The sequence below is a fragment of the Panthera pardus genome, unplaced genomic scaffold, assembly GCF_024362965.1.
Source record: "Panthera pardus isolate Hobbes unplaced genomic scaffold, ASM2436296v1 HiC_scaffold_20, whole genome shotgun sequence".
Classification (NCBI taxonomy): domain Eukaryota; kingdom Metazoa; phylum Chordata; class Mammalia; order Carnivora; family Felidae; genus Panthera; species Panthera pardus.
In genome coordinates, this window is record NW_026526766.1 from 31,512,498 (window position 1) to 31,800,855 (window position 288,358).

General features: G+C 36.9%; 4 protein-coding genes and 1 non-coding gene across 16 annotated transcripts in view; 3 read left to right on the top strand and 2 right to left on the bottom strand.

Annotated features, from left to right (window-relative positions):
- The window catches only part of MLANA (melan-A), a 12,733-nt gene extending 6,775 nt beyond the window's left edge, over window positions 1-5,958 (top strand). For both annotated transcript variants that reach the window (XM_019439652.2, XM_019439655.2), the window contains exons 4-5: window positions 4,304-4,417; window positions 5,674-5,958. In XM_019439652.2, coding sequence (XP_019295197.2) covers window positions 4,304-4,417; window positions 5,674-5,742 — 183 coding nt within the window. In that variant the 3' untranslated portion in view covers window positions 5,743-5,958. The remainder of the gene's footprint in view (window positions 1-4,303; window positions 4,418-5,673) is intronic.
- A 16,439-nt stretch (window positions 5,959-22,397) lies between these two features.
- On the bottom strand, window positions 22,398-148,708 carry KIAA2026 (KIAA2026 ortholog). 2 transcript variants are annotated; one of them, XM_019439649.2, is made up of 8 exons: window positions 147,923-148,708; window positions 128,156-128,356; window positions 84,806-86,220; window positions 74,906-74,985; window positions 62,595-62,684; window positions 47,368-47,483; window positions 27,808-27,995; window positions 22,398-26,702 (listed from the first exon to the last, which is right to left on the bottom strand). In XM_019439649.2, the coding sequence occupies exons 1-8, from the start codon at window positions 148,513-148,515 to the stop codon at window positions 23,071-23,073; spliced, it is 6,315 nt and encodes a 2,104-aa protein (XP_019295194.2). In that variant the 5' UTR covers window positions 148,516-148,708; the 3' UTR covers window positions 22,398-23,070. The 2 variants fall into 2 exon arrangements, with proteins under 2 accessions (XP_019295194.2, XP_053763858.1); XM_053907883.1 differs by lacking the exon at window positions 62,595-62,684.
- Window positions 30,170-30,307, top strand: LOC128778758 (U4 spliceosomal RNA). The gene has a single exon (XR_008424473.1). It is a non-coding gene; the product is annotated as a U4 spliceosomal RNA (small nuclear RNA).
- Window positions 148,709-151,915: 3,207 nt separating the features above from the next.
- On the bottom strand, window positions 151,916-156,470 carry RANBP6 (RAN binding protein 6). Of its 2 annotated transcripts, XM_019439651.2 has the most exons (2): window positions 156,316-156,470; window positions 155,013-155,200 (listed from the first exon to the last, which is right to left on the bottom strand). In XM_019439651.2, exons 1-2 carry the CDS (start codon window positions 156,449-156,451, stop codon window positions 155,130-155,132), a joined length of 207 nt encoding a protein of 68 aa, XP_019295196.1. In that variant the 5' UTR covers window positions 156,452-156,470; the 3' UTR covers window positions 155,013-155,129. The 2 variants fall into 2 exon arrangements, with proteins under 2 accessions (XP_019295195.1, XP_019295196.1); XM_019439650.2 differs by having other exon boundaries at window positions 151,916-156,470.
- Window positions 156,471-207,177: 50,707 nt separating this feature from the next.
- On the top strand, window positions 207,178-245,553 carry IL33 (interleukin 33). Of its 9 annotated transcripts, none has more exons than XM_053907884.1 (9): window positions 207,178-207,243; window positions 230,378-230,434; window positions 230,640-230,747; window positions 237,660-237,782; window positions 238,332-238,463; window positions 240,061-240,168; window positions 240,950-241,000; window positions 241,947-242,044; window positions 243,402-245,553. In XM_053907884.1, the coding sequence occupies exons 3-9, from the start codon at window positions 230,651-230,653 to the stop codon at window positions 243,597-243,599; spliced, it is 807 nt and encodes a 268-aa protein (XP_053763859.1). In that variant the 5' UTR covers window positions 207,178-207,243; window positions 230,378-230,434; window positions 230,640-230,650; the 3' UTR covers window positions 243,600-245,553. The 9 variants fall into 9 exon arrangements, with proteins under 9 accessions (XP_053763859.1, XP_053763860.1, XP_053763861.1 ...); XM_019438127.2 differs by lacking the exon at window positions 207,178-207,243 and adding an exon at window positions 218,217-218,396; XM_019438131.2 differs by lacking the exon at window positions 207,178-207,243 and adding an exon at window positions 227,656-228,120 and having other exon boundaries at window positions 230,640-230,714.
- Window positions 245,554-288,358: the final 42,805 nt, after the last annotated feature.

Genomic DNA, 288,358 nt, shown 5'->3' on the forward strand with positions numbered 1-288,358 from the left:
CTTTACAAAAGATGTTGGAATGTCCCGTTCCTCATTCAGCAAACACTTCATTTAGAAGAAAAGGTTCTAGGACAGAGAGGACGGTTGTGAGGGTGGGGTTTGGAGCTTGGCAGTCTGAAGAAGGGAAGGGGAAGATAACAGGTATAGCTTTGAATTCTCCTTGCCAGGAAGCTTGGGCAGTCCCATGTGCCCCTTGCCCTAATGCCCATCTTGCCAGAGTGTCCAAATACAAATCATGACATACAGTGCAAGTTTGGGGGCCAACACGGCCACTGAGCAGTAGTAGCCCTCCCGTGTGTTGACATTTAGTGGAAAGAAGGAAGTTTATGAGTCTGAATAAGATCCCAAACCAAGTACCATAGGAAAGCCTTGGCTTAGGGGATTAGGGATGGACCTTGTGTTCATATGACACTTCTCTGTGGCTGTTCACAACAGATTAGGAAGGGACTTTGCTCTCTGCCACAGAATTCCATTTGTGCCTCTAGTACAGAGTTAATATTGCTTTGCAATTGGTTATTTATTTATTTTTGCCTCCTCCACCCCTTATCCTTCCTCCATTTATGTCTTGGGACAGAGAATATTTCTTACTCATCTTGGTACCTCCAGTGCCTGGCCCATAGCAGTCACCCAATTGTATGGCATCAGGATTTGGTCTCATTGTCTGTCATTGACTCGCTTGATGACCTTAGATTTTAACTTCTCTGAGCCTCATTTACTGTATTCTACACCTAGGCACATGTGATATAATGTGATATATATCAGTTTTTATTTAATATATATTTTCTTCCATATGTTTATTTAATTCTATATTTGTATATAAAAACACACAATGATTTAAGTCTTTCAAGGAGTAAAAGCTCTACAAATTCAATATGTTGACAACCATTTCCTAACTGGCTTGATGCCACTGGACAAAAATACAATGATTTTTTTCCTTCCTGATTCAACACTCCCATCTTAAACTCAATTAAACCAAAACAGAGAGTCTTTAATGTCATAAGCTCAGACACTGTGAACATTTTGCTTAGTAAGGTTTAAGTTCAACCTTACTAGATCAGTGATTTGTAGAGTTTCTGGAATTTTTGTGAGATGGAGCTGTGTTTAAGTTTTCTGGTTCCTGTGGCACCTAAAAAATGCTGTCATTTATTTTTTTTAATGTTTATTTTTATTTTTGAGAGAGAAAGAGAGACAGAGCATGAGTAGGAGAGGGTCAGAGAGAGAGGAAGACACAATCCAAAGCAGACTCCAGGCTCTGAGCTGTCAGCACAGACCCTGATGTGGGGCTCAAACCCATGAGTCATGAGATCATGACCTGAGGTGAAGTCAGACACTTAACCGACTAAGCCACCCAGGTGCCCCCTACTTTTTAAATTAATATTAAAATCTTGTTTTGAGACTTTCATATTTCCTGAAAAGCTGGATTGGGGATCAGTAGTCTAAGAAATTTAGGCAAAATTATGTAAAATAGTGCACTAAATAAATCCTCCCTGCCTCTCTTCAGTGATTCTTCTTTTTTTTTTTTTTTCATTTTGAAACCAAAGGACATAAATGACAATAAATGCAAGCTTCAGGTAGCTAAGTTACTCCACCTTTACCAACCTGCTTTAAGCTTTGAAATGTTTACTTTCCCACTTCCATTGACCATAGAATGGTAGCATGGTTGGTTGGAATTAAGATCTCCTAAAGTGTCTCCATTGACTCACAACTCCCTTTAGCCCTGAAAAACATCTTTTGAAAGAATAGAGTGCTTTTTGCAGCTTGTTTCTGCAGGAAAATGATTTATAAAGGGATGGAAGTTGTTTTTGTATTTACCAACTTTACCTTTCACTTGAAAGTTTAGGACAAAATGCTTTTTGATTCTTGGATAATTTCTTGGAGAATTTCAAGGCCCCTGCTACAGCTCAGTTGACACTCATGTTTCACTTGTGTTTCTCAATGCTTGATCAGGGGCCCCTGCACTGGGGCTCTTGCTAAAATGCAGATTCTGGGACCCTCTCTGGTGGTGGGACCCAGGAAGCTGCCTTTTAAAAAGATTTATTTTTGAGAGACAGGGAGAGAGGCGGTGGGGGGGGGGGGTGGGGTGGGGTTGGAGAATCCCAAGCAGGTCCCACACTGTCAGTGCAGAGCCCAATGCGGGGCTCGATCCCACGAACCGTGAAATCATGACCTGAGCTGCAATCAAGAGTCTGACACTTAATGGACTGAGCCACCCAGGCATCCCCAGGAAGATGCCTTTTAAATCGAATGCTGAAGTTTCAGTACAAATGCATAGAATTGGCAGTGAACTAGGGGAGTGGATCATGCCCCTATCCTATAGCAGGTGAGAGATTTACAAAGAAGAAAAAGAATAAAAGTGATAATTGAGGTAAAGGGAGAAAAGGCATTAAATACCTTATCTGTGGGCTGCGAGTTGGGGAGGGGAGCAGAAACTTCCTGCATCCTCACATCAAGATTAGGGCCTTTGCGCATATATCCTTCCAGGGGGTAACATCAATAATAATTTCAGACTAGAGTCTAGGAAAACTACTTCTTTACAGTCTGAAGACTGTGTAGTTATCAGCCCAATCCATGTCTGGCCTGATCTCACTGATATTTCAAACACTTCTCCACTTCTCCCTGAGAAACCTGCCTTAATGCCCTCTTCCAACCTAGTAGACCCCAATGATTAGCCACAGTCTGCAGAAAAGGCTGAAGAACTGCTAACATCCTCACAGCCTCCTTGTTCCAGTCCCTCTCAGCCAGTACCACAGAATGCATACTGCTAATGCCCTACTGGCTAGATTTGGCTCACTGGTGTTTGGGACTGTATTAAAAAAAAAATTTAATTAGGTACTAAAATTTAAAAGTAGCATGTTACATAAAAATCTCAATTTCCAGTTTCTTTTAAAAATCAAGAGATCTAGCAAAAACTGGCAGCTATATAGTGGTTGTCCCTTTAGATGAGATACTCTCCCTCCTTTTCTATTGCCCCCACCTGGCCCCTTTCCTCCCCCTTAGCATTACCTGCCTGCTTCCTCTAAGGATCTGAATATAGCTGGGTTGCCTGGGGGCAGGCAATAAAGAGGCGCATTGTCTGCATAGCACTGGTTCTCCATGTGACCCTGGATCATCAGTTTTGACAGTGTCACCTGGGAACTTGTTGGAAATGCGCATTATGGGCCTCACCCTAGTGTCAGAAAGTCTGGATGTGGGTCTGCCAATCTGGGTTTCACAAGCCCTCAGGTAATACTGATGCATGCTAAAATTTGAGAACTGCCACTATGGAGAATTTAACAAAAATAAAAGCAACTAAAACTATGCTTTTTATTATCATAATGTGCCAGTAATTTTAAACTATGTCAGTGATGAAATATTCCACCTCACTATGGTGGACCACTCCTGAAGTCCCCACTTGGGTATGTTTCTCTGTCCTGCACAATTTGTTGTTATTTTATTGTAGGGATGGAGAATATCACCCTGTAAACCTATGCAAAGCACCAAACTAAGCTTTCACCCACCCCTCCCCATGATAACTCAGGGTGCATAATTTATTCCTTGACTAGTCATCATGTTGCAGTTTAATTTGGAAGCTCAGACTACAACCACAGTATTTCTACCACAACATATGTGTTTGTAGCATTTTAAAGATATTTTGCTGTCATTATGGGGAAGGCAGAAATAGTCAGTGTGTCCCTGCTGCCAAGTTTCTCAAAAGTTTTTTTCTCACTGAGATACCTCACTAGCTTTGACCACCTCCACTCAAAATCATTCTCTGAGGTTCATTTTTTAGATTGATTCTTTTTCTCTTTCCCTTCAAGAATATTCATTGACGAACTAATGGGTATCAGGCACTGTACTAAGTGCTTTACCTTTAGTTTTAATTTCTACAACTCTGAGAGGTAGGTGGTATTATCGTCATACTACAGATGCACAAATACTAGAATTCAGACAGGCAAAATGACTACTAGCCTGAAACACACTGCACATAAGTGGCAGAACCAAGATTAAAACCCATTCTCCTTTTTTTTTTATAAGTTTATTTATTTATTTTGAGAGGCAGGGTGAGGGGAGAAGTAGAGGAAGAAGGAGAGAAAGAATCCCAAGCAGGCTCAGTGCTGTCAGCACAGAGCCTGACATGGGGCTTCATCTCACAAACTGAGAGATTATGACCTGAGCCCAGATCAAGAATTGGGTGCTCAACCAACTGAGCCACCCAGGCATCCTGATTAAAACCCATTCTTAAAATTTCAACTTCCTTCTCTTTTATTTATTGAACTCAATTATTTTTTTCTCAACCACTGACCTTCATGCATGCACATTTCAGGACAAAAGCATTCACGCTGGCACTCGAAGTACCTTAACAAGGAGATGTCCACGTGAGGGGTTTGGTCACCAGGATAGCAAGCTGCCTTTTCAAGAGAATAATTGTGAACCTGTGGTAGGTTGAGATCCTATATCTTGGTGTTTCTGTATGGCTGTTTTTAACTCAAATGAATAAAATTATTCCAATTTAAAAAGCAAGGACAATATGAATATACATAATGCTCCTGAACTGTACACTTAAAAATGGTTAATTACAATGGTAAAATTTATGTTATATATATATATATATACATATATATATAAACATAAGTAATAACATAATAAACATAACAAAAACATAAACAAAATACATAACAAATAAACAAAAAACACAATAACCAAGATAAAAATGGGGAAGCCCAGAGATTGTCTTAAATCATGTCCTCTTTTACTCAGATTTTTTAGGGTCAGTGATCTTATGTGTATAAGATCCAAAGGAAGAAGTTTGTTCTGTATACAATATCTTTTTTGTTTTATGTTTTTAGTATATTTGCCTTTTTCTGAATATAGATACATCTAGGGGAGAAAAAAAATCATCTGTTATTAATTGTATAGAGCTGTGCAGTCCAAAAGGGTAGCCACTAGCCACATGTGGCTATGGAGCATTTGTAACAAAGTAGTTTAAATTACAATGTGCTGTAACACATACCAGATTTCAAAGATTTAGTATGAAGAAAAAAATATAAATAATTCATTAATGATTTTTATATCAATTACATGTTGAAATGATATTTTGATATGTGGGATTAAATAATTAAGATTAATTTTACCTGTTCATTCTTATTTTGTAATGTGGATACTAGAAATGTTTAAATCTCATATATGGTATACTCTATTTCTATTGTGTGCACTGGTATAGGTGCAGTATATCATAATGGTGGAGAGAATGGACTCTGGAGCCAAATTGCTGTGAAATTGTGTGACCTTGAACAAGTGACTTAACCTCAGTTTTCCAACCTGTAACATGAAAACACTCTAGAATTCTAAATTTTGAGCATTAAATAAAGGCCTGGCACATTTTTGCTATACTGATGATAGCACTGGCCTTTAGATACACAAGATACACAAGGATGTATCTATGTGGTATAAATGTAATGTATATTAGTGGCTTTAAAAACAGTGTTCAAGAACTCACTAGCTAGGGCTTGGGACTTAAACTGACAAAGGTAATGCAGGTATAAATAAGTTTTTGATATTTTGGGAAGCCTGTGGACACTTACAAGTTTCTGTCCAGAGAAGTAGTATAGTTATGATGCTAACCATTAACTCTACCCTCTCCCAGAACATACGCACTGTTGCCAAGCCTATACTCTCCCTTTCTCATTCTCACAGGTTCCCAATGCTCCACCTGCCTATGAGAAACTCTCTGCAGAACAGTCACCACCACCTTATTCCCCGTGAGAATGCTGAGAGGTGCTGAAATGATTTCCCTTACAATTTTGCTGGAATTTAATATGGACATCTAATATTCTGCTTTGGAATGCTGTAGAAACAGTGTAAATCATCCCTAATAATAAGCTTAGTATTAAATTGTTAGTAGAGCAACTAGTAATACTAATTGGAGAAATTATGAGAAATATTAAAATGGAAAAAACTTTCTTAATAAACACTATAATGCCTGATACTATTTGTATAATTTTCTGAGACAGAATTCAAGTGTGTATTCTGGCACCATTAAATTTCTTCTTTGTTGAAATTTGGCTAACAACTAAGAAACTACTATTCTGATTTTTGAAGAAGCAGCCTCTTGGCCAATAAGAACTCTAACAAAATTGCTGCACATGAGTCTGTGGCATGGAGTACTTGCAGAGGATATCTTTATAGGTTTAAGACAAATTTGACCTACCAAATTATAGTCACATTCAGAAAAGTATCAGTAATGTCTCTTTGTGGTCTACAATTCCATGATACTACAATAACATACTGCAGAGATCCTGTATCTTCATACATAGAATCCAGTTCTAATTACATTTCACTTCAAGACTTAATGCTATCATAATTAATGATAAAAAGTTTCTGTTAAACCAGAAGGTGGTGTAAGGATTTAAATAAGATACTGTAGGATTCTGGGAAGATGGCAGCATAGGAGGATGCTGAGCTCACCACGTCCTGCGGGTCACTTAGATTACATCCACACCTGCCTAAATAACCCAGAAAATTTTCTATCAGAACCCAGAAGACTAGCAGAACGGATTCTCTGGAGCCAAGCATAGATGAGAGGTCCACGGAAGAGGGTAGGAAGGATGGAGAGGCGGTGCACGCTACAGGGACTGGCAGGATGCAGCCGGGGCAGAGGGGTGGCCCGCCGGCAAGGCAGAGCCCCCAAGTCTGGCTTGCAAAAACAGAGGGGCCTGACGGAGTGTGTTCTGACAGCAAGCAGGACTTAACATCTGGAAGGTTATAAGTTAACAGCTCTGCTCGGAGAGCAAGAGAGCTGGAGGACAAAGGGAGGGAGAGTTGTTGAGCCCCTGACGACAGAGGGCAGCTTGGTGGGGAACAAAGGCGCTCACCAGCGCCATCTCCCTTGCCCATCCCCCAGCCAAAATCCCAAAGGGAACCGGTTCCTGCCAGGGAACTGGCTTGCACTGCGCAAACACCAAATGCTGTGATTCTGTGGTTCCATCCCTCCAGCGGGTCTGACTCCCTCCCGGTGCCGCAGGGCCCCTCCTGAAGGGGATCTCCGAAGGATAAGCTAGCTGAGCCTGCCCGTCCCACCCCCGTGCACCTTGCCGATCCACCCCAGCTAATACGCCAGATCCCCAGCACCACAAGCCTGGCAATGTGCAAGTAGCCAAGATGGCCACGCCACCCCACAGTGAATCCCACCCCTAGGAGAGGGGAAGAGAAAGTACACACCAGTCTGACTGTGGCCCCAGCGGTGGGCTGGGGGCAGACATCAGGTCGGACTGCAGCCCTCGCCCACCAACCCAAGTTATTCAAGACAGCACAGGGGAAGTGCCCCGCAGTCCCCCACCACTCCAGGGACTATCCAAAATGACGAAACAGAAGAATTCCCCTCAAAAAAACCTCCAGGAAATAACCACAGCTAATGAACTGATCAAAAACGATTTAAAAAATATAACAGAAAGTGAATTTAGAATAATAGTCATAAAATTAATCGGTGGGCTTGAAAACAGTATAGAGGACAGCAGAGAATCTATTGCTACAGATCAAGGGACTAAGGAACAGTCAGGAGGAGCTAAAAAATGCTATTAACGAGCTGCAAAATAAAATGGAGATGACCACAGCCCAGATTAAAGAGGCAGAGGAGAGAATAGGTGAACTAGAAGATAAAGTTATGGAAAAAGAAGAAGCTGAGAAGAAGAGAGATAAAAAAATCCAGGAGTATGAGGGGAAAATTAGAGAACTGAGTGATGCACTAAAGAGAAATAATCTACGCATAATTGGTATTCCAGAGGAGGAAGAGAGATGGAAAGGTGCTGAAGGTGTACTTGAAGAAATCATAGCTGAGAACGTACCTGATCTGGGGAAGGAAAAAGGCATTGAAATCCAAGAGGCACAGAGAACTCCCTTCAGACGTAACTTGAATCGATCATCTGCACGACATATCATAATGAAACTGGCAAAGTATAAGGATAAAGAGAAAATTCTGAAAGCAGCTAGGGATAAACGTGCTCTAACACATAAAGGGAGACCTATAAGACTCGTGATCGATCTCTCTACTGAAACTTGGCAGGCCAGAAAGGAATGGCAGGAAATCTTCCATGTGATGAAAAGAAAAAATATGAAGCCAAAAATCCTTTATCCAGCAAGTCTGTCATTTAGAATAGAAGGAGAGATAAAGGTCTTCCCAAACAAACAAAAACTGAAGGAATTCGTCACCACTAAACCAGCCCTACAAGACATCCTAAGGGGGATCCTGTGAGACAAAGTACCAGAGACATGGCTACAAGCATGAAACCTACAGACATCATAATGACTCTAAACACATACCTTTCTATAATAACACTGAACGTAAATGGACTAAATGCGCCAACCAAAAGACATAGGGTATCAGAATGGATAAAAAAACAAGACCCATCTATTTCCTGTCTACAAGAGACTTATTTTTGACCTAAGGACACCTTCAGATTGAGAGTGAGGGGATGCAGAACTATTTATCATGCTACTGGAAGTCAAAACAAAGCTGGAGTAGCCATACTTATATCAGACAAACTAGACATTAAATTAAAGGCCGTAACAAGAGATGAAGAAGGGCATTATATAATAATTATAGGGTCTATCCATCAAGAAGAACTAACAATTATAAATGTCTATGCACCGAATACAGAAGCCCCCAAATATAGAAAACAATTACTCACTAACATAAGCAACCTTATTGATAAGAATGTGGTAATTGCAGGGGACTTTAACACCCCACTCACAGCAATGGATATCATCTAGACACACGGTCAATAAAGAAACAAGGACCCTGAATGATACACTGGATCAGATGGACTTGACAGATATATTTAGAACTCTGCATCCCAAAGCAACAGAATATACTTTCTTCTCGAGTGCACATGGAATATTCTCCAAGATAGATCACATACTGGGTCACAAAACAGCCCTTCATAACTATACAAGAATGGAGATCATACCATGCATACTTTCATACCACAATGCGATGAAGCTTGAAATCAACCACAGGAAAAAGTCTGGAAAACCTCCAAAAGCGTGGAGGTTAAAGAACACCCTACTAAACAATGAATGGGTCAACCAGGCAATTAGAGAAGAAATTAAAAAATATATGGAAACAAACGAAAATGAAAATACAACAATCCAAACGCTTTGGGATGCAGCGAAGGCAGTCCTGAGAGGAAAATATATTGCAATCCAGGCCTATCTCAAGAAACAAGAAAAATCCCAAATACAGAATCTAACACCACACCTAAAGGAAATAGAAGCAGAGCAGCAAACACACCCCAAACCCAGCAGAAGAAGAGAAATAATAAAGATCAGAGCAGAAATAAACAATATAGAATCTAAAAAAACTGTAGAGCAGATCAACGAAACCAAGAGTTGGGTTTTTTTGAAAAAATAAACAAAATGATAAACCTCTAGCCAGGCTTCTCAAAAAGAAAAGGGAGATGACCCAAACAGATAAAATCATGAATGAAAATGGAATTATTACAACCAATCCCTCAGAAATACAAACAATTATCAGGGAATACTATGAAAAATTATATGCCAACAAACTGGACGACGTGGAAGAAATGGACACATTCCTAAACACCCACACACTTCCAAAACTCAATCAGGAGGAAATAGAAAGCTTGAACAGACCCATAACCAGCGAAGAAATTCAATCAGTTATCAAAAATCTCCCAACAAATATGAGTCCAGGACCAGATGGCTTCCCAGGGGAATTCTACCAGACATTTAAAGCAGAGATAATACCTATCTTTCTCAAGCTATTCCAAAAAATAGAAAGGGAAGGAAAACTTCCAGACTCATTCTATGAAGCCAGTATTACTTTGATTCCTAAACCAGACAGAGACCCAGTAAAAAAAGAGAACTACAGGCCAACATCCCTGATGAATATGGATGCAAAAATTCTCAGTAAGATACTAGCAAATTGAATTCAACAGCATATAAAAAGAATTATTCACCATGATCAAGTAGGATTCATTTCTGGGCTGCAGGGCTGGTTCAACATTCACAAATCAATCAATGTGACACATCACATTAATAAAAGAAAAGATAAGAACCATATGATCCTGTCAATCGATGCAGAAAAGGCATTTGAAAAATTCAGCATCCTTTCTTAATAAAAACCCTTGAGAAAGTCGGGGTAGAAGGAACATACTTAAACATCATAAAAGCCATTTATGAAAAGCCCACAGCTAACATCATCCTCAATGGGGAAAAACTGAGAGCTTTCCCCCTGAGATCAAGAACACGACCTAGATGTCCATTCTCACCGTTGTTGTTTAACACAGTGTTGGAAGTGCTAGCATCAGCAATCAGACAACAAAAGGAAATCAAAGGTATCAAAATTGGCAAAGATGAAGTTAAGCTTTCACTTTTTGCAGTTGACATGATATTATACATGGAAAATCCGATAGACTCCACCAAAAGTCTGCTAGAACTGATACATGAATTCAGCAGTGTTGCAGGATACAAAATCAATGTACAGAAATCAGTTGCATTCTTATACACTAATAATGAAGCAACAGAAAGACAAATAAACTGATCCCATTCACAATTGCACCAAGAAGCATAAAATACCTAGGAATAAATCTAACCAAAGATGTAAAAGATCTGTATGCTGAAAACTATAGAATGGTTATGAAGGAAATTAAAGAAGATATAAAGAAATGGAAATACATTCCGTACTCATGGACTGGAAGAATAAATATTGTTAAAATGTCAATACTACCCAAAGCTATCTATACATGCAATGCAATCCCAATCAAAATTGCACCAGCATTCTTCTCGAAGCTAGAACAAGAAATCCTAAAATTCATATGGAACCGCAAAAGGCCCCGAATAGCCAAAGAAATTTTGAAGAAGAAGACCAAAGCAGGAGGCATCACAATCCCTGACTTCAGCCCCTACTACAAAGCTGTAATCATCAAGACAGCATGGTTTTGGCACAAAAACAGACACATAGACCAATAGAATAGAATAGAAACCCCAGAACTAGACCCACAAAAGTATGGCCAACTCATCTTTGACAAAGCAGGAAAGAACATCCAATGGAAAAAAGACAGTCTCTTTAACAAATGGTGCTGGGAGAACTGGACAGCAACATGCAGAAGAATGAAACTAGACCACTTTCTTACACCATTCACAAAAATAAACTCAAAATGGATAAAGGACCTGAATGTGAGACAGGAAACCATCAAAACCCTAGAGGAGAAAGCAGGAAAAAACCTCTCTGACCTCAGCCGCAGCAATTTCTTACTTGACACATCCGCAAAGGCAAGGAAATTAAAAGCAAAAGTGAACTATTGGCACCTCATGAAGATAAAAAGCTTCTGCACTGCAAAGGACACGATCAACAAAACTAAAAGGCAACCAAAGGAATGGGAAAAGATATTTGCAAATGACATATCGGACAAAGGGCTAGTATCCAAAATCTATAAAGAGCTCACCAAACTCCACACCCGAAAAACAAATAACCCAGTGAAGAAATGGGCAGAAAACATGAATAGACACATGTCTAAAGAAGACATCCAGATGGCCAAGAGGCACATAAAAAGATGCTCAACATCGCTCCCCATCAGGGAAATACAAATCAAAACCACACTCAGATATCACCTCACACCAGTCAGAGTGGCCAAAATGAACAAAACAGGAGACTATAGATGCTGGAGAGGGTGTGGAGAAACGGGAACCCTCTTGCACTGTTGGTGGGAATGCAAACTGGTGCAGCCACTCTGGAAAACAGTATGGAGGTTCCTCAAAAAATTAAAAATAGACCTACCCTACAACCCAGCAGTAGCACTGCTAGGAATTTACCCAAGGGATACAGGAGTACGGATGCATAGGGGCACTTGTACCCCAATGTTTAAACAGCACTCTCAATAATAGCTAAATTATGGAAAGAGCCTAAATGTCCATCAACTGATGAATGGATAAAGAAATTGTGGTTTATATACACAATGGAGTACTATGTGGCAATGAGAAGGAATGAAATATGGCCCTTTGTAGCAACGTGGATGGAACTGGAGAGTGTGAGGCTAAGTGAAATAAGCCATACAGAGAAGGACAGATTCCATATGTTTCCACTGCTATATGGATCCTGAGAAACTTAACAGAAGACCATGGGGGAGAGGAAGGGGGAAAAAAAGTTAGAGAGGGAGGGAGCCAAACCATAAGAGACTCTTAAAAACTGAGAACAAACTGAGGGTTGATGGGGGGTGGGAGGGAGGGGAAGGTAGGTGATGGGCATTGAAGAGGGCATCTTTTGGGATGAGCACTGGGTGTTGTATGGAAACTAATTTGACAATAAATTTCATATAATATAAAAAAAATTTTTTTAAAAAGATACTGTAGTTTGGCTGATGTCTTGCTTTAAATGTTCCAATGGCAGTTTAGCTACTTTGGGCTCCAAAGCCCTCTCAAAAAAAAAAAAAAAAAAAAAAAAAAAAAAAAAAAAATATATATATATATATATATATATATATATATATATATATATATGTAATCAAAAAGGATCAGAGATTTTGGAATGGTATGGAATGGTGCATAACAACATTAATTTTTTTTTGTTGACCTCTACATGTCATCTTTACTATTGTTTATCTAATATTTATTCTTTCAGTCAACTCATTAAAAATTTTTTTTTGTCTTGAATTTACTTCACGACCCTAAATGGAAAATCAGTATCATTTTCCATAAGTAGAAGATAATGCTAAAAATGAAGATAATGAAAGTATTTTTATGCACACCTAGAAGGTTACTGATGATCACAGAAGGCTGTCAACCTGAGACCTGCTCTTTTTATTCAAGAGGGAGATTAGCAAGAATCAAAGAGCTTTCAACATAATTAAAAGACTTGCAAGAGAAAGTTATGACTGCCTCACTGTATGATTCAGCGTTTTTTAATGCTGAATCAGTAAACCACCTAAAGTCATCTTGTATCATCGGAAATACTAGGGTAGCAGAATTGTTTCATTTTCTACAAAAGACACGATTGCACTGAAAAGAAAAAACACTGAATAAACAGACTTTTACACATTGAAAAAATCATTAAACAAAATGCTGAAATACTTACATACTGTTCCTGATTCTGTTCTCTTACCACTTAAAATAAGCCTTCTCCCTCCCCTTTTCAAACAAATGAGCTCTAAATGAAGTAAACATCAACAGGCATTTGGTCAGCTCCTTGAAATCCCTAGTCTAAGCCTCAATCCTCCACCTCTATAGAAGTATGTGTGGCTTGAGCCCCGGACCTCTCTAGCATCTCCAGACCATCATTGCTGAGAGTGCTCTCCTTTACCCATGGAAAAAGGTTCTCTTCACAAAGTCCTTCAAACTAGCATCCTAGGTGATGAACAAGGAGGACTGAGAGATTCCCTGAGGGAGTCTGATTGTTTTTACAGTTAAAAGCAGACACACTTTCAGGAGAAAAAAAGTCATCTCAAGTGACTGATGCCAAAACATCTTAGGAGCAATTCAGAAGAACATTCTTCATGGCATGTTTGGATAAAAACATTCATTTTTAAGAAAGCTTAAAACTGCTATTCTAAGAAGCTGTGCAATGTAAGAAAAAGTGTAGGAAATGAACAGAAGACAATGCTTGACAACTTGAAAACACAAATGAAAGAGGCTTTAAATTATAAAGAGAGCCTATTAAAATCTCTAAAACAGCACTGAAGACAAGTTTGCCTGCTCTCTTTAGAGAAGGTTACATAGATGATGGCAACTTGAAATCAGACAAAGAGAAAGAAAACTGAGACTCCCTAAACTGCCAATCAGAAGTTAACTTGGAGAAATACATTGATGCTATTCATTTTTAAATAAGGCTTGAAGGAGAATGACCAAGACAATCTAAAAAGTGAAGAAAATTAATCAATTGCTTATAATTCAAATAAAAGGTCTCCAAACTGAACAAACACCTTTGCAGTCTAAAAATACTGCTTGAAATTGAGATTCAAAAACTTCAGCTAAAACTTCAAATACTACCTGAACTACACCAAGAACATGCAATGCATATCTGTAGAAAATCCATCAAGGAAAGACTTTACAGTTTAGAAATAAAGAAGAAACTTCCCAAAGTATATGAAGCCACATACATCAGAAGTATGACTCCTATAGGTAGATGGTCTTGAGAAATAGTTGGAAAGAAGTACTTCCTTTTACCAAAGCTGGATTGTCTCCAATGAGAAAAGAGCACCTTGGCTGAGTCAAATCTCACTGAGCTAAGAAAAAAATCACAACAAGCAAAAATTAGCTGAAGAAGTGTAAATTCCGGCTTTTCCCAAGTGGCCTCCACTGCTCCACAGGTAGTCCTGGGCAGAGGCTAGAGAGTATCAGGGGACTCCCTGAATCATCAGGTCCCCAAGGAAAGAGGAAGATTGAACTGTAAGGGCTCAGGTATCTGAGTCACCTGTAAGTTTGATTCATGTTTACAGTAGCCAAGTCCTAAACATCCACAGCAGGACATCTGTCTTTTCTCTTTAAAAATAATTTAGAGCAGGGGCACCTGGGTGGCTCAGTTGGTTGAGTGTCCGACTTCAGCTCAGGTCATGATCTCACAGTTTGTGGGTTTGAGCCCTGTGTTGTGCTCTGTTCTGACAGCTCAGAGCCTGGAGCCTGCTTCGGATTCTGTGTCTCCCTCTCTCTCTGACCCTCCCCTGCTCACACTCTGTCTGTCTGTCTCTCTCTCAAAAATAAACATTTAAAAAAAATAATTTAGAGCAATCTCTTTTTAGTTTAAGTATTGTTACTTAATTGATGCTATATTTGCCCAAATTCAAGTTTGACAGAATTATAATTCCTAAGATAGCGTTTTACCAATCTAGATGGTTTTAATAAAATTCTTATGGACATTAGACCATTTCATTAGATATTACAGAATTAGATCCAAATATAAGTATTGTATTTAGATTGAACTAAATGGTCTACTATTACTTAAGCCACAACTTAAGTTAACTTTTACATAATCAGGGAAAAACATTTAATCAATAAATTCCATTTATATATGTTATGAGCTGTTTGAAGAAATCTGTAAAAATATTTATCTAATAAATTTTGGTTTAAAAAAAAACAATATAAAACAAGAAACCCACCAAAAACAAAACCCTAAACCAAATACCACCCCCCCCCCAACTAAACCTATTAGTCTTTTAACTTTTTTTTAGCACTAGATTCAGATAATTTAGGGCAGATAAAATTATGTTCATGATATTCTTTGCTGTTACAATGTTTCTAAGTTTTATGCAATCAAAATAAATTCTTTCCCTTAAAAAACATTTTTCTATCCTTCTCAATCCAAATACAGGTTTCCCCAATTATCTGAAAGTAGACAGTTCTTATGAAAACTTTGAAGCCAACATGGGGTAAAATGAAGAGATGATTACCATTAACTACATGGAAAAGTTTTTAGCCATCCCAGATCCCCAAAATAACCTCTTAGGCTACTTTGATACCTTAGGACACATCTTGGTAACAGATACAAAGCAAATTGACATAAAGCACAGATACTCACAGGTCAAAGCATGGCGACTTGAAGCTGAGAAGTTCCCAGGGAAGGAGCTTGGTGGTGCCTCTCACTGCTTGGGGTGCCTGCTGTTTCTATAAAGGCTCAATGCAAAACAAACCATGAGTGCTGTTTTTGCTTTTCTCCGTTTTTTGTTTTTTTTTTTTTTTGTAAAAGTGAAAATCCTCTTTGGACTTCTTTTGGTTAGCGAAAACAGGTACTAATGCAGGTCTTTTGTAAAAGTAAAGTAGCATGATGTGAACTTTTGCAAATGGTCAGAAACCTGTAGTTTCTCTTTTTCTCACTTCTCTGTTGCAAGCTACCATCACTGCCAGATAAAAGGTCTTCATACTACTTTCTTGACTTACCTAGTAACTTCCTAATTGGCATGTCTCTAGTCAGGTAAATGATAGCAGCTACTATTTATTAAACGTTTATTTTGTGGCAGACTTTGGGCCAAGTGTGTTACATAAATTATTACATGTAATCTTCACAGCAACGCTGCAAGGTAAATTAACTGATCTTCATCTTACATGTGAATGTTAATACCTTTGCCTCAAAAGCTTCAGTACCATCCCAATGACTTTCAGAATATTTTTCAGTCCTTTGTCACCCCTACCTATTTTTTAGTCATTCCTCATCAGCCCCCCCCAACCCATAATATTCTATTCAAACTCAACTGCTATTCCCTAAATGCTCCTTGTGCTTTTTTTTAAAGAAAACTGAGATATAATTGACATATAATATTGTATTCATTTTGGTGTACATGATTTATGTATATATTGTAGAACTATCACATTAAATCTAGTTAACATCTATCACCAGTGATAATTTTTCTTGTGATGAGAACTTTTGATCTACTCTTAGCAACTTTCAAATGTGCAATATAGTACTGTTAATTTACCTGTGCTTTTTAAAGACTCTTTCCAAGTCCAGTTCTAAATATACTTTCAGTCCCAGGACAAATTCCACCTCTTATATGAAACCTCTGGCACCTTACCACTAAATTCCTAAGAGTTCTTTATTCCTCTGATATTTACTTTTAACTTATTGTTACATTCTGTTGTTGTTGTTGTTGTGTGTGTGTGTGTGTGTGTGTGTGTGTGTTGAGGACAGGGATGTGATCTTATTCATCTATGTTGATCCTACATCTTCTGTATTATACAGTTCTCAAAAAATGTGTAGAATTAATTTACACCTCTTTGAATTTAAAGCTTGTTGACAATCATGCTTTCCATTTACATTGATAATTACTTTAAGAATGATATTGAGGATTACACACATAAAAGCATGCATTTCTTTAATACTTCTTTATATATTACTTAACCATAGAATTTTCTCACACTCAGATTTTGTCCCCATGTTAAACTATAAGAACCTGAACTGTGCCATGCCCTTCAACTTTCTTGGTAATGGCATGCATAATAAATACTTATTCAATAAATGAGTAAAAATACCTGGGACAGTGGACAACATTATAGCAACAATCAGGCTTCAGGCTCAGATAATAGCAAAACAACTTTTGGAGTGACTTAAGGTAATTTGTTATCATCTCTATGTTATAATACACTGTAACTTGGATAGTTCATCAAATTTCTTAGATCAATTTCAGAATTTGCTACATTCTCAAGCTTTTAATATCAAAGATTTCTAAATTCACTGTCAATGATATACTGGGGGAAGCAAAAATTTTCACTTATCTAAGTGTACATATTACTATCACTGCTTTAATTATAAAACTATTGAAGTCAATTAATTATTAAATGCACCAATAAAATTGTAGGCTTGAAAGGAAAACTTCTAAACTCTAGGAAGCCAGCATTACCTTGATTCCAAAACCAGAAAAAGACTCCACTAAAAAAGGAGAACTATAGACCAATTTCCCTGATGAACGTGGATGCAAAAATCCTCAACAAGATATTAGCCAACCGGATCCAACAATACATTAAAAAAACTGTTCACCACAACCAAGTGGGATTTAAACCTGGAATGCAGGGCTGGTTCAATATCCACAAAACAATCAATGTGATTCATCACATCAATAAAAGAAAGGATAAGAACCACATGATCCTCTCAATAGATGCAGAGAAAGCAGAAAGCATTTGACAAAATACAGCATCCTTTCTTCATAAAAACCCTCAAGAAAATGGGGATAGAAGGATCATACCTTGAGATCATAAAAGCCATATATGAAAGACCCTACGCTAATACCATCCTCAACGGGGAAAAACTGAGAGCTTTCCCTGTAAGGTTAGGAACAAGATAGGGATGTCTACTCTTGCCACTGTTATTCAACATAGTATTGGAAGTCTTAGCCTCAGCAATCAGACAACACAAAGAAATAAAAGGCATCCAAATTGGCCAGTAGGAGGTCAAACCTTCACGCTTCGCAGATGACGTGATACTTTATATGGAAAACCCAAAAGATTCCACCAAAAAAACTGCTAGAACTGATCCATGAATTCAGTAAAGTTGCAGGATATAAAATCAATGCACAGAAATCGGTTGCATTCCTATACACCAACAATGAAGCAACAGAGAAATCAAGAAATTGATCCCATTTACAATTGCACCAAAAATCATAAAATACCTAGGAATAAATCTAACCAAAGAGGTGAAAAATCTATATATTGAAAACTATAGAAAGCTTATGAAAAAAATTGAAGAAGACACACAAAAAAAAAAAAATGGAAAAAGATTCCATGTTCCTGGTTAGGAAGAACAAATATTGTTAAGATGTCAATACTACCCAAAGCAATCTACATATTCAATACAATCCCTACCAAAATAACACCAGCATTCTTCACAGAGCTAGAACAAATAATCTTAAAATTTGTATGGAACCAGAAAAGACCCTGAATAGCCAAAGCAATCTTGAAAAAGAAAACCAAAGCAGGAGGCAACACAAGCCTGGACTTCAAGCTGTATTACAAAGCTGTAATCATCAAGACAGTAGGATACTGGAACAGAAACACTCAGATCAATGGAACAGAATAGAGAACACAGAAATGTACCCACAAACGTATGGCCAACTAATCTTTGACAAAGTAGGAAAGAATATCCAGTGGAATAAAGATGGTCTCTTCAGCAAGTGGTGCTGGGAAAACTGGACAGCGACATGCAGAAGAATGAACCTGGACCACTTTCTTACACCATACACAAAAATAAACTCAAAATGGATGAAAGACCAAATGTAAGACAGGAAGCCATCAAAATCCTCAAGGAGAAAGCAGGCAAAAACCTCTTTGACCTTGGCCACAGCAACTTCTTACTCAACAACTTACTCTCTGGAGGCAAGGGAAACAAGTGCAAAAATGAATTACTGGGACCTCATCAAAATAAAAAGTTTCTGCACAGCGATCGAAACAATCAGCAAAACTAAAAGGCAACCGACAGAATGGGAGAAGACATTTGCAAATGACATATCAGATAAAGGGTTAGTACCCAAAATCTATAAAGAACTTATCAAACTCAACACCCAAAAAACAAACAATCCAGTGAAGACATGGGCAAAAGACATGAATAGACACTTCTCCAAAGAAGACATCCAGATGGCCAACTGACACATGAAAAAATGCTCCACATCACTCATCATCAGGGAAATACAAATCAAAACCACAGTGAGATACCATCTCACACCTGTCGGAATGGCTAACATTAACAACTCAGGCAACAACAGATGTTGGTGAGGATGTGGAGAAAGAGGATCTCTTTTGCATTGTTGGTGGGAATGCAAGCTGGTACAGCCACTCTGGAAAACAGTATGGAGTTTCCTTAAAAAATTAAAAATAGAACCACCTTAGACCCAGCAATTGCACTACTAGGCATTTACCAATGGGATACAGGTATGTTTCGAAGGGGCACTTGCACCCCAATGTTTATAGCAGGGCTATCAACAATAGCCAAAGTTTGAAAAGAGCCCAAATGTCCATCAACAGATGGAGGGATAAAGAAGATGTGGTATATATATACAATGGAGTATTACTCAGCAATGAAAAAGAATGAAATCTTGCCATTTGCAATTACGTGAATGGAACTAAAGGGTTACTATGCTAAGTGAAATTAGAGACAGACAAAAATCATGACTTTACTCATATGAGGACTTTAAGAGACAAAACAGATGAACATAAGGGAAGGGAAGCAAAAATAATATAAAAACAGGGAGGGGGACAAAACACGAGACTCTTAAATATGGAGAACAAACAGAGGGTTACTGGAGGAGTATGGGAGGGGGGATGGGTAAATGGGTAAGGGGCATTAAGGAATTTACTCCTGAAATCATTGTTGTACTATATGTTAACTTGGATGTAAATTAAAAAAATAAACTAAATTAAATTGGAGGCTTGAAATGGAAGCAGGAATCTAAAGAGTCCCTTAGTATTTTATATATAATTTTGTTTTTACTATTCACAAAGGAGAATTGATTTTTTTTTTTTTTTTGAGGAAAAACCATATAGGAAATGAGAGGAAAGAGCTAACATATCAGAAAGACATGTTATTTCCCCATGTTTTAGCTTAGCATTGAAAATGATGCTGAATATATTCAAATGTCCTATTTCTATACTATGTGTGGAAACATACTGTTTTAGTACCATGAAGTTTTCAGGTAGCATTGTAGTGACTTTTCTTCCTTTACATGAATGCCTTTATAAACAGTGTTGAAGAATACTTAACGATAACACTGATTACAAAGAACTGAGGAATTTGACTTTGTACTCTTTGGTTGGCCAAGATCCCAGAAATCCACATGATCTACCAAGCTGGAAACAAAAGAAAAAGAATTTGGCTTTTGGTTATATTAAGAAGCTACCTACATTTCTCACTGATTTATTCAACAAACATATTGAATGTCTACTGGGTGCGAGTTACTGAGGTGACAATGATGACTGACAAGGTCTCTCTTTATGAAGGTCTCTCTTTAAAAAGGAAGACAGACTTTCAATAATTGCATACAAATCTCATTATAGTAGTGTAGTACTATGCCCTTCTCAATCTATGAATGACTACAATATCATGATGCTTGCTAGGATGAAGTAAGGAGAGGGAGTTATGTAATATGTAATGGGAATATGTAATGAAACATTAAGTCAAAGAGAACTTCTAGGAATGCCTTGAACTTTCTAGAAACTAAAAGAAAACTAGAGTGCAATAAGCAAGGGAATAGGTTGAAAAGAAGCTGGTGAGGTAAGCAGCAATAGATTGAGGCCCCTTTTAATCCCCAAGGGGACGGCAGGGTCGGGGGCTGGGGCTTCACTCTAAAAGGTTCACCAGATCACACAGAGTTTCAAAGGTCATATTAGGATTTTGGATTTAGGAGTTAGAAAAGAATTGTGGTTAATAATTAGTTTAGGTCCTTCACTGGGATTAAAGTTGGGCCATAGGTAATTCAGTAAATTAGTTTCTAGAAATGGCTTGGAGAATTCTTTAAAGGGAAAAGATGAATAATTTCTGGTTGTTTTGCTTTAAAAGTTGAGTATGTAAGTACATTTATTTATTGAGCACACCTATGCACAATGCAATTGCATTCCCAAATATCACCCACATTCCCTTGAAATCCAAGGTCTTTCTAAACTGAAAGGGAAAGAGGGGCAGTGACTACAGAGGAGAACATAGACATGACTGGCAAAGGCACTGTTTTAGAACATAAGTATAGATTTTTGAGAGCCTTTAGCAACTTTCCAGGAACATCCTCACACCCCTTCCACTTTGATAACTAATACATTTCAGTGTAGTTTCAAAGGAAGTCTTCAGGCCTACTCTTCCCCATCATTTTTAACCCTAGACTACAACTCCATGTGATGTTTAACGTCATTATAAACATAATCTGGATGAATATACAATCACTATCTTAGATAATGGATAAAGATCCAATAAATATAAAATCTTTTTTTGACTTTTCATGCTTTGCCTTCTTAAAAAGATATTTATTTATTTATGACTAAGCAATTATACATTTTTTTTGTGTATTCCTTATGCTGTGTCTTTTTTCCCAGACTTTAAAAAATTTTAATTCCAGTAAATATACAGTGTTATATTAGTTTTGAGTGCACAGTATAGTGATTTAACAATTCTATACACTACTCAGTGTTCATTGTGATAATAAAATCTATCTTTTATTTAAAATGAGGCATATTCTGAAATACCACAAAGTCAAACCCTGAGAAGAAGCTGCCCCATAAAAATCACTTGTTTTACAACAGAATATAAGTGACTGCTCTGTGATTGAAAAAACAGCAAACAAAAGCAAAGAATGCTTATAAATAATTGGAAGTGTTCAAATTCATTTGTTATTCTAAATTAAAAAAAGGAAAATTCTTATGTTTTAGCATTTTGGAAAATCAGTCAACTATGAAATAATACCTCAATATAAAAACAGACATATCAGGAGGGAAGCTATATATAGGGTACATAAGACCTCTCCATACTACCATCACAACTTCTTGTGAATCTAAATTTGAAAATAAAAAATTAACAAAGCATATCTGAGGTGCATAAACACAGACCAAACACACTGGCCTGAAAGATTACTTAATCAATGGGGAATTTGGTGGTGAAATAAGACAAAAAACTTAAAACAATGAAATCCAAAGTGAAATTTTATAATAGAAGTAATGTACAATCATGGAAATTTAAAGCATCAGGTTCAACTAATGGCTCAGGTCTACCACCCACTTGCTGGATGACCTCGGACAACATCACTTAATCTTTCAAGACTACTGTGAAAAGTAAGTAAGATATATGAAGTAAAATTTGTAAACTGTAAAACCTTGTACAAATGCTAGCCATTAATTCAAATTTCCCACCCTTAATTCCTTTCAGTGGAACAAGAACGCAGTTCTTTCAATGGAACAATTCTTTCAATGGAACAAGAACGCAGTTTAAAAATGGTATTCAAACAAAGAAATACAGCAACTCAGTTTATTACATGCAGATTCTTCTGCATTGTTGCTAACAGTTCACTGGTCCAAAATTACTAAAATATTTAAAAAACTATACATTATGTAAACAAAACATAAATAAGACAGCATAGTTCTTTGTACATATAGTTTAGTACAGGTTGTTAGGGATTTAGGAATATGTACAATTTTACAACATGGACTGCATTTTCACAATGCATAAATATGTGTGTGTGTGTGTATACACACACACACACATACATACATTTATTTATATTTTTACAGAAAACAAAAACAAGATTTCACTAATGACACAGAATACAATATTGTTGATACACACTGCCATAGTCCAAGTTCAAGAAGAAACATGTCAATTCAAGTGTGCAAAGAGCTAGCCTACTACGAACTAGTGAAACTTGACTTTGTCCAATCTATGCAATACAGACAGGTAGATTCTGTCTATTTTAAACAACTTTGGAAAACATACTCATACCAATGAGTTAAATGGAACAGATCTTTTTCTCCCAAAGGAAACAAAGCCTTGTTGCAAGCTAATGAAAAGATACATTAAAACACACAGAACTATGTATAGTATGTTTTCAACAGTATAATAAAGTTAAAATTTTTATGGGAGTCAAAACAATGCCCCATTATTTAAAAACTGGCTCATTTAGTCTAAATTCAGGATGCAGCTGTGTTGGGCTTCTCTAAGTCAGATGAGTGAAAAGCGGGGAAGACAGAGGCAGGATTTCGACTAGCAGATACAACAATTTGAGAGAGAGAGGAGGAGAGAGAAGAAACCTTAGATGCTGGAGGATTTATGGTATTCAAAATGGCTCCTTCTGGGCTAACCAACAATTTTTTGACTGATGTGTCCAGATGAAATACTGATGTGCTACTTGGCAGTGGAGGATTAGTAGAACAAATGGCAGAAACCAAAGATGTCTTAGCCAAAAGAGTAGCTGGAGGAGACTTAATTACTGAAGCCAATGACACTGTTGGTGCGGAAAGTGGAACAGACACTTTAGCAGTTGTGTTTATGATCTGTGATGTTGTATGTACTGTGGGTAGAGGACTGACATTCCCAAGAGAGTTTATAATTTTTGTAGAACTTCTTAGAGAATGCTTCACAGGTTGCCCACTTAAAGAATTATTTGATGCTAGTGTGATCTGGGCAGGGTTATCTACTGATAAAGCCGGAAGGCCTTGGCCACTGTTAAGAACTAAGGGAGGTCCATATTTTGGATTAGTAGATATAAGAAGAACATGGCTACCAGCTCCAAGACCTTGTGGTGGGACAATAAACCGGGTTCCATTAATCATGATCTGAGTACCAGGTGCCAAAGGTGTACTGGTGTTGATGACTATTTTTTGCTGAATATAAGGGTCACTGAACTGACCCCCTATCACACTATTCACATTTGATGGTGCTGTAGCAGTGTGAATGGCAGAGCCACCAGGAGCAGAACTGTAACTTGAGGTTGATTTTACTAAAGCAGAGGACATTTGCTGGTTTGGCAGAGAAGCAAAATTGGAAATATTAATTACTTTACCTAGACTTTGTGAAAGGGATGGCAATTCAGTTTGAGGTTTATTTGTGTTTATATTTGTTGGCACTGTAGTTAAAATCCCTGGTGACTGAATCTGGACAGAAGTCCGAGATTGTCTTTTAGAAAGAGATATAGAACATGTGGCTCCTGGTACAGTTGCCACTTGTGGAACTGTGTTGATTATTTTAGGGGATACAGTCACAGGTGTAGGTAAGGCAACAGTAACAGGGATCTGCAAAGCTGATGTTAAACATTTAGGAGACACTGTTGGTTGTGTAGTTGAAATCAGAACAGATGATGCAAGATGTCCTGTTTTCACAGTTGATATAGCCACAGTGTTTCCGAGATTTGACGTGCAAAGTCTATTTGACAAAATAGGCATAATTCTTGAAGAGGTATCATTTCCACTGACTAAAACAGGAGGTCGTGTCCCAACGGAAGCAGAGGCTGAGGTCACTGAAAGAGAACCCAAAGACACGTTTGCTCCTGTTACTGAAAACATGTTTACTGCTCTTGTTGCAGAAACCATTGATTCATTAAGAGGAGTAATATTTTGACTCACAAAACTTGAGCTTACTGGAATTGAATTACTACTTGTTGACAATGGCAAAACATAGCCCTTGGTACTTTTTTCTTCTCCTTTTGGGGTTACATTTTGCAATATGTTAATTGATGGTATAGGTGGCACACTGCCTGAAGTGTTTACAATTGCTTGACCTATGTTTAGTCCAATTTTCACATCTTTTATCTGAGATACAGTTGGTGATGAATTTATTTTTATTGGTGCTCCCACTGTTGATGGAATTAGTACTATCTGGGGTTGTTCTGGAGTCTTAACATATGTTTTACTCAAGGGGGGAGAAAGAGTTTGTTTTAATGGTTCTGCCACAATAGTTGGAGTTGAAGTGCCACTGGGAATTGGAGCATTAATAAAAACTAATTTCTGGGCAGAAACACCCGTAGATGTTGGTGCAGGTGTCACATTAATTGCAGTTCCACTGCTAGAAGAAAGAACAGATGGAGCTGACACCAGCATAAGTTTGTGAACTGCAGTTGCACTGATCACATCGCCATTTGTTGCTGCTGTTGCTTCTGATCTTGTAACAGGGAAACTTTTTGTGAAATAATCTCCCTGTTGTTTATTTGGAGTATGAATAACATTCGTACTGGTTTGTCCAAAATTTCCTGTTGATATACTAATTACATTTACTGAATTATTTGCTGTTGATGATAGTAGAGTGCCAGAAGAAAGAGAGGACTTTAAGGGAGAAGGCGGCATATGTGAAGCTTTATCTATCATGTGGCCCAAATTACCACCGCAGGAAGACTGGCCTAATGTAAGCTTGAGATTCTTTCCCACTGATGGATTAAAGCCAGATGGAATGGAATCAGAAGTTGATGTCTGGCTAAAAGATGGGAGACTAGATGTAGTAGTCACTCCAACTGAGGGTGAAAAAACAGAGGATGATGAAGTTGTTGATTTGGGTACCAGAAATGCCTGAAGCTGAGGAGCAAAAGTGAAAACTGAACTTGAAGATAAGCTATTGGGTGAATTTTGATCTGGACTGGTCTGTACTTTTACAACTCCAGTGTTCCCACCTCGTGTCCTAACAAGAATTGACTGTGAATCTCTTATACACACAGTTTTCAGTTCTTGCTTTACTTCAGAAGAATCAGGAGTTTGTTGTGCAAAAGAGTTGAGGGAACTACCAGGATTTGTAGATCCACTTAGTGTTGTTGCTGATAACAGAGGCTGAACTGTTGAGGAAATGGTGGATGAAACAATGGGCTGGGAAAATGTGGCTGCTGAAACTGCATTCTTGACTTTTCCTGACTCACTCTGGCTAGTCTTAACTGGTGGTGTCAATAAATTACTTATGGAGGTTACAGGTGACAAAGGTTGTGGCCTATCACTATTTGACAAAGGTGTAATTGTCCTATTGAAAAGTATATTAGGTAGCTGGGTAGAAACAGTTCCTGCTGAGCTGACAAGAACTGATGCTAAAGAAGAGTTTACATTTGTTGTCTGTAGGAAAGATGAACAATGTTGTTCTGTACTTTTCTGTTGAAGTGGCGGTACTTCTTTTGCAACTGCTTTCCCTTCCTTGTGCTGAATCACAAAATTCTTAGGCAGAATGAGAACCTGTTGCATGATTTTTTCTCCTGTTTTAGAATCTAGCACAGGTTGCATCTGAATCTTTACAGAGCTGTTATGGAGATCTATGGGCAACCACTGGCCACAGGGCACTTTGTATACCATTTGTAAAGGACCTTTTGTACTGGTGTGGCAGGTCAATGCTGGCTTTATAGGACTTGCTTCTGGAGGAGATATAACTGGTTTTTCCAAAGCAGGAGCAGTTCTACCTGTGGAAGGGGGCAGTTGATTTGTTAAGGTCACTTTGTTCCCAATATTCTTTGCAAGCAAGGCCTGAATAGGTTTGGTCCCTTTCTGGAGAATAGATACTGGTGTTGAATCCACTGAGGCAAACGACTCTGGAAACAGTGGCTCTGTATGCTTGAATTCATTCAAATAGTCAATCTGCACCTCACCTTCTGCATTCTCAACTGTTGTCTCATTTGTGCTTAACTTTGCTTTCTTCCTTGGGGAAAGATCTTTTGTGCTATCATCCACATAATTAGTTTGTTTTGACTGTCGTTTAAGTGTTTTAGGCAGTATCTTTGCAATATCTTTAGAAGGCAATTCCTTTTTCAACAACTTGCTTCTGGCCATAGGAAAATCTATTTCAGACAGTTTCATGTCATCTGAAAATTATAAAAGCAAACACTGTGTTTAAATAAAACAGCAACTGAATAGCAATAATAAGACCAATTATAAAAAAGCAAGTCAATCTTTGAACTGGAACTTTATTAAGAAATCTACTACAGGGTGATTTCAAAGTCTCAGCACCCTGATTGGAAAATTAAGGTAAGGTGATCTTTGACATGGCAATCTTGATAGCACAACCCATTCCCAACTATGTATTAATGACAGAATTTTTTTTTGTTCAAACTCTGCTAAGTCTGCTGCAATACAAACACAAAGGAAAATTTACATCTCTTAAAGAGATACTCAGGCCAGCAATTAGAGCTCAGAATTTAGATCTGAAAAGGAATACAGTCTAGTTCTTTTCTTCTAGATAAGGAAATCATGAAATCAAAGAGAGATAGTTCTCCATTCTAATTTTCAGAGACTCTAAAGGAGTTTCTGGGGTTAATTATTCCTACAGTAAAAAAATTATGTTCATATCAGTCAAACTGGGTTGATGAGAAGCTACTCTTTTTCAAGTCACCAAGGACATGAAAAACAACAGGTTAAAAAATTACTAACCACAAATTTTCACACTAACCTGTTATATAACTAAAGAAAGTTATTTAACTAGATTTAAAGAATAATATAATCTGATAAACTGAAATGAATTATAGATAATCTAATTTAGCCCCCTTATGATGATATGTCCACTCTGGGGTCTCATTAGGCCATCAACCTTGGTCATTCCTCATAAAAAATCTTCCCAGATTAGGGACTTGTCAAATTCCATTTAAATCAAACATCAAAAACAGTGCTTCAAAAATAGTAACAATAAAAAGAAGATGATGAACTTATTTTAGAGGCATTGTATATTAAAGATGTGTGGTCTATAATGAGCAAAGACATGCCTACAGTTTGGAGGCAGGCACTGGCTCCAGAAACTCCTAGAAATGTAATGATTCCAAGGAACCTTTACAAGGACACAGGACACCTTCAAAACATGGCAGATTTTCCTAATTAATACACATCATTAACCAGATTAACCTTTATCTACACAAAAGATAGTAAAACTTCTCTTTGTGGTTTTAGTGTTGATTTAAAGAAAGTTTTAATACTTACCTGAATCAAAGTTATCTTTCTCCAGGATATCCAAAGGTTCTGTCACCTCTACAGACTTACTAATTTCTACTTTAGGAGATTCTTTTCCAGGATCTCCCTCACCTTCTTCAGTAGTCCACAGTTCTCTAGTAAATTTATCATGATCAGGCTGTCTTCTGAAATCATCGTAGTCTTTCTTTAGGCGGCTCCTGAAATAAAATGCCCAACAAACAACACATACATCTTAAACTCTTGGAAGCTAAACTAACTGTTAATAATTTAAACTTTATTTTGAAATATTTTCAATTAAGTCGCTAAAAGCTATGTTTTAATCTCAAGTGTGTCTAAGATGCTTGGTTCAGTCTTACCAACAAGTATCATTAAAGAAGAGAAAACCCAGGGGGTAGGCATAAGAAACCAGAAAGGATTATATTTATAACTTCAGAATACAGTGTTTGAATATACCACCAATTTGTCTTTTTAAATGCTATTAGACCTATTAAATGAGAGAAAGGTAAATTTTTTTTTTCTAGCTGCATGGACAAAAATAGATTTGAAATATTTTCATAATTACTGATTATAATATAGTAAAAAATGCCATTTAAAAAAGTTAATCAAATCCTAAACACTTTACCAGCAAATGAATGAAGTAAAGTTGTAGGATACAAAATGAATACCCAGAAATTGATAGTATTTCTATATATTAATAACAAAATAGCATAAGGAGAAATTAAGAAAACAATTCCTTTTACAATTGCATCAAAAAGAATGAAATATCTAGGAATAGGCTTAACCAAAGAGGTGAAAGACATGTACTCTAAAAACTTTAAAACACTGATGAAAGAAATTGAAGATGACACAACTAGAAAAATATTCCATGCTCATGGATTGGGAGAATATTATTAAATGTTCATACAGCCCAAAGCAATCTACAGATTCCAAGACAATCACTATCAAAATACCAACAGCATTTTTCACAAAGCTAGGGGAAACAGTACTAAAATATGTACAGAACTACAAAGACCCCGAATTGCCAAAACAATCTTGAGAAACAAAAACAAAGCTATAGGAATCACAATTCCAGATTTCAAGATATACTACAAAGCTGAAGTAATCAAAACAGTAGGGTAATGGGGCACAGGGGTGGCTCGGTGGGTTAAGCGTCAAACTTTGGCTCAGGTCATGATCTCATAGATCGTGGGTTTGAGCCCCATGTCGGGCTCTGTGCTGACAGCTCAGAGCCTGGAGACTGCTTCGGATTCTTTATCTCCCTCTCTCTCTGCCCCTCCCTTGCTCGCACTCTGTCTTTCTCTCACAAATAAATAAACATTAAAAAAAATAGTACGGTACTGACACAAAAACAGATACACACATCAAGGGAACAGAATAAAAACCCCAGATACAAACCTATACTTATATGGTCAACTAATTTATGACAAAAAAGGCAAGATATACAATGGGGAAAAGTCTCTTCAATAAATGGTGCTTGGAAAACTGAACAGCCACATGTAAAAGAATTAAACTGGGGGCGCCTGGGTGGATCAGTGGGTTAAGTATCCGACTTCAGCCTAGGTCATGATCTCGTGATTCGTGAGTTCGAGCCCCGTGTTGGGCTCTGTGCTGACAGCTTGGAGCCTGGAGCCTGCTTCAGATTCTGTGTCTTCCTCTCTCTCTGCCCCTCCCCTGCTCATGCTCTCTCAAAAATAAATAAATGTTAAAAAAAAAAATTTAAAGAATGAAGCTGAACCACTTTCTAATACCACACATAAAAATAAACCCAAAATAGATCAAGACCTAAATGTGAGATCTGAAACTATAAAAATCTTAGAAGAGGACACAGGCAGTAATTTCTCTAACATCAGCATGGCAACATTTTTCTAGATTTGTCTCCTAAAACAAGGGAAACAAAAGCAAAAATTAACTACTGGGACTAAACAAAAATAAAAAGCTTCTTCACAGTGAAGGAAACAATCAATAAAACAAAAAGGCAACCTAATAAAAGGAAAAAGATACTTGCAAATGATGTATCCAATAAAGGGTTACTAACCAAAACATAAAAAAAAAAAAACTTCTACAACTCAATACCAAAAAGCAAACAATCTGATTAAAAAATGGGCAGAGGACCTTAACTGACATTTCTCTAAAGAAGACCATATAGATGGCCAAGAGACATATGAAAAGATGCTCAACATCATCAGAGAAACACAAATCAAAACTACAATGAGATATCACCTTACACCTGTAAGAATGGCTAAAATCAAAAAGTTAAGAAGTAACAAGAGTTGGTGAGAAAAAGGAACCCTTGTACACTGTTGGTGGGAATGTAAATTGGGGCAGATACTGTGGAAAACAGTATGAAGGTTTATCAAAATTTAAAGATAGAAGCTTTGCACAGTGGCAGTATCATAGCCAATGAGGTTTATCTGAGGCATGATTATTGCTAATTGAAAACTTTTCCCAATATCTTGCCAGGATGATTTAAAATATAGTCAGCACTGGCAATTTTTGAAAAAAAGAAATTAAAAATAGAAATAACATATGATCCAATAATTCCATTAGTGGGTGTTTGCCCAAAGAAAACAAAAACACTATAAAGGAAATAAGCACCCCTGTGTTCACTGCAGCATTATTTACAATAGCCAAGCTTTGGAAGCAACCTAAATGTCCATCGATAGACAAACAGATAAGGAAGACATGGTATATATTATGTGTACACATGCACACACATACACACATACACACACACACACTGGAACATTATGCAGCCATGAGAAAGGATGAGATCTTGCCATTTGCGATAACATGGATGAACCCAGAGGATATTCTGCCCAGTGAAATAAGTCAGAGAAAGAAAAATACCGTAAGATTACACTCACATGTGAAATCTAAAAAACAAATGAAGGGACTTTTCAGAAGATGGCGGTGCAGGAGGACACTGGGCACACTGTGTCCTGATGATCACCTAGATTCCACCCATATCTGCTTAATTTACCCAGAAAACCACCAGAAGACTAGCAGAACAGACTCTCCGGAGCCAAGCGTAGACAAGAGGCCCACGGAAGAGGGTAGGAAGGGCAGAGAGGCAGTGCGAGCTACACAGACTGGCGGGAGGGAGCCAGGGCGGTGGAGGGGCAGCCAGCACACCCGGCAAGGCAGAGCCCCAGAGTCTGGCTTGCAAAAGCGGAGGCGCGGGTGGAGTGTGTTCTGACAGCCAGTGGGACTTAACATCTGGAATTTTATAAGTCAACAGCTCTGCTTGGAGACGGGAGGGCTAAAGGACAACAGGAGGAAGAGTTGTTGAACCCCGGAGGACAGAGCTCATCTTGGCGGGAAACAAAGGCGCTGGGAAGCGCCATCTCCCTCGCCCATCCCCCAGCCAAAATCCCAAAGGGAACCAGTGCCCGTCACAAACTTGCTTGCACTGGGCAAACACCCAACGCTGTGCTTCTGCGGATCCATCCCTCCAAAGAGTCTGCCTTGCTCCCGGTGCCACAGGACCCCTCCCAAAGCGGACCACTGAAGGCAAAGCGAGCTATGCCCGCCCCTCCCGCCCCTGTGCACCTTGCGGATCCACCCCGGCTAATAGGTCAGATCCCATAGAAGCAGCACCACAAGCCTGGCAGTGTGCAAGTAGCCCAGACAGGGGCCACACCACTCCAAGTGAGTCCTGCCCTTGGGAGAGAAGATAAGGTACACACCAGTCTGACTGTGGCCCCATCGGTGGGCTGGGGGCAGACATCAGGTCTGACTGCGCCCGCCCACCAACACAAGTTACTCCAGACAACACAGTGGAAGAGCCCTGCGGTTCCCCACCACTGCAGGGACTATCCAAAATGACAAAACAGAAGAATTCCCCTCAAAAGAAACTCCAGGAAGTAGCGACAGTTAACGAACTGATCAAAAATGATTTAAGCAATATAGCAGAAAATGAATTTAAAATAACAGTCATAAAATTAATTGCTGGGCTTGAAAAAAGTATAGAGGACAGCAGAGAATCTATTACTACGGAGATTAAGGGACTAAGAAACAGGAGGAGCTAAAAAATGCTCTAAATGAGCTGCAAAATAAAATGGGAGGCGACCACAGCTCGGATTGAAGAGGCAGAAGAGAGAAATAGGTGACTTAGAAGATAAAATTATGGAAAAAGAAGAAGCTGAGAAAAAGAGAGATAAAAAATTCCAGGAGTATGAGGGGAGACTTAGAGAACTAAGTGACATAATTAAACGAAATAATATATGCATAATTGGGATTCCAGAGGAGGAAGAGAGAGGGAAATGTGCTGAAGGTGTACTTGAAGAAATCATAGCTGAGAACTTCCCTGAACTGGGGAAGGAAAAAGGCATTGAAATCCAAGAGGCACAGAGAACTCCCTTCATACGTAACTTGAATCGATCTTCTGCACGACATATCATAGTGAAACTGGCAAAATACAAGGATAAAGAGAAAATTCTGAAAGCAGTTAGGGATAAACGTGCTCTAACATATAAAAGGAGACCAATAAGACTCGTGACAGATCTGTCTACTGAAACTTGGCAGGCCAGAAAGGAATGGCAGGAAATCTTCAATGTGCTGAACAGAAAAAAAAAATGCAGCTGAGAATCCTTTATTCAGTAAGTCTGTCATTTAGAATAGAAGGAGAGATAAAGGTCTTCCCAAAACAAACAAAAACTGAAGGAATTCGTCACCACTAAACCAGCCCTACAAGAGATCCTAAGGGGGATCCTGTGAGACAAAATACCAGAGATATCGCTACAAGCACAAAACCTACAGACATCACAATGACTCCAAACCCATATCTTTCTATAACACTGAAAGTAAATGGACTAAATGCACCAACCAAAAGAAATAGATTATCAGAATGGATACAAAAAAAACAAGGCCCATCTATTTGCTGTCTACAAGAGACTCATTTTTGACCTAAGGACACCTTCAGATTGAAAATGAGGGGATGGAGGACTATCTATCATGCTACTGGAAGTCAAAAGAAAGCTGGAGTGGCCATACTTCTATTGGACAAACTAGACTTTAAATTAAAGGCTGTAACAAGAGATGAAGAACGTTATATAATAATTACAGGGTCTATCCATCAGGAAGAGCTAATAATTATAAATGTCTATGTGCTGAATATGGGAGCTCCCAAATATATAAAACAATTAATCACAAATATAAGCAACCTTATTGATAAGAATGTGGTAATTGCAGGGGACTTTAATACTCCAGTTACAACATTGGAAAGATCATCTAGACACAGGATCAATAAAGAAACAAGGGCTCTGAATGATACATTGGATCAGATGGACTTGACAGATATATTTAGAACTCTGCATCCCAAAGCAACAGAATATACTTTCTTCTCGAGTGCACATGGAACATTCTCCAAGATAGATCACATACTGGGTCACAAAACAGCCCTTCATAAGTATACAAGAATGGAGATCATACCATGCATACTTTCAGACCACAATGCGATGAAGCTTGAAATCAACCACAGGAAAAAGTCTGGAAAACCTCCAAAAGCATGCAGGTTAAAGAACACCCTACTAAAGAATGAACGGGTCAACCAGGCAATTAGAGAAGAAATTAAAAAATATATGGAAACAAACAAAAATGAAAATACAACAATCCAAATGCTTTGGGATGCAGCAAAGGCAGTCCTGAGAGGAAAATACATTGCAATCCAGGCCCATCTAAAGAAACAAGAAAAATCCCAAATACAAAATCTAACAGCACACCTAAAGGAAATAGAAGCAGAACAGCAAAGATACCCCAAACCCAGCAGAAGAAGAGAAATAATAAAGATCAGAGCAGAAATGAACAACATAGAATGTAAAAAAACTGTAGAGCAGATCAATGAAACCAAGAGTTGGTTTTTTGAAAAAATAAACAAAACTGATAAACCTCTAGCCACGCTTCTCAAAAAGAAAAGGGAGATGACCCAAATAGATAAAATCATGAATGAAAATGGAATTATTACAACCAATCCCTCAGAAATACAAGCAATTATCAGGAAATACTATGAAAACTTATATGCCAACAAACTGGACAACCTGGAAGAAATGGACACATTCCTAAACACCCACACCTTTCCAAAACTCAAACAGGAAGAAACAGAAAGCTTGAAAAGACCCATAACCAGTGAAGAAATTCAATCAGTTATAAAAAATCTCCCAACAAATAAGAGTCCAGGACCAGATGGCTTCCCTGGGGAATTCTACCAGACATTTAAAGCAGAGATAATACCTATCTTTCTCAAGCTGTTCCAAAAATAGAAAGGGAAGGAAAACTTCCAGACTCATTCTATGAAGCCAGCATTACTTTGATTCCTAAACCAGACAGAGACCCAGTAAAAAAAGAGAACTACAGGCCAACATCCCTGATGAATATGGATGCAAAAAATTCTCAATAAGATACTAGCAAAATGAATTCAACAGCTTATAAAAAGAATTATTCACCATGATCAAGTGGGATTCATTCCTGGGCTGCAGGGCTGTTTCAACATTTGCAAATCAATCAACGTGATACATCACATTAATAAAAGAAAAGAAAAGAAAAGAAAAGAAAAGAAAAGAAAAGAAAAGAAAAAGAAAAGAACCATATGATCCTGTCAATCGATGCAGAAAAAGCATCTGACAAAATTCAGCATCCTTTGTTAATAAAAACCCTCGAGAAAATCGGGGTAAAAGGAATATACTTAAACATCATAAAAGCCATTTATGAAAAGCCCACAGCGAACATCATCCTCAATGGGGAAAAACTGAGAGCTTTTTCCCTCAGATCAGGAACACGACAGGGATGTCCACTCACCGCTGTTGTTTAACATAGTGTTGGAAGTGCTAGCATCAGCAATCAGACAACAAGAGGAAATCAAAGGCATCAAAATTGGCAAAGATGAAGTCAAGCTTTCACTTTTTGCAGATGACATGATATTATACATGGAAAATCCGACAGACTCCACCAAAAGTCTGCTAGAACTGATACATGAATTCAGCAAAGTTGCAGGATACAAAATCAATGTACAGAAATCAGTTGCATTCTTATACACTAATAATGAAGCAACAGAAAGACAAATAAAGAAACTGATCCCATTCACAATTGCACCAAGAAGCATAAAATACTTGGGAATAAACCTAACCAAAGATATAAAAGATCTGTATGCTGTAAACTATAGAAAGGTTATGAAGGAAATTGAAGAAGATATAAAGAAATGGAAAAACATTCTGTGCTCATGGATTGGAAGAATAAATATTATTAAAATGTCAATACTACCCAAAGCTATCTATACATGAATGCAATCCCAATAAAATTGCACCAGTATTTTTCTTCAAGCTAGAACAAGCAATCCTAAAATTTGTATGGAACCACAAAAGTCCCCGAATAGCCAAAATAATTTTGAAGAAGACCAAAGCAGGAGGCATCACAATCCCAGACTTTAGCCTCTACTACAAAGCTGTCATCATCAAGACAGCATGGTATTGGCACAAAAACAGACACATAGACCAATGGAATAGAATAGAAACCCCAGAACTAGACCCACAAACGTATGGCCAACTCATCTTTGACAAAGCAGGAAAGTACATCCAATGGAAAAAAGACAGTCTCTTTAACAAATGGTGCTGGGAGAACTGGACAGCAACATGCAGAAGGTTGAAACTAGACCACTTTCTCACACCATTCACAAAAATAAACTCAAAATGGATAAAGGACCTGAATGTGAGACAGGAAACCATCAAAACCCTAGAGGAGAAAGCAGGAAAAGACCTCTCTGACCTCAGCCGTAGCAATCTCTTACTCGATACATCCCCAAAGGCAAGGGAATTAAAAGCAAAAATGAACTACTGGGACCTCTTTTATATATATATATATAATATAACATATATACAACATATATATAATATATATATATGTATATATATATATTATATTATATATATATATATATAACAGAGAAAGCTGAAAAGTGATCTCTCAGAGATCCTTTTCACATAAAAATATAATAGCTATGTTTCCATAAAACAATGGAGAGATGAAAACATTTCCAAAGACACATAATTTAGAGATCCTCTATTATTCCTCTTGCTTTCAACTGAATTTCTCTATTCTACCACTAACCTTTACCTTATTTCATTTTGTTTAAAAAAGAAATGGGGGTGCCTGGGTGGCTCAGTCCATTAAGCATCGAGTCTCGATTTTGGCTCAGGTCATGATCTCAAGGTTTGTGGGATTTGAGACCTGCATCGAGCTCTGTGCTGACAGCAGAGCCTGCTTGGGATTCTCTCTCTCTCTCTCTGTTCTCTCTGCTCTCTCTCTCTCTCTCACTCTCAAAATAAATAAATAAATAAACATTGAAAAAGATCTGAACATATATTCTCCAATTTATTTTTACTACAAATTCTTATTTAAGTATACTGAAGCTTAAGTCTCACCTCTGTCACTTAATAGCTGTGAGACTTTGGGCAAGCTCCTTAAACTTTCTTTTTATTTTAAGCTTATTTATTTATTTTGAGAGAGAGAAAGAGAAAGAAAGAAAGAGAGCAAATGAGTGCGTGCAAGTGGGGGAGGGGCAGAGAGAGTGGGAGAGAGAGAGAATCCTAAACAGGCTCCTCGCTCAGACACAACCTGATGCAGGGCTCAATCTCATGACTGTGAGATCATGCTCTGAGCCAAAATTAAGAGTCAGATGCTTAACCAACTGAGCCACCCAGGCACCTAGCACCTTAAACTTTCTAGCATCAGTTTACTTTTTTGTATAATGGGGATAATAATAGTACTTACCTCACAGTATGTGTGGCACATAGAATAATTGTAAAATTAATCTCCTTTTAGAAATATCTTCATGGGGGTTGTATGAAATTCCTCCCTTCTCAGCCCTCTTCTTTGTCTCAGCTGTTTTGTTTTATTTTATTTACAGGGAAAATAGAAGCTGGGGCACCTGAGTGGCTCAGTCCATTAAGCATCTGACTTCGTGAGTTCAAGCCTTGTGTCGGGCTCTGTACTGACAGCTCAGACCCTGGAGCCTGCTTCGGATTCTGTTTCCTTCTCTCTCTGCCCCTCCCCTGCTTACGGTCTGTCTGTCTCTCTCTCTGTCTCTCAAAAATAAACAAACATTAAAAAAAGAAGAAGAAAATAGAAGCAGACAAGAACTTTCATATGCTCTTATCTCATCTGCCACTTATGACCTTCATTTGTACTCATATTCTGTCTTCCTATTTAAGCTAATGCCTCCATTTATGCATCCTCTCTCATCTATCCAATAATATCATTCTACCAAATGTCTCTTCCTTTCCCTGAGTCCATTTTTGCCTATTAGATCATTTTCACCAGTATACAGAAAGTTATTTCCCCATTAATTAAAACAAACAACAACAAAAAACCAAAGCACCTTCTCTTGACTGCAACTTGTCCTTCCAGCTACTGCCCTATTTATCTGCTCCACTTTATGATAAAACTTCCTCTCCCCTAATTCTCTTGAACAGACTTCTATGACTTTTACCCACTACTCTACCAACACAGCTCATCAAGGTCATCAATGATTTCCATGTTGCCAAATTCAAAATTAATTCTCAGGCCTCATCTTTTTCAATCTATCACAAGCAGCCCTCCTTTTTGAAATTATTTTCTTTACCTGGCTTCCAAGACGCCCCGCTTTCTCTTGGTTATCCTACCTTACTGAACATTCCTTCTCAGTCTCTTCTGCTGAGTCCTATTCCTCTCCACTATCTCTAAATGTTGGAATGCCCCAGGGCCCGGTCTCTCTTTTTCTCTATCTATGCTCACATTCTAGGTGATTTCTACCAGTCTCATAGCTTAAATATAATCTATATCCTGACAACCCTAAATTTATGCCTCCAGTCTGGTTTATTCCCTTGAACAGGGACTCATACACTAAACTGTCTACTCAATTAAGCCCAATTAGATGTCTAAAAATCATATCAAACTTCACATGTTGAAATCCAAACTCCTGAATCCCTGCCCTGCAAACCTGCTACTCCTTTAGTTTCCCTTATCTAAATTAATGGCAATTCCATTATTCCAGTTGTTTAGACCAAAAATAGAACATCATCTTTTTACTCTTCCTCTTCTTCTTCTTCTTTTTTTTTTTTTTGACACTTTATATCCAATGTTTAAGAAAATTCTACCTATCCTACTTTCAAGATACATCCAGAATCCAACCACCCCTTGCCATCTGAATAGCTGTTAAGGAGAATCATGAAAAACAGGTGACCACCAACTGACCCATGAGTTGGACCCAGGCACTCAAAGGCTTCTCATTCCTTCCCCCACCCTTGGAATGCAGGTTCTACTTGCCTTTCCTGCCCCCCCAGAGACTGCTCCAAGAACACAGCCTTGAGATAGTGATGTGATGTTGAAAATACCTACACGATATATATGTGATTGCATCTAAGTAAGGCCTCCTTATATGAACTTTTAAGATCTGGTGGGCAGGTGCAGAGATCCATTTGTCTTGCTGCTGCTCAAGACAAGCCTTATCAAATGTAATTTCCTTTTACTTACTCAACCTGCCACCTACGCACCTGGAGTGGCCTGTTTCTTCTTTTGGTCTCTCCCTGCCCTCTGAATACAGACGCCAGTTTCAGATTACACCAGGGAAACTCCTTAAGAGGGTTACAGACCAGTAACCACTATCCTGTTCCAAGCCATCATCGTTTTTGTTTTTGCCTGGATTATTGCTTTTTGTAATTGAATTCCCTGTCATCCCACTACACTAATCTCAGCATGACAGGTAGTGTGAGTGCTTTAAAACATAAGTCAGATCAGGTCCTTCCTCTGCTTAAAACCATTCAATGGTGTCTTATTTCAGAGTAAAAACAAAAGTCCATTAAGACTTACATGATCTGGATACTGTTCCCTATACTTCTCTGATATCTTGACTCTTAGCCTTTTAATCCTCACTCACTCAGCTCTGGATACACCTGTGAACCTTTGCATTTCTTCTACATGCCAAATATGAGGCCAACCTTAGGGCTTCTGCATCTTCTTTTCCTTCAGATATCCATGTGGCTCTCTTCCTCATTTATTTCAGGTCTCTGAATATCAACTCATCAGGGAAGCTTTCCCTGACACCCTACAAAAGAGCAATCATCATCTCATCCAAACCAGGCATTTCCTATTCTCCTTACCGTAATTTAATTTTCTTCATAGTACATATCACTAACTGACATTTTGAGCTTGTCTGTTTCTTTCGAGAATGTACACCACAGATGAAGTCAGAAATCAATAATAGAAGGAAAACTGGAAAATCCACAAATTTGTGGAAATTTAATAACACACTATTAAACAACTAATGGATTAAGGAAGAAATTATTTTAAAAAACCTGGAAAATACTTATACATAATGGAAATGAAAACACAACATAGTAAAACGATGGGACACAGTGGGGGGAAAAACAGTGCTAAGGGGGAAATTTAGAGCTATAAAGAAATGTTTACACTAAAAAACAAGAAACATTTCAAATCAACGACCTAACTTTATAACTTTAGAAATTCAAAAAAGAAAAACAAACTAAACCTAAAGCTAATGGAAGGAAGGAACTAAGATATCAGAGGTAAACAATATAGAGAATAGAACAACAATAGAGAAAAATCAATGAAACCAAAATTTCCTTCTTTTAAAAGATCAATAAAATTAACAAATCTTTATCTAGATCAACTTAGAAAAAAAAAAAGAGAGAAGACTCAAATTAGGAAAATCAGAGATAAAAGTGGGGCCATTACAACCAATCCCATAAAAATAATAATTAGAATGTTATGAAAAATTGTATGCCACCAAATTGGATAATTTAGATGAAATAGACAAATTTCTAAAATCAAAAACCTACCAGGATTAAGTTACAAGGAAACAGAAAATCTGAATATGCCTGTAACTATTAAAGGAGAATGAATCATTAATTCAAAAGTCTCTCAACACAGAAAAGTTTGGATCTAATGCACTCACTGGTGAAATCTACCAAACATTTAAGAACTAATACCTTTCTTTTGCAAACTTTTCCCCCAAAAAACTGAAAAGTAAGAAAAACTTCCTAATTCATTCTTTGAGGCCAGCATGACGCTAATGCCAAAGCCTGACAAGGACACTACAAAAAAAACTAGACAAGTATCTCTTTTTTTTTCTTTTTTGTCCCATTTTAATTCCAGTTAGTTAACAATTAGTGTTATATTAGTTAAGATGTACAATATAGTGCTTCAACAATTCAATACATCATCCTGGTGCCCATCACTACAAGTGCACTCCATAATCGCCATCACATTTTTAACCCATCCTCTACCCTCCTCCCATGTAGTAACCATCAATTTTTCTCTATAGTTGAGTCTGTTTCCTGGTCCGTCTCTCTCTATATATAGATGTAGATATATAGATATAGATAGATTTCTCCTTTGCTTATTTTGTTTCTTAAATTCCACATGAGTGAAATCATATGGTATTTGTCTTTTTCTGACAGTTTGATTAGCATTATACTCTCTAGCTCCATCCATGTTACTGCAAATGACAAGATTTCCTTCTTCTTTATGGCTGAATAATATTCCATTGTGTGTGTGTGTGTGTGTGTGTGTGTGTGTGTGTGTGTGTGTGTATGCCACTTCTTCTTTATCCATTCATCAATTAGTGAACACCTGGGATGCTTCTGTATCTTTGCTACTGTAAATAATGTTGCTATAACATAGGGATGCCTGTATCACTTTGAATTAGTGTTCTTGTATCCTTTGGGTAAATACCCAGTAGTGCCATTGCTGGATCATCATTTTTAACTTTCTGAGGAGCTTCCATACTGTTTTCAACAGTACCTGCTCCCACTGACACTGTAAGAGGATTTCCCTTTCTCTGCAACCTCGTCAACACCTGTTGTATCTTATGCTGTTGATTTTAGCCATTGTGACAGGTGTGGGGCAATATCTCATTGTAGTTTTGATTTGCATTTCCCTGAAGGTAAGGGATGATGAACATCTTTTCATATGTCTCTTTGCTATCTGGATGTCTTCTTTGGAGTAATGTCTGTTGATGTCTTCTGCCTACTGTTAACTGGGTTATTTGTTTTTTGGGTGTTGAGTTGTATAAGTTCTTGAGTTGTATAAGTTCTTTATATATTTTGGATACTACCCCTTTATCAGATGTGTCATTTGCAAATATCTTCTCTTATTTAGTAGGTTGCCTTTTAGTTTTGTTGACTGTTTCCTTCCTTGTGCAGAAGCTTTTTATTTTGATGTTGTCCCAATAATTTATTTTTTCTTTTTAGGTTTTTTAATGTCCCAAACATTTATTTTTTCTTTTTGGGTCTTTGATGTTGTTCCAATAATTTATTTTTTCTCTTTAGGTCCTTAATCCACTTTGAATTTAGTTTTGTGTATGGTGTAAGAAAGGAATACAGTTTCCTTCTTTTGCATGTTGCTGCCCAGTTTTCCCAATACCATTTGTTGAAGAGACTATCCTTTTCCCATTGGATATTCTTTCTTGCTTTATCAAAGATTACTTGACCAAAAAACTGTGGGTTCATTTCCATTTCAATACCATTCCCTTGATCTATGTGTCTATTTTTGTGTCAGTACAATAAATACTGTTTTGATTACTACAGCTTTGTTAATATAACTTGAAGTCCAGAATTGTGATGCCTCCAGTTTTGTTTTCCTTTTTCAAGACTGTTTTGGCTATTCAGAATATTTTGTGATTCCATGCGATTTTAGGGTTGCCTGTTCTAGGTCTGTAAAACATGTTATTGGTATTTTGATTGGGATTGCATTAAAGGTGTAAATTGCTTTTTGAAGTACAGACATTTTAACAGTACTTGTTCTTCCAATCCTTGGGCATGGAATGTCTTTCCATTTCTTGGTGTCTTCAATTTCTTTCATCACTGTTTTATAGATTTCAGAGTACAGGTCTTTTACCTCTTTGGTTAGGTTTATTCCTGGGTATCTTATCATTTTTGGTGCAATTGTAAATGGGATTGATTCCTTAATTTCTCTTTCTGCTGCTTCATTATTGGTGTATAGAAATGCAACAGATTTCTGTATATTGATTTTGTATCCTGTGGCTTTACTAAATTTGTTTAGCAGTTCTAGTCATTTTTTTAGTGGAGTTTTTGGGCTTTCTATATATAGTATCATGTCATCTGCAAATAATGAATGTTTTACTTCTTCCTTGCCAGTTTAGATGCCTTTTATTTATTTTTGTTGTCTGAGACCGCTGTGGCTAGGACTTTCAGTACTATGTTGAATAAGTGGTGAGAATGGACATCCTTGTCTTGTTTCTGACCTTAGGGAGAAAAATTTGTTGGAGGTTTTTTACCATGAATGATGTTGTATTTTGTCAAATGCTTTTTCTGAATCTACTGAAATGATCCTATGGTTCTTATCTTTTATTGATGTGGTGTATTACGTTGACTGGTTTGCAACTATTAAACTACCACTACAACCTAGGAATAAATCACATTTGTTTCTGGTGAATGATCTTCTTAATATATTGTTGAATTTGGTTTGTCAGTATCTGTTGAGGATTTTTACATATATGTCAATCAGGGATATTGGCCTGTAGTTATCTTTTTTAGTGGTGTGTCTACCTGGTTTTGTTATCAGGGTAATCCTGGCCTCATAGAATGAATTTGGAAGTTTTCCTTCCTTTTCTATGCCCTGGAATAGTTTGAGTAAAACAGGTATTAATTCTTCTTTAAATATTTGGTAGAATTCACCTATGAAGTCATCTAGTCCTGGAGTTTTTTTGTTGGAAATTTTTTGATTATTCATTCAATTTCTTTCCTGGTTATCAGCCTGTTCAAATCTTCTATATCCTCCTGTTTCAGTTTTGGTAGTTTATAGGTTTCTAGGAATTTATCCATTTCTTCTTGGTTGTCCAATTTGTTGGCATGCAGTTTTTCCATAATATTTTCTTATAATTATTTGTACTTCTGTGGTGTTGGCTGTTATTTCTCCTCTCTCATTTGTGATTTTATTTGAGTTCTTTCTGTTTTTTCCCTGATAAGCCTGACTAGATTTTTATCAATTTTAATTGTTTGTTTGTTGTTCTTTTTCTCACTCCCTTAGATGTAAGGTTAGGTTGAGATTTTTCTTGCTTCTAATTGAGCCCTTTATTTCTGCTTTATTATTCCTTATCTCTGTATTAAGGGTCTCACTCATGTCTTCCACTCTCTTCTCAGGTCCACTGAGTATCCTTATGATCACTGCTTTAAATTCTCTATCAGGCATATTACTTATATCTGTTTGGCTTAGATCTCTGGCTGTGGCCTTGTCCTGTTCTTTCATCTGGGATAAGTATCTCTGTCTCCTCATTTTGTCTGCCTCTCTGGGTCTGTTTCTCTGTGTTAAGAAAAGCAGCTATGTCTTCTGCTCTTGAAAGAAGTGACTTTATGAAGAGGAGGTTCTGGAGTGTCCTGCAGTGCAGTGTCCCCTATTCACCAGAACCTGGCACTTCAGGAGAATGTCCTATGTGTATTGCTTACTGTAATGTCCAAATCACTTTTCCTTTCAGAGCAGTCGTCTGCGCTGACCCTCTGCCTGTTGTGGGCTATGCTTACTCTGTGGTATTAGTGGGACTCAGGCCGACCAGCTCTAAGAGGGGAGAGCTCACCAGGGAACCTGCAAGTGGGCAATCGGTGTTAGCGAAATTATATTGGGCCACTAGTCCTCTGCAGGATCTCTCAAAGCGCTATGGCTGTGGGGGATGTGAAGCTGGTCTGGGCGCAAGATGATGGCTGGGCATGGCCTGCAGCAGCAGATATGCACCTGGAGTCTGGGCAGGGTACCTATGCAACTTTAACAAAACTTGCCCTGAGTGCTGGGTCGAGGCTACAGGTATCTGTGCAGCTTTGTCTCCTATGGCTGGTTCTATGTTTATCCTGAGGGTCAGGGAGGAAAATGGTGCCTGCCAGCTTCCTCATTTTGAAAAAAGTTCACCAAGTCTAAAATCAGTATGAACAGATCTGTTTCCTGTTTGCCCCTGGCGTTGTGTAAACTGCTGTTTTTATGTTGCCTCTCTGCACAGGCTGTTATCTCTTTAAAGGCAGGAACCCAGCAGCTATCACTTACCCTCCTGGCTCACCCAGTGCTTAGTCAGCAGACTTTTAAAGCTCCAGGCTCCAATTCCCACTGGTTTTACAAACTCATGGAATTCAGCCCCTCTGGTTTTTAAAGCCAAACATTATGGGAATTAGTCTTCCCCATTGTGAGCTCCCTGGCAGAAGTACCTGTTTCTTTACCCTCTCTGTGTACACAGTCCTTTCCCTCCTGCAGGCAGCCTCCCTCCACATTTTGGCAGCCTCCCTCTACATTTTGGACTTCCCTAAACTTTCAGATGCAGCTTCTTCTCTATATTTAGTTGTGGAGTTTGGTCTGCCAGTCTTCAGATTGCTCTCTGATTTATTGACTTGGGTGGATGATATCTAGCTGTAAACATGGGATGGTGTGAGCTCAGGATCCTTCTACTCTGCCATTGTTCCCATGCTCCCCCAGACCAGTATCTCTTATAAACACTGATGCAGAAATCCTCAACAAAATATAAGCAAATGGAATTCTGCAATATACTGAAAGGACCTGAACAAATGGGATTTACTGCTAGAATGCAAGGATAGTTCAACATATGAAAACTGATTAATGTAACATACCACATTGACACAAGAAAGCAAAGAAACCACATGATCATCTCAATCATTGCAGAAAAAGCATTTGACAAAATTCATCATTCTTTCATGATAGAAACACTCAACAAATAGAAGGAAGCTATCTCAATATAAGAAAAGCCATAAGGAAAACCCATAGTGAACATCACACTCAATGATGAAAGACTGAAATCTTTTCCTTCTAAGTTTGGGTAGAAGGCAAAGATACTCACTTTTGCTACTTCTATTCAACACAGGACTAGAAGTTCTAGACCAAGGGGTGCCTGGGTGGCTCAGTTGGTTGAGTGTCCGACTTCAGCGCAGGTCATGATCTCATGGCTTGTGAGTTTGAGCCCTGCATCGGGCTCTGTGCTGACAGCCCAGAGCCTGGAGCCTGCTTCCGATTCTGTGTCTCCCTCTCTCTCTGCCCTTAACCCACTCGCATTCTGTCTCTGTCTCTCTCAAAAATAATAAACAAACATTAAAAAAAAAAAAAAAAAAAAAAAAAAAAAAAAAAGAAGTTCTAGACCAAGCATTACGCAGGAAAAAGAAAAGGCATCCAAATTGAAAAGAATAATCTTTTCACAAACAACATGATCTTACATGTAGAAAACCCTACAGAGCCACAAAAAAAATTGATAGAACTAACTAAATGAGTTTAGCAAAGTAGCAGGATACAAAGTCAACACACAAGAATCAGTTGCATTTCTATACAGTAACAATGATCAATCTGAAAAGCATCTTAAAACAATTCCATTTTTAATAGCATAAAAAAGAATAAAACATTTAGGAATTAATCAAGGATGTGAGAGACCTGTACAATGAAAAGTACAAAACACTGGAGAGAGAGATTAAAGATGACATAAATAAATGGAAACACATCCATGTTTATGGATTAGAAGACTTAATATTTTTAAGATGTCAATACTACCCAATGGGCTCTACAGATTCAAGGCAATCCCTATCAAAATCCCAATTGTATTTGTTACAGAAATAGAAAAACCTATTCTAAAACTCATATGGCATCTCAAGGGACTTGAGCCAAAACAATCTTGAAAAATAAAAACAAAGTTGGAGTGCTCACACTTCCTGGTTTCAAAACTTACTACTAAACTTACTAATAATTTCTTGGGAATTACACCAAAGGCAGAGGCAACAACAAAAAAAGACAAACTGGACCTTATGAAAAATTTCAAAAATTGCTCATCAAAGGCACTATCAACAAAACAGAAAGATAACACACAGAATGGAGGGAAACATTTGTAAGTCATATACCCAATAAGGGATTAATAGCCAGAATATACAAGGAATTCCTAAAAATCAACATAAATCAACAAGCAGATTCAAAAATGGGCAAAAAACTTAAATAGCCATTTCTCCAAAGATATGTAAGTAACCAATAAGCACATGAAAAGATACCCATTTTATTTCAATATTATTAATCATTAGGTAAATACAAATCAAAAGTACAAAAATATACCACCTAGTGCTCATTAGAATGGTTACTAGTAAAAAACAAAAACAAAAACAAACAAACAAACAAACAAAAAAAACCCAGAAAATAACAAATGTTGGTGAGGATGTGGAGAAATTGGGATCCTTGTGCATTGTTGGTGGGAATGGAAAACTGTACAGTCACTTGGAAAAGAGTATGGTGGTTCCTTAAGAAATTAAAAATAAAACTACCCTACAACCCAGCATTGCACTACTAGGTATTTATCCAAAGGGTATGAAAATGTTGATTCAAAGGGGCACACGCACCCCAACGTTTATAGCAGTGCTATCAATGACAGCCAAATTATGGACAGAGCCCAAATACAAATGTCCATCAACTAATAAATGGATAAAGAAGATGTGTGTGTGTGTGTCTGTGTGTATGTGTGTGTGTGTGTGTGTGTGTGTGGTGGAATATTACTCAGTGATCAAAAAGAATGAAATCTTGCCATTTGCAACAACATGGATGGAACTAGAGTGTATTATGCTAAATACACTGAATATGCTGAAATAAGTCAGTCGGAGAAAGATAAATATATGATTTCATTCTTATGTGGAATTTAAGAAACAAACAAGATCAACATAGGGGAAGGGAAGGAAAAATGAAATAAAGTAAAAACAGAGAGGGAGGCAGACCATAAGAGACTCTTAAATACAAAGAACAAACTGAGGGTTCATGGAGGAGCCATGGGTGGGGGATGGGCATTAAGGAGGGCACTTGTTGGGATGAGCACTGGGTGTTATGTATGTAATTGATGAATCACTGGGTTGTACTCCTGAAACCAATACTACACTTCACGTTAACTACTTGAATTTAAATAAACAAATAAATAAAACAAATAAAATAAAATAAAAATAGAATTACCACATGATCCAGCAATTCCACTTCTAAGTATATACCCAAAAGAAGTGAAAGCAGTATCTTGAAGAGATATTTGTACACCCATGTTCTTGGCAACATTATTCATAATAGCTAAAACATGAAAACCACCCAAGCATCCACTGACAGATAAATAAGCAAAATGGTATACACACACAATGAAATACTGAGCCTTAAAAAGGAAGGAAATTCTGACATATGCTACAACATGAATGAACCTCGACAATATTATGCTAAGTGAAAGAAGATAGTCACAAAAACACAAAAATATAAATGCTGTGTATTACATGAGGTACTTAAGAGCAGTCAAATAATATAGACAAAGTAGAATGGCGGTTGTGAGGGGTGGGTGGGAAGGAAAATGGGGACTTATTTAATAGGTACAGTTTCATTTTTACAAGATAGTAGGGTTCTGTTTAAACAGCACTACTTTTTCAGGGCTTAGAAGTGCCTTGCACACAGCAGGCACTCAAAAATAACTGTTGAATTATAAATCAATGGAAAAATACCAAATGATTCCAGAACATCTTCCCATAATCACAAGTTAAGAGCCCTAAAATAAGTAAAACGTTATAAAGCTCAAAGTACCTGTTTCTTTGAAAAGCTTTCATCAACTTTGGTTCCCATGGCAGCAACTCATTTAAAAGACGTATCAATGTACCATGCAATTCTTTTACAGCTTGCCTCCGATGATACCATTTGCCCTAAAAACACAATATTAAAGTAAATCCTTTAGATTTAATCTAAAAGTGAATGTCAAGCCTTATTTTCTGAGTAAAACACAAAATAAAACACCAATACTTATCAAATGAGTATATCTTTTTTAGAAGGTTGCAGAAAGAGGAAAAATATTCTGTAATAAATTTATAATATTTTAAAGATTCTCAATTCTACTAGAGAAATCTAAAACCTATTTAATCAAACAAGGAGACAAAATTTTTTTTTACGTTTTTAATTGGGTCAACTGTAAATATTTTAATAAGTCATTTCTAAATACATGTAGAAATACAAACAAAATTCACTAAATATGTAAATGATATGGTTCACTTCTGTAAAGTTTTTGTAATTATCCCAAAGAGTGGGAAAAAAGAGAAAAAAGTCAGGATTGTTATATTCAAGCACAGTCTTAACAAACTTCCTTAGGAAGTTTTACAATTATTTTTACTTAAAAATATTTCCACCACAGACAAACAGATAAGTGGTCATAATTTTCAACACTATAATGCTACAGCTACACTGAGTTAATAATTACTGACGCCCCCTCTCCATTTGTTAAGTATTATCCAAAGTATTTAACTCATATATCTATCTCTACTTCTATCTATCTGTATCTCTATCTAGAAGGGGAAAAGGAGGGAGGGAAAAGGAGGAGGAAAGTGAGGAAGAGAAGGAGGGGAAAGAATGGAGGGGTTGAATGAGCATGAGAGTACACATGTACTTTAGTGTTATGAAAACCTTTCTAATGTATGTGCCTTTTTAGTCTCACTTAACAAATGAAACTAAGGCTGAGAGATTAAATGACTTGTTTAAGGTCCTATGACTTGAATCCAGATCTACCTTATGTTGAAGTACAAGTTCTTAGAACTACATCACTCTACTCTACTACATCACTCTACTCTACATGTCTACTCTTAAGAGCTGTATTGCATAAATTCAATGACATAGGTTATAAAAACCATTAGTAAAGATACACTTCACCAGTACCCATAAAATTATTCAAATACCATAGGAACAATAAGGTTACAGAAGTTATATCGTTAGGTAGCCAACTCCCCCCTTTTCCACAATGTTAGTGTATACCTATCACCATCACCATCTTCATCATCATCATCATCACTACCATCTTCATCATTTGCTGCTCTATAACCATGTGGTATTTCTTTTTTTTTGTTGAGATATAATTCATATACCATATAGACCACTCATTTTTTTCTTTTGTAACAAAAAATACACAACTATATATACTGTGGATCACAATTAACATGCAAAAATTAGACTTCATCTCATAGCAACTATTGAGTTAATTTACCACATATGTAGAACACTACGGCAGAAAAATAACCACTTCCTAAAGCAAAATGTATTCTGAATCTGTGCATAAATTTCCCAATTTTATATATATATATATATATATATATATATAACCGTCAACATTTCAGCCACTTACTGAAATGTGAAATTTATCTATGTATGTGAAATTTTAGTCACAAACATAAATGATGAATAGTGTAGTTCCTACTCCAACAGAATATTTATTCATGTAGAAATAAACAAGTACATTTTTGCTTCTGAGGTTTTTATATCTTGGAAGGGAATTGTTTATTAGAAGAGTAGGAAGATTTGGGATTACATGTGTGCACATAATGAGTATGGAACCTAGGCTCAATGATTAACCCTTATCTTTTTAATGGCATGACAAATCAGAGTATTGTGAAAAAATTTCAAGGAAAGTAATTATTTCATATATTGTTTATATATTATATCAATCATTATATCAATTGTATCAATCATTTATATGATATATTATATCAATTATATTTCATATAATAAACTAGACAGACTTTTCTTCTTGTCAAATGCTTTCTCAAAGGACTCAACAGTAAGTTATATCTCAAAAGTTTATTTTCTCAAAAAAAAAAAAAAGGGGTTAGAAAATAGTATAAAGTGCTTATTCTAACCCATGAAAACTATTAAACAATAAACAATACTTTTATCTAGGGAGAGGTAAATGAGGAAGATGAAAAGGCAGATGACAGACAGTCACCCTAAATCCTTTGTGGAATGAGGTAGTACTCTCAGTTAAAAAAAAAAAAAAAAAAGGTAGAGATTCTTTTTTTTTTTTTTTTCTTTAACAGGGCATACAACAGCATTATTTCTCAACTTTTTAACTACTACTTGGCTCAAAAATGAAATGGTAAGAATAGAGGCAGAAAGACGAAAGGCATGAGTAATGAAGGTTCAGGGAGACTATCATCTTTGTGGTATATTTAATTGGAGAAGTGTTAAAAGACTAGAGAGCACCAGGCATTCTCTTTTTTTCTTTCAATTTTTCTTTATAATTTTTATTTAGTTTTGAGAGACAGAGAGAGAGAGAGAGAGAGGCAGAGAGGGAGACAAAGAATCCGAAGCAGGCTCCAGGCTCTGAGCTGTCAGCACAGAGCCTGGCGTGGGGCTCAAACTTAGGAATCACGAGATCATTACCTGAGCTAAAATCAGACATTTAACTGACTGAGCCACCCAAGCACCCCGAGAGCACCAGGCATTCTGAAGTTTTTGTAACTGAGGGTTATATGGGGAAAGAATGGCAGATGCAGAATGAACCTGGGTAGTATGGCTTCTATCTGGATTAGTGTAGTGGTGATGGTGTGGGGAATGTAGAAGGACGAGCAGTATTGTGGGACCTTGAGACTAGGTAGATGAGGCAAAGGAATAGGAATCTGTGTAGCTGAATGTCATTATTTTAAGACATTTGTCAGCTGTGTTTGTGTCTCTATTAAATTATAGCATTAATTTTTGTAGAAAAGACATTAAAAAAGATCAGGAGAATTTTATCTTTTGATTTTGATTACTAAATTTTAATTAATCTAATGTCCAGAAAATATATTACTGAACTATCCAACTATATATACAGAGAAGGGATCATAAATATTAATCAGAGAATAGAATTCTAACTTTCATATAATTCTGTCTTATCTGCTGACCTGTTTGAAAATGCCTATAGCTTTCTAACTTTATATATGTTTTTTGGCCTTCTTCCCCTTTTTTAATATTGTATATTCTCAACTTGGGGTAGTGATGGTATGGTATTTCATTATTTAAAAATGCATATTTAATTATTATATATTTGGAAAACAAAAAGTCTATTATTCTCATAAAAGAAATTATAGAAAGAGTGATAAAAACTAGAAGATACATGTAAAGAATACAATGACCTCAATAAAGGATATCACTATATCCTGCCATGGGGTATGTGTGTCCACAGTTTTTATGTTTACCAAAAGGGGATACACATTTAAAAAAGTTCAGAATCACTGCACTGGGACTGGTATTTTAGGTAAGGTGATTTAACAACTTGACAGTAAAAAAGAAACTCACACTGCCTGTTTCATTTACCATCTTCTTTGGTCAATAAAAACCAAATGGAATTAATATAACGTGTCCCCTCCTACCTAGTGGTGGTCTTGGAGTGTCACAGTATACAATGAAACTAATATAAAGAGAAAAAAGTTACGAATTTTTAAAAGAAGTTAGAGATGGCAACCATCTGCCTTAACTTGGGTCTAATGTAAAAATTTATATAAAATCAAATATTTCCCGAATTTAAATCAGGTCGTTAACTAAAAGCTAGCAATAGCTTTTCTGACTGATCAGCTTTATTTACATATACAAAAAGGCAAAACTGAGAATAACTACTGCGTTTCTTCTAGGATGAAATTATTAAAGCTAAAGGGAAGGACGAGAACATAGACTCAGTGAAACACAGGGAAGTGCCTGTAGACAGAGGCAGACTTTCAGCTAGAATTCTAGCTCTTCTGAATGTTAAAATCCCTTCTTCCACACAATGCTGTCCCACTTGGCCTACAGACAATTCCTAAAGAATACGAGACTGTATTACCTAAGTACCTATCTTTACACGTAGGTGTCTCTGTAATGCAAAAATTAAAATCTATAAAATTTAGTTTATTTACAATATTACTTAAAATTATACTGTTCTAAAGTTTAAAACTGGACTAAAAAACACAGAAAACAGCAAATTCCTCATCTTCAAACACTTAAGAGAGAACATGGATGTAATAAAAATCAGAAAGGTTCTTACAATCTTTATCTGTAGATATCAACACAGAATTGAAAATAAAGACAGTAGGTATAGAAGGACTAGTAAGAGGTCATTTGTGAAACAGTGTTATAACTATTTCTCTAATAAAAAAATATTTTATAAGCTTTATGTACATAAATGTAGTCCTAACACTTTTTATAAACAGGTATGTGAAAAGGGGGAAGAATAAACTGTTTTTCATTTAATATTATTTTCATTTAATATTTCATTCAATATTAGAATTCTATTTTCAGGGATAAAAACTATCTTGTAAGATAATCCCAATGTATTATGTGAACTTAATAATGCAAACATTTACTGAAGGTCACGTTAAAAGAGGAGAGTAATATTTTTCTTTTATGAATCTAATATAAAGTTTAACATAAAGTATGAATTTCAAGCATACACCATAGAGCCAAAGGCATTTAATATGGTCTAAATCTGAAGCTTACCTTTCAATACTTCTCATCCAATGTCCACAGCAGCTGCAGATTGCCAGCTCCCTTTCCATGAGATGCCCCAAATGTCAAACAATGGAGGTATTATAACCTCATAGGGATTACTACAAAAAGAACCTGGTCTATGGTTACAAGATAAAACTTTTATTATATTATGCAGTTTTATAAGTTTCTGAATAAGATACATTAATAACCTAAGGAACCATACAGGAAAAGAAACTTGAAAAAAAACTTACAAAACTACACAATATCATAAAATGAAAAGCTGAGTCTATGTGTGTGAAATGAGTGGGGAGGGAAACTTACCTTACAACTAAAGAACGATTCCATTCTGCTGCAGTAATCAGGGATGGGTATGACAGAACCAGCATAATGCTGGCTGGGGTGTTGCAAGGACAGGGAGTTGGCAATCTACTGATGCTGGAGACATTGGACACCTAAAAGAAGAACAAAAGGAAAACAAGTAAATTCTAGGTTCCTTACATGTCTCATCATCATGGATGTATTTTACACATTTTAATAATTGTAGATGCTTTGAATGTTAAACTTAGGTGAAAGTAACTTGTTTACACAAATCATCCTATTACTTATATAGATTTTCTTATAACATTATATGTAAACAAAATAGCTGTTGACAGCTATATGAAGAAAAAAATAAAATCATATATAAATATACAAAGAATGCTTTTATAAATTGAGAAGGTACTAATGTGTTAAGAACAGTAAAAAAAAAAAGATGTATATAACAAAAACATCAATACTATTTTTCTATTTTTCTATACTCCTTTATTTATAAATGTTAGATCACAGAAACTGGACCATATGACAAAATATTTTTTTGTTACAGGCTTGGCTCTTGTCACATAAATTGTGACAAAGGATTGGAAAAGGGATTAAATAATATATCGAGCTTTTCAAATAAAATGCAAATAACTTTGAGAAAAGCTAACTGTACACAAAGGTGTCTCATTTAAAATCACTAGCAGTATCTGAAGGTAACTTGTAAATAATTTCAACTCCTATGTATAAAAACACAGCACAAATCAAATTAACTATAATTAAGTATATTAATAAACCAATTATTTGGCATTCTCCTTAGTCTAAATAATATTAAATGAAAAGGTAGTATTTACTTTTTCTTATTGCTTACCTAAATAAACTATCATCATACTCATGTATTCCTGCATACTCACAGTTTTAGGGGTAAAGTATTACATTCACCTTTTTGGTATACAGTCCCTTGGAAAAGTGCTAGTTTGACAGTATAGTGAAATATATGCATATTAACATCAGAAAAGTTAAAAGGTATTAACACTGCCAGAGGTTCTAATATGAACTATCTAATGCTAGTATTTTCTCTCATCCATTTTCACCTAAGACTAATTTAACAGAAAAAGGGGCACCTGGGTGGCTCAGTCGGGTAAGTGTCCGACTTTGTCTCAGGGCATGATCTCACAGTTCGTGGGTTTGAGCACCGCATCGGGCTCTGTACTGACAGCTCAGAGCCTGCAGCCTGCTTCAGATTCTGTGTCTCCCTCTCTCTCTGCCCCTTCCCCACTCTGTCTCTGTCTCTCAAAATAAATAAACATTAAAAAAATTTTTTTTACAGACTAATTTAACAGAAAAGCATTTGTACTTTATTTTAAAGGCATTTCACACTGAACAACATATACAACATGCCCATTATATATCCATAATAGCATTTAACTAGAAAGCATGAAAACAAACAACTGCATCAATGCTGAAAATTTACTGCAAATTTCAATGGCATTTAGTTTTGTAGAGAGGAAAACTGGGTAACAGATCATATTCCTAGTCAGGTAATTACTACTACTGGGGAAGAAAATCTAACAATATATATGTACAGATGGTATATAACCACTTTCATTTACAAAGAAGAACGAATTCTGGATTGGAAATTAACCACAGGTTGAGTATCTGAATTTGACCTTTTTCAAAAGTAAATTGGTGGTAGCAAATAAATTGATAAAATTTGATCAATCTATACCTGATATATCAGAAAGGTGGGATCTCAAGCAATTCACTGCACAGTCTGAATCACTAAGCAATGCTACATTTGGTATCATCAGAGCATAAAAAAATTCCACATAAGTGACATGAAGATTGGGACTATCTGAAGAGCAAGGACAGTAACCTACTTATTTTTACTTTCTCAGGTTCTATCACAATGCCTAGCACAGAGTGGGCCTACAAAAAGTATTCAAACTACATAAGTAAATTTCTTATTTAACTGAGGTTTTCTGCTCAGATGTAAAAGATTTTTTAATTGAGGGAAATATGTCTTCTAGATTTTCTGAACACACAATGAATATAATTTAACTCTTGATGACTTGAATCATCATAAACAAATTATTGTGTTACATTTTAATACAATTACTCTCAGGGACTGTTCACATTTCTCTATGATCTGTATTTCTACATCAAATGATTATTGACTATATTTTTGGACTACCAAGACATACTCTTACAGGTTTTTCTAATTGCCTGTCAGTGTTTCATGCTACTGTCAATAAACCTGCCTTAAATTGCTCTTGTCCTAATTAAAAGCACCTACTACTACTTGTTAGCATCACATATCGTTTAAAAAGTATTTACAGGTAAGCCTTTTTCTATATTAAAAATAATTTAAAAAAAAAAATTTAAAAAAAAAACAACATACTTTAACATTAAAAAAAAAATAATTTTAATTCCAGTGTAATTAACATACTTTATATTAGTTTCAGGTGTACAAAATAGTGGTTCAACAGTCCCACATATTACTCACATGCTCATCAAGTGTACTTTTTAAAAAATGTTTATTTATTTTTGAAGAACAGGTAGAGAGAGAGGGAGACACAGAATCTGAGCAGTCTCGAGGGTCCAAGCTGTCAGCACAGAGCCCGATGCAGGGCTCAAACCCACGAGCCGTGAGATCATGACCTGAGCCGAAGTCGGATGCTCAACCACCTGAGCCACCCAGGTGCCCCAAAAGAAGTGTACTCTTAATCCCCTTCACCTCTTTCACCCATCCCCTCTACCTACCTCTCTCTCTGGTAACCATCTGTTTAGTCTCCTATAGTTAAGAGTCTGTTTTTTGGTTTGTTTCTTTTGTGCACTCTACACCCTCTATGCAGGCTCCTTTCTACTCTCTGCAGATTCTGAGTTGATCTTTCTTTAATATGTAATGTATCATTTTTTTCTTTTCCTAAAGTCTGGTAAAATGGTAGGGAAGTTCTATTACTGTTCAATTCTCTCAGTTTTTTTTTTTGTTTTTTTTGTTTTTTTATATTTTTTACCAATTCACAAAATGCATTCAACTATTCTATCTTTAAATTTTGGGGTCTTTCCAAAGAGTTCAATATCTTCTGTAATATAAAAAGTTGGAATGATGTGAAGCTTATGGAGGGGTGCCTTAATCGCCCCAAAGATTTCAATTCAATTTTCCACAACTTTTGTCAGTGGAACGTAGTAACTATTAAATAGCTAATACAAATTTAGTTGGTGCTTTGAAACTTATTTGACATATAAACGTTAGTTATATCTGTGTGTGATATGTTAATTGAGAAGGGTTTAAGCCACACTATGAAGCTCTAGCTATAGAAGAATCTGTAACTTAGTTCAACTCTTCCTTTGAAGCTCACTTCAATTATCTGCCTGATATAAAAATACAAAATAACCCTTTTCCCTTTTAATTGCAACTTTCTTTTGAAGAAAAGGGGTTTTCAAGTAATTGTTTTTATGAAAGTTTCCCTAATGGGATTAAAACTATGCCAAACTGTAATTAAGTAGAAACAGTGAGCTCTATTAACAGGGGTTAAAATCCAGTTCTAGGTTGAGTAGTTATTAAAGGTCAAAAAAAAAAAAATACCCAAAGAACAAGATTTACGATAGATATAAATATGGATAATGCATTCTTAGATAATTCAGTAATTAGTTGATTAAAGCTTTGTCTTACCAAATATTGCTCTGGTTCATATTTCCTGTCATCTAACTTTCTTTTCTATTATTTTGAGCATGTCAATTACCATCTGATTGTTCATAAAACACATATGTTTTCTATCTCGCCACTATACTCTCAAACAAGGGAAGTAAGCAGGTGTCTGGAGTGTTTGGTGACTTCTGAATTAACACTGCTTGAAAAGAAAAGATTAAGTCTTTCATAAAAGGACAGAAGCTAGCTCAACTAACCCTGTTTAAAATTAAAAATTTATCTTCAGGGTTGGGAATAAAATCTTAAACTCTGTAAGTGGATTCTTTAAGGATAAGGACTATGTTTTAATCTCTGGACCCCTACCCAAGTTCCTGGTAGTATGCATAGCACACAGATGACAGTAAGGAAATACAAGCCTTATGAATAAGACTTGAACCTATAACTAAGATACATACAGAAACTTATTTTATCTGTTGCACAGGCCTTCCAGAAGGTTGTTTTATTTTTTTCAAAAATGTTTATTTATTTTGAGAGAGAGCACACACACATGTGGGTGAGGCGGAGAGGGAGAGAGAAAATCCCAAGCAGGCTCCACACTGTCAGTGCAGAGCCTGAGAGGAGGCTTGATCTCAAGAATTGTGAGATCATGACCTGAGCCAAAATCAAGAGTTGGATGCTTAACCACCTGAGCCATCTAAGCGCCCCCAAAAGGTCGTTTTAATTTTTTAAAAGCTTTACATATGACTAAAGACGTGATTCCCCCACCACAGCTGAGATAGTTTTCAGTTTTGTTAACCAATAGTTTACCAGAAAATCTAGAATAAGAAAATGATATATATAATGATGTAATTGTAAAAATTTAAGTATAATTAATTTTAAGGACAATTTAGAGATTATTGCAACCATATCTACAGGAAAAGCCATTAAATAAAGTTAATTAGGGCATATTCAGGACTCTGAAGGTATCTAATATTCTTTACACTCTAGTAAAATAGATTATGCACTCTCAACAGCTGGTTATAAAATAATTATGATTTGATGCTTCACTGTGAGCACATGGATATAGAATACAGAGAGGAGGGAAAAATCCCATAATCTTCCATTATAATAGAATTTCTGTTACAGGTGTTAGAAAGTGAGATTAAAATATAATAACCCTTGGCTGCATATTAAGGCTATACTGAATGCAATTATGTTTTGGGGGTCCCGTATAAAGTCACATAACTTTTAAACATAATTTGACTATATTTTTCTATTTATCTGTTTCTACTCCTTACTGTATCTTCACTTTTTAAGAATATATTACAGCATCTTTCTAAAAATGAATAAAGAAAATACATATACAATCATGTTATTTGTAATTTCTTCATTTCCTATATAAAGGAAGGTAAAGGTAAATGGTGAATATACTTGAAACAGGTCATAAATCATAATAAATTGAAAACATCTGGATATGAAGCTAAGGTCAAGAATCTTTTTTAACTATCTGATGAACTATAAAGGGTAAATGTTAATACTAACATTCACAAGTTTCACCAAATGTGAGTCTGAATTAGAAGTATATGGTCTACTAAAAGTACTCTCAATTATGGGAGCGAGTATATGATTCCATTGATTTCTACCTAACTTTCAAAACATCAACTTATTTTCTCTCCATAATAAGTTGGCAGCAGCAGACAAAGCAAGGGAATAGGGCCCTTAGCAAATACAGGCTTATGCTGGGGTTTTGCAATTTCCACACAAATGACAGTTGAGGCCAGATAATTTTTTATTGTGGGAGATTATCACGCGCATTATAGGATCATTATAATGTAGGATATTTTTAGCAGCATCACAGGCCTCTATCCATTAAGTGCCAGTACCACCTCTTCAACAACCAAAAATGTCTTTAGACATTGCCAAAAGTCTCCCAGGTGGGGAGAGGAATCATCTCTGATTGATAACCAGTGGCTTATACAGAACTCTGTGATCAAAAAAGGGGTGTCACCATCTCTGATCAAAGCTTCTAATTTCTCTAACGTTTGGTCTTGTTAATGTACACCCTTTGGTCAGGCAAGAGAAATATTATTATTGTATGATGAATTTAAATTATCTTAACATAATAAAGATTAATTTTATTCACTACTTGAATTCCTTTCCAATTCTTAACATGTCTTTTTATATATTATAATCATTAGTCACATATCATTTTATATATTTAAAAAACTTAACATTTCACAAATTATTTCCATGTAGTAACAATGACCTACAAATATTTTATTTTACTAGCTTTATGATACACTACTGTGTTAATACTGTTTGGTTAGACATCTTCCTACTGTTGGACATATAGGCTTTTTCCAAATTTCCACTATTAGAGGTAGTCTGCTCAACACACTATTGTGTAAATTGCTTTTGGAGATAGGGCATGAAATGGGGAAAGTAAAAGTTAAATTCCAAACAGGATTACAGGCTCAAATAGCAAGGCAGTTTTATAGCTTTTCTTATATATTGATCATGATATTTATCCTAAGTGTTGAGTTACTTAACTACTAAAAGATATATTAGAAAAGAAAAAAAAAAAAAGTCTTGTATTTTAAATTTTAGTTTCTCTATATTGATAAGGCTATCATTCATCACTATATAATCCAGACAAGGTTTCTTTTCTTATAAAAAAAACTTTTTTTTTTTTTTTTTGCCAAATTGTTCACACTTTTCCTTACACCCAGTTTCTATAGGGATCTTTCCTTATTGAAGAAAACTAGGTTGAAACCTCTTTGAAAATCTAAATTATGATCTAAAACATAAGGAAATTAGGGAGATATGAAAAAGAGAAAAAGGTCAGATGAAAACGCAAAATATAACCACTTCTGATATCAGCCTGGCAAAATTTTCCAATTTTGACTGTTTAAAATTTTGACTGAAAGCAATACTAATATATTTCAAATACAACAGGATCAGGCAAATTTATCAATATCTGAGCTCTATCTTTCTGGAAAACTAATACATTTCCTCAATCTAAAAAGATATTTTCTGGGGCACCTGGGTGGCTCAGTTGGTTGAGCATCCAACTCTTGATTTTGGTTCAGGTCATGATCTCAGGGTTTGTGGGTTTGAGCCTTGTGTGTGTCAGGCTCTGCACTGACAGCATGGAGCCTGTTTGGAATTCTCTCTCTCCCTTGCTCTCTCTGCCCCTCCCCTTCTTCCTCTCTCTCTCTAAATAAATAAATATTTAAAAATTAAATAAGATAAAAATATAATTTCCAAATAGACAATGTGAATTTTATCTCTTGACTAAAAACACAAAATAAAAATAAAATGTTATGATTTTCTCCTTTAGCTCACTGAAGAATCCTATGATCTAAACAATAATGAGGAAAACAAAATTTAAAAACTGTCAAACTATATACTTCTATTTATCTCAACCAGATGTCTCACTTTAAACAAATCTCAGGTAAATAATTAGGTATAACACTGCAGGATCTAAAGGATGTTGCAAGTTGCTTCCAAAATTGAAGTAATGGTATCAAGTGTGCTCAGACAAACTCAAGAAAATGAAAGCATTTTTTCTCCTTACGTTATTAACTATAAATAGAATTAGCTGTCTTACAAGAATGAGTAAACGATCCAGATTTTTAAAAGATTATAAACTATCTGAAGAGGCTCTGCAGAGAAGAAATCCTCTAAAGAAGTGAGGTGTTTGTATGAATCCATATTAAATCCTCTATCACATATTTCTGTTTTTAAAAATGGCTTATGACAAATAAATGTCTATAAGGAATAAATCCTCTTTGTTACTGGAGCATTATAGATATAAAAGCTGATGAGTAACAGAATTGTTTTGACTCTAAATACTATTTTAGTTTTGACAGTGATATCTTATGAAGATCAAAATTAATACTCTATTTGTCTGGCAATAGTGAAGGAAGTCCACAGGCAAGGAATCAGTGAAAATGGCTACCACCATCACCAAGTTCATGCATTTCTCATTATTAAGAAAGTCTCTCAGGTCCTTACTACAAGTCCAATTCTTATAAATATTGTTACTTCCTTTGTAATTCACAGTATATTAGCTAAGGCAAGTACATGGACAAACACAAGAAACAACAGGTTGACCAAGAAAAGATAACAAAAGCAAAAATACAAACACACACCTTCAAAATATATAACATAAAGGTCTTTTGGTAAATGTTTAGAGTTATTGATATCAATACACTTTTAGGGTATCAGTATAATTATGGATATTCATTATGATCCTTGAATCATCAAAAAGTGTTAAAATTTTGTTGAATATAGTACAAGGAGGCAGGGAAGTTTCTCATTAAATGATTAAAATAAGAAATTAAAAAGAAAGGAAGGAAGGAATTTAGTCCTAAAGTTCAGGTTTCAGTTACCTAGAAAATTCAGTTCAGTGAAACATCTTATTCCAAAATGATGCCAAATAAATTGATATTTAATATTAACATAAACATTCAATAAGGTTAGTTCCTATAACTAACATCTACCATACTCAATAATAGCTTGTATAGAAAAATAAGGAATGACAGATAATAATATGTAAACTTTTATGGTCTATTGTTACCTTTATGCTGTGTGGCCATTTCACATGAAAACAACCTTTTAGGCAGTTTAAAGGGAAATAGCTCTTATGTTAGTAATCTCAGTAAGATTATCCCTACTAAGTACAGTCCCAAGAATTTCTATTTCTTGAAGAGCAGAAAACATATTTTAAAACTAATATGCAAATATTATGAGTCATAAACAAGTTAAAAATTTAGAGTCACAAAATTTAAAAATTAAACCCTGTATGTAACCTAAAACTATCTGATAAACCTGCCTCCACAGACTACAATGTCAAATATTTGTAATCTATACTTTCTTTTACCCTTCTACTTGTTCCTGTAAAGGAAGGCAATATGCATATACCTCCTACCACTAATGGAAGTGAGGTGGATGGCTTTACAGAAAACTCTAGGATACTTGCAGAAGTCTTTTTCTCTTACAATGCATACTGTAAGTAAGTACATAAATCAGTTATGCATAAAACTATTTATTGAAAACAACACCCTAATTTATAATATGGGAACAAATTAAGAGGCATACATTATGTTTAACCATAGCATAAAAAACAATTAGCAAATTTACTTAACAGAATTCTATTTAGACTCATGAAGAACAGACAACTCACTAAAAATTAACAGCTTCTACAAAAACTATAGATAACACCCTGATTAAAAGACTATTCCTCCTATTAAAGAACAGAATTAGTCCTTTATGATCATACAACATCAGATATATTAAAAATAACTTTGCTGAGAAAATATTTTAATACAAATGTTTGAAAAAACACCTGGTGTTTCACATCAACTACCCATATACCAAAGTGTGTATGTGTAAACACACAAACACACACACACACACACACACACACACACACACACACACACACACACGAACACATAAGAATCTAATAAGGGTCTAAACCATTTTTAATAGAAATATTTCTAAAAATAACAGTTTTCCACATTCTCAGATTGTATACTGAACATAATGTTTTTTTGTTAATTAATAGCTATCACTATGAACATTATCCTATCTCTTAGATTATATTGATATTCTCAGAGGTATCACTTGAAACTTCTGAATGCTTATGGCTGTTTTATGCCTCTGTTAAATAACCTCAGAAGGTTGTCCTTTAATGGCATTTAAGTCTCCTCCCTTCAGAGTGCTACCAATATGTTTCTCCTAAACAGCATATAAAATGACTACTACAAATCTGCTGATATGAAGCTTTGCTGTATGTATCACTATCCTTATTTTATACATAATTCTAGATTAACAGGTTCTGAGCAAACACCTAAAAGTGGCTTCATGGCATTCCTAAGCCATAAAAAAAAGGTATTTTTAAAATAATGATTGATTTTCTCCAATGCTTAAAGCCTTCACATTTACTGGTGTATAACTGTGTTTCAAATATGTAATATCACTGAACTATTAATGCCAGTTAAGCAAGTATCACTGATTTAATAAATAACATAAATGAGTATTTTACCAAGTGTTGAGTGAATATTCTTTTCTTTATATTCTCTCAAGAATTATAAAAAATGAAGGTAAAACTGTGAATTTAGAATATATAAAGTTTAAAAAAGACTTTAACTGATAAAGGTGTTTTAAAAGACATACTGGTAAGTATGCTTCAAAAACATCTGGGGCAGGATTAAACAATTTATATATTATTTATGTCACAGTTAATTAAAATTTTTATGTTAATAAGCAATAAACTTCCATTAAAAGCATATAATTATTAATTAAGAATATCTGCAAGGCAAGCGTTACCCTAAAAACTACCAGTCAGCAAACAACCAACCAGTATATTTGGGAAATATTCTAAAACTATACCTGATATAAACCAGGCAAACAAAATTTAATTTACTTGCCCTGGTACCATTTTTCTCTATGAAAAATGAAAACTAGACCACACAGAAGAAATAAAAGGAACAATGTTTCTATTTTTCATTGCAAATTTTTATGTAACCCAGAAAAACAAGATTAAAAAAGAAAGCTTTAGAAAAAAGCAGGAATAAATTTTAATGCTAAAAATAATAGATAGAACTTTTGGATCAACACCTACCGATTTTTTTCTACTGTTTTCCAGATCTTTGAGTTCATTCTCGATTTTTGTGATTAATTCCCTGAGTTCATCAAGATTAGTGCAAATAAGCTAAAATAAAACACAAAAACACAGCTTGATAACACATAATATAAAACACCCAAAATGTGGTAACAGAAGTTGATTTAACATACACTAAATTCACAATTATTTGTATTTGTAATAGTAAAAAGCAAAAAAAATCCCACAGTTTATATTTTAAAATATATCACTTGTTATAATGTATGAACTTCAGGCATAGCATAAAAATAACTGAAATTTCAACCCTGGTGGTTTCATACCACACCCCTCTGTTCTCAGCTTGCTTTATAATCCAGGTACTTTCTTAACGTTATCAACTTTCAGCCCAGAATGACAAAGATCTGGAAACTCACCCTATAATTCACAAATTACTGAATCACCTTTAAGAAATGCTTTATCAGGCAGTATCCTAGTTGATGAATAAATGCATCCCTGGAGAAATGTCATTATACCTTTGCTTTAGTTTGCTAACTATATGATCAAACTAATTGTATTATGGTTGGGACTGCCAAGAAAGAAGGATTTCCACTATATGTAATACATATATTCAAAGAAGTAAATGACATTAAGTACACATTCTTAATATGATCTTGTAGTCTTTAATAAAATCATCTCTATAGACAGCATCTATTTCTTTTCATAATTATATGGAAATATAATTTTACTTCACCTTGGTAATGTTGACAAATGGCCAAAATAATTGGTTTTTAGTTATGAATAATCAAACTAGTTTGGCTTAACTACTAAAAGCTTTAAACAGTGAAGTGTCTGGGACACCTGGGCGGCTCAGTAGGTTAAGTGTCCGACTTCAGCTTAGGTCATGAATTCAAGCCCCGCATTAGGCTCTGTTCTGACAGCTCAGAGCCTGGAGCCTGCTTGGATTCTGTGTCTCCCTCTCTCTGCTCCTCCCCCGCCTGCATTTTGCGCCTCTCTCTCTCAAAAATAAATAAACATTAAAAAATAAGTAAAAAACAGTGAAGTGTCAGCAAAAATATTAGTAACTACATTTTAGTTCTTGTAAAATTATACTGAGTTTTTCCCAATATATTTAACTTTTCCCTAAAATAATTTAAGCCCATATTTAAAAAAATCTATTATAAAAAAGAAATGTTTCTAAAACAACTGCAACTACATAAAGAGGAAAAGTTTTAGGTTAATGAAAGTCTTGTAATGTTTATACTGCATGATAATTTTTTAAAAAATACTACACTTATAAAGCTATTAATTCACCATAAGTTTTTATCAGCCCAAATTTGCTACATTCATTAGTTTCTGTGTAAGGATACTGTTTTCCTAAAAGGCATATTTTTTGTAAAAAAAAAAAAAAAACCCAAAAAACAACAACAACAAAAGAAAAGTGGGTTACAACAAGATTATTCCTAGTGATAACTGTGTGACAAAAATGGGAAAGTAGGACCCCTTTAAACTTCATTATTAGGTTAAGCCATATGAAATCACTGATATGCCCTTGATCTACCTAAATGGCAATATAGTTAAATCTAACAGACTAAGAAAAAAATCACACATATTATAAATTATAATTAGTATTAACAATTATTATTAGAAATGCCTACATACTTTCAAACACAGAACTGACGATGAAGAGAAAATATGCATTTAAATAACTCAAATAATTTCAAGGGTATAAAACACAATGATGTAGTAGGACAGTGCTAATATTTTATTATAAACTACACATTCCCATTTGCCAAATCTAGAGTCCTGGAAGAAATGCTAATAGGCAGTGGACTGGACAACTATGTGAGTGCCTCTAAAATTTGATAATGTCTTCAACTTCTATTCCATTTATAAAGCTTCATTGTTGGTCCTACACCAGGTTTTTAGTAACTACTCACTCAGTGGTAACTAAACTTCCCATTGTAAAATATGCTATTCTGACTAACATGTCAAATTTGCCCCAGAGCTTACAGATGGGTTACATGCCTTTTCACTGAACTTTGTGCAGTGGTTAATATCACAGCACAGATTTCTCATTTGCACACATGGCAAAGCACAGAGGAATTTTCACCTGCATCTTAGGTGTCTCATTATACAAGGAATAAGGGTACATTTTGCATGTATAGTTTGTAGAAACTTACAGTAACAATGAAAACATGCACCCCGACAACCAGACACACTCTAAGAAACTTAAAATCTTTCAGTTCATAGGAATCAACAAATACTTAATATTCCATTTAAAGGAACACAGTTTTGAAGTCAAACTATGAATATTATGAATATATTAAAATAGTACTTCGAAGTGGCTTACCAGCTTAGTAAGTTGTATACAAAAATCAATGCTTCTCAGACTTTAATGTGCATAAGAATCACCTGGGAATCTTGTTAAAATGAAGTTTTTGATTTAATGGGTCTGAGGTGGGACCTGAGATTCTGCATTTCTAACAAGTTTCCAGGTATGGGCTACATACAGATCATACTTTTGAGCAGTAAGGTTCTAAATGATTAAGAATTCCAAATCTTCATGGCTTCTGAAACATTCTGGTACTACAGAGTTCATAATGAACAACTAGCTTAACCAAACTCCCCTTACCCCCAAGTCCCCTGTAACCCTCTAATAGATAAACGTATTTATTATCTTCTTGCCAAACCCCCCAAACAAGACTAAATGCACATCCAAATATAAGGCTCAAACATCAAATTCCCATATAATACACTAGGATACATAGTCCTGAGCTCTCTTTCTTCTTGAACAGTTAATTTTCACTAAACAAGTACCATAAAAATCAACTGATAAACTCAAATCCAAATCAACATAAACCTGTTAGTATAGCTTATTGAGTAAAGCAAGACACTGAAAATGCCTAGATGAGTCGTCAGACTCCATAAACACAAAGGTTTGGTCCTAGCCTTTCCACTAGTTGTTAAAAAGATTACACATGCAGGTCTTAGCACCCCGGTGAAAATGCCCTCTAAATCACCAGTGATCAAAAGGAGCAGGTATCAAACACACTAAAATGTGGCTCATAATACCTTCTTTAACCACAACCCCACAGGATACAGCAGTGATAAAAATTAAGTCATGAACGAAAGTTAGACTAAGCTATATTAAACAGGGTTGGTAAATTTTGTGCCAGCCATGGTGGTCATATGATTAACCCAAATTAATAGACTTAGGGTGTAAAGTGTGTTAAAGAGAACCCTGCACTAAAGTTAAATCTTAACTAGGCTGTAAAAAGCTACAATTAATATAAAAATAAGTCACAAAAATGACTTTAATTCCTCCTGTTACACTATAGGTAAGGCCCAAACTGGGATTAGATACCCCACTATGGGTGCTTTATATCCCTCTAGAGGAGCCTGTTCTGTAATCAATAAACCCCAATATACCTCAGTACCCCTTGCCAATTCAGTCTATATACTGCCATCTTCAGCAAACCCTACAAAGAAAGAAAAGTAATAACAACTATCATATATCAAAAAGTTAGGTCAAGGTGTAACTCATGAGGTAGGAAGAAATGGGCTACATTTTCTACGTAAAAACACAATTCCCTATGAAAATTCTTATGAAACTGAGAACTAAAGGAGGATTTAGTAGTAAATTAAGAATAGAGAGCTTAATTGAATTGGGCCATGAAGAAAGCACACACTACCCGTCACTCTCAAGTGACATAAACCTAAAGACAACTTATTCAAATAACAAAAACACAAGAGGAGATAAGTCATACCAAGGTAAGCATACTGGAAAGTATGCACGGATAAACCAAGATGTAGCTTAAAGCATCTGGCTTACACCCAGAAGATTTTACATCAAATGATCATCTTGAACCAAAGCTAGCCAAAACAACCAAAAACTCAACTAACATGAAACAACCAAAACATTTAATAAATTCTTACAAGTATAGGATAGAGAAATTTAAATTGGTGCTATAAAGAAAGTACTGTAAGGGAACAATGAAAGAAAAATTAAAAATACTAAACAGCAAACATTACCCCTTTGTACATTTTGCTTAATTAACTAGAATAACCTAACAAAGTGAAGTTAAGCTAGTCCTCCCCAAACCAGACAAGCTACCTATAAACAACCTGTGTAGAATAAACTCATCTATGTTGCAAAATAAATGAGAAGATTTGTAGGTAGAGGTGAAAAGTCTAAGGAGCCTGGTGATAGCTGGTACCCAGAAGAGAATCTTAGTTCAACTTTAAACTTCCCTAAAAACCTAGATTCTAATATAAATTTAAAATGTATCTAAAAAGTTACAGCTTTTTAGAAAAAAATACAACCTTGTTTAGAGAATAAGTATAAACACAACCATAATTGGCCTAAAGGCAGCCATCAATTAAGAAAGCGTTAAAATCATCTTAATACCAAAATATGCAACCAACTCCTAATTTAACACTGGGTTAATCTATTTAACAATAGAAGCAACAATGCTAATACGTGTCCTTGCATAAACTTATATCAGAGCAGATAACACAGTTAACAATAAGATAAAATAATCCAGCTATAAACTAATTATCAAACTAATTGTTGACCCAACACAGGCACACAACTAAGGAAACATTAAAAGAAGTAAAAGGAACTCAAACACAAACCCCGCCTGTATACCAAAAACATCACCTCTAGCATTTCTAGTATTAGAGGTACAGCCTGCCCAGTGAAGTTTGTTAAACGGCCGCAGTATCCTGATATAAATGGCTGTGGTATCCTGATCTTGCAAAAGTAGCATAATCATTTGTTCTCTAAATAGGGACTTGTATGAATGGTCACATGAGGGTTTTGCTGTCTCTTACTTCCAATCCATGAAACTGACCTTCCTGTGAAGAGGCGCTAGAATGTATCTTACATTAATTGACTGCAAATCAAACACTTAATTAGCTAAGCCCTTGACAGACTGGTGGGCTTCCATCCCATGAAATTTTAGTCAACAGCTAACTAATCAACTGGCTTCAATCTTCTCCTGCTATCTAGGGAAAAAAAGGCAGGAGAAGCTCTGGTAGATTTGAAACTGCTTCTTTTTTTTTTTGAATAATAATAGTGAGCATTTATTGAGCATTTAGTATATGTCAGGCAATATCCTGAGTGGTTTTTTTGTTTGTATTTATTTATTTATTTATTTATTTATTTATTTATTTATTTAATATATGAAATTTATTGTCAGATTGGTTTCCATACAACACCCAGTGCTCATCCCAAAAGATGCCGTCTTCAATACCCATCACCCACCCTCCCCTCCCTCCCACCCCCCATCAGCCCTCAGTTTGTTCTCAGTTTTTAAGAGTCTCTTATGCTTTGGCTTTCTCCCACTCTAACCTCTCTCTCTTTTTTTTTTGAAACTGCTTCTTTGAATTTGCAATTCAACGTGCTATTTCACCACAGAGCCTGGCAAAAAGAGGACTTAAACCTCTGTTCTTAGATTTAAAGTCTAATGCTTTCCTCAGGCATTTTACCTATGTTCATAAACCCCTGATTGTTTTCCACTAATCACAAAGATACTGGCACTCTTTACCTTTTATTCGGTGCTTAAGCACTCTTTACCTTTTATTCAGCATAGTAGGGACTGCCCTTAGCCTTCTAATTAGAGCCGAACTTGGACAACCTGGCACCTTACTAGGAGATGATCAAATTTATAATGTAATCGTCACAGCCCATGTAAATGTAATAATCTTTTTTATGGTCATGCCTATTATAATTGGGGGTTTGGGGAACTGATTAATACCTCTGGTAATCGGAGCACCAGAAACAGCATTCCCTCAAATAAATAATATGAGCTGTTGACTACTTCCCCCATCCTTCCTACTACTACTTGCATCCTCAACAGAAGCTGGTGCAAGGAATGGTTTATCCCCCTCTGGCCAGTAAGCCCACATAGGAGTTTCCTTGAATATGAAGATCAGAAAGACTAATTTCCAAATAGCGGATGAAATACTGAATTAAATGCAGAATGGTAAGATAAATGTTCCTTAAATGACAGGACTCTTCAACATAAATTTGTTGAATTTGAGCGTGAAAATAATTTTAGCAATATTTACTTTGAAGTTATCTTAAAATGAATTAATAGCTACATAACAATTTACAGTCTCTTTCTATACTAACTCTCTACAAATAGATATATACCTAATGCAGATACTCAAAATATATAGTCAAGTTAAGCGCTGAGAAAATTCATATATAGGAACATACATAATTTTGTTACTAATACTGAAAGAAAAAATACTCTGATTAATGCCAACTCTGCCTTATATACCCTCTATTCCTTCTCTTTTTATATAATATGGCATATGTGTGGCCTTTAAACTCAACTTCAAATGGTGTTTTTAAAACAGAATCAATCCAATAAATAAAGTTCACCTATTAAGGAGAACAGATGCATTTTTTGAACAAAGCAAAACATCTTATCAAAGCCTCCATTACCTTGAATTAGAAAATGTTATTTGAGGCTCAGGGCTTCCAGGGATGAAAAACAAAAGCTCCATAGCAGCTCAGATTACAGTTGGGTCACACTGCCAATACTCATGAGACAAAATTTTCAGTCATACTGCAGAAGTTACAAAAAAGTTTGATACCCCAAGGAAAACCTCTTGAAAGCTGTCACACTCTCCCTCAAGATAACTTTTCACTTAAGGCCAATCCATGAGAGCCACAAAATCATAAATCTTAGAACAGAAAGGACTAAAAACATGTAATTTTTAGACTAAAAAGGTGTATCTCCAGTTCACATACAAACTAATTAAAACTAACAGAGGTAACCTAAGATGACACACTGGTAGAAGAGACCATAGAACGTAGGACTCATCCACTTCCTACTATATTATATTATATTCTTTAAGGGATCTTTCCAAACAAAACAAAATAAAAAATCTAATAACAATTGAATATGTATTATAGTTTTAGGTTTAATTTATCCCTAAGCTTTGATTTCTATTAAATGTTAAATATTAAAAGGTCTCCTCTTCAACTCAGAAAGTAGGAATGTGTATATACAGCGGGGGAGGGGAGGTCCAGTAGAGATCAAAAGAATTCTGATATGATCATATATCAGAAAAACTTAACATAATAAATCATTCCTTACTTTATCATTACTTCAAGCTAGAAATTATGCCTTTGGGCATAAACTCAATAGGTATGAGAGGTATTTTCTTTATTTGTTCCAAAAAGAGCATAAGGCAGCATACAAAACTAAAGCAATATAATAAGTCACATTAAACAGCAAAGGGAAAACAATGAAGGAATCAAAATGAGTAGGCCCAAACTGGATCTCTCATTCACTACCATTCTAATAAAACAAACCTACACTTCATTCTAAAAATTGTAAGCAAAACACTAAATTCATGGTATAAATTCAAATTTCACATTGTATTTAAACTAAAATTATAATGTGGTGACTGGGTGGCTTAGTTGGTTAAGCATCAGCACAGAGCCTGCTTCGGATCCTCTGTCCCCCCTTCTTTGCCTCTCTCTCTCTCTCTAAAATAAATAAACTTTTAAAAATAAATAAGCTAAAATTATGTTAACATCTTAAAATATGAGGACAGAAAATTTCTTCTCATTTCTTATGATCACCATACTATCAAGAATGATTGCTTCAAAACCTGCAAATAGGATATCATATGTGATGTGAAAAATAAGTCTGATTAACAAAGTATTTGTATTAATGAGATATGTTTCTCTCAATGCACAATATTTAAAAGTTGAAAGAATTTTAAGAGGAAAGTAAAACCCATACTTTTAAAAGTCAAAAAGCTGAAGTTAAAAATATTTAAGAGGTAGCAATTTAAAATAATATAATCAAAATAAAATAATATAATCAAAATAATCCTTAACACAGTGAAGCAGGTGAACTCTAATTTTGGTCTCAATTTGTTATACTGAGGGTCTCAATTTGTTACTTTATTTCATATCCTTTAGTTTCTCCATTGGTTAAATATAGTATGGTTAACATACCTGTGAAAATTATAGTTTTTTATATTTTAAAAAGTTTTAAACTTTTTCACAGGTATGTTAAGGATCTGAGTTTATGCTTATGTTTAAAAATACTACCACTATGTAAGTCCTAGTCAGCAGCTGGATTCTGGATTTCCTCTATAAACCAGCCTTTAGAATAAACCACACATATATAAACAGGATCAAGTATAAGTTACATGAAAGATTTTGGTTACCAATGAAAAGCAAAGACATGGCAACTAAAGCTCTTACATTATTTTAAAATTTTACTGAGACTTGACACACTGTTTTAAAAATACTTCCTATGACTCTGTTATAACTGTGTTCAAAAAGAGAATTCACATACTAGATTTCTCTCTCAAATAAACAAATTAAAAGGCTTTGGCAAATATTAATTTTATTAAGAAAATTGATATTTACTTTTCAGTCTAACAGTCTTATATTACAAAACTGACAAAATAAAATTTTAGTCAATTTAATAAAGTCATAAGCAATTGTTCAATATGATTTAAAAGTTTAAATCACCAACATGCTAAATACTAAAAATAAAAATATTTCCTAATTTTTTTGCACCTATTGCTAAATTAAAAAACCCCAAAATTTCCCAATAAGCCAACTATATAATCACCATAACCCTATAGTGGGTAAGCATAAATTTTTCCCCTGATTAAATCTAATGATGCAAATATTACTTGGTTTTTCACTTTTCAAATTCTTGTAGGCTTAATCATAACATTTCATGATTTATAAAATATGACCAAATCTGAGATTTACTGCAAAGTCTTTATGTGGTAAAAGTCAGTAATAGATGCTTTTAAGCCAATTCTTAATTGATTTTCCTACTCATAACATTGTACTTATGTCTAAAGAATCTGGCATGCTTATTTGAAAAAATAAATAAGAAAGAATACATAAAACAGTTAACTCTCTCATTTAATTGTCACAAGAACCCTATAAGTAGGTACTATTGTTACCCCATTATACAGATGAGGAATTGAAAGCACAAAGAGGTTAAGGTTACAGAGTTAGTGGTAAAGCTGGCATTAGAACCTATATAGCCTGGTTCCAGAATCCATGCTTAACCACTATGCACATTACTGGTACCCATCTAGATCCACTGAAACAAGGATGAAATCTTGGTGCATAAAACCCAGGAATTTTCATTTTTAATAAAGGTATCACATTATTTTTATACTATCTAAAGTATGAGAACCACTGACATAACCCTTAGGAACAAGTGGCACAGATGTGGTTAGTCTCTTTATAATACACACACAAAAATAAACCCAATCCACTATTTGAATATCTATAGTGTATACCTTAAATAAAGGTAGGATAATTCTTTTCTTAAACTGAGATATAGATACTAGGTGTAAATATAAGTAAACATGAAGCAAACAGGCAATGTTAATTTCCAGATTTAAAAAAGTCAACAAAAACACCGTCGAATTAAAAAGTAGTTGAGGTCGGGGTGCCTGGGTGGCTCCAGTCGGTTAAGCATCTGACTCTTGGTTTCAGCTCAGGTCACGATCTCACTGTCTCGTAAGTTCAAGCCCCACAGCCACCTCTGCGCTAATGATGCAGACCCTACTTGGGATTCTCTGTCTCCCTCTCTCTCTGCCCTTCCCCCACTCATGCTGTCTCTGTCTCTCGAAATAAATAAATAAACTTAAAAAAAAAAAAGTAGCTGAGGTCAAAACAGGATTTACTTTTTTAATTCATTAGGACTTATCAAGAAATAAACTTTACAATTTAATCCCTGGACACATTTTTCTCTTAGCATGTTTTATTGTCTATTTAAAGATGGACTAATCCTTATACAAATTAAGTCAGGTTTTGCAAAAGGGATCCAATCTCTATCTACTAACAGCTTCATTACTTTCAGTAATATTTTAGAATAAATGTGGTGAAGAAAATCTCCCAGCAAAACCATTTTAGAAAGTATTTTTATGTTTAATACTAGTAATGGGATATTTAAAGAACTTGGATAAAATGAATAATTTGCAGAATCTGAGGTGCTAAATGACATATTGCTAGAACTTCTGGGAAAGAAATAAATTCACTTCTTTATTATATAATAATCAGTTTCTTACATGTGGGGAACTTCAAAGAAAAAAAATTCTACATAAAGTTATTTTGAAAGGCAAAACTATAGGTTTTATCTGTAACAACAAAGTTTACTAGTGACTAATACTGTCTTATCTCCTCTTCTTTGCTTATTTGAAGCAAATGACCTTTTTCCTGGGAGACAGCTATCAATTTCATGGGATAATACCATGGTATTCATATTATAAACTAGGCATAAGAACCACTGCTTTCATAAGCCTATTGCCCATCCTAGCGCACCCTCCCCCCGCCCCGCCCTCCCCCCCCCCCCCCCCCCCCCCCCCCGCCCCACACACACACTAGGACACCTTAAGAACCAGGAAGGGGGTTTATATATAACATAATAAAACATAACATAATTAATATAATATTTATTTTAAACAGCTCAATTTGGCAAAACATGTACTCTGACCTTAAGTTTCTGAGAGTGGTAAGCAAATGGTCAGTAACTGACAAAGCATCACTTAGTATTGTGCTTTTCAAGATTTTTTGCTCTACCCATGGTCAAAAATATATTTTACAGTGCAAGCAAGTACAATAAACACAAGACCAAAACCAAAGTTTCATGAAATGATATTACCCTTACTGTATTTGACACATTCATAATTTCTTTTCTATTTTAACTGTTAGTTTATAAAAGGAATGGTGGTCATATAATCTGCTAGATTAATTTCATGCCTCACTAATGAATACCATTTGCAATTTTAAAAATACTATGCTATCTATTGTCACTTATTACATATAAAAGTCCATCCACTAAGATAGGAATGGAAACAAACATCAACAGCAGGTCAGATCTGTTCTGAGACTTATATTCCTAGGATGAATATTTTAAGGGATTGAGGGGAAAAAAAATCAGTGGGAAAAATAGCAAAGGCTGGTATGATATCAGTGGAAGAATGACAATATTATAGTACTGAATACCAGGTATAAGCAATGGTTAGACAAGCCTCCAAGTAAAACAGTAAATATATGTTTTTCACTTAATATTCTGTAACCAAGGTTACTTTATACAAAAAGATTATGTAGAAATGTTTGAAATTCATTCTAAGAAAGTCATTAAAAATATCTATCCTAGGGGTGCCTAGGTGGTTCAGTTAGTTAAAATGTCCAACTCTTGATTTCTGCTCAGGTCATGATCTCACAGTTTCATGGGTTCAAGCCCTGCATCGGGCTGTGCTCTAATTGTGTGAAGACTGCTTGGAATTCTCTCTCCATCTCTGTCTCAAAAGAACTAAATAAACATTTAAAAAAATATATTCTATCCTAAAATACTAAAAGAAAATGCCTATTTTCTTTCACTGTTCATTTAAAATTGTATTTTTACCAATTAGTAACTTCCATAAAAACACTTCTAAAAATAAGATTTTTACTGAAAAATAAATGTGTTTACATTTTTGGATATATGTAACTATTAAACTCACATTACATATTACCAATATTTTCATAGTTATTGTTCTTTGTTTTCTTCTTGACTTGAGACTGACAGAAATTTATTTTAACACCATTTTTATTTTTTGGGAATTAAGTATTGTTAGAACTGGACTGGACATGGTAATACAAAGATATTTTAAAAGAAGAGTCATTTGAATGAAAAAACATCTTTTATTAGATTGAAAATAAAAGTATTATTTAGGGTGAAATTCTCTGCTGATTCTAGTACCAGCTACAAATGAAAAACTCTTCACGTAATAATCTGGCAGTAAATATAGTTATTTCTTTTTGCAGAAATGTGTAAAGACCATTCAATTAAATGTTACTTAATATTCTCTCTGAAGTTCATATATAGTTAAGAGTTAAAAGATTTGTTTTTAAGTTAATAAGTCTACTATTTCCACAGTGCCCAAATAAGTGAAAATAAATTACCTATTTACAAATTGTTTACAAATTATGATTTGTTCTTGGAAGACTCTCATGTACACATTTGCTATCATATATTAAACATTTATATTTATAATATATAGTATATATTCTATTAAACTACTTCTACAAAGTAGAATAACATAAGAAAAACCAGAGATTTTTGACTATCAAAGAGACAAAAATAGAGGTAAAAAATTTTCAAATACTAGATTGAATCTTAGCCATCCGTGCCTTGCACTTAAAGGGAAAAAAGTCATAGTTGGAAACACTTCATTTAAAGTATGGGTGTTACAGTGGAATTCAGCCAATCTCTTGAGGAACAATATAAACACTAAAAAAGTTAAACTAAAAAATGTTGAGACAAAATTGAAACATTTACCTGAAATTCTGGTACAGTGGGTGACTTTGTAACAGTTTTCCTCTTCTTTGTGATTGCTTTTTTAGATATGGATTTTTTTCCTTTCAAGATTAAAAGAGAAAAGCTTCATAATACTGTTTATAGCACTTCATTAACAAGAACCAAATTACATAGAACCTTGAAAGTTAAAATATAACTAACAGATGGCTTCTAGTGAGTCAAAATAAAGTGATGAATCAAAACAAGCCGTAGTAAAAGCAAACATTAAACTATAACTACCTGTAACAAGTATATTAACAAATGCTGTTTTCTTTACACATGAACTAAACTATCAAAATCTCTGATGAATTTCACAGTATCAGAACTTACTGTAATAAGATTTGGCAAAAAAAAAAAAAAAAAAAAAGGCACATTACTACTGCTCAGTTAAAAATCTAATTCACAACTTAAAATGAAATTTTATAAGACAAAAAAATCTTACCTTTTAACAATGACTTCCATAGTCAGGAACTTGCATAAAACTATACTCTGAAGACTATGGTCTTAAACCAATCTAATGTGAAAATCCTCTCAGCAGCTTAGGAAACAAGGTCTTTCTATCTCTTTATCTCTTTATCACCTAAGAGGCTGCCTTTGGCAGATTCAATAATCACTTTAAAAACAAGGTAAAAATCTCCCTTTAAAAAGTGCATCTAGTCATTTATGCAATCAGAAATCACTACGAAAAATAAATCCACATTCTTAAAGAAATCCAACTCATTAGCACAGATTGAAATGTATCTACTCTGTATTTAACATAACAGAGATATATACATGCATATAACCTCTGTTTTTAGAAAGGAACATGTTAAAGTGTTTTGTCTACATTTGCATTTAGCAAAATCAGTTAATAAACTGGTTGTTAATTATTCAACAAACATGAGATACAGGGCACTTTACAATTTATGGGAATAACAAAGAATTATAAAATGGAAATCCTGTCCTCCAGGAGCTGATAATCTATATAAGGGAATGAAAATTAATCAGAAACACTTAGAAGTTAATTTTAGTTCACAATCATTTGTACGTTAAAATCAGCTTAAAAGTTACTATTTTTTTACATAATCCCTTTCTGAACATTTTCCTATATAGATATGATCTGCTTCCATGCAAACAGTTCATTTGATTGCAACATTTTATTCAACTTGTAGGCACAATTCTAATTTAAATATAATTGTATTTTCTTCTGTATTCCTTTACAACCATATCACAGAACTGTCATTTGATCATTTCTAACTTTTGACTCAGTAAAATGCACGTATACTATGTTTGAACTACTACAAATTTTGAGTTGCTGAAGTTCACATGGATTTCACTGTCCTGTTCTATTAAGTATCAACCTGCTGTCACTTGACATTTGTTTTTAATTAAAATAACCTAACATTTATTTCTTATCACTGTTACTTGTTTCCGTGCTTACACAGAATCTATACGGGAACTAAACTTCCACAAAAATAGGCAAGTGCGTGGTCTGCTTAACCAGTATTCAGGAAGAAGTGATTCAACTCTTGGTATCTCTATAACACAGCTAGAATAACTGATTTCTAATTGGATGCAATAGGTACCTCTCAAAGGGACTCATGAGTCTGGACACAAGAATGCCTTTCTTCTATAAACTACATTTTTTAAAGTTCATAGGAAAAGATTTAATAGCCTCATGAATTTTGGGAAAGCTATAAAAACAATTTGAAGGAAATGAAATCCTTCCTTATCCCCCCACCCCCACCCCAGCCCCAGCACTGTTGTAATTAGCTTTTTAAAAACCATGTGAAAATAAATGAGTAAATATCGTTTGATTTTGCATTCATTTGTAAGCACAACAGAGGTCACCCTTGATACTTCCAATAAAGTTTATATTGTTGCCACATAAGCACTAAATTTGGGTACTAAAGCTCAAGTTCACTCTAGCAGCCATGCTTATTTTAATGGATTAAGCAGCTGAAGTGGTTACTGGGTATTTCCTTTCACAATATGATTAGGATACCTAAATGTAGATTAAATAAATGGAAGTAGTATTCTGTTGTGGTTTTAAGCTTGAGTTTTAGAACTAAACTACCTGGGTTTGAATACCAGTTCTAACCACCTACTAGCTACAAATTGCTTTATTTCCTTGTGCAGTTTATCTATAAAACAGAGATAATGATATTACCTACTTTCTTATTGAGAATTAAAACGTAAAAAAAACTCAGACTACTGTTAGGCACGTGGTTAAGTGGTCAATGTTAGTTGTTATTATCTCCCTTAGCTAAGCCATTATGTTAAGTGTCTAAACAAATATTATCATTTAACCTTCTTCAAATTATTTTATTAACTTATTCTTTCATCTTAGTTCTTGCTTATATATCCTCTGTGCTACCACTCTACTTCCTACAATATTTATGTAACACATTATACAGTATTGTAATGATCCATTTATAGGTTTCTCATCCTTACTAGACTGAATTATTGATGACAGAAATCACATTATTCGTTTTTTATTTACAGCATTTTTCATACAAGAAGTTATGAGAAATGATCCTTAAACAGAAAAATCCTAATTTTAATCAGAAATTTCACCGGTCTGGAGATAGGAAAAGGGAGGCAGGTAACTGTTTATAATTCTTAAGGTCTCTCTGAGTCCATTTTTAAATAAAGAAAGCACTGGCAATAACTAGATAATTTACGCAATTTACCAAAGAGTTTCACAACATGACCTAGGAGTGGTAGTAAGAACACTAATTTTTATTGAGAACCTATTATGTCAGACACTTAGCAAGATAATTTATATAAATTATCTCAATTAATACTCAAAACAACCCCTCAAGGTAGGCAACACCTCATTTTAATGTAGGATAACTGAAAACCAAAGGTTACTTAACTTATTCAAGTGTTACACTGTAAGCAAGCACCACAGCCAGGGATTCTAACTCCAAAGTCCAAGTTCTTTCCATTATATAATTCTACCTCTTGAAAATCAGTTACCATTTACTGATTCCTACCACATGCCAGGCACCATGTTAAGTACTATGCATTCACTATTCCAATTAATCTTTGTAATGATTACATCAAGGTATGTCTTACCTCATTTTTCACAGATAAAAAAACTGGCTATCAACAGGCAAATAAACTGATAGAGGACTTATAGCTAATGTGCACTGGACATATATTTGCACTACATCTGCCTCACTTCAAAGTTGTGTGCTTTTTATGATAAAATACTGCATTCTTTCAAATTTTCTGCAGGAATGTAATTTGCTTCTGACTGATTTCACAGCATTCCTTTTTTGATTAGGATTATAAGATTCACATATTCACTATTAGTATCTTCAGACTATATCCTCATAAAAATTTGAATACAAATTTTCCTTCATTCTTCAGTAAAAACTGGCTCTTCCTTTTTATTATACCACTTTTAAAATGTAGCATGGATACTACAAAACCACCAGGCTTTATTTGGTAATCTGCTTTTGTTCCAGGGCAAGATATATATAGGGCAAGCTACATACTGCCCCCTAGTGGGCTTCCATTCTTCCACCACTCACTTGATGATACACCAGGTCTTTACCCCACCCCCCCCAGCCCTAAATCATCTCGTCCCATAAAACAGAATACAATTTTCAGATCTGGGACTGTGCTAAAGTCAGAAAGCATATACAGAATTTTGACACAATTATTGGGCCTAAAATACACACATGAGCAAAAAATGAGTGTCAACTTGTACCTGGAAAATAGAGAAGGAAAACTTAACATGGCCTAGTAATTAGTATTCAAGTGTGGCCTAAGGAAGCTTTTTAAAACTATGCTGAGGACAGCTGTAGTAAAGGAAGCCCAACTTGAGAGAAAGACAATGTAACTAAAAATATATTTTATAACTTAGGCACAAAACTCTAGTCTTCCAGAACATGGAGATATACCTCTTAACTAGCAAAATGCAGGTGATTATTATCCCCAATCCAACTCCTCTTTCCTGTCTCTTATTCTCCATCTTTCCCTTCTCCTTTATCTGCCTTACCTGACTGTCATCATTCTTTGGCCCCTTGAACTATTCAGAGACTTCTATTTCAAAGCCCTCCTAGATTTGGCCTTCTTATGTTAAAAATTATCCTGGAGCACCTGGGTGGCTCAGTTGGTTGGGTGTTTGATTTCGGTTCAGGTCATGATCTCACAGTTCCTGGGTTTGAGCCCGCATCAGGCTCTGTGCTGACAGCTCAGAACCTGGAGCCTGCTTTGGATTCTGTGTCTCCCTCTCTCTCTGCCCCTCCCTAGCTCGTGTTTGCCCACCTGCACTCTTTCTCTCAAAAATAAACGTTAAAAAAAAAAAAACTATCCTAACACATTCGCTAGTTTCTCAGTGCTTACATATTAGGAATCGTAACAAATGAATGGATACTAAGACATTAGTCACTGTTAAAAAAAAAAAAAAAGGCCAAGGGCATTTATATTATTAAATAGAAATCTGGGAAGTGGCTGGAATGTGAAGTCACAGAACCAGAGTCTAAATTTGACTTTTTATGTACTAAATGTTCATGTCGTAAGCAAATATTTAGTCTATACAAGTTTCTGGAGTGTTGTATCTCTTAAGTAAGCAATTTAACCTTAACAAAACAGCTGATTTTCTTTCCATTCTTCTTGCCTATTAGCAAATTTCTCATCATACTGGTAACTTTTTGCCACTATCATATAATTCAATAACTGCTAAACAATGATTTTTTTCTCCTTTAGCTTAAAATACTGAATCAGCTGTCAAATTCTGCTTATTGTAACATCTCTCTCAAAACATTATTTTCTTCTGTCAATGTGAAAGAAAAGTCATATAGTCAGTCATTCTCTATCTGGATTTAGAAATTTCCTCTTCTTAAACTTACCTTCAACCCCTTCATGAAAACCCTGCCAGTTTCTTTTATAACTCTTTAATGGTCCTAACTATTCTGCAAGATCCTTTCTCCTAATCCTGCCACTTATTAGCTATGTAACCTTGGACAAGTTAATAAACATCTCTGTGCCTCAGTTTTTTAAATCTATAAAATCTATATAATGAGGAATAATAATACCATTTAATGGAGTTTTTATGAAAATCAAATGAGAAAATATATATAAAGGCTTAGAACAGTGCCTGGCATACAGTTAGCACTTATGAGTATAGTATATAGCATTAAAATAAAAGGACAAAATACTCTATCGATCCTTCACTCTCTTATATCTTGGCATCTTGAGTTGGTCCTCTAAAATTTTCCCCATACAGACACACATAGTTAGGATCTTTGGGTTTTCAACAACAACAACAACAAAAAACTGTAAAACTTTTTCACAATAACGGGTCTGGATGTAACCAAATATTGTAGATTACACTGCTTTTTTAGTTATTCCCTATAAAGGAGCTTATTGCTTTTTACACATTATCTCTTATTGTAAGGTCATTTCCTTGCACTAGGCACCTGATGCAATTATTTAAAACAGCACCACCTGTCCAGAAAGAGATCACCCATAACTGGCACAGTCTCATCATTCAAATAGCTTCTAAAACCTCAACTTTTCACCTTTTTCCTTATGTTTTTCTCTGTGTTTTCAGTGACACCAGCTTAATTATACCCTCATGCTTTTATTCACATTATTAACCACTGTTCATCTATCCAATCCCCACTATTCTTCAAAGTCTTTTATCCTCTGCAAAACCTTCCAAGACAACTATAGCAAACACTGACTGATTTACTCTCCACTTGACCTTTTACTCTATTATATACTTAACAATTATTAAAATGAATTGTTTACCACTTTGAGCCTTAGTTTATTCACTTATAAAAGAATAACACCACCACTTGTCTTATTTATTTTAATCAGTTCAGAGGAGCTAACACAAAATGATTTCGTTGAAAATAATGAACATGTGAGAAGAGGGAAAAACCCTCCAAACCAAATTGGCTAAAATGAGTAACTTAAAACACCATAAGCTTTTTGTAACAATTAATGTATCTTTAATAATTTTTGCCCATCTTTTTCAGGTTTTATAAAAAGTCCTCTAGTTTTTAAAACCTATTTTATTTCAGCCAACTCTACTCCACAAAAATCTATAACAGAATACTATTGAAAACAACCAAAATGTCTAATAAGGAGGTTGGAAAAATAACTACAAAATACACATAACAAAATGATGGTGCAAAGATCTACTGATCACACAGAAGTTCACGGTGCACTGTTACGCAAGGAAAAAACAGATTGTAAAATGGTATGGATAGTACAATGCTAATTCAAAAATATATAGGCCTGAAAAGGATATAAAAGATACATTTTAAGGAGCTAATCTTATAGCTGAGTAAACTATATTATGTGTGTTCATTTATTTATTCGACAGATTCCTACACAATGTGTTGGTCACTGTGCTAACCTTCTGTCCCCAAGAATGTTATAAAATACAGGGAAGACAATCATCAAAATAATTTACAAAGAAATAAACGCAACCATTATAAGTAAAAGTTATAAGTATTATAAAGGAGAGGTATCTGATGCTATAAGCATGCACAATTGGGGATATTCCAACGTTTTTCTATTCTATAATGTTTCTAAGAGTAAGGAAAGGCTTAAATAACTAAAAATGAATTCAATTAAAAAGCAGAAAGCAAACTCCAATTCTAAAAAAATAGATAAAAATGCTTAAAAGTTGCAAAACTGCCCCAGAGTTCCCTAAAATTATCTAATCATTCTCAACCAATTTGTCTTTGCACCTTCTACTAAAAATTATCTCCCACCTGCTAAATTTAGAGAGTCCACCAAAAATTAAAGCCTGTATAATCAACATAAAATGGACATTAACCGCATGTAGAATTTACTCTATCCTAAGTGAATGCTCATGGATGACACACTTTATCCCAAAGCATATTCTACAGAATGCTATTACTTGAAAAAAAAATCTCTGTGTTCAAGTAAACTTAAAAGTACTAGGTTAAACAAAACTAAACAGTTTTTTTTCTTCAAGGCTTCCCAGAGTCCTTAAAATAAAGGCCCCAAATCACTTTTCCACAATTCTGAAGTTCAAAAAGTTCTCAAAACTAACCTTTTAAAAATAATTTATATGGTAGCAAAACTTGACATGAACTGTTCTAAGGTTCTTTATAGTTTTCATCTCATTTAACCCATTCACATATCTTTCTGTAAAAACTATGTGTGTAATTACAGGGGCTACACCAAACTCAACTGGGGATGTTATTTAATAAACATATATATCATACTATCCTTCTATAATCTGATGATTTCTGAATTCCAAAACATATCTGATACAAGAGTTTTGTAAAATGCATTGTGGACCTGTACTAATGCACAATGTGAATCTAGAAGAGGAGCATTTCCACATTTTCCAAACATGTCACCATGGAGCTCCCTTTTAAAAATAGTGAAAGAGAAAACACTGGATTAGAGTATGCCCAAAACTGACTATAAAAGGCTACAATGCCTCATAACTAATAAAGGAGCCCAGGGCAAAGCCTCAGGAAGACAAGTGTACTGAAAATGATGTAAAACAAATGTTCTGTTGTTGTTGTTGTTGTTGTTGTTGTTGTTGTTGTTGTTGTTATGCACCTAGGTGGCTCCATCAGTTAAGCCTCCGACTCTTGGTTTCAGCTCAAGTCATGATCTCACGGTTTGTGAGTTTGAGCCCTATAGGGCTCCACAATGACAGCAGGGAGCCTGTTTGGGATTCCCTCTCTCACTCTCTCTGCCCCTCCCCAACTCCCTCTCTAAATAAATAAATAAATAAATAAATAAATAAATAAATAAATAAATTTAATTTAAAAAATTTTTTAAAAGGCATGGCTCAGTCGGTTTTGGCTCAGGTCATGATCTCATGGTTCATGAGTTTGAGCCCCACATCGGGCTCTGTGCTGACAGCACAGAGCTTGCTTGGGATTCTCTCTTTCTCCCTCTCTCTGCCCCAGGCTTGCTCACTCTCTCTGTCCCTCTCTCTCAAAATAAATAAATAAATAAAAATTTTAATATCATTTTATGTACTGCTGTTATAACAGAAAGGAGTTTAGTATCTTATAAAGAAAGAGTGGGCATATGCTTACCCAGAATTATCAAGGGAGAGAGAAACTGTATTTGCCAAATACAAGTATTTTTGTTACTGAAGACTAACCTCCTAAATTTGCTCTGAAGATAAAATTAGTATATAGGCTAGTGCATTATTTTCTTCTATTTCATCCCTGTAAGCTGTCTATACCCACCTAAAGATGCTCAGAGAGGGTACATAAGTACTTGCTGAATTTACTTCTATCTTTTTTTTTTTTATTCACTTGGACAACTGGACATGACACTCCCACAAATATTCTCTCTGATCTACAAATATTCTGCACTACCATTTAAAAAATGTGGCAACACTTTAATTGCTTACCATAAAAATACATTTAAAAGTAATCCTTACAGTTAATATTTTTACTCTCCTATTGGTAAAGCCTGTATAGGAGCTACATCAGTATCTACCCCCATAAGTCACAATTACCTTTGAACACATGAATAGTAGGTCATAAATAAATAAAAGGTTTCAGGTGACAATGGTACTAATAAAACAGTATTACATACTTTAGCACTGGAAAAAATATTTCCAACTTAAACTACTAATTAATATTTTTGAGAGGAAAACGTGACAAATCAAACTAAATTTATATAGCCTAAATATGTGGATTATTACAAAATTTGAAAGGCTTATTTCTGAAAGTTACTTTTAAAAATTGTAGTTTTTCATCATCTGGCCAGTGTAGTGGTTCAACTTTGCAATTATCAGTTCATCAAATTAAGCCTGTTCTTAATAGTAAATTTTATGCTTCCTTATCAATGATATATTACATACACGTTTTAAAATATACTTAACTGTATTCATTTAAATAACAGCAAGTATATCAACTAAACAAACTTCACTCTCTCATTTGCCAACTCATTATCAAATTATTGTCAAATCCTAATTATCTTTGTTACTGAGGGAAGACATAAAAAATGGAAATCCACAAATAATGACAATAAACCACAACTCATTTTAGTAAACAATTCAAGTTTTTCCCAACCAGGCAAATTTTATAATAAGTGGAGTTCAACATCTGCTTTTATCTCACCTATCTTCTTGACAAACAAGACACAGAAACTGATTAAGAGGCAAACAATAGAAAAAGCAAAAACACCTGAGTAATGAAAAGATAGTGCAACCAACCACCGAAGACTTTATTTACAGAATTTTTTGTTATTCTTTAAATAGACTTGCAACAAATACATGGGGTATTCAAATTTGATGTAAGACAAATGTGCAAATCTTCTTACAAAATATGCTTCATGTCCTATTAGTTGATGCAATGTTTTTCCTTGTATTTCACATTTTTCCTGGGTATGAAAATATATACTGAAAATAGAGTGCTAAAAAATATATGATGTGGGAAAAAACCAACACCCAAAAAGATAATCTGACTTGCCTTGGTTTAAGTTGCTATGTACTCTATATAGTATTGGGAATGGTATCTCCTGATATCAGTGCTTTTTCCATTTGCTGTACTGGTCTTAGCCTGGGGGGAAAAACACTTCTCAAAAATGATAGGAAGCATTATTTATCAAGAATCTGGTCCAGAGAAATGTAAAAACATGTCCAAAGATCTTCAACTGAAAATTAAATTAAAATGTACTGTGACGGTATTTTTTTCTGATGAGTATACAAAACCTCTTCTGCTCTGAGTTTTAATCAGTGGAAGAATATAAAACTTGATCTCTTAAACACACACACACACACACACACACACACACACACACACACACACACATATACACACACGCACACACACTTTTCATTCTGTTAATCAGTGCCTCTCATGCCTAATTGCAAGAACAACATGAAGTATGCTTAAATGTAATTCTCATCCATTTGTGTTAGCTTACCAGATTTGTGCTTCTTGTGTTTTGCTTTCTTTTTGATGATCAATAACTTATTCTGGATCTCAGGTTTGTAAGATTTGAATGCAAGAGAATGAAGACTTTCACGCTTTCTCTGTAAGTTTTCATTTAAAACATCTTTCAATTTCTTTTTTTTCTTTTTCTTCTTTTTTGCCCTCATTTTAGTTAGTTTGATTTTCTTGTGACTCTGCAGTGACTGCTCTAATAGAATGTCTCTTACAACTTTGTGGCAGTTAAATTCTGGATGATCACTGTGACTTCCATTTACATGTATTTGGCAAGATTTTAGAGCATTTTCTTTTAATGGACTGGGTTCAGGCTTTACTCTGGAAGCTTCACCATATTTTTCTTGATTTTCTATAAACCTTATTTCACCTGGACTAAGAGGCTCTCCAAAGCCAGTAACTTCCCCTGGACTCCCTGGTTCCCCTAAATTTTCTTTATAACAATCAGTTTTTTTAATTTCACAGGGCCTGCAAATTCTAATTTCACAGCTGGATTTCACTTCCATTTCAACAGGGATGTCATGATTATCCAAGTTCATTTTAGCAGAGCCCCAAGTTGTATCAAAATTAGTTTCCTGCTCTTTCTTGAAGGCAGAGGAGAGGCCTATACTACACCTATGTTCTCCATTACTCGTACTAACATAGTCACATTTCAATTTCTCCAGTTTAATCCGAGGTACTCTTTGTATTTTAATGGGTGGAACTGGAAATTCTGGGGCTTGAAAAGGTCTCTGTTTATAAATCCGTACATCTGCACCACAGAACTGTGGAAAATGCACATAAGCATTCTCCAAATAATCGTAACCCAAGATAACTTCCCTGCATTCATGAATAGGCTGTCCAAGTACAGCATCTTGAACTTCTTTTTGTGTTTCATACACAAAGTCACAAAGACCCTTAAGTAACCATACTTTTTGGTAAAAAGGTAGTTCATGAAAAGGTTTTTCTTCCAATGGATTAACTTCTCCAAGAACTTTAAAAAACTGAGGACATAACCCAAGCTTTTCAGCACAGTTGTCAGGATTTTCAGTCTGTCCTACAGCAGTATACCACTGCTGTACTTTCTGTCTCAGTGCTGCTTCCCAGGTCCTATAAGGCAAAGTAGGTCTTCGATGTAAGGTAGGTCTGCGATGAGGTGGACTTAACAGAGAAGTCATTATTTTAGAAAGAAAAGCATTACACTGAGGCATTAGAAGACAACGTTCCAATTCGTAAAAGACTATTTCTGGCAAATTTAGAATTTGTTGGGCTAAACAAAGAAAATGACCAATAGCTGGAATTTCCCACATAGTCTCCATACAAGTTGGAGCTGCTTGAGCTAGGAGTTTTCTTTCCCATTCTTCCATTTCCTTTTGACTAGCTTCTTCTGCTTCTTTTCTTTCCTGCTCCCGAAGCCTAAAGAAAGTTTAACAAATTATACTATTGTTAAAGTAGAAAGTACCATTAAATACTAAATATTTGGTGTCGTATTAATCTTTAATCAACAAGGCAAATGGCTACAAAGTATCTCATTAGATGTACCATTATTTTCTTCAGATGATGAAATAAATATATAACTTGACACTGAGTCTTCTGACATTTCTTCATCCAAAGTAAAATTCTTCAACTTAGGATGTGTATCAATTTCAAAGTAAATGAAAAAAAATTTAAACATGTGTACTAAACAAAAGCACAGGGTAGTGCTTTCTAAAAGTAGTATGATGTCATATAAGAACTATAAAGATATTTAAATCCTTTGACATGGTCATTCCGTTCCTAGAAAGTTTTTGTTTGTATTAACTTGACAGAGTTAACTTTTAACCATATAAAAAAAGTTATAAAGAAGTTTTTATAAACTTTTGTTAAGTTATAAAAAAGTTACACAATTGGGAAATAAGCTGGCTATTATTAGCTAGCCTTAAAAACTAAAATTATGGGAGGAGGATGGCACAGGAGTAGGGGGGCCCTAAGCTTACCTCATCCCTTGAACATAGCTAGAGAAATATCAAATCATTCTGAACACCTAAGAAATTGATTTGAGGACTGAGAGAATAAAACTTCACATCTACAAGAAGAAAAATGACCACCTCGTGGAAGGTAGGAGCTACAGACAATTGTTGTGGAGGAGAAAAGAACTGTGAGTGCTGTGGAGAGGAGGGAGCCCTGATCATGGAGGTGTGCCTGAATGAGAGAGAAAGAGTAAAGCAACAGGCAGGGGACTGCATAAGAAAAACTCTTCCCCAACACCAGTGACTGGGAAAAAGAGAGGGGCTGACTGTTAGTTTTTATGAGCAGTGGAGCTCAAAGTCTGAAGTTTTAGAAGACCCTACCATCGCTGGGTTGTATCTGGCAGGCTTAGCAGTGCCCCAGTGGGGAAGGAAGGAGGAAGGAGATACAGGAGTAGGAAGCATGATCTGAATATCCCCTGGGTCCAACTGGGAGAAACAGTTCCCCTTCTTGGGAGTTCATTTGGGAGTGGTGGCATGGACTCTCCCAGGACAAAAGAACTGATGGTGCCAATGTGTTGCCCTATTCCCTAGAATAGGAACAAAGACACAGGCTGAAGGTATCAAGTCTTGGTGCCAGCTTTTTGCTGCACTTCACCATAAACTCTGAACCACTGTGTGGTCATGCAACTGCTTTCCTGGGACAAACTGGTAAATGGCAAAAGCATAGCAAGACCCTCTCCCAAAGCATCAGCACTGGTGCAGGCTACACGGTTCCCTAAAATTTGGAGTTCTGAAACCCAGCCACATGGCAGAGATAAAGCATAAGAGTACTGTGCTGCCTGGCAGGCAGACAGTTGGGACTCAGACAAGGTGAAGGCAGGGATCTGACAGAAGCTGGGAACAGTAGAGAGGGATTCTTTGCTCTTCTACAATGACTTCTTGAGGAGTGGCGGGGCGAACTCCTTGCTCCCAGGAGAAGAGAGCTGGCAACATCACTTTCTTGCTCTCCCCCATCAGTACTGACCAAATTCAATGAGCTAAACAGCCTCCTCAGTGGAGACCAGAGCTGCTTACAACAAGCTCCACCCCACTGTGCCCTGCAGGTGCATCTCCACTAGGGCAAGACCACCTGAAAATCAGCGCAGCAGGCTTCTCCCCCAAACCCAGTGCATCCTGTCATGCACAGAGTTTACTGACAGAGTGCTTCAAAGCTTCAATTTAGGAGAAATAAGGTCTAGCTTCATTTTTTTTTGGATTCCACATCTTTTAAAAAGCAGATCAAAACACACCTACAGACCTAGACAAAAACTACCACACAGTGGACAATGTCCAAACACCCCCTACTGCAAGCAAGGAGACACTCTGCAGAGGACCGGCCTGAGGGTAGGAAAAGCCAAAATACAACAACAAACTGCATATAGGATACCCCTTTTGTTGGTCTCTTCTTAATATAGCCATTACTCTCAGGAGCAGGAATAGAACAGGCTTTCCTAATAATCACACACACAAAAAAACAGTGACCTAAAGAAAATGACAAAACAGAGGAATCCATCCAAAAGAAAGAAAAGGAAAAAGTCACGGTTGGGGATTCAATCATTACAGACATAAGATATCTGAACCATAATTTAAAACAACGATTATAAGGATACTAACTAGCTGGGCTTGAAAAAAGCATAGAAGATACTAGAGAATCCTTTACTGAAGAGATAAAAAAAACTAAAATCTCAGGCTAAAATTAAAAATACTATAACTAAGTTGCAAACCCAACTGGATGACATGACAATAAGGATGTATGAAGTAGAGGAATGAATCAGTGATATAGAAGACAGAATTATAGAGAGCAATGAAGCAAAAAATAAGAGGGAAACAAAGGTATTGGATCACGATGGTAGACTTAGGGAACTCAGCAACTCCTTAAAGCATTTGTATCACATTTGTATCACAGGAGTCCTAGAAGAAGAGAGGAAAAAAGAGGAAGATTTATTTCAGCAAATTAGAGCTGCAAACTTCCCTAATATGGGGAAGGACAATACACATCAAAAGTCAAGAAGTGCAAGAACTCCCATTAAATTCAATAAAAAACGACCATCACAAAATACAAGACCAAATACACAAAGAAAGAATCCTGAAAGCAGCAAGGGAAAAAAAGTTCTTAACCTACAAGGGAAGACAGACCAGATTCACAGAAGATCTATCCACAGAAACTTAGTAGCCTAAAGAGACTTGCAGGATATATTCAATGAGCTGAATGTGAAAAATATGCAGCCAAGAATACTTTATCCAGCAAGGGTATCATTCAGAACAGGACAGATAAAGAGTATCCCAGACAAACAAAAATATAAAGGAGTTCGTGACCACTAAACCAGACCTCAAGAAAAATTAAAGGGTACTCTTTGGGGATAAAAATACCAAAAGCAACAAAGATTGAAAAGACCAGAGATCATCATCAGAAACACCAACTTTAGGGGCGCTGGGTGGCTCAGTCGGTTAAGTGTCCGACTTCGGCTCAGGTCATGATCTCATGGTTCGTGAGTTCAAGCCCCGCGTCAGGCTCTGTGCTGACCGCTCAGAGCCTGGAGCCTGTTTCAGATTCTGTGTCTCCCTCTCTCTCTGACCCTCCCTCGTTCATGCTCAGTCTCTCTGTGTCACAAAAATAAATAAACGTTAAAAAAAAAAAAAAGAAACACCAACTTTATAGGTAACAAATGGCATTACATTCATATCGTTCAATAACCACTCTGCATGTAAATAAACTAAATGCTCCAATCAAAAGACATAGGATATTAGAAAAGATAAAAAGAACAAGACCTATCACACACAATGCTGCCTACAAGAGACTCATTTTAGACCTAAAGACACAAGCAGATTGAAAGTGAGGGGATGGAGAACCATCTAATGGACATCAAAAGAAAGCTGGACTAGCCATACTTACTTATATCAACAAACTAGATTTTAAACCAAAGACTGTAACATGAAAAAGGGCACTATATCATAATTACGAGGTCTATCCATCAAGATCTAACAATTGTAAAATTTATGCCCTCAATTTAGAAGAACCCAAATATATAAATCAATTAATTACAAACATAAAGAAACTCAGTGACAATAACACAGTACAGTAGGGGACTTTAACACTCTACTTATATCAACAGACAGACCATCTAAGTAAAAAAATCAACAATACACAGTGGCTTTTCAATGACGCACTGGCCCAAAAGGACTTAACAGATATATGCAAAGCATTTCATCCTAAAACAGCAGAATATACATTCTTTTCAATGTCACATGAACATCCTTCAGAACAGACCAAATACTGGGTCACAAATGAGCCCTCAACAGGTACAAAAAGATTGAGATCATACCATGCATATTTTCAGATCACAAAACTATGAAATTTGAAGTCAACCACAAGAAAAAATTTAGAAAGTCCTCAAATACATGGAGGTCAAAGAATACTTAAACACTTAAATACTTAAATAGCTTACTAAAGAATAAATCGTAAACCAGAAAATTAGAGAAGAAATTTAAAAAGTACATGGAAGCATGGAGCGCCTGGGTGGCTCAGTCAGTTGAGCATCCAACTTCAGCTCAGGTCATGATCTCACAGTTCGTGGGTTTGAGCCCTGTGTTGGGCTCTGTGCCCACAGTTCAGAGCCTGAAGCCTGCTTCAGATTCTGTCTCCCTTGCTCTCTGCCCCTCCCCTCTCACACTCTCTCTCAAAAATGAATAAATGTTTAAAAATACATATTAAAAAAAAAAAGTACATGGAAGCAAATGAAAACATGGTGGTCCAAAACGTTTGGGATGCAGCAAAGGCAGCCATAAGAGGGCAGTATATGGCAATACAGGCCTACTTCAAGAACCAAGAAAAGTCTCAAATACACAACCACACCTGATACCTAAAGGAGTTAGAAAAGGAACAGCAAATAAAGCCTAAAACCAGCAGAAGAAGGGAAATAATAAATATCAGAAAAGAAATAAATATAGAAACAAAAATAAAAAGCCCCAGTAGAACACATCAACAAAGTAAGAACTGGCTCTTTGAAAGAATTAATAAAATTGATAAATCCTTAGCCAGACTTATCAAAAAGAAAAGAGGGCCAACATAAATAAAATCAAGACTAAAAGAGAAGAGATCACAACCAACACTATAGATATACAAACAATTACAAGAGAAAATTATGAAAAATTATATGCCAACAAACTGGGTATTCTGTAAGAAATGAACAAAATCCTAGAAACATACAAAGTACCAAAACTGAAACAGGAAGAAAAAAAATTTGAAGAGACCTATAATCAGCAAAGAATTTGAATTAGTAATCAAAAATCTCCCAAGGACATAAGAGTCTTGGGCTGGATGGATTCCCAGGGAATTCTACTAGACAATTAAAGAGTTAATACCTATTCTTCTCAAACTGTTCCAAAAAAAAAAAAAAAAACAACAAAAAAACAAAACAACCAGAAATGGAAGGAAAACTTCCAGACTCATTCTACAAGGCCAGCATTACCTTGATTCCAAAACCAGCCAAACACCCCATAAAAAGGAGAATTACAGACCAATGTCCCTGATGAATATGAAAATTCTCAACAAGATACTAGCAAATCAAATTCAACAGTATATCAAAAGAATTGCTGACCATGATCAAGTGGGATTTATACCTGGGCTGCAGGGCTGGTTCATAGTTGTAAATCAATCACGTGATACACCACTTTAATAAAAGAAAGAATAGGAACCACACGATCCTCTCAATAGATGCAAAAAAAGCATTTGACAAAACACAGTGTGCATTCTTGATAAAAACCATAAACAAAGTAAGGATGGAAGGAATATACCTCAACATCATAAAGGCCATACACGAAAGACCCACAGCTAAACTCATCCTCAATGGGGAAAAACTGAGAGCCTTTCCCTTACATCAGGTATAAGACAAAGATGTCCATTCTCACCATTGTTATTGAACATAGTAATGGAAGTCCTAACCTAAGCATTCAGACAACAAAAAGACATAAAAGGCATTCAAATCAGCACGGAAGATGTCAAACTGTCACTATTTGTAGACAAAATGATACTGTATGTATAAAACCCGATAGACTCCACCAGAAAATTGCTAGAACTAATACATGAATTCAGCAAAGCTGCAGGATATAAAATCAACATAAAAAACTCAGTTGCATTTCTATACACCAATAACAAAGTGGCGGAAAGAGAAATCAAGGAATCGATCCCATTTACAACAGTACCAAAAACCTTAAGATACCTAGGAATTAACCTAACCAAAGAGGTAAAAGATCTGTACTCTGAAAACTATAGAACACTTATCAAAGAAATTAAAGAGGACATAAAGAAATGGAAAAACATTCCATGCTCATGGAAGAACAAATATTGTTAAAACATAAAAGAAAATATATAATATTTTATAATAAAAATATTATAATAAAATATTGTTAAAATATAAAAGTCTATACTACCAAAACCAATCTACACATTTAATGCAACCCCTATCAAAATACAACAGCATTTAGCAGAGCTAGAACAAACAATACTAAAGTTTGTATGGAACCACAAACGACCCACAATAGGCAAAGCAATCCTGAAAAAGAAAAGCAAAGCTGGAGGCATCACGATCTGGAATTCAAGCTGTATTACAAAGCTGTGGTCATCAAACAGTGCGGTACTGGTGCAAAAAGAGACACAGTGATCAATGGAACAGAATGACAACCAAGAAATGGACCCAGAACTATGTGGTCAATTAATCTTCAACAAAGCAGGAAAGACGATCCAATGGAAAAAAAAAAAAACAGTTTCTTCAACAAATGGTGCTGGGAAAACTCTATAGACAGTGACATGCAGAAGAATGAAACTGGACCACTTTCTTACAAAAATAAATTCAAAATGGATGAAAGACCTAAATGTGAGATAGGAAACTATCAAAATCCTAGAGACCACAGGCAGAAACGTCTTTGACTTTGGCTGCCGCAACTTCTTACCGGACAAATCACCAGAGGCAAAGGAAACAAAAGCAAACATGAACTGTTGGGACTTCATCAAGATAAAAAGCTTCTACACAGCAATGGAAACAATCAACAAAACTAAAAGGCAGCCTACGGAATGGGAGAGGACACTTTGAAATGGCATATTGGATAAAGGGATAGTATCCAAAACCTATGAAGAAGTTATCAAATTCAACGCCCAAAACCAAATAATCCAGTGAAGAAATGGGCAGAAAACACAGACTAGACACTTTACCAAAGAAGACATCCAGATGACCAACAGACACATGAAAAGATGTTCAACATGACTCATAACCAGGGAAATACAAATCAAAACCACAATGAGATACTACTTCACATCTGTTAGAATGGCTAAAATTAACAACTCAGGCAACAACAGATGTTGGCCCTGCCTTGGGGGAACACTACTTCCCATCTAGCCTTGGCTGGCACAGAGCAAGAGATTATGGACACTTCCAGTATCTTCGTTTGACTCGGTTACCCATGCCTTCAGATTGTTTTCTCCTGTAATCGTAGGCATTGTTTTTAAGAATAAAACAAGGTTTAGTCTACACATTTAAAAACATTATCCTCGACTAGGAGGAACATGGCGGAGTAGAAGGACACTGGGCTCACTGCGTCCTGCTGATCACTTAGATTCCACCTACACCTGCCTAAATAACCCAGAAAAACGCCAGAAGACTACTAGAACGGATTCTCTGGAGCCAAGCGCAGAGGAGAGGCCCACGGAAGAGGGTAGGAAGGGAGGAGAGGCAGTGCGCGCTACATGGACTGGCGGGAGGGAGCCGGGGCGGAGGGGCAGCCTGCTGGCCAGAGACCCCGAGTCTGGCTGGCAAAAGCAGAGGAGCCGGACAAAGTGTGTTCTGAAAGCAAGCGGGACTTAATATCTGGAAGGTTATAAGTTAACAGCTCTGCTCAGAGAATGGGAAGGCTGGAGAACAACGGGAGGGAGAGTTGTTGAGCCCCGGACGACAGACCTCAGTTTCGTGGGGAACAAAGGAGGTCGCCAGCGCCATCTCCCTCGCCCATCCCCAAGCCAAAATCCCAAAGGGAACCAGTTCCTGCCAGGAAACTTGCTGGCACCGTGCAAACACCCAGCGCTGTGGTTCTGCAGATCCAACCCTCTGGCGGGTCTGACTCCCTCCCGCTGCCGCAGGGCCCCCCCCAAGTGGATCACGGAAGGAGAAGCGAGCTGAGCCTGCCCTTCCCGCCCCCGTGCACCTTGCCCATCCACCCCAGCTAATACACCAGATCCCCAGCACCACAAGGCTGGCAATGTGCAAGTAGCCCAGACAGGCCACACCACCCCAGAGTGAATACCGCCCCTAGGGAGGGGAAGAGAAAGTACACACTAGTCTGAATGTGGCCCCAGCAGTGGGCTGGGGGCAGACATCAGGTCTGACTGCGGCCCCGCCCACCAACGCAAGATATTCAAGACAGCACAGGGGAAGTGCCCTGCAGTTCCGCACCTCTCCAGGGACTATTCAAAATGACAAAATGGAAGAATTCTCCTCAAAAAAATCTCCAGGAAATAACAACAGCTAACAAACTGATCAAAAAGGATTTAAACAATATAACAGAAAGTGAATTTAGAATAATAGTCATAAAATTATTCGCTGGGCTTAAAACTGTATAGAGGACAGGAGAGAATCTATTGCTACAGAGATCAAGGGACTAAGGAACAGTCAGGAGGAGCTAAAAAATGCTATTAATGAGCTGCAAAATAAAATGGAAATGACCATGGCTTGGATTGAAGAGGCAGAGGAGAGAATAGGTGAACTAGAAGATAAAATTATGGAAAAAGAGGAAGCTCAGAAAAAGATAAAAAAATCCAGGAGTATGAGGGGAAAATTAGAGAACTAAGTGATGCACTAAAGAGAAATAATCTATGCATAATTGGTATTCCAGAGGAGGAAGAGAGACGGAAAGGTGCTGAAGGTGTACTTGAAGAAATCATAGCTGAGAAGGTACCTGATCTGGGGAAGGAAAAAGGCACTGAAATCCAAGAGGCACAGAGAACTCCCTTCAGACGTAACTTGAATCGATCTTCTGCACGACATATCATAGTGAAATTGGCAAAATACAAGGATAAAGAGAAAATTCTGAAAGCAGTTAGGGATAAACGTGCTCTAACACATAAAGGGAGACCTATAAGACTCGTGATCGATCTCTCTACTGAAACCTGGCAGGCCAGAAAGGAATGGCAGGAAATCTTCCATGTGATGAACAGAAAAAATATGCAGCCGAGAATCCTTTATCCAGCAAGTCTGTCATTTAGAATAGAAGGAGAGATAAAGGTCTTCCCAAACAAACAAAAACTGAAGGAATTCGTCACCACTAAACCAGCCCTACAAGACATCCTAAGGGGGATCCTGTGAGACAAAGTACCAGAGACATGGCTACAAGCATGAAACCTACAGACATCACAATGACGCTAAACCCGTATCTTTCTATAATAACACTGAACGTAAATGGACTAAATGTGCCAACCAAAAGACATAGGGTATCAGAATGGATAAAAAACCAAGACTCATCTATTTGCTGTCTACAAGAGACTCATTTTAGACCTGAGGACACCTTCAGATTGAAAGTGAGGGGATGGAGAACTATTTATCATGCTACTGGAAGTCAAAAGAAAGCTGGAGTGGCCATACCTATATCAGACAAGCTAGACTTTAAATTAAAGGCTATAACAAGAGATGAAGAATAGCATTATATAATACTTACAGGGTCTATCCATCAGGAAGAGCTAACAATTATAAATGTCTATGTGCCAAATATGGGAGCCCCCAAATATATAAAACAATTACTCACAAACATAAGCAACCTTATTGATAAGAATGTGGTAATTGCAGGGGACTTTAACACTCCACTTACAGAAATGGATAGATCATCTAGACACACGGTCAATAAAGAAACAAGGGCCCCAAATGATACATTGGATCAGATGGACTTGACAGATATATTTAGAACTCTGCATCCCAAAGCAACAGAATATACTTTCTTCTTGAGTGCACATGGAACATTCTCCAAGATAGATCACATACTGGGTCACAAAACAGCCCTTCATAACTATACAAGAATGGAGATCATACCATGCATACTTTCAGACCACAATGCGATGAAGCTTGAAATCAACCACAGGAAAAAGTCTGGAAAACCTCCAAGAGTGTGAAGGTTAAAGAACACCCTACTAAAGAATGAATGGGTCAACCAGGCAATTAGGGAAGAAATTAAAAAATATATGGAAACAAACAAAAATGAAAAGACAACAATCCAAACGCTTTGGGATGCAGCGAAGGCAGTCCTGAGGAAAGGAAAGAGAAGCAGAACAGCAAAGACAGCCTAAACTCAACAGAAGAAGAGAAATAATAAAGATCAGAGCAGAAATAAACAATATAGAATCTAAAAAAACTGTAGAGCAGATCAACGAAATGAAGAGTTGGTATTTTGAAAAAATAAACAAAATTGATAAACCTCTAGCCAGGCTTCTCAAAAAGAAAAGGGAGATGACCCAAATAGATAAAATCATGAATGAAAATGGAATTATTACAACCAATCCCTCAGAGATACAAGCAATTATCAGGGAATACTATGAAAAATTATATGCCAACAAACTGGACAACCTGGAAGAAACGGACAAATTCCTAAACACCCACACACTTCCAAAACTCAATCAGGAAGAAATAGAAAGCTTGAACAGACCCATAACCAGCGAAGAAATTCAATCAGTCATCTAAAATTTCCCAACAAATAAGAGTCCAGGACCAGATGGCTTCCCAGGGGAGTTCTACCAGACATTTAAAGCAGAGATAATACCTATCCTTCTCAAGCTATTCCAAAAAATAAAAAGGGAAGGAAAACTTCCAGACTCATTCTATGAAGCCAGTATTACTTTGATTCCTAAACCAGACAGAGACCCAGTAAAAAAGTGAACTACAGGCCAATATCCCTGATGAATATGGATGCAAAAATTCTCAATAAGATACTAGCAAATCGAATTCAACAGCATATAAGAAGAATTATTCACCATGATCAAGTGGGATTCATTCCTGGGATGCAGGGCTGGTTCAACATTCGCAAATCAATCAACGTGATACATCACATTAATAAAAGAAAAGAGAAGAACCATATGATCCTGTCAATCGATGCAGAAAAGGCATTTGACAAAATTCAGCAACCTTCTTAATAAAAATCCTGGAGAAAGTCTGGATAGAAGGAACATACTTAAAGATCATAAAAGCCATTTATGAAAAGCCCACAGCTAACATCATCCTCAATGGGGAAAAACTGAGAGCTTTTTCCCTCAGATCAGGAACACGACAGGGATGTCCACTCTCACTGCTGTTGTTTAACACAGTGTTGGAAGTTCTAGCATCAGCAATCAGACAACAAAAGGAAATCAAAGGCATCAAAATTGGCAAAGATGAAGTCAAGCTTTCACTTTTTGCAGATGACATGATATTATACGTGGAAAATCCGATAGACTCCAGAAAAAGTCTGCTAGAACTGATACATGAATTTAGCAAAGTTGCAGGATACAAAATCAATGTACAGAAATCAGTTGCATTCTTATACACTAATAATGAGGCAACAGAAAGACAAATAGAGAAACTGATCCCATTCACAATTGCACCAAGAAGCATAAAATACCTAGGGATAAATCTAACCAAAGATGTAAAAGATCTGTATGCTGAAAACTATAGAAAGCTTATGAAGGAAATTGAAGAAGATATAAAGAAATGGAAAAACATTCTGTGCTCATGGGTTGGAAGAATAAATACTGTCAAAATGTCAACACTACCCAAAGCTATCTACACATTCAATGCAATCCCAATCAAAATTGCACCAGCACTCTTCTTGAAGCTAGAACAAGCAATCCTAAAATTTGTATGAAACCACAAAAGGTCCCAAATAGCCAAAGTAATTTTGAAGAAGAAGACCAAAGCAGGGGGCATCACAATCCCAGACTTTAGCCTCTACTACAAAGCTGTAATCATCAAGACAGCGTGGTATTGGCACAAAAACAGACACATAGACCAATGGAATAGAATAGAAACCCCAGAACTAGACCCACAAACGTATGGCCAACTAATCTTTGACAAAGCAGGAAAGAACATCTAGTGGAAAAAAGACAGTCTCTTTAACAAATGGTGCTGGGAGAAATGGACAGCAACATGCAGAAGAATGAAACTAGAGCACTTTCTCACACCATTCACAAAAATAAACTCAAAATGGATAAAGGACCTGAATGTGAGACAGGAAACCATCAAAACCCTAGAGGAGAAAGCAGGAAAAGACCTCTCTGACCTCAGTTGTAACAATTTCTTACTTGACACATCCCCAAAGGCAAGGGAATTAAAAGCAAAACTGAACTACTGGGACCTTATGAAGATAAAAAGCTTCTGCACAGCAAAGGAAACAACCAACAAAACTAAAAGGCAACCAACGGAATGGGAAAAGATATTTGCAAATGACATATCGGACAAAGGGCTAGTATCCAAAATCTATAAAGAGCTCACCAAACTCCACACCCGAAAAACAAATAACCCAGTGAAGAAATGGGCAGAAAACATGAATAGACACTTGTCTAAAGAAGACATCTGGATGGCCAACAGGCACATGAAAAGATGCTCAACGTCGCTCCCCATCAGGGAAATACAAATCAAAACCACACTCAGATATCACCTCACGCCAGTCAGAGTGGCCAAAATGAGCAAATCAGGAGACTATAGATGCTGGAGAGGATGTGGAGAAATGGGAACCCTCTTGCACTGTTGGTGGGAATGCAAATTGGTGCAGCCACTCTGGAAAACAGTGTGGAGATTCCTCCAAAAATTAAAAATAGACCTACCTTATGACCCAGCAATAGCACTGCTAGGAATTTACCCAAGGGATACAGGAGTACTGATGTACAGGGGCACTTGTACCCCAATGTTTATAGCAGCACTCTCAACAATAGCCAAATTATGGAAAGAGCCTAAATGTCCATCAACTGATGAATGGATAAAGAAATTGTGGTTTAGGGGCGCCTGGCTGGCTCAGTCAGTTAAGCATCCGACTTCAGCTCAGGTCATGATCTCACGGTCCGGTCCGTAAGTTCGAGCCCCGCATCGGGCTCTGGGCTGATGGCTCAGAGCCTGGAGCCTGCTTCCGATTCTGTGTCTCCCTCTCTCTCTGCCCCTCCCCCATTCATGCTCTGTCTTTGTCTCAAAAATAAATAAACGTTAAAAAAATTTAAAAAAAAATTGTGGTTTATATACACAATGGAGTACTACGTAGCAATGAGAAAGAATGAAATATGGCCCTTTGTAGCAACATGGATGGAACTGGAGAGTGTGATGCTAAGTGAAATAAGCCATACATAGAAAGACAGATACCATATGTTTTCACTCTTATGTGGATCCTGAGACACTTAACAGAAACCCATGGGGGAGGGGAAGGGGAAAAAAAAAAAAAAAAGAGGTTAGCGTGGGAGAGAGCCAAAGCATAAGAGACTCTTAAAAACTGAGAACAAATTGAGGGTTGATGGGGGGTGGGAGGGAGGGGAGGGTGGGTGATAGGTATTGAGGAGGGCACCTTTTGGGATGAGCACTGGGTGTTGTATGGAAACCAATTTGACAATAAATTTCATGTATTGAAAAAAATAAAAGAATAAAAAAATAAAATAAAATAAAATAAAATAAAATAAAATATAAAATTTTTTTAAATTGGGGAGCACTGGGTGGCTCAGTCGGTTAAACACCCAACTCCTGATTTCAGCTCAGGTCATGATCTCACGGTTCATAGGTCGAGTCCCATGTCAGGCTCTGTGATGATGGTGTGCAGTCTACTTGAGGTTCTCTCTCTCTCCCTCTCTCTCTGCCCCTTCCCTGCTTGCTTGTTCTCTCTCTGAAAATAAATAAACTTAAAAAATTTTTTTAAAATTAAAATTGGATGAAATGTGAGCCATAAATCTTTGTAATCTTGCATTAGACAATATGTTCTTACGACACCAAAAGCACAAGCAATGAAGGAGAAAATAAAGTGGAGCCATCAAACTCAAAAACTTTTGTGCCTTTAAAAGACATAATCAAAGTGAAAAGACAGAAAATGGAAGAAAATTTTTGCAAATCATATATCTAATGAGAGACATATAACCTCAAAATATAAGGAACACTTATAACTCAGTAATAATAAAAGGCAACCCAAGTTTAAAAAATGGGTGAAGGGGGGCGCCTGGGTGGCTCAGTCGGTTAAGCGTCCAACTGCAGCTCAGGTCACGATCCCACGGTCCGTGAGTTCGAGCCCCGCGTCAGGCTCAGAGCCTGTAGCTTGCTTCCGATTCTGTGTCTCCCTCTCTCTCTGCCCCTCCCCCATTCATGCTCTGTCTCTCTCTGTCTCAAAAATAAATAAACGTTAAAAAAAAATTAAAAAAAAAAATGGGTGAAGGATCTGAATTGACATTTCTCCAAAGATATACAGATGAACAATAAGCACACATAAAGACACTGAACGTTATTATTCATTACAGAAATGTAAATCAAAACCACTGTAAGACAGCTATTCATACCCACTAAGAGGACTGTAACAAGAGAGTTAACAAGTATTGGTCCAAAGGTGGAGAAACTGGAAACCACTATCAGTTCCTCAGAATGTTAAACATACAGTTACCATGTGATCCAGCAATTCTTCTTCTAGGTATATACCCAGGAGAAATGAAAAGACGTATCTACACAAAAACCTGTATATGAATGGTCATAGCAGCATTACTCACAACAGCCAAAGAATGGAAACACCCCAAATGGCCATCAATTGCTCAATGAATAAAGAAAATGTGGCATATCTGTACAATGGCATATTTATCAATTTAAAAAATGCTGATACATGCTACAACACAGGATGAATCTTGAAAACATGATACTAAGTGAAAAAAGCCATCCACAAAAACTACATTTTGTATAATTCCATTTATATGAAATGTCCAGAAATCTATAGGGACAGAACATAGGTTAGGAATTTCCTAGGATTAGGAAGGTCAGGGGAAATGGTGAATGACTATCAATAGTCTTTCTTTCTGCAGTGATGAATGTTCTAACACTGACCGTGGTAATGGTTGAACAAGTCTGTGAATATACTAAAAGCAACTGAATTTTACACTTTAAATAGGTGATTTGTATGGTGTATCATATATTTCAATAAAGCTGTCAAAAAAAAGGGGAAAACACATAAGGTTTGGGAAGCAGAAATAAGAATAACAACAACAAAGGAGGGAAAATATAATTTATCTTACTCGTGATTCAAGAGAATTGTTCCTCTAGAAAAGATGTATAAAAGTACAGAGATAAGACTAGTTCCTGGACTGTAAATGAAAACAAGGCAAAATAATGTCTGATACCGGATATTTTTCTGTACTATCCCACTATAACCTGCAAAACCAATACACAGTTAAGTACACCAGTTTGGCAATATCAGAACTTTCTCTTTTACAGAACAAGCCTACTTTTATATTTTTGGCTAAGAGATCACACTACAACTACCTTGCTAATACAGATACAATAAATTATCTAATCAAGTAGTACTGGTTCATTTTCAACAACTAAAAGAAACTGTCATTTGTGATTTAGCATTTATACATATTAATTATATTTGAACAAGCAATTTTAGGTATTCTTCATAAAACTCAAATTTTTTTCAAATGTGCTTATAGTTTTGAGGACTTTAAACCTTTTACTGAATGGAAGCATTGGTGGGCTGGTTAGAATGTGGGTTCAAAAGCCCACACAATCAGTAGAAGGGTGTACCAGAAACAAGAGTCCCCTCCCTTGTCCCCAACTATAGGGCTATAACAAAAATTGTTCTCCCAACAGAAGTGGTAGATGGAAAAAGTAACATCTCTCCTAAGAATATGTAACTACAAACTGACTCTCACATGGATTTATTGCTGATATTCACATTTCTAGGTGCTCAGAAAAATATCACACTAAGAACCAAGTTTAATGTGGTCTCATGCCAAATTTGTTGTCTGGTACTTGAACAGAAAAAAAAAAAATCATATCTCTAAGGAAATGTATCTTACACCTATCTTAAAAAATTCCCACTGATACAGCTGACAAAAATTTAGTTCACAGCCAAAGATTACAAAACATAAGAAATAAGGTATTGTAAGGGACAGGGAAAAAATCTAGCCCCCCGAAACCATAGATAGGAATTACAGGAAATAGAAAATATATTGTTTAGTGAAAAGAAAGTGAAAACATGGATCGAAAAAAAAAAAAAAGACTATAAAAAGCAACAAAGTAGTTGTGACAAGAAACTACAGAACTTCTAGATATGAAAAATACAAATATTAAAAGAAAAAAAACAGATTTACAGTTAACTCCTCAACAGCAACGATGGAGGCCAACAGACAATGGAATACCATTAATGCACTTAAAAAATCAATGTAAATTTCCCTTTAGAGCAAAAAGACCTTTCAAAAAATGAAGACAAAAATAAAAATATTTCAGACAAACAAAAACTCAATATTTGTGATGAACAGAGCCCCAGTTAAAGAAATTCTTGGGGCGCCTGGGTGGCGCAGTCGGTTGAGCGTCCGACTTCAGCCAGGTCACGATCTCGCGGTCCGTGAGTTCGAGCCCCGCGTCGGGCTCTGGGTTGATGGCTCGGAGCCTGGAGCCTGTTTCCGATTCTGTGTCTCCCTCTCTCACTGCCCCTCCCCCGTTCATGCTCTGTCTCTCTCTGTCCCAAAAATAAATAAAAAACGTTGAAAAAAAAAAAAATTTAAAAAAAAAAAAAAAAAAAAAAGAAATTCTTGAGAATGAAATCTAAAGATGGAAGGACAGTGATTCTTGACTCAAGATCAGATACAGGAAAAGAGAAAAAAGTAGTGATAGGAAAAGAGAAAAAAAGTGGTGATATATATCTATATAGACATGGCATAAAGTAATGATAAAAATGTTTTGTAGATTTTAAAAAGAAGACAGAATTAAAATACATTACAACAACAGGAAATAAACTCGGTAAAAAATGATTAAAGTGAAATGTATTGCAAAGCCTTTGCATTAATCAGGAAGGTAAAAACGCTGATTGCTTTTAAACTTTGTAACATTCAAATTAGCAGAAATAGAAACATTTAAGAAAAAATGATACAATAATCAAAAGTGGTGGGTTCAGCTAAAAGAGTATTATGAGGGAAATTTATACATGAAGAAGGTATATTTAAGATGACAGAGTCATCCTGAGTCACCACCATAGACACCAAGGCAACAACTACATCTAACTCATGCAACTAACTCTGAAAATGACATGAAGATTGGCAGAACAGATCTTCTATAGGTAGTTGCAGAGAGAAGGCCACCCGTTAAAAAGGGTAAGAGGGGCAGACACGCAATCAGGAACCAAACTCCTGGTGAACCTAACCACAAATGGGAGGGATAACATAAGCACAGAGGAGTGAGGATAGCAGTTACCACACCCTGGCCCTGGGGACTCACAAGTCTCCGTAACATCTAGCTTTGAAAATTAGTGGGGCTGGGGTGCCTGGGTGGCTCAGTCGGTTGAGCGTCCGACTTCGGCTCAGGTCACGATCTCGCGGTTCGTGAGTTCGAGCCCCGCGTCGGGCTCTGGGCTGATGGCTCAGAGCCTGGAGCCTGCTTTAGATTCTGTGTCTCCCTCTCTCTCTGCCCCTCCCCCGTTCATGCTCTGTCTCTCTCTGTCCCAAAAATAAATAAATGTTAAAAAAAAAAAAAAATTAGTGGGGCTTAAGTCTAGGAACTTGAAAAAAATCAACAGGGTTTAACTCCAAGAGAGCAAGCACATGATAGGAAACCGAGTCCTTGCCCCTAAAGAGCCAGCATGCTAAAAAGTTTGGTCCAAGACACAGCACAATATCAACAGTTTGGAAAGCACCTAGGGTATACATGAAGGAGATATTCACTAATCTTAGGACTTTTGCCAGAAGGGCAAGGATGTGCAGATTTCTCCAGGAACAAAAGTGCTGGCAGGCACCATTTTTCTTACCCTTCCCCAGTGTAGACAGCCAGATGCTTTGGAGAGCCAATACTATCACTCTTCATCAGCCTTGCCAGCACCACAGGCCTTGCCCTGACATTACCCTGCAGACCCACACCACCCAACATGCCTACATGAGAAGGCAACCCTCCACAACAGCTTCTACACTGCCATACCATCAGGCAGTCTCAGTTGGTACTGGCACTACTCCAAACTGACTCCCTAGGTGGGGGTGAATGTTGTGTACATGAGGAGATAACCGCACACGCCAGCATGTCTGTAGTTTCTGCAGCTAGGCCTCTGAGCTGGCTGTACAGGGAGCAAGAACAGATCTTCAATGTGCCTGTAGCTATTGCAGAAGCAAATTGTAGCCAGCCAGGCTGAGTCCCCACTATATCCACCACTGTGCTCCTAGCAATTGTGGCTCAGCCACAACTGGAGGGCACATGCAGCCTACACAGGGACATCCCTGGAGTTTCTAATCATGGTGACTAGCGGGGATTGTGGTACAGGTCACTTCAGGACCTCTCCAGGAGACCACTTCTTTTTTTTTTTTTTTTTTTTTTAATTTAGTTAGTATGTAGGTATGTATGTAATCTCTACACCCAACATGGGGCTCAAACTCACAACCCCAAGATCAAGAGTTGCATGCTCTCCCAACTGAGCCAGTCAGGCACCCCTTACAGGAGGTCACTTCTTACAAGACCAGGAGAAGACAGAGAAAAGGGGGCAGAAAACTAAATGAAGAAATAATGGCTGAAAACTTCCCTAACCTGAGGAAGAAAGCAGACATCCAGGTCCAGGAATCAAAGAGAGGCCCAAACAAGATGAACCCAAAGAGGTCCACACCAAAATACTTAATAATTAAAATAACAAAAATTAATGATACAGAAGGACTCTTAAAAGCAGCAAAAGAAGTTATATACAAGGGAAACCCCAAAGGCTATCAACTGATTTTTCAGCAGAAACTTTGCAGACCAGAAGGGAATAGCATGATATATCCAAAGTGCTAAAAGGAAAAAAACTACAACCAAGAATAACTATCCAACAAGGTTATCATTCAGAATAAAAAGACAGAGAAGGAATATCCCAAACAAAAGTTAAAGGAGTTAATTGCTACTAAAGCAGTGTTCTAAGAAATGTTAAAGGGAATTGTTTAAGTGGACAGAAAAGGCCATAACAGAAGAAAGAAAATTATAATAGGAAAACATTTCACTGGCAAAAATAAACATATAGTAAAGGCAGTAGATTACTTATAAAGTAATGGAGGTTAAAATTTAAAAAGTAGAAAAATCAATTATATCTAGAAATTAGTCAAGGGATACACAAAATAAAAAGATGTAAAATATGACATCATAAATATAAAACATGGAGGGAAGAATAAAGATTTAATGCTTCTAGAATGTGTTTGAACTTAAATGACCATCAACTTAATATAGATTGCTATTACACACAGGATGTTATATATGAACCCAATGATAACTACACAACAAAAACCTGTAAAACATACAAAAGAAGAGAAAGGAATTCAAGCATAACACTAAAGAAAGCCATTGAAACCACAAGGGAAGAGAGCAAGAGAAGAAGAAAGCAACAGAGAATAACTACAAAAACAACCAGAAAATAATTAACAAAATGGCAATAAGTAAATACCTGTCAATAATTACATTAAATATAAATAGACTCAAGGCTCTAATAAATAAACATAGAGTGACTATATGGATAAAAAAAACAAGACCTGTCTATATGCTGCCTACAAGAGATTTACTTCAGATCTAAAGGTACATACAGACTGAAAGTGAAAGAATAGAAAAACATATTCCATGCAAATGGAAGCAAAGGAAGGAAGAAAGGAAGAAAGAGAGGGAGGGAGGAAGAGAGGGAAGAAGGCAGGCAGGCAGGGTGGCTGGCTGGCTGTCCTGGGTAGCAATACTTATATCAGACAAATTATACTTTAAAACAAACACAGTGACAAACGACATAGAAGTATATTACATAATAATAAAGATATAATTCCAACAATAGGATATAACAACTGTTGATATGTTTTCACTCAACACAGGAACACCTAAATGCATTAAGGAAATATTAACAGATGTAAACAGAGAAACTGAAAGCAATACAATAATAGTAGGGGGACTTTAACATCCCACTTACATCAGTGGGTAGACCATGCAAACAGAAAATCAAAAAGGAAACAATGGCTTTGAATGACACATTAGAGCAGATGAACCTAACAGATATATACAGAACATTCCATCCCAAAATAGCAGAATGAGTTATTCTCAAGTGCACATGAAGCATTCTCCAGAATAGATCACATGTTAGCCCACATAATAAGTTTCAATAAACTTAAGAAGACTGAAATCATATCAGGCATCTTTTCCAACACAATGGTATGAAACTAGAAATCAATTACAAGGGGAAAAAACACATGAAGGCTAAATAATATGCTCCTAAACAACTAATGGGTCAATGAAGAAATCAAAGAAGAAATAAAAAATACATGGAGACAAATGGAAATGAAAACACAACAGTCCCAAATCTTTGGGATGCAGCATAAGCTGTTCTAAGGGGGTAATTTAAAGTGATATAGGCCAACCTCAAGAAACAAGAAAGATCTCAAATAAACAATCTAAGCTTACACCTAAAGGAATTAGAAAAAGGAAAAAACCCAAAGTTATTAGAAGGAAACAATGATTAGAGTGAAAATGAAATGGAGACTAAAAATAAACAATAGAAAAGATCAATGAAACCAGGAGCTAATTCTTTAAACAAAACTTATAAACCTTTAGTAAGATTTATCAAGAAAAAAAAAAGCAGACTCAAATAAGTAAAATCAGAAATGAAAGAGAAGTAGTAACTAATACCACAGAAGCTCAAAGAATTATAAGAGAATACTATGAAAAATTATATGCCAACAAATTGGACAACCTAAAACAAAATAGCTAAATTCCCAGAAACAATCTTCCAAAACTGAATCAGGAAGAAATAGAAATTCTGCACAGACTGACTACAAGTAATAAAATTGAATCTGTTATTAAAAAATTCCCAAGAAACATATGTATAAGATCAGATGGATTCACAGAACAGTTCTACCAAACATTTAAAGAGTTAATACCCATTCTTTTCAAACTTTTCCAAAAAAAAAAAAAAAAAAGAAGAGAAAGGAAAACTTCAAAATTTATTCTATAAGGCCATCATTACGTTGATACCAAAACCAAAGACACTACAAAGAAAAAAAACTATAGGCCAATATCCCTGATGAACACAGGTGGAAAATCTCAACAAAGTATCAGGAAACCAAATTCATGAATACATTAAAAGATCAGTCACCACAAACAAGTGAGATTTATTTCAGGAATGCAAGGAGATGGTTTAATATCAAAAATCAATCAACATGATACACCATATTAACAAGAAGGATAAAAACCATATGATCCTCTTGATAGATGCACAAAAAGCATTTGACAAAATATAACATCCATTCCTGATTTAAAAAAAAAAGAACTATCAACAAAGTGGATGGAGGGAACATTCCTCGACATAATAAAGGCTTTGTTAAAAAAACTTACAGCTAACATCATAATGGTGAAAAAACTGAAAGCTTTTCCTTTAACATCAAGAACAAGGCAAGAATGTTCTCTCTCACCATTTTTACTCAACATAGTACTAGAAGTCCCAACCACAGCAATCAGACAAGAAAAAACAAAAAAACAAAACAAACAAACAAAAAAAACCCCAAAAACTAAAAGGCACCTGAACTGGTAAGGAAGAAGTAAAACATTTACTATTTGCAGATGACATAATACTACTTATAGAAAAAAAAAAAAAAACAAAAAACCCTAAAGACTCCATCACAAAACTATTACAATAAGTAAATTCAATACAGTTTCAAGATACAAAAATAACATACATAAGTCTACTGCATTTCTCTACACTAATAGCAAAGTGGCAAAAAGAAATTAAAAGAACAATCCTACTGACAATTGCACAAAAAAGAAACCTAGAAATAAATTTATCCAAGGAAGTGAAAAGACCTTTGCTGTAAAAAGTATAAGACACTGATAAAAGAAAGTGAAAACAATGCAAGTGGAAAAATTTACCATGCTGATAGACAGCAATAATTAATATTGTTAAAATATCCATACTACTCAAAGCAATCTATAGATTCAATGTAAGCCCTATCAAAATATGAACAGTACTCTTCACAGAACTAAAACAAATAATCCTAAAATTTGTTTGGGAGCCACAAAAGGCCCCAAACAGCCAAAGGAATCTTGAGAAAGAAAAACAAAGCTGGAGGAATCATGCTCCATAATTTCATACTATACTATAAAGCTATAGTAATCAAAACAATATGACACTGGCACAAAAACAGACACATAGATCAATGGAACAACGTAAGAGAGCCCAGAAATAAATCCACACTTATATGATCAATTAACCTACAACAAAGGAGGCAAGAGTATATAATGAGGAAACAATAATTCTTTCAATAAATGGTGTTGGTGGGAATGTAAATTGGTACAACCACTGTGGAAAACAGTATGGAGGCTCTTCAGAAAATTAAAATAGAAATATCATGTGATCCAATAATTCCACTACTGGGTATTTACCCAAAGAAAACAAAAAACACTGATTTGAAAAAAATACATGCACCCTGTTTACTGCAGCATTATTTACAACAGCCAAGATATAAAAGCAACCTAAGTGGACACTGATAGATGAATGGATAAAGAAAATGTGGTGGATACATAGAATGGAATGTTACTCAGTCTTAAAAAAAAGAATGAGATCTTGCCATTTACAACAACATGGATGGATCCAGAGGGTATAATGCTAAGTGAAATGAATCAGACAAAGACAAATACTATATGATCTCACTCACATATGTAATCTAAAAAAAAAAACAACAAAAGAACAAACACAAAAACAGACTCATAAATAAAGAGATTATACTGGTAGTTGAAAAGGGAGGAAGTGGATGGATGAGAAAATAGCTGAAGGGATTTAAGAGGTAAGAAGTTTCCAGTTATAAAATAAATGTGCCACAGAGATGAAAAGTACAGCATACAGCAGTCAATACTGTAATAATATTATACACTTATGGAAATGAGTAATGTACAGAATTGTCGAATCACTATGTCAGACACCTGAAACTAACATAACACTGTATGTCAACTATACATCAATGAATACTTCTTTTAAAAAAGAATGTACATTTAGAAAAGTTGAAAATCAAATACAGAAGTGTTCATTAGAAAAAAAGAAAAAGCAAATCAAAGTTGAAAAAAGAAAATATAGAAGTCAATGAAATAGAAAACAAATATACAAGAGAAAAATCATTAAATCCAAAAGTTGGGTCTTTGAAAATATTAACAAAATTTGATAAATGCTTAGCAAGGTCACTCAAGAAAGCGCGTGTGTGTGTGCTTGCATGTGCACACACACACTCCATCCAAAAAATGAAAATGTCACATCCTGTAGATCCTACAGACATAAATGATTTAAGGATATTATGAGCAATTTTATGCCAGATAACAATTTAAATAAATTAGCCAAGTCTTTCGAAAAACATGAATTAACAAAACTGATGGAAGAAGAATGAAAACTTACATAATGTTTATCTATTAAAGAAACATAATTTAAAATCTTCCCCACATTGAAAAACTGGGGTCCTAAAGCCTTCACTACACGATTTCACCTCAAAAATTTTAGTGAATGCAATATTAGAAACAAAATGTAAGAGACATGTTAAAGAAGTAAAAGAGGGAATTAAAGTAAGTAACAAATTATCAGAGAATTTCGAAGAACCATCTTTTGGATTTGGATTTTGTTTAGGCAATTTGAAAACAAAACTAAAGAAACTTCTAGAAATAGGGGCTCCTAGGTGGCTCAGTTGGTTGAGCATCTGACTTCAGCTCAGGTTCAAGCCCCGCATCGTGCACTGTGCTGACAGCTCGGAGCGTGGAGCCTGCTTCGGATTCTGTGTCTCCCTCTCTCTGCTGCCCACCTGCCCATGCCCCGCTCGTGCTCTCTCTCTCTCTCTCTGTGTTTCTCAAAAATGAACAAACATTAAAAAAAATTTTTTAAAGACACTTTCAGAAATAAAAAAGTATAAACACAAAAATAAAATATTCAATGGATAGGTTAAATAGTTGATTGTATATAGGAAAAGGCAGAGCTGAAGAAATTTCAAAGAATTCAGTGCAAAAAGACAAAAGTATAAAATGTATGGAAGAGATATAAAGACCAATGAAGGACAGATTGCAATCTAACAACCAACCAATTGGAGCTTCAGAAAATAAGAATAGAGAAGAGGGGTAGGAAGATGGTGATGACAGCAATATTTGAAGACACAATGGCTAAGTATTTCCTAGAACTACTGAAGGACACAAATCTTCAATTCAGGAAACCCAAGAAAATAAATTAAGAAAGCCACACTTGGGCACATCATAATAAAACAATAAAATATCAAAGGCAAAAAAAAAAAAAATCATACAAGCAGAGAAGAAAAAAAGATTACATACACAGAAATGACAAAAGGATTGAAAGACACATTAACAGCAACAAAATAAACCTGAAACAGTACCACTCATGAATGAAGATAAATTAATGTTTCCAATTGGACAAAAAAAGTAGAACTGATTCTAACAAAAGTAAAAACTTCTAAAGTGTCTTCTGCTTCCACCCTAAATGAAATAACAAGGAATCAGATTTACTCTCCCACCTGAACCAACCAAAAAAATCCTGTCAAAATAGATAACAGGATGGTTTATAGGAACCTAAGTATCAAGCAAAGGACAATGATCCTCTAAGAAATGGGAAGCAGACAAGGTGAGCCCAGCAACTGTGGCAGTTTATTGCCTGCTGAGATTTTCCAGGCCATGATGCAGATAGGGGAAACCCAGGCAAGAGTCCAGAGATAGGAAGGCAGCTAGAGTCTTCAGGGCACAACACCAAAGAGGAGACAGCTGAAGGAAATGAGAATACCAAAGATGTTCAGAGGATCCCCTTTGAATATTCAGAGTACTAATTAGTGCATGCATGTTAGGTAACAAGCCAAGGCTAGGTAGGGGAAAAATACCCCCAAAATTAGAAAACAATATCTATTCCTACTAGACATACTAGAAGAACTCACAAATCATGGGACAGCGAATAGAATACTTGGTAGTAGAAAATAATTAGCCCTAAACTGGCTATTGCTCTGGACCCAGGTAACAAATCCTAAAAGATCCAAATGATCAAACTGTTTCCAAGTAATTTAATTGCATTCCAGAAAAAAGCCCATTAAGATTTACAGGGATAAAATATGGGAATAAAAACATGTAGCATCCTCCAAGACAAACCATGTTTGCCACCTAAACCAAAACCAGCAGGCCTACAATGAACCAGAAAACACATGACCTATATAAGGAGAAAAATCAATCAAAACTGGCCCAGAAATGAAAACAAATGTTAGAATTAGCAAAGAAGGCCATTAAAGTAGTTATTTGAACCATAACCAATACAGTCAAAAGATTAACTAGAGACATAAAGATATAAAATAGACAACAATCAAACTTTGAGAGATGAAAACTACAATGTCTGAGATGAAAATATACCGTATTTACTAATGGCAAAGTAGACATGGCAGAAGAAAAGATTAGTGAACTTGAAGACAGTGATAGAAACTACCCCAATTTAAAGATACAGAGAAAATACTTCTAGAGTATATAATTCAGGAAGGAAAAAAAATGATCACAGAAAGAAGTTCTAAGATGTAAGGATGAGAGAACAAATCAACTGTTAACCATGTTACAAAAAAACAGTAATTACAATAATGTCTAGTTTAGGGTAAAAAATGAGACAGAGCTAAATTATCATTTAACAATAATATGTAAGATTGATGAGGCAGAAGAGATCAAATTAAGAACAGACATAAAGAGCATGGAACTTCCAAATCAGTGGAAATGGCTGTAAGCGAATAAAATCTTCATCTTCCACAGATGGACTTCACTAGATAATGCCAAATCAAAATATCAAGAAATAGCAATATAAGCATGCAATTTGAAATGTGGAAACAATCACTAAAAGAAATATCTAAAGGAGGATAATTTCTGACTCATCGACTTGAGGTTTAGCTGAAGTAAGGTTGCTGTCTTTCGTTATAAACCTTAATAGAACCACCTGACTTTTATACTAAAAAGCCTGTGTGGTGCACCAGGGTGGCTCAGTTGGTTAAACGTCTGACTTCGGCTCAGGTTATGATCTCACGGTTCACGGGTTCGATTCCACCTGTCAACTCTGTGCTGACAGCTCAGAGCCTGGAGCCTGTGGAGCCTGCTTCAGGTTCCGTATCCCCACCTCTCTCTGCCCCTCCCCCACTCGTGCACACGTGCACACACACACACTCTCTCATTCTCTCTCAAAAATAAACAATTAAAAAATTAAACTAAAAGGCCTGTGAAATGAAAAAAATTCTTAAATCAACTTTTCAAAAGCTAAAGAATATAAGCCAGGTAATACTAAAGAGTCTGTTTATCTTAAATTTATAGATATTGTGTCTTTTACCATGAAAATGAGTTTCTCTACACTTCAGATACTAAGAAGAGTAGTCACTTCTTCTTCAATATTCTGCTATTAATACCAAAAAGGTTGTCCAATTATTTCTCATGGAATATAACTCAGAGTTTCTTTAAAAGTTTGGTATAGAAAACTGTATCTATTGGAACACCAACCATCACAATGCAGGTAATTTAGTACTCTTAGCATTAAAATTGATTTTGGTCAACCCTGTCACAATCAACTCTGTTTCTGCAGAAGTGAAAGAGTAAAACTAGTGCTTGAGAAAGAAAATGAAAGGGGAAGTTGGAACAGACCAAAACACTTTTATGAATTTGTTTTTGCCTACAGTAGTGATAAGCAACCTTTGGTCAATAAAGGTTAGTGACACAGTAGTTTCTTTAATTACTCAATTCAACTTATTGATAGGGACACTAAGGACATAGAAGGGTAAGAAAACTTCCTCAGGTGTAGATAGTGGGTTAGTGTAAGTGCCAGAAATACAGTTTGCCATTGATAGCACCAAACACAGCATCAAGTGGTTTACACTTGGAAGAAGAAAATTAGGCAATGGTGTGATACACACGTCTGTTGGCTCAAGTGCCTGGAAAAGTTATGATATAGTTGGGGCATGATACTGCCAACTGTGGGTATTGCCTGAAGGTACTCAAGGGCTGCTACTCACACTTCTGTTCCTTATAAATGGTACCTTTCAGGGAAGAATGATAGATAGAGTATAAAAAGGCATGAGGAAAAAAAACAAAGTCCAGTGTGGTATACGCAAGCATACCACAGAATAGTTCCTTAGAATTAGAAGTGTGAGTCTCTTCTAATCCTCAGTAGAAATGGGGCCTGCCAAAGAGCTGTAGAGTTAATGTCTATAATTCAACAATTGTTGAAACATTTGTCAAACATAACATAATTAAACAAATATTTTAATACTGTATTCTGAAACACTGGAGCAAACCACATTTTGCTGACAAGGACAGATAAAATTCACCAGCTTTCAAGGTTATTCTCAATTTAAAAATTTGCTCAAAAGTAGAATTCTACAATCAGATATAGTAGTGCACATTTCTAAAATGTCAGTTCAAAAATTAAGCCTTCAGTGTTGGAGACATGCTAAAAAATTGTCTGAAGATAATTCTAAAAGCCATATTTGCTAAATAAAAAGAAAATAAAAGGTAAACAACAACACATGAACAGAAAAAGTGGTCCAAAATTTTTCTTTGACTGGACAAGTCTCATTTTTGATGTTGTTCTTTTTTGGCTTAGAGAGTGTTTACCTGTTACTGTGTGAAACAATAACAGAAGCTATGCCTAAAGTTATTTTGGTCATGTATAACTAAGGAACATTGCTAGTGAGTGAAAAGCTTTACAAAAAATAAATAATGTTTCAAAGTATCCTAACTTTACCAGTTTTATAAACGTTTATTGAATCTTTACGATGTGTAAGGATACAAAGAAATGAAAGCATGGGCTCCACTCTTAAAGAGATTACAATCTGGTAAAAGAAAAAATATATATATATGTATGAAATTTAATCCAAAATAATCCATCAATTAAGGAAACAATATAATGTATGCAAATTGAAAGCATGAAAAAAGAAAGCAAGGCATTTGTTTACATTTTCTTTTTTTTTTTTTAATTTTTTTTTTTTAACGTTTATTTATTTTTGAGACAGAGAGAGACAGAGCATGAACGAGGGAGGGTCAGAGAGAGAGAGGGAGACACAGAATCTGAAACAGGCTCCAGGCTCTGAGCCGTCAGCACAGAGCCCAACGCGGGGCTTGAACTCACGAACCGCGAGATCATGACCTGAGCCGAAGTCGGATGCTTAACTGACTAAGCCACCCAGGTGCCCCTGTTTACATTTTCTAAAATAGAAATGGTAATATTAGGTATTCAGTCAAGCTTTCTACTTAACTGCCAACAGAAGATCTATTCTGGCTAAAGCAGAAAAGGAATTTATTTAAAGATTAGTAGGGAGTTTATGGAAGCCCTGTTAAGGGCCAGGAAGCCAAACATAGTAGGTATGAAAATAGGAATCCCAACCATACTTTGAGAGGTTCTCCAGGAAAAACTATGTTGCCACCACACCTTGATACCTCTGATACTAGGAACGTAGAAAACCAGAAGCTCATACCACCATCTTTGCCAAAAGATAAACCCCTGCCCAAGACTGCCACCTCATGTTGCTCTCACACAATTTTAAAGGTGACAGTATATGACTGGTCATAAGCCTCTGTCTTGGCTGTGAGTGGGAATGAGAACATAAATTTTCTACCACCTATTTTGGGAAGCCAGGACTTGTAATATAAAAATCAACAAAAATGTAGGGAAGCTATCCAAAATGCTAGGTGGTCACAAATAATGAATGTCTATTGCATTAAGTCATTGTTATTTTACAGTGCAGAGAAATTGAAAATAAATCACTTAGTAAGTGATAGTTTTTATTTCACAAAAATGTAGAAAATATTTTCAACTCCAGTGATTTCCAAATCAACAAAATACCACTGAGCTTATGTAAATATATGAAACAAAATTATAAGAAACATGCAAAATTATAAGAAACATAAGAAAAATGCACTGAGCTTATGTAAATATATGAAACAAAATTATAAGAAACATTATAAGAAAAATATATGAAAAAAATGAGAAACTAGCTACTATTCTGGAATCCATATAGTTTTGCAAGAAAGAATGGTGAACAGGCCCAATATTTTTAATAGAGCTAAAGTAGACTTTAACAACCCAAATTGCCACCTAATCATATGATTATATTGTAACAAATTAACAGAAATTTCCTTGAGGATAGGTAACTTTCAATTATAAACAATTTTGTTTTTAAAAAAAACTATCTAAAACATATTGTATACTTTGCTACATAATAAATGAGATATATAAAATGTAATAAACTTCCCCTAACAGTTCAAGGTCACCATTATAAACAGAATGCAGTGATCACAAGTGGCTTAAAGACTATTTCTGCAACTATAAATTAATCAGCCCTCTCACTCAACTTTCCCAAAATTTTGGGTTGTAGTGTTGTTGTCTCTTAAATCAACAGTGCCCCGTACACCAAGCAGCCCCAAGATTGCCTACTGTTCTGCAGCATTTATGTGAAGATGGACAAACTATTAAGCTTTACTGAACTTTTATTCCTTTCTGTTCAATACACACAATCTGTTGTCTCCTTTGCATTAGTTTCCAATGCTCTCCAAATAAATATAGTAATAGAAGAATGCCAGGATTTTGGATTTTTGCAATGTGATTTAAGAAACCATTATTTTAATAGCATGTACCATACAAAAATGGGAAACTAGCTACTATACAAAAATTGAAAGAAAGTGGAGACTCCCTTCCCTCAAGAGATCACAAAACAGACTTAACTATGAAATTTACAAGATTTTAAAAAATAATTTACTTTTATGTTTGTGTCTGCTCAGGTGATCAGCTAAAAATTATCAAATGCCCATCAGATAACTGAAATATTACAATATGAAAATATGCACTAGAATTGTTCAGCTTGCCATCAATTTGAATTTCTGATAGAAATGTTGTTTTAACCTACTTAACAGTATGGAAAATTTATCTTCTCACTTCTTATGCCAAAAGTTTTAACAGAAAAAGTAGAAGGGAAGGGAAGGAGAGTGAGGAGAGGGAGGGGAGGGAAAGGAAGAGAAGAAGATGACAGACAATGAAGATGACAAAGATGAAGAAGACCAAGATGAAGACCAAGACAAAGATGAAGAAGACTAAGATGTCACCAATGCCTATGCCTAGAACTGAAGTATAACCACAGTAATCATGTGATCTTTGCACACTTCCCTATCTTCCAATATGACCCTTCCTTATAAGGATTTCAAAGTTCCTGTCTAGAACTGACTTTACAGTGCCTATATTCTCAGCTGGTCTCTGACCAACTCTTAACAAATATTACATAGAATTGAAATTGACAGAATGTAAGGTATCATGATAGATGGCAAGTTAAGTATACACAAGGAGGAAGTATTTGTTTAGCACTCCCACCTATCATACCACATATTGCTGCCTAAATGTCACACTTTCCTTCTGAGGATTCCAAAGAAATCATGGGATAGGTTAAAAAGACACTTAAAAACCTGCCTGTCCCACTACCTATTTGGCACATTACAAATTTCAATATTTATGTTTAACTATAAAAAAAAAAGCATACTTATGTTAGAAAATTTAGAAATCACAGGTTAAAAGAATTCCACCATTCATGTGTTTTTAGGTGAACTCTACATTTGGATGCACATAAAGTTAACAATCTCCTGGCACTGAAAAGAAGGAAAAAAGGCCACTGTAGCTAGGATAACAAGTATGAGGGAAAGAAAGATAGGAGATAGAGCAGTATGCTGAAACTTAAAGGTGAAAGAGAGCCTTATAAATAATATTAAGCCATTCAAGTTTTTGTGTGTACTTGCTTTGTTTGGGGAGGTCATAGGTAATGGGATAGGTAAGTGGCATCAACAAATTTGCATCTCAGAAAGTTCATTCTAGTTTTAATGTAAAAACAGCCTGGAATTAGGCAAGCATGGACACTGTTAAACCAACTAAGAGAAATTTATCATAGGCTTAAGTGAGAAATGAAGAAACTAGATGGAAGTAGAAAAATAGAGGAAAGTGGACAGATTCAAGAAAGATTTAAGAAATAAAACTGTCGAAGGAATTAAGGTGATGCAGAAGTAGGGGAAAGCTGGGCTTTCCTTGTCCCTCAAACACAGCTGTATTGAGGTCAGATCACTTGGAACACCCAGGAAATTGATCTGCAGACTGGCAGAAGGATCTCCATGGTTGGAGGGAGGCAGCATGGCAGGTACAAAGTATGTGGAAGTGAACTGGGGGAGAGAAAAATGGCAGTGCTGTGGAGGGGAGAGAACCCTTTCTGTGGAGAGACAAAAAAGAGAAAAGGAGGAGTTGAGAGAGTGCAGCACTGGATTTGCACAGGAGGAAAACCCATCTGGACAAACACAATGGAGAGCAACAAGTACTGAATGTTGCAGGTTTTTTGTTTTTTGTTTTTTTTGGAAACAGCGTTTAGAGCTCAAACTCTGAGGTTCTGGAAGTGTGCAACTTTCTCTGGAGCAGAGCTGTGGCAGAGACTCCTAGGAAAAGGAGGGAACTGGCCCCAGAGCACATAGTGTGGCGTAGAGATCTCCCAGGCACACTAGGAGAGCGCATTCCCCTGCCTGGAGTACTTTTGGAAGAGGGTATATTGCCTTTCCAAGGACAAAAGACCCTGTAGGCTCAGCAAAAGGCCTTTCATAGGCAGGGGACAGAGTTGCACCCAGAGAACATGTAAATTTTTTGCTGCTTTTAGTGGTGCTCTGCCATGGATTCCATGCAATGCACAGAACTATTTTTCTGGGACAAAGGACATCAGACACAGTGTGGAAAGGCTCTGCTCCTGAGGAGGGGGGTGGGTCGCTAAGTGCTAGGTTCTTTAAGATGTCAAGTTTTGAATCCCAGCAGTGCACAAAAGAAAGAACACAGGAGAGCTGTGGTGCAGAGAGAGCTGAACTGCCCTCATATTCTGTGAGGACTGCCTGAATAGCTGGGGGTGTGAGATTCCTTGTCTGGGAACAAGAGATTTGGGTGGTACCATTTCCTCTCCCCGCCCCCCCCAATACCAACACAATGGACTTTGCTGGGCAGCAAAGAGGCCCCCGGTAGAGGTGGGGCCCACTTACACCAAACCCTGTCCCCCTATGCTTGGCAAATGCTTATTAACCAGGGCAAGACTGACTGTGAGCCAAGGCAGCCGGCCTTTCCTCCAGAAGACCAGCACAACCAGCACCCATCATGTACCAAGTGTACTGAAAATCCAGTGCTTCAAAATTATACCTGCAGTTCTGGTGGAACTAGGACTAGGCTTACTTTTTTTTTCTTCTTTTTCTTTCTTCTTCATTTTTTCTTTTGGAATCAGTCTCACAGTTTCTTGTTTGTTTGTGGTTTTTTTTTTTTTTTTTTCATTTCCTTTTCTATTTTTGGATCAGGCCTCTTTATTCTTTTCTTTTTTCTTCTATTTTTATTTTCTTCTTGTTTTCCCTTTCTGTTTCTTTGGAATCAGCCTTTTAGTTTTTTATTCTCTGGGGTTCCCTCCCCCCTTTTCCCAGGCTTATTTTAACAAACAAATCAAAGCACACCTAGTTAAAGGTCCAAACACTCCCCACTGCAAGCAAGGAGGAGCTCCAGAGAGGACTGACCAGTGGGAAAGAGCAGTCAAAACACAACAGCAGAGTGCACGCAGCATACACCAGAAACACTTCCTCAAGTGCCAGGCCCTAGACAGTATATGACCTCTTTTAAATATAGCATTACTTTTAGGTGTAGGAAATGCAACAAACTTTTAAAACATGCAAAAGACAGAAACTTAGCCAAAATGACAAGAGAGAGGAATTTTCCCCAAAAGAAAAGTCAAGAAGAAATCAAAGCCAGGGGCTTGCTCAAAAGAGATATAAGCAATATATCTGAACAAGAATTTAGAACAAGTCATAAGACTACTAGCTGGGCTTGAAAAAAAGCATAGAAGACACCAGAGAAACCCTGGCTGCAGAGATCAAAGACCTAAAAAGTAGTCAGGCTGAAATAAAAAAATACTGTAACTGAGATGCAAAACTGACTGGATAGAGTCATAACAAGGATTGAAGAAGCAGAGGAGAGAATAGGTGATATAGAAGATAAAATTATGGAAAATAATGAAGCTTAAGAGGGAAAGTAAACTATTAGATCACAAGGGAAGACTTAGAGAACTTAGTGATGCCATAAAATGGAACAATATCCATATAACAGGAGTCCAAGAAGAAGAAGAAGAAGAAGAACAGGAAAAAGGGGCAGAAGTTTTCTTTCAACAAATTATAGCTGAGAACTCCCCTAATCTGGGGAAGGAAAAAGGCATTCAAGTCCAAGAGGCAAGGAGAACTCCCCTCAAAATCAACAAGAACAGGTCAATACCATGACATAGTGTAGTGAAAACTGCAAAATACAAAGGTAAAGAAAGAAATCTGAAAGAGCTAGGGACAAAATGTCCTTAACCTACGAGGGTAGACACATGGGTTAGCAACAGATCTGTCCACTGAAATTTGGCAGGCCAGAAGGGAGTGGCAGGATATATTCAACGTACTGAATGGGTAAACCATGCACCCAAGAATTCTTTATTCAGCAAGACTTCATTGTGAATAGAAAGAGACAAAGGGTTTCCCCAACAAACAAAAACTAAAGGAGTCTGTGACTGCTAAACCAGCCCTACATGAAATTTTAAGGGGTACTCTGAGCAGAGAATGAATGAATGAATGAATGAATGAAATTTAAAAATAAATAAATAAAAAGACCAAAGCAGCAAAGACTACCAAGGACCAGAGAACATCACCAGAAACACCAACTCTACAGGTAACACAATGGCACTAACTTCTTATTTTTCAATAATCACTCTGAATGTAAACGGACTAAAATGCTTCAATCAAAAAGACACAGGGTATCAGAAAAAAATAATAAAACAAAACTCATGTATATGCTGCCTACAAGAGATATCTACACCTGAAGACATGTGCTGACTGAAAGTGAGGGGATGGAGAACCAACTATCATGCTAACGGATGTCAAAAGAAAGCAAGAGTTGCTATACTTATATCAGACAAACTAGATTTTAAAACAAAGACTGTAACAAGAGAAGAAGGGCATTATATCATCATCTTTTCACCAAGAAAATCTAGCAATTGTAAATATTTATGTCCTCAACTTGGACGAAACCAAATATATAAATCAGTTAATCACAAACATAAAGGAATTCATTGATAATAATACAATAATAGTAGGGAACTTTACTCCTCCACATACAGCAATGGACAGATCATCTAAGCAGAAAATCAACAAGGAAACAATGGCTTTTAATGACACACTGGACCAGCTGAACTTAACAGATATATTCAGAGCATTTCATCTTAAAGCAGCAGAATACACATTGTTCTGGAGTGTATATACAACATTCTGCAGAACAGATCACATACTGAGTCACAAATCAGACCTCAACAGGTACAAAAAGATCAAGATCATACCATACATGTTTTCCGATTACAACACTATGAAACTTGAAGTCAACCACAAGAAAAAAGTTGGAAAGTCCTCAAATATATGGAGGCTAAAGAACATCGTACTAAAAAATAAATAGGTTAACCAGGCAATTAAAGAAGAAATTAAAAAATACATGGAAGCCAATGAAAATGAAAACATGTCAGTCCAAACCTTTTGGAATGCAGCAAAGACAATCCTAAGAGCAAAGTATATTGCAATTAAAGCCTATCTCAAGAAGCAAGAAAGGTCGTAAATGTACAACCTAGCCTTACACCTAAAGGAACTAGAAAAGGAACAGCAAATAAAGCTTTAGCCAGCAGAAGAAGGGAAATAATAAGGATTAGAGAAGAAATAAACAATATAGAAACAAACAAAACAATACAACAGGTCAATGAAACTAAAGGCTAGTTCTTGGAAATAAAATTGATAACCCCTAGCCAGGCTTATCAAAAAGAAAAAAGAAAGGATCCAAATAGATAAAATCACAAACAAAAGAGGAGATTTTGCAAACACCACAGAAATACAATTACAAAAGAATACTATGAAAAATTATATGCCAAGAAACTGAGCAATCAGGAAGAAATGGACAAATTCCTAAAAACCCATAAACTACCAGGACGCCTAGATGGCTCAGTTGGTTAACCAAGAGTCTGTGCTGACAGTACAGAGCCTGCTTGAAATTCTCTCTCCTCTTTCTGCCCTTCCCCCGCTTACACTCTTGCACTCTCTCTCTCTCAAAATAAATAAATAAACTTGCAAGGAAAAGAAAAGAAACCCACAAACTACGAAAACTGAAACAGTAAGAAATAGAAAATTTGAACAGACCCATAACCAGGAAAGAAATTGAATCAGTAATCAAAAAATCTCCCAAGAAACAAGAGTCCTGGGCCGGATGGCTTCCCAGAGGAATTCTACCAGTCATTTAAAGAAGAGTTCATACATAGTCTTCTCAAACTGTCCCCAAAAAAGTAAATGGAAGGAAATCTTCCAAACTTAATCTATGAAGCCAGCATTACCTTGATTCCAAAACCAGCTAAAGATCCCTCTAAAAAGGACAATTACACACTAATATCCCTGATGAACCTAGATGCAAAAAATTCTCAACAAGATACCAGCAAAGAGAATTCAACATTACATTAAAAAAAATATTCACTATGATCAAATGGGATTTACTCCTGGGCTGCAGGGCTGGTTCAATATTTGCAAAACAATCACAGTGATACACCACATTAATAAAAGAAAGGATTAGGGGCACCTAGGTGGCTCAGTTGGTTGAGCATCCAACCTCAGCTCAGGTCATGATCTCACGGTCCGTGGGTTCGAGCCCCACGTCGGGCTCTGTGCTGACAGCTTGAAGCCTGGAGCCTGCTTCAGAATCTATGTCTTCCTCTCTCTCTCTGCCTCTCCCACACTCACACTCTCTCAAAAATGAATAAACATTAAAAAAAGAAAGAAAGAAAGGATTAGAACCATATAATTTTCTCAGTAGATGCAGAAAAAACATTGGACAAAATACAGCATCCATTCTTGATTTAAAAAAAACCTCAACAGGGGCGCCTGGGTGGCTCAGTCGGTTAAGCACCCGACTTCGGCTCAGGTCATGATCTCACAGTCCGTGAGTTTGAGCCCCGCGTCGGGCTCTGTGCTGACAGCTCAGAGCCTGGAGCCTGCTTCGGATTCTGTGTCTCCCTTTTTCTAACCCTCCCCCATTCATGCTCTCTCTCTGTCTCAAAAATAAATAAACATTTAAAACAATTAAAAATAAAATTAAAAAAACCTCAACAAAGTACAGATAGATGGAACATACCTCAACATCATAAAGGCCATATGTGTGAAAGACGCACAGCTAATCCCATCCTCAATGTGGAAAACCTGAGAGCCTTTCCCCTACAGTCAGGAACAAGATATGAATGCCCACTCTCACCATTACTACTTAATATAGCACTGAAAGTCTTAGACTCAGCAATCAAATAGCAAAAACAAATAAAAGGCATAGAAATTGCCAAGGAAGAAGTCAAACTTTCACTATTTGTAGATGCTATGACACTCTATGTAGAAAACCCAAAAGACTCCACCAAAAAATTGCTAGAACTAATACATGAATTCAGCAAAGTCGTGGGATATAAAATCAACATGCAGAAATCTTGCATTTCTATATACCAATAGCAAAGCAGCAGAAATCAAGGAACTGGTCCCATTTACAACTGCACCAAAAACAATAAGATACTTAAGAATAAACTTAACTACAGAGGTAAAAGATCTATACTCTTTAAACTATGGAACACTTATGAAAGATATTGAAGAAGACACAAAGAAATGGAAAAACATTCCATGTTCACTGACTGGAAGAAAAAACACTGTTAAAATATCTATACTACCCAAAGCAATCTATACATTTAATGCAATCCCTATCAAAATACCACCAGCATTCTTCACAGAGCTAGATCAAACAATCCTAAAATTTATATGGAACCAAAAAAGACCCAAATAGCCAAAGCAATCTTGAAAAATAAAAATAAAACTGGAGGCATCATGATTCTGAATTTCACACTATTTTACAAAGCTGTAGTCACCAAGACAGTATGATACTGGCACAAAAACAAACACATAGATCAGTAGAAGAGAATAGAAAACACAGAAATGGACCCTCAACTATATGGTCAATTCATCTTTGAAAAAGCAGGGAAAAAAAAACAATAGAAAAAAGTCTCTTCAATAAATGGTGCTGGGAAAACTGGATGGTGACATGCAGAAGAATAAAACTGGACCACTTTCTTATACCACACACAAAAATAAATTCAAAATGGATGAAAGCCTCAAATGTTAGACAGGAAACCATCAAAATCCTACAGAAGAACACAGGCAGCAACTTCTCTGACCTTGGCTGGAGCAACTTCTTACCAGACATGTAGCCGAGAGGCCAGGGAAAGAAAAGCAAACATGAACTATTGGGACATCAAGATAAAAAGCTTCTGCACTGTAAAGAAAACAACAAAACTAAAATGCAGCCTACAGAGTGGGAGAAGACATATCCAAATGACATATCCAATAAAGGGTTAGTATCCAAAATCTATAAAGAACTTATCAAACTCAACACCCACAAAACAAACAACCCAATTAAGAAATGGGCAGAAGACATGAATAGACACTTTTCCAAAGAAGACATCCAGATGGCCAACCGACACATGAAAAAATGTTCAACATCACTCATCATTAGGGAAATACAAATCAAAACAAAAATAAGATAACACTCAACTGTTAGAAGGCTTAAAATTAACAAGACAAGAAACAACATGTGTTGGCAAGGATGCAGAGAAAGGAGAACCCTTTTGCACTGCTGGTGGGAATGCAAACTGGCGCAGCCACTCTGGAGAACAGTATGGAGGTTCCTCAAAAACCTGAAAACAGAACCATCCTATGATCCAGCAATTACACTATTAGGCATTTACCCGAAGGCTACAAAAATACAAATTTGAAGGGGTACATGCACCCCAATGTTTATAAGCAGCATTATCAATAATAAATAACTACCAAGTATGGAAAGAGCCCAAATGTCTATCAACTGATGAATGGATAAAGAAGATGTGGGATATACAGACAATGGAATATTATTCAGACATCAAAAAAAAAAAAGAAAGAAAGAAATCTTGCCATTTGCAATGACATGGATGGAACTAGAGAATATTGTGCTAAGTGAAATAAGTCAGTCTGAGAAAGACAAATACCATATCATCTCACTCATATGTGGAATTTAAGAAATAAAACAAATGAACAAAGGGAAAAGAAAGAGACACATCAAGAAAGAGACTCTTAATTATGGAGAACAGGGGAGCCTGGGTGGCTCAGTTGGTTAAGTGTCCGACTTTGGCTCAGGTCAGGATCTCACGGTTTGTGAGTTCGAGCCCCGCATCAGGCTCTGTGCTGACAGCTCTTTGTCTCCCTCTCTCTCTGCCCCTCCCCCACTCATGCTCTGTCTCCCTCTCTCTCTCAAAAGTAAACATTAAAAAAATAAAAAAAATTTTTTTTAAATTATGGAGAACAAACTGATGGTTACTAGAAGGGAAGTGCAGTGTAGGATGGGTTAAATAGGTGATGAAGATTAAGGAATGCTGAGCACCTGGTGATGTATGGAAGTGTTGAATCACTATATTGTACACTTGAAACTAATATTACACTGTAGGTTAACTAACTGGAATTTAAATTAAAACTCAAGAAAAAATTACATATAGTTATATCAGACTTTAAGTACTGATAGGGGAGAAAAAAAAAATGAAGTCAACGTAGATCTTTCTCCTTCAAAATGAAAGGAAAACTAAAAACTGTTTTCACACCAAAAAATGAAAGTTCATTGGCAGACCTACATTATGAATAATGATAAAGAAAGTTGTTTAGGCAGTAGAAAAATGACACCAGATGGCATCATGGATCAATACAAAGGAAGGCAGATTGTTGGGAAGAGTATATGTGTGGATAAATTTAAAATGCATTTTCCCCCTCATTCTTAAAGTTCTTCAACAAGTAACTGTTTGAAGAACATACAATAATGGAGCACTGGGGTTTACAATACATTGTAGAAGTAAATGACAACAACAGCACAAAGTATGAGAAGAGGTAAATAGTAGTATACTGTAAAGTAGTATAACATTTGAAGTTAAATGGGATAAATAGCCTAGAGAAGCCACTAAAAAAAAAAAAAAAAAAAGAAAAAAAATCAAACAATGATGGCTCAAAAGCCAACAGTGGAGATACATGCAATGTTAAACAGTGTCAGAAATATTATCAGGGATAAAAAGAGACACTCATAGTAATAAGGACACCAACTCATCAAAAAACCCTAAGCATCAAAATCTTTCAGAACTTAGAGTACAGACAAAAGGCCCTATACTAAAATCAATTGTGTATCTCTACAAAACTCTATACAAAATATCTATACAAAATTGTGTTTCTATATAAAAAATAATACATTGAATTTAAAAAAGATTTACAATCTCATTAAAAACATGAAAATATGTATGGATAAAGTTAACCAAATATACGGAAAATGTAAACAACTTAAAATTACAAAATAGCACTGAAAGAAATTTACAATTATCTGGAAACTGACTGATAAATTCCATGCAATCTCAATCAAAATTTCCTCAGGCTGTTTTTTTGTAGGAGCTTACAATATGATATGAATCACATAGAAATAAATGCAAAGATCCTAGAATAACCTAACAATTTTGAAAACAAAAAACAAAGACTCATATTACCAAATTTCAAGGCTTACTATAAAAGCTATACCAATCAAGTCAATATATTATTAGCCTAAGAACAGACCTATAGATAAATGAAATAATATAAAGTCCACAAAGACTCACAAATATATGTTCATCTGATTTTCAATTAAAATGCAAATCTAATTTATAATCTAAGAACAGTTTTTTCAACAAATGATACTGGGACAATAGACTATCCATATGGGAAAAATAATAAACTTTTATCCTTACTTCAAACCACATATAAAAATTAAGTTAAAAAAAAAAATTAAGTTCAAATGAATCACAAACCTGACCATAAAATAAAAATTTAGAAATTTCTGGGAAAAAAGGGAGAAAATTCATAATCTTGGGTAAGCTAAGATTTCTTAAGTCCTAAAAAGCACAAAACAAAACAAAACAAAAAAGAACAAACCCAAAGTTAAAATTTTCTTTTTCTTAAAATTAAACACTGAAAATGAAAGGCCATAGACAGAAAATATTTGCAATACATATATATCTGACAAAGTACTTGTATCCATAATATATAAAAGGATTATTAAAATTCAATAATAAAAGGCATGGGAATGACAAGAGCAGTTTCTTCTGGGGACAAAGAGAAAATACAGGGAGGGAATCAATTTTATCTACATTAATTTCTTTAAAAACTGCTAAGTAGTGGGTACATAGGCCTTTATTATAATTTTATTTATTCTTCGCTTCATCTTTAAAATATTTACAACTTAAAAATCAAAAGTTAACACTACACCCAAAGAAAAACTTTAATTCATATTACTCCATGAAACTATCATAGTCACTAAGACATTTAATACATAATTTAATACATTTAATTAATGTATTAAAATATAAAATATAAAAAATATAAAATATAAAAAATAAGACATTTAATACATAAACATAATACATAAACACTAAGACATTTAATACATAAACACATGTAAAATCGGAGGAAGCAAAAAGATTCAGTTATATTTCTAGTTTTTTACTAGTCATTCCTACTTGAATGATTAAATGTTTCCCTTATCACTTCAATCAACTAACTAAAAAGAATTTACTGATCTTTCCCCATACAATGGACTTAGACTCTTCTGTTTTCTTTGTTCATTCCATCATTTTACAAGTCATAAATCAGCATACTGTTTAGGAGCACAACCTTCAGGGCCAAACTGCCTGGGTTCAAATACTGACTACCACTCAAAAACTGCCTAACCTTGAGCAAGTTAATTAATCTCTCTGTGCTTCAGGACAAATGTTAAATACATGTAAGATGCCTAGAGCTAAACCTGGCAAATAATCATATTCAATAAATGATTACCATTCTTTTTTCTCCTTCGTAACTGCTCAATCACCATGATTATAACTGTGTCCTGACTTATCTTTGTCTTTTTTTTATCTTTGTTCCCCCTTAGTATCAAGCAAGGTATTAAGTAAGTCTTGTTACTTGTTCCCATAACAATCTGACCTCTCTCTCCCTATTTCTGGTCATCAGTAGTGGAGATCTAGACTACTACAGCTTTCTTCCTACAAGCCTTCCTCTTCATTTTCTCTCCATTCCAATCTATTATACTCTATTGTGGGATTAATCTTTATCCCTTTCCATAAAATCCTCTTTCTTATAGCAAGAGTAGTTCTATGAGGTTTTGTAGAAGGAAAAAAAAGCATTTCACAGTGGGTTCTGAATTAATCACTAGAATAAAAAGTATGGTAGAAGAAAGTCTCAAAGTTGAGTTTTAATCATACAGTTATCAAAGCAAGCTAAATTTATTACTATGAAAGTAGCAACAACACATTATAAATTGCTTTTGAGTAAGCATTAGCAGTTCCCTATTATATCAGCAATCATTCCTACCATAGTTTGAGTCTGAGATTTGATTTAGTATAAAAATCACCAGTCTTTTCTGAGTAATCACTCACCTCTCTGGGCCCTTGTCTCTTTGTTATAAATAAAATGTTATATAAATGCCATTAGTCCATGCTCCCAGATCCTAGAAGGTAACACTAATTAAGCATAACATTCTTTCTTGATGAGCCCAGAGTAAGCTGAGTATCCAGAAAATTAATACCAATGGAGAAACTAGCAGAGGTGAACCTATGTGTCATTTTGAACTACATAATCTTTGTAATTTCTTTTAATTTTAAATGTATGTGAAACTATTCTAAGGCTATACAAATCTATATAAAACTCTCTTAATTTAAAATTTGATAATACTTCTATTTCCATTTATAATTCTAGAAATCTAGAAGGCATTCTGAAATCTTTTGTCAAAATTATTTTTTATAGTTTCAAAGTAAGTTGGATTAAAATTTAAAATTATATTTTTAAACAAATTTCACTGTGATTATTTCATTATGAATTCATACACTTGGTGACCATGTATTTTGCATCACTACTAAAATGGGCCCAAATTGACATGGGCACACAAAAGTTATATAAGCTACTCTTTGAAAAGTAGTTCCTAGAAATTTAAACATGAAACTTTTTTTTTTTAACATTTACCTTTTTTCTTCTTTTGCTCTCAGCTGTTCTTCCTGTCTCAAAACTTGAACCATTATTGACTCAAAAACTCCACTTGTCAAGCCTGCCAAATTTCGTGGTGTTGACCGCCGCCTTGTTGAGGTACATGCAGTTCCCTTCTCATCCTCCAGTCCATAATAGCCTCTAGATGTGACTGCTATCGTTGTCTTTTCTCTCAGGTGCCTTGGAGAAGAATAAGTCAATTCATAAGGTTAAACCTTCTGGGTAAGCAACAAACCCACTTAGCCAGCATCTTAAGAATAATCCCTTTTGTTAATTATATAAAAAGTATATCGTTAAACCTTACTTAACTAACTAAGCTCCAGATTTTTTTTTTTTTTGATGTTTATTTTTGAGAGAAAGAGAGAGAGAGAGAGCAAGCACATGGGGGAGGACAGATAGAGGGAGACAGAGGATCTGAAGTGGGTTCTCTGACAGCAGAAAGCCCAATATGGGGCTGGAACTCAAGAGCCACAAGATCATGACCTCAGCCAAAGTCAGATGCTTAACTGACTGAGCCACCCAGGTGTCCCTATGCTCCAGATTTTTACTCACCCTACGTTAATTTCTAGTTTTCCTTACCCATATCATAAAATCAGTCTGAGTGATAGTCCCTTCCCTACATTTAAGAAATATATAAATCTTGGGTCACCTGGGTGGCTCAGTTGGTTAGGCGTCCGACTTCAGCTCAGGTCATGATCTCGTGGTCAGCAGACTCGAGCCCCACGTTGGGCTCTGTGCTGCCAGCTCAGAGCCTGGAGCCTGCTTCAGATTCTGTGTCTCCCTCTCTCTCTGCCCCTCCCCCACTTATGCTCTGTCTCTCTCCCTCTCTCAAAAATAAATAAACAGTAAAAAAATTTAAAAAAAGAAATATATAAATCTTTAGCACTAAAATTAAGCATTAAAACACTATCTCTTTAATGGAAAAAAAGTTTATTGTTTGCAAAATTAAATGCAGCTCATCTTTACATTTCTTCATGTATTTCATACTACTTATCATTGGTATAGGAGAATAAACAATACTACAAAAACATTTTGGGGGAATAAATTCATGGTACATAAACACTTTGAAGAAATTCTAAACAAATGAAGTATTACAATATATAAGTGCAAATTCAGAAAACTGACTAACCTATAATAAGAATCTTGGAATTGAGATTACCTCTTCAATGTCACCACAAATGTCTCTCTACTCTATAATGTTCTATTAATATTAGACTAGGACTTGAAAATACTGCTGAAAAAGTTTCTCAGGAGTTTAATTATCCATATATCCCCTTAATGAATTTGAAATAACTGATTAAAATAATGTATAATGGAAGGGATGCCTGGGTAGCTTAGTCGTTTAAGCATTGAACTCATGATTTTGGCTCAGGCCATGATCTCACAATTGTGATATCAAGCCCCACAACAGGCTCTGCGCTGAGTGTGCAGTATGCCTGGAGTCTCTCTGTCTCTCTGTCTCTGTCTCTCTCTCTCTCTCTCTCTCTCTCTCTCTCTCTCCTCTTTTCCTGCTGGTGAGCACACGCATACTCATTCTCTCTCTCTCAAAATAAGTAAATAAACTTAAAAAAAGTTTACACTGGGGAAAAAAAACATTAATCTTATCAAGTTTTAAAGTTTAAATTAAAACCTGACTTCTGAACTTTTATCTGTAAAAGGGAGAATTACAAAAAGCATCAGGGAAAATACCTACTCTTCTACCTTGCAAAATATTCCAGAGCCTCTGAAGGTTTTGTACATGGTGTTGTTTCTACAATGGCAAAATCAAGTCAATACCCCAGGTAAGCATTCAATATGCTCAATAAGAATCTATGTAAATTAAAAGTTGACCCTGTAATCAAATTTTCCTGCTTTCCTACAAGCTTTTCTTAAAATAGGGTAAGGTTCAACAAAACAAACCTTAATGGCATGAAATACAATCAAATGCCTGTCCATCTTGGACTTTGTTCACAGTGGTTTATTACTTTAAATTAGAAGAACTTTTATAACAATCTTAGTCTCAGGGCATCTAGATCCCATGAATGGTACAACTACAAGGTTCTATTGAACTATGGCACTGTTATGTATTTTTTTTTGTTATAGGGGATAATAATGTAACTGATTTAGCTTTAAGTAGGTCATGAACTTTTAAATTAGTTTTCAACTAATCCTGAAGAATTTGGGCTAATGTAGCCACACTGTTTCAGGCTGTGATTATTTTATGCACAATAGCATAGATCTGTATGATGGCTAATTGGGCTGGGAATAAGGAATGTGGACCAAAAGTTAATAAACTGGTGATAAAAGTAATTTTAATTACTTCCTCATCAATACTAATGGAAGAGAACATTAATGCACTGAAACATGAGTTCTCAGAGGTCACAGTATATGCAGAGCACTGGGAGTAAGGAGAGTTGAGGGAAATAGTAAGACACACAGCTAAATTGTTACATAAACAAGTCAGCAACCAAATTTTACCCTTTAACTTCAAGTAGAGAAGTCCTACAAGCAGAAGATGAAGTTATATAAACTACTTTTTAAACAGTATTTTTTCAGAAATTAATATCCTTTAGAGAAATATTCAAAGAGAAATTAATATCCTTTACTACTCATCAGAAATAAAAATGGATATGCTTTGATATTTATTATTCATAATTAAAATACAAAAAGGAAAACTATAATGTAGCTTTCATATCAACATGTAAAGATTAAAAAGACATATTCCTCAGTGTTGGGGAGAATCTAAGAAAAGAATAATTCTATACAATATTGGATGTGTAAAATGGGCACACCATTTTTATAAGTCAATTTGGTAAGAATCATTAAAATTTAACATGCACATATCCTTTGACCCTTCATGCTCCTAGAAATTTACCCTACAGGCGTATCTCCACAACTGTGAGCAATAATACACACACACACACACACACACACACACACACACACACACACACACACGTTTGCAGAGTACTTTTAAAAAGAATAACCCCCAAGGCCCCTGGGTGGTTCAGTAAGTTAAGCAACTAACTCTTGGTTTCAGCTCAGATCATGATCTCACGGTTTGTGAGTTCAAGCCCTGTGTCAGTCTCTGCAGCTGGCAGCATAGAGCCTGCTTGGGATTATCTCTCTCCCTCTCTCTTTGCCCCTCTCCTGCTCATGCTGTCTCTGTCTCTCTCAAAATAAATAGGTAAACTTAAATAAAAAAGTAAAAAGAATAACCTGTAAACATAAATGTCCTTTTATACAACATGGATTAAATAATGTGTACCATAACATGGAATAACATCCATCCATCAAAAGGAGTAAGGAAGTCTGTATGTACTCACTATAAAAGATGTCTACATTACATTGCTGAATGTGAAAAAAATTCTGAATATATCTTTTAAGCCAAAAGCAATCATATATAAATAAGTATATGTAAACATATATATGGCACCAAGTAGCATGTGTGTTTGTATACAAGTTCAAAGTCTCATCTGACTACTGCAATCTCTTTGTGACAGGCACCCTGGCTTCTACTCTGATCTCTTTACAGTCTATTCTTCATGCAGCAACCCAGGTCATCCTTTTGAAAGGTAATCAGATCATGTCATCCCCCTGCTCTGTCTCCTCCAAAGCCTTTCAGTTACACTTAAAATAAAAACCAAAATTCTGATGGCCTATAAGACCAGTGTGATATGACCCTCATCAACCACTCCAGACCTCATTTTATACCATTTTGCTCATTGCTCTTTGTGTTCTGGCCACAAATGTCTCTGTTATTCTTAGTCACACCAATATCAGCTTTGCCTTTGATCAAGCTCATCCTCACTTCAGGCACTCTTCCCCCAGGTATCTGTATGGCTAGGCATTATCACTTTATCCTAACATCTGTTCAACAGCAGTTGAGAGGACTTCCTGAGAGGACTTCCCTGACCATCATAACTGGTAAAGGATCCCTTGTTACTCTGTTCCCTTACCCATTTCTTTTCCTTCCTGTTTACCACGACATTATATTGTATAATTACCTATTTATTTGGTAATTTTTCAACTCACCAGAATAAAAGCTCCAGGAGAATAAGGATTTTGTTTTTTTAATGGATGTAACTTCAGAGCCACACACACACACACACACACACACACAAGACATATGGAAGGATACAAGCCAAGCTATTTTTCATTTTAAATTTACAGACATAATTCAAGTTGAAAAGTTGCAGCCATCTATTTTCTCCAGAGTGAAATACCTATCAAACAATTGTTACTAACTACTTGGGTTTCATTTATCAGAGAATAAAATACAATAAGACAAAAATAAATCTCACCTCCAAATAAGAATTGTCAGACAACCAATCAACAATCAAATCATACACTAACTCTCCCTTTCCAAAATTCAAGCTTTTGTACTATTAGGAAAATTAGTTTATGAAATCACTCTGGCAATAGTTTGAAAATAACAGATTGCTAGCTATAAGCAAAAGCTAAGCAATAATTACAGTGGACTCATTGAGTTTTAGTTACCCTTTGTTTTTGTTTTTTTCACATAAAGCATCAAAGGTCTTTTCTGTGTTGTTAACACATTCCAAATTTCAGAATTCAGAGGCTTAATTCTGTTTCAAATTATTCAAGTATTAATAAAGAAGTAAATTGCTATTTAAGCTTTACTTATGGTTAATACATGCACTAACACTGCCCACCCCAAAAAAACAGATGTTTGAAAAAGTTTCCCATATTATGTGATTTTCGTTGTTGCTATCAAAACCAAGAAATGTGTCACCTATAAAAACTCTATCTGTACAACTAAAACTTGGAAACAAAATTATCTGTTTAAAAATATTCTAAATAAAGAGTTTCAGTCAAAATAGAACAAAGGAAGATATAGATAGAACAAAGGAAGCTATAATTACAGAAGAGGGCCACAGAATGATGGAGCACAGTTACTGATGACATATAGCCCAGCAAAGAGAAAGCCATTAGGCTATCCTGACCTCTCTCCAGTCCTCCTGTCAGTGCCTCCCATTGACTGAACCCAATCAAAAGCCAGAACACAAGGCAGACCAGTTGATGCAGTCCTTAGAAATCAGCCTCCTGGGACACAGCACAGTGCACAAAAGTGGAGAATAGATTTGGATGGGCAAATGAAAATTATCCATCAAAGTAGAACCGTAGTATTATTAGACTTCAAGAACAACTATTTGAAATTAGGGAAGACAAAACTCTCATTGGTTTATTTCAACAAAAACTTTTGCCTGTCTAATATGGTCAGCCCAGCTTACAATGCCATTCCATCTGGATGTATGCATCTTTATGAGCTCTGAACTACAAAAGTCATTAAAGCTAAGTATTAAAATAAATTTAATATAAAACAAAACTTTCAAATAGTTCTACAGTCAAGTATTAACCAAGATTTTCAAAACTAATGAAATATCACAATGTCCTCACCAAAACTAACGTTTTGTAACATTAATGTTAACGCTTATTTTAAAATATGCTTATCTCTCATGTTTAAGTATTTAGATTGTAACACTTTACAATATACAAAATATAATAGTACAGAATATGATTAAATGATTGATAAATAAATATAGATACATTGGGGGTACCTATTCAAAATATTTTCTGCTTGGGAAGCCAGATCATAAAAGTTTGGAAACAAGTACTCTCATATTCAGCTGTACTGAATATCCAGAAAAGTTTTAAGAAAAAAAGTCTTCATGCCTACAAAAAAAGGTATTTATTAGACTATGAAATTTATTTCTTACTTGATCTTCCTTACCTATTCTCCCAGTTATTACTCTTATTCCCCTTGCATTTTTAACCCATCATCATCCAGATCTCCAATCTCTTATTTGATTCCTTCATTTGCACTAATATAATTCAGCCTTTTAGCTATCCACATATCAGGTAGTTGGGACCCATCATACCTGACAAACTGCTGATCTCATCTCTCTTAACCAATTATCTGTCTCAGGCATTCCATCTTTCTTGCACTCACAGCATGAAGCCTGCTCGGGATTTTCTGTCTCCCTCTCTCTCTGCCCCTCCCCCATTCACACTCTCTCAAAAATAAATAATTAAATGATTTATTTTAAACCTAAAATATTTTTATGAATTTTTTTTATTTGAATTCCAGTATAGTTAACATATGCTGTTATATTAGTTTTAGGTATACAATACTGATTCAACAATTCCATACATCACCTAGTGCTCATCACAAGTATACTCCTTAAGCCCCATCCTCTATTTCACCCATTCTTCCACTCACCTCCTCCCTGATAACCATCAATTTGTTCTCTATAGTTAAGAGTCTGTTTCCTGGTTTGTCTTTTTTTCCTTTTGCTTGTTTTTTTTTCTTAAATTCCACAAGTGAAATCATATAGTATTTGTCTTTTTCTGACTTATTTTGCCTACCATTATATTCTCTAGCTTGCATCCATGTCACTGCAAATAACAAGATTTCCTTTGTTTTTATGACTGAATAATATTCCACTGTAGATACATACCATTATTCTTTATCCATTCATCAGCTGATGGACACTTGGGTTTCTACGATAAAAATTTGCTACCGTAGATAATGCTACTATAAACATCAGGGTGCATGTATCCCTTTGAATTAGTGTTCTTGTATTCTTTGAATAAACACCCCATAGTGAAAATGCTGAATCTTAGTTCTATTTTTAACTTTTGAGGAACCTCCATACTGTTTTCCACAGTGGCTCCACCAGCGTGAATTCCCACCAACAATGCACAAATGTTCCTTTTTCTCCACATCCTTGCCAATACCTGTTGTTTCTTGTGCTGTTGATTTTAGCCATTCTGACAGGTGTGATGGGATATCTCATTATAGTTTTGATTTGCATTTCTCTGATGATCAGTCATGTTGAGCATTCTTTTATGTGTCTATTGGCCATATGTACTCTTCTTTGGAGAAATGTCTGTTCATGTCTTCCCCATTTTTTAATTGGGTTTTTTTTTTTCCGCATTGAGTTTCATAAGTTCTTTATATATTTTTGATACTGACCCTTTATGTCATTTCCAAATATCTTCTTCCATTCTGTAGAAGTTGCCTTTCAGTTTTGTTCGACTTGCCTTTCAGTTTGATTTCCTTCACTGTGCAAATGCTCTTTATTTTTATGTAGTCCCAAAAGTGTATTTTTGCTTTTGTTTCCCTTGCCTCACAATGCATATCCAGGAAAAAGTTGCTATGGCTGATGTCAAAGAAGTTACTACTTGTGTTCTTTTCTAGGATTTTGATGGTTTCAGGTCTCCCAGTTAGGTCTTTAATCCATTTTGAATTTATTTTTTAATAGGTGTAAGAAAGTGGTCCAGCTTCTTTCTTTTGCATGTTGCTGTCCAGTTTTCCCAATACCATTTGTTAAAGAGACTGTCCTTTTCCCATTGGACATTCTTTCCTATTTTGTCAAAATTAATTGACCGTAAAGTTTGGGTTTATTTCTGGGTTTTCTATTCTGTTCCACTGATCTGTGTGTTTATTTTTGTGACAGCATCATACTGTTTTGATTACTACAGATTTGTAATAACTTGAAGTCTAGAATTGTGATGCTTCCAGGTTTGCTTCTTTTTCAATAGTGCTTTGGCTATTTGGGGTCTTTCGTGATTTCATATAAATGTTAGAACTGTTTGTTCTAGCTTTTTTGGTGGAGTCTTTCGGATTTTCCATATACAGTATCATTTCATCTGCAAATAGTGAAAGTTTCACTTCTTCCTTGCCAATTTGGATTCCTTTTCTTTTTGTTGTCTGATTGCTGTGGATAGGACTTCCAGTACTATGTTGAATAGCAGTTTGAGAGTGGACATCCTTGTCTTCCCCCTGACCTTAGCCAAAAAGCTCTCAGTTTTTCCCCACTGAGAATGAGGTTAGCTGTTGGTTTTTCATATAAAGCCTTTATTATGTTGACATATATTCCCTCTGGACCTACTTTGTTGAGGGTTTTTATTGTGAATGGATATTGTATTTTGTCAAATGTTTTTGTGCATCTACTGATATGATATGATTTGTATCCCTTCCCTTATTGACGTATCACATTAAGTGATTCGGAAACACTGAACCACCCTTGCAACCAAGAAATAAATTCCACTTGATTGTGGCAAATGATTTTTTTATTTTATTTTATGTAGGTGAATGGCTTTCTGAACGTATTGTTTAATTCGGTTTGCTAGTATTTATTGAGAATTTTTGCATCTATGTTCATCACAGATAATAGCCTGCAGTTCTCTCTTGTAGTGGTGTCTTTATCTGGTTTTGCTATCAGGATAATGCTGGCCTCACAGAATTAGTTTGTTAGTTTTCCTTCCTTTTTTATTTTTTGAAATACTTGGAGAAGAATACCTATTAATTCTTTAGATGTTTGGTAGAATTCAACTGTGAAGCCATCTGGTCTTTGACTTGTGTTTTTGGGTGGTTGTTTGGTTACTGATTCAATTTATTTGCCAGTTCAGTCTATTCAAACTTTCTATCTCTTCCTGATTCTAATTTGGTTAGTTATGTTTCCACAAATTTATCCACTTCTTCTAAGTTTGTCCAATTTGTTGGCATACAGTTTTTTCATAATATTCTCCTGTAATTGTATTTCTGTGGTGTTGGTTGTTATTTCTCCTCTCTCATTTGTGATTTTGAGTTTTGGGGTTTTTTTGTTGTTGTTGTTGTTTTATGTTTGTTTGATGAGTCTGGCTAGGGGATTATGAATTTTATTGATCTTTTCAAAGAACAAGCTCCTAGCTTTCTTAGTTTTGTATCATTTGTTTTTGCTCTAATCTTCACTGTTTGCTTCCTTCTGCTGGATTTGGATTTGTTTGTTCTTTTTTCTATCTCATTTAGCTGTAAGGTTAGGTTGTTTGAGATTTGTCTTGCTTCTTAAGGAGGCCTGTATTGCTATAAATTTCTCTCTTAGAACTGCTTTTCTGCATCCTAAAGATTCTGGACCATTTTGTTTCTATTTTTGTCTCCATGTAATTTTTTGTTTCTTCTTGATTTCTGGTTGCCCCATTGTTTACTAGCATATTATTAAACCTCCACGTGTTTGTGGTCTTCCCAGATTTTTTATTGTGGTTGATTTCTAGTTTCATAGCATTGTCAGAAAACATGCATCATATGACTTCTATCTTTTTGAATTTCTTGAGAGTTGTTTTGTGGCCTAATATATGCTCTATTCTGGAGAATATTCCATGTGCCCTTGAAAAGAATATGTATTCTGCTGTTTTAGGGTGGAGCACTCTGAGTATATATGCTAAATCTATCTGGTTCAATGTGTCATTCAAAGCCAGTTTCCTTGTTGATTTTGTTTAGATGATCTGTTCACTGATGTAAGTGGGGTGTTAAAGTCCCCTACTATTGTTGTTTTATTATTGTTGAGTTCCGTTATATTTGTTATTTTTTTATGTATTGGGGTGCTCCCATGTGGGGTGCATATTTATAACTGTTATATGTTCTTGTAGGATTATTATATAGTATCCTTCTCTCTTGTTACAGTCTTTGTTTTAAAGTCTAGTTTGTCCAATATAAATATTGCTATCCTATCTTTGTTTTGACAACGATTTGCATGATAAATGTTTCTCTATCCCCTACTTTCAATCTGCAGGCATCTTTTCTTCTGAAATGACTCTCCTGTAGGCAGCATAGATTGGTCTTGTTTTTTATCTACTCTGTCACACTGTGCCTTTTGATTAGAGCATTTACATTCAAAATAGTTATTGAAATTTTTCTCTGATCCTTTCTTGTCTTTCTCTCATGGTTTGCTGGTTTCTTTGGTGATAGACTTAAATTTCTTTCTTTTATTCTTTACATCTCTATTACTGGTTTTTGAATTTGTGGTTACCATTCAGTTTGCATATAATATCTTCTGTATATGTGGTCTCATAAATTTAAACCTGTTCTTTATTCCTCTTCCCCTTACATTTTAGGTATATACTGTTATTTTACATCCTCTTATTTTGTGAATCTCTTGACTGATTTTTACATATACTTATTTTTACTGCTTTTGTGTTTCCTACTCTTCATTCTCTTATTTATAGTCTTTCTTTTCCACTCAAAGATTTCTAGTAGGACTGATTAAGTGGTCATGAACTCCTTTAGTTTCTGTCTGAGAAACTCTCTTATCTCTCCTTATATTCTGAATGATAGTCTTAACTGGGTACAGTATTCTGGGCTGCAGATCTTTCATTTTCAGCGCCTTACATATTTCATGCCCTTCTCTTCTGGCTTATAATGTTTCTGCTGAAAAATCTGCTGACAGGCAAACTCATGAAGTTTCCCTTGTTTGTATCTCTTTTCTCTTGCCACTTAAAAAAAAAAATTGTCACTAATTTTTGCCACCTTAATTACTATTTGTCTTGGTGTGGACCTCCTTGGGTTGATTTTGTTGGGGGATCTCTGTGCCTCCTGGATCTGCATATCTGTGCCCTTCCCCAATAGATTAGGGAAGTCTACAGCTATTATTTCTTCAAATAAGTTTTCTGCTCCCTTTTCTCTCTCTTCTTATTCTGAAATACCTATAATGGGAATATTACACTTGTCAAGGTGTCTCTTTAAGGGAGGGTCTCAGCTTCCTAACATCCTGAGCTCTCCCAGAACCAAGCCCACTGATTTTCAAAATTCCAAACTTTATGTTCCGTTAGTTATAAGAACCCACGAATTCAGCCCCTCTCATTTTCAAAGCTAAATGTTATAGGGATTCAGCTTTCCCATGCAGACTCCCCAGGGTGATACTCTGTTTCTTGCCCTTTTCCGCACTTGTGACTTCCTACTGCCCGCGATGGCCAGGATTTTGCTTCCCACTGCATCTCCACCCTTCCTACCCTCTTTCATGTGGCCTGTTCTCTACCTTTAGCTGTAGAATTTGTTCTGCCAGTCTTCCAGTAGTTTTCTGGGGTATTTACATTGATATGATATGTTACCTAGTTGTATCTGTGGGACAAGGCAAACTTAGGGTCCTCCTGCTCTGCCATCTTCCCAGCTCTGCCATCTTCCCAGCTTCCCATATGATATTTTTTCATTCATATTTACTCAACTGCTCTATACTGTGTGATTACTTTCTCAACAAGGACTTGGACTTTACAGAAAGAACAGTTTTACATCAGTAGGAAAGAGTAGAGAAATACTAATTATATTCATTCCTGTTATTCATTCATTCAAAATATTTGCTGAGCAACAGGAACTCAGCAATGAACATGATGATAGTGTGTATGTACTGAATGAAAAGTGTAAGAATCAAAGATGAATTTGATATATTCAGATTGAAACAATAGTGACACCACGGAGAAGAATGAGAAAGCTGAAAAGAAAAACAGAAAAATTAGAAGGAGATCTGGGTTAGAAATAAACTTAGTTTTTAACATTTTCAGATACAATAGTTGTACAACCCATTGGAAAAGTTCTGTGGACAGAAATATGAAACTAAAACAAAAGGGAAAGCTCAAAATATTGATTTGAGAGTCTTACTGATAAAGTTATAAAAAATAAATGCTCTTGCCATACAAGAATAGATTTAAGAAGATCTAAAGGCATAACTTCAGAGATTATCCAGTTATAATGAAAAACACAGCCAAAGGAAGACTCAAAAGATAAACAGTTTAAGTAATAGCACAATAGAGTGGAAAGGAGAAAAGTTATAAGTACGAAGTGATCTAAACTATTTCATTCACCAAATAGATGGAGAGGGGAAAGTGAAAGCAAAGGATTAAACAAGAAGGCATTCATTAGCAAAATGCAAGATGGCAAGTTCAACAGGAATTGCAAAAGTCCTTATAAAAACAACAAAAAAAACTTTCAAGGCCTATATTTGTAACTGAAGTGGCACCAAATAAAAAAATTAAATTTCCAAAAGAACTGCAGACTATCATAATTAATTTTTAATAAGAATATTTTGCTTAGAATAATTTTCCATTTCTTGATTTTCTCTAAGGTACACACAAAGGTTAAGTTTTTATTTACAAGAAAATAGCACTCAGTGCCTTACCAACGTCAACAATTTTGATAAGCATTTTTACTAAGTTAGGACTGCTCTGCTGAACATCTTACTACCACTACAGCTATTCCTTATCATACAGAAGCAATCACTTCTCAGCACAGGCAAAACAGAAGGCTCCCTGGGTCACTAACTCTCATACAGTGCATTTATATTCAAGTTCCCTAGAAGACAGTAAAGTTGTGACAGTTGTAAAGAGCTAACTAAATGTTTATGCACTGAATTCAGAAGCACCCAAATATATAAAACAACTGATCACAAACATAAGCAATCTTACTGGTAAGAATGTGGTAACTGCAGGGGACTTTAATACTCCACTTACAACAATGGACAGATCATCTAGACAGAAAATCAATAAACAAACAATGGCTCTGAATAATACACTGGACCAGATGGACTTGACAGATATATTTAGAACTTTTCATCCTAAAGCAACAGAATATACATTCTTCTGGAGTGCACATGGAACATTCTCCAAGATAGATCACAACACAGCCCTCAATAAATACAAAAGAATTGAGATCATACATACTTTCAGATCACAATGCTATGAAACTTGAAATCAACCACAGGAAAAAGTTTGGAAAACTTCCAAATGCATGGAAGTTAAAGGACATTCGACTAAAGAATGAATGGGTCAACCAGGCAATTAAAGAAGAAATTTAAAAATATATGGAAAAAAATGGAATGAAAATACATCAATGTAAACCCTTTAGGATGCAGCAAAGGTAGCCCTAAGAGAAAAATACACTGCAATCCAGGCCTATCTCAAAAAACAGAAAAATCCCCAAAACAAAATCTAACAGCACACCTAAAGGAACTAGAAGCAGAACAGCAAAGAAACACCAAACCCAGCAGAAGAAGAGAAATAATAAAGATCAGAGCAGAAATAAACAATATAGAATCAAAACAACAACAACAACAACAACAAAAAACAGTAGAACAGATCAATGAAACTAAGAGCTGGTTTTTTGAAAAAATAAAGAAAACTGATAAACTCCTAGCCAGACACCTCAAAAAGGAGAGTGGACCCAAATAGATAAAAACACAAATGAAAATGAATTTATTACAACCAATCCCTCAGAAATACAAGCAATTATCAGAGAATACTATGAAAAATTATATGCCAACCAACTGGACACCCAGGAAGAAATGGACAAATTCCTAGACACCCACACGGTACCAAAACTCAAACGGGAAGAAATAGAAAATTTGAACAGACCCATAACTAGTGAAGAAATTCAATCAGTTACCAAATTTCTCCCAATAAATAAAAGTCCTAGACCAGATGGCTTCCCAGAGGAATTCTACCAGACATCTAAAGGAGAATTAATACCTATCCTTCTCAAGCTGTTCCAAAAAACAGAAACAGAAGGAAAACTTCCGGACTCATTCTATGAAGCCAGAATTACCTTGATTCCCAAACCAGACAGAGACTCCACGAAAAAGGAGAACTACAGGCCAATATCCCTGATGAACATGGATGCAAAAATTCACAAGATACTAGCAAATCAAATTCAACAACATATAAAAAGAACTATTCACCATGATCAAGTGGGATTTATTCCTGGGCTGCAGGGCTGGTTCAATATTCGCAAATCAGTCAGTGTGATACATCACATTAATAAAAGAAAGAACAAGACCACATGATACTGTCGATAGATGCAGTAAAAGCATTTGACAAAACGTAGCATCCTTTCTTAATAAAAACCCTAAAGAAAGTCAGGATAGAAGGAACATACCTAAACATCATAAAAGCCATCTATGAAAAGCCCACAACTAATCTCATCCCCAATAGGGAAAAACTGAGAGCTTTCCCCCTGAGATCAAGAAGACGACAGGGATGTCCAATCTCACCACTGTTGTTTAACATAGTGATGGAAGTCCTAGCATCTGCAATCAGACAACAAAATGAAATAAAAGGCCTCAAAACTGGCAAAGAAGAAGTTAAACTTTCACTTTTTGCAGACGACAGGATACTCTACATGGAAAACCTGAAAGACTCCACCAAAAGACTCCCAGAAGTGATACATGAATGCAAAGTCGCAGGATACAAAGTCAAGGTACAGAAATCGGTTGCATTTTTATACACCAATAACGAAGTAAAAGAAAGAGAAACAAAGAAACTGACCCAATTTACAATTGCATCAAGAACCATAAAATATCTAGGAATAAACCTAACCAAAGATGTAAAAGACCTGTATGCTGAAAACTATAGAAAGCTTATGAACGAAACTGAAGACACAAGAACATTCTATGCTCATGGATTGGAAGAATAAGTATTGTTAAAATGTCAATACTACCCAAAGCAATCTACACATTAAATGAGATCCCAATCAAAGTTGCACCAGCATAATTCTCAAAGCTAGAACAATCCTAACCTTTGTGTGGAATCTGTATTGTATGAAAAGGCCCCAAATAGCCAAAGTAATATTGAAGAAGAAAACCAAAGCAGGAGGCATCACAATCCCAGACTTTAGCCTCTACTACAAAGCTATAATCATCAAGACAGTATGGTATTGGCACAAAAACAGACACATAGACCAAAGGAATAGAATAGAAAACCCAGAATTGGACTCACAAATGTATGGCCAACTAATCTTTGACAAAGCAGGAAAGAATATCCAATGGAAAAAAAGACAGTCTCTTTAACAAATGGTGCTGGGAGAACTGGACAGCAACATGCAGAAGAATGAAACTAGACCACTTTCTTACACCATTCACAAAAAATAAAGTCAAAATGGATGAAAGACCTAAATGTGAGACAGGAAACCATCAAAACCCTAGAGAAGAAAGCAGGCAACAACCTCTTTGACCTCAGTCACAGCAATTTCTTGCTTGACACGTCTCCAAAGGCAAGAGACTTAAAAGTAAAAATGAACTATTGGGACCTCATGAAGAGAAAAAGCTTCTGCACTGCAAGGGAAACAATCAACAAAACTAAAAGGCAACCGATGGAATGGGAAAAGACATTTGCAAATGACATATCGGAAGAAGAGTTAGTATCCAAAATCTACAAAAGAACTTACCAAACTCAACACCAGAAAAACAATCCAGTGAAGAAATGGGCAGAAGACATGAACACTTTTCCAAAGAAGACATCCAGATGGCCAACAGACACATGAAAAGATGCTCAACGTCACTCCTCATCAGGGAAATACAAATCAAAGCCACACTGTGAGGTGATACCACCTCACACTGGTCAGAGTGGCTAAAATGAACAAATCAGGAGACTGTAGATGCTGGACAGGATGTGGAGAAATGGGAACCCTCTTGCACTGTTGGTGGGAATGCAAACTGGTGCAGCCGCTCTGGAAACAGTGTAGAGGTTCCTCAAAAAATTAAAAATAGAACTACCTATGACCCAGCAATGGCACTACTAGGAATTTATTCGAAGGATACAGGAGTGCTGATGCCTAGGGGCACTTGTACCCCAATGTTTATAGCAGCACTTTCAACAATAGCCAAATTATGGAAAGAGCCTAAATGTCCATCAACTGATGAATGGATAAAGATGCAATTTATATATACAATGGAATACTACTTGGCAATGAGAAAGAATTCATGCCATTTGCAGCAATGTCAATGGAACTAGAAGGTACTATGCGGAGTGAAATAAGTCAGTCAGAGAAGGACAGATGTCACATGTTTTCAGTCATAAGTGGATCTTGAAAAACTTAACAGAAGACCATGAGGGAAGGGAAGGGGGGAAAAAAACAGTTACAAACAGAGAGGGAGGAGGCAAACCATAAAAGACTTAAATACAGAGAACTGAGGGTTGATGGGAGTGTGGGGGAGAGGGGAAAATGGGTGATGGGCATTGAGGAGGGCACTTGTTGGGATGAGCAGTGGGTGTTGTATGTAAGCAATAAACAACGGGAATCCACCCCAAAAACCAAGAGCACACTGTACACATTGTATATTAGCCACTATATATATGTATATGTATATGTGTATGTATATATATATATATATATATATATATATATATATACATATAAAACTTTGAGAATAGATTTGTTGCCTAAATCTTAATCCTAGTTCTATCATAAATAATATATACATAAAACAAATTGTTATATGTCACTAATATATATTTATATATAAAAGTATATTTATAAGTTTATACTTTATACATGCAATGCTATTATATACACCAAAAAGTAAACTAAAATAGAGATTTAAAAAGAATTAAAAAAAAAAACAAATATACTGAAATTGTAATATTTTCTTCCTTCACCCCAGTCAATCATCCTGCATACCTGCTGGGGTGCAAACTCTACTCTGGAGACCATACCGTAGCTATACAGAAGCACCTGTAGTTCCCAGAAACACTGCATTTCATACCTTGCATTCACTATAGTTGAGCATTCTACAATGCCACCCTGAAGCCCTCCAAAAAATATACAGCAGCAATCTTCAATAACTGTTCAGGTATAAATGTCTTTACGTTATCTTTTACCTAATCTCTTTCCCCCTTCTCATTTCCTCTTCTCACTTGCCATCCCCACACTTATTCCCATTCAGATTTAGGTCTCCCTCTTAAATTCCCCTTGTACCTGTCTATATGTCCATTATAGAATCGTTATCTTTTTAAGTCTCTGTTTCCCTACTAAACTATGTTTATAGGCTTGGGGCTTATCTTTTGATCTCAGGAAGCTGAATGTCTAGCTTTGGCAGATACTAAACTGTACAAATAATCTAGCCTAATACTCTGACAGTACAAATGACTTAGACTGAGATTCAAATTAAACACTGTGTCCATAGTCCAGGGTACTAAAACTATTGGGCTGCTCTACCATGATAATGTGTCATTTTCTTTACTGTACCTCATTTCTTGCTCGCTAAAAGCTCAGCAGTATATGGAGCAGCTGTAAAGTTCTCCTTACAATAATCTAAAAATAAGAATTCAATGTTTTACAAATATATATAAGACAAAAGAAAACTTAAATAATATCTAAGAGATTTTTTTTTATTACTAAAATACCACATACCATGTGTTTTCAAACAAGGTATCTGAGTCAACTGCTAAAAATCATACTCATGTGGCCGGTTCACAGAATGTTGTTCTGGAACATCTATGTATCTTAATTTATACCAGTTATAACCCACACTTTTCTCAAAGTTATGCCCACTCAAAGCATTTATTTAGTAATAACTCAGATTTTAGGCTATTATAGAAAAAGAAATGAATTCAACAAGTGTGGTCTGGCAAACTTATTAATAATTAATTACAAAATGTTTACCTACATCAAATACAATAAAATTGAAGGACTCAAAACTTCATCTGAGACCATCATATTTTTAGTTTTTGCTACTAAAATGCAAGAATTTTATCTCTTGAACTAATAATGTCAGAAATACATTATGTCATTATGTTTATAAACAACAGAATATCTTAAGTTTACAAGACCAGTGCTCTAACCCCTGAGCTATGGAGTCAACCGAGAATGTCTTAAGTTTAATTTTTCTTTAATGTGTATTTTTAAGACACGCGTGCATGCGCGCGCACACACACACACACACACACACACACACACACACACACACACACAGTATGAGCGGGGTAGGGGCAAAAGGAGAGAGGGAGACACAGAATCCGAAGCAGGCTCAAGGCTCCTAGCCATCAGCACAGAGTCCAACCTGGGGCTGGAACTCATGAACTGCGAGATAATGACCTGAACAAAAGTTGGGCACTTAACCGACTGAGCCACCCAGGGGCCCCTTAAGTTTAATTTCTAAGTATGGATGCTATTAGACCATATGGGAATACAGCATTCTGAGCATTAGCCACCAGGAATCATTCTAACTAAGCATTTAGAAATTAACTTTATGTTCAACAGTCTTCTTGTTCTTTTGTCGGGCTCAAAAAGTATTTATTATACACATAAACTTTTGAAAACACCTGTAATTCATCCAAACCAATACGCTACTTCTTAGCACTTTCATGCAATCTCATTCTAAAGCCATTTCCACATTTGTAAATCTGGATGCTTGGACTAGATGAACGCTATGGTGCCTTCCAAGTCTAAAATCCTGTGACATCAACTTGGAGTATATTTTACCACTTAAAAAAGTGACGTGTGAATGGATTGGTTTTCTCTGTAAGTCATAACTATAATGACTCTGTGGAGACAATAGTAACAAACACACTACACAAGTATAACATTAAATAAAGTATTAAAAGCAAATCTGTGAATAATCATTACCAAATGATTGTATTTTATGAAAGGATTCAAGAAGAAATTCCTTAAATAGAGGCCCTCTAATGAGTCAAGCACTAGGTTAACTATTGTTTTCAGTGAAAGAAGTCACTGATAGTCTTGAAAACATCGTATGGGAAGCCAACGACATATTAGATTATTTTTAAACTACCATTATAAATCCAGGTCCAGGGGTACCTGGTTGGCTCAATCAGTTAAGCATTAAACTCTTAATTTAGGCTCAGGTCATGATCCCAGGGTAATGGGATCGAGCCCAACGTCAGGCACTGCATTGAGTGTGGCGCCTGCTCAAGATTCTCTCTCTTCCTTTCTCTCAAAAATAAATAAAATAAAATAAAACAAAGTAAAATAAAATAAAATAAAATAAAATAAAATAAAATAAAATAAAATAAAATAAAATAAAATAAAATAATAAAATAAAAATAAAATAAATCAAGGACCAAAAACCTACAACTTCTCAGAAACTATTCCATAAAAGCACTAGTTTAAGGCCCAGGAAATGAGGAAAATATTCATTTATTCAACTACTATTGCTAATATTGTAATGGTTACAACTTATATCAGACTAATTATGGAACTGACACTGTTGACTTTACATTTATTAACTCATTTAATCTTACAGCAACCCCATGAGATACTATTATTATCTGAAGCCAAAAAGGTAGTGACTTGTTCAAGTTCACTCAGCTAGTAAAGAATCAAACTACTATTCCACTTCAACTACCATTTCCAACATTCAATTATTTTTCTATTCCTGAAGAATTTCCACTTGAGAAATTAATTTGGTTCACATCAAATATATATTTATAAATATGTTTATTTTAGTATCTCTTGTGTTACATTATTTTCTCTGACTAAAGAAAAATAACTGACTCTGGCTATTTGTGTGGATTATATCAAGAGCACAGTGCCATCTGAAATGACTCTGATTTCTGGTAGAATAAACACAAAAGTCTAAACGTTTTAAAAATTTTGTGTTGATGCATCCACTATTATCACAAAAATTCGGTCTCCTCATATGAAGCTGAGAGAAAAGATCAGGAATACGCCAGAGTAATCATTAACCATTTAAACACAATCCGTAAATTCCCGACGGTCGACATGGGTAGTGAAAAAAAGATACATTTTTTAAACGGTTTGAAACGACCATCTTTTTACATAAGCCAAACACATTTTTCAAACGATACTTCATCCTAAAACCTTTTTCTAACGTCATGTTAAAACTGTCTAGAAGTGGCGGGTCCATCTCCCATCTCACTAAAACTTTCTTTCCCTCTACCCTACCCCCGGAATTCTTCCTATGGGTACCATATTACTTTCTATCTACAAACTTTACCTGTTCTTCTGCGCTCAGGACTCGACTCCCTTTCAGCTTTCCATTTGGGGAATGCGTACATTCACCACACACCCACCACACCCTTGTGGGCCTCCACTCAGGCCTGCTCCTCCTCCCGGGTTCTGCAGCACCAACCCTGCACGTAACAGCTACGCCCCCCGTCCCCTGGCCCAACCCATCCTCGGACACGTGCGACGATGTTTGTGTCACTCCATCAGTCCCACTGGGGACAGGACTCACTTACCGAGAAAGAAGCGCCAACTTTTGCTCCAGCATCATCTCTAGCTTCTGGCCCTGTTTGGAGATCCAATGGTCCACTCCATGCAGGCGGTAGCATGTCTCCAGCATCAACCTGAAGTCCGCCACGAACTCGGTGATGCCGCGGTACTGGCCGCCGGCGAACTTCTCCTCCATCTGCAGCAGACACATGCCCTGCCCGACCTGCGGCGGGAGGGCGCGACCGCCCCGGCCCCCGCTGCGCGGCCCCTCAGCCACCTCAGCCTCCCCGAAGGCAACGCCCCCCAAGGGCTGCAGGAAGGGGGCAGTGAGGCCCCGGTGCTTCTCCTGCAGGAACTCGCCCAGGATGCGGTAGCCCTGCTGCAGCTCATAGGTCAGGTCCTGCTCCTTGCAGCCACAGCCCCCGACCACCATCGCCTCTTCTTCCTCCTCTTCGTCGTCCTCCTCCTCCTGCGAAGAGGTACCCCTCCCTTGAGCCGGCCTTGAGGCCGGGACCGCTACTGCCATCTCCTCCTCGTCTTCCTCTTCCTCGGTCGCTGGTGGCGGCCGCTCCTCCTCCCCGGCAGGCTCCATCTCCCCCGGCGTCTCGGGCACGCTCATGGCCCCGGCAGAACCACGTCGGGCCGTGTGGAGAGGCCGATCGAGGCGCCGGGGAACGCGTGAGCGCGGGCCGCTTCCTTAGGGCTCGGCCTTGCCCCGCAGCCCCAGCCGCATTGGGCTTTCCTCTCAACCGCCTGCTCCGCTCGCTACCCGCGGGGGTCCTGAGCTTGTAGCCGGCGGGGCGGGGTTACATGCCGCGCTGGGGAGGGGGGAGAGAAGAGGAGAGCCTAGGTGCCCTCCTCTCCCCTCCCCCCGGCGGCGGAGCGCGCCAGGCCCTCCTTTGCCTCACCCCTTCGCGCCCCGCCCGCCTGCTCCTCACCGGCCAGGCTAGGCCTGGCTGCCGCGGCCTCGGCGCCCCACCCTCTCCGGGCCGGCCGTAAGGGGGTTGGGAGGGGACGAAGAGGAAGTGAGGATTCTTCTCTAGCCGCCCCGAAGGGGGCTGCAGCACTGGGCTGCGGAGGCTGGGGCTCCTCCTCCTCTCCCCTCACACCCGCTCCCGCCCCCTCTCTACCTGCGGGGTACCCGGGCAGGAGGAGGCGGCGCGCGGAACGGCCCCGGCGACAACTGTCAGTTATAAGTCCCGCTGGGCCGAGGGCGGGGGGAAGGAAGGGGAGGGGCGGAGAAGAAGAGGGAGGGCACTCAAGCAACCCCCCAGGCTCTGGAAAGAGGCAAAAAAAGGGCACCGTCCCCATCCACGGTGCGCATGCGTAGTGGAACAGCCCCACCCACCCCCTTCGCGTCTCGCCCAGCTACGCAAAAGCACTGACTTGGGTTGCGCGACCGGCTCCGAGGCCTATAGGTTGCGCGGACCAATTATGTCATCAGCATGTAGACTACTGTTAAGGGGCGGAGTGGGGAGAGAAGCAAGGCGCCTGCGCAGGAGTACTCGACACTGCCGAAGAGGCCCAAGGGCTTTTAAAGAAAGCGAAAGAGTTTTTTTTTTTTTTCTTTTGCAAGACCCTAAAAGCCCTAAAAACTAAAATTAATCCTGGGGCGCTTGGGTGCTTCAGCCAGTTAAGCTTCTAACTCTGGCTCAAGTCATGATCGCACAGTTCCTTCGTTGGAGCCGCATGTCAGGCTTTGTGCTGACAGCTCACAGCCTGGAGCCTGCTTCAGATTCTTTATCTCCCTCTCTCTCTGTCCCTCCACTGTTCTTGCTCTGTCTCTCAAAAATAAATAAATGTTAAAAAAAAAAGGGGGGGGGGAGAAAAAGAAAAACTAAAATTAATTCTGAAGGACCTTGCTCCATAAAACCCTTGTTAATGGCAAATGAATAGTGAGAAGGCACAAAATGTAAATCCTATCCTGTTGTAAATTTCATATTTTCTGTACCCACCTTCACCCATGTAACTGCCGGGTTTTTAATATAAAACTAGAATTTTATAGTTTAGAAAACAGGTGCAAGGACTCGACCAACTAAAACATATGTTCACATGCAAAAAAAAAAAAAAGATAATTTGTAAAACTGTTAATTTCTAAAACTCTGGTCCAGTTCTTGACCAATTCCTATTTTAAGTAATGTCTTGTTTTCAGTTAAAATTAACATATTCCCACCTCCATTCTTGAGATCTGCTAAGAATAAAGGAAGGGAATGGAAACTTACTAAAAATCCTTGGGGTTATAAAGTTTTCAAATATTTCAAGTCTAAGCTGCACAGTATTAGTCAGGTCGTTAGCCTTACAATGTCACCATACATTTAAAAATTACTTTTGAATGTCTAAAACGTGAACTCCTCATTCACTTTAATTAGGTAATGCTTAAAGTAAGTGGGGTGAAAGAGTGTAATGGTTCCATAAAGCAGATATTAGTATTTTCTTATGTTCTATTAGAAAGATGCAAATCTCGGGGTGCCTGGGTGGCTCAGTAGATTAAGCAACCGATTTGGCTCAGGTTGCAATCTCACAGCTGGTGAGTTCCATACCCACATCAGGCTCTGTGCTGACAGCTCGCAGCCTCTAGAGCCTGTTTCGGATACTGTGTCCCTCTCTGTCTGCTCCTCCCCCGCTCATATTCTCTCTGTCTCAAAAAATAAATAAGCATTTAAAAATTTTTTTAAAAAGAGAAAGATGCACATATGTTTCTATTTACAAAGAATGCTCTAGCTTGAAACTGGCAATTATGTCCTAGAAATCAAGCATTTTAAAAGTACAAGTCATCTAAACAAATGGTCAGGATATTCTGATCCTTGATTATTGTGAACCTTTAATGAACCAATAAAAGTCAAAACTTCAAAGCTTTTGGGAGAAGGGGGGAAAAGAGTAGCAGTAAGTTTAAGTAGCAGAATTAGGTAAAATAGTTAAATGAGAACACTTATTGAGTATTGACACTCCCACACACCCATTATCCAGTTTTCAAGGTCTCCTCTCATCAGTCATTTGTAATTTATGAGACATTTCGCTTTCTCCTCAGAGCCCTTAGATGTACCTCAGCTCACAGCAACAAAGCCAGGGAACAGTCTAATTTCAGCAAATGGCAACCCAAAATGAGTCTGATTGAGCATCCTTCATTTCCTTTGACCATTCCCCCAGCAAATATCCCCTCTTTATCTTTAGCCACCAACTCTATTTCATGACTCTCTCATAACATAGATTGTATTTATTGACTCCTGTGCCACCAAGCACCTTACATTCATTATCACCTTTAATTCTCACAACAATCATAGGTATTATGCCTATTTTACAGATGTAGAAACTGATGCTTAGGTTAAGAAAGTAGTTTGCCAAAATTCAAATCTAGGTCTGTCACACTTCAAGATTCTCCAAGGTACCTAATTCTCCAAGGCCACCTGGCAGAATTTCCAATTTTCATGCACAAGAGTGTAGGGAATTGCTAGAAATTTGATCAAGGGCTTCTGATGGGATATCAATTAAGATAAAGAGGTAGGAGTTGAAGGAACCACAGCTATAGGTCATGGAGAGGCCACAATGATTGTGATCTTAGCTTTTATGAAAGTAGGATCAGATCCTTAAGCTTAAAAAAACTATTATACAAGAAATATGTTGGTTGTAGGTAAATTATTAGTGAGAAGAAAAATTGCCATTTAATCCCACCACCCAGAGAAAATTTTATTAATATCTTGTTGCAGAATTTTTCTATTTATTTATGTATACTTTTATTTATCTTAAATAAAATTGTGACTATACTATACTTAATGTCCTTTCCTATTATTTATTGTAATAAATAATAAATCATTGCAGGGAATGGACAGGAAATCCATATCTAAAATCTCAACTTCATATTTCTGTCCACAACAGCCTACATGGCCTGCTCATCTGAACTGGCAGGGAGTGAATCAGGGAAATTCTAATGTAAAAGGAATTCCAAACCATTAACACACACACACACACACACACACACACACACACACACACACAGCAAAGGTGCAAACAAACAACAGCACTAACAGGTACCATTTATTAAGCACTTACTAGGTCTTAAATATTTGCTAAATACTTTACATACACAGTACTCACAATACCCCAGGAAATCATGACAGATACATTTGTTCTTAAATTTTGGGTCAATGATTCACTGAGTAGAAAGCTTTTTTTCTACCCTACAAAAAGTTGGACATTAAAGATCAACATTCCAATTAATTAACTCTAGATTAGCTGTTTTCTTAAAATGCACATCTGCTATTTGACTGGAGTCAAAGCCGTTTTTTCTCATGTTTAAAGATAAAATTAATTTTGCTTCCCTTTCATCTTCAGTGCTACTATAGAATCTATTAAGAACTTCTTCAAAATAGAAATCTATTTAAACTCCATTTTAAATCAGGGCTTCTCTCCTTGTTGGGCTGCTTTCAGGGGGAAAATGGCATATATACACAATGCAATATTCTGCTTAAACACATAATACTGATTGACTCCCACAAATATTGATTACTTACTATTTGTCAAACACTGCAGAATAGTATGTTACATGCTACCAATGTTCCATGTACCGGGATACCCTTTGCAGTAACCATAGTTCTTAGAGTCCTGGATAACTTGAAAAATAGAGACCAGTCAGGCTAAGATTTTACAATTCTCTTAACTCTCAGCTGGACACCTTGAGGACTAGAATATGGATATGCTTCACCCAGTTCTCAGGAGGACATGATGAAAAAGTTCACATAATATATAGAGAAATCTCCCACATCCAAGGCAGTATCTCCCAATTTCAGCATCCTCCCATTACCATGAAAAGCACCCGGAGGAATAAGCTTGCCACTTTATCTTTCACCCACAATTCCAAATAGTTTGCCTTGGAAGTTCTCCTATCTTTGTAAGCTCTCAGCACCTTGTGATGGGCAGCATGACATCTTCACACAAGTATACTGTTTGCCCAGCATCAATAATTCAGACAAGTAGCAACAATTTATGTACTTCACATCAACTAGGGGAAAGGTGACAAACACTAAGACAATGGTTATCACCAAGCTCTATATTTAAAAGATAAAACATGCAAGGTGAACACAAGGCTGTAACACTGACTAATCCTGGAGAAACATATAGGGAAGGAATATAAACTGCTTGGCAAGGAGAGAACAGTTCTCACAATTGTAATGGAATCCATTCACAATAGTTATTTGGAATTACTTTTATGGTAGAAGATATTCAAGTGACATTAACGTGCATCAAGCAAAATTTAGCAACTCTTGTAGAGCTTCCTGCTGCTCCTCATCAAGTTGCGATATGCATTCCAACCATAATTCTTCAGAAGTCTGTACCTGACGCACAACATTAGCTAGGCGTTTAGCACAAGGATCTTTATAATTAATAGTCTCATTAATTTTTCCTTCTGCAATTATACTGATTATTTTGGGAAGATTGGAATTATTTGGACCAAGTACAACTGGATGGTTACTTTCAATTAAATCACAGAGAAAACTCAAAGTCTGAATAGCTTCCTCTTTATCCTCATGCAGTGGAAGCCATGATAACCAATGTGGAAGAACTTCATCTACATTTACACAGTTAGGCTTAAACCTCAAAATCTTCCCTACTGCTGAGATACAGTTCTCTGTAGCAATGACATTTTTTTTGGTTTTGGAATTTGCACACTTAATAACTTTTACCAGCAATGGGACAGCTTCTGAACATAAAGAACGATAATCATCTCCACCAAACTGTGCCATAACACCCAGGCCATAAGCAGCTGCTTGCCTGACTTCAGGGTTGTTATCTCGCATATTTAGTAGCATTGGCCACCGAAAATATTCTACATACTTATATGAGGTTGGACTGCAGTGCTCTATAATATCATCAAATATGCACAATCCCCACTGTCTATCTGGCCATGGCCTACTCGAACAAATTAGATTTACAATTAATGGAAGAAGCTGTTCAAACCATGGTAAAATCTTTTCCTTGTAAGTACTAAATAAAGAGTGCAAAATATCTGATACTTTGGTAAGAATATAAACATCACATTCATCCTCATCTTGCAGAGACATTTCAACCTGCTGGTCGTAGTTTTCTTCCCGTCTTTTAACCTGTCTCAGTTCTTGGTTTTTAAAGTGTCCTTCAAGTTTTGCTTTCAATATTTCTCCTAGTTCTTCTAAGTGTTCATCAAGAAGGCACCCATCTCCCATTACTTCAATGGACTTTGCAAAAGAATTCATTATTTCTGAGAGTACATCTGTATCAGGTTCAGTCCCAATAGCCTTGATTAAGGGATCACATATGAATTGCCACATCTGTGCAAGATATTCTGGGCCACGAGTTCTTGCACATTCCAGGAGAAAAGGCATAGACTCTGCTGCTGCCACTCGAACATTGTCATGGAAATAAAATTTCAATAAAGGAACCATCAGCTTTACAACCTGTTCTGTATATTCCACAAATCCTTCCCTTAACTCCTTAGCATAGTAAACCAACATCTGGCAAGCAGTTGCTTTTGCTTCAAGTCCTGAAGTCTTAATTCCAAAACTTTGTTGGTCTCCAAGATTTACAAATTGCCATCCATCATCATCACTCATATTTTCCACATCTTGTGTGTCTAAGAGAGCAACATCAGGTTTAGCTGAAGCAGTCTTAATAAGAGGCTCAATAACTAGTGGAAGGTACTGTTGAAAATCACTTCCAAGAATTTTACACATTCTAGCCCATGCTGAAACCATGTAAGATGTCTGAGGGTCATCATCTTCCATATTATTTAAGTCTGATTGTGTCTTCAACAATAGCTGCATCACATTTGATGCATCTTGCATAAATTTTTCCTTCCCAACAGCAAGACCAACATGGCTAATGCACTCTATAGTTTTTCCTTTCAGAAGCTTGAGTTCCTTCTGAACAGCAAGCTCAACAATGTGCTTTAGTGATGGCATAAATATATCATAATATGGAACAAATTTTTCTTCTATTGTATCTGCAACTGAGGCAATGGTTGTCACAAGCTGTTCCAAGGCCAATTTAGTTCCATTCCGAATCAATTCTTGAAGTTTAATCACCAAGATGGAATGTAGATTTCTCACCATACTATCCAAATATAGAACTAGCAATGTTTTTGGACAGTCTTCAATAAAAATAATAAGTGCAGAAGCCGCATGTGATTGTACACGCTGATTACCTTGATTTTCCATGGTACGCAACAGAGCTGCAATCACTGTTTCATGGAATTTCTTTTGGAAGTTAGGAGAAAAATCTGTAGCCATCTGCCCAAGTGTAGTACAGGCTGCAGCCCTCACTCTTGGGTGAGGATCCTGAAGAAAAAGCAAAACAGAGTTAACTGTTTCATCTAGAATTGATTCCATTTGCTGATGGCATCCTTCTCCAATGGCAGATAAGGCCATTAATCCAGCATGTCGATATTTCCAGTCAGGGCTCTGAAGCATCTGCATGATGTGCTCCTTAGTCATTGGTAAAACAAGTTTCCCACCAAGCCCACAAGCCAGTCTGTCTAGTGCACTCTCAGCAGCGACGGCATTGCTGTCAAAATCATCTTCTTCCATTTCATCGGCATTTACCCAGTCCTCATCATCTTGTAGATCAACCATCATTGCTAATATATGAGGAACTGCCTGTGCAATTATATTTGTATGTTTTTTCAACATTGGGGTTGCAGTTTCAGACAAGGTCACTATTATTTCAAGGGCCAACTGGCGTTGCAGATTACTAAGTCTAGAGTCTCCACATAACTTCAGACTCAACTGCAGAGTATCTTCTAAATAAGGACCCAGGTATTTAGGTACGGTATCTGCAATCTCAACAAGGGATTCTAGCACTGAATCATCATCTTGGTAGCATGAGTCATTCACAGCCTGTAAGATTCCAGGAAGCAAGTCTGCAAAGTCCTTGAAAAGAGCAATATTATTCTCATTAGCAAGTACAAATGCAGCTGCAGCTCTAGCAGATAATGTCCTGATTGCTGGATGTTCTTGATCCTGAATGCACTGGTCCAACAAACGTTTGATGATATCTAAATCATGCCGCTCTTGGTTCCCAAAAATCCCAGGAAAGTGCCAGAAAACGTGAAGTGCAACTTCCCAAAGAACTACATTTTTAGAGTAGATTGAATCAATAAGGAACTTCAAACCTTCAGGCCAGTGGTTAGTGCCATCCTCATCTATCAAATTCCTGGCCAGCACTGCAAAAATATCACAAAGTTTTTTCCTCATGCTAGCATGTGTTTCTAACTTAACGGCCAGTATCAGTTCAATCTTGACGTCCCTCTGAACATCAGAAGGCAGATTTGGATAGACTTCCTCAAACCCAGAGGACAAAAGCCGCCGTAGCAGCGCGGCAGCCATTTGTCTCACCTCATAACCTGCTCTTCTATTTCTGACAGCATCTAAGAGGAATGTAGTCTTACACAGACCTGGAATATTTTCATAGATTTCTTCTGCCTGCCTCCGCACCATACAGCTTGGATTGATCAGGTTCTTCAGAAGCTGGTAAAACTCTTGCTTTCCCGACACTGTGGCCGGTACCCCTGCAGACCCGGCCGCCGCCATAGCGCTCTGTCAAAGAAACCGCGACGGAGATGGAGGGAGGGGGTCTGCGGCCAGAAACAGTGACGTAAAGGAGGCGCCCGAGGGGATGGGCGGGGCTGCTTATCCACTGCTGGCGGGGTGCTGTGTCTGAGCTCCCGGAGGTGGGCTGCTGGGCCTGGGGGCGGGGGGTATAAGTGAGATGGGGTGGGGATGACGGACACCCTCGGTCTGTTTTCCAATCAGATGAAAAGGCACCTGCAGAGAAGAAGAAGAAAAAAAAGAAAAAGAAAAGTATGATTTGAATGTATTAGAATGGGATTGTGGGTGACTTTTTACCTCCGTTATATTAATAAACTAGCTCTGTTGTTACCCCGATAATTTTAACGCAATAATTGCATCTTGAAAACCCTCCAGGTGGAAGAAGCCGGTCACAAAAGGTCCCATATTGTATGATTCCGTTTATATGAAGGGTCTTGAAAAGGCAAATCTACACGGAAAGTAGATTTACAGAGGCAGTGGGAAGGAGAGAATGTAAAATGACTGCTATCAGATAGTCGGTTTCTTTTGGGGTGATGAAATGTTCTAAAATTAATTGTGGTGATAGTTGTACATCTCTGTGATTATACTAAAAACCATTGCATTGTTAGATTGGTGGATTGTATGGTATGTGAATAATACCTCAATAAAGCTGTTTATCAAATAAGTACAATCAAAGGTAAAGACATTGATTGCCATCCCACTACCACATCTAAAGCACTAAAAACAGTGGTGCTCAAACCCTGGTGTGTCAGAATCACCTGGCCCGTGGATTATAATAAAGAATGAGAAAAACAACTGAATAAAGTATGGTGGAAAGTGATCGGGGCTAGTAATCAGAAGACTTGAATCCTGGTCTTATCTGTAAATTAATTTTGTATCCTTGGTCACGTCACTCAAAGTTTTCTTTGCATGTTGCCTACACTGTAAAATGCTTTTATGGTTTTCCTTTTAGTAGGAAGATGCTGAGATTATTGTAAGAAACAAATGTCCTTCAAGTTAAATATTGTTTCTTTAAATTCAAGTAGGTGTGTCAATCAAAAACAATGATCGTTCCTCTAACAATGATTAGATCTTACTTTTGTATTAGCACTTTGCCACTCAGTCATTTTGACCCTTATGCAGGTTTGCAAAGTTGGTGGGAAAGTTTTAATACTAATTTTAGGTAAGTAATAGAAACCCAGGGAGGTTAAGGACTCTGCCTAAGATGACACAGCTGAGTCTCAAATGTACCTCTTCTGAAAGCAACACCAGTGATCTTTCACCATACCACTTCCCCATAATTACTCTTAATTTTGCAACATGATCAGAGGCCTTCACTTACTGCAAAGTCTGTCTTAAACTTCTCCAAGTGGGCCTAATTTTAATTTTGTAAAACATTGCTGCATATACCCTGAAAGACAGAAAATCACAGCTTTGGAGTTAACCAGATGATAGACAAAATAGTCTCATAAATTACATTGTAATATGCAATACTATACTCATTTAGGAAGAAGCATTATTCTCTAAGTAGTGTTTCTCATGCTGTGAACCAAAACCAGCTGCATCAGAATCACTTGAGATACTTATTTTTAAATTTAGATATTAGAGACCAAGGTCTAAACTAATGAATCAATCTCTGAGGAATGCAACCCCCAAATGTTCAATTTTAACAAACACACTGAGTTTTCATGTAAATACCAAAATTGAGAACCGCTGATTAGTTTCAGTTCTGATTCCAAGATCTTGACTACAGTTTTGCATCTTGCTCCAGATGACTGGTTTTCTTACTGTTTCTTAAATAAGTCTAACTGCAGGGCCTTTGCATTTGCTGTTTCAGCAAATATATTATACATATATATTAAAAATTATATGGGGGAGGGAGGAGTCTTCTCTTAATACTATATCTACTAGTATTTTAAAGACTTATTAAAACTGCAATGAGACACCACCACAGACATACCACACACAATGCTTTAAATTTAAAAGTTTGATAATAGCAATTGTTGGTGAGGATGTGGAGCAACAGGGAACTCAGTTATACTTTTGGAGGTACTATCAAGGATTTGGAAGGTTTTAAGAGGTGTGTCAATGGCACTCAGAGAAGAAACAGCTTAGGAAATTTCCCCAAGTTTTAGTCTGGGCATCTGGTTGGAGGTACTGCAATGTACCTATTTATTTACCTAGAAATGGATAAACAGCAGTGTTAATTCAAACCAAAGGACTGTTAACTCTTCCTGAAGGAAAAAAAGGCTTCCCAAAAAAGTGACTCCCAGAATTTGCGTTTTGCTATCTTCTTGTTCCCACGTGCTATAGTGATGGTCTTCATATCAACAGTAGGAGCTAAACTGAATCCATTTCGGGAAAATTACTTATGATCTTTTATTTTAGAAAAACATACTGATTTAAAATCTTAAGGTACTTCCTCTATTGTATAATTCTCTTCTATTTACTTTTTGCACCATTTCCTCCCCCAACCTTGCCCCAGGAACATGCATAATACCCAGGATCAAGACTGGACTTGCAGATTTGGTTAGAGTTCAAGAACTTTATTAAGCCTTATAATTAAAGTTGGCTTTTAAAACTGTTTGCACTATTGAGAGGCCATTTAAGAATGTTTCCATAAGGTAGCTCAATACCAGACAATTCAAGTATTCATTAGCAGCTTATTAAGTGAGAAAAGTACAAAATAAATTGCAAATTTATTCCGAGATCTGAGAGATTTAGAGTCAAATGGGGGGGGGGGGCAGAATTAAATTGGACATATTTGATATTTTAACAAGAATAATCCAGAATAAAAATACAGGAAACAGCAGCAACAACAACAACAATAACAAGAAACCCATCAAGGCTCCCACTGGCCTAAGATGAGACAATCTGAATATTAAAAAAGAATAATAATGCCTATAATGGATTTAAAAACATCAAATATATGCACAAAAGTGCTGAGTTTCCAATACTAACAAAAGCCACTAACTTATTAACCATTTTTGGAAGTTGCCAGGTCACCAACTATGAAATGGATAAAATAATCAAGACTTTTCCTGCCTTTCCTGTACAAACTGTATTTCAGGATAACCAAATAGATAATGAGGGTACATTCTTCTTTACAGAATTCCAACTAATAAGTGCACTAATTAGCATAAGAATGCTAAAATCAGAAAATTTCTGTGTTATAACCCCAAAATAAATCATGAATTTAGGAAATAACAACCAATGAATGTTAAATATTGACTAGGAATATAATAATAGAGGAATTAAGCTGAAACCAAGTGAAATTACTGATTAATCTTAATATTATTAAACGTGGGATAAATGAGAGGCATCATTTACTGTTGTCTTTCAGGTCCACATCCATACTTCCTATAATTTGTTCTCTGATTCTGAGGTTGGGCTCTGGAAAAAATATTCTCTTTCCATAAATGAGTCCCTGATAGATTTCACCAATAAGAGCCATTAGAGATTTGGAGGGTATGAAAAGGACAGAAACTGGATTATTCCCTTCCATTTTTCCTTTTCTTGCCTGGACTGCCCTAACCATGGCCCTTCCTCCTGGTGGCAACCATTCCCTCCCTTGTGTAACACTCAGAAAGTCTAATCTCACTCATCTCTGCAGAGATACCAGCAGTAGCCTAGGGGCACCCCTTCCTCAGAGGTTTCACTTTCAACTCTGGGAGGTCCCTCTGCTGAGTTTAAAGATACCAGTTCCATTTTGTTCCCTCAGCTTTAGGGAAGTTCCTTCAGTTATCATCTTTTGTTTTTTTCAGTGCTCTTTATTTACTCTTTCAGATATCCCACACCTGTATAACCAATCCCTTAAATAAAATCTCCTCTTGAGGTACTTAGTGTGGTTTGTTTTCCCAAGTAGTCCTTGGCTCATAACAGGCATTAAGTGATGCAATAGGAAGTACACTGCACCACCTATGAAGTATTTTTTTTATTTTAAATCAGGTTTATTGAGGCATAATTTATATGGAATAAAATTCACCCATTATAATTATATAATTAGATTACAGTCCAGTAACCATGACCACAACTATATAGAAAACATTTTCATTACTCCAAAAAGTTCCCTGGGTCAGTCCCTCAGTAGAAAATCTCCTTTCTCCACTCCTGGCTCCAAGCCACTACTGATCTGATTTCTGTTGCTATAGCTTTGTCTCTTCCAGAATTTCATATAAATGGAATCATTTAGTGTGTGACTTTTTGTAACTGGATGCTTTCTCTCAACACAATGTTTCTGATATTCATCCATTCTGTTGCATATTTTTTCCTTTTTATTCCATTATATGAATATGCCACAATCTGTGCATTCATTAACTGAGAGAAATTTGGGTTGTTTCAAGTTTTTTAAATTAATTAGTTAGTTAATTAATTATGTTTATTTATTTTTGAGAGAGAAAGAGCGTGAGTGGGGGAGGAGCAGAGAGAGAGAGGGAGACACAGAATCTGAAACAGGCTCCAGGCTCCAAGCTGTGAACACAGAGCACAATGCGGGACTTGAACTCAGAAACGTCGAGATCATGACCTAAGCCGAAGTCAGATGCTTAATCAACTGAGCCACCCAGGTGCCCCAGATTGTTCCAAGTTTTAAGCTATTATAAATGAAGCTCCTATGAACATATGAGAACAATTTTTTTGTGAAAATATGTTTTCATTTCTCTTGACAAATACTAGGAGAGGAATGGTTTGGTTAAAGGGTAAGTGTAGGTTTATAAGAAACTGTCAAGTGCTCTTCAAAGTGTTTATACCATTTTACGTTTCAACAGCAAAATGTATGAAAGTGCCAGCTGCTCCATATCATTGTCAGCACTTGGGATTCTCATTTTTTTAAATTTCGGTCATTCCAGTGAGTATGTAGTGGAATATGATTGTGATTTTGGCTTGTGTTTTCTTAAGAACTAACAGTGTTGAGCATCTCTGTATGTGCTTATTTGCCACTTGTGTATCTGCTTTGGTGGGGTGTTTATTCAAAATGTTTTCCCATTTTTAATTTCATTTTTAAGTAATCTCTACCCAACATGGGGCTCAAGTTCATGACCCTGAGATCAAGAGCCACATGCTCTACCAACTGAGCCAGCAAGGTGCCCCTCTTTTGCCCATTTAAAAAATTCTAGTTTTTTTTGTCCTCTTATTTTTGAGTTTTAAGATTTATTTTTATATTCTTGATACAAATCCTTAACTAGATATATATTTTCAAATATTTTTTCCTTTCCTTTTTCATCTATGTCTTTACAATAATCAAAAGTTTTAAGGTTTGGTGAAGTTTAATTTATCACTTTTTACATTTTTTAAGGCTTTTTATGTCCTACTTAATTAAATAGGACTCAACTCAAGGTCACAAAGATTTTCTTTAGTATTTTTTTCTATGGCTTTATAGTTTTAGATACAACATTTATATATGGGATCTGTTTCAGGTTGATTTTGTATATTATGTGAGGCATGGGTTGAGGTTCATTTCTTTTTGCATTTGGATTTATAGTTGCTCCACTTTTACTCCCACTGAATTACCTTGATACCTTTGGTGAATTGACCATATATATGTAGACCTATTTCTGAACCATTTATTCTGTTTCATTAATCTATGTCTATCCTTACTTCAATGCCACAATGACTGTCTTGATTACTGTAGTTTTACAATAAATCTTGACCCAAGTAGTTATAGTCTTTCATTATTTTTGTTTCATTTTGTTTTTGAAAAATGACCCAATTTCTCATCCAAAAGGAGAAGAAAAATTGTTACATAATAAAAGACATAAGAGACATAAAATCACCCCTCCCATTGAAAATGTTAACTTAGGAAAATGTCTAATGAAGATATTTATTTTTGTTTATTCAGTCATTCTGATATCTCTTTCGTTATGAGCCCATTTCCTTTAATTGCTCTAATTTTGCCTTTAAAATAAATAGGAAACATCCATTACCCAACTTATTAACCTGGGTCTTTTTTTTTAGCTTTATTGTGAAGAATCATTATTAATAAGATTCTGGATGGGAGATAAGGTAGTGCCATAGTAGAAGGACCCTAGGCTTGCCTTGTCCCTCAAACACAGCTAGATAGCTACCAAATCATTCTAAATATCCAATAAATTAACTTACAGACTGACAAAACGAATTGCACAATTAGATGGAGAGAAGGCCACATCATGGAAGGTAAGAAGTGCAGAGACATGCTGTGGAGGAGAAATGGATCACGAGTGTTCTGGAGGGGAGCAAGCCCTCATCATAGAGAAAGGCATGAGAGAAGAGTGCACAGGGAGTCACACAAGAACACTTCTCCAAAGCTACTAATTAGCAAAATGAAAGGGGCTGATTTTCATGAGATTTTGCAACCAGTGGGGTGCAAAAACTGGAATTCTAGAAGTTCCTGGGTTTGACTGGGATAGAGCCCTGAGGGTGCTGCCCTATTCCTAGAGAGAAGTCATGAAAGCAACCCAGGGGACAGATGGTACAATCTGAGGATCACCTAAGGCACACAAGGAGAGACTGTTTGCTCTTCTTGGAGTGCATCTGTAAGAGGTAGGGTTCACAGACACACCTCCCCAGGGTCAAAAGAGCCAGCTGGTTCCATTTCCCTCCCCTGCTGCTCAGCATAGGCTCAGAGGCGAGACACCTGCTGAAGGCTGTTCACAAGGATATGGCTCTTTACCCTGCTGTGTTCCAAATCCCATACCCTGTGCTCTGGCATGACTGCCCTTCTCAGTCAAACCTGCATCAGTCCCAGCATGGTGAGACCCTCCCCCAGAGGACTAGCACAGGCCTCCACCATACCACATCCCTAAAGTTTGGAGTTTTAAAAGTCAACAGGCTTGGCTGGGATAGAGCCCAAAGTGCACTGTGCTGCTCCAGGCAGGCAAGCAACCCCAAGATAGAGAGCATGAAAACAGTAATCTGAAAAATGCCTGGGATGTGTGAGGGGAAATTATTCATTCTTTTGGGACCTCTTCTTCATAAAGCCATTACTCTCAGGAGCAGGAAACACAATTGGCTTTTTTTTAACCCACAGAAGACAGAGACCTAGACAAATGCCAAGAAATAGGAATTCATCCCAAAATAAAGAACAAGAAAAGGTCACACCTACGGATACAACTGAAACAGATATAAGTAATATGACTGATGAGAATTTAAAGCAAGAATGATAAAGCTCCCAGCCAGGCTAGAGAAAAGTATGGAAGACATCAGGAAACTCTTAATGCAGAGTTAAAAAAAAAAAGTCAGAAATGAAAAATGCAATAACTGAGATTCGAAACCAACTGGATATAGCGACGACAGGACTGAAGAAGCAGAGGAGTGAATAAGAGATATGTAAGACAGAATAATGAACAATAATAAACTAAACAAAAGAGAGAAAGAAGAATTATGGATCATGAAAACAGACTTAAGGAATTCAGGAACTCCATCAAACATAACATTAGTACCATACGAGTCCCAGAAGAGAAGAAAGAGAAAGGGGGGCAAAAGGTTTAGTTGAGGAAATAAGAGCTAAAAAATTCCCTAATCTGGGGAGGGAAACAGACATCCAAGTCCAGCCACAGAGAACTTCCATCAAAATCAATAAAAGCAGGTCAACACCATGACAGATTGTAGTTAAATTCGCAAAACATAGTGATAAAGGAAAATCCTAAAAGCAGCAAGACAAAAGAAGTCCCTAAGTTATAAGAGAAGACCCATAAGGTTAGCTGCAGATCTCTCCACAGAAACCTGGCAACCCAGAAGAGAGTGACATAATATATTCATCATGCTGAATGGGAAAAATCTTCAGCCAAGAATGTTCTGTCTATCCAGCAAGGCTATCATTCAGAATAGAAAGAGAGATAAAGAATTTTCGGAGAATTTTGTTTTTGGAGGAAAAACAAAAAAAGGAGTTTGCAACTGCTAAACTAGTCCTGCAAGAAATATTAAAGAGGACTTTTTGAGTGGGAAGCAAAGACCAAAAATGACAAAGACTAGAAAGGAACAGAGAAAATTTCCAAGAACAATGACAAAATAAGTAATAAAATGGCACTAATTATGTATCTATCAATAATTACTCTGATGTAAACAGACTAAACATTCCAGTCGAAAGACATAGGATGTCAGAATGGATTAAAAACAAAACAAAACAAACAAACAAACAAACTACATCCATATGCTGCCAACAAGAAACTCATTTTAGACCTACAAGGATTGAAAGTAAGGGGATGGAGAAAAATTTATGATGCAAATGGAAGTCAGAGTAGCAACACTTATATCAGACAAACTAGATTTAAACCACTGAATATAAAAAGATGAAGAAGGGCATATGTCATAACAAAGGACACTATTCAACAAGAAGATCTAACAATTATAAATATTTATGCCCTCAACTTGAACACCCAAATATGTAAAACAATTAATAACAAACATAAAGGAACTCATTGATAATAATGCAATAATAGTAAGGGGACTTTAACACCAAACTTAATCAGTGGACAGATCATCTAAGAAGAAAATCAACAAGGAAACAATGGCTTTGAATGACACACTGGACCAGATGGACTTAACAGATATATTTAGAACATCCCATACTAAAACATCAGGATACATATTCTTTTCAAATGCACACGGGACATTCTCCAGAATAGATCACATGCCAGCTTACAAATCAAGCCTAAACAGGTACAAAAAGACTGAGATCATACCAAACCGAAAACTATGAAACTGAAGTCAACCACAAGAAAATAATTGGAAAGGCCACAAATACATGGAGGTTAAACAACATGCTACTAAAGAATGAATGGGCCACCAAAGAAATCAAAGAATAAATTAAAAAAATACATGGAAACAAATGAAAATGAAAACATGACAGTCCAAAACCTTTGGGATGCAGCAAACATAGTCATAAGACAGAAGTGTATAGCAATACAGGCATACCTCAAGAAACAAGTAAAATTTCAAATAAGCAACCTAACCTTACACCTAAAGAAGCTAGAAAAAGAACAACAAATGAAGTCTAAAGCCATCAGAAGAAAGAAAATGATAAGTATTAGGGGACAAATAAATGATACAGAAACTAAAAACAAAAAAAAACATAAAAACAAAAACAAAACCAAAAACCCAAGCAACCCTCCCCCCCACCCCCAAATAGTAGAACAAATCAATGAAACTAGGAGCTGGTTCTTTGGAAAAATTAATAAAATTGGCACACCTCTGGCCAGAATTATAAAAAAGAAAAGAGAAAGGACCCAAATAAATAAAATCACAAATGAGAGAGGAAAAAAATCACAACCAACACCACAGAAATGCAATTGTAAGAGAATATTATGAAAAATTATATGCCAACAAATTGGGCATTTTGGAAGAAATGGACAACAAATTCATAGAAACTAATAAACTATCAAAACTGAAAAAGGAAGAAATAGAACTCTTGAACAGACCAATAACCAGCAAAGAAATTGAATCAGTAATCACAAATTTCCCAACAAACAAAATTCCAGAGCCAGATGGCTTCACAGGGGAATTCTACCAGACAATTAAAGAAAAGTTAATACCTATTTTTCTCAAACTGTTCCAAAAAATAGACATGGAAGTAAAACTTCCAAATTCATTCTAGGAGACCAGAATTACCCTGATTCCAAAACTAGGCAAGACTCCACTAAAAAAAAAGAACCACAAGGCCGTATCCCTGATGAACATGGATGCAAAAACCCTCAAAAAAATATTGACAAACTGAAATCAACAATACATTAAAAAAATTATTCACCACAATCAAGTGGGATTTATTCCCAGGTTACAAGCGTGGTTCAATATTTGCAAATCAATCAACATGACACATCACATCAATAAGAGAAAGGATAAAAACCATACGATCATTTAAATAGTTGCAGAAAAAGCATTTGACAAAGTACAACTTTCATTCATGATAAAAACTCTCAACAAAGTAGGGTTAAGAGAACATACCTTAAAGCTCTTATGTGAAGTAAAGCCCTTATATGAATAAAGCCCTTAAGTGAAAAATCCACAGTGAGCATCACACTCAATGGGGAAAAACTGAGGGTTTTCCCTTTAAGGTCAGGAACAAGACAAGGATGTCCACTCCCACCACTTCCATTCAACCCAGTACTGGAAGTCCTAGCCATAGAAATTAGACAACCAAAAGAAAAAAAAAAAAAAAAAAGGAATCCAAATTGCTAAGAAAGACGTAACACATTTACTATTTACGGATAACATGATACTATGTATAGAAAACCCTAAAGACTCCACCAAAAAACTACTAGAACTAATAAATAAATTCAGTAATAATGATGCAAAGTAATGGAAAGACATTCCATGCTTATGGGTTGGAAAATCAAATCAAATTGTTGCAGGATTCTTTTACCACAATACCCAGGATTCATTGTCTCGCTGCTCTGAATAATGAAGATGTGGACACAAAATGAGGAGCAGGCAAAAATTTAATAGAATATTATTATTAGAAAAGAAGAATAGTAGGAAAGCTCTTTTTATAGAGAGGAGACATTCAAAAGTGAATGCCTGAGGACTATAGGCAAGGGTCCTTGTTTTGTAAGGTTCTAGTCAGCCCTCTCCCTTCCCTTCCCCCTTGTTCCTTCTCAGGTTCTACCCTTATCGGCTTGATAGCTTTAGGTGCTGGGTTGTCCATTCCTTGGCTCCTTTTCATTGAATGAGAGGATGAGAGGTGGTCTATGGTCATATGTAGGTCTTTTGTCAAATTCCTGAGAGAAACCTGAGGGGGAATAGGTAGGGTCTGTTACATTCTTTTTTTTTTAATTGTTATGTTTATTTATTTTGAGAGAAAGACAGAGAGAGAGAGAGCACCAGGGAGGGGCAGAGAGAGAGAGGGAGACACAGAATCTGAAGCAGGCTTCAGGCTCTGAGCTGTCAGCACAATAGCCCGACATGGGACCTGAACTCATAAGCTGTGAGATCGTGACCTGAGCTGAAGTTGGACGCTCAACCCACTGAGTCACTCAGGTGCCCTGGGTCTGTTACTTTCTTAAGAGGAACTTTAGCCTGAGGGGTTTTGCTGTGGTCAGACACTCCCAGCATCATTCCAAAATATGTGTTTTCCCCACCCAGGGACCTCAGGCCCTAATCTTTCCCTCTCTGTCTATTGAATTCTGTCTTCTCCTATCATAATAGGTTGTTAAAATGTCTATACTACTGAGAGCAATCGACAGATTTAATGTAATTCCTATCAAAATACCAATAACATTTTTCACAGGAGTGGAACAAATAATCCTAAAATTTGTATGGAACCACAAAATATTCTGAATAGACAAAGCAACCTTGAAAGTGAAGAACAGGGGCGCCTGGGTAGCTCAGTTGGTTGAGCGGCCGACTTCGGCTCAGGTCACGATCTCACGGTCTGTGAGTTCGAGCCCCGCGTCGGGCTCTGTGCTGACAGCTCGGAGCCTGGAGCCTATTTCCGATTCTGTGTCTCCCTCTCTCTGACCCTCCCCCATTCATGCTCTGTCTCTCTCTGTCTCAAAAATAAATAAACGTTAAAAAGAAAAAAAATTAAAAAAAAAAAAAAAAAAAAGAAAGTGAAGAACAAAACTGGAAATATCACAATTCCAGGTTTCAAGTTATACTATAAAGCTATAGTGATCAAAACAGTATCAGGGCCCCTGGGTGGCTCAGTCGGTTAAGAATCTGACTTCGGCTCAGGTCATGATCTTGAGGTTCCTGAGTCAAGCCCTGTATCAGGCTCTGTGCTGACAGCTCAGAGCCTGGAGCCTGCTTTGGATCCTGTGTCTCCCTCTCTCTCTGCCCCTCCTCCACTCATGCTCTGTCTGTCTCTCTCAAAAATGAATGAAAATATATTTTTTAAAAAAACAGTATGGTACTGGCACAAAAATAGACTCATAGATCAATGGAACATAATAAAATACCTAGAAATAGGCCCACAATTATACGGTCAGCTAATCCTTGATGAAGCAGAAATGAATATCCAATGGGAAAAGGACAGTTTCTTCAACAAATGGTGCTGGCAAAACTGGTCAGCTACATGCAAAACAGTGAAACTGGACCACTTTCTTACACCACACACAAAAATAAATTCAAAATGGAAGAAATACCTAAATGTGAGATCTCATACCATAAAAATCCTAAAAGAGAACATAGTAATATTTCTGACATAAGCCTTAGCAACATTTTTCTAGATACATCTCCTGAGGCAAGGGAAACAAAAGCAAAAATAAACATTGGAACTACATCAAAATTAAGTTTCTGCACAGCGAGGGAAACAATCAGCAAAACTAAAAGGCAACCTTTTCGAGAAGATACTTGCAAATGAGATATCTGATAAAGGGATGGTATGGAAAATATACTAAGAAATGATACAACTCAAAACCCCAAAAACAATCCAAATTTGAAAATTTAATCCAATTAATAATCCAATTTAAAAAACAATTAAAAATTTAAAATAATCCAATTAAAAATAAAAACGTGCTGCTGAAATTAAAAATCCAATTAAAAAAAGAATTGAACAGATATATTTCCAAAGAAGACATCCAGACACATAAAAAGATGTTCAACATCACCCTGATGATCACATCAGGGAAATGCAAGTAAAAACCACAATGAGCTATCACTTCACATCAATCATAATGGCTAAAATCAACAACACAAGAAACAACAGCCATTTGTGAGGATGTGGAAAAAAAGGGAACTCTCTTGCAGCATTGGTGCAAACTGGTGCACCCACTCTGGGAAAACAGTATGGAGTTTCCTGAAAAAGCTAAAAATAGAACAACCCTACCACTCAGCCATTGCACTACTAGGTATTTACCCAAAGGATACAAAAACACTAATTCAAAGGGCTATCCACATCTTAATATTTATACCAGGATTATTTATAATAGCCAAATTATGGAAACAGCCCAAGTGTTCATCAACTGATGAAAGGATAAAGAAGAAATGATTTTATATCAATTCAGTCACAAAAAACAATGAAATATTGCCATTTGCAATGACATGGATGGAGCTAGAAAGTATTATGCTAAGTGAAATAAGTCAATCAGGAAAAGACCGATACCATATGATTTCACTCATATGTGCAATTTAAGAATAAATTCCACTCATATGTGGAATAAAGAAAAAGAGAAAGGCAAACCAAGAAGCAGACACTTAACTCTAGAAAACAGACTGATGGCTACCAGAAGGGAGGTGGGTGGAGGAATGGGTGAAATAGGTGATGAGAATTGAAGAGTACACTCACCATGATGAGCACTGAATAAGGTACAGAATTGTTGAATCACCATATTGTACACCTGAAACTAATATAACACTATATGTTAACTCTACTGGAATTAAAATAAAAATATTAAATAAAAAAAGAGATGTGAGACTTTGGGAGAGTTACTAAATTTCTTCAAGCCTAGTTTGCTCATATTCGATGGGGAATAATAGGACCTAATTCATTGGGTCATTATGACAATTAAATGGAATAAAAATATAGATATAGAAAGTTGGGATTTTTGCAATATTAATTAATGTAGGATTTTCCTCCCTATTTCTTCCTCTTCTCCATTTTCTAGGGAGGTCCTTTGTGTATCCCTTTTTTGGGAGTAATTTATAAGGAAGGAAGCAGCTCTTTGAAGACAAAGGTTTTCCCTCTGTGAAATTTTAAACACATCAAGATTGTTTAGATCTGTGAGGGATGGGGACAAAGGGAGGTGGGTATCCTTACAGAGAAAGAAATAGGAACAGAGAGGAAGTGGATATTACTCTCAAGTTTATGGAAATGATGAGGGATGTTCCATGAGAATGGGGAACTATGTTTCTTCAATAGGCTGGATCCCCACAGGTATATGGTGTACAGGTGAAGTAAGACTGGATGCTAATACTGAGGCTCCCAGCCCTAGTAAATATTACTATGCCCAAAAGGAAGTGGGAATACTCCATAAGTGCATACCACCATACTACCATAACTGCATATTGGCCTTGGGTAATGAATATCTCAAGCGGTGGCCCAATGTGTGGACCAAAGGCTGGTCCATTTGGTCATAAGGCTGGTCTTACTCTTCGTAAGACCCAAAGGACTTTGTGTGAATTTAATCGGATGGGAGTGTGTCTTCACCTGTATTTCCTTGAAATCACAGCTTGAGATAGGGCTTCGGTGTAGGTAATTTATTTGGAAAGTAATCCTATGGAGCAAGTGTATAGGATAGAGAATGAGGGAAAGTCAGTGCAATGTCGCATTATTGAGCTGGTTACTGGCATGAACTCAAGTCAAATTGCCTGCTGAAGGGACTAGGGACAAAAGGGAGACTCATTAGTCTGCTCCTACCTCCCATTGTTTGAGACATTAATCTTTTTGGTCTGCACATGTGTGAGTACTAAAGCAGGCACGTATGGGCATTCACAGAAAGGAACCAGAGGAGCTCTGAGGCAGGAAGTGAGAGAAACAAGTCTTGAGGTGAGGTGCTATCAGTGCCAAGAGGAAGGAGGCCTGCAGGGATCTGTTTGCCACAGCCATGGCAGGAATCAGAGCTGAGGCACACAGGATGTGAAGGTGTCTATACCAGAAGGAGAGACTCAGTAATGACTGAGCAATATCGGGTGGAGAGACTTTTAGAAATTTATTTTCCTCCTGATTAAAATAATAGATATATTTTTTGAGTAGAAACTAATTTAATTTGGTTAAATACAAATATAATCTTTTTACTATCTCCTTATTTACAGTATAAGGTTTAACCCTGGTACAGTAGCACAAAAAAGGTTACTTTCCTTCCTCTAATCACATATCAATACATATAAGCACACACACATAATATATATATATATATATATATATATATATATATATACACATCCTTGTCTTAAAATAAAAGGAAGAATTTTTAGGAAGCATTTTGATTCCATTGTGAGTTTATACCTGTGTGATGCTAGCATTTGGTTCGAAAATCCAAGAAACTGACCTAGGATCTCCCTGCCTTCCCAAAAGAGCTGGCTTGGGGTCTGATGTGTACATCCACTTATTATTTTGTAAAGAATCCCTATAAAGAATAATGCTTCATTTATAGTACAGCTCCTCAAACTTTAACCTGCATACAAATAATTCAAATAGACAACTCATCTACCGTCTCTGTTTTGTGTTTCTTCTCAGCACTTATCATTTTCTAACATATTACATATATAACTTATTTATCACATTTATTGTTTGTATCACACCCTACAATGTAAGCTTCATGAAGGCAGGGATTTTTGTCTGCTTATATCTGTAATGTCTGTCTCAGAATGAGCACTCAATAAATATTTGTTAAATGAGCGAAGAAATATTTAATTCATCTATCTAAATTGCATTTTAAAGAATATTGAACACTTGCTAGGTACCAAGCATTGTAAGAGGTGTTTTGTGGAATACTAAGATAAAATACCACCAGGCAAGAAGAAAAAACAACACTGGGCCCTCCCTTCATGAACTGACAGGCTAGTGGGTAAGTAAGACATGTATAAATAAATGTAATAAAGGCAGGAGGGACCCAAGGAATCAAGGATCTATTCTGACATGAGGCAGCATGGGGAAACTAAGTGGAGGAGGTAGCACTTGAAGGATGGTAGAATTTTTACCTATGGGGAAGAGGAAGAAATTTCAGATAAAGGGAAAAAGTGAAGGAGAGGCTTGGAGACAGAAAAATATTCTTTGTTGTTTTTTTTCAAGGAATAATAATTTCTCTACTGCAACTGAAACATGGGGAGAGGGTTATGTGGGCAATAAGTTAGAAAAGGTTAAGCGGGACCTGATAGTATGGACACATGACGTCATGGTCGTTCATAATGGTCCTTAGTTGTAGCCAAATACAAAAAATACACTTGACCACGCCCCTACTGACCTATGCATATGTATTTGCAAGGCTCTACCAGTGTTCTTGATGCCTGCCTAGAGCTAAAATCCACTAACTGGAAAGATGGTTTGGGAGGCAGAATGAGAAGTGAGATGACTAGGAGGAGTCAGAGAATTGAGGCAAGGAATCCAGGTAGAAGTCTTGCAAAACCTGGGGAGGGTTTATGGGAAAAAGAAGAGGAATCCTGTTCAAATCAGTGAGGAGAGGTTAGTAGAACTCTTATCTACTAAATGTTGAGGATGACTTGGGATCTGTCTTCTAGAAAGTAGCTTCAGCACTCCTTCCTCTTGGCTTCCTGGTTCCATACATTTCTTATTTCTCTATTGAAACCACACAATGCAGGCTCTAACAGGTCTTTGGAAGTAGGATAATATAGTAATTAAAGAGACACAATACAGAGTCAAAGGACTTACCCTGCTTAATGACATTGGCAAGTCCTTAAATGCTTTAAGGCTCAGTTTCTTCATCTGAAGAATGAGGAAAAGCGAGTAAATCAATTGAAAGTCTTGCATATGAAAATACTTAAAGCACTTAGTTGAATATCTGGCTGTGATAGTTGAGATAGATTGTGTTGTGCTACAGCAATAAATAATTCCCAAATATCTGTGGTTTAAAATTTCTCAATCATGCTACATGTCTATTGTGAATCAGCAGGAGAACTTGTCCCATTATAGTTACTCAGGGAGGGAACCAGGCAGAGTAGCTACCATCTGGAAAACTTCCCTTCCCAGTGTCAAAGGGAAAGAGAATTCTGGAAGGTCTCTTGCTGACAATTAAATGCGTGACCCAGAAGAGATACATGTCACTCTCACAGACAATTCATTGACAGGTGCCAATCACATGGCCTCACTTACTACTTACAAGGGGTCCAGAAAGTGCAATCCTCCCATGTGCTCAGGAGATATGAGAGCCTGAAGTATTTGGTAAATTTTTATTATTGCTATTATAACCTAAGATTCGTGATGTTAATAGTCCTCCTTTCTGTGCCCCTAACCTCTTCCTTGAGCCTCCGTTTCAGGGGTATGCAGTACAATAACCACCCCTCACTTCAGTGACAACAGAATCCTCACAGTGCCTGCTAGTGATATCTAAAGCTACTTCACTAGTCCTTGGTGGGAACTTAATTCTGCACCTTCCAGAGTGGAATTTACCTAGCAGAGCTAATAATAGTATTAATGGTAATAGCATTAATTTTCCAGCTTGCTCCCCGTTTGTGGGCCCAATAAAAGCATTCAGGATACAAAACCCAACATTTTTTCACTGTTCAGACTGTTTTTATTACATAGATACTCCCCTTCTGGCTCCAGTACCCTCTCCCTTATAATACTTGTATTTAAATATTCATAGAGATTAAACCAAAACCATTGTATAATTCCTTAAGACCTATCTGCAAAATATGATCCTTAATTACAAATAATAGGAGCTGCTTCTGAGGGAACTATAATTTCATGTTCCTAATATCCTATTGTGGCTTCTTAATAGAAGTTTATGGACACTTGGCTACAACAGCATTTCATGTAATTCGTTTTCTTTGTAATTTTATGTATTGTGTTTTATGCATTTAAAAACGTTAGTCTGAGAAGGCCTTCAAAATTTCACCAGACTGCTTACTTTACTTGGCCTGTTAAGAACAGCTCTAAAAAGTTCTAGGACTAGTGTGAGGAAACATTTTAATCTTACCACTAGGTGGTGCTATTGCTTTAAGTAAGGAAGAGTAAGGCAAACTCCTGGCAGGTAATGCAGATTACCTCAGAGGAACAAGGGGGTCATGTGGTCACAGTTATAGTAGTCTTAGTCTTAAGAGGAAGTTTCAAATCCTTAGCAGATAAAACACAAACCCATTAACTAACACTTCATGATCTAGTATATAAAATGTGATTGGTAATGGGTTTTACTAAAGAAGTATAAAACACAAAAATGCTAGGTTTGGGGAACCTGTTAACCTATACCCTAAAGATTTCTTCTGCACAATATAGATTTTCTCCAATACACAGATGGCTCATTGTGGTATTATTTTTCTTGCCAATGTTGTCTGGATTTTATTTCTCCCACTGGCTCCATTCTAAGTTTTTGTAGGTAGATATCATACTTAAAATGCAATGAATTCCAGCTAGATTCAATCCATTTATTAGATGCACATGGCAAGTTCAAAGTAGAAGATACAACTCCTGAATAGAAAGTGAAAATAGAAAGTTATATAATTGAAATTGCAGGAAGAACCAAAGGAAGAAACATAAAACTGAGATGGTTATGCTGACAAAAGCAACATATACTTGAAATATTTGCTTTAAAAACAATGAAACAATTTGCTTCAAAAGAATCTGAGGGAAAAGGTGCTTGTGGGAAGTGGCTGGTGGTATAGATGGAAAAAGATGACCATGTGATAATTATTAAAACAAGGTGATAGGTAAATGGGAGTCCCTATACAATACCTTTATTTTTGTATAGTTTGATTTTTTCATAAAAATTAATATACATATAACAAAATGCTAAAAAGATGCATACATGAATTTTTGGTGATAAGAGTTAGGTATGTGAAAATACATGCCAAGTCACAGAATAAATGGGAAGGAAGGATGAATACTGATGTAAAAAATGTTGTGAGGTACGGGAAATGAATAAACTGGAGGGAAGTGTTTTACTGAGTTTCTATTACTCAATTCTCATTTAATTCTTTTGGCAAGAAAAAGATTTTACCACATTTTTCTATCAGATCTAAAAATCAATTTTTATGAGACTTTAATTCTCCTGGCCTTTTGTTTGGGGGTAAGAGGATTGGTGAGAGGGTCAGCAAAGAACTAAGTGTTAGGAAACACAAAAGACTCTTTTCAGCATTTTTAGGCAAAGGGGGCTGAAAGAAAGTTGATTTTTCCAATTAGCTTTGTAAATTCTTCATGGCTTTAAGAAGAGAATACTTAGTTTATTTTTATTATCTATGGTCCACTCAAAGATATTTGTTTTAAGAAATCAATTTCATCTCCACTGACAAAAGGGGATCTTCCCAGGTTGTTACAAATGTATGTCTATGGGATTTAATATTTTTGAAAAGTTAAATGAAAATGGTTTTTAATCCATGAACACCTCAATTTCTGATCTAACCACAAGAGGAAAAAAATGCCTTTAGTGTAATTTTTCTTAGCAGTCAGAAACCCCCTCAATTTTTGCTTTTTGCAGGATAACATAAAGAAGCCATTTATATTCTTAGTTTTATAAGGAGAAGTAGGAGTCAGAACTTACTTTCTGTCAATACAAGAGTAATACTTTATCCTCCTGAATAACAGAACCAATTTATTAACAATAATGTATTATGTTTTTATTTAAAACAAAATAATTTATAATCCAATTACAACTGCAATCAGTTCAAATGTTGAGGGAGACAATATTTTGGATTACTTCCAATTTAAGTAATCTCATTGGTAAACTAACTTTTTTGCTCCCATACCCTGTCCACCATAGCCATGAATTTGGAGTCTGGAAGGAGTATTTGACTTACAGGAAGTATCAAGTCCGAAAGTTGTTCCTTTTGGCCTGTTTTGGTCAGTGTTCTTCAAAGAAACAGAACAAACAGGATAGATAGATAGATGATAGGTAAGTAGATAGATGATAGATGGATAGGTAGATAGATGATAGATACATACATACATACATACATACATAAGACTTATTATAACAAGTGGCTCACATGATTACAGAGGCTGAGAAGTTCCATAATCTGTCATCTGCAAATTACAGGCCAGGAAAGTCAGTAGTATAATTCAGTTCTCAGCTTGAGAACCAGAGAAGCCAATGATATAAGCTCCAGTCCAATTCCAAAGCCCCAAGAACTATGAGCACCCATTCTGACGTCAAAGGGCAGAAGAAGATGGATGTCACAGGCTCAAAGACAGCAAATTTACTGTTCTTCCCTCTACTTTTTTTTTTTCTATTTAGAATAGTAGTGAATTGGATGAGGCCCTCCTTCATCAGTGAGGATGATCTTCTTTACTCAGTTTACCAATTCAAATGTTAATCTCTTTCCGAAAAACCCTCACTGACATACCCAGAAACAATGTTTTACCAGCTATCGGGGTAGGCGTCCTTTACCCCAATAAAGTTGACACATAAAATAATTAACTATCACATAGCCCCTGGGAATTATGATGTAGAAGAAGGGAGACAGATTGAGGAGAGATAAGGGGTAAGGGTCAGATGGCCTAGTCTCTCCTCTCTGAGCTTTGGCCAGAATGGGATCATCCCTGGCACAGGGCTTTGCCTCATTACACATTTGAGTCTCCAGAGGAGGCCCATACACTAGCCTGGGGACAGCTATAGCAAAGATCTCTGTGGCACTGATTGCAGAGGGTGGGTTTGAGTTTAGTTTCCTGAGCTGCCTGTGGTTTCCAGGCAGCAAAGGTGGAAATCTCCTACATATCCAAAAAGGGCACACAGAAGGTGGGCCTGCCATGAGGTCTGCTGTAGCAAATGGCACAGCCTAGGTGGGCATCACAGGTCAGGGCTGAAAAGGGAAAAGGAGCAGTCTTAGAGGGATCTTTAGCATCAGTTGAGAGCAAAGGCCAAGCTGAACTATCTAGCAAGCACCACCAAGTTCTGACCAAACAGAGATATCACCATGAGCTATCTCATTGCAGACTTCAGAAGCAGCAGCCAGGAGAATCCATAGGCATGGGACCAGTCACTCTTCAGCACACCAGAGAGCACCCCAAAACAATCACTCATTGATAGAGACAAGCAGTGATACAGAAATCATCACTAGGATTTGAGAACTTTACCTCATCTCTGCTGTCACGAGTATACCTGGGCTACTGTCCTTGCTTTACTGTCTGACAAGTGGGGCATATGAAGGGAATCAGATTAATTACATGCTTTTCTACACATTTGAGTGTAGTGTGAATTCTTTTGAACCTTATTTATACAACTACAAATAAGTATGGACATTTTCTTTACAGAGGATAACAACTTTAAAAAAAATGAGGACTGTATATGATGAAAAAATTAGTGAATAGTTCCTTTCATACTCCATTCATAGTTTATTGTTTATACTGCCTCTACTACACAAAAGGAGTTGAAATAGTTTGTAGTAAAATAATGATAGCTAATATTTATTGAATGATTCTTCTTTCTATTTTAAATGTTCTAAATTATGTTATTGAATCTATAAGGTAAATTCTTTGGATTATATCTATTTAACAGATGAGAGAGAGAGAGAATGCTCAGAGTGGGAGAGCAATAAGCCTAAGTTACCCCAGCTAAGAAGTGGAAGAGCTAGGCTTCAAACTACTTAGCCTCCCTGTGTTTGTAACCTTTATGCTATTAGAATAAAAACTTGAATACCTCAGGGAAAGAGCAATTATATCCAAAGATAGCTAATATAGTCTTTATAACGAAATTAAACTTAGCTTGCTGTACCATAAGGTCAATTAAAATAGATCTTTTTTTTTATCAGGTGGCCAGGAACTGAACTAAGAAGAATTTATGGAAAGTAACAGTGGACATTATGCTCATTAATGTTTACAAGAATTTTTCATAAGAGCCCAAATAATTAAAATTGCTGCTACATAGGATAAAAGAAGCTTGAGCTTTTTGCAATGTGTCAGATATCATGTCAAATGTTCCACATGAATTATCTTCTCTAATGTTCCTAATAAATGCTCTGAAGGTGGGACTTTATTATCCTTATTTTATAGATAAAGAAACTGAGGAAAAGTTTCTAGAGGTGCCAGAGTTAGTAAAAAGCAGAGTAGAGATTCAATCCTGTATGCTTGCCTGTCACATGATACTCCTTCCTGCAACTAACAAGCACCACAATGTTCATCTGGTCACTACCAGGACAACTACAAAGGTTACCTATGATTGGCATCCATTCTGACTGGTCAGTGCCCATGCTGTTACTTATTGTTATACATTGTCATCTTCTGGTAAAAAGAGCAGTGCATAATGATATCCTTTATTATGGAGTCAAGATACATTTTCAACCAGTGGGAGAGACTACTGTTTTGAAACTTCATTTACACAAATAGAAAATAAAAATAAATAAATTCTAAAAATAAAAACCCATTATTCCAAATAATTTTAAGTGGCTAAAGTAGATGTATATTTGCTAATGAATACACAGTTTGGTTAAAGATCACACCATTTTCTTGAATCAATGATTCTGCCCACCATACAAGGATCGGAAAAGAGCAAATTATAACTTATGTTGCTGTAGGTCATGTTTTGTTACTGATGTGTCATATCATGGTCTGTTGATGGTGAGTTTAAGTACTTGGTATAATTCTGGGGTCAGAAGTGAATGGTGGGTAAGTGTAGGAAGCAGGAATTTGGCCCAGGTAGAATGAATGGATACTGAAAAGAGCCATCCTAGTAAGCATGAGTCCAAAGAAGAGGTCTGTAGTCAAAGCATGTTCAAACATGACATGATTATCGCAGGGCCAAGAAAACTAAAACCATGGCAGACATAGTAAATGCCTGAAGTTTTAACAGGAACATTAGTTTTATTCCTTGAATCCCCCAACTCACAGGATGGTATTTAAGAGGGTACAAGTGTGTTTTTTGTTTCCTCTTTGTCCCTTCCTCCATCTTGTTTAGCACATATGCACTGCCATCTTGGACCATGATGTCAAATCTATTCAGAGCAGAGCAAGAAGATATAGAGAATATTGTCTCTGCACCATTCCATGATGCACCATATCACATTTAGATCTCTGATACAGTCTTGGACTTGGGAGGAATAAGTGTAGATACTATTTAAGCCATTATTATTGTTGGTTGTTGATAGCCTGAAGCTGAACCTAATGCTAACTAATAAAGAGACCATTTATCATAGGTGGGGTTCCTCAGAAAGAAGACTGAAATGGAAATTGGCATGTAGGAAGGGTAGTGTATGGGAGTGTCCTTGGAAACTACAGTTGTGGAAGAAAGGGAGTAGAATTGCATAGAGGGAGAAAATGAGCTGTAATGTAGTTACTGCAAAGGCTTCAGCTGACCCCATGAAAAGCTCTGACACTAGCATGGTCATTGAGAGTTGTCCTCTGTTGGGGATAGGTGGCCTAGCCCTTATGTTTTCATGTTGACCAGGCACTGGTATAGCCAGCCCATACTGGGCTGCTCCCAAGGAAGGGAGTGATCAAACTTGATTGAGGCAGACAGATCTCTATAGTGAAGGTGCTGCCCAGTTATGACAGAGGAGCTCTGTTAGCCAACACTTACAGCATATTGGTGATTATATCCTCTAGTCCTGAAAGTGGATCTGGAGAGCATAGCTCAGCATTGATTTTACCACTCAACTCTTTATTTTGAGATGATGTAATTTTAACTGAGTTATTGATGGTTTAAGAGTGCTACTCTATCAACTCTATCAATAATTATCAATAATTATATCAATTATATATAGAGAGAATTATCAATAATTATATCAATTATAATGCTTTCAGTTGTAAGTAACAGAATATCCAACTTAAAGGAAAGGGGTGTGCTTCTAGGAAAGAATCTCAGAGTCATCCACATTTGGGTGTAAATGGCAAATAGCCACAAAATACCCTTTTTGGAAATAATTTTATTTTATCATGAGGCCAAAGCTTAAGCCAAAGACATGAGTCTCAATCTATGGAGTAGTAATTTTATAGAGACAAAAGAATTAATTTCATAGAAACTAATGCCTTCTCAAAGACAGGCTGCAACTGTGGACCCTTGTAACATCTGTGAGTCCTGAGGAGTGGTCAGCTCTTTTGACAAGGAGACAGAGATTCAGGAGACTTACAGAGACCAACTAGAATCCTTCACCATCACATCTTCCAGACCTCTAGCACCCTATGTTGCAGACCTGATAAGTTATTGGTTTACCTTCACCTGCTGATTCCTGATGTGGAACATTGGTTATTTTTTCTTCTCCTTGATATTCTTTCTTCCTGTAGTGAATATTCTGTATTAGTGGCCACACAATGATACCAAATATTCTCTTTCATTTTAGTAATTTTCCACATTATGAGTACAACCATCTCAGAAAATGTTCATGGTCAGATTCCCTTAAAGTTAGGCTGCAAACATGTAACCTAATTTCTATTAATCATTTAAGTCCACATGGGTCAGAGGTCTCCAAGTGCAATGTAAAGAAATAGTGCACATACCAGGACTGATCTGGCACAGGTGGCAACAGAAGTGTTAGGCTCTGTTAGGAACAGGACTCTGGCACTCTCTCCTGAGCAGTACAGGTACTAAATGGCAGAAGTAGTGACGTACTAAGAAAAGCCTCCCCCCACAATGTGTGTCTGGACACTGTATTTGACTACATGGCCTCAGAGTCTGGCCTCGGATCCTCCAAGTGAGTCTGTGAACTATTATCATATAATGAATTCCTTCTTTTCTTTCCTTCCTTCCCTCCTCTCTCTCTCTTCCCTTTCTTTCTTTCTTTCTTTCTTTCTTTCTTTCTTTCTTTCTTTCTTTCTTTCTTCTTTCTGGGTCTTTCTTCCTGTCTTTTCTTTCTTTCTTCCTTAAACTATCTAGAGACAATTCCATTGTTGATTGCTAAGACCACTATACCTATGAAAGGCAAATGTAGTCAGCAAAAACCCATATCACCTTACAGATACTAATAATACTCTGGAATTTTCACTTGTTAATATCTTGACTTTTACTTTAAATTTCCATCTCATGTCTTACATTCACTTTCCATTTTCCATAGACATTGTTTAATGGCTTACATCATAGTGAAAATGATATCTCAAGATGTGATATCTGAAGCTGTGATGCCTCAGCTTCACAATACTATGAAAAGGCATATTTCAAAGTCAAAACTTCAGCCATGGTCATACCATATTAAAATTTGACAAATAGAAACGTCATTTATGATAAAAACCAGATTTCAGTACTTGAATACCCATCACCCTAGGTGAGTTTTTCCCTGAAATGTTTTTAACTTTAATAGCAACAACAACTTCTAGCCTGACTGCCCAGTGTTCAGGGGGACCTCACTCTCCAACTTTCCATTATTTAATTGATACTGGTTTTGATATTGGGCAATGTTGTTAGGATTTGCCTTTTGAGAATATTTTCCGAAGTTTTTTTTTATTTTTAGATAGAACTTCTCTAGAAGTGATATTGTGAACATTCTCCAATGACATATATTTTTGCTGCTGTGATTACATAACTACTCAAAATTTTGGAGCCCAGGTTAATACATGTTTTGTAAATTTAGGGCAAAAAGTTCCATATCTCCTTAATCTTTAGGTGATAATTCATTACAATATTTTCAAAGAAGAATTCTAATAAAGGTATTCACATTTATGATCTTTAGTAGATTGAATTAGTGATTTAAATTCTTGATTTTTTTCTGTATCCATGCCTTTGCCACTTAACTTTGCAATTCTTCCCTCTAAAACAGGATTTCTCAACTAAAACACTATTGATATTTTGGGATGAGTAATTCTTTGCTGTGGGGTGATCTTGTGCATTGGAAGATGTTTAGCAGCATCCCTGGCCTCTACCTACAAGATGCCAGTATCACTTCCCACTCCCTGCCATTGTGAAAAACAAATATGCCTCCAGACACTGTCAATATCCTCCCCTAGAGGCAAAATTTCCCCAGTTGAAAGGCATCCCTCTAAAGGTGAATAGCTCTCCTACTGACTTTGGGAGTCAATGTGATTTTATTTGGTTAAGGAGGAGATTGAAATATATAGGAAGTTTGATCTTTTGTTCATTTTCCATTGCCACAAGAAAAATGCCTCCAGGTTAACTGCTCACTCTCTAACCTAGGCTCTAGAATGAGACACACAAAGAACAACCACCTCAGCTGATCTGAAGAAGTATGAGAGATGCCCCATCTACCACAGACTCATCCAGCTTCAGCTATTTGGGAAATAAATGCCATGCATATTATATGTCACTGAGATTTTGTGGTTATCAAACAGCAAAAGATGACTGATACAGACTCGTTGGCTGAAGTAAAGTGTGTCCAACTCAGTTATAATGACCTGGATTTTCCAGTTGCTTACTATGTCTTGAGATGATCCCTCACTCCTTGTTTCCTTTCCTTTTTTTTTTTTAATGTTTATTTATTTTTAGGAGAGAGAGAGACAGAGTGTGAACAGGGGAGGGGCAGAGAGAGAGGGACACACAGAATCTGAAGCAGACTCCAGGTTCTGAGCTGTCAGCACAGAGCCTGATGCGGGGCCTGAACTCATGAACTGTGAGTTGATGACCTGAGTTGAAGTCAGATGCTCAACCAACTGAGCCACTCAGGCACCCCATCCTTTCCTTGATTGTACATCTTCTAGGGAAATAATGTTTGTGCTTCATACCAAACAAATCCATTCAGCTCTCTTCTAAGAGCTACCTGTAACCACCTGGCCACCTATTTAAAATGAACTTAAGCGATGAAGCTGTTTTGTCTTTTTCATGTTAAATTTTATGAGGGGTTCTTTATAAATTTAGGATACAAACCCTTTTTCAGACATATGAATTGCAAATATTTTCTCCAAATTTATGGTTTGTTTTTCATTTTCTTAACAGCGTCTCTTGATGAGCAAAAAATTTTAATTTTGTAAAATAAACCCTTATTTTGTTCTCTGTATTTGAGTCTTTTATGGTTTGCCCCCCTATCTGTTTTTATGTTATTTTTACTTCTCTTCCCCTATGTTCATCTGTTTGATTTCTTAAATTCCACATGTGAGTGAAATAATATGATATTTATTTTTCTCTGACTGACTTATTTCACTTAGCATAACAAACTCTAGTTCTATCCACGTTGTTGCAAATGGTAAGATTTCATTCTTTTTGATCACCGAGTAATATTCCAGTGTGTGTGTGTGTGTGTGTGTGTGTGTGTGTGTGTGTGTGTATGAAGTGATATATATATCCATTCATCAATCGATGCACATGTGGGCTCTTTCCATACTTTGCCTATTGTCGATAGTGCTACTATAAACACTGGCGTGCATGTGTCCCTTCGAATCAGCATTTTTGTATCCTTTGGATAAATAGCTAGCAGTGCAATTGCTGGGTGAAGGGTAGTTCTATTTTTAATTTTTTGAGGAACCTCCATAGATTTTTCCAGAGTGGCTGCACCAGTTTGCATTCCCACCAGTCGTGCAGAAGGGTTCCTTTTTCTCTGCATCCTTGCCAACATCTGTTGTTGCTTGAGTCGTTAATTTTAGCCATTCTGACAGGTGTGAGGTGGTATCTCATGTGGTTTTGATTTGTATTTCCCTGATGATGAGTGATGTTGAACATCTTTGCATGTGTCTGTTAGCCATCTGGATGTCTTCTTTGGAAAAGTGTCTATTCATGTCTTTTGCCCATTTCTTCACTGGATCATTTATTTTTGGGGTTTGATAAGTTCTTTGCAGATTTTGGATACTAACCTTTTACCCAATAAGTCATTTGCAAATATCTTCTCCCATTCCATCGGTTGTCTTTTAATTTTGCTGATTGTTTTCTTTGCTGTGCAGAAGCTTTTTATCTTGATGAGGTCCCAATACTTTATTTTTGTTTCTGTTTCCCTTGCTTCCAGAGACATGTCAAGTAAGAAGTTTCTATGGCTGAGGTTGAAGATTGTTGCCCATTTTCTCCTCTAGGATTTTGATGGCTTCACATCTTATGTTTAGGTCTTTCTCTTTGATTTTATTTTTGTGTATGTGTAAGAAAGTGATCTAGGTTCCTTCTCCTGCATGTTGCTGTCCAGTTTTCCCAGCACTACTTGCTGAAGAGAATGTATTTTTTTCCATTGGGTATTCTTTCATGCTTTATCAAAGATTAGTTGGCCATACATTTGTGGGTCCATTTCTGGATCCTCTATTTTGTTTCATAGATCTATGTGTCTGTTTTTGTGGCAGTGCCATACTGTCTTGATGATTACAGCTTTGTCATACATCTTGACATCCAGAAATGTGATGCCTCCAGCTTTGGTTTTCTTTTTCAAGATTACTTTGGGTTTCGGGGGTCTTTTCTAGTTCCATACAAATTTTAGAATTGTTTGTTCTAGCTCTGTAAAGAATGTTGGTACTGTTTTGATAGGGATTGCTTTAAATACATAGATTGCTTTGGGTAGTATCAACATTTTAACAATATTTGTTCTTCCTATTGATGAGCGTGGAATGTTTTTCCATTTCTTTGTGTCTTCTTCAGTTTCTTTTATAAGCTTTCTATAGTTTTCAGTGATAGATTTTTCACCTCTTTAGTTAGTTTTTTCCTAGGTATTTTATGGTTTTTGGTGCAATTATAAATGGTATCGATTCCTTGATTTCTCTTTTTGCTGATTCATTATTGGTGTATAGAAATGCAACCAATTTCTGTACATTGATTTTATATCCTGCAACTTTGCTGAATTAATGGATCAGTTCTAACAGTTTTTTGGTGGAGTTTTTTGGGTTTTCCACATAGAGAATCATGTCTGTAAAGAGTGAAAGTTTGACTTCCTCCTTACCAATTTGGAAACATTTTATTTCTTTTTGTTATCTGATTGCTGAGGCTAGGACTTCCAACACTATGTTGAGTAACAGTGGTAATAATGGACATATGACTTAAAGGTAAAACTCTCAGCTTTTCCCTATTGAGGATGATATTAGCTGTGGGTCTTTTGTATATGACCTTTATGATCTTGAGGTACGTTCCTTCTATCCCTACTTTCTTGAGGGTTTTTATCAAGAAACAATGCTGTATTTTGTCAAATGCTTTCTCTGCATCTATTGAGAAGATCACGTGGTTCTTATCCTTTCTTTTATTAATGTGATATATCACATTGATTGATTTGCAGATATTGAACCAACCTTGCTTCCAAGGAATAAATCCCATGTGATCGTGATGAATAATACTTTTAATATATTTTTGGACCTGGTTGGCTAGTATCTTATTGAGAACTTTTGCATCTATGTTCATCAGGAAAATTGGTCTGTGGTTCTCCTTTTTAGTGGGGTCTTTTTTTTTGGTTTGGAATCAAGGTAATACTGACCTCATAGAGTGAGTTTGGAAGTTTTCCTTCCCTTTCTATTTTTTGGAACAATTTCAAAAGGATAGGCGTTAACTCTTCTTTAAATGTTTGGTAGAATTCCCCTGGAAAGCCACCCAGCCCTGGAATCTTGTTTGTTGGGAGATGTTTTTTTATGATTCAGTTTCTTTACTGGTTATGGGTCTGTTCAAATTTTCTATTTCTTCCTGTTTTAGTCTTGGTAGTTTTTACATTTCTAAGAATTTGTCAATTACTTCCAGATTGCCCAATTTATTGGCATATAATTGTTCATAGTATTCTCTTATTGTCTCATAATATTTCTGCAGTGATGGTTGTGATCTCTTCCCTTTCATTTGTAATTTTATTTATTAGGGTCCATTCTTTTTTCTTTTGAATCAATCTTGAATCAATCTGGTTAAGGGTTTATCAATTTTGTTAATTCTTTGAAAGAAACAACTCTTGGGTTTCATTGGTCTGTTCTACTGTTTGTTTTGTTTGTTCTGTTTTTTGTATCACTGATTTCTGCTCTTATCTTTATTATAGCTCTTCAGCTTGTTCTGGGCTTTATTTGCTGTTCTTTTCCCAGCTATTTTACCTTTAGGTTAGGTTGTGTGTTTGAGACCTTTCTTCCTTCTTTAGGATTGCTATTTACTTCCCTCTTATGACCGCCTTTGCTGCATCTCAGAGGTTTTGGACTGTCGTGTTTCATTTTCATTGGCTTCCACGTACTTTTTAATTTCCTCTTTAATGTTTTGATTAACCCATTCATTCTTGAGTAGGATGTTTTTTAATCTTCAAGTGTTCATGGTCTCTTGAAAAAAATTTTTTTGTGGTTGATTTTGAGTTTCATAGCCTTGTGATCTGAAACGTGCAAGGTACGATCTTGATCTTTTTGCACTTGAGGAATGTTTTGTGTCCCAGTGTGTAGTCTATTCTAGAGAATGTTCCATGTGCACTTGAGAAGAATGTGTATTCTGCTGCTTTAGGATGAAATGTTCTGAATGTATCTGTTAAGTCTATCCAGTCCAGTGTGTCATTCAAAGCCACTGTTTCCTTGTTGATTTTCTGCTTACACAATCACATTGCTGTAAGTGGGGTGTTGAAGTACCCTACTATTACAGTATTTTTGTCAATGATTTTCTTTATGTTTGTGATTAATTGATTTATATATTTGGGTGTTCTACTTTGGGGGCATAAATATTTACAATTGTTTGATCTTCTTGGTGGAAAGACCCCTGAATTATGATATAATGTCCTTCTTCATCTCTTCTTATAGTCTTTATTTTGAAATCTAGTTTGTCTGATATAAGAATGGCTGCACCAGCTTTCTTTTGACGACCATTAGTATGATATATGGTTCTCCAACTCCTTACTTTCAATCTGCTGGTGTCATTAGGTCTAAAATGAATCTCTTCCAAACAGCATATAGATTGGTTGTGTTTTCGTATCCATTCTGATACCCTATGTCTTTTGACTGGAGCACTTAGCCCATTTACATTTAGAGTGAATACTGAATGATATGAATTTATTGCAATTATGTTGCCTGCAGAGTTGGTGTTTCTGGTGATGTTCTCTGGTCCTTTTTAGTCTTTATTGATTTGGGTCTTTTTTGTTTGCTTTTGTCTTTCCTCCACTCAAAGAGTCTCCCTTAAAATTTTTTGCCAGATGGTTTAGTGGTCATGAACTCCTTTAGTTTTTGTTTTTCTGGGAAACTCTTTATCTCTCCTTCTATCCTGAATGACAGCTTTGCTGGATAAAGGATTCATGGCTACAGATTTTTCTGATTTAGTATATTGAATATATCCTGCCACTCCTTCCTGGCCTGCCAAGTTTCTGTGATTAGGTATACTGTGAACCTGATATGTCTTCCCTTATAGGTTAAGGACTTTCATAATTCTTTCCTTGTCTGCGTGTTTTTTGAATTTGACTATGATATGCCTTGGTGATGGTTGGGTTTTTTTAATCTCATGGGAGGTCTCTGTGCTTCTTGGATATTGATGTGTATTTCCTTCCCCAGTTCAGGAAAGTTTTTCACTATAATCTGCTCACATAAGCCTTCTGCCCCCTTTTCTCTCTCTTCATCTTCTAGGACTCTCATGATTCAGATGTTATTCCTTTTTAATAAGTCACTGAGTTCTCTAAATCTTGTATCATGATCTTTTGCCTTTGTTTCCCTCTTTTTTTCTGCTTCATTATTTTCCATAATTTTATCTTCTATATCACTGATTCCCTGCTCTGTTTCATCCATCCTTGCTGTCATGGCATCCATTCGAAATTGCAACTCAGTTATAGCATTTTTAATTTCAGCCTGCCTAGATTTTCTTTTATCTCTGCAAAAAGAGGATTCTCTGGTGTCTTCTATGCTTTTTTCAACCCCAACTAGTATTCTTATTATCATGATTTTAAATTTTAGGTCAGACCTCTTACTTATTTCTATGTTAAGTCCTTGGCTGTTATTTCTTCCTATTTTTTCTTTTGGGATGAATTCCTTCATTTTGCCATTTTGGAAGAAGATAAAAATTAATAGAGTAAAAACTGGAAAACAAAACAAAAAATCAAATAAAGGAAGCTAGATCCTAGATGTGTTTCCATTTTTTTGTTGAAAGAAGCTTTATAGAATAGAGGGGAAAAAAAGGAAGAAAAAGGGGGAAAAAGTAAAAAATTTAAAAATTTAAAAATTATATAATAAAATAGAATAAAATAAAGAAAATGAAATCGAATAAAAATAAAAATATAACTAAAGTAAAAAAAATAAAGTTAACTTCCTTCTTTCTTTATCCAAGAAATAGAAAGAAAAGAAAGAAAAACAAAAACAATTTAAGCAAAAGCAGAAGGTAAGAAAATTAACAAATGAATGATCCAGTAAAAAGAATGAAACACAAATGAAGTTACATCCAGTTTCCCCTAGAACTCAAACTATAAAGCACTTAGTCCGTACACTAAGCAGGTGGAGTGACTTTTGATGGTCTTCTGGGGTATGTTCTTGGAGGTCGCAGTTGGGTGGGGCTTATTATAATGACTTGTTCTCCATCAGGTGGTGCTGCTTAGCTCACTGGGGTGGATCAGTAGGTGCACTTGCCTGTGCCTACATGCTTTTGTGTAGGAGAGGTGGAAATGACTTCACCCAGCTCCCTAGTGTTGGCACAGGAACTTCAGGCTCTCACTGACCTGTGATCTAACACCCCTCCCTTGTCTCGGTCCTCCATCCATTCCCTATCTCTACTCTGTGTCCAAGCTGTCTGCCTACCAAGCAACACTCCCCCCAGAGTTTTATCTAAATGGGGTTGTGTTTCAAAACCCCACACTTCAGAAACCCCCATGGCTTGGATCTGTGCTGACTCTCTGGGAGAGGGTCTCACTGAGCAATGGCTGGGTGCCAGCTTGCCTCAGAAAACATTCATGCAATTGCATAGTGGCAGAGGCTCAGAGGTTATGGTAAATCACAACACACAGCCAGCACCAGGTTTCACTGCAATCTGGCATCTTTGTCCCAATACCATCAAACATGGCTGTTCTCCAAGGTCCACTGGGACCTTTGCCTGTGAGGAAGCCATATGACCTCTACCAAATTTACTCCAAGCAGGAGATCCACTTCTCTCCATGTGGTACACGAACCCTTCAGACCACACTGCCTGCTCCTGGGGATTTAACCTACTTCATCACCAGAGCACCGCCAGGTACTGAGCTCCAGAACTTCAGATTCTGTGCTCTATTCTTTATAGAATCCTTTTCTATGTTATTGAAACCCTTTCCTTTCTCATCATCAATGGTTTTGGGGAACAGATTTCTTGTTCAGTCCCCTACGAGTATTTTCTCTCTTTCTCTCCAACTATTTTTGGGGGGAATGCTTTTCCTTCACAATCCCCATGTGCTGCACTCTCCCCATTTCTCTTTCTCTCTCTGTCCTCACTCAGTGAAGATGGCTCCCTACCCTCTGAAGTTTTTCTTTCCCCCAGTTCACTTTTATGCACCATTCTGTGCTCAGTTTGTGGCTCAAGTTATGCAGATTGTTTCGTTAATTCTCAGATCAATTTCCTGGGTGTTCAAAATGGTTTGGTGCTGATCTAGCTGTGTTTCAGGGATGAGACAAGCTCAGGGGCTCCATGCTGCTCCACAATCTTGACACCTCTAGGATAGAAAGTGAATATATTTCTGTCTTATAATTTTTGTAACTGTGGTTGCTCTTAGAAATGTCTGACACATGATAGGTTTTTACTAAATATTTATTGAATGAATGAGAGGTATTTTACCCAAGGTTACAACTCAACATTTTTTTTGCCAAATGCTTGGTTAGTATTGCCAAATGCTTGGTTTTGAATCATGCAGGTTTATAATTTTCTTTCTTTTATTCCTATTTGTGTTTATTTTCTCTTTCCCCTTGCTAGAATGTAAAATCCATGATGGCAGGGATCTTCACCTGTTTTAATCACTGATGATATAAAACTTACAGAAAAGAACCAGACATAGGAGGCACTCAATAAATATTTGTTGAATGAATAAACTCCTTTCTCTAGAAATAATATGCAGTAATGTTTTCTTCTCGACTTTATTGAGGTGTTTTACATACAGTGAAACGTATCTATTCTAAGTACAGTTCCATGAGTTTTGACAAATCATTATTCCCCATGTAACTACCACTATAACCAAAATATAGAACAATTTCATCATTCCAAAAGGTTCCCTGTACTCTTTCTCAGTGAAACCCAGGCCCAGGAAACCACTAATGTACTATTAGTATAGATTAGATTTGCCTTTTCTAAAGTTTCATATAAATGAGATCGTACAATATGTACTTAATTTTGAGTCTGAGTTTTTTTTGTTTGTTTTTGCTCTGCTAATGTTTTAGAGATAATGATTTATAGTAAGTTTCTTGTTTTATGTAAGTTTTTTTGTCTTTATGTCATGGTGTGACTTGTGAGCATTCTCCCCACATTTTAGGCCTGTATTGGGTGTTCCTATGCTCAGTGTTCTGGTTCACAATGTTCCTGTAGTGTTATTGTAGGAACTGAATGGTGGCACCAGCCCACTGCACAGAACCCACTTCAGAGTTCTGAGTTCACATCTCACCATCTTAGGTGGTGTATTGCTGATAGAGGGGCTGAATATGTTTTTTTCACTAAATGGTTAATTGTGGCAGTGTTGTTCCTTGGCAAGTTTTCTTTATTCTTATAACTCTTTCTTTAAGAAAAGACATTTGATAACTTCAGATTTAGTACCACACTTTTGAGAAATAAAATGTATGGGTCCTGGAACTAGACTTAAGAATTCAAATTCTGCTATATCACTAACTGTGTGACCCTGGGCAACTTAATTAGTCTATACAATAGAGATGCTTTCTAGGGTCACCATGAGGATCAGATGTGTTAAGTCGTGTTATGTACTTAGAAAAGTCCCCAGCATATGGTAACCTCTCAGTAAGTTTTTATTGATGTTGTTATGTTGTTGAAGGTATATTTTGCAATATATAAATACAAATATATTTATTCCCCCAAACCTGACTATGTACACTGAAGTCCTCAAAACTTTCTCGCAGAATCATTTCCTTTTGAAACTTCACTTTGATATGTTCTGAGTGCTTTGATTTGTCTATTTTTGAGAAACCTCCATATTTTTATTATGCAATTCAAATCCTGCTCATGTCCCTCTGGGAAAAAAATATCTCTTCCAAACCTTATGATGAAGGAACAACCCCTTAGACATTATATTTACTTTCCTTGAGGAAACATTTCCTAATAAGTGAATATATTTTCTCAATAAATGAAGGTTTAATTTCCACATGGAAAGATGATAACTGACAAACTGAATTCTTATATCAGTCAGAAGTAACTTTTAAAAAGTATAATTACAAAATATAACAAAATTATAAATTATTTATTTAAAAGAAAAGGTATTTCTGGAAAACAGAAGTGGAAAACCCTAACATTTAAGATAATTGTGTGGATTATTAAGCTAATATCACTTAGCATTAAACCCATCCTTCTCTTTCGCCTTTATAATGTTGGGTCTGGGATTCTACAAACCCCATTACTCCTTTGCCAGCCTGTCCCCTGTTAAACCCAGTCAATAGCGAGTGCTGGAGGGAGATTGGAGAACTGAGGAGCAGAAAAGCCTGGCTCCTTCTTGTCTGCTTCCCATTCCTCTCTCACACTAGCAAAGACTCTTCACTTTGAGTGTAGCAACTTCCATGAGCCACAGTTGATTCTAGTTTGTAATTATCCCCAAACTCCTTGAACCAGCTCTGTTACATCCTTCCAGGGACATCAGCCCCAGCTAGCTCATGTGCCTTCCTCAGAGGTCTCAGTCTTTCTCTCTGGTTCCTTCTCAAAACACCTAGAGCTCCACTAACCGCTGAGCAGCAGCCACTACTCAGAGGTCTGAGTCTTATCCTGAAAAATCTCCTTTAAGCTTCTTAGATTTAATTTACAAACTTTTCTCTTTTTTCTACAGCCCTAGCAATAGAATAGCTGCTTATGTCAATATCCATTTCCACAATAGCTTCATTGTTTCCTGTTTGCCTTTTCAGTTTTCCAATACCTGTTAATACTTTATATTAACTATCTGACCAGATGTCATGTAAGTCATCATCAGTAAACTTCCCATATCATCTGTTCACTTATTATCCATCTGTATTTCTGTTTATTTAAATATCTTTCTATTTAGCTCATCAATAGATTTTTATCAAGAACTTCACATGTTTTGTGGAGACCACTTCTCAGTCTGACTTGGAGTAAACAATTTTCTTCATGGTGTGGTTTGAAATACATCTTCTGGCCCCAGCATATCTCCCTCGTTAGCTTGTTGCCTACTAAAATTTCCAGCATCAGGGAATAATCCCTTTGGTGAGTGATGAGTTTTGCATCTCTGAAGATCTTCTTAAAATGCAGATACTGCTTAAAGGGTAGGGTATGGTGTCATTTATATTACAACATATATTAGTGGATCATATTGGAACACTGGCTTATGAGACCTGTCCTCTGTGTCCTCTTGTATGCTCTGGACCCTCTTGGTGGCAATGCCCTCAATTAGTATGTGTCACATGCATGGAGAAATTGAGGTGGGGAAGACTTTGTATGGGACAGAAAGCAATGTTTCATTGTGGTGACCTCATAGTAGGGAGGCAGCCTGAGAGCAATGGGTGCCTGAAAAAGAAGAAGCAGAGAAATAGCAGGAATGAATGTTGAGGATAAACTTGTTTATTTCAAAAATCTTGTCTTGTGCTAGATTCCTCAGGCAGAGATTGTGCTTAGGAAAAAATAAATTGGCAATAAAATAATTTTTTATGGGAAAAGTAATAAATTATTAATTGCATCATGGTATTACTCTATTCTATCCTATCTATATTAGTGTAAAATTAGTCATAAAATCAAGCTTACAAAGAATCACTGACCTAGGCAAACTGAAGAGGTAGAATAAACAACAGATCAAAAAATTGCATTTCTTCTACAATCCATTTTCTCCCCTCAGGCAAGAACAGTTTTCCTTATGCAGCTGTGGTGGTGGGGAACTGGCAGACTTATTCACTTAGCCTCTGTTATCTCCATCTCATTTCATTCTCATTTACAAGGTTTCTAGCATTGACAATTTTCACCAGCTTTTTTTCTCCAAAAATGGTCAGAGAAATGTTTATTTTAATCAATATCTATATCCATATCCAAGTCTATATTTCTTCTTTTTTCTTAATAGAGTTACGCTTACAGAGGGCAACTTTGTATGTTAAGCTGCACTGTAGAAGTGTTACAAGACCAAATGAGAAGATGGCTGAGAGTAACATCAGCATTATGGTAGAATAATACTTCCCTTGTTTTTGTCCCCCCACTCAATGACAATAATTTTGGCATTTATCCACAGACAAAAGTGCCTTTATTAAAACTGTGGGATCAAGCACCATATAACAAGAGACCCAGGAGGAGTCTCACCCACATGTGTATTGAGCAATAGGTATACAAACTTAAATCCTGGCTGTGGACTCTGCAGTGACCCATGGACCTGCTCCAGTCCTTCTTGGCCACAGTCTGGGACTCCATGAAAAACATTGTCTTAGACAATCACCCACAGATGAGAGAGACTTTGTGGAAGTCCAGGTTTCCAGAGGAGAAGTTCCAGCACACTGCTGAAGAAAAAAAAAATGAATTTGGACATACTGAAATGGGTAAGAGAAACAGCTTGACTTTACCAACATCACTTCACCCCAGGCAGCACAGTAAAGGGCCAGGAAAGATCTTCTTCAACCTTTGATGTATCCTGTGGGGGAAAGGAGAGCATGTGAGTGAGCACTGGCTTCCCCAGCTGTGCAGGACACTTAAAAAGGGACTCATTTCTCTCTGGCCCAGCCAGAGTACTGAATCATGAGATACAAAACTTAGGCATGGAAGAGGCAGATATGACTCTAAGAGTGCAGTAAAGGGGCACAGATCTTATTAACTGCATCATTCACCCCATCAAAAAGCCTACTATGGACCACTGGGAATGCCACACCTGTGGATGCCCCCAGCTGGCCCAGAGGCATCCTCAGCATTTCATGAGCCTTGCCCACTCCAGCCCATGACCAGAACCCCATGGTCACTCCTGATAGCAGTGGTGGGAGTGAGCTTTGGCAGAAGCATGTGAGCATGTGGGGAAAGGTGGCCTGAATCTGAGGGCCAGGCAGAGACCATAAATTTAAGCTTTAGTGCCATCTTTGGGAAAACAAGGGTGGCTATTAGCACTCAGCCTACTGCAGAGAAGGCTTACAAACTCAAAAATTCTGTCACAAGAGAGCAAGAAGCATGGAGAAGGTGTATCTATAGAAGGTTTGAGAAAGCTCCAGAAACACTAGCAGGGTTAAAGGAATGTATTTCTCACTTCAAGGCAGTTAGTAAAGATGGAGAAGGTGACTGCTACTTCAAATGCAAAGACAACAATGCAACACTTCAAGTAACATGAAAAATCAAAGAAACATGACGTCACCAAAGGATCACAATATTTTTCCAGGGACATTTCCAAAGACATGAAGGTCTATAATTTAAAGAATTCAAAATATCTATTTTAAGGAAATTCAAAGAGCTATGAGAAAACACAGAAAGACAATACAATGAAATAAAAAAATACACAAACAGGATGAAAAGTTTAATAAAGAGACAGAAACCCTAAAAATCTGATACTGGGAGGGGCCAACATGGCAGAGAATAGGGGGATCCATACTTCCCGTGTCTCTCAAACAAAGAAGTGTAAAAGCCAAAGGACTTTGAACACCAGAGCCTGGGAGGAAAAGAGACTGAATCTACTAGGAAGAAGATGGGAAAGCTGGAAAAAAGATAGGTGGGTAACTGTGAACTGGGGGAGATAAAAAAAAAAAGGCTGCGTGGGCATGGAGGGGAGGGACCCCCTGCTATGGAGAGACAAAGTGGAGAGAAAGAGTGTCTAGGGAAGTGTAGGATCACATCTGGACAGGAGGAAGACCTCGGACTGACACTGAGAGGGATCCAATCTCTGCAGGGCTTTCTTCAGACTGGAGCCAGCTCCCTTGCACACCAGGGGAAGAGAGGAGCCAGGGGCCTGGGTGTGGTGGTAGGTCAGGGGCTATCTGCAGTTGGAAAAAGTGGTTCCCTCCCTGGAGGGCTGTGTGAGAGTACAAACCTGCCTGCGTCCACCATCCCCGGGCTCAGTGGCTGGGCTGAGAGCACAGTCTGCAGGAGGAAAAGGCGGCCGTCTCCCTGGAGTGCTGTGGGAAAAGACAAAGCCTGCCTGCGTCTGCCACCCCTGGGGCTCGCGGCGAGGGCAGAGGCTCTCAGTCCGCAGTAGGAGAAGGCTGTCCTCCCTGAAGTGTGGCAGCACAGACAAAGCCAGCCAGGACCACATATTGGGCCACACTGAGAGGCGCTTCCCCAGTGCCAGAGCGCACGGAGTAGGACTTTGAATCCTAGCCAAGCACAGGGTCAGGGGAGTTGGCGGGGAGAGAAGGACCGCACCCTCTGTGCCTGCAGCACAGTGAGGACGACTGAAACGGAGTCCACCGGTCCAGCTCCACTCAGTGGAGGAGACTAGGGGACCACCATCCCCCCCCCCCCCACACACACACACCACCACCACCAAGGTGGGGCCTCAGGGATCATTCCTGGGGCCCAGAGTGGTGGTGGGTCCAGATTACACCAAACCACGCCCCTTTGCACTGGTTTAACTGCATATCCACCTAAGCGGCACAGACCCTGCAGACAGCTACTCCCGACAAGTGATGCAGCATTGCCTGGATTAACTCTAGGTCAATTCTGGATATATAGATATATCCCCCCCCCCGCACCCCCGCACCCCCCCCCCCCCCGCCATTTCTCCTCCTTATCTCTTCCATGCCCTAGACTGGTTACTCTGGTTACTGGTCTGTCTAAACAGACATATTTAATCCATTGTCTTGATACATGTTCTACATGCCTTCTTTACATTCTTTTCTCTCTCTCTGGAATAATCAAGCCATATAGTTTCTCTGTCTGGGTAACTTTATCTTCGTTTCATTTTCCCCACCTCCTACTTTATTTTCCTTTCTCTCTGTCTGGATTAAGCCTTTTAGTCTCTCTAACCAATGTTTATTTTTCCTCCCCACCCCCCAGCCCTCCACTCCTGTCATTTCTTTGTATGTGCTCTTCCATCAGCACCGCCTCCAACCTCTTCTTTACTTGTAGTCAGTGTCTTTGGGTGTTTTGTTTTTAGTCTTTAGTTTTCTGTTTTTGTTTATTTGTTTGTGTTATTTGTTTGAGTGTTTGTGTGTTTTTGTCTCCTGTTTGTCTATCTGTTTTCCTTTCCAGGGCTATGCCAAGGAACAAGTCAAAGCACACCTGGTGGAGGGTCCAAAATGTCACTACAAGTAGGATAATAAAATAACCAAAGTCACAACAACAGAGAGCAAGTAACAATCTCTGAAGAAACACCTCCTGAAGGGCCAGGCCCTGGACAGTGTACGACCCTCCTTTAGTAGAGCCGTGCCCGCAGGTGCAGAACACACAACAAGCTTGCAGAACACATAGCAAGCTTTTAAAACACACAAGGTACAGAAAACTAACCAAAATGATGAAACGGAAGAATTCTCCTCGGAAGAAATTCCAGTAAGTAGTGACAGCTAACGAATTGATCAAAACTTATTTAAGCAATATAACTGAAAAAGAATTTAGAATAATAGTCATAAAATTAATTGCTGGGCTTGAAAAAAAGCATAGAGGACGGCAGAGAATCTATTGCTACAGAGATCAAGGGACTAAAAAATAGTCATGATGAATTTAAAAATGCTATAAATGAGGTGCATAATAAAATGGAGGCAGCCACAGCGCAGATTGAAGAGGCAGAGGGGAGAATAGGTGAATTAAAAGATAAAATTGTGGAAAAAAGAGGAAGCTGAGAAAAAGAGAGATAAAAAATCCAGGAGTAGGAGAGGAGAATTAGAGAACTAAGTGATGCAATCAAATGGAACAATATCCGTATCATAGGAATTCCAGAAGAAGAATTGAGAGAAAGGGGCCGAAGGTGTACTTGAACAAATCATAGCTGAGAACTTCCCTGATCTGGGGAAGGAAAAAGGCATTGAAATCCAAGAGGCACTTGGAAGAGACTCCCATCAGACGTAACTTGAATCTATCTTCTGTATGACATATCATAGTGAAACTGGCAAAATATAAGGATAAAGAGAGAATTCTGAAAGCAGCTGGGGAGAAACGGGCCCTAACATACAAAGGTAGACACATAAGGCTAGTGGCAGACCTATCTACTGAAACTTGGCAGGTCAGAAAGGAATGGAAGGAAATTGTCAATGTGATGAACAGAAAAAATATGCCAAGAATCCTTTATCCAGCAAGTCTGTCATTCAGAATAGAAGGAGAGATGAAGATTTTCCCAAACAAACAAAAACTGAAGGAATTCATCACCACTAAACCATCCCTACAAGAGATCCTAAGAGGGACTATGTGAGTGAAATGTTGCAAGGACCACAAAGCACCAGAGAAACCACTACAAGCATGAAACCTACAGACATCACAATGACTCTAAACCCATATCTTTCAATAACACTGAATGTAAATGGACTAAATGCTCCAATCAAAATACATAGGGTATCAGCATGGATAAAAAACAAGACCCATCTACTTGCTGACTACAAGAGACTCATCTATTGAGTCATCTGAGGACACCTTCAGATTGAAAGTGAGGGGATGGAGAACTATCTATCATGCTACTGGAAGTCAAAAGAAAGCTGGAGTAGCCATACTTATATCAAACAAACTAGACTTTAAATTAAAGGCTGTAACAGAGATGAAGAAGGGCATTATATAATAATTACAGGGTCTATCCATCAGGAAGAGCTAACAAATACAAATGTTTATGCACCGAATTTGGAAGCACCCAATTATATAAAACAATTAATCACAGACATAAGCAACCTTATTGATAAGAATGTGGTAATTGCAGGGAACTTTAATACTCCACTTACAGCAATAGATAGATCATCTAGACACAGGATCAATAAAGAAACAAGGGCCCTGAATGATACATTGGATCAGATGGACGTGACAGATATATCCATAACTATGCATCCTGAAACAACAGAATATACTTGCTTCTCGAGTGCACATGGAACATTCTCCAAGATAGATCACATACTGGGTCACAAAACAGCCCTTTATAAGTATACAAGAATGGAGATCATACCATGCACACTTTCAGATCACAATGCTATGAAACTTGAAATCAACCACAGGAAAAAGTCTGGAAAATCTCCAAAAGCATGGAGGTTAAATAACACCCTACTAAAGAATGAGTGGGTCAACCAGGCAATTAGAGAAGAAATTTAAAAATGTATGGAAACAAATGAAAATGAAAAGACAACAATCCAAATGCTTTGGGATGTGGCAAAGGCAGTCCTAAGAGGAAAACACATTGCAGTCCAAGCCTATCTCAAGAAACAAGAAAAATCCCAAATACAAAATCTAACAGCACATCTAAAGGAACTAGAAGCGGAACAGCAAAGACTCCCCAAGCCCAGCAGAAGAAGATAAATAATAAAGATCAGGGCAGAAATAAACACTATAGAATCTAAAAAAACAGTACAGCAGATCAATGGAACCAAGGGTTGGTTTTTTAAAAAAACGAACAAAATTGATAGACATCTAGCCAGGCTTCTCAAAAAGAAAAGGGAGATGACCCAAATAGATAAAATCAAGAATGAGAATGGAATTATTACAACCAATCCCTCAGAAATGCAAGCAATTATCAGGGAATACTATGAAAACTTATATGCCAACAAACTAGACAACCTGGAAGAAATGGACACATTCCTAAACACCCACACACTTCCAAAACTCAATCAGGAGGAAATAGAAAGCTTGAACAGACCCATAACCAGCGAATAAATTAAATCAGTTATGAAAAATCTCCCAACAATAAGAGTCCAGGACCAGATGGCTTCCCTGGGGAATTCTACCAGACATTTAAAGCAGAGATAATACCTATCTTTCTCAAGCTGTTCCAAAAAATAGAAAGGGAAGAAAAACTTCCAGACTCATTCTATGAAGCCAGTATTACTTTGATTCCTAAACCAGATAGACCCAGACTTTAGCCTCTACTACAAAGCTGTAATCATCAAGACAGCATGGTATTGGCACAAAAACAGACACATAGACCAATGGAATAGAATAGAAACCCCAGAACTAGACCCACAAAAGTATAGCCAACTAATTTTTGACAAAGCAGGAAAGAATATCCAATGAAAAAAAAGACAGTCTCTTTAACAAATGGTGCTGGTAGAACTGGACAGCAACATGCAGAAGATTGAAACTAAACCACTTTCTTACACCATTCACAAAAATTAACTCAAAATGGATAAAGGACTGGAATGTGAGATAGGAAACCATCAAAACACTAGAGGAGAAAGCAGAAAAAGACTTCTCTGACCTCAGCCACAGCAATTTCTTACTTGACACATCTCCAAAGGCAAAGGAATTAAAAGCAAAAATGAACTATTGGGACCTCATGAAGATAAAAAGCTTCTGCACTGCAAAGGAAACAATCAACAAAACTAAAAGGCAACCAATGGAATGGAAAAAGATATTTGCAAATGACATATTGGACAAAGGACTAGTATCCAAAATCTATAAAGAACTCACCAAACTCCACACTTGAAAAACAAATAATCCAGTGAAGAAATGGGAAGAAGACATGAATAGACACTTCTCTAAAGAAGACATCCGGATGATCAACAGACACATGGAAAGATGCTCAACGTCGCTCTTCATCAGGGAAATACAAATCAACACCACACTCAGATACCACCTCATGCCAGTGAGAGTCACTAAAATGAACAAATCAGGAGACTATAGATGCTGGAGAGGATGTGGAGAAACGGGAACCCTCTTGTACTGTTGGTGGGAATGCAAACTGGTGCAGCTGCTCTGGAAAACAGTGTGGAGGTTCCTCAAAAAATTAAAAATAGATCTATCCTATGATCCAGCAACAGCACTGCTAGGAATTTACCAAAGGGATATAGGAGTGCTGATGCATAGGGGCACTTGTACCTCAATGTTTATAGCAGCACTCTCAACAATAGCCAAATTATGGAAAGAGCCTAAATGTCCATCAACTGATGAATGGATAAATAAATTGTGGTTTATATACAATGGAGTACTACATGGCCATGAGAAAGAATGAAATATGGCCTTTTGTAGCAATGTGGATGGAACTGGAGAGTGTTATGTTAAGTGAAATAAGTCATACAGAGAAAGACAGATACCATATGTTTTCACTCTTTAGTGGATTTTGAGAAATATAACAGAAGATTCCATGGGGGAGGGAAAGGGAAAAAAAAAAGTTAGAGAGGGTGGGAGCCAAACCATGAGAAACTCTTAAAAAACTGAGAACAATCTGAGGGTTGATGGGGGTGTGGGAGGGAGGGAAGTGTGGGTGATGGCTATTGAGGAGGGCACCTGTTGGAATAAGCACTGGGTGTTATATGGAAACCAATTTGACAATAAATTTCATATTAAAATTTAAAAAAAGAATGAATGGGCTAAAGAAGAAATTAAAAAGGAAACTAAAAGTACATGGAAGCCAATGTAAATAATAACAGCACAGCCCAAAACCTCTGGGAAACAACAAAGGTGGTCATAAGAGGGAAGTATATAGTAATCCTGGCCTTCCTAAACAAGGAAGAAAGGTCTCAGATACACAACCTACTTTACACCTTAAAGAGCTGGGAAAAGTACAGTAAATAAAACCCAAAACCAGCAGAAGACAGGAAATAATAAAGATTAGAGTAGAAATCAATGCTATCGAAATGAAAACAAAAACAAAGCAACAACAACAAAAAACAGTAGAACAGATTAATGAAACCGGGAGCTGGTTCTTCAAAAGAATTAACAAAATTGATAAACCCCTAGCCAGTTAGGCACAAAATAAAAAGGACCCAAATAAATAAAATCACGAATTAAAGAGGAGAGATCACAACCAACAGTGCAGAAATACAAACAATATAAGATAATATTATGAGCAATTATATGCCAATAAATTGGGCAATCTGGGAGATATGAACAAATTCCTAGAAACATAGAAAACTACGAAAACTGAAATAAGAAGAAACAGAAAATTTGAACAGGCACAAAACCTGTAAAGAAATAGAATTAGTAATTTAAAAATCTCCCAAAAAACAAGAGTCCAGGGCCAGATGGCTTTCCAGGAGCATCCTATGAAACATTTAACGAAGAATTAACACCTATTCTTTTGAAGCTGTCCCAAAAAATAGAAATGGAAAGAAAATTTCCAAACTCATTCCATGAAGCCAACCGGATTCAACAATACATTAAAAGAATTATTCATCACGATCAAATGAGATTTATACCTAAGATACAGGACCTGATACCTGCAAAACAATCAATGCGATACATCACACCAATAAAAAAAAAAAAAAAAAAAAAAGACGAGAACCACATGACCCTCTCAATAGATGCAGAGAAAGCATTTGATGACATAGCTTGACAACAAGCATCCTTTCTTGATAAAAACCCTCAAGAAAGTAGGGATAGAAGGATCATACCTCAAGATCATAAAGGCTGTATATGAAAGAGCCATTGCTAATATACATCCTGAATGGAGAAAACTGAGAGCTTTCCCCCTAAGGTCAGGAACATGACAGGATGTTCACTCTCACCACTGTTTTTCAACACAGTATTGGAAGTCTTAGCCTTGGCAATCAGACAACACAAAGGAATAAAAGCATCCAAATTGGCAAAGAGGAAGTCAAACTTTCACTCTTTGCAGATGACATGATATTCTATATGGAAAACCCAAAAGATTCCACCAAAGAACTGCTAGAAATGATCCATGAATTCAGTAAAGTCACAGGATATAAAATAAATACACAGAAATTGGTTGCAATTCTATACACAAATAATGAAGCAACAGAAAGAGAAATCAAGGAATCGATCCCATTTACAATTGCACCAAAAACCATAAAATACCTAGGAATAAACCTAGCCAAAGAGGTGAAAAATCTATACACTGAAAATTATAGAAAGCTTATGCCTTCCAGTAGCATGATAAATAATTCTCCATCCCCTCACTCTCAATCTAAAGGTGTCCTCAGATCTAAAATGAGTCTCTTGTAGACAGCAAATAGATGGGTCTTGTTTTTTTATCCATTCTGATAGCCTATGTCTTTTGGTTGGCGCATTTAATCCATTTACATTCAGTGTTATTATAGAAAGATACGGGTTTAGAGTCATTGTGATGTCTGTATGTTTTATGCTTGTAGTGATGTCTCTGGTACTTTGTCTCACAGGATCCCCCTTAGGATCTCTTGTAGGGCTGGTTTAGTGGTGACAAATTCCTTCAGTTTTTGTTTGTTTGGGAAGACCTTGATCTCTCCTTCTATTCTAAATGACAGACTTGCTGGATAAAGGATTCTCGGCTGCATATTTTTTCTGTTTAGCACACTGAAGATATCGTGCCAATCGTTTCTGGCCTGCCAAGTTTCAAAAGAGAGATCAGTCACGAGTCTTATAGGTCTCCCTTTATATGTGAGGGCACGTTTATCCCTTGCTGCTTTCAGAATTTTCTCTTTATCCTTGTATTTTGCCAGTTTCACTATGATATGTCGTGCAGAAGATCGATTCAAGTTACGTCTGAAGGGAGTTCTCTGTGCCTCTTGGATTTCAATGCCTTTTTCCTTCCCCAGTTCAGGGAAGTTCTCAGCTATAATTTCTTCAAGTACCCCTTCAGCACCTTTCCCTCTCTCTTCCTCCTCTGGGATACCAATTATGCGTATATTATTTCTTTTTAGTGTATCACTTAGTTCTCTAATTTTCCCCTCCTACTACTGGATTTTTTTATCTTTCTCTCAGCTTCCTCCTTTTCCATAACTTTATCTTCTAGTTCACCTATTCTCTCCTCTGCCTCTTCAATCCGAGCTGTCGTCGTTTCCATTTTGTTTTGCATTTCGTTTAAAGCGCTTTTCAGCTCCTCCTGACTGTTCCTTAGTCCCTTGATCTCTGTAGCAAGAGATTCTCTGCTGTCCTCTATACTGTTTTCAAGCCCAGCGATTAATTTTATGACTATTATTCTAAATTCACTTTCTGTTATATTATTTAAATCCTTTTTGATCAGTTCATTAGCTGTTGTTATTTCCTGGAGATTCTTCTGAGGGGAATTCTTCCCTTTGGTCATTTTGGGTAGTCCCTGGAGTGGTGAGGACCTGCAGGGCACTTCCCCTGTGCTGTGGTGTATAACTGGAGTTGGTGGGCGGGGCCACAGTCCGACCTGATGTCTGCCCCCAGCCCACCGCTGGGGCCACAGTCAGACTGGTGTGTGCCTTCTCTTCCCCTCTCCTAGGGGCGGGATTCACTGTGGGGTGGCGTAGCCCGTCTGGGCTACTTGCATACTGCCAGGCTTGTGGTGCTGGGGATCTGGCGTGTTAGCTGGGGTGGGTAGGCAAGGTGCATGGGGGCAGGAGGGGCAGGCTTAGCTCACTTCTCCTTAGGTGATCCAGTTCAGGAGGGGCCCTGTGGCAGCGGGAGGGAGTCAGATCTGCCGGAGGGATGGATGTGCAGAACCACAGAGCTGGGTGTTTGCACGGTGCCAGCAAGTTTCCTGGCAGGAACTGGTTCCCTTTGGGATTTTGGCTTGGGGATGGGCGAGGGAGATGGCGCTGGCGAGCGCCTTTGTTCCCCACCAAACTGAGCTCTGTCGTCCGGGGGCTCAGCAGCTCTCCCTCCCTTTGTCCTCCAGCCTTCCCGCTTTCTGAGCAGAGCTGTTAACTTATGACCTCCCAGACGCTAAGTCGCGCTTGCTGTTGGAACACAGTCCGTCAGGCCCCTCCACTTTTGCCAGCCAGACTCGGGGGCTCTGCTTGGCCAGCGAGCCGCCCCTCCGCCCCGGCTCCCTCCCGCCAGTCCATGGAGCGCACACTGCCTCGCTGCCCTTCCTACCCTCTTCTGTGGGCCTCTCGTCTGTGCTTGGCTCTGGAGACTCCGTTCTGCTAATCCTCTGGCGATTTTCTGGGTTATTTAGGCAGGTGTAGGTGGAATCTAAGTGATCAGCAGGACGCGAGGTGAGCCCAGCGTCCTCCTACGCCGCCATCTTCCCTCTCAGTCCCTGAAAATTATAGAAAGCTTATGAAAGAAATTGAAGAAGACACAAACAAATGGAAAAACATTCCATGCTCCTGGATTGGAAAACAAAAATTGTTAAAATGTTGATACTACCCAAAGCAATCTACATATTCAAAGCAATCCGTATCAAAATAACATCAGAATTCTTCACAGAACTAGAACAAACAATCATAAAATTTGTATGGAACCTGAAAATACCCCAATAGCCAAAGCAATCCTGAAAAAGAAGACAAAGCTGGAGGTATCACAGTCCTGGACTTCAAGATGTATTACAAAGCTGTAATCAAGATTGTATGGTACTGGCCCCAAAACAGACACTTCGATCAATGAAACAGAGTAGAGAACCCATAAGTGGACCCACAAATTTATGGCCATCTAATATTTGACAAAGCAGGAAAGAATATCCAATGGAATAAAACAAGACTCTTCAGCAAATGGTTAAGGGAAAACTGGACAGAGACATGCAGAAAATGACCTTTCTTATACCATACACAAAAATAAACTCAAAATGGATGAAAGAACTAAGCGTAAGACAGGAAGCCATAAAAATTCTAGAGGAGAAAGCAGGCAAAACTTCTTTGACCTCCGCTGCAGCAACTTCTTACTCAACACGTCTCCAGAGGCAAGGGAAACAAAAGCAAAAATGAACTATTGGGATTTCATCAAAATAAGAAGCTGTGCAGTGAAGGAAACAATCAGCAAACCTAAAAGCAACTGATAGAATGAGAGAAGATATTTGCAAATGACATATCAGATAAAGGATTATTAGTATCCAAATCTATAAAGAACTTATAAAACTCAACACCCAAAAAACAAATAATCCAGTGAAGAATAGGCAAAAGACATGAATAGACACTTATCCAAAGAAGACATCCAGATGGCTAACAGACATATGAAAAAATGATCTACATCACTCATCATCAGGGAAATACAAATTAAAACCACAATGAGATAACCCCTCACACCAGTCATAATGGCTGAAACTAACAACTCAAGCAACAACAGATGTTGGCAAGGTTGTGGGAAAAGAGTATCTCTTTTGCACTGTTGGTGGGAATGCAAACTGGTACAGCCACTCTGGAAAACAGTATGGAGGTTCCTCAAAAAGTTAAAAATAGAAGTACCCTATGACCCGAAATTGCACTACTAGGTATATACAGAAGTGATACATGTGTGCTGTTTCAAAGGGGCACATGCACCCCAATGTTTTTAGCAGTGCTATGAATACCAAAGTATGGAAACAGCCCAAATACCCATCAACAGATGAATGGATAAAGATGTGGTATATATACACAATATATATGTGGAATATTACTCACAATCAAAAAGAATGAAATCTTGCCATTTGCAACTATGTGGATGGAACTAAAGAGTATTATGCTAAGCGAAATTGGTCAGTCAAAGACAAATATCATGTAACTTCACTCATGAGGAATTTAAGATACAAAACAGATGAATGTAGGGGAAGGAAAACAAAAAGAATATACAAACAAGGAGGGGGGCAAAACAGAAGAGACTTAAATGCAGAGAACAAACTGAGGGTTGCTGGAGGGCCTGTGGGTGGGGTGATGGGCAAATTGGGTAAGGAGCATTAAGGAAGACACTTGTTGGGATGAGCACTGAGCATTATAAATAGGGAATGAATCACTGGAATCTACTCCTGAAAACATTGCACTGTATGCTAACTAACTTGAATGTAAATTAAAAACAAACAAACAAATACATAAATAAATAAACAAATATATTTTTTTAAAAAGTGTATAAGCTTCTGGGAAGTCTCACCAACCTCTAGCAAGGCCAAGGGGGTTTGCAAGGGTTTTGTATCCCTGCTTATATTCCCTGAAAGCACTCCTACCCTCTAGATGTGTGGGATACTAAAGCTTGTCCCTCAGGCTGAAGCTCTAGGCTAAGTAAGCCTTTTTCATAGGAAGATTGGGGTTTTTCTGTCTGTGCAGTGCCTAAGGCTAATGGCCTGCCAAGAACTGTCTTTCCAATTGTTACAGTCTGGCCACCAGGGCCAGGCAATTAAAGTGTGTCCCCTGTGTGGATTGCACATGCCCATTGGTTTGGGCAAGGCAGCTAGAGATTATAGGGGGTAGGCCACATTCACCAGCTTCAGAAATGCAGCGGGCAAATGTCTTCACTGCATGCCCCTACATACTTTAGGAATGTAGTGCGAGAGTGCCTTGTCTGTGCACACACACCAGCTTTAAGCTGAAAGGTGGAATGTGGTAACTACTTGCTCTTGCTCACTCCAGCCAGGAAGTGGGGAATCACTACAACTGCCTGTGCTCTCTGGCCTAAGCAAGTGCTATAACCATTTTCCTCCTCCCTCCCACACAAGTTGGTGAGAGGGTGCTGTATCTGAGCTCACCTGCCTGTGCTTGCAGGCTATGTGGAGAATGCAACAACTGTATCCACCAGCGTCTCCATTTCCAGGAGGCACCTCAATTATTCCATCCCTCCAGCCAATACTTCCAGATCAGCAAATGGATGTCCTCGCATAGAGTCTAGGTGCTTTTCAAACTGCTGTGTTTTGTTTTGTTTTGTTTTGTTTTACTGAGTCTTGGGGCAAGTAAGGCCACATGTGAGTTCTCCAAGAAGAGAATCTCAGTTTCTTTTTGCATTTTGGGACTTGTAGATTTCCTGGGGCCTTGTATTTCCCATGTAGATCTCACAGGCTGGAGCACCCAATATTGTATTCTAACCCTTCACTCCTCTGATAACTCCACATTAATCTGGTGATACCTCTTCCTGTTCTGTGTTGCCATGCCAGGGGATGGGGTTTTTGTGAGACTGTGTCTTTGCCTCTCCTACCCATCTTTATGTGGTCTTTTTATCTTTGTTGTATCCTTTTGTTGCTATTCTTTGTTTTGAAGAGCAGTTCATCTACTTTTCATATCTATTTCAGAAGAAAATGATCCATATATAGCTGTAGATTTGGTGTGTTCATGGGAGAAGAAGGTAAGTTCAGGAACTTATCATCATCACCTAAAACTTCTTCCAAAAATTTCAGTATGAACAGTGCTGGGGGTGAAGTTCAACTTTGAAGAGAGCCAAATTGTAATGTGTGGGGGCAGAGGATTGTGAGTTGCAGATGGGAGTGGGGATTGCATGTGAGATAATTCTGATGTGAGTTGGAAATAAAAAACCACAAAACATAAAATCCATAATTGTTTAATTAAATTTTAAGATGGAGATGAAGAGAAGGCAGAAAGTAGGGAATCTTGAATGTTGACAGGATTGTAATTCTATTGGCTCTTTACATGCAATTAAAAGCTGCCAAAATCTCACCCACTCAGATCTCCCTCCTTTGGAGATTTGATTCTCTGCCAAACTTTGAGTAATAAATAGAATCTGCAAGCCCTCTGAACACAGAGCTGCTGCTTTTCAGAGGAGAAATCAAAACAAGATTACACGGTAAGAATAAGACTAACATTCTGGTAGATTCTTTTCTCAGGTTTGGCAAAATAAGATCTTGGGAACCATGGAGAACTATTTTTTATTTCTATAAAGGATTAGGCTGAATTGTTGCTATTTATTGCCAATACTAGTAAAAGTTGATAATAATGATAGTTGCTACTAACTTATAATTCCACTTTGATTTCCTTTGGGTGATTTGGAAAATCATTAATAAATTGCTAAAATTGATTATTAATAGTCTTTATAGTAAGTTTTTCTCCCCCACCACAAAACTTCATAAAACAAGTTGATAACTGTACTTCCAAGACAAACCTACTCACAATTGTTTACCAGTGGTTTCAAAAAAGGAGGACAAATAGAAGAACCGAGAGGGGTCATCCCTTCAAAATCATCTACTCAAAAATAAACAAGTTTTTGAAAAAATAAGTAATTTACATCCTAAATGACTAAATGGGTAAATTCAAAAGCTTATTAGTTTTGCTACTATTCTTCATTTAGACAATTTCATTTAAAGATTTTTTTCTCTTTATTTGTTACTGTCTGCCTTGTGGCAATTTTTTTCTCCTTGCACTTTTCTCTGCCTTATCTTTCCACACATGAATACATACCTCCAGACTATTTTAATAAAGAAAATGGCACAAATCCAAAAGTACTGTTGCTTCACAAAGTTGATTCTAGAAGGTCTTTGGAAATTTGAGAGTTTAGGACTAAGTGTGGTTGGATCTTCCTGACTCTCACTCCCTCCTCAGCACTGTGCTTCTTCAGCTTGAATCATCCCTGTATACTGTGGTCCTATGCTGTTCCCAATATCCCTATTGCTTCTCACATTTGTCTTTAGAATACTTGATGCCCCTCTTTAAATTTTGCCCCAAAAGGTCATGGCTCTGTGTTCAGAAAACTTCAGAGTCCTCTATTTCCCAAAGTTTAGGGTGCTTGAGAAGAATCACATAATTGAGTAATATGCTTAAATAGTTAACTCTCTGAACAAGCATAACTCTGCAGCTCAAATTTCACCTTTTCTCCATTCTTCTCTGAAAGGATCCTAGATTTCCCATCAAACCTTGGCTGGTAGCTACATAAAGCATTTTCTCGGCAATGACCTAGATATTTTTCGATTTCCCATCACTGTTTAGCTTACAATATATACAGCCAGAATGTACCTCTTTCTTTTTCCCATTTATGGAGAGGGAAGAATTCTTAGAATTTTTACTTAGGGTTTGAAACAGGGCTAAAAGTAAGGCAAGAGACTGAGAAATGGAAACTGCCACTCCTGGTTAGGGTCTGCAGAGGGTTAAAGAAACAGAACTTACAACTAACTTCTGGGAATGTGTGTGAGATTCAGTTGTAAAAGGTTCACTCATGGGGGAATTAAATCATTACAAGCAAATACTGTTGGGTGTGTGTATGTGAAGCACAGAAGGGAGAAAAAAATAAACACCAAGGAATATTTATGTGAGTATTTGACAGAACAAGGCCTTTTTTGGAGATACTCATGCAGAATTCAATCTTTACAGGGAAGGGGCGCCTGGGTGGCTCAGTCGGTTAAGCGTCCAACTTCAGCTCAGGTCACGATCTTGTGGTCAGTGAGTTCGAGCCCCGTGTGGGTCTCTGGGCTGCTGGCTCAGAGCCTGGAGCCTGCTTCCGATTCTGTGTCTCCCTCCCTCTCTGCCCCTCCCCCGTTCATGCTCTGTCTCTCTCTGTCTCAAAAATAAATAAACGTTAAAAAAAAATTTTTTTTTTTAAATCTTTACAGGGAAGTACTGCAGAAGGGACAGCACTTGGAGGAAGAAAATTCAGGGAATTTTTATGCCAGTAAATCTGATAGCATGAGGTCATTTTTGGAGATGTGAGTGTGACTGTGCCAAAATCTATGTATCTTTCATTCAACAAGTTGAAATTTTGGCAGACATGGTAAGAATCAAGAACGTCTGTCAGAATCTTTCTTATTTATATCACAGCTTATAGCAGGGACATTTAGAAACAAGACCAAAAATAATCTCCTTGAAGAGCAGAAAAAAATCTTAATTCCTTCAAAAAAAAAATGATGCTTGGTTCAAGGACTTCAGGAAATCATGGTAAAAACCTCTAATCTTTTTTTCAGTTTCCCTCTGGGTTCTCTGGTGTTGACATCTGCATGCAAAAGAAAGCTTTAAGAGGAAACAGCCTCACAGGGCAGGCAAAGTTCATTATTGTAGGATAGTAATGGGCAAATAAGGAGTTTGGAGCACTTCCTCCCTGTAACAGACTCCTGGCAGATACTCGCATGCTAGCCTTGTTACTATTGGTAGATCATGCTATATCTGTGAACACTTTTGTTTTTGTTTTTGCTTTAAGAGTGCAATATAGCATAATAGTAAAAATACACATTTTTTTGAGCCAGACAGGCCTTAAATCCATCATCTATCATTGACTACCTGCGTGATTTTGGATCTTACTTAACATTCCTGACCCTGAATTTTTTCCCTCTGGTGCAAGATATAAAAATAAACAAACCAATAATAATAACAACAAAAAATCCTACCTTAGAGAGGTGTTCTGATACCTATAAAGATAAAGCAAGCCAGAAGTAGTCATTAAAGGTAACTTTATTAATCACTGAACATGTACTAAATGAGTTATTTTCCCCCCATTATCCCATTTAATCCTCAGCACTTCTGTAAGATAATAACATTCTCCATTTATAAAGTTAAACAAGTAAGATTTGGAAAGATTGTACTAACCCAAGATAACGCAGTCAGCAAATTTCAAACCAGAGGTTAAAATCCAGAGTTAAGTCCCATGAGGGAAAAGGACCAAGAAGGAAGATGGATTCCAAACAACTTCATTTAGTATGACCTTAATCTTTTTGTAAAGCGATTTTCAATTCAGTTTCCATGATTTCCAAATACAGAAACATGAGTGAGATGACATTAAAACTTTCCACCTATTTTTTTAGGTCTACATTCATTGCCATCTGAAGAAGTTTCCCTGCCAGCCACCATTTTCTTATGTAACTTTCTTTTGCCATTCCTGTTGGTATTGCCAGAACCCACAAACTTGGCTGATTGCTTTCACTTTTAATTAGCACGACAGTCTACATCTAATTCCTCTTCACTCTGAACACCTCAAAAATTAGATGATTGCCACAATTTTCCCTCACAATACTAGTGCATCTGAGACATTTAGCAATCATGTTTTGCTCATTACTTCTCTTGAATTTCCTAGCAAAGATTCAATGCTTTCTTAAAGAGTTTGACAGAGGTTCATTGTTTTGCATCTCTGCTGTGTTCAGTATCAACCATTCTAACTTCTTAGCCTGTTGCTCTATCAGTGGCAGTAAGAAATGCTATCAAGCAGTTTATATATTTTTTTTCTTAAAGAGAGTAAGTGATTTTTAAAAGTTTCAAATGTAATGTAATTTGAAAGAAAGAAAGAAAGAAAGAAAGACAGGAAGGCAGGAAGAAAGGAAGAAGGAAGGAAGGAAGGAAGGAAGGGAAAGAAAGGAAAGAAAGCTACCATACTGTTAATTTTTAAATTTCTCTTAATAATCAAATTTAATATCATCTAATATATGATACAGTTTATTACTAGGTGGCTATTTGGTTGTGAAAAATATCTCTTGGTTTATCCACGGGTGATGATGTTCATGTATGTTCTGATGTTCTGGTATGGCATAAGCAGAAATAAATAAAAGAACCAGCCACATGGAGCATATTCAGCATGCCCGCTGAATATCAGCATTAGAAGGGACTCTCGTTCTCATTTTGGACTATACCAGCTAATCTGGGATAATGTGTCAGTGAGGGTGGTGTGGAATATCTAAAGTTTTACATAAGTATTAATAATTTGGCCAGTATTTCTGTAACTATTTGATAGACATATCCCAAACATAGGAGAAAATTCCTATAAAAGTTATGCAAGCAGTAATTTCAGTCTTTGTACAAGGAAAAACTTTCACATATTATGAGAAAATATTTACAATTAACTTATGAATATAGGTATTCTGAAATGATATTTTGAACAGAAAACAGTTTTTAGTGCTTTTCTCTTTTGAGCATCATTATGGACTCATGATTTTTGTTGACATTGTTGTAAATAAATCATTTTCAAACTTAACTTGTTTTGATTAGCTATAATTTTTTTATTGTTTTGACTCAAATTGCCACTATTTGGCACATAGAAGCCTTTTTATGCTGGCTCATTTGCTCTTTTATTAATCACCTTAGAACTCTACAAAATGCATCACTGCTTTCAGGCAACAAGTTATTCAGGCTCATCTTGCATTTCTTCTACCTGTAACAGAAACCAGCTATTCTCCAAAGAACTTTGATTTCTTTAGTGGAGAACATTATTAGATTACAAAATATAGGCCCTAGGATATATAGTAGATTATTTCATCTTACTATTGACATTAAATTAGTTCAGTTACAGAGATAGGGGAGAAAATCTGTATATATAAAATCACTAGTTCATTTTGGCAATTTCAATGGAGTTCCAACATCACTTTATTATATACCTACTTGAGTTTTTACCTATTTTACTATGTGATGAGCATGGGATGTTGACTATAAGGGATAAATCACGAAATTCTACACTTGAAAAAAATAATAAAATTCAAATATTTTAATTAAAAATATATTTTTTATTTATAATTTGGCCCAATTGTTTCAGTTTTTTTAAATTTGAAAATGTTAATACCTTATTGACAGTTGTTGTTTTTGCCCCTTTGTTAGCTACATTAGTTACTGGAGGATATGAAAACCTGTTTAAAAGTTCACTTTATAAATAGAATGTTAACTTTGTTCAAAGTGTTTACAAGTCATTTCATTTTGTCACTATTTGTCCAAGCACAATGACCAATATGTATATGTCTATGTAATTTTCATAATCAATTTTACACACAAATTTAGACAAATTTATACATGTAAAAGTTTTTGGTAAACAAATCCAATTGATGTTTTGCAAAAATAATAATATAATAGTATATTGGCAATCTATAGAATTAATTGTAAAAATAGTAATAACAGTACTGCTATTGGCCACCTGAATTTATTTTTTAAAAAGCATCTCAGTTACTTATATGTTTTCAAAATCTTGTCCTGATACAAAATATTTTCAGTTTATCTTTTCTATTTCTGACATACCATGCTTTTTCTCTCATATACAATATGTTATTGTTTATAACATATCAATTTATATATCCATATTATTATGCCATAATTTTTTAAATATAACATTATTTAAATATTAAACTGTTTAGCTGATATGGAAAACAGTATGAAGGTTCCTCATAAAATTAAAGATAGAACTATTATATTATCCTGCAATCCCACTTTTGCGTATATATCCAAAAGAATTGAAAGCAAAATCTTGAAGAGATATTTGTACACCCATGTTCAATGCCATATTATTCAAAATAGCCAACAGGTAAAATCAACCCAAATGTCCATTTACCAATAAATGGATAAAGAAAACATGGTATATACATACAATAGAATATTATTCAATGTTAAAAGAAAGAATCTTGTCAGATGCTACAACATGGATGAACCTTAAGGACATCATTCTAAGTGAAATAAGCCAGACACAAATACTGTATACTATATCAGTCCACTTATGTGAGGAATCTACAGTAGCCAAACATACAGAAACAGAGAGTAGGACAGTTTTGACAGGGGCCTGGGGAAGAAGGAAATGGGGAATTGTTGTGCAATGAATATAGTTTCAGTTTTGCAAGATGAAAAACTTCTACATACCTGCTGCAGAACAGACCTAGTAACACTACTGAAATGCACACTGAAAAATGGTTAGATGGTAAGTTTTATGTTATATATTTTTTACTACATTAAAAACTAAAGGAAAAAAAGAACTTTGAGCATGGCAGGGGGAGGGCAGGGGAAATGTTTAAATAATCCAGCTGTATTTAAAGATATGATTAAGACAATGTCCAGAATACATTAGTTGTTTGCCATTTCATTTTAGGATTTAGAAAAAGCCGATGTAGATTACATTTAGGCAAAAAAAAAAAAAAAAAAAAAGCCAAAGATAATTTGTATCACTTGATATGCTTTAGCTGCAAAAATATAATAATGAATTAGATATGGCTTAAAATATAAGGACACTCGGTGCTTACTTAACAAGAAGTTCTGAAGTGGGCAATACCAGAGTTGGTGCAAAGAATCAAGGACGTCACCAAGACCCAGGCTCTTCTCATCCTTCTGCTCTACCATCTTCAGACTGTCCATGATCTCTTCCTTTATGGGATATTGTTGGCCCAGCTCTGAGAATTACATCTTCACAGAGGCAAAGTCAAAAAGTCAAAAAGTTCTTACTCCTAAGGAGAAAAATTGTCCCACAAGTCCCAGATACGCCACCCCTTTGTCTCATTGGCAAGATCTGGGTTACATGCCTAGTCCTAGACACAGTTGGCAGATAGACAGGATTGCTATGAATGGTTTATGTTTCTGCATATCTAAATTTTGTCTTTGGTGAAAGAAAAGAGATTTGTCAGCTAAGAAACAACATTCATCCTAGGTAACAAATAACTTCCCAGGTTGTTGACATCCTCTGATTTCTGCAGAACTCAAACCATTTTTCGTTTTTAAGAACTTCTGCAAAGGGCAGCCAAACTCTTTTCAAAGTTACCCTGAGGATTCTGCCTTACTCTGAAAAACACCTGAAAAATCTCTTTTAATCTGATTAATTTTCAATTTTTTCAGGTCAGAAAACTAAGTCTTTTTTTTTTCAATATATGAAGTTTATTGTCAAATTGGTTTCCATACAACACCCAGTGCTCATCCCAAAAGGTGCCCTCCCAAATACCCATCGCCCACCCTCCCCTCCCTCCCACCCCCCATCAACCCTCAGTTCTCTGTTTTTAAGAGTCTCTTATGCTTTTGCTCTCTTCCACTCTAACCTCTTTTTTTTTTTTCCTTCCCCTCCCCCATGGGTTTCTGTTAAGTTTCTCAGGATCCACCTAAGAGTGAAAACATGTGGTATCTGTCTTTCTCTGTATGAAAACTAAGTCTTTAATCAGGCATATCAGAACCACTTATTTTGTACAAAGGGAAGAAGAGAATGTGTTCATTTCCGTCCATTTTCCAGTCAGCTCAATGCATTCTTAAACACAGACACTGACACTTCTTTAATTCTTTTTAACCACAATATAGAGGGCTTATTTAATTCTGTCAGTGTCTCTTTGACCACCACGTTTAAGAATATAGAATGTGTACATTTTAGAATTCACTGATAGTCTTCTCTTTCCTTTAACTTAAAAAAAAATTCATTAACATATAACATACACACACAAAAACTGCCCAAATCTGACTGTATAGCTTAATGGTTTGTTACAAGGTAAACCAACCTCAGTAATTATTTAAAGAAATAGGAGTATAGAACTCAGAGTCTCCTTATGCCCTCTTCTAGTCACTACTCTCTACCTCAAGAATAGTATTTTACTTTTTAACATCAAACACCACATATTCAATTTGTGGGGTTTTTGAACTATTTACAAATGAATTCATACAGTATATGTTTTGTGTCCAGCTTTTCACTCAACATTATGTTTATGAGACCCCTCTGTGTAGTTGCACATAAGTTTATTCTCATTACTGGTTAGAATTCCTCTAAATAAATGTGTTACAATTTATCTGTTATAATGTAGATGAACATTTTCCATGTTTCCTGTTTAGAGTTATATAACTAAGACTGCTATGAACATTCCCTTACTATGTCTTTTGGCATTTTTATGCCTTTCATATATAACTTCAAGTAGAATTGCTTGGTCAAAAGTATGCACATGCTCAGCTTTAGTGAATGCTACCAAATTATTTCCCAAAGTGGTTGTAGCAATTTATACTCTAATCAGCCATGTATAATTCCATTTGTCCCAAATCCTTGCAAATACTTGATATTTTCTATCTTCTTCATTTTAGCCATTTTGATAAGCGGGCATTATGCCAGTCTGGGGCAGCTAGTAATTTTTCCCCAGACTTGAGTTAGCTAGCAGACACACTTTAGAAAAATATGTATCTTCCCTAAGATTGTAATTTTGGGGTTGAGGCATTTGCTTTTTGTGTCCCAGTTGCAAAGCAACATTAATGGGTGGGGGGAGGAAGAACCATTATATTGTATTTGGGATTCAGTGGGGAAAAAAGTCAGGAACCACTTTTTTTAAGTGTCCTACCTTGGTAGGAAAAAAAAAAAAGGACTATTCTCTTAACCCCATGGTCACAAATTTAGTTTCGATAGACTGTGTGGTTGTTTTGTTTTGTTTTATTTTTAACAAACCTACACTTTTATTTATTTGCTTTTCAGTAAGTTTAAATCCTTAAGGAGTACAGCATCACAGGGATTCTGTGACTTTAGCAGAAAGGTGACTTTGGAATTTGGCATGACTGTACCACTGTTTCCATGAGCGTGAGTTATTTTTACCAGATTACTAGGATTTTTTAGATTACTAAGTTTGTCACCAGGAGTCACTGGGTTGTTCTTTGATTTGTACACATAGATGCATCTCTTGCTTGGTAGAATTCATTTTCATCTCAAGCATAAACACCTTCAATTTTAAGAAGAGCTGTGTGCTCCCTCTGGTTCCAGAGACCCTGCTGATAGCCAGCAAAAATGGCCTTGGACTACAGCCTTCTGTCGTTTTAGGAGTACAGTTCCCAGCAGGTCTCCTCAGGTTCCAAGATGGCAGAAAGAGGTAGTTTTTTTATAGACTTTGAACACAACATACTTTAAGAAAGTTTAAAGTATTGTTAAATCATTATGAGCTAACAATAATCCACCCTGATTATTTTTCTTGATTTAAACATTGTTCAAATGATGTATAATTTAACAAAGTATCTGCTTTGTGTAATTTATCGCATTTGATAAACCAGATCATCTTGAGATTCTGCATGTGACATCAAAATAGTAAAGGCTCATTGGCTGACCGGTTTCTTAGCACAAGGACAATTCTTATCTTCTGGCTGGGTGTCAGGAGTCCGAAACTTATCTTTTGCAACTTATCTTTTATATCTATTTTTGAAACTTATCTTTAGTCTTCATAATGTAGCTAGCAAGCACTTGACTAAAAAGTAGTTGATTTCCATTCTTAAAGAGAAAACTTTTTTTAATGTTTTTCTTATTTTTTTAAAGGAGATCTGCTGCATTTATCTTCCACCAATACGAAGTTTTGTTATCTCAGCTGCTGCTTCAGGCTGCCTTCTCTTGCTTCTAAATTTTAGAGACTTGAGTTCCACTTTCCACATGTCCGTAAATATCTGGCTCATCCTTTTAGAAATTCCTCTTGTTATTCCTTAGTTTTCCAAAGCTGCCTTCATATGAAGCCTATTAGTTCCCAGAATCGATTCCAGAAGTATCTAAGTGGCATCCCTGTGCACTGGAAATTGAAGTTAAGTGTACTTTCATTGGCTTTACATATATATCTGTGGTATCTGGAATAAATGTCTCCTCATCAATGTTTTATGTGCCAAGTCGACCTCTTTAGAGCCAAGTTAAAGATACATTACATTTTACTCAGAAGATATGCTTCAAAATGTAAATCTTTGCCTGTCTAAAACTCATGTATGTTTCTCTTGAATAACAAATGGTAAGTCACTTGATAGAATTTAGGATACTTCCCAAAGACTTGTATCCTTGTTAGGATTTCAAATTTTGAAAATATTAAATTACTTTAGGCTTTGGAATCTGGGGACTATCCCCAGAGTCAAAGCTAACATTAATGGGCAAGTTTTCATCCTTGGTTAAGCAATCTGTTTTGCTTATATTGTTGCCAATTCAGAGATGTTCTTAACACTTGTTGGTACATATTTGCAAAGAATTAGGCAAGACTCAGAAATAAATCTCCCATACGCACATATACATAGATGCAATTACTATCTTTTCATGAACAGAGATGACATATTTTAAAATATATACAAATGTTATACACATTTGTCTTGGGACACTACCTTTGCAAGTTGTCTTCCTTTGTGGATCTAGGTACAAATAAAAATTTAAAAAGTAAAACAAGCCAGGTCTAAAGCAGTGAACTGAAGCAAGACAGATTGTATTTCATCTCCAGTTTTGAGAACTAATTCACAACTTAGTGACTCAAGTCAATACACATTCTGTGGCTTGGCATCTGCTTTTTCCATGTGCGTGACTCTGAAAAGCATTTGTCCAGGTTGAGATTTTAGATCTATCTGCTCCCACCTTGTTTTTCTGCCACCTTATACGGAATGTTCTGCCAGAACTATTGTCTGTGACTCAGCTTTAATTACATCTTCTAAAACCTTCCTCATTATTTAATGGATTTCTTTAATTTTTTAAACTTGCTTGGGATTCTTAGATCTGAGGATTGGAGTCTTTCAATAATTCTGGAAAGTTCTTAATTTTTATTTACCTTCAAATATTTTCCCTTCCCTATTTTATCATCTTCTTCTAAAATTCCAAATAGATACACATTAGACTGTCCAATTCCGTCCTTCAAGTTTCTCACCCTCTTTTTCATATTTTCCATCTCTATGTGTCTTTAAATTGTTTTCCAATGAATATTTTCAGATATATTTTCTAATTCATGATTCTTCATCTAATTCACTATGTGTAATCTGCCATTTAATCTGCTATTTAATGAAGCTTTAATTTCAACATTGTATTTTTTATTTCTAGATATTCTATTTGGATCGTTTTCAACTCTGAATTTTCCTTATTCATTTTTTTCAATATTTTTAAAACTCTACCTAAAGATATTAAAACCAGTTGTTCAATATGTCATTTCTGATTGTTCTAATACATGAATCAACTTTCAGGTTGGCTTCTGTTGTCTGTTCCTTCTGTGGCTTTCATCACGTTGCCAAGTATTTTTATTTGTTTTATAAATCTTGACTGCAAACTATTCATTTGCCCTGGAAATTTTTCTGTGTGGATGAATAGTTTATGGCTTGGGCTGCAGCTGAGTTCATCAAGATAGGATTTGTGTTTGCCTTTCCCATTTGTCTTGGGATACTACCAACCTAAAAGCATTTGATATTTAATTCTCTATTTCAGGCTTTTGGAAACACACAGGTACTGTGATTTCAAAATACAAACCCGTGTGGGGGCTGACTTTTCATGAGGAATCATCCTCAGAAGAATGATTTTCCCTCCATCTAGTGCCAGAGCTTCCTAGCAGTCCCCTTCTGCAGGTGAGGTTTATTTATCTCAACCACCCTTACACTTCAAGTGTAGCCCTTTTGGTGTTCAGATTTAGGCCATGCAGTTTCCTATTAGGATCCCCATTTTAGGCATATCCTGGACTTTATCTCCTGGGCCCTGAACTTCATGTAGTTGTCTAACCTGTCTCTAGAATATAGTAGATGACTTTAGGAAAAAGCCAAGGTTTCTTGTCTCCCAGTATTTTGAACACTATACATTCTTTACTTTCATTCCAGTTCAACAAATGAGTTTGAAAGATTTTTTAAATATTTCTTTCAACATTTTAGAAGTTTTAGTAAGGAGGATTGGTCATAATAACTAATCCACCATCATGCTGAAAAGAGAAGTCTCTGGTTAGTTAACATTATAATGAGCAAATATTAAAAATTTAAACATATGAACAACATTTATATTAGTAAATTACTGATTTGTCAAATCCTTTTGGGGTTTCTAAGCAATATTTCTTTTTCAGACAAGGTTTCTACTCATGAAAAAGTTTTGAAAATTCCCTCTTCCAGCCTTAAAGTATAATGGTTTCTTCTTATGATGTTGCTAAATCTCCTCACCAACAAGACCACCAATGATGGTATACGAATTGGACTTTAGTCTCACTCTCCCTTTACAGGGTTAAATAATCCAGGTGTTATGGATTTATGCCATATTCTCACCCCCTTAATTTGTTTTCTTGTATCAAAATATTCTTGATCAAGTATACTTTAAGCAGAAACCAACTATGGGTAAGGAGTTTCTGCTCTGGTGTGAGGGATCGGGGGGAAGATGTGAAATCCAAAAGAAACGCCTTTCTAGAGCACCTCATGAATTCTGAAAACATTTGCTTCAGGTTTTAGCCAAGGGACCTTGGGCAACTTACTTGACCCTTCTGTGCCCCAGTTTCATCACCTGTAAAATAGGGAAAATAACAGTACACTTTTGACAAGATTGCTATGATAATTGAATTAGTTAACTATATAAAGCATGTAGTACAATACTTAGCACATAGTAAACACTATACAAGGGTAAATTTCTAAAAACACAGAACTTTTAACTCTGCATACTCCTATTGCATTTTTTATGCTCCACTAAATTTTTACAAAATTCATAATTTGTATATTATTTGTCCAGCTTTACTTAAGATTTTTTTTTAAGTAAACAAAAAAAGATCTCAACTTTAAACCTCAGAATTAACTAAAACCAAAGACGTATTTGTTCCATGTTGTTTCTTTCCCATACATTGCTTTCCTCTACACTTAAAAGCTTCCTGAATCCATAAAAAAGAAAATATATACTACAGACTCTATAGACTTCCTCTTTCCCTATAATTTTGCCCTAAGACACAATGTACCCAAATCAATGGCTTAACTGGATTTCAGATCTGCCTTTGCCAGGACATGACCCCAGGTTAGTTAATTGCCCCCTTGTCTAACCCCATTATGCTATTTGCTGTAAGGTAGTGGAAGGAGAAGAGAAGGGTACAGGGCTGAAGCAGAACTTGTGCAGTTTTCTGAGGCTGACATCTTTTGGGTGGGCAATGGGCTGGTACAGCTGCTGGTATTGAAGAAGCAGGCCCAGGGAAAGGAGAAGGAAGAGGCTGAAGTGGAATCCTGTATAGGAGCACAGGAAGGAGTCAAAGGGATAGGAAGACACTGGCTTTCATGCACCCTCTTCATTTTTGAGAAGAGGAAACTAAGACCGAGAGAGCTGAAGAGCCCTGCAGAGAGGGAGCAAATCTTGAATGTAAGCTTAGGAATGGAGGTCATTCTTCTTCTGTTTCTTCAAAAATTGTTAAAGATTTGGTTCAACACGTAGCTAGATCTCCAAAGTATGTGAGACATGGGGAGGGTCACTGGAGGGGAATAAAAACAATACATTGAACTGAACAATTCGAAATGTTTGGCCACACTAAAACCACAGGGCCATAGACCAAACAGAAAGTCAGCTTCTTTGAATGCTTTAGAAAGAGCATTGACCCAAGAACAAGAAGACCTGGGTTTCATTAGACTGAGTCATATAAAACTGTCATCTTTGTAGGTCAAAATGTAGTAGTGCCAATTCTATCTGTTCAACTCACAGTTCCAACTCTACCACTCAGTAGATGTTTGGGATTTGGACAAGATCTCCACATCTTTTCAGTGGGTAATACCTGCCTTACCTATTTTTTCAGGGTTTTGCAAGGACAGATCCAAAGTACACAACATTTACTGAGTGCCTGCTTTCAATAACTGCTTGGGAAACAAAGATGACTAAGGTACAACCCTTATTTCTAAGGAGTTAGCATTCCAGCAGAGGATATAGGAAAACTAATTTAGTTGGATATGATAAGCAAGTAAGAAAAGGAAGCAATAAATTCTGTTTGATTGTGGGTGGTTAGGGAAATGAAGGCATTTGAACTGGGCTCTAAGGGTTAAATAGAAGCTTCCCAGGCAAAGAGGAAGAGGCATCTCTAGCAAGAGGAACAGCTTGTACAAAGGCATGGAGGTATACAAGTGTGTGGTGAATTGAAGAATAGTAAGCAGTCCAATGGGTATAAAATGTAAAGTGTGTCTGTGTGGGAGTAGGGGGGTTACTGTTGTGTGAGGCTACAAAGGTTGAAGGGGTAGGTAGTGTCAGTGAATAAAAATGACTGGGTAAGAATGCATCCAGGAATACTGTGGGAAAGCATAGAAGTGCTTTACAAATGCTAAGTAAAGAACAAAAGAAATTTTTCCTAAAATCTCAACATCCCTCCCCTCCTGTCACAAGGAGTTCTGCTTGAATCATATACTGATTTGCCAAATTTCTTTGTAGTGTTTCCTCTCCTTGGGAGAAATGTTCTCTCCTGGGTCCAGGTAAGAGGCATGTAGAAACTTTCAGAGTGCCAGGGAGTCAGGAACAGGAAGTGATTCAGTTTGAACAAGGACAATGCTATCTCATTGTTCCCCAAATTTCAACCTCCCCTTCTGTGACATCACTTTTTCTGACCTCCCCCAAGAAAGAAGTGAAACCACTATACCCAAGGGAACAGAGGATAATGTGATCACCCTCCCATCTCACCCTCTCCCTCCTGCTCCCCTGTGAAATCTCCCAGAATGAAATCATATAGCGTTGTCAAACTTAATCATTCTCCCCATTTCCTGTCCCTCCTACCAGCCAAGACAAGTTGTGGGGCACTGTCTTCTTCAGTAATTTTCTAGTACCCAACAAGAGTTTTGATGACCCCTCTATACCTTCATAGATCTGCTCATGCAAAAGTATGTAAGCTTTACAAGGTGGTGAATGGAATTTAAAACCCAAAAATTTAATTTCACCTCATTTTACGAACAGTTCCCATGGAATAAGAGAAAGAACCAGATGGACTTAAGTTCAGATCCTAGCTTTGCTACTTACTAGCTATGGGGTCTTTTGCAGCACACTTAATCTCTTTGAGTCTCTATTTCCTAAATTTTAAAATGGTACTCAAATACCAGGGTCATGGTAACAATTAGAGATAACATATGTAAAGCATCTGGCCCACAGAAGATGCCCAAGACACTGTAAGTGCCATCACCATTATCATCACCACCACCATTATTAAGAGCTTGAACTAATGCAGACTCCTTGCTGATTTCATTTCTTTCCTCTTCCTACCCTCCATCTATTCCTTATATGACAGCCAAAGCAGTCTTTAAAAAATGAAACCCAAGTCACATCCCATATTACTTAAAAACACTTCATTGGCTTCCCACTGAATTTTGAATAAAATCCAAGCTCCTCCTTCTGGTATCCAGGGCCCAGCCCTACCTGGCTTCTGTCCTCTTCTGCCAACACCATTACATTATACTCTCCTCATTGTCCACTGTGCTCCAACCATACTAGCCGTCTCATTTCCAAATACAACAAATTCTGTAAGACCCTTTGACCCTGGGGTTTTTTCTGCCCAGAAAGCACTCTCTGTCCCCTCCCTTCCATATATTCTTCACACCCTTGGAGTGCAACATAAATGCCACTTTCTGTGACCACACTACTTTAATACTACTGTTTATCTTCTTTACCAGCCTAGTTCTTATTTATTTATCACTGTTTATAAATGATTTATTTGTGGGGTCATGATACCACCATTCATGAGTTTGAGCCCCACTGACATTACAGACAGAGCCTGCTTGGAATTCTATATCTCCTTCTATCTACCCCTCCCCCACTTGTCCACACACTCTCTTTTTCTCTCTCTTTCTCTCTCTCGGTCTCTCAAAATAAAAATAAACTTTAAAAAATAAAATAAAATAAATGATTTATTTGCATGATTATTTGTTCAACATCTATTTCTCCAAAAGAGAGTGAACTGCAGGAGGCAGGAAAAACTTTGTTTTGTTCACTGCTATACCCCAGCACCTAACGCAGCACTAGACAAGTGTTTGAGTTATTACTGTTGTTATGATTACTCAGCAGCACTCTGTGGTATAGTATAGACATGTACAAATCCAACATCATTTGGGACTTTTCTTGGGATATTAGGAGGGCAGAATTTCTTTACAATGATTACTAGGCATGTTTCTTTTCTTTCTTTCTTTAAAAAAATTTAATATTTATTTTTGAGAGAAAGAGACAGTGAGAGCAGGGGAGGGGCAGAGAGAATAGGAGACACAGAATCCAAAGCAGGCTCCAGGCTCTGAGCTGTTAGCACAGAGCCTGATGTGGGGCTCAAACTCAAGAACCAAGAGATCATGACCTGAGCTTAAGTTGGACACTTAACCCACTGAGCCACCCAGATGTCCCAAGACTTTTTTTTTTCCCCCAAAGCATTTAGCTACTTTCTAGGGCATCAAATGTTGAACTTTATATTTTGTATTCCAAAATTTCCATAATTAACATGTATTTTTAATAAAAATTTCTTATAAACTCTACATGTTAATGACAAGCCTCTTCACAAGAAATCAATCTAATCAAATGAATTTATTTTACAAGTAAAATTCACAATCAGGAAAGAAAAGTCAACAGCCAACTTAACATTATAAAGGGTATTGGTATTTTAAAAAAAGGAAATTGCTTATCAAAGGGCATTGCCTGACATATGAGAGGTGGTTGGTAATTCAATAAATGATTTTCCAGTTGATCAGATGTAGATAAGAAGACACAGTGAAATGAAAATTTTCATGCAGTGTCCCATGGGTTAATGGGGTTGGAATACATAGTCCTTGGCAAGTAATGGGCACTTGATATTTGTTGAATGCATAAGTTTCTGGAAGACTTTGCCAGGCAAAGAGACAAACATAACACTGCAGTTTGGGAAATGACTACACTTCATACATTTTTGTTTTTGTTGCTCAGATGTGAATCACCAACTAATGAATTTCCATGCAAGATATTATTTCTTGATAGATTAAAATCTTCTTTCAGGTTGTTTGGGGTTTTTTTTTCTTTCATAATTTAAATGTGTGTCATTTCCTCTGGAATGTCATCTCCCTCCTTTTTTTCCTTAAAAAGGTCCTTCTATTTTCCTTTATTAACTAAAATGCAGCTTCCCTTGGTGACACCACTATTCTCAAAACCCATACCCTTTCTTTGTGTGCCCATCTCCCAGGGACAATAGAGAAGTGACACATTTCTTATTTTTTACTGCTCTTGCTAACCCTCACCATGGGTCCAACTACCTACTTATGTTAATTCCTTTCCATTCAGGTTGATAGAGACCCTAAAGTCCTTTCCTGTTTGATGGTGCCTCTATTGAGGTCAACTTTGGTGACTCCAGTGCCTGTTTTGATGAGTCTTTAATATTCTTCTACGGTTCACCTGCAAAAGCTAATCTTGACTACCACTATCATCAGAACTTTGCAATCTCCAAGATAGAGAACATTCCTCAGAATTCCCCCAAATTCCTCAGTTTACAAACAACCTCCAGTCTTTCTACTTCTCCCACGCCAATTTTTAAATTCTTTGTAAAATCACTTTTTAAATTGTGGTAAACTTTACCATTTTAACCATCCTATGTATACAGTGCAGTAGCATGAAGTACATTCATATTGCTGAGTAACCATTACCACAATCCATCTCCAAAACATTTTTCATCTTCTAAAACTGAAACTCGATATCCATGAACAGTGGTTCCCCATTTCTTAGTAAATTCTTTTTTACATTCTCTAAGGAACTGTTTCAGACTTTTCCTACTCATCCTCAGAAATTAAAACACATGCTTACTTCTCTTAATTTCTGTAACTCTCCTCACAACTTACTTTCTGAAGATGCAAGCCATTTTTACAAGACTGTCAAGTTCTTGTCCCTTAAAATTTTACATCTCTACCATTCTTTTGCTTTTCCTCCTCTACTACAGAAAGAAGAATGCCTCCTCCTTTTCAAAGCCAACCCCTCCACTACTGCTCTCTCCTTTCACTCTGTTTCTTCTGGGACTTTATTATATCAGTTTTCTCCTTTTCGTTTCTCTCTTTCATTTTCATTTTCTCTTTGCATTGTAACATGTCCGAGAGTCCCATATTCCAATAAAAAACATCAATAATAATATTAATAACAAGTATTAAGTTCCCACTATGTGCCAGGTACTGTCCCAACTGCTTAAAATATATCTTCTCATATAATTCTTACAATGACCCACTGAGTTCAAATTATTATGAAGAAAATTATTATGATGAAGAAATTGAGAGTTTAGAAATATTGAGCAACTTGCCCAAGATTGTCTAGTAAGCATTATTTTCCCTTCTCCATGCTATTCTAGCAAGATTCCATTGTCTGTTTCCCTTTCATTAGTGTATTTCTTGAAAAAGTCTCAGTTCCTCCTCTACACTATGCAATCCACTGCAGTTTCTTGGAGAGTCCCACGCTTAATGGTCTCTCTAAAAGGTCTCTAATCCCCAGCTGGGTCACTGTAGTGCTCATCACCAAATGTTGCTTTTTGAGATGGTCTTCTCTCTTAGTCTTCATAATATATGACCTCTTTTTTTCTGGTTCTCTTCCTAGTCTTTTCTAACTCCTTATCTTCTCTTACTCTTTAAATGTAAGATTTCTTATAGTTCCATCTAGACATAGCCTGCTTCCTGTTCCACATTCAGCTGAGACATTCTCATTTCCTCCTACATCATCAACTCTCATGCTGTAATGAAGAACAAATCCACACAGCTAATTCTGGCCTCCCCTACCCACCCACAACCTAATTCCAGCTCAGTGCTGAAATTTCCATGTAAGTGCTCCTCAAGTATCTCAAACTCCATCTGCCCCACATTATACTCATTACCTGTGCTTGACAATGGACTCCCCACCTGAGTTTCCTACCATGAACCACAGGCACCCCCTTCAATTCCCTTTGCCTCCCCGCTATCCCAGTCCAGAGCTGATACAAACACATCCAAAAAGAGCTATGAGGGCTCTGTAGTGGACACAACCCTGAACTGAGAGTGAAACTTGGGTTTTAATCCTGACTCAGTCACTAAGAAGCTAAGTGACTTAGTGGAGCTAGAACAGGGATCTCTGGGGCATTTTATCACTCTAATATTTAAGGACTTATGACCTTCATCCCCTCCTTACTGGCCTCACTAACATTGCCCTGACCCTGCCCTCACTGCTTTTTGCCTGGGCTATTTTAATTGGCCTCCTGACTGACCTTGTTTCCTGTCTTTTCTTCTTTCATTCCTCCAGACACAACCATAAAATTACAGTTTTTATAATATAATCATAAAACACAGTTTTTATATACTTCTCACTTATTTAAAAAACTTTTAGAAGATTCCTGTTGGCTATGGGATAAAATTCAAACTCCTTTTTTCTGCATTCATAGCCTTTTGCATGTTAGTTCCAACATAACACATGAAACATCACTTTGTCTAAATTGGATTACATGTGAGGTTGGAGATAAGCACTGTAGGAAAAAAAATACCTTATTCTTCATAGTAAAAGTAATAGTGTATAAAAGATTTAGGTGTTAAGTAGTAAACGATATAATTTTAGGAAATGGTATAATAAATTTATTTATAAGTTTAGAAGACGGGAGGTATTTTGAAGCAGGATGCAAAATCCAGGAATTCTAAAACAGTGATTAAATTTGACCACATAAGATTTGAAAATTTATTTACAGCAAAAAATGGAAAAAATTTCAACTCATACAGAGATAAGGCTTTCATTTCTTAATTTACAAAGGATTCATATAAATCAATAATTGACAGAAATTGAGGACAAATAGATTTTTAAATATTTATTTTTGAGAGAGAGAGAGAAAGAGAGAGAGAGTACACATGGGTGTGAGTGGGGGAGGAGCAGAGTGAGAGGCAGACAGAGGATCTAAAGTGGGCTCTGTGCTGACAGCAGACTCAGACTCACAGGGTTCAAATTCACTAACCATGAGATCATGACCTGAGTTAAAGTCTATGCTTAAATGACTGAGCCACCCAGGCACCCCAATAACAAATACATTTTGTTAAGTTGCTTCATTTCACTAAATAAAATTCAAAACCATGAAATATTTTCCTTTCTTTAGAAAAGCAAATATTTTTTAAAGTTTTTATTTAAAGTCCAGTTAGTTAACATGCAGTGTAATATTAGTTTCAGGTGTACAATATAGTGATTCAACACTTCCATATAGCACTGGAAATGATCTCAAGTGCACTCCTTAATCCCTATCACATATTTCACCCATTCCCTCTCCCACCTCCCCTCTGGTAACCATTGGCTTGTTTTCTATAGTTAAGGGTCTATTTCTTGGTTTGCCTCTCTCTTTTTTTCCCTTTTGCTCGTTTGTTTTGTTTCTTAAATTCCACTAGAAAGGCAAATATCTTACAGGTGATGACACCATTGCTGCTAAGACAATGATGAAAAGGCATTTACTTGGATTGTTGAAAAAATTTGGAATTCAATGGGAAAATATCTATCAACATGTAAGATGCAAGAACCCTTTGATTCAGCAATCCCAGTACAAGGAATTTGTGCTACCAATGAACGTACAACGGTTTACCAAGAATCACAACACACACACACACACAAACACACACACACATGTCAGCGGCAACATTGGTGATATTAGAAAAGAAGAAAAGAAAGGGGAAAAAATAGAAACAACCAAAGTGTTAATAAAAGATTGGTATGGGATATTTATATAATTGAATGCTAATTATAATGCTTCCTGTAAAAGAATATTTCTGACATGTATTCATGATGTAGTATTATTGAAAAATCAAAAAAGCAGCTTATAAAATAAAATTTGTGGAAGATTCTATTTTTTTGGAAGATTCTATTTTTATGAAAAAATAGATATGCATAGTATTTCTACATTGGAGAAAGAATGTCAGGAAATACAGCATATATGCTTTCCTATCATTTACCTATCTTCTGAGAGCATGTACATCATTTTTATAATCAGAAAAAAAATTACCTAAAGTTTTCAACTTCCCAAAAGAAAAGAGAAAGGCAATGAAACAATCTGTGCCCATGTATGATCTACATTGAGCAATAAACAGTACCTAGAGTCCATGTCATAGAGGTTTCATAAAAATTAATGATTAACTGAGTATAACTCATTGAAATTGCTGCAGTTAAAATAATCTAAAAGTTCTGTTTAGGATTTGACTGTGGGAATAAAATATACTCCCACTCATTCTAACTAGCACTATTTACACTGCCTCATTCATCAAAAGCTGTCACCCAATGTTGCTTAATCCAAGTGTGTATATATAAGTGGAGTTGAAATATAACTGCAACTACTACCAAACGTTGATGACAAGAAACTTCATCATTTGAGAGCAGCCCTTCACGTTTATAACTAAGGTGAGTTATAACCGGTGTATAAGAATATTTGCCTATGTTTTTGGGAAAGGCAGCATGAAGGAACCAATGATGTTTATATTGCTATATTTTCTGAAATATTTCTGATTTTAAAATAGGAAGGTAAAGAGTAAATTTTAAGTCTGAAAAAAGGTGAAAAGAATGCTTGTATTTTTTAAAGATGTGTAGGTTGTTTAAAGAAATGCTTTTTTTCTTTTTGAATAGGATTTGAAAATATTTCTTGACTATGCTTTTGACTTACCATTTGATTCTTAAAAAGCAGCTAACTTTCTCTGTGTCAATGACTGCATTGTAAATGTGGTATTTCAGTTGCTTATCTATGTTGCTTAAATCAGAAAGCTAATTTTGGTTTAGAGCTGAGTTCCTCCAAGTATGCTATCTCAAATTAGCCCATGCTAATAGATAGTCCATGTTAACAGGGTTGTTAATAGAGGTGGTGGGGGAAGTTACAAGATCAAATAACCCAAAATAATTAAACTAAAGTACCTATGAATCGTCAATGAAAGACTGCTTACCTCTTCACTCTGGTAATGTGGTTCTGACTTCACAAGAGGTGGAATATAAATAGGGACATTTCCTACATTTATTTGAAACAGTTTGTTTTGGGTTTTATTTTTTTTATGTCCATCCAGGAGTAGTTTTTTTCCTGGAATGTAAGGATGCTTGGATAAAAAAGGAAACAAACTTAAAAACGAGTGTTATAATTTTCATTTTATCAGTATTGCCTGCACATCTACTGTGTGCAAGGTATTATTTGAACTATTTTCTATAAATTTAAAATTTAACTACAATAATACCAAACTATTCCACATGTTATGATTACAAATTACCATATTTAGAAATGTATTATTTTCAAAGAAGTTGGACAACTGGCCAAGCATTTGAAACTAAATTCCAAGTTTTGATTATTTTCTTCTTACATTTGGAGGAGGAAGAGAGGAGATAGGGTGGGAAACTCTGGCATAAAGAAGGAAATCAGGAAACCAGATTCTGGTCCCAGTTTTGCTTTTGTGATCCTGGGCAAGCCACTTAATCTTTCAGTCTTAGCCTACTCATCCATTGTTTTAGGGGTTCAGGAAAATGATATCAAAGATTCTCTGCTTCTAAGTGTTCTTACCATTGAAGAATTTTGCTCATGAAACCCAGTGTAAATAAGATGGTTGCATGTAATATTATCCATCTAAACAATAACAACAACAACAACAAAAACAATGGAATTTCAACCTATGTGAAGTCCAGAGACAAAAACAAAGTTGTATAATACAAGTAGAAATAACTATTAGCAGAGTTTCAGGCAATATAAGGGAGAATTTAAAGCTGGAGAAATGCTGCTCTCTCCACAAATCACAGCACCACTGCCTTACCTTGATAATGAAGCCAGTCTGTGGTACCTTACTGAAAGAATTTGAGTTTTTCTGCAATTTATAATAGAGAACGCAACATTCTTTCAGTAAGATATTGCCACCCAGTTTGATAGTCAAGGTGCAGCAACCATTGATGATCCTTGCCTGAATCAAGTATTAAATTGGGGGCTACAAGACTGTTGTTTTTCTAATTCTACCATTCTTTCTATAATGAATAAATCCCTCATTCATTCATTCTTGAGAAATTCAAGACTGGTGGGTTTCTTTTTGCATTAAATGCTTTATAGTAAATTGCCTTCATTTTTCTTTTTGATGCTCAGATTATGCCAAATTTGGCCAGTGGGAAACTCTTTAAGGGGACTCCTGTGTCCTTTTGACACAGCCTCACAAATTTTTGAATGACACATGGCTTTTTGGCATTACTGAATGCCAAATTTAGGGGTTCAGGAAAATGATATCAAAGATTCTCTGCTTCTAAGTGTTCTTACCATTGAAGAATTTTGCTCATGAAACCCAGTGTAAATAAGATGGCTGCATGTAATATTATCCATCCAAACAATAACAACAACAACAACAACAAAAACAATGGAATTTCAACCTATGTGAAGTCCAGAGACAAAAACAAAGTTGTATAATACAAGTAGAAATAACTATTCCATATTCACTTCTACATTCCCAACCCATATCTAGAGTTCTGGTTCCTTTTAGTGTAAAAACTGTTTAGAAACTAAGATGGGCATACTGATATTGCTGATTCAGATTTAACACAACAGAGATTTTCCTTTGGCTTCTTATATTTTATATTTGTATCTCCTTTCCCCTGTGGTAAAAATCCTGTAACATTAACATATCTACTTATTTGTTCTATACTCTAGTATAGAAAAAACTGTTTCAGAATTCCAAAATCAGTAATGCCACCAACAAAAAGCCCAGTAAGTAAAGGTTAAGATTTCTTTGCAGTTCTTTTTGTCCTCTGACTATATTCCAATATAGATATATTTTCAGAAAACTATGTTCAAATATTATTGAAATAATTACTTTCCTTATGTGGCTGTTATTAATATTGAGTTTGCCACAGTTGTTTCTGTTTATTTTCAAGTTGAGACAATTGAACTAATATTGCATTTTAACCTACAGAAGCCTGAAAAATGAAGACTAAAATGGAGTATTCAACCACCAAAATCTCCCCAGCAAAGATGAACAGCTCAGCAGGCAAGGCTTTGGTAAAATCTCCCAAGTTGGGAAGTAAGAACTTAAGCATTTCTGATTGTTTTACACACTATATTCATCTGTTATCAAATCTTTATGATTCTGATGTTCATACATAATATCTTGCCAAAAGCTACTAAGAATACAAGAGCTGAAATTAGGAAGGATGGCTCATAAGTTTGTAATACAGCAGTCTTTGGTTTTAGACAAACTATATATAGCCAACTTTTGCTTATTTGATACATACCAGGACAAGAATGGTTTAGGTAATTTAAACCTGCTAATAGTGATAAACATGAATAACCCTTAATATCAATCCCTTCTTTCTACCCACACCTCTTTCTACCTAACCCAAAATCTTTTTCCCAGATCAATAAAATTTTAAACTGATTTTCTTTCATTCAACAAACATTTATTATGTATAAAACACCTTTGGTGTACTGTGGTCTTGACTTGCAACTTCTGATAAGGGAGAGAATAATAAGTGAAGATATTTGAATAATACATGCCCCAAATAAAGCGGAGTTGATCAAATGATGCTCAAGTCTATCCAATTGAAAACTCAAAGGAATTGGCATAAATTGAAGGGTAAATAAAGGCAGGTAGTAGCCATAGTTTTAAGATGAAAGAGCTAATATCTTTGATCCTGAAAATCATCCTAGAAAAGAATTATGCAAATTTACACTCATGTTTTTCATACAAAAGAGGTAACACCAAAGAAAGTTAATAGAAGTCTGGCAAGACTGGAGAGAAAATAGAGGATGAGGAATGATAGTGGGGACTGGCATATCTTTGTTCTTTGTTCTCTTCATCTCTTTGAACATCGTTAAGGCTAGAAGAGAGCAGTGGTAAAGAATATCATTTTCTGTCTTCCCTAAGGCTGTGGCCCACCCATGCTGTTTTTAGTAACCAAGGAAAACATTAATTTAATTGTAGTTTCTGAATGGCCAGAAAATCACAGTTAAGTTAATCCTTTTATTTGTGTCTGAATCAAAACTCTGTGTAGAAACAGTGACTCAGTGGAACTAACTCTATGTCCTCTTAATAAAGAATGTGTTTTCTTTGTACACCAGGAGATGTGGCCACTTTATAGATACTGGAGTGGAGGAGCAGGCTGGAGTTTATGCCAGAGTTGCTGGCATTGATGCAAAAATTAAAATGTAGCCCCTCCTTTAAGGGTGCAGTGGCCCTAACAGCTTACTTATACCATTTAGAGAAACATGATAAAGATAATCCCCAAATCATGCATATGGCTTTGGAATACAGCACATTATTCTTATTGTCCCTTAACAGATCTTCTTTTCCAATAATATTTCTCAGTTTAACACTAAGATTTTCATTATTTAGACACTGTTGGATAAAATTTCAACAAATATCTATAAAGTGTGTGGCAGGTGCACTTCTCAAAACTCAAGGTGCAAGTAATATTGTATCTTATTTTTCTAAATTAACTGCTGTGAGCCTCCAAGCAACAAAGCAAGAAAGCTCATTTTTGTTCCTTCTCCTTTGGACTGGCAGGATCTGATACAATCACAAAGCCAGAAAACTCAATATCGGCTAGAGGTATACATACAATCAGGTTCCATATGAGTTTGGTCACCACTAAGGTACTTCATCCCTAGTACCAATAAGATACAGGACTTAATGAGCTAGAGAAAAGCCCCTCCCCAAACTCATTTCCTTCTTAGTTTCAAGGAAACTACTTGTAGAGTCAGGCCATTTTCCTCTGCTACTTCTTCTCCCCTACATTCATCAACACTTTCTCTGTCCTGACAATCCAGCTTCCTAGTGAATCTAGCCACCAGTCACCGTATGAGAGCCATGGGACAGATCCATCCAGCAGAAGTATTTTATCTGGCCTGAACAGTATATTGTTGTTTTTTAATTGAGGAAACATTTAAAAATTAGAAGATTGTGCATAAAAATCTCCATATCTTGAAAAATCTGAAAATCTAGCAACACTGGGTCCATATCCCTACATGGCAATAATTGGCAATAGAAATGAGTAGAGGTCACACCCTTTAATTTGAGTTATGTCCATGGAATATCTTCTGTTACAGTGATGGAGCTCAACTTTATCCTATGGACAGTAAGAAACCATTGAAAACATTTAATTGGGGAATAGCAAGATTTTTTTTTTTAAGATAGAGAGAGTGCATGAGCAGAGGAGGGAGGCAGAAGGAGGGTGCATGAGCAGAGGAGGGAGGCAGAAGGAGGGTGCATGAGCAGAGGAGGGAGGCAGAGAGACAGAGAGAGAGAGAGAGAGAGAGAGAGAGAGAAAGAGAGAATCTCAAGCAGGCTCCATGCTCAATGTGGAGCATGATGCTCCCACAACCCTGGGATCATAACCTGAGCTGAAATCAAGAGTCAGATGCTCAACCAACTGAGCCACCCAGGCACTGGATATTTTTATTTTAGAAAGATCAATCACATTGATGGTGGCATATAGAGTGAAGGGGCAAGAATAGAAACAAAAATTGGTTAGAAGTCCACTGCATTCATCTAGGGGACTGATGATGAGGGCCTAACCTAAAACAACAGAATAGGAAGGAAGAACTAAATTTCAGATACATTCAGAAAGTGAAATCAATAAGATTTAATGACACACCACATAAATTGAGGCATGGACAGAGATGGAAAAATAGATGATTCTCAGCTTTCAGGATGATTTAAGAATGGGCAGACAATGGTAGAAAGTGGTACTGTTTTTCAAGATAGGATTTCAGGAGGAATATATTTTGGGTAGAAAAAGATAACGAAGGGTTGATTTTTTTATGAGTATATTTGAATTTGGAGTAGGTGTTGGTCATCCAGGTAGAGATGTCTAGAATTCTGGTGGCTCTACATAGATAGATACAGAGATGCTGTAGGATAACTTAAGTCAAAATACCCTGTGAAGAAAGAGCAACAGATAGGAAACTCAGGAGACAGAACTAAGGGACAGTTACAGTTTGGGGAGTCATCAGTGTATAAGAAGATGTCATTGGAGCAGGCTTGCCCAGAAAGAAAGTCTAGAGTGAGAGGAAAGGCAAAGGACAAATTTTGAGGAACACCAATATTTTAGAAGCAGCCAGACAAGGAGAAAACCAACAAAGAAGCAGAGAGATGGATGATCAGAGAGAAAAAAGGAGAACATAAGAAGACTGGTGACATGACAATAAGAAAAGAAAGAGTTTCAAAGAAGGATGTGGTTGCCAAAGTCAAATGCCACAGATAAATCAAGGGTAGTAAGCAGTGAGGAGAGACTGGTGAAATAAGTGTTTCAGAAAGAAATGAAAGATGAGTGATTCACTTATGTAGTTCCTGTCAGCCATAGTCTGGCTCTCTTAGTGACAGAAGTACAGAAAGATTTCCAAGCCCCTTCCCATTTACTCACCAGAAATGCGTGAAGGATTTCATCATGTTGTTGCTATGATGAAATTACTTATGAGAATTTCCTTAAAAACCATCTGAGACACTGCCCTCATACATGAGGCAGGATAGAGACATAGGAAGTGGCAACAGCCCTTACATAAGCTTGAGTTGGCCTTTTGACCCCAGCAGAGAACTCTCTCTCACAGAGTCCCCAAGGCCATGCCAGCTTTGTGCTTCCCGTCTGAGAACACAACCCTCACAACCATACTTTCAGCTGCCCTGAACACGAAAGTATACCTTCTTACAAATTCTCCCAATGTAAATTATCTTCAATACTTCAAAGAATTTTTTAAGTTTATTTATTTATTTTGAGAGAGAGAGAGGGAGAGGGGGAGAGAGAGAGAGAGACAGCATGAGCAGGGGAGGGGCAGAGAGAGAAGGAAACAGAATCTGAAGCAGGCTCTGAGCTCTCAGCACAGAGCCGGATGCGGGGCTCAAACCCACGAATGGTGAGATCATGACCTGAGCTGAAGTCAGATGCTTAACAGACTGAGCCACCCAGGTGCTCCGTCTTCAATATTTCAAATGTAGTCATCCCTCAATAAATTATACTAGTGTTCGTCCCACTAGATGATAGCCTCTACATCAATATCTTTAGCTCCTCTCTTCTACACCCATAATACTTCCTCAATATCATGACTGTTACTTCTAACTACCCAAGACCCACATCCTGCTCCCTACAGGATCCACTCTCAATGTTAGACATGCCTGTCAGTTATGTCCAATGGGATTCTGAATATAACATAAAGATAAGCATGTAAAGAATGAGCATACTTTCAGTATCATCTTATGCCTTTTAGTTCTGGAGAGACAATGTGAAACATTTAATAAAGTATTTTATTAAATTAGTCGTCAGGAAACTAAGTTCAATGCTGGCATTGGCATAGGTTTATAAATTATCCTTGCAATTGTAAAAACATTACATAAATGTGATACTACAGTTGATATTTATAAATTTGATGCAATGATAGGGAGTTCCAAGGTAGATGTTAGTATAATTAAGTGGTCTTGCCCCATTCAGAGTGTTGAAGATACCTAAAGGCAGATGCCCATCTGAATTGGAGGTAAGATATAGATAATTCAAAATAGTAAGTTACAAAAGTTTACTTAACTTTCAAAAGTATATCAGGAAGACAAATCTTCTAGAGAATTAAAAGGAGGAGGGGTGCCTGGGTGACTCAGTCTGTTAAGTGTCTGACTCTTGATTTTAGCTCAATAATGATCTCGTGTTTCATGAGATCAAGCCCCACATTGGGCACCAAGCTGAGTATGGAGACTACTTGGGATTCTCCCTCTCCCTCTCTCTTTCTGCCCCTCTCCCACTCTCTCTCTCTCAAAATAAATAAGCAAACATTAAAAAATGTATATCATAGAATGGATCCTAAAATCATAATTTTCATTTTCTGAATCACTGAATAATTGAAATTTGGCTGTATTGATACAAATTGCTTGATAATTCATTTACCAAAACACTAAAAGTTACACTTGTAACTCAAGTGTTACAACTTTCTTTTCCGTTTGACTCTGAAAAACCTTTTATGAATTTACAAGTAGAAAATTTAATTTTTTGAGACTTTTTCTTTGACTAAATGAAAGAATTACTAAATAGGTGATTAAATTTTTTACTTTAACTGATTTAATTTGGATTTGTATTATGTTAGTTCCTAAAATTGCAGTGTAGCATTTTCTTAGATGGAAGTGGATGGAAAGAGTAGCTTTGATGCTAGACATACTTGAGTTACAACTTCTCACCAGATCTGTAACCTTGGGCAAGTGTGTTTGAAAATCCATGATGGGCCAGGAACTGGGCTTTACTTAGTCATTTCACCTAAACCTCTTAGCAATTTTCTGAGACAGATTTGGCACATGACCCAAGGACCAATGAGGTTAAGACGCTTGGCCAAGATCACACTAATCTAGTGTTGAGATGTGGATATAAATAGCAGCTGAGTTGCTCTTTGGTTTTGTTTTCGTTTGGAATGGGTGAATGAAACCAACTGTCTTCTAATCCAAATAGAGTATCTCCTTAGAGAGACCCAGAGTCCACCAGCTTGTCTTTCCCAGACTTCTCATAAAGGTAACGATGCCCTCCAAAGGTTCACAACATGCACTCTTGGAAACACAGTTTGGCCTCTGGGAAGACCAATAGCTATTCTTTCATTGCAACAAATCAGACAAGAATCTGCCTCTAATTCTAAGATAAAATAAAAGAAAGAGAAATACCACGAAAGTGAAGAGCTGTGCCCTGGAGCTGTGTGTGTGTGTGTGTGTGTGTGTGTGTGTGTGTGTGTGTTGTGGGGGGATTCCCTTTACTGCTTAAAAAATAACCAGCAAAAGCCAAATTTGTCATTCATATTTTTTCATGACTCACTAATTCCTCCTGCTGATAAGTATCAGAGTCCTCTTAAGAGTTTTCAGAGCCTCTGATCATCACTTGGAAAATGAGGAGAATAACTTCCTTGTAATATTATTGTAAAGGATTAAATGAAACAGTAAGTAAAATTACTAGCACGGTGCTTGGCGCACTGTAGACATGCTAACATTTGAGAAGGGAGCAAAAAAATACTCAAAGGAGAAAAGATGGTCTCTTCAATAAATGGTGTTGGGAAAACTGGGTATCCGTATGTAAAAGAACTCACAAAAACTGACCTGAAATGGATTAAAGACTTAAATGTTAGACATGAAACTCTTAGAAGAAAATAAAGGAAAAAAGCTTGAAGACATGGGTCACTTATTTTTAATATCAATAACTTCTAGAGACTATAGCCATTCTTCTAAAATTATTAAAAGTGTATTCTAGATAAGTAAAAGAAGATTACAGATTTCATGTGATCACAAAAGTTAGGCAAAGATTGATACATGCTTGATGTAGATCCACACTCCCTTATATGGAATTCTGAAAACCAAAATTTTTTTCTAAGGACCTAAAATTTTTCATAACTCATTTGGAAATAAAATACAATCTGAACTCATGTGACAATTAAATCCTGATCTGAACCAACATGAAGTCTTTATTTATTTCACTTTATATGAATTTTCCTATATTTCACTTTAAATCATGAATTATTTGGTTATGAGTGCTGCCCTAGTCCCTGCTGGGAGTACTACATATATACAGCATATAGTCTACCTGAAAACTCTAAAATCTAAAAAATCTCTGAATTTGGGGGCACCTAGGTGGTTCAGTCGGTTAAGCGTCCGACTTCGACTCAGGTCATGATCTCATGGTTTGTGAGTTTGAGCCCCATGTCAGGTCCTGGGCTGACAGCTCAGAGCCTGGAGCCTGCTTCAGAATCTGTGTCTCCTTCTCTCTCTGCTCTTCCCCTGCTCATGCTCTGCCTCTCTATCCTTCAAAAATAAACATTAAAAATTTTTTTAAATAAAAAACTCTGAATTTTGAAACACAACTGGCCCCAAGCTTTCTGATAAGATACTGTGGATCTTTAGTTGCTTTCGTGGACTGCTATGCTCAGGGTTTGTAAAAAGATAAATATGGATGGAATGAAACAGTATCAAAATTTTTCAATTGTTTAGAATCCCAGCAGAAGGCTGAAGAAGTTTGCCAAATGTACTTTATGCAGCTACGTTCTGGCCTTATAAAAAAGACAGCCTGTTATTTTAAGAAAGAAACCACCAAAAGACATTCAACAAGAAGAGGTAAGGGGAAACTACATTTCCTGGTAATTTTTCAATATAGTAATGAGCATCTATTAGCCTTCATTTACCACATCTTAGATATATAATTTTTTCCCTCGACCAAATTTTCCTTCTGAAAAATAGTAAGGATGCTGAACTATTTTCTAGCCATTTTCAAAAGGACATATAAAGAGTTTTATAGCATGGTAGAAAAAGTCATGTCATAATAAGTGAAAACAGAGTATATTAAATTATAAATATATTTACAGTATTTTACATTTTTTTTCATTTAAAGGTATTAAACTAAAATGTTAATAGCAGTTGTTTTTTTTTGGGTGTTGAGACCATGGGTCACTAGTTTTCTCCCATCTGGACTCCAGTGAGTGTACCCTACTGTGGTATAAGTGTGCCAGGAAATATTGATCCCTTCAGACTGTGGGGTGGCTGAAGCCCTGGGGTCAGTCATCACTGTCAGCAAGCAGCTTTGACTCAGAATCCTCAAAGTGGGGGTAAAGGGTTTGGGCAGAGTGGGTACTGACAATCCACTCCTACTCCACCCTTATCCTACAGCTGGAAAGTATAAAGAACATCTAGTATTCACTGCCCGTCATCAGCAGCTGGAACGGCCTGTGGAGGGCTTAGCCTTTGGTGTGCCTATGGTCCAGAAATGCTTTGGAACAACTGATGTTCCAAGTATCCAAGGTATGCCTGGTGATGGGCATGGTGTGGGTGTGAGGAGGGAGGTAAGACACAGGACCATGACAAGTGCCACTTCAGGAAACAGCTTCAAGTCCATGCCTACTTGTGTAACAGAAACTTCTGTCCATTTGCTGTCATTGTACCCATTTAGTGGTATCCAAACTAGTCATAGTGTAGCTGCTCTAACAATATATGTGCATTCTATAGTTAGCCCTCCATCATTATTTTGAAATGCTTGTCATGGGTTGGAATCCCATATACATTACTCCTGGGGAAAATACATAATCCTTCAGGGAAAAAAAAACCACATTTCCTCCCCAAATTTCAACATTTTGACAATGAAAGAAAATGAAGAACTATTATATTTTTAAAATATAATTTCAGCTCATAAACATTTTAAATAGTTGTTAAATTGGTTTTAGATTGTATCACCTACTTGTGCAAGTAAACCCCAAGTTGATGGTAACTATCAAGAAATGAGGAGATCATTAAGAAAACTTGACCAGGAATGGCATATTGCCATTTCAAGCATAACTCCTGATATAAATATCTTAAGTTTCCAGAAACATACTGAGGTTTCTCATTAAGAATTTATGCTAAGCAAAATAAGTCAATAAAAGAAAGACAAAAACCATATGACTTTACTCATATGTGGAATTTAAGAAATAAAACAGATGAACATAGGGGGTAAGAGAAGAAAGGGAAACAAACCACAAGAAACTCTTAATAATAGACAACAAACTGTGAGTTGATGGAGAGAGGTGGGTGTGAAATGGTCTAGATGAGTGATGGGTACTAAGGAGGGCAATTGTTGTGAAGAGCATTGGGTATTGTATGTAAGTGATGAATCACTGAATTCTACTCCTGAACCCAATATTGCATTGTATGTTAACTAACTAAAATTTAAATAAAGACTTTTAAATAATTTTACTTCAGAAATTCATATACACATTCAATATTTAACATTCTTCTATTTTGTATATTATTTCTCTTAGCACAATTCTATAATATAAAGAAAATGTAAAGATTTTTTTTCTTCAAGGACCAACATAGGTCCTAATTCTACACCAGTTTACCCCAGCGTGCCATAGAAATATTATCATTTTCTATGTGTGCTGGGACATTGTTTTAAAAGTTGAGAGTGCTGCTGTAAATGTCTCTGTTATTTAGCCAGAAGACAGAATGGGTCTCCACACCTTACAGATGGGTATTCATTTAACCATGTCTCTCAAAATACAGTCCTTTCTTGTCCACAGTCCCCTTGACCATAAGAAACAAGGAAGCTGGCAAAGTCTGTCACTTTTCCAGCTTACTTCTCTCCATCAAATCCTCCCATAAACACACTAGCATGACCTCCTATAGTCTTCATGAAGGAGACCAGCATCTTTAATCCCATTCAAGCGACATACCTCCGCCTTTGAGCTATGTTAAGCTTGCACCAAAGGCTTTTATTTATCCAACAATGGTGGACAAAGTACAGCTCAAATTGGAAAAACAGAAACAAAAACCTTAAACAAAGTGGTTTTTTTTAATTGCTGAGGATTGTTCATGGGAACAAGATATTTTGAATTTTTAATGGCAAGCTTTTCACTTGTTACAGAATATTCTGCTTCCCTGAGCACATACAATGATCAATCTATTACTTTCGTTTTTGAGGATGGAAGTTATGAGATCTATGTAGAAGACTTGGGAAAAGACCAAGAGAAAGGTAGAATATTTCCTTTTGTCTATAACGATATAATGATGACTAGTAAAGTAAAAAATAAATTTACCAAGCCATAAATAATGTATTACTTCAGACATGACACATAGATTTCATACTGTGTGCTAACTCCAATACATTGGTGGACATGCCTAAATATCACTAAGTTGAAGAGAATTCAGAAGCTTAGTGAGGATTTAATAGGAAAGGATGCTGATATTGAGAAGCGGTATCTGTTGTGAAAGATGGAAGAGGGATTCCTGGGTGGCTCAGTCAGTTAAGCATCCAACTCTTGGTTTTGGCTCAGGTCATGATCTTAGCGTTCATGGGATTGAGCCCCATGTCAGGCTCTACACTGACAGCACAGGTCAGCTTAGGGTTCTCTCTCTTTCTCTCTCTCTCTCTCTCTTTCTGCCCCTCCCCAACTTGTGCTCTCTCTCTCTCAAAATAAATAAACTTAAAAAAAATGGATGAACCGACCACATATATTTGCTACTGCTAATTACCTGCTATGTCTTTCCAGTCCTATCAATATCACCAAAGTACAATCTCAAATAAGAGAATATACCAGTGTTATGGACAATTTGTTAAATATTTTAATAATAACTGTGTTAGAGAATTCATCAGAGCATATTCATACATTTTTGAGACCTTCCTTAAAATCACAAAATTTCTTTAATTGATGTATAATAAAAGAGGATATTGTCTGACGTTATGTATTTGTTAAAACTGAAACATTTTGATAAAATTGTATCTTACTGAAGGGATTTTATGCATTCTCTTTCAGATAAGGTGTTATTCCGTTATTATGATTTCCAACCTCCCTCACGTGAAACAGGTAATTTGGAAGACTAGGTAGCTGTAGTACTTGAATTCTTGAATTTGGGGCAAGGACAAATCCAAAAATGCTCCATAAAAAAGGAAGGCAGTCTCAGAAGACTCTCTCCAGCCCAGCCCACATTCATGGTTAAATCTTAGATTCTTAGAGGATTTATTCCATCCCATCCATTTGCAGTTTAATAACTAGGATGAAGGTTTACATTTAAAAAAGATCCAGGATAATAGTGGTTTAAGCTACATAAAACTTCATTTCTATCTTAGCCAGGATGAGAATGGCAGTGCTGCTCAACAAGTTGTCCGGGGACCAGGATCCTTCTCTCTTTGTCACTCTGCCAACATCTACATGGTTCAAGATTACTTGCTACCTCAGCAATGCCCAATCAGCAGGACAGTGGAAGACAGATGCATGAATTATCTTTCCCTTTAAGGACAAAACCTTGAAGTTGCACGTGACACTACCATTCACCTCACATTGGTCAAAACTTAGTCACATTGCTACACTTAGTTACAAGAAAACAGACTGGGAAATGTTCTATTACACAAGGAGAGTAGTTGGGATATTGAAGGAAAACTATCAGTGGCTTTACATGGAGACAGGGAAGCTGACACCCAGACAAATAACCAATAGAGTCATAATTCTACAATTAGAAACCAAATAAGAAAACTAAGGAGCTTAAAAATACCCCCAAATTGTCCAATGACTCTTTAGGAGCTTAACATTACCCCCAAATTATCCGGTGACTTTTTAGTTTCATTTGGGTACAAATACTTCTGTAAGACATGTTGGTTAATGAAGCAATTATTTTACATCACATCTTGGATTCTTTTCCTAGGTGTTAAATTCATTTCATTAAATTGAACTTACTTGTTCAATTCTTAGCTTTATAATTTAGATTTTTAAATTAATTTATTATTTTTAATTTACATATTTTTTTAATTGCAAGGTGATGCTGATGATGGCCATACGTTATTGGTAAATCTGAGTCCTACAAAAGACAAAGACTTCCTGCTGCATGCCAATAACAAAGAACACTCTGTGGAGGTAATAGAAATATTCACTTAACTGTCATAATTGACTCCACTCTGTTGTGTAGATTTGGGTGTTTGGCACAGTTCAAGGAAAAAGTTTTGTTTCTGCTATTGTACATAAAACACAGTTACTACTAATAACTTGCTTCTGGAATAGGGAAGGGAGGGAAATGGCATGTATAGCCTTGCTACTTAAAGTCTGGGCTCTGCCAGTAGTGCAGAATCAGCTGCGAATTTGTTAGAAATGCAGAATTTCAGGCTTCCTCAGAACTGAATGCGAATCAGTGTTTTAACAAATCTCCAGGAGACTCATATGTGCATTAAAGTTTGAAAAGTGCTACTATGTAGAATGATCTGAAATTCTATCTACTCAGCTTTAGGAACTACTTTGTTTTTCCAGGAAGCATTTCTTAATAAAATAGTTTTCTTAGGCAAATGCAAAAGTAATTTTACACTCCAAGCCTGCTAAAGGGAAAGTCATAAATATTTCCATCTGCCAAGATTTACAATTATCATTATAAATAATAATCTACATTCTAATCATAGGATTCACTACACAGCCTTTTTCAGTTAGTAAATGTTAGTATAATATTGGTCATGATGAAGAGTTATAAACATTTTGAGGAACAAACAAGCCAAAGATAGAGACCAGGAAGAAAACATAAGAGTATAATATAGATGACAAATTACATAAATACAAAATTATAAATCTAACTAATACAGCCATGTAAGGTATTAACATAAACACTGGATGGTACCCCACATCTTCCTTAACAAATGCTCCTCAATGTATATAACAGTGTTTGGCATATATAATTACTCAATAGTAAGAGCTAACCCATACAGAACTCTCTTATATGCCAAATACCATGCTAAATGTTTTACAAGCAGTCCCCTTTAATTCCTGTAGTAACTCTATGATGGAATTATTGTTTTTGTCAGATATTACTGTATAACAAACCATTCCCAACACTTACTGGCCTGAAATAATAATCATTTATATCACTCACATGTAGAAAACAGATTAGGCTAAAAAATTGAGGCTTGAGAAGTAAAGCAATGTGCACAGGACTCAGAGATAGTACATGGCAAAAGTGGGGCACAAATCCTGAGCTGCTGTATCCAAATCCAGTCATTCTAAGCTACAAAGCATCTCAAAGTATGTAGACCATCAGTAAATTAAATTAAATCCACCCCACTTCAGCCCTCTACTAGCTTCTTCCTACCCCATTCCCATCCCCTACTTAGTAAGTAGCCTTGCTAGAAATACCAAGTTATAATTATTTCTCTTTAGTTTCTAACACAGGGAGGTGAGGTTGACTATGGATTTCCCACTCACGTACTGATTGCTTTCTTTCTTGTTTCCTCAGCTACAAAAATGTGGAAAACCATTGCCAGACCAGGCCTTCTTCCGCCTTCATAGGAAGTCTTCCAAATGTGTTTCATTTGAATGTAAGAATGACCCTGGAGTGTTTATAGGAGTAAAGGATAACCACCTTGCTCTAATTAAAGTAGAGGATCAAACTGAGTATTTTAGTACAGAGAATATCATATTTAAACTCTCTTAAACTTAATGTTATGGAAAGCTGTGGATCTTGTGTTGGATAACTCAAATAGCTACCACTGGAGAAATGATCGAGAAATAAAGAGGTAACATTCAAGGGAAATGGAGGGTATTTAGTATGCTATGGAATGTTTTTCTCATTATGTGTAAATACTTTTTTATGGTCTTTCATTTCTGCATTTTATTTCCTTCTGTATCATTACATATTCAATAGGATATTGCTAAAGAGACCTCAGAAGAGGTACAACCTGAACTTTAATTTTTTCTACTTTCAGTACAGAAAGAACTTCATATTAGAGCTGAAACCTCTGGGGAGAAGCAAGGGCCTTAATCCAAGTCTCATTTTAGACAGGGATCCATTTTAAAGAGCTACATAAAGACAAAATTTTCCCTGGTTCCAAACAATGAGTTCAAACACTAAAGCTATTGGTGAAAATACAACCAAATCTATTTGGACTGACCATTTCACAACTGGAATAAAACACCAAATTTGTTTGAAGATGCCCAAAACTTCAGATACCTACCTACATAGGTAGGCAGATAATATAAATATATGAAATGACAAAGACAGTCAAAACATTAAGAAAAATAAATCCAGTATTTGTAAAGTAAATAGTTTTGCCTCTAATTGTTTGTAAACTGCTGATTTTTTATAGACTTAGTTAAGTTTAAGCAAAGCATTCTTATATTAGGAAATGAAATAAATTTTAGTTCAGACATATAATTGAAATCATTAGGAATATCCAACAAATTAAAACGTTTTTTTAAAAGCACTGAGACACAACTTATTTTAGGACATCCAAGTACCATGGGATCCAAGTACCACAGTGAATTCAGAAATCCTCTAATCTACTACAGCCTAGATAGGACACAGGATTATCATCACAATTTCAATAACTGACTCTTCCTGATGTTTGTAGTATACTATGTCCTTCTGACCCTATTCTCCAGGGATCTATGACTTTTGATATACATATCACCCTGGACAAAATTTCTTCTAATACTTTCTTCCCATGTATACAAATGTTTTTCTTGTCCAGCTTTCCGATTACCCTACTTATTATGGCATATTTGTTTGACTTTTATTACTTCTTTATTCTTTTGACCAAATGTGTTCTTGATATACCTTTTGTGACTCCTGAGCTTCATTACAAATCACCTGATATCTGGATGCCATCTTTATTCTACTTCATCTATCTGATGTTGTAGAATTTCATATAAGCCTATTAAAGAGCAATATTTTTTTATTAAACATCTTTGCATTTTACATTACTAAAGTAATAAAATTCATACTCAAACATATAATAAGATTTTTCAACTACTAAAGGAATAGTTTTGCTTATTTTAAGGCCTTAATTCTACTATAATTTTTCCTAGGCTTAGCACTGACAATAAATGATAAAACTAATGACAATACTTATAAAACGCAACTTTTTCTGAAAGTGTAGGCTTTTTAATTTTTAATTGTTGAGATCTATTAGATTATAATGCTGGTGGAACATAAGATTAAAAAGGCTGAGAATTACTGTGTGAGGGTAAGCAATTATAAACAATAATAAATCTTTCATTACATTGCCAATTTTATTATTTTTTTTGTATATTGTTTCAAGTTTCTTTTTTTTTTCAATGTATGAAGTTTATTGTCAAATTGGTTTCCATACAACATCCAGTGCTCATCCCAAAAGGTGCCCTCCTCAATACCCATCGCCCACCCTCCCTCCCTCCCACCCCCCATCAACCCTCAGTTTGTTCTCAGTTTTTAAGAGTCTCTTATGCTTTCATTGCCAATTTTATTATGGAGACAAAAATAAACGCAGAATCTATAATATCCGCTCTGAAAAACACTAAATGTTAATCATATGCATCTCTATGATATACTTAAAATTATTGTTTTTAAGTAACCAGATATATCTATTACATTGTTTAAGTTCTTGAATAAATTATATTTTTCAAAAGTCTGTGAGGCCACGTTTTTATCATAAAATGACTCAATATTCTGAAGTTTTTAAGTGAAAGTAAGTACACTTTACTCCACCAATGTTGGTATATGGAGTAGGTCATTTGTCTGATATTTTTGGTCATTCAAAATTAAGTAAGATATTTCAGAAAAGGGATTGTGTCTTTTACACCTTTATATTCCCAGTGCCCATCATACTGGCCAGCACAGATGAGCTATTTGGTGACTTTTAACCCAAATCAAACAGCCAACATACACCTGCCAAAGGAAATTTAACCTGACCTCTGATCATTTAGGTATCTTTCAACCTGGTTATCTTATTTTTCATGTTCAATTCTCCTTTTCTAAAAAACACTTTGTACCATCACTATACTGAGTATTATTTGATTAAAATATTTAAATGTGTGATGGTCTTTTGTCACTTACTTTCATGTGTTTTGATGGTCGATAACACAGACATAACTGGAAGGAATTTTTCCATTTCATTGTATCAGAATAACAATCATGCCAAAACTTACTTTTCCCTCATTTTATTTATATTCATTAGATTTTTATGTATTTATTGGATACCTTGAAATACTGTCAAGAAAACTTTATTTGAATAAGTAATATGACTTAGAATTGGAAAAAAAATGAAGTAAGAGTTAAGATTCAGCGAATTTGGAAAAATAATTGCTAATTTAATTAGAATGCAACAGCTTGACGGGGTGCCTGGGTGGCTCAGTCAGTTAAGCATCCAGCTTCAGTTCAGGTCATGATCTCGCTGTCATGGGTTCAAGTCCTATATTGGACTATGTGCTGACAGCTCAGAGCCTGGAGCCTACTTCAGATTCTGTGTCTCCCTCTCTGCCCCTTAACCACTTGTGGCATCTCTCTCTCTCTCTCTTTCTTACAAAAATGAATAAACATTTTTTAAAAAAAGAATGCAACAGCTTGATTAAAATCTTAAAAAATTGAATTATAACCACCACATCTGCAAAAAAAAAAAAAAGCCAAAAAATAAAAACAATTTCAACCTTTATGCCTCATGCTGAGAAATTGCATGATGGATGGGAAAATCTTAAACAAGGGTACTCAAAATTCCTCCCCCATCCCCATCATACAATGACCTATACAGCCCAGAAGTCTTGTCCTCTAGCAGTTGCTCCCTTAATACATGTCATGCATATTGGACTTTGCTAGGTAGTATGAAAGCACCTCCCCCCCCCCAAAAAAAAAAAACTAAACTATGCTCCTTGTCCACATGGAACTTAAAACATGTACAATTTATGTATTAACCCCCAACTCTGCAGTACACATTTGCACAAAGGTAAGATAGATCAGTGTGAGTTTCACATTAGAGAAAGAAATAAGAGTGAATTCTCTACCCTACTACCCACCCTGATCTATTCATGTATCCATCCTCAAGGTTATGTTATATAGGTTCCTTCTACAGGTCCCAGTCAGGGTTGGGATTAGGGGGTTTAGGACTCTGAGAAATGGATGCAAGAGATAAAAGTTAAAGCCAAATTGGTAGAGATAGAATCAATGAGGTACTTCCTGTTGAGGTGCCAAGATGATGAAACACTTGTCCAAGTCCAATTATAGTCCCTAGCCCATATGGTATTCCCATAAAAAGAATGCATGAATCACTACCCAGCATAGTAAGAACATAGATTTGGGGGCACTTGGTTGGCTCAGTTGGAAGAGTCTGCAACTCTTGATCTCAGGGTCATGAGTTCAATCCTCGCATTGGGTGTAGATGTTACATATATACATACATACAGAAACAAGGAAACAAAACAATTTTTTTTTAAAAAAGAACATAGGTTTGGTTTACTGCTTACAGGCTGTGCAACTTCAGCAAATTATGTGAACTCTCTCAATCTCTGTTTATTCTCTGTAAGGTGAGAAGTTACCAAATATTGTAGTTGTTTACCTAATATCCAACACCACTATCCCCACTTTCTTAACAGGATTAAGCCTTCCCAGACTCCCATGTAGTAGATATGGTAACCACTTGACACCGTTCTGAACAATAAAATATAGGCAGGATAAAGGTTTGAGAAAAACATTTATTTATTTATTTATTTATTTATTTATTTGAGAGAGAGAGAGAGCCAGCTCGAGTGGGGGAATGTGACAGAGGGAGAGAGAGAATCTTAAGCAGACTCCATGCTTAGCACAGAACTTGACATGGGGCTCGATCTCACAACCTTGGGATCATGACCTGAGCCAGAAATAAAGTCAGACACTTTAACCGACTGAGCCACCTGGAGCCCCAAGAAAAACTTTTTTAAAGGGACATATTCAACTAAAATGCACTTTTTGTCTTTCACCCTCTCTGCCTTCCTCTTACCTAGACCTAGACCTAGACCTCTTACCTATATGAGGCTGAATGTAGAACAGCCAACTTCTGACCATGGGGCAATGAACATGGGGATAAAGGTCAATACATTAAAAATGGTAGGAAGGAAATATGGACGAACGCTGGTGTTGTGAACAATAATGGTGTTCTACCCAAATCCCCTTGGATCCCTTTATATTGAATTCTTTTATTACATTTCTGTGTGTACCATACACCCATATAAACACCACCACCACCACCATCTTCTGTGCACTTTCAATATCCATCACTTACAGTTTTTCTTACAAGAATTGTTTTTATGGTACTGATGTTGCTTTGCCCTCTTGCACAGAGAGTTGAAAATTTCTGCTAGTTTGCATTCCTCCCATCAGCCTCACGAGACTTTTGGAAGTTTTTGCTTGGGTCAAAGAACTCTATCTTAAATTTCACTCAAAAATTCTCTTAGAGGCTTCATGCTGAAGCTACCCTCTGCTGGACTTAAGCATGAGATCACATTCTAACTTAGATTCCTGCCCATCCCTGTTCTGCCCAACTCCCTTAGCAATCTTTCTTGGGAACATTTCCTTAGTAAATTGCATGCTCATGAATCCCTAACTCAGGTCCACATCTAGGGAGCATAATGTAAGACAGCGGGACATGTGTGCCACTGTTTTCTGCTGTGCTAGTCTTGTAGTATTAACTGCAAACTTTCTTTTTTTTCTGTTTATATATTTTTTTAATATGAAATTTATTGTCAAATTGGTTTCCATACAACACCCAGTGCTCATCTCAACAGGTGCCCTCCTCAATAGTCATCACTCACCCTATCCTCCCTCCCACCCCCCATCAACCCTCAATTTGCAGTTTTTAAGAGTCTCTTATGTTTTGGCTCCCTCCCTCTCAAACTTTCTTATTGAGAGAGAAAAATAAATCCATGTGTGCTTAAGCTAGAGATCGGTTTTCTTTTTAATGTGGCTTCAAGCAAACTTCAAACACTAGGAGATGATGGGAACACCTGCTTCTTAGGACACTCATAAGAATTGCCTTGCACATTGCAAGCTCTCAGTGAATGTTAGCTTTAAAAGGCAGGAAAACCTGACTGATATTAACTGAGAACAATGTTTCTTAGGTACAATTAGCACATAGAGAAACATGCTCAAATTTCTCTACAACTTTAATAGAAGTTAACCTGTAAGAGATAAAGTGTGTGTGTTGGGGGAGGATAGGAATCAGAATTAAAGAGATCTGACAGGTATAGAAGTAATCCACCAACTTCATAGGTGTTTATTTTATTATACTTCTTTACCTACAAGTTACATATAGTCTTTTATAAGTATAAAATATTACATTATAAGTAAAAAAGTTTAATAGTAAAAATGAAAAGACCCATATTTCTTCAAAAGATAATTTGATAGGGGCACCTGGGTGGTTCAGTCGGTTATAAGTGTCCAACTTCAGCTCAGGTCATGATCTCACAGCTTGTGAGTTCAAGCCCCACATCAGGCTCTGTGCTGACAGCTCAGAGCCTGGAGCCTGCTTTGAATTCTGTGTCTCCCTGTCTCTCTCTGCCCCTCCCCCCCTTGTGCTCGGTCTCTCTCTCTCTCTCTCTCTCTCTCAAAAATAAACATTAAAAAGTATTTTAAGATAATTTGATAAAAGTACAGATGTTTCAAGATATAGGAAAGATATAACTATAAAATTATGTAGTAATCTATTAAGTAGATTGGAAAAATGATAGAGGAATCAATGAAACCAAACGCTAGATATTAGAGAAAAATTAATAAAATTGATAAGCCTCTAGCCAGACTGATCAGAAAAACAAAAAGAAATAATACAAATTACCAATATTAATAATAAGAGAATTGGCATTACTATAGACTCTAAAGATATTAAAAGGATGAAAAGGAGAATACTATGGACAACATTTTGGTAATTTCAGTGAAAATAGACAAAATCCTTGAAAGGCACAAAATATTAAGACTCGCTCAAGAAGAAACAGACAATATGAATAGCCCTATATTCATTTTTTAAAGTGAATTTATAGTTTAAAATGTTTTAACAAAAAAACTTCAGTTCAGTGGTAAATTCTTTCAAACATTTAATGAAGAAATAATATCAATTCTAAGCAAACTCTGTCAAAAAATTAAAAAGGAGAGAATTCTATTGAACTTATTTTATGAGGCAACCATTACACTGATATCAAAACCAAAGATATTACAAGAAAAGAAAAATACAGATCAATATTTTCATGAACATAGATACAAAAATTCAAAAATTTACATGCTAAAATTTTAATCAATCCACAAATATAAAAAGTAGATGTATAATATATATAAGGATATGTATTATATGTATTAAAGGGATATAAGGGTATATAATGATCAAGTGGGGTTCATCCCAGGAATACAATGTTAGTTTAATATTCAAAAATTAATTAATGTAATTTACTATTTTAACAAGCTATAAGAGAAAACCATATGATCATCTCACTAGATGCAGAAAAAGCAGCTGACAAAATCTAACATCCATTCCTGATAAAAACAGTCTGTAAGGGAACTTCCTTAGCCTGATAAAGGGCATAGACCAAAGCAAACTTACAGCTAGCATCATAATAGTCTAAGACTGAATAGAAGACTGGTTAAGATCAAGAACAATAAAAGGAAGTCAGTCTCACTACTTCTGTCTAGAATTTTTCTGGAGGTTCGAGTAATTGCAATAAGGCAAGACAAAGAAATAAATAATCCAAATTGGAAAAGAAAATGTAAAACTGCCTTTATTTAAAAATAAGATGATCATCCATGCAAAAAATCCAATGGAATCTACAAAGAAGCTAATAGAACTAATGAATTTAGCAAGGATGCAGAATGATACAATATCCATACACAGAAATCAACTGTATTTCTGTATAATAAAAGAAAACTGGAAATTGAAAATTTTAAAATACTATTTATAATACAATTAAACATTTTTAAATACTTAGGGAGAAATATGACAAAGATGTGCAAGACCTATAAACTGAAAACAACCAAACACAACTGAAAGAAATTAAGGAAGACCTAAATAAGTGGAGGGATATACTTCGTTTATGGGTCAGAAGATCTAATATGGTTGGGGTGCCTGGGTGGCTCAGTCTTTTGAGCATCCGACTTTTGATTTTGACTAGGGTCATGATCTCACAGTTTGTGGGATTGAGCCCCACATCGAGCTCTGTGCTGTCAGCAGAGCCTGCTTGGGATTCTCTCTCTCCCTCCTTCTTCCACTCCCCAACTCATGTGCTCACTCTTTCTCTCTCTTTCTCTCTCTCTGTCAAAACAAATAGTAAACTTAAAAAAAAGAAGACATAATATGGTTAAGATGTCCATTTTTCCCAAGTTGGTATATAGGTTTAGTGCAATCCCAATCAAAACCCCAAGCTGATTTTTAAATTTATATGGAAATTCAGAGGGCCTAGAATTGCCAAAACAATTTTGAAAAAAAAATTTTTTTTGTCTACTACTTACTTGCAAGGCTTGCTATAAAGCTACATTTATGTGGACAATGTGGTATGTCCATAAAGATAGAGCATGGACAGTTCAGAAATAGACTTAATCATATATACACAACTGATTATTTACAAAACTGCAAAGACAATTCAATGGAAAAAGGAAGTCTTATCAACAAATAGTGTTCATACAATTGGATATCCATATACCAAAAAAAAAAAAAAAAAATGAATTGGTCCAAGATGGTGGCATAGGAAGACCCTGAAGTCCTCTCCACCCACAGAAACACAAAATCTAAATGCGTACATATACAGCAATCCCTCCTTAAGAGAACTGAGGGCTGATTGAACAGTTTCTGTATAACAAATGATAGAGGGACCACAGAGAGAAGGGTAAGACAAATGGTGACACAATAATTATGGGAACACCACCCCCCAGGCAGCAATCTGAAGTAGGTAGGGACATCAACAAGTCAATAAGGCTTCCCCATCTTGGCACAGCAAAACTTTCAAGGAGCACCTAGTTTAAAGGGACAACGAGACTATAAGTTAAAGAAACCTATTTACTAACTCTAGAGCATCTGCAAAACAAGGAACTGCTGGAAATCTCTTTCTCCTGGGTTGGAGGTGCTGGCAACTGCCATTTTTTACATTCCCTTTCCACCTTGATAGCATGGAGTAAGCATGATCTAGGAGCTCTAGAGGGACTAGTAGGGCCACCCCAGCTTGCCCTGGGCCCTGGCCCATACCAAATCCAGCTGTCCCCCCAAGGTAGCTCTGTTGCAGCATGCCCTAGTCCTTCCACACACACACTTTTGCCAGCCCACTCCATCTCCAGCCCTCAAGCTCAAAACAGAAAATCTATAGAAATGAAAAGTAGATTAGTGTTTGCCTGGAGCTTAGGGTAGAAGCAGAGAGTGACTGCTAATGGACCAATGGTCTTTTTAAGGTGATGGAAATTACCAAAAGTTGGATTGTGATTATACAACTCTGTAATATTAAAATTCATTGAACTGTACACTTATAATGAATGAATGTTAAAGTACATAATTTATACCTCAATAAATCAATTTAAAAAAAGATGTTTAAAGTAAGTAAACATACATCTATCATATGATCTAGCCATTCCACTCTTAGGTATTTACCCAAAAGCAATAAAAGCATATTTCTATACAAAACATGAATGCTATTGTTTGCAATAGTAAAAAACTGGAACCCAAATATCCATTCACTGGTGAATGGATAAACAAACTATAGTGTATCTATACAATAAAATTACTCCTCACCACCAACAAGGAATAAACTATTGAGATTCACTACAACATGGATGATTCTCAAAATAACTAAGCTGAGTGAAAAAGCTGGATTAAAAAGGAAGAGTACATACAAAATGATTCTATTTATAAAAACTTTAGAACACGCAAACTATAGTAACAGAAAGCACATTAGTGGTTGGTTGAGGATGGAAGTGCACAGGAGTGGGGAAGAAAGGAGCAATTACCATAGATCAAGAGGAAACTCTGGACATGATTGATATGCTCACTAACTTGACTGTGCTGTGAAGGTGTCTCAGGAGCATTCATATATCAAAACTTACCAAATTGTCCATCTTAAATTATGTTTATTGGTTATCTATTAAGCTTCAATGAAACTATCAGAATGCTTAAAGATATTTAATAGGCTACACTATCAATAATTAATAACTGTATTTTTGACATATTTTCTCTTATTCAGTTTCTTATTGTATTGTCCTTAAAGTTATTCACCACTAACTGCTTAAAATACGTGATTAACTGAATTAATAAAAACTGCAATAGAATAAAGAAGTAACCCACCAAATGATGTTGCATGTTGAACTGAACAACAACACAACAACACGAAAACTAGTTTTTTGGTTCTCAGATCCAGGTTGGAAAATCATGGCCTTAGATTTATCAGTAAGTTACTTTTAACATCATTCAGCATCTGTTTCAGTCTGTGAAGGGGAATGACAATAAGATCTGTCGCACAAAGCTGTTCTGAATATTAAATAAGGTAATACAATGAAGGTGCCTTAATGCCATGCCTGTTGTCTCACAAAAATTCAATACATGGTTATTCTTCTTCTCACTTTTCAGACATAATCTGGATGGGAGAAGCATTTGACTAAATAAAACTGTTTCTAAGCAATTATCTCAAGATTGTGTAAACAGGAGGTAGGGGTGGAAATGGATAATTTCCAAAAATTGGGTAGTATTTATTTAGAACTCTGGCAAACAAGAACTTCAGTTCATACAGAGATATATTCCACAGTGTAGGTATTTCCAAGACCTAGATGAGATAGCACTTCAAACTATTGCCCTCCTCCAAAAGCTAACAGTTGCTATCATTGGATTGATGGAGTTGTGGACAATTTTTATTTTTATCTTGATATTAGCTTATCTTGATAGCTAACTGCATTACCTGAATTCATTACAATGAGCAAAGATAGTGAGAAAAATAGTTTTTTCCATTTTGAAAATGAAATTGATTGAAAAGAAAATTAATAAAAAAACACTTTATACCTATCAAGGCGGGGGGGGGGGGTTTTAAAAAAGGAAAATAACAAGTGTTGGCAAGAATATGGAAAAATTAAGACCTTCATACAATATTTGTGAAGAAGTGAAATGGTACAACCAGTATAGAAAAGTTTGTTTATTCCTCAAAAAGTTAAACATAGTTACTATTTGACCCAAATTCTACTCCTAGGTGTATACCATAGAGAAATGGGAACATATTCACACAAAAAACTTGTACACAAATGCTCATAACAGCACTGTTTATTTATAGTAGCCCAAAAATAGAAATGTCCATCAACAGATAATAACCATACAATGGAATATTATTCAGTCTCAAAAAGGAATAAAGTACCAATAGATGCTACAACATAGATAAACTTTGAAAGCATTATGCTAAGGGAAAGAAGCCAGACACAAAAGGCCACATAGTATGTGGTTTCATTTATATGAAATACCCAGAATAGTCAAATCCACAGAGACAGAAAATTAGTGGTTTGCAGTGAAAGGGGGTGTGGGCCAAGGCCAGTGGAGAAGAGAATGAGAAGTGGTTGCTAACAGGTATGAAATTTCTTTCTGGAATGATAAAAATGTTCTGGAGTGAGACAGGGATGGCTCCACAATATTGTGAATACAATAAAAACATCTGAAATGTACAGCTTAAAATTGTGAATTTTATAGTGTGAATTACACATAGTTTTTAAAAATGACCCTGTTTGGTATTTGTCTTTCTCTGCTTGACTTATTTCACTTAGCTTAATACTCTCTGGCTCCATCCGTGTCATTGCAAATGGCAAGATTTCATTCTTTTTTATAGCTAAGTAATATTCCAGTTTGTGTGCTTGTGTGTGTGTGTGTGTGTGTGACATCTTCTTTATCCAGTCATCCATCAATGGACACACTTGGCTGTTTCCATAATTTGGCTATTGTAGATAACACTGCTATAAACATCAGGGTGCATGTATCCCTTTGAATTAGTTATTTTTGTATTCTTTGGGTAAATACCTAGTAGTGCAATTGCTGGATTGTAACAATTTTTTAAACTTTTTTGAGGAACCTCTATACTGTTTTCCAGGCTACCTGCACCAATTTGCATTCCCACCAACAATACAAGAGGGTTCCCTATTCCCACATCCTCACCAACACCTGTTCTTTCTGGTGTTGTTGAGTTTAGCCATTCTAACAGGTGTGAGATGGTATCTCATTGTAGTTTTGATTTGCATTTCCCTGATGATAAGTGATGTTGAGCATCTTTTCATGTGTGTGTTGGACATCTGGATGTCTTCTTTGGAAAAATGTCTTCTGCTCATTTTTTAACTGGATTATTCAATTTCAAGGTGTTGAGTTTGCTAAGTTCTTTATAGATTTTGATTACTAACCCTTTATCAGATATGTCATTTGCATATATCTTCTCCCATTCTATAGGTTGCTTTTTAGTTTTGCTGATTGTTTCCTTTGCTGAACTTGTGATGCACACTGGGTGTTGTATGGAAGTGTTGAATCACTATATTGTACACCTGAAACTAGTATTACTGTATGTTAACTAACTGGAATTTAAATTAAAGCATTAAAAATTTTTTAAATTAAAATGACCTTGTTTAGAAGTAGTAAGCTACTTAGTTTGCCACTACTAGTATAAATAATAGAGCAGTGATTAAATGTTATAAATATGAAGATTAAGGCTCAGAGGGATTAAATGTTGACTCTCTTCCTTTCAGACCTAGTTTGGCCATTAGGAATAAAAACCTTCTCAAAGTTGTTCAACAACAACAACAACAACAACAAAAACTGGTATTGGTTCACATTCTTGAAAGAGAATCATATTGCCCCAGTATATCTACCTATCAAGCTGTACTTGATTGCTGGTCCATCCAGTCACTATGGCCATGGGGTCGCATTCTCATAATATAGATATGAACACCTTCATCAGGGACTACCAATTGAAATGGCTGAGTTGTAGACATCCTAGAACACATCTCCTAGTTTATGCCAGGCCCACAGTCAGTGAGTGGTGGAGTCAGAGAACCTAATGAGAAAGAAAAATCAATACACCTGATGGCTGAAGAATCAAAATTAATTCCTAGATATTGAGCCTGAGAGACTGGGAAAAATGAAGTCGCCAGAAACAGAAATGAGGAGGTGGGAAACAGGAATTAGTGGTAAGGAAGAGAATGGGTTTGTTGGAATAGTTTGAGTGTGAGCTGAAATGATCATGATAAGGAAATAAAACCAGAAATAAAAATGGTGTAGTCCACAACCTTAAGTATAATTGGTGACCAAAACATTAGTTGTCTTCCACCATCCCTTAATTCAATCCTACCTCTTACACTTTTCCACTTATTCTTGATAGACAGTCCTATTGTCATATTACATTGCAAACAGCCTCAATACAATAATTAGAATGTCCAGTTCAGTGCAATACTCAAATCTCTGAACTTAATTTAGCATCACATCTTTTCCCCACCCCTACCCTTCCTACCCCCCACCCCAAAATCCTGCTTCAAGTTGGGGTGAGGAAAGGGACTTGGCCTTCTGGTTACATTCTCCTTCACTTGCTACCTGAAGACTTGCTCTCCCTAGGGATTAAAGTTGGGTGGGGAGCGGGGAACAGACAGAATGAAGAAGAGAGGAGAGGTGAAGAGATAAAACAGTTCTTTATTTACTTGTATGGCTTCAAGTTTGCCAGTCTTAGTAGACAATTAAAGCTGATATATCCCTGAACCAGACTGGCAGATGATTAAAGTTGATACTTTCTTTCAAAGTGCCCTTTAAAGATCTGCTGGGCTCCTCTCTACTGCTGCTCTCCTAAACAGGTTGTAGGGTTAGAAGTGTTGGAATATATTACAGTTTCTTCCTCAGCCCCTTGTCATTAGCTGATACACCTTCATCTTTTTTCCACTGGGGTCTCCTTGCCCTCTCACAAATGTCCCCTTGATGGCTTTCTCTCCTGCATGGCCCCTTCTGGTCCTCAAGAAACACTCAGACATTTATTATTGACCATTTCAAACACATCATAAGCTTAAAAAGTAGTCTCATAATAGAATAATGAGGACCCATCAGATAGCTCTAATGGAGAATAATCAATAATCCTCCATTCTTATTTAATTCCCCATTCCAATCCCACTAAATTTTTGATGTTGTTGCTGGAGTATTTGAAGGATGTAATTTCTCCCATAAATACCTTAGTATCCATTCTCTCTGAATTCACTGTTCTACGGTTTCATCTTTCTTTCTCCTACCCCTCCCCTTACTCTTCCCCACACATATCTTTACACACATATTCTATCAAAACTGTTCTAACAAGGTAGCATGAATACATCTGAAATGAAAAATCCAATATTCACTTTTCAGTCCATTTCTTCCACTGCTCCCAGCAGCATGTGTTCTTCTCAACCACCCCATTCTTATTGGGTAGTCTCTTTTAGTTTGATTTCTCTGATATACCTCCCCAGCTTCTCTTCCAACTTCTCTTACCACTCTTCTTCGCTTCCTTAAACATGCTCTTTTTCTCTCTGCCATCTTGAGTATTTGTGTTTCCATATAAGAATATGAGACCCACTTTCTCAGATAAGCAAGAGCTTACTTAGATCCTAGACCCAGGCTGGGAATACCACGTCTGAGTATATGGATCATTTAAGAAACACAAGACACTTTCTTCTACAGTCTGGGGTGGTAACCTGACAGCCAGCTGAATTTACAGCCATGAGTGATGTGGTTTGAAGTGTTGGTGTTCAGACCCAGGGACCAAGAAAGAATTCTTGAGATGTCTTTGCTGCAAAAAGGTGATTTTATTAAAGCACAGGGACAGGACCTGTGGGCAGAAAGAGCTGCATGAGGTTGTGAGGAATAACTGATTATACATTTGGGAGTTGGAGGAGGTAAAGGCAAAGGGAAGTTTCAAAAGGGGCTTTCATATGTTAAATAAGACTCACAGGATCCTGGAAGCCGAGATATTGTCAAGCTAAGGTTGTTTTTCCCTCTAGCAAAGCATTAACATTAAGACAGCTGGAGTTCCTGGAAGAATGTCATACTCTGCCTGTCTCAAGTTATACGCCAATGGGCTGTGGGTTAAATGGAAATTTAATTTTTTTTCAACGTTTTTTTTTTTTTTTTTTTTTTTTTTTTAATTTATTTTGGGACAGAGAGAGACAGAGCATGAACGGGGGAGGGTCAGAGAGAGAGGGAGACACAGAATCGGAAACAGGCTCCAGGCTCCGAGCCATCAGCCCAGAGCCTGACGCGGGGCTCGAACTCACGGACCGCGAGATCGTGACCTGGCTGAAGTCGGACGCTTAACCGACTGCGCCACCCAGGCGCCCCAAATGGAAATTTAATTTTATCTACAGTTCCTTTTGCCTTTGTTTCCCACATCAAGGAGGACTATCCAAACCTATTGTCAATATAAAAGTGTGTGTGTGTGTGTGTGTGTGTGTGTGTGTGTGAGATAGAGAGAGAGAGAGAGAGAGAGAGAAAGAGAGAGAGAAGGCCGGTGGTGTTGTTGGAGAAGTGGATAAAGTACACTAAAGATGGCTGATTGGACTAAAACAAACTCTGGTCTCTAGCTTAGAGACCCCTCCTCTGGGCTCTTCTTCCTTTGCTGCGTGCATGGGAAAACCATCCCCCCCCCACACACACACAAATATGGAGGCTGATAACTATAAATTACCCTTCCCGCTCGCATTCGGAGCTCAGATCTTTGGAGAAACGGTCTCCTCTGAGCCCGCTGGTGTTAAATAAATCTCCAATCCACCAAGGTCTCTGAGAGCCACTTGGTTTTTCTGCCAGAGTTTCAGCCTGATTCCATAACAAATTTGGTTCCCTGACTGGGAAACCCAACAGCGCTGGCCCATTGTTGCCACCAGTTTGGGAGAAGAGCGAGGCAGTTACAGAATGAGGGATCACAAGGGAGAGTGTGCACCCTGCCTAAATTTCAGCAGTCTCCTTCTCTGTCCCCTTCAGGCCGGCCCACTCCACCGTTCCCACCAGACTTGAGGATACTTGGCAGGTGAGGACCTGGACCCCACCGTCGAACCGTAAGGCTGGGGCCCAATCTAGTCAGGCCTACTTGCAAGAGTGGAAGGGGGACCTGATCACTACCTGAGACTTCAGAAGTCTCACAGGTAGGGATTTTATGGTAGGGAATATAATAACCTCTGGTGTGTATGTGAATGTGAATGTGTGACTCGGTCTAGCTTGCCTGCTGAGTTAGATTCTGTGGCTCCACAGGCAGGTGCCCTTGGGGTCCCCAGGGGGGCATGGAGTCTGAGTGGGCCCATCTGTGATTCCATGATGGATGGCACTCGGTGTGGCGATATCAGAATGGTTTCTGATTGTGGGTGGCAGGGCTGGGACCTGTGGGCTGAGCGTCGCCTAGGTTCCTTCAAGACACAGCCAGGCGGGCATCTGGCTGGTCTCCTCACTGGAGGGGATGCCCCTGTCCCTCTGTCTTTGTGACTCTGCCTCACAGGAACATTGTGGGGTTGGGACAGAACAAGGAGAGCCAGGTAAAGGTTTTAGCTGCTTTATCTGGAGACTCACCCAGGGAGCCAAAGGAACGACCCACCGCTCCCCTAATGTTACCCTCTTCATGACTCTTTAGGCTCCCTCCCCCATCCCAAGCTTGAAACTCCTCCCCTGGTGGACTGCTGCCACTGCTGCCCCAGCCAGAGCGATGCTGCTGCTGCAGCAGCCGCCCATTTCTCCTCCCCTTCCAGGCCAGAGAACCCTCCCCCACAAGGCTCATGGCCAGATTGCACCCTAGGCCAAGCACAGGCGCCCTCCATCAGGGGCAGGCGCTCTCCAGATGCCAGTCCACATCCACTGATATCAAGAGGCTCTCAGGAAGATCAGAGCAGGGGTCTGACAAAGCCATAAATATGCCCAGTAGCAAGGGGGGATGCCCAGAACATCCTTAGCAAGGGGTCAATGAACCTACTGCAAGGGGAAAGGACATTAAAAAGAATAAGTGTCCCAACCAGGGAAAGTCCCCAAAACCCAGCGGAAATCAGGAGGAACCTCCAGAAGGGGACCTTGTTGGTCTAGCTGAGACAGAACCAGACTAAAAGGGGACACTGACTCTCTCTCCCTGTTCCTCTGCTTAATAGATGTGAGGGATTCTCCCTCATTTCCCAGGTTAAAAGCTATAGTTGGAGCCAACTGTGGTTAGTCTACCTCAGGACAGGGACTTTAAGGAATATTCCCAAGAAGTTGCTGCTTCTGCCTTCCCCTTCCCCTCATGTTTCTGCACCAACTTGGGTGTGGTCCTATACCATCCTCAGTGTCTCAGGCACCATTGGTTCCTCCTCCCACCCTCCAAGTCAAGGAGCAAAGTGCACCCTCCTTGGACCACCCATTTCAGATATCTCCACTGGTGCCCCAAATGAAAATTGACAATGGGGAAAAGTTGATTGACTTTTAGGTGGATGCAGTTAAACATATTCGATGTTTAAACTAATCTAAGTTTATTGGACCTGTCTTTAAAGTTATCAGCAAAGGTCAAATAAGCTCATGTTATTTCTGTTGCAGTTTGTTAATGATAGTTAATTTTGTTTGTCTCAAAGTTTTCATGGGTAATTGTTAAGATAACTTTCAAGGTCCTTGGCAACCTGAAACTTTCCAAATAGTATGGAATGCTAAAGCTTTGATTATTGAACATAGGTTTGTGTTTTTAACTTCTTATTGCTGAGAAATTAAGGTTATTCAGACCTATTGGAAAGCATGCTTTGTACTTAATTGATTCATGAATTTACCATCTAAAAAAATTCTGATTAAACACCTCTTAATTGGTTACCAAGTCCTCATTTGGAGACTAAAGTTTCCTAAGAGTTTAAATTTTGCTAAATATACTTAAGACTGATGAAAATAAAGAAAGCAACTCTGTATGTAGGAAAATAGGAGGTATATAAGAAAGATATAAGGAATGGAAATACAGTTTCTTCGAGGGTAGAAGAAAATAATTTTGTCCTGAATGAAACTGGTTATTTGGAAAGAAATGTCTTTGGGACAAAATTTAGAAGCAAAAGAAAGTTATAGAAGGTTGAGATGAATGGAAGTTTAAAAGTACACTAGTATAAGGTTGAAATCCTGCTTTTCTCTCTGCTCAAATGACAAAGTTTTCTTAAACTGTTGATCTGCTTTTGATAAGACAATGCAAACAAAGGTTTATCCTCCAGGAAAATCAAAGTTTTAGGTCTCATCTCTATCAGGTCTTTGATTACTTAGTTAAAACTTCTGAATGTTAAAGGAGCTAGGTTTTGATAACAACTGTATAATGCTATACATTCACCTTTGGGATCTTTTATTGCCACTTTGGTTGAATATATAAAATTGTAAGATTTGTAATGATCTGTAATCCTATTTAGGATGCACTTATGACTTTTGGGGTTTTAACAAACTTCTCAGGATTTAAATGGTAAATGAAGTCTTCTTGACCAATTAGGCTCTTTTATTTGGGATGTCAAGTTACTTGGAAAAGCTCTGTCATACAATAGTAAACCTTAGATTGTATTGCACAGGTAAATGCTGTAACTGCCTGAATATATGCAATTCCTAAAATTTTAATGTTTTGATATAAGGTCATCACTTAATATTCTGATTACTTGAGATGTTATGTGTCACAGAAATAACCGAATTTCTTTGTCAATTGCATCATAATGAACTCTCATCAGATCTTTAATGATGTCTATTTCTGAGATTTTGCCATTTATAATTGTTCTTATTCTCTCACAAAACATGTCTCTTCTTCAAGAAGATTTATAAAAAGGAATTTGGGGACAAATACAGGTATTCAACATCCTTAAGATTAATACTAAAATGGGTAAAAATTTCCATAACTAAAAAGCTGCATTCAAATTGAATAAGAATTAGGAACATGAGATTAAATGAACTGAGGAAGATTATAGTTTTGTGATTCTTGTTAAAAATATTGTTGGTTCCCTAATGTTTCCTCTTCCAGATTAAGGAAACTTTCTCTTAAGATAACTATGATATATAAAAATGTCATAAAGTATGCATTTGTAAACTGAAGCATTTATCTTTTCTATCTACATAATTCCCCTGAAATTCAAAACTCTCAATGAGTATTCTTTCTTTCATGGCAATTACAATTGTTTGCAAAAGTTCAATAAGAATCTGTTCATCTTATAACAGGTCACCATTTGGAAATACTGGTTATTTTACCAAGGCTTTGACTGGAATGTCATATTTGAGGATGACATTCATAGACTCAGATATGACCAGACAGCTTTAAGGAATTAGGGTTGGCTTTATAAAACATGGAGCCATAAAGCCCCTTGGAAGTGTTGGCCTGGTCCCTGCTTACAGAGTTCCCAGCAGCCTCACCGGGTAAGTAAAGAAGGTCACTTCCTGGCAGGTGCAGAAACCTCAGGATATCTTGGGGACCTCATGAAGAGGAATTCGCCCAATTCTACAGGTATTGCAGGCCTGTCTGATGGCATGTATTTGGCTTGACTTCTGGCCTGGAGAGGCTACTAAAAGTTCAACCTGGAGATTCCTTATAAAAGGTTCCAACAAAGCAAACTTTAAAAGATCCTCACAATCAATCGCTATTCTTGCTGAGCTTATGTAAATAATTAGGCCAGATTTGTTAAGACTGGATTTGTTCTACAAATGCATTGGTCTCAATTTGGCTATCTCTGGAAAGGGGGGGGGGTGTTTAGAGAGAACAACTATGTTTCAACAATGCATCGTTATGGATGTTAAATTCTAGTTATGATTGCCTTTAAATGTTTGTTGTTTGCCTAAACTAGACAACTTGAGATAAACTTCAGAAAATTGTCACAGTATTTCATATATAGGCAATCTTCTGTGCTTGTTATACTATGGGGATAATAATAAGACCCTATGGACATATGATTATTTAAACAACTGAAAAACACTATGGATCTCTAAATATGCAAACCATATCTTCCCTAAACCTGATCTGACAGTTACCAGAAACCTATCCCTTTGGAAGACTTGGAGGTGGACTTTACAGACATACAACCAAATAGAGGATTCAGTTTCAGGTATCACCCCATGGGTTCATCACTCCAGAGCTAAGAAGACCAACTCAGAGGAACCTTCAACCTGGCAAAGTGATCCAGGCAACCCACTTAAACTGACCCTCAAAAAGACACTGGCCCCTGAGATCTCCAGCCCTGCTCCAACCACACCCTGGAAGTTGGCTGGCCTGTGCATGGCAGAAGCTTGAGGAATCAATATATGCACCGAACCCAGGGATTTGGATACAACTCTGCCAGCCCTTACCTTTCACTGGTGTCATAGCCCTGATCTTCTTACTGTTGGGCTGATAGAGACTGCACCAACAAGCTGGACATGGGACAAAAGATGTATGCTGGATCTCACATACCTCCTCTAGATGGGAGGATTATTAAGTATTGTCCGTATATTATGATAACCTCTCTCACTTTCACAACTGCCACTTACCCACTTTGCCCCCAGGATTGTTATATGACAATAAGGGGGTCAAGGTCGTTCAGCACCTTCACCTCCCTCCACAAAGATTGCTACAAGGGAAAAACACCCACTATCTGTCAGGCCTCCCGGGGCCCCAAGGACTAAGCTTTGGACCATGGGGATAACCCAAAATGTCAGAAATCCATGTCACAACAAGGGCCTCCAGAGAGGGAAGCTTGTTACACTTAGCTTCCTCAATGGGGGATCTCAGACAGGGGAGGAATGCAAGACAGGGCCCTTCAAAAGTTTATAAAATATACCCAGGATAGGGTAATATAAACCATAAAGGCGACCACTCCCCCAGCAGCCTACCAGTGTTTGAGGCTTTCAGCCCTCAGTCAGATGCTTACCAATTCCCCACTCCAGCTTTGGACTAACACTACTCTAAAGTCCTCCATCAAATAGATGATCACACCCCTACCTGCTGGATGTGTTTGCCCCTCAGCTGGAGGGCTTACTTAGCCACTCCTATCCCTTTGACCTGGGAAGCTCCTGAAAATCTCAAATCCAACACTTCTGTCTTAATTGGACCCTGACCACTGGGCTCTGTTTCACAAATGCCAACAATCTAATCTGTACAGTCCCTGAGGGTATGAATGGTACCTCTCTATAATGAAGAAATATAACCTTAAAGAGGAATACAACCCTATGTTCAACCCCTAGGGTGTTCTATCTATGTTCTAATTCAGCTACCAATGCTTAGAAGCCAACTGGACTCAGATATGTTATTCTGTCTTCCTAACCCCAGAGATATCTGTATACACTGAAGATCAGCTCCTAACTGCCTTTAGCCCCAAGTCCCAGACTAAACAGGCAGTCCTGCTACCTGTTCTGATATGAGCAGAAATTGAGACAGGAATAGGAACTGGAATAGGGGGCATAGGTTCATCCGTGGGACTATACCATAGACTATCTCAAGAGCTAAATGAAGACATGGAACAGGTGGCAGATTCTCTGGTAACCTTACAAAGCCAAATAAACTCTTTGGCGGTGGTGACCCTCCAAAATAGGTGAGCCCTCGACCTCCTCACTTCAGAAAAAGGAGGGACTTGCATCTTTCTGGGGGAGGAATGTTGCTATCTCCTAAACCAGTCAAGAATAGTTACAACTAAGGTTAAGAAATTCAAGGAAAGAATTCAACATAAACAATAGGAAAATATCAATCAATGGAAAGGATGGAATCTCACAGATTGGGCATCCTGCTTCCTGCCCTGGCGGGGCCCCTCCTCTCCATAATTTTACTTGTATCCATCGGCCCCTGTATACTGAATGCCATGGTATGTTTTATTGAAAACACTGTTGCTTGCCAAACTACTGCACATATCTTAGCCTTCTGAGAGTACCAACCTGTAAAACTGAAAGGTGATGCCTATTAAAAGTTTTTTTTTTTTAAGGCATCAAAGGGGGGAATGTTGGAGAAGTGGATAATGTACACCAAAGATGGCTGATTGGACTAAAACAAACTCTGGTCTCTAGCTTAGAGACCCCTCCTCCGAGCTCTTCTTCCTTTGCTGCCCGCGCGAAACCCACCCCCCCCCCCCACACGCACACACAAATATGAAGGCTGATAATTATAAATTACCCTTCCCGTTCGCATTCAGGGCTCAGATCTTTGGAGAAACGATCTCCTCTGAGCCCGCTGGTGTTAAGTAAATCTCCAGTCCACCAGGGTCTCCAAGTGCTGCTTGGTTTTTCTGCCAGCATTCCAGCCTGATTCCATAACAGTGTGAGAAGGGAGATGATTCATTTTCAGAAATACCAAATAAAAGCTGTGCTGTCTAGTTAACAGTAGGTTTACAACCTATTGGAAATATGTACAACTTCTCCCCACCACAGTGGAGTCCCAAACACTTAGACCCTTCACTTCCTGGTTCTTCTTCCCCTCTCTGTTTCGTGGACTTATTTTCCCGGGTTTATTTTCATGGGCTTTGCAATGAGCATGCACCAAAGAACAAAGGGAAGAAGGACTGAAAATCTCTGTGTCACCTTAGTGAATGTACATTTGTTCCAATCAGACTACTTTTTGTCTTACATTGGCATGGGTGACATCCAGGTGATAAGGGAGCATGGGGTGGGCTGACAAAGTGCAAGCTAGCACACACAACCCCCTCCCCCCCCCCCCCAGGTGGGATGTGTGATATTTTTCAGGCACTCCTGTCTGCCCCAGGACAAAGGAAAGGAAAGAAAACAAATGGCCAACTGATAGAGATCATAGTCATACAGGACATTGGTCTCCATGATTTTATCTTAATAAATTACAAGAAAAAAGCAATCATTAGGCAAGAAAAAGCCTAATCTCCAGAAACCTATGGACTCAGTTTCCTGGAGCCCCAACATCACCCCTCCATAGTGATATGGAGAACAAAGGCAAGAAGGAAATGGCAGGTAAAATTAAATTTTCTGGTGACCTGCAGCCCATTGACAAATACTTGAGGCAAATAGAGTATAAAATTTCTCCAGGAACTCCCTACCGTCCTAATGTTAATGCCTTACCAGAAGGAAAACAACCTTAGCTTAACAATAGCAAGGCCTCAGGTATCTTAAGAGTTCTCTTTAGCATATCAAAGTCCCTCTGGAAGCCTCCCTTTTGACTTTACCTCCCCAACTCCATAGTATAAAACCAGCCATTCTTCACAACCCCAGCGCAACTCTTTCTGCCCATGGGTCCTGATCCTGTGCTTTAATAAAATCACCTTTTTGCACCAAAGACATCTTCAAGAATTATTTCTTGGTCATTGGCTCTGGACCCCCCACCGTCACCCCAAAACCTCATCATGGGTAAAGCTGTAACCTCTGTAGTACTCAGCCAAAGAGGAACCAGGGGAGGGACTTGCATGCTAGGAGATAAATTGTCTGCTGTAACTGCCCTAAGTGTGCCTGTTCATCAGACACCTGCTCTTGCAAGAACGTTGATTAAAGCCTCCCTTCATTGTGCTCCCTCTGTGTCCCTTCTTTGGTTGTGTCGATGGGCTTATTTCTAACAGGTGGCAGAGAGATATCAGGCTGTGCAATGAAAACCAAAAGAGAACAAGAAGGCTTTAGCCCAGATAAACTCCCTTAAAAGAAGACGGTTGTTGAAGTGCACTTCCCATGTATGCTGGTGAATTGTAAAATCCGAAATTCCATGTGCTGCCTTGACAGCTTTAAGCCTCACAGAATCCCAAAGGCCTACCATGAGTTCCCTTGCTCCCCACCCAGCTAGCTCACCTGTCAGCCCAGCTAGCTACACACTACCCGGCTCTTCAACCTAAGAGGTTTCATCTCTTTGACAGCCCAAGTTACTATTCAAATAAACCACACCCTCCAACAGGGATCAAAGGTCACCTCACTGTCTTGTCATTATAAATCTTGCCTCCCATAGCCCCTGCTGGTTCACTCTGCTCCCAAGAGAAACCCCTGTGGGCCCTGGCATATGGTGTCCTCCTCTCCCCAGGCTGTGAGTATATGTGACTAATAAACTATTGCTGATCTCATCTGATCATGTCAGGCATTGCGTGTTTGGGCATCTCATACTACTTAGGGCAAGGAATAATCTCCCCCTTTCACTAATAGAGTAAATAGAAGGTAGTCAGAACATCTGGCAGGGAATCTGGTTGGGAATGGAGTGGTTAACAAGGTCTCAAGGAATCTCAAACATTTGACCCTCTCATTCCTCACTCCACATTGCCAGCCCCCAACTAGACCCCACCCCACACAAGGCCATTAGCTCCCAGAAGTTTAGCTCTTCTTTTAAGGACTGGTAACTTTTTAGACAAGATATCTTTTCTGATTAAAGGCCAACTGTGCTTCCTATTGCCTATGGGACACTACCATTTAGATGTACTTTAGATTGTTCAAACTTAACACAACTCTGACTAAATGCATTCTTTTCCTCTATGTTATCAACAAAGTCATTCTTATGCCTTCATCTCTGTATAACCAGTACCTAACACAGTGCCTGGCACTTTTAATAATTTTTTTATTAAGTATATGAAGGAGTGAGTCAAGGCTCCATGACTAGTTCATTCCTTCCTGCTACTTGATGCTCTGCACCTCTAGTTCAGAGGTTCCTAAATATTAACATGAATAAGGATAATCTGAAAAGTTTGTTAAAGCACAGTTTTCTGAGTTCCAGTCATGGAAATCCTGATTCAGTAGATCAAAGTGGAACTCATGAATTTGTATTTATGAGAAGTTAATATGTGATGGCAATACTGCTGGTCAGAGGATCATATCTGAAAATCAATGTTCCAGTTCACACAAGTGCATGGCCACTGGTTAATGGGGGAAACAAAGGCAGAAGAACTGTAGATAAAATTAAATTTCCATATAACCCACAGCCCACTGGCGTATAACTTGAGATAGGCAGAGTATGACATTCTTCCAGGAATTCCCAACTGTCTTAATGTTAATGCTTTGCTAGAGGGAAAAATAACTTTAGCTTGACAATATCTAGGCCTCCAGGATCCTGTGAGTCTTATTTGACATAGGAAGGTCCTTTTGCAAACTTCCCCTTGCCTTTATCTTCCCCCACTCCCAAGTGTATAATCAGTTACTCCTCACAACCCCAGTGCAGCTCTTTCTGTCCACAGGTCCTGTCCCTGTGCTTTAATAAAACCACCTTTCTGCACCAAAAACATCTCAAGAATTCTTACCCATCGGCTCCAAACTTCAACACTTCAAACCACATCACTGATGACCTTTGCTTGGAATCATTTCTCTGCATGATTATTCTTTCTTGTAACAAGTTCTTTTGGGTCTCTGATATCTGTTTTGCCTTGAATTCTGATACCTGTACTTGCCTCCATGCCAGTTTTCTCATTTCTACTGACCAATCTTGCTACACTCTTTGAATTTTTCTAGTTGTCCCTCCTTGCCTAGACCAAAGGCCCTAAACTGCCCTCTGCTCAGTCCTCACATTAAGCCTAACATTTGCAAAGACTAAAGTCTAAAGAGATGTCTATATTGTATAGTGTCAAATTAATCAAAGACCAAAATATCAAGTTCTGTTTAAAGTACATGGTATGATCAAAGCTTTCCTAATACAATGAATATAAAGAGAAAGATCTCATTCTATGCCAACTACAATTAGATAAAACCATTTCAGAAACCACAGAACTAATCAGTAAAAACAGTAATGGGTTACTTTTGTGTCAGGCCTCCATATTAATGAAAGCATGATGGACAGCAAAGAGTATGAATTTTGGTACTAGAGAGATCTTGGTTCTAATCTTAATTTCTGCCATCTATGTGACCTCACACTGCTCTGTACCTCAGTGTCATTGCATGTTAAATAGAGCTAATATATCTCCCAGATAGGGATCTTGAGAAGATGGAATAAGGAAATGGTTGTAAGCACCTAGCACATTGTCTGGACTATATTGGGGTCAACAAAAGTTAATCCTATTTCCTCCTTTCGACATACATTTGCAATTTAATATCCAATAGAACTTTTTTTTTCCTCAAGGGAGGCCTACTTTTCAAAGAACCACACTTGAAGAAAACAAAAAAACTTGTTAAATCAGGTCAGAATTTTGCAGTTGAATGGGATCCTCATTATTAGTTTGCCTCATTATTAGAGGCATTTTGTAAAATTAAACAAAGACAAGAAGAAAAATAAATATATTTCTGCTTTTTGCTGCTGATCACATACTACCATTGCACCATACTGGCTTTTTCTTCTATTAAAAGAATAATTACATTCTCTAAGGAAACACTTGGGAATTTTGGAATGAGTTTCAGCTGACACACCACCTCTTTGACATAAACAGTCCTTCCTCAGTGAGAAGTCTTTTTTTTAAATGTTTATTTTTGAGAGAGAGAGAGACAGAGCATGAGCAGGGGAGGGCATAGAGAGAGGAAGACACAGAATCCTAAGTAGGCCCCAGGCTCTGAGCTGTCTGTATAGAGCCTGACGTGGGGCTTGAACTCACGAACCATGAGATCATGACCTGAGCCAAAGTTGGATGCTCAACCAACTGAGCCACCCAGGTGCCCTGAGAAGTCTTATTAATTGTAACATAGGATTTTAAGCAGAATAGTATGAACTGATTTGGTATTCAGTTCCATGCAAGTGTAACTTATTTAACAGAACTTTTCCTATTTTTCCTTGAATTGTCAAGACCCCATGGATGGAAAGAAAACCAGTAATTACTTATTTGAAATTCAGTTATTTGAAATTCAGTTATTTGAACAAACCATTTCATCCTTCTATTTCAATGCAAAAGAGGACTGATAAGGGATGGAAAAGTCAAGTGTTTGAGGAATGCTAAACTCGTGAAGAAAAACAATCCCCTCCCTTCATCTCTTAGAAACCAAAAGTAAACATTTCCCATAAAATCGCTGATAAATTTTGGGAGCCAGCCAGAGGAGACTGACATTTAATGGCCTGGCTGATGCCTGCTCTACTACAGGCCCTGCCTTTGTACTGCTGAGCCAAAAAAGGCACACTTGGGAAAGAATGTAGGATGATCACAGAGTTGAAAACATAAGACTTCTCTCTCAGTATACGACAGAGCAAGCAGACCAAAAGAAAAAGAATAAAACAGTAAGGAAATAGAAAATATGCAACACTTTCAACTAAATTGGCCTAATTTATTTGGGTGTTGTGTTTTGTTTTGTTGTTTTGTTTTGTTATAGAGAGAGAGCAAATGCGAGTAGGGAAGAAGGGCAGAGAAAGAGAGAGAATCCTAAATAGGCTTCTTGCCAAGAGTGGAGCCTGATGTGGGGTTTGATCCCATGACCCTGGGATCATGACCCAAGCCCAAATCAAAAGTCAGACACTCAACTGATTGAGCCACCCAGGCACCCCTCTGTTTTCTGTTTAATAAGTCTAGTTAGGGGGTTATCAATTTTATTAATTCTTTCAAAGAACCAGCTCTTAATTTTGTTGATCTATTCTACTGGGTTTTTTTGTTTGTTTGTTTGTTTCTATATTACTTATTTTTGCTCTAATCTTTGCTATTTCCCATCATCTGCTGGCTCTAAGCTTTATTTGCTGTTCCTTTTCTAGCTCTTTTAGGTGCAAAGTTAGGTTGTGAATTTGAGACTTTTCTTGCTTCTTGATTAAGACCTGTATTGCAATATACCTCCCTCTTAACTGCCTTTGTTATATCCCAAAGTGTTTGGACTGTTTTCATTTGCATTTGCATCCATGTACTTTTTAAAAATTTCTTCTTTAATGTCTTGGCTGACCCATTCATTCTTTAGTAGGATGTTCTTTAACCTCCATGTATTTGTGGTCTTTCCAAATTTTTTTCTTGTGGTTGACTTCAAGTTTCATAGTGTTGTGGTCTGAAAATATGCATTAAACCTTTCAGGATTAAAAATAAAGTTAAATCTGTCTGTGTAGATATTTTTTTTATCAGGTTGAGGAAGTTTCCTTCTATTTCTAGTTTGCTGAGAGTTTTAAAATCTTGAATAAATACTGAATTTTGCTAATGCTTTTCTGTACATATTGAGATTATGATATAATTTTCTTTTTTATTCTGTTCATATAGTAACTTACAATAATTGATTTTAAAATGTGGAACCAACATTGTATAACTGAGATAAGTCCCACTTCATGATATATGATCTTTTTGTATATTACTGTTTTTTTTTTTAATCTGGGTTTTTTCCTTTTGCTGAAGTATTTTCTTTTTTTATATGAAATTTATTGTCAAATTGGTTTCCATGCAACACCCAGTGCTCATCCCAACAGGTGCCCTCCTCAATGCCCATCACTCACTTTCCCCTTCCCCCCACCCCCATCAACCCTCAGTTTGTTCTCAATATTTAAGAATCTCTTATGGTTTGCCTCCTTCCCTCTCTGTAACTTTCTTTTCCCCCCTTTCCCTCCCCCCTGGTCTTCTGTTGAGTTTCTCAGGTTTTTATTACTCATTTTAATTTACCAATACTTTATTCAGATTTTTGAAAAAAAAATTTTTTAAAAAGGGGGGGGCCTGGGTGGCTCAGTTGGTTAAGTGTCCAACTTTGGCTCAGGTCATGATCTCACGGTTCACGGGTCCAAGCCCCATGTTGGGCTATGTGCCAACAGCTCAGAGCCTGGCCTGCTTCAGATTGTCTCCCTCTCTCTGCCCCTCCCCTACTCAGGCTCTGTCTCTCTGTGTCTCTCAAAAATAAATAAAACGTTAAAAAAAATTTTTTTAAGTTTTTTGAGTTAGGTTTGGGAGGGATATTGGTTAGTATATTTTCTTTATACCTTTATTTGACTTTGCTACTGGGAATAGTGCTGTCATCATTAAATGAGTGGCTGTTACCTCCTCTTTTATTTCCTGGAAGATTTTGTATAAATTATTATTATTTTTTCCTTAATTCCATGGTAGAATTCACTAGTGACGCAATCTGGGCCTGGAGATGTTTTGTGGCAGCATTTTGGACTATGAATTCAATTCTTTAATAGATACGCTGTTATTCATGTTATCTTTAGTAATTAACTTATTTCAAGAAATGTGTTCCTTTTATCTAAGCTATCATATGTATCAGCAATAAGATGTTCAAAATATGCTCTTATCTTATAAGATCTATAATGATGTCCCTTCTTTCATTTCCAATATTGATAATGTGGGTTTCCTTTTTGTTGTTTGATTAGTTTCGTGACAGTTTATCAGTTTTACTGAGCTATTCAAAGAACCAGTTTTTAGTATCTTTGATTTTTCCTTTTTTTTTTGTTTTCTCTTTCACCGATTTCTCCCTTTTATCTTTTTTAATGTTTATTTATTTTGAGAGAGAGAGAGAGCATCCATGCAAGTGAGACAGGGATATATAGAGAGAATCCCAAGCAACCCATGCTCTGTCAGTGCAGAGCCCAACTAGGGGCTTGATCTTACAAACATGAGATCATAACCTGTGCCAAAATCAATCAGATGCTTAATTGGTTGAGCCACCCAGGCACCCAGGCATCTTGTCAATTTTAGAACCAGCTTCTCAAAACTCTGCCATGATTGTGGTAGAGATTTTAATCAACATATATGTAACCTATATATAAATAACCGAGATCAGTTGCCTTCAACAAAGATTTAAATCAGCAGAAAAAGGATGGTTTTTTTCCATAAATAGTGTTTGAACAATTGAATGTCCATATGTAGAAGGAAGGAAGGAAGAGGGGATAAAATTCTGATTCTATTTCACACCAGACACAAAAATTAATTTGCAAAGATCATAGACCTAAATATAAGAGCTAAAAATACAAAACTCTAAGAAATCACACACACACACACACACACACACACACACACACAATATGTGACAATAAGTCAATCAAAGATTGGTTAGATAAAACCCACAAAAAGCACAAACCATAAAGAAAAAATGTTATTGTAGGTAACAAATATTAAGAACCTCTGTTCCTCAAAAGACATTAAGAAAATAAAAAGCTTCAGACTGAAAAATATATTTATAAAACATTCATCTGATAAAAGACTCATATTCAGAATTAAATATAAAGAATTCTTGCAACACAGCAACAGTACAAATAACCCATTGAAAATGGACAAAAGATGGGAATGCAAGCTGATGCAGCCACTCTGGAAAACAGTATGCAGGTTCCTCAAAAAACTAAAAATAAAAATACTCTATAACCCAGCAATTGCACTACTAGGCATTTATCCAAGGGATACAGGTATGCTGTTTCAAAGGGACACATGCACCCCCATGTTTATAGGAACACTATCAACAATAACCAAAGCAAGGAAAGAGCCCAAATGTCCATCGATGGATGAATGGATAAAGAAGATGTGGTATATCTATACAATGAATCAAAAAGAATGAAATCTTGCCATTTGCAACTATGTGGATGGAACTGGAGGGTATTATGATAAGTGAAATTAGTCAGAGAAAGACAAATATCATATGACTACCCTCATATGAGGACTTTCAGAGACAAAACAGATGAACATAAGGAAAGGGAAACAGATAATATAAAAATAGGGAGGGGGACAAAACAAGAGATTCATAAATATGGAGAACAAACTGAGGGTTACTAGAGGGGTTGTGGGAGGGGGATGGGCTAAATGGTGAAGGGCACTAAGGAATCTACTCCTGAAATCATTGCTGCACTATATGTTAACTAATTTGGATGTAAATTTAAAAAAATAAAAAATTAAAATTAAAAACAAATAAATAAATAAACATGGACACAAGATTTGAACAGACACTGAAGAAGACATACGGATGACAAACAGGCACATGAAAAAAATGCCCAATATCATTAGTCATCAGGGAAATGCAAATTAAAACCACACTGACATACCAACTACTACTATATAACACTATGCAACTATTAAAATAGATAAAATCTAAAAGACTAAGAATATCAAGTGCTGTCAAGGATGAAGAGTAACTAGAACTCTATCACATGGCTAGAAGAAATGCAAAATTGTTCAGCCATTTTGGAAAATAATTTGTCAGTTTCTTACAAAATACTCCACTCCTGAGTATTTACCTAAGAGAAATGAAAACATATTTCCACATAAAGAGCAGTTTGTAAATGCTTATAGCAACTTTATTCATAATAGCCAAAAACTGGAAATAACCAAAAAGTCTACCAATTGGTGAATGGATAAACAAAATGTAATATATCCATTCAGTAGAATACAAACTACTAACACATGCAACAACATGGGTGAATCTCGATAGCATTTGTTAGGTGAAAAAAGCCATCAATAAAAGGGCATATAGTGTATGATATTTGTTATATGACATTCTGTAAAGTCAAATACTATATAGACAAAAATTAGATTTGTGGTTGCCTAAGATGAGGATAGATTACAAAAGGCAATAAGGGAACTTCTTTCAGTGATGAAAATGTTCATATCTTGACTGAGGTGGTGATTATACATCTATATGCTTTATCAAAACTCATCAAACTGTACAATTAATAAGTGAATTTTGCTGTATGAAAATTATCCCTCAATAAATGTGACTAAAATAATAAAGTCAAACAGCAATTGGCCTGATACCATGCAGTGTAAACTCAGTCTGTCAGCCTATAAGTGAAACCATTTAACATTTTTTAGAGAGAGATGAAAATACAATGGTGTTTTGGTTGTTTTATTTTGGTTTTTTTTTCATTAAAAGCTGATTTAATCTTGTCAGAATGCTAAATTCCTCAGTAAAATTGGAATTTGTTCTTGCCTAGAATAACAGGAGGATAAACTGTTTCCAGTGAGAGGTAGTAGAAGAGAGTGGCTAAAGGAAAGACATGATTACAATGAGATATCACTATATACTTACTAGAATGGCTAAAATCCAAAATACTGACAATACCAAATGCTAATGAGAATGTGAGGCAGCAGGAACTCTCATTCATTGCTAGTAGAAATACAAAATGGTATAGCAGCTTTGGAAGACAGTTTGGCCACTTTTTAAGAAGCTAAATGTAGTCTTGCCATATGATCCAGCAATCTTGGTCTTTGGTATTTACTCAAATGAGTTGGAAAACTTAAGTCTACACAAAAACTGGCATATGAATGGGTATAGCAGTTTCACTCATAATTGCTCCAAAGTAGGAAGCAACAAATATGTCCTTCAACTGGTGAAAGGATAAAAAAAAAACATAGTATATCCATAAAATGAAATATTATTCAGCAATTTAAAAAATGAGCTATCAAGCCACAACGGGGCATGTAGAAACTCTAAATGCATATTGTTAAGTGAAAGAAGCCAGTCTAAAATGCTACATATTGTAAAATTCCAATTATATGACATTCTGGAAAAGACAAAACTATGGAGACAGTGAAAAGATCAATGATAGCAGAGGCTCAGGAAGGAAATGGAACAGTAAGAGATATGAGATGGTACACAGGGGACTTTTAGAGCAATGAATCTATTATGTAGGATACTATAGTTGTTGATACATGACATTATGCAGTTGTAAAACCCCATAGTACTGTGCAACAGAGTAAATTCTAATGTCAACTATGGATTTTAATTAATAATAATTTTCAATACAGGCATATCTTGTTTTATTGTGCTTACCAGATATTTTATTTTTCACAAATTGAAATGTAGCAACCCTGCATCAAACAGGCCCATCAGCAACATTTTTCTAAAGGTATGTCATCATTTTGTGTCTGTGTCACATTTTAGAAATTCTCACAATATCTCAAAATTTTCCTTATTATTATATTTTTATACTGATCAGTGATCTTTGATGTTATTATTGTAATTGTTTTGGGGCACCACAAACCACACTTATATAACATAATGAACTTAATAGATAAATGTGTGTGCTCTGACCTCTCTACCAACTGGCCATTTCCTCATCTCTCTCCCTCTTCTCAGGTTTCTCTATTCCCTAAGGCACAATATTCAAATTAGACCAGTTAATAACTCTACAAAAGCCTCTAAATGTTCACGTGAAAGAGTCACACATCTCACTTTAAATCAAAAGCTAGAAATGATTAAGCTTAGTGAGCAAGATATGTCAAAAACTGAGAAAGACTGAAAGCTAGGCCTCTGTAATATTTAACCAAGTAATGAACACAAAGGACTACTTCTTGAAGGAAATTAAAAGTGCTACTCCACTGAACACATGAATGATTTTTTAAAAATTAAAAAAAAACAAAACAGAACAGCCTTACTGCTGAGATGGAGAAAGTTTTAGTGGTCTTGATAGATAAAACCAGCCATGATATTACCTTAAACTAAAGCCAGAGCAAGGCCCTAACTTTCTTTAATTTTATTAAGGCTGAGAGAAGTGAGAAAGCTACAGAAGATAAGTTTGAAGCTAACAGAGGTTAATCCATAGGTATAAGGAAGAAGTTATTTCTAAAACAACAGATTTTCCTATATAGATGAGACACTCTGATGTTAGAAATAGATGTCATCTAAGACTTTCATAGCTACAGAAGTCAGTGCCATGCTTCAAAGGACAGTTTGATTATCTTATTAGGAGCTAATGCAGCTAGTGACTTTAAGTTGAAGCCAATACTCATTTACCATTCTAAAATTCTTACAGAGTAGGTTATGCTAAATCTACTCTGCCTGTGTTCAATAAATGGAAGAACAAAACCTGGATAACAGCATATCTGCTTATGATATAATTTACTGAATATTTAATCCCACTTCTCAGAGAAAAAAATCATTCAAAATACTACTGTTCATTGACAATGCACATGGCTACCCAAGAGCTCTGATGGAAATGGGCAACAAGAGTAATGTTGTTTTCATGCCTGCTGACACAACACCCATTCTGCAGTCTATGGATTAAGGAGTAATTTCGACTTTTGAATCTTATTATGTAATAAATACATTTCATGAAGCTAGTGCTGCCATAGACAGAGATTCCTCTGATGCATCTGGCAGTCAATTGAAAACCTCCTGGAAAAGATTCACCATCCTAGGTGTCATGAAGAACATTTGTAATTTATGGGAAGAGGTCAAAATATCAACAGGAGAAGGAGTTTGGAATAAGTTGATTCCAACCCTCAAGACTTAAGGAGAGAAGATATCTTCAGATGTAGTGGAAATAGGAAGAAAACTAGAATTAAAAGTGGAGCATTAAAAGGGCATCTGGGTGGCTCAGTTGGTTAAGCGTCCAACTTAGGTTCAGGCCATGATCTCACAGTTCGTGGGTTTGAGCCCTTTGTCAGGCTCTGTGCTGACATCGCAGAGCCTGGAGCTTGCTTGCTTCAGATTCTATGTCTCCTTCTCTCTCAGCCCCTCCCCCACTCGTGCTTGCTCTCTCTGTGTCTCTCAAAAACAAATAAACATTAAAAAATATTTTTTAAAAAAAAGTGGAGAGACGATGGTGGCATAAGAGGATGCTGGGCTCACCGCGTCCGGCTGATCACTTAGATTCCACCTACACCTGCCTAAATAACCCAGAAAAATGCCAGAAGACTAGCAGAATGGATTCTCCGGAGCCAAGCACAGACGAGAGACCCATGGAAGAGGGTAGAAAGGGCGGAGTGGTGGTGCGCGTTACGCGGACTGGTGGGAGGGAGCCAGGGCAGAGGGGCATCCCGCCAGCCAAGCAGAGACCCCCCCCCCCAGTCTGCCTTGCAAAAGCTGAGGGGCCAGACGAAGTGAGTTCGGACAGCAAGCGGGACTTAACATCTGTAAGGTTATAAGTTAACAACTCTGCTCAGAGAGCGGGAAGGCTGGAGGACAACGGGAGGGAGAGTTGCTGAGCCCCGGACGACAGAGCTCAGTTTGGCGGAGAACAAAGGTGCTCGCCAGCACCATCTCCCTCGCCCATCCCCCAGCCAAAATCCCAAAAGGAACCAGTCCCTGCCAGGAAACTTGCTTGCACTGCCCAAACACCCAAAACACCCAACGCTGTGCTTCTGTGGATCCATCCCTCTGGGGGTGAGTGTGACTTCCTCCTGCTGCCGCAGGGCCCCTCCTGAAGTGGATCATCAAGGGAGAAGGGAGCTGAGCCTGCACCTCCTGCCCCTGTGCACCTTGCCTATCCACCCCAGCTAATACGCCAGATCCCCAGCACCACATGTCTGGCAGTGTGCAAGTAGCCCAGACGGGCCACGCCACCCCACAGTGAATCCCGCCCCTAGGAGAGGGGAAGAGAAGGTAAACACCAGTCTAACTGTGGCCCCAGCGGTAGGCTGGGGGCAGAAATCAGGTCTGACTGCGGCCCCGCCCACCAACGCAAGGTATTCAAGACAGCACAGGGGAAGTGCCCTGCAGTTCCGCACCACTCCAGGGACTATCCAAAATGTCCAAACAGAAGAATTCCCCTCAAAAGAATCTCCAGGAAATAACAACAGCTAATGAACTGATCAAAAAGGTTTTAAACAATATAACAGAAAGTGAATTTAGAATAATAGTCATAAAATTAATCGCTGGGCTTGAAACAGTATAGAGGACAGCAGAGAATCTATTGCTACAGAGATCAAGGGACTAAGGAATAGTCAGGAGGAGCTAAAAAGTGCTATAAACAAGCTGCAAAATAAAATGGAAACGACCATGGCTCAGATTGAAGAGGCAGAGGAGAGAATAGGTGAACTAGAAGATAAAGTTATGGAAAAAGAGGAAGCTGAGAAAAAGAGAGATACAAAAAAATCCAGGAGTATGAGGGGGAAAATTAGAGAACTAAGTGATGGACTAAATAGAAATAATCTATGCATAATTGGTATTCCAGAGGAGGAAGAGAGAGGGAAAGGTGCTGAAGGGGTACTTGAAGAAATCATAGCTGAGAACTTCCCTGATCTGGGGAAGAAAAAAGGCATTGAAATCCAAGAGGCACAGAGAACTCCCTTCAGACGTAACTTGGACCGATCTTCTGCACGACATATCATAGTGAAACTGGCAAAATACAAGGATAAAGAGAAAATTTTGAAAGCAGCGAGGGATAAACGTGCTCTAACATATAAAGGGAGACCTATAAGACTCGTGACCGATCTCTCTTCTGAAACTTGGCAGGCCAGAAAGGAATGGCAGGAGATCTTCAATGTGATGAACAGAAAAAAAATATGCAGTCTAGAATCCTTTATCCAGCAAGTCTGTCATTTAGAATGGAAGGAGAGATAAAGGTTTCCCAAACAAACAAAAACTGAAGGAATTCATCACCACTGAACCAGCCCTACAAGAGATCCTAAGGGGAATCCTGTGAGACAAAGTACCAGAGACATCGCTACAAGCATAAAACATACAGACATCACAATGACTCTAAACCCATATCTTTCTATAATAACACTGAATGTAAATGGACTAAATGCGCCAACCAAAAGACATGGGGTATCAGAATGGATAAAAAAACAAGACCCATCTATTTGCTGTCTACAAGAGACTCATTTTAGACCTGAGGACACCTTCAGATTGAGAGTGAGGGGATGGAGAACATTTATCATGTTACTGGAAGTCAAAAGAAAGCTGGAGTAGCCATACTTATATCAGACAAACTAGATTTTATTTTTTTATTTTTTATTTTTATTTTTTCAAACTAGACTTTAAATTAAAGGACATAACAAGAGATGAAGAACGGCATTATATAATAATTACAGGGTCTATCCATCAGGAAGAGCTAACAATTATAAATGTCTATGCGCCAAATATGGGAGCCCCCAAATATATAAAACAATTACTCACAAACATAAGCAACCTTATTGATAAGAATGTGGTAATTGCAGGGGACTTTAACACTCTACTTACAGAAATGGATAGATCATCTAGACACACGGTCAATAAAGAAACAAGGGCCCTGAATGATACATTGGATCAGATGGACTTGACAGATATGTTTACAACTCTGCATCCCAAAGCAACAGAATATACTTTCTTCTTGAATGCACATGGAACATTCCCCAAGATAGATCACATACTGGGTCACAAAACAGCCCTTCATAAGTATACAAGAATGGAGATCATACCATGCATACTTTCAGACCACAATGCCATGAAACTTGAAATCAACCACAGGAAAAAGTCTGGAAAACCTCCAAAAGCATGCAGGTTAAAGAACACCCTACTAAAGAATGAGCGAGTCAACCAGACAATTAGAGAAGAAATTTAAAAATGTATGGAAACAAACAAAAATGAAAAGACAACAATCCAAACGCTTTGGGATGCAGCGAAGGCAGTCCTGAGAGGAAAATACATTGCAATCCAGGCCTATCTCAAGAAACAAGAAAAATCCCAAATACAAAATCTAACAGCACACCTAAAGGAAAGAGAAGCAGAACAGCAAAGACAGCCTAAACCCAACAGAAGAAGAGAAATAATAAAGATCAGAGCAGAAATAAACAATATAGAATCTAAAAAAACTGTAGAGCAGATCAACGAAATGAAGGGTTGGTATTTTGAAAAAATAAACAAAATTGATAAACCTCTAGCCAGGCTTCTCAAAAAGAAAAGGGAGATGACCCAAATAGATAAAATCATGAATGAAAATGGAATGATTACAACCAATCTCTCAGAGATACAAACAACTATCAGGGAATACTATGAAAACTTATATGCCAACAAACTGGACAACCTGGAAGAAATGGACACATTCCTAAACACCCACACACTTCCAAAACTCAATCAGGAGGAAATAGAAAGCTTGAACAGACCTATAACCGGCAAAGAAATTCAATCAGTCATCTAAAATCTCCCAACAAATAAGAGTCCAGGACCAGATGGCTTCCCAAGGGAGTTCTACCAGATGTTTAAAGCAGAGATAATACCTATCCTTCTCAAGCTATTCCAAAAAATAGAAAGGGAAGGAAAACTTCCAGACTCATTCTATGAAGCCATTATTACTTTGATTCCTAAACCAGACAGAGACCCAGTAAAAAAGAGAACTACAGGCCAATATCCCTGATGAATATGGATGCAAAAATTCTCAATAAGATACTCGCAAATCAAATTCAACAGCATATAAAAAGAATTATTCACCATGATCAAGTGGGATTCATTCCTGGGATGCAGGGCTGGTTCAACATTCACAAATCAATCAACGTGACACATCACATTAATAAAAGAAAAGAGAAGAACCATATGATCCTGTCAATCGATGCAGAAAGGCATTTGACAAAATTCAGCAACTTTTCTTAATAAAAACCCTCGAGAAAGTCGGGATAGAAGGAACATACTTAAACATCATAACAGCCATTTATGAAAAGCCCATAGCTGATAACATCCTCAATGGGGAAAAACTGAGAGCTTTCCCCCTGAGATCAGGAACACGACAGGGATGCCCACTCTCACGACTGTTATTCAACATAGTGTTGGAAATCCTAACCTCAGTAATCAGACAACAAAAAGAAATAAAAGGCATACAAATCAGCAAGAAGGAATTCAAACTTTCACTCTTTGCAGATGACATGATACTCAATTTGGAAAATCCAAACGACTCCACAAAAAAACTGCTAGAACTGATCCATGAATTCAGCAAAGTTGCAGGATATAAGATCAATGTACAGAAATCAGCTGCATTTCTATACACCAATAATGAAGCAGCAGAAAGAAAAATTAAAGAATCGATCCCATTTACAATTGCATCAAAAACTGTAAAATACCTAGGAATAAACTCAACCAAAGAGGTGAAAAATCTATCACTGAAAACTACAGAAAGCTTATGAAAGAAAATGAATAACACACACAAAAAAATGGAAAAACATTCCATACTCATGGATTGGAAGAACAAATATTGTTAAAATGTTGCTACTACCCAAAGTAATCTATGTATTCAATGCAATCCCTATCAAAATAACACCAACAATCTTCACAGAGCTAGAACAACTATTCTAAGATTTATATGGAATCAGAAAAGACCCTGAATAGCCAAAGTAAGGTTGAAAAAGAAAACAAAGCTGGAGGCATCACAATTCCAGACTTTAAGCTGTATTACAAAGCTGTAATCATCAAGACAGTATGGTACTGGCACAAAAACAGACACTCAGATCAATGGAACAGAATAGAGAACCCAGAAATGGACCCACAAATATATGGACAACTAATCTTTGACAAAGCAGGAAAAAATATCCAGTGGAGTAAAGTCAGTCTCTTCAGTAAATGGTGCTGAGAAAACTGGACAGCAACATGCAGAAAAAATGAATCTGGGACACTGTCTCACACCATACACAAAAATAAACTCAACATGGATGAAAGACCTAAATATAAGACAGTAAGCCATAAAAATCCTAGAGGAGAAAGCAGGCAACAACCTCTTCGACCTCAGCCTCAACAACTTCTTACACAATACGTCTCTGGAGGCAAGGGAAACAAAAGCAAAAATGAACTATTAGGACCTCATCAAGATAAAAAGCTTCTGCACAGTGAAGGAAACAATAAGCAAAACTAAAAGGCAACTGACGGAATGGGAGAAGATATTTGCAAATGACATATCAGATAAAAGGTTAGTATCCAAAATCTATAAAGAACTTATCAAACTCAACACCCAAAAAACAAATAATCCAGTGAAGAAATGGGCAAAAGACATGAATAGACACTTCTCCAAAGAAAACATCAAGATGACTAAAAAGACATTCAGATGTCTAACAGACACATGAAAAAATGCTCAACATCACTCATCATCAGGGAAACACAAATTAAAACCACAATGAGACACCGCCTCACACCAATCAGAATGGCTAAAATTAACAACTCAGGCAACAACAGATGTTGGCGAGGATGTGGGGAATAGGATCTCTTTTGCACTGTTGGTGGGAATGCAAACTGGTTCAGCCACTCTGGAAAACATTATGAAGGTTCCTCAAAAAGTTAAAAATAGAAGTACCTTATGACCCAGCAATTGTACTGTTAGGTATATATCCAAGGGATACAGGTGTGCTGTTTCAAAGGAGCACATCCACCCCAATGTTCAAAGCAGCACAATTGACAATAGCCATAGTATAGAAAGAGCCCAAACATCCATTGACAGATGAATGGATAAAGATGTGGTATACAATGGAGTATTACTCTGCAATCAAAAAGAACGAATCTTGCCATTTGCAACAGCATGGATGGAGCTAGAAGGTATTATGCTAAGTGAAATAAGTCAGTCAGAGAAAGACAAGTATCATTTGATTTCACACATATGTGGGATTTAAGAAACCAAATGGATGAACATAGGGAAAGGGAAGCAAAAATAAGATAAAAACTGAGAGGGAAGCAAACCATAAGAGACTCTTAAATACAGAAAATAAACTGAGGGTTGGTGGCGGGGTGTTGGATAGGGGGATGGATTATATGGGCGATGGACATTAAAGAGGACACTTGATGGGAGGAGCACTGGGTATTGTATGTAAGTGATGAATCATTAAATTCTATTTCTGAAATCATTATTACACTATCGTTAACTAACTTGGATTTGAATATAAATAAATAAATAAATAAATAAATAAATATAAAAATAAAAAAAGAAATTGTCACAGTTACCCCAATCTTTAGCAACCACCACCCTGATCATTCAGCAGCCCTCACCATCAAAACAAGATCCTCTAGGAGGAGGCTGGGAAGATGGCAGAGTAAGAGGACCTTACTCACTTGTCCAGTTGATACAACTAGATAACATTCACATCAGTGTAAATAACCCAGAAAATGATCTAAAGATTTGGAGAACAAATTACACAACTAAAGGTAGAGAAGAGGCCACATCAAAGAAAGTAGGAAGTACACAGATAGGGTTTGGGAGTAAAATGGACTATGGCAGTCCTCAGTGGGCAGGAAGCCAGTGACACAGAGAAGGTGAAAAACAGATTTTCATACCCAGAAGCCCACACGGAGAAAACAAATCCTCATAACATTTGGCTTTGAAAGCAAAAGGTGCCAAATTTCATGAGTTCTTACAACCAGTGGGACTTAAAACCTAGAATTTAAAAATCATCAGGCCTGGCCCCAGAAGAGCGCAGAGAGCATTAAAGAGACAGTAGGACAGCTAGCCTGAGCAGATACAGCGTAGAACCATGAGTTTCTACCATGAGTAGAACCATGAGTAGAACCATGAGTAGAACCATGAGAAAAATGTCAGGGGCAGACCAGAAAGAGAGTGATTTACGCATCTCAGAGTATAGCCCAGAGAGGCAAGGATCACAGGAAGACCTCTCTAGAAACAAAGGAGTAGGTGTATAACATTACCACACACACCCTCCATCCCCCAGCATAAACACAGCCACCTTGGGAACCAGCAAGGGACCAATAGTCACTACCTAACTTGTTTTCCCAAAGTCCCACCCCTCTACACTTCATCAGATCTGCTCTTTCCAGTCACCCTTGCCTCAGTCTTCAAATTGCAGGTGTGCTTCCTTGAAGAATGACACAAATCCCAATAGCACCTGGTTTCCCGACCCACGCATTTTACAGGATGTCAGTTCCAGTTGTGGTGGTAGGTCTCATTTAGAAAAAAAAACAAGCGCACACTTTGTTAAAATGGACTGCACATCTGCTGGAGAACAAATACTTCCCATATCAGGCAAAGAGCCTCTGCAAGCAATGGGACTAAGGGAAAAATTGGCCAGGACTCAACAGCAGAGCACACACAACACACATAAGAGACACTCCCTAAAGCACCATGCCCTGGGTAACAGGGACATTACACTGCAGGGCACAATAAGACCTCTTCTTCATAATGCCATTACCATCAAGAGCAAAACATGTAGCTGACTTTCCCAACACAGAGAAACAGACACAGAGAGTTAGACAAAATGATGAGAGAGAGAAATATGTCCCCAAAGAAAGAACAGGATCAAACCAGGTCTTAGGAAGAGACCTGAGTGAAATGGATATAAGTAATATGTCTGATAAACAATTTAAATTATGCAACTATGTGGATGGAACTAGAGGGTATTATGCTAAGCAAAATTAGTCAGTCGGAGAAAGACAAATATCATATGACTTCACTCATATGAGGACTTTAAGATACAAAACAGATAAACATAAGGGAAGGGAAAAAATAATATAAAAACAGGGAGGGGGACAAAACATGAGACTCAAATATGGAGAACAAACAGAGGGTTACTAGAGGGGTTGTGGGAGGGGGGATGGTCTAAATGGTAAGAGGCATTAAGGAATCTACCCCTGAAATCATTGTTGCACTATATGCTAACTAACTTGGATGTAAATTTAAAAAAATAATAATAAATTAAATAAAAATACCAAAAAAAAAAAAAAAAAGAATTTAAAGTAGCGATCATAGTCACTGGACTTGAGAAAAGAGTTGAAGACATTAATAAGGCCCTTAATAAAGTGATAAGAAAAAGAACCAATCAAAGATGAAAAACATAATAAATAAAATTAAAAATACACTTGAATGAAAAAATACCACGCTAGAGGAAGCAGAGAAACAAATTAATGACCAGAAGACAGGGTAATTGAAAGTAACCAAGCTGAGAAGATGAGAGGAAAAACAAATTATGCAAATTGAGAATAGTCTTAGGAAACTCCGTGACTCCACCAAACATAATAACATTTACATTATAAGGATCCCAGCAGAAGACAGAGAAAAAAAGAGCAGAAAATTTATTTGAAGAGAAGATGGCTGAAAACTTCCCTAATCTGGGGAAGGAAACAGATACCCATATCCAGAAGGCAGAGATGCCCCCCAAAAGTCAACCCAAGAAGGTCCACAACAAAACAAATAATAATTAAAATGGCAAAAAGTAGTAAAAAAAAAAAATTAAAGCAGCAAAGAAGACAGTTACATATATGGGAACTCCCATAAAGCTATCAGTGGATTTTTCAGAAGAAACTTTGTAGGCTAGAAGGAAGTGGCATGATATACACAAAGGGCTGAAAGGGGAAAATCTGCAGGCAAGAATACGGTATCAAACAAGGCTATCATTGAGATTAGAAGAATAAGGAGTTTGTCAGGCAAACAAAAACCAAAGAAGTTCATAACCACTACAAGAAATCTCAAAGCAGACCCTTTGTGTGGAAAGAAAAGACTGTAAGTGAGAGTATGAAAAGGAAAAAACACAAAAGCAGAAAAAAATACGTGTTTTTGTAAAAATTAGTCAAGGGATTCATAAAATAAAAGAACGTAAAATATAACACCATATACCTAAAACATGGTGGGGGGGATTCAAATGTAAGATTCAAACTTAAGCAGCCATCAAATTTATATAGACTGCTAAACAGAAGAGGTTATATACAAACTGGTAGCCACAAATCAAAAACCACTAATAGATATACAAAGAATAAAGAGAAAGGAATCCAAGTATATCACTAAAGAAAGCCAACAAAACATGAAAGAGAATAAAGGATCAGAGGAAAACTATAAAAACAACCACAAAACAAATGTCAAAATGACAATAAATACATATTTATCAATAATTAATTTAAAATGGACTAAAAGCTCTAATCAAAAAACAGACAGACTGCATGTAAAAACATAGACTCACCTATATGTTGCCTACAGGAGATTCATATGAGACCTAAAGACACCTGCAGATCAAAAGTGAGGGGATGGAGAAATATTTATTATGCAAATGGATGACAAAAGAAAGCCAGGATAGCAATGCTTAAATCAAAAACAAACAAACAAACAAACAAACAAACAAAAATAGACTTTAAAACAAAGACTGCGGGGCACCTGGGTGGCTCAGTCAGTTAAGCGTCCGACTTTGGCTCAGGTCATGATCTCGCTGTTTGCGAGTTTGAGCCCCATGTCAGGTTCTGTGCTGACAGCTCAGAGCCTGGAGCCTGCTTCAGATTCCGCGTTTCCTCCTCTCTTTGCCCCTCCGATTCTCATGCTCTGTCTCTCTCTCTCAATAATAAATAAACTTAAAAAAAAAATTTGGAAACAAAGACTGCAACAAGAGAAAAAGAATGACACTCTATGATAATAAATGGGGGGAACCAATAAAAAGGTACAAGAATTGTAATATTTATGCATCAAATATGAAAGCATACAAATACATAAAACAGTTCAAGACAAACATAAAGAAACCAATTGATAGAAATACAAAAACAGTAAGGGACATTAATACCACACTTATATCGATGAACAGATCATCCAAATAGAAAATCAACAAGGAAACAGTGACTTTGAATGACATAGTGGATATTCACAACATTCCATACTAAAATAGCAGAATACACATTCTTTTCAAGTGTACATGGAACAGTCTCCAGAATAGATCACAATAATAGGCCACAAATCAAGCTTCAAAAATTTCAAAAAGATAAGGTCATATCATGCATCTTTTCTATGAAACTAGAAATCAACCACAAGAAAATCTGGAAAGAACACAAATACATAGTGGTTAAATAACATATTACTAAACAATGAATGGTTCAACCAAGAAATCAAAGAAGAAATCAAAAAGTACATGAAAACAAATGCAAATAAAAACATTACAATTCAAACCTTCAGAATATAGCAGAATTGTTCTAGAAGTGAAGTTTATAGCAATAAGGTCTACTTCAAGAAGCAAGAGAAATCTCAAATAAGCAACGTAACCTTACACCTAAAGAAGCTAGAAAAAGAACAAACAAAACCCAAAGCCAGCAGAAGGAAGGAAATCATAAATATTAGACCAGAAATAAACAATATAAAAATAACAACAACAAAATAAAGCAGAGAAAAGAAACCAGGAGTTGATTCTTTGAAAAGATGAACAAAAATCATAAACCTATAGTCAGACTCATCAAAAAACAAAAAGAAAAGACTCAAATAAACAAAACCACAAATAAAAGAGAAGAAATAACTGACATCACAGAAATACAAACTGCACTTAAGAGAATATTATGAAAAATTATATGCCAAGAGTTGGACAATCTAGAAGCAGTGGATAAATTCCTAGAAACATATAACCTAACAAAACTCAAGCAGGAAGAAATAGAAAATGTGAACAGATCAATTACCAGCAATGAAATTGAATCAGTAATCAAAACATTCCCAATAAACAAAAGTCCAGGACCAGATGGTTTTATAGGTGAATTCTATCAAACATTTAAAGAAGAGATAATGCCTATGTTTCTCAAATGATTCCAAAAAGAAAGAAGAAAAATAAAGGAAAACTTCATTTTATGAGGCTACCATTATCCTGATATCAAAACCAGAATAACACAGGGGTGCCTGTGTGGCTCAGTTGGTTAAGCATCTGACTTCAGTGCAGATCGTGATCTCACCATCATGAGTTCAAGCCCCGTGTCAGGCTCTGTGCTGATAGCTCAGAGCCTGAAGCCTGCTTCAGCTTCTGTGTCTCCCTATCTTTCTGCCCTTCTCCTTCTCACACGCTGTCTCTCTCTCTCTCTCTCTCTCTCTCTCTCTCTCTCTCTCACACACACACACACAAATAAACAGTAAAAAAAAAAGTTTAATTAAAAAACAGAATAAAACAGAAAAATAAAGAGAACTAAAGCCAGTAACTCTGATGAACATAGATGCAAAAATCTTCCTCAAAATACAAGCAAACTGAATCCAACAATACACTCAGAAAAATAACGTACACCACCATTACATGGGATTTATCACTGAAATGAAAGGATCATTCAATATTCACAAATCAACCAATGTGATACATCAAACCAATAAGAGAATAAAAATCATATAATCATTTCAGCAGAACATAAAGAAGCATTTGACAACATAGTCCAACATCCATTCAAACCCATAGGTAAC

What these genes read in the sequence shown, in the direction of transcription:
- KIAA2026 (XM_019439649.2), bottom strand. Translation starts at nt 148,515, where the DNA reads ATGAGCGTGCCCGAGACGCCGGGGGAGATGGAGCCTGCCGGGGAGGAG. An exon ending in AGAGCAAAAGAAGAAAAAAG is followed by an intron (nt 86,221 to 128,155) that starts GTAAATGTTAAA and finishes AACTTTCTTTAG; the next exon opens with GCTTCGGGAGCAGGAAAGAA. An exon ending in ACACAAGAAGCACAAATCTG is followed by an intron (nt 74,986 to 84,805) that starts GTAAGCTAACAC and finishes TAATCTTGAAAG; the next exon opens with GAAAAAAATCCATATCTAAA.
- RANBP6 (XM_019439650.2), bottom strand. Translation starts at nt 156,451, where the DNA reads ATGGCGGCGGCCGGGTCTGCAGGGGTACCGGCCACAGTGTCGGGAAAG.
- IL33 (XM_053907884.1), top strand. Translation starts at nt 230,651, where the DNA reads ATGAAGACTAAAATGGAGTATTCAACCACCAAAATCTCCCCAGCAAAG. An exon ending in TGATGTTCCAAGTATCCAAG is followed by an intron (nt 238,464 to 240,060) that starts GTATGCCTGGTG and finishes CACTTGTTACAG; the next exon opens with AATATTCTGCTTCCCTGAGC. An exon ending in ACAAAGAACACTCTGTGGAG is followed by an intron (nt 242,045 to 243,401) that starts GTAATAGAAATA and finishes TTGTTTCCTCAG; the next exon opens with CTACAAAAATGTGGAAAACC.